Source organism: Crotalus tigris, unplaced genomic scaffold (genome assembly GCF_016545835.1).
Source record: "Crotalus tigris isolate CLP2741 ecotype Arizona unplaced genomic scaffold, ASM1654583v1 scf7180000017773.841730, whole genome shotgun sequence".
Lineage (NCBI taxonomy): Eukaryota > Metazoa > Chordata > Lepidosauria > Squamata > Viperidae > Crotalus > Crotalus tigris.
In genome coordinates, this window is record NW_024096624.1 from 2,245 (window position 1) to 248,839 (window position 246,595).

General features: G+C 42.5%; 8 protein-coding genes across 23 annotated transcripts; 4 read left to right on the top strand and 4 right to left on the bottom strand.

Moving 5' to 3' along the window:
- Positions 1–5,659: 5,659 nt before the first annotated feature.
- LOC120307281 (cholinesterase-like) lies at positions 5,660–11,804 on the bottom strand (the record flags this gene model as incomplete). Its single annotated transcript, XM_039341853.1, has 3 exons — positions 11,713–11,804; positions 8,179–8,722; positions 5,660–5,823 (listed from the first exon to the last, which is right to left on the bottom strand). Coding segments are annotated over exons 2-3 (673 nt in total), but the record flags the coding sequence as incomplete, so codon positions are not given.
- A 10,565-nt stretch (positions 11,805–22,369) lies between these two features.
- On the top strand, positions 22,370–37,333 carry RPP21 (ribonuclease P/MRP subunit p21). 2 transcript variants are annotated; one of them, XM_039341855.1, is made up of 7 exons: positions 22,370–22,493; positions 22,634–22,773; positions 25,609–25,657; positions 27,675–27,775; positions 29,112–29,194; positions 32,570–32,716; positions 35,325–37,333. In XM_039341855.1, exons 3-7 carry the CDS (start codon positions 25,610–25,612, stop codon positions 35,468–35,470), a joined length of 525 nt encoding a protein of 174 aa, XP_039197789.1. In that variant the 5' UTR covers positions 22,370–22,493; positions 22,634–22,773; position 25,609; the 3' UTR covers positions 35,471–37,333. The 2 variants fall into 2 exon arrangements, with proteins under 2 accessions (XP_039197789.1, XP_039197788.1); XM_039341854.1 differs by having other exon boundaries at positions 22,667–22,773.
- An 18,397-nt stretch (positions 37,334–55,730) lies between these two features.
- PPP1R18 (protein phosphatase 1 regulatory subunit 18) lies at positions 55,731–104,804 on the top strand. Of its 6 annotated transcripts, XM_039341858.1 has the most exons (5): positions 55,737–56,288; positions 56,753–57,018; positions 58,575–60,244; positions 102,040–102,247; positions 104,164–104,804. In XM_039341858.1, exons 3-5 carry the CDS (start codon positions 58,616–58,618, stop codon positions 104,181–104,183), a joined length of 1,857 nt encoding a protein of 618 aa, XP_039197792.1. In that variant the 5' UTR covers positions 55,737–56,288; positions 56,753–57,018; positions 58,575–58,615; the 3' UTR covers positions 104,184–104,804. The 6 variants fall into 6 exon arrangements, with proteins under 6 accessions (XP_039197796.1, XP_039197791.1, XP_039197793.1 ...); XM_039341857.1 differs by having other exon boundaries at positions 55,736–57,018; positions 58,065–60,244; XM_039341859.1 differs by lacking the exon at positions 56,753–57,018 and having other exon boundaries at positions 55,736–56,288; positions 58,065–60,244.
- Positions 104,805–108,490: 3,686 nt separating this feature from the next.
- Positions 108,491–144,508, top strand: DHX16 (DEAH-box helicase 16). 2 transcript variants are annotated; one of them, XM_039341863.1, is made up of 20 exons: positions 108,491–108,778; positions 111,983–112,254; positions 112,346–112,493; positions 113,486–113,542; positions 114,759–115,013; positions 116,680–116,904; positions 118,857–119,045; positions 120,723–120,833; positions 121,893–122,008; positions 122,851–123,061; positions 125,402–125,500; positions 125,596–125,748; positions 128,463–128,603; positions 131,283–131,445; positions 137,622–137,740; positions 138,886–138,953; positions 139,572–139,734; positions 141,808–141,969; positions 142,770–142,943; positions 144,254–144,508. In XM_039341863.1, the coding sequence occupies exons 1-20, from the start codon at positions 108,575–108,577 to the stop codon at positions 144,380–144,382; spliced, it is 3,159 nt and encodes a 1,052-aa protein (XP_039197797.1). In that variant the 5' UTR covers positions 108,491–108,574; the 3' UTR covers positions 144,383–144,508. The 2 variants fall into 2 exon arrangements, with proteins under 2 accessions (XP_039197797.1, XP_039197798.1); XM_039341864.1 differs by lacking the exons at positions 108,491–108,778; positions 111,983–112,254 and having other exon boundaries at positions 112,367–112,493; positions 113,481–113,542.
- A 3,231-nt stretch (positions 144,509–147,739) lies between these two features.
- Positions 147,740–158,276, bottom strand: CUNH6orf136 (chromosome unknown C6orf136 homolog). The gene is made up of 6 exons (XM_039341865.1): positions 158,040–158,276; positions 156,233–156,739; positions 153,848–153,936; positions 149,639–149,836; positions 148,584–148,653; positions 147,740–148,091 (listed from the first exon to the last, which is right to left on the bottom strand). Exons 1-6 carry the CDS (start codon positions 158,175–158,177, stop codon positions 147,945–147,947), a joined length of 1,149 nt encoding a protein of 382 aa, XP_039197799.1. The 5' UTR covers positions 158,178–158,276; the 3' UTR covers positions 147,740–147,944.
- Positions 158,277–164,102: 5,826 nt separating this feature from the next.
- On the bottom strand, positions 164,103–194,913 carry ATAT1 (alpha tubulin acetyltransferase 1). Of its 5 annotated transcripts, XM_039341866.1 has the most exons (12): positions 194,769–194,913; positions 192,575–192,635; positions 191,052–191,143; positions 190,077–190,137; positions 188,484–188,597; positions 186,646–186,747; positions 185,901–185,946; positions 183,274–183,345; positions 181,437–181,656; positions 168,414–168,511; positions 166,194–166,248; positions 164,103–165,116 (listed from the first exon to the last, which is right to left on the bottom strand). In XM_039341866.1, exons 1-12 carry the CDS (start codon positions 194,876–194,878, stop codon positions 164,756–164,758), a joined length of 1,392 nt encoding a protein of 463 aa, XP_039197800.1. In that variant the 5' UTR covers positions 194,879–194,913; the 3' UTR covers positions 164,103–164,755. The 5 variants fall into 5 exon arrangements, with proteins under 5 accessions (XP_039197800.1, XP_039197802.1, XP_039197801.1 ...); XM_039341868.1 differs by lacking the exon at positions 166,194–166,248 and having other exon boundaries at positions 164,957–165,116; XM_039341867.1 differs by lacking the exons at positions 164,103–165,116; positions 166,194–166,248 and adding an exon at positions 166,916–167,000.
- A 4,628-nt stretch (positions 194,914–199,541) lies between these two features.
- MRPS18B (mitochondrial ribosomal protein S18B) lies at positions 199,542–217,183 on the bottom strand. The gene is made up of 7 exons (XM_039341879.1): positions 217,048–217,183; positions 210,479–210,629; positions 203,918–204,015; positions 202,699–202,767; positions 202,212–202,278; positions 200,191–200,250; positions 199,542–199,775 (listed from the first exon to the last, which is right to left on the bottom strand). Exons 1-7 carry the CDS (start codon positions 217,165–217,167, stop codon positions 199,561–199,563), a joined length of 780 nt encoding a protein of 259 aa, XP_039197813.1. The 5' UTR covers positions 217,168–217,183; the 3' UTR covers positions 199,542–199,560.
- A 544-nt stretch (positions 217,184–217,727) lies between these two features.
- PPP1R10 (protein phosphatase 1 regulatory subunit 10) lies at positions 217,728–240,511 on the top strand. Of its 5 annotated transcripts, none has more exons than XM_039341874.1 (21): positions 217,728–217,877; positions 218,277–218,632; positions 225,769–227,876; positions 228,281–228,398; positions 228,784–228,870; positions 229,899–230,034; positions 230,280–230,331; positions 230,447–230,524; positions 231,355–231,528; positions 232,398–232,503; positions 233,653–233,759; positions 234,261–234,361; positions 234,455–234,602; positions 234,876–235,037; positions 235,726–235,972; positions 236,593–236,668; positions 237,117–237,311; positions 237,775–237,892; positions 238,151–238,258; positions 238,412–238,984; positions 239,372–240,511. In XM_039341874.1, the coding sequence occupies exons 4-21, from the start codon at positions 228,292–228,294 to the stop codon at positions 239,479–239,481; spliced, it is 2,685 nt and encodes an 894-aa protein (XP_039197808.1). In that variant the 5' UTR covers positions 217,728–217,877; positions 218,277–218,632; positions 225,769–227,876; positions 228,281–228,291; the 3' UTR covers positions 239,482–240,511. The 5 variants fall into 5 exon arrangements, with proteins under 5 accessions (XP_039197808.1, XP_039197812.1, XP_039197810.1 ...); XM_039341878.1 differs by having other exon boundaries at positions 238,412–238,681; XM_039341876.1 differs by having other exon boundaries at positions 225,769–226,253.
- The last annotated feature ends 6,084 nt before the right edge of the window (positions 240,512–246,595 follow it).

Genomic DNA, 246,595 nt, shown 5'->3' on the forward strand with positions numbered 1-246,595 from the left:
ATGAACACATCTGACTACCAAACCAAATTAACCAAACTACTCCAAGACTCCACATACAAACCCTAAATACAGATCCCACCACCTACCTGGAAAAAACCACCAGAACCAAGATAAAAGCCTCCCCCATTAGCGAAGAGATCCAGCAAAGAATCATTCCCAGAGAGAAATCATCCAGATGCCCCAAACTCTATGGTCTCCCCAAAATACACAAAGAAGGAACCCTACTCAGACCTATAGTCAGCTCCATAGGCTCACCTCTACACAACCTAGCCAAATTTCTCACCAAACAACTACATCCCTATGCAGAATCCATCACCTCACACGTAAAAAACTCATTCCAGTTTATAGAGATCATAAAGAAACAAAACTTACAGCCCAGCGACCTACTCGTGAGCTTCGATGTCATATCCCTCTTCACCCAAGTGCCTATCAAAGAAGCCTTGACAGCTATTCAAAACAAATATAACCCCCCCAAAACACATCTTAGATCTGACCAACCACTGCCTATCCAACACATACTTCATCTATAATGGACAAAAATACAAACAAACAGAAGGAGCACCCATGGGATCACCCCTCTCACCTGTCATTGCCAACCTCTACATGGAACACTTTGAAACCCAAGCTCTAGAAAAATCGGATCACAAACCCAAACTCTGGCTCAGATATGTAGACGACACCTTCATAATAAGGCCACATGGGAAAGAAAAAACTGGACAACTTCCTCACACACCTCAACAGCCTACACCCCAAAATACAGTTCACCATGGAAACAGAAGCTAACAACCAACTTCCCTTCCTGGATGTCTTAGTCTACAAGAAATCCAATGGCTCCCTAGGACACACCATCTACCAGAAGAAAACACACACAAACCGCTATCTGGCACGCTCTCTCACACCACCACCCAGCACAGATCAACTCTGTAGCCAAGACACTCATCTCCAGAACAAAACGCTTAGCTGACAAACAACACCTAAAACCCGAACTACACACTCTCACCAATGTACTAACATCCAATGGATTCCATAGAAATAAGATTACAAACCTAATCCAAAAAGAAACCCCCACTAAAATCCAAGACAAAGAACAAGAAAACGGCAAAGCCCTCCTCCCATACATAAAAGGCACCACAGACAGAATCAGTAAGATCCTCCATAAACACAACATCAAAACAGCATTCTGCACAAACAGAAAAATATCCACCATCCTTAGAAACCCCAAAGATAAAATTGAATTAGAAAATCAAGGAGTATACGAAATCCCATGCACCACTTGTCCCACCACATACATCGGACAAACCAACAGAAGAATAAGTGCACGCATTGAAGAACATAAGAACTCAGTCAAAAAAGAGGAACCAACATCTCCCTGGTCCAACACCTTAAAGCCACAGGACATGAAATTGACTTTAAAAATACCAGAACCATTGCCAAAAGTGAACATTTTAATAACAGAATAATCAGAGAAGCCATCGAGATAGAAAAACGCCCACACAGCATGAACAAGCGAGATGATACCTCCCGCCTACCAGCCATTTGGAAACCTGCCCTTATTGACAAACGACTCCCTAACCAAAAATCTTAAACCCCTCTGCAACTCAGACTAACCTGAGCACAACCAAACAGAACACTCCCCCAGCCAATCAGAGCACAGCCAAGCCCCTAACCATTCAGAACACACCTCCACCCAATCAGAACACAGCCAAGCTCCCATCCAATCAGTTCATACCCTCACTGGCAGTTAAAAGGAAGAAACAGCTAAAACCACACATTGCTGCTCAAAGCAAGAAGCTAAAAACACCAGCCTGAAGATGACGAATGGACTTCGTCGAAACGTTGCCAAGACACTTCCAATTTTACGCGGGAGAAAACCCGAACAACCAAAGACCTATATACAAATACCCGCGAATAACCTCAGAAAACAATATATATATATATATATATATATTGGAAATAAAAACAAAAACATGACTCTTGGGAATATTCATGTTAGTCAAATAGTAATGATCACCAAGAGAGTATCTATAAAAATAGAATTTTAATCAGGCAGCAGGTCACGGGGTTGCTTATGCGTCATAGGCACCACCAAGTGTTACCTAGGGATGAAACGGAGGCCCTGGAACATCTTAAGAGGGACGCCACCATTGTGATACTCCCCGCTGATAAGGGGAGGGCCACAGTGGTGATGGACAGGGCACTCTATGTGGCCAAAGCGCTGCAGTTACTAAATGACAAGACTGCTTACAGAATTATTAAGAAAGACCCCATGGTGGCCCTGAAAAATAAAATCAACAAGTTACTTGATAGTTTTAAACGATCAAAGAAACTTGATGAAGATACCTTAAGGAGAATACGACCCAATGATTCTGCGCTCCCGAGGTTTTATGGACTGCCAAAAATCCATAAGCAGGATATTCCACTTCGCCCTATCGTGTCGTTTAGAGGCACTCCCATCTCAGGGTTGGCGAAGTGGCTTAGTGACCGTATATCCTACCTGGTCGATGGCAGCCCCACTACAGTCAGATCCGCAGAGGAATTCCTGGGGAGGATCAGGACCCTTAGGGTGGAGGAGGATGAGGTGATGGTCTCTTTCGACGTCACCTCACTCTTCACCCCCATCCCCCAAGAACTGGCCCTGAGAGTCCTAAGGGATAGATTAGAAAAACTAGGAAAAACCGGACACCGGGATTCCCTGCAACCGGGGGACCTAACGCAACTCATTGAGCTATGTCTTACAACCTACTTCTCCTTTCAAGGGAATATATATGAACAGGTCAAAGGTACACCGATGGGCTCCCCAATATCCAGCGTGGTGGCAGAAGCGGTTCTACAACAATTAGAACACGAGGCTATGACCCGTCAACAGCCCAAGTTTTGGGCACGGTACGTTGACGACACTTTTGCGGTCGTCAAACGAGACCATTTAGCCGGCTTTATGGGAGTATTAAATTCAATATATCCGGACATTAAGTTTATGTTGGAGGAGGAGGTCCGGGGCTCGATAGCCTTCTTGGACGTACTGGTCCAACGTTCCCCAGATGGAACTCTAAACACCAAGGTCTATCGGAAGCCCACTCATACGGACCGCATCCTCCATTTCCATAGTAATCATCCGGCCTCCCATAAAGCCAGCTGTATTAAGACCTTGTTCAAACGGGTACAGTCGCACTGCAGCACCATGGAAGCTAAGGCAGAAGAAAGAAAACATCTATTCCGCATATGCCGAATGAATGGGTATCCCCCGAGGTTTATTAAGCGACACAGTATGGCACCCGGACTACATAATGGACAATCAAGAGAGGACCTCCAGACACGGGTCACACGCGTGTCACTACCGTACATCAGAAACGTGTCAGAGGCTACAGCCAGGCTTCTGGCACCCCACAACATACAGGTAGCCCACAAACCCACCCAAACCATACGAGCTAAGATGATGCGCCCCAAAGATCAGCTCCCCACCGCCGAGAGATCAGCCATAGTTTATAAAATCAACTGTGCGGATTGCCAGAGTAATTACATAGGCGAGACCTCGAAAAGACTTAAGACCCGCCTACATGAGCATAGGCTAGCCATTAGACGGGGTGAACAACACTCCCAGATTTGGGCTCATGCAGTAGAATACGGCCATCGTTTTGATTTTGAGAATGCCCAAATCTTGGCTAATGATATCACAAAAAGAGGCCGCTTATTAAAAGAGGCATGGTTCTCAGAAACTGAATCCATCAATAGGCGTGTGGATTTGTGTGCAGCACACCAGGCTCTGAAAATATGGAATGCTGGTAGCCGCATTAACCGGGAGAGGGGACTTAATTCAAAGACTTACTATCCAGAAGACATCGCTCGACCCCCCTCCTCATATAATCACATTAATGCAGCCCCCACTGATGGCCCCCCCTTCTTGGAACAACTACAGACCAGTCCTGGCAGACAACTGCGGACGGATTCGCCACGATCCGTAGAGAACGGAACAGCATGGAGATGGAATGGAAATGGATGGGGATTCGAGAAACTGGAAGAAAAACGGAATACAACCAGGTCCGGTAGAGATGAGGAGAACGACGATGAACCCCCCCATGAGGAGGCTACCAGACACAGCATGACAACTCGATCGCAAGCCAGCAGGAGAATGCACCCCCCTTCGACACCCCCAGCGCAAAGTTATGGGATGAAACAGCGACTACAATTAAAGGGGAAGAGCACCGTATGGAGTGGGAATGGAGAACCAAGGACGGACGGTAACGTTGCCCACCGGCAACGGATGGAACAACGAGCCACTGACAATAGGACAACGACAAAAAACATCTTGACGGTGCGCAAGACAGAGCGTGTGGGAACGAACAGCGGACCGTACAGGGGAACCCAGGGGAAGAAGGAGGGGAGGAGGAACAATATGGGCGGGGGTTATGAATCTAGGGCACAATTCCGGGAGACGGATAAACAAGACCAAAATAGCCGTGAGGCTTGTAAGGATACTGAAAGTGATAATTGCCCACCCCCACTCATAGAGGGAAGTCGTGTGTGGGATGGTGGTGGGGGGGAGGCTATGAGCAACGAAGGCAAAAAGATCTGGACTCCCAACTCTGAAACAACTTATGACAGAATGCAGACTAGTAATGTGGGATGTAGGCTGGAGACCCAACCCGATCAGCTGGGGCCTATGACACGCTCCAGGAGCCGGAAGCAGACACTAAACAGCTGTATATAAGACTCTCCCCCGGCACTTACCTTTTAACCCTGACGATGTCAATTGTGTTTGACGAAAGCTCGGTGGATTAAAATTCTATTTTTATAGATACTCTCTTGGTGATCATTACTATTTGACTAATATATATATATATATATATATATATATATATATATATATATATATATATATATATATATATAAATTTATATCAATTATTTTGTTCATCCCATAGTCAGCCAGATGTTTAGAATGAATTTGACATATTTGGTCCACCTAGCTCCGTGGTGGTGAACCTATAGCACATGTGCCACAGGTGGCACGCAGAGCCATCTCTGTGAGCACACGCACCGTCGCCCCAGTCCTAGGCCTTCAGCTGGGTTTTATAAAACGTTTTCACTTTAGGCCTCCACCACCATGTTAAAAAAAAAAAAAGTTAATCAATCAATTTTAACTTCTCGCGGGGAAAAAAAAGATCTCGCAAAGTTGGAATTGATTGATTGAATTTTTTAGTCCCACCCAGTCTGCCGTTACCACCGCAGCCATGCCCACCCAATTGGCCACGCCCACCCGGCACCTGATGATACATAAGTGGGTTTTGGGTTGCAGTTTGGTCATTCGGTCTCTAAAAGGTTCGCCATCACTGACCTAGCCAGTCCTTCCCAAAGAGCTGGGATAGGCAGATATTGTTTGATGGTATTAAAGGTATCATTGCAGGATGTAAGCTGTTCCAAGTAAAGCTGCCTTTTGCAATTGACTGACAGGGATTTTGTCAATGCTGATCGTGGTCAAGTGGTGATGCAGATGTTTTGGGATTATTATAATTATGATTATTGTTGTTATCTTTATGTGAACAACCAAGGCTTACATAGAGATCTCCTAAGACCTGTAAAATTGAATATAAATATGTTTAGAAATATCTTTTTCATCAACCAAGCACTCCCCTCCAAAAACAGAACTAATAGCCAAACTTACGTGGGTCTTCAGCCTTTGAAAAATGCCTCTTTAAAAAACCACAATTGTGATCAGGCTCTTTCTCCACTTCCTTGGATGACTCAGTATTAAGAAGGAAGAAATTCTGCTCCGTGGCATTATAGAGCGGCCACTCAGCCTCGGTGGCCACCAAACCCGAAGGATTCCTATGGAGGAAGAAAAGGATGCTGATTTTCCAAAGAGACTCGTATTGATCTGAGAAACTCCAGCCAAGGGAAACTCCCAAAGAGGACTTTGAGGGAGGGGTGGGGATGCCCTCAGTCCAACACGATCCGTGGTCAGCTTCTATTTATGAACAATTCAACTTTTCTACTTGTTGCAAAGTTGAAGAAGAACTTTGCTTCACTACTTTCTTCATAGTAATTATTGCACAGATCTACAACTGGTACAAAGTATGCAGTAATATAGCTACAAGAAGGACAATATGAGTAGTCCTCACATTATGACTGGTCACTTAACAAGTATTGGAAGTTACAATGGATTTCCCCAGCGGTACTTACCACTCATTTTTGGAGTTATGATGACCGCACACACGGACGTGCTGACACACACAAAAAAAAACCCCACACACTATGTGATCACATGATCATATTTTTGGTGCTTGACAACTGACTCACCTTTACCACCATTTGCAATTTCCCACGGTCATGGATGCTCAACCACAGCAGCCAAAGTTCAATATCAGTGGAGTTCAAAGTTCAGTAGCACTCGAGATTTCATCCATCCTCCGCACAAGAGATTGTGAAGAGGGGCAGGGCTGCTGATCCAAACCCAGGTCAGCTCCTCGTAGGCTCTTGAAATCTACCACTCCCAATCCATTCCTCCATTCCTCACACCCTGGGCACCCTCCATCTTGGGAGTTTCCCTTTACTACTTACTCCCTTGCAAGCCTTTTGTCAAGTCCCTATTAGAACGCTGCTGTTGAGTCCGTGGCGGGAAAACAGACACAAGAAGCAGCTGGAGTTCTCAGTTTCTTTTATTCAGCGTTCAGCTTACAGGAAGATGGCTTCAGCCTCGCCCAAACGCCTCGCAGCCTCTTATATAGGCAACTCCCGGGTAAATGGGTTACTTTTCCCGCGCCAGCACCCGCGCATGCGCACGGCGCTGGCGACAGCCTGTCTGGTCCCGGGCAGCTTTGCACCTGCCCGGGACTGCCTGCAAACGCCCGAGCCGTTTGCAAAGGCTCGGGACATAACAGCTGCCATTCCAAGGGGAGAGGGAGCACGAGTCATTGTGGATTGAGGATGTTCCTAAATTGTTCCTGCTTTCGCTTTGATGTATCTGCATGGAAAATAGGGAGTGGGGAAAGAGTCTTCAGGGCCATCTGTTTTGACTCCTGAAGCTAGTGAGGATTAGGCACCAGAGAACAGCCGGTTATCAGCTTTTCGGTTCAAAGTTCTCACGACATCTTCACACCAGCGGATTGGCTCCTGATGGACTGGGGTATTGGGGTGGAGCTGGGGAAATAGGACTTTTAGCTTAACACATTTGTGCGGGAACTTCGGATTCCATCTTACTTCCCTGCAATCACTTTCTCTCAGTAAAACAACTCTTTTGAAATGATGCCTGTTTCAAGAGTCATGCTTTCCCGAGGCTAAAGTTGAGGCAGGACCTTACACCTTTGCGCATTCTCCTAATCGTACAGTAATGCTCTGCTTCTTCTTCTTCTTCTTTCTTTCTTTATTCCACTTGCAGAAATAGTATACCTGGAATATGTGTGATAACATTGAACTATAAAAGAACGATTACCTAGAATTAACATAATTAAGAATCCTTAAAAATTTCAGGGCTTTTCCCAGTACAACTGGGACAGTTGACTTACAGATTAACAAGTTGACTTACAACCGTTTGTTTAACATCCGTTCAAGGTTACAACGGAGGCTGAAAAAAGTGATTTACAACTGGCCCATGCACTTACAACTACTGCAGCATCCCCATGGTCATGTGATCAGAATTTGGGTGCTTGGCAAGTGGCATATATTTACAATCACTGCAGAATCTAGGGGTCAAGTGATGACCATTTGCAATCTTCCCAGCTGATTTTCAACAAGCAAAATCAGTGGAGGAAGCTCAATTCACAGTTAACAAGAGCAGTGATTTGCTTAACAACTATGGTAAAAAGGATCATTAAATTGGGATGACTCACTTAACAACCACCTTGCTTAGCAATCAAAATTCTAGTTTCAATTGTGGTCACAAATAGACTACTATCTGTATTAACGTTACTTATAAACATTGGCAAAGGAATAGCATGCATTATTGTATGGCTGCGCTCAGTGCTTTTTTTTTTTTTTAAAAAAAGTGCCAGAACTCACACACATCATACAACCCGCCTTGCCTGCCCTACAAGGTTCCATCCAAAAAAGGTGCCGGAACTCCGTTCTGGGCCTTCTATGAGAAAAAAAGCCCTGGCTGCATTACTTTAGACACAAAGTACATTTGTTGAATGGCTTTCTTTGGATTTAAAATACAAATTTATAGAAATAAAGTGAACCACTTACCCAGTTCTGGCAAACTCTGCCCAGTATTGCATCATCTTACGGCTCAGTCTGGCCTCAGCCTCTGTGTATGTTTGATTGACAGGCAGCACTGATTCAAGGGTCCCAAAAATGTAAGGAATCTCAGCACCATGGAATGCCCCAATCCATTCAGAACAAACTGACCCTGAAGTGTGATGTGAGAATAAATAGGCATATATAGGACTCCCAGTTTTCCGAAAATTTCTTGCAACTTCAATCATTGGGCATACAAAGACCCAATCTGCAAAGAATTGGGACAGAGCAGAGCGGTATTTTGTTGGGCCTTGATTTCCTTCACTGTACCTCAGGGCAATTGTCTGAACAAAATCTTCAGTTGCATTTGCCACCAACAGTCTTATCCCGTCCAGAAGCTGCTCCTGATTGATGAGATTTTCGTTGATGTCAGAGAAAATATAGGAGACAAATGAGCCCCCTTCATCAGAGGTCTTACCTATGAGGATTGGTTTGACCTGAATTTGCCCCTCTTCCATGAGCTTTTCCGGATCACCAAGCAAAAGATCCTCATCTACAGTTGGTTTAAAGGGAAAATTCAGAAGGAATCCAAGTTTGTAGTACAGATATATTTCATACTCAATAAATTCAGAAATATGTTTTGTTTGCAGACAATGCCCAACACCGACATTATTACCCTTGGAACAACCTAGCAAATGAACGAATTCAAGCGATAACCGTTTGGCTTCCTCAGGAGACCTCCAAGCCCAGAAAGCATTGGCTGTTCCACTCTGGATCACCGCTTGGGCAAAAAGGTCCTGGCTTTTTGGTGCAAGAAGATGGAAATTCACAGAAGCTCCTCCGACACTCTGGCCAACAATGGTCACCCGAGAAGGGTCTCCCCTAAAGGCAGCTGCATTCTCTTTTATCCACCTCAGTGCCAACTGTTGGTCCCATAAGCCTAGGTTCCCTGGAGCAACTGGTGGCAAGTAAAGAAAGCCTAAGGCTCCCAAGCGATAATTAATGGTGACCACAATGACATTCTCAGTGGCAGCCAAGGATGCCCCATTGAACACATCCACAGAAGATGTGCCTCCTAAATATCCCCCTCCATGTATCCAGACCAAAATAGGCACTAATGAAGAAGGTTGTGGGTGCGGCACCCAGATGTTGAGGGAAAGGCAATCTTCTGACAGTGGTGTTTTAGGAGACCATATATTTGCTTCAGGCTCATCCGCGAAAATAAATTGAGGACAGGAATTGCCAAAGCTGGTGGCCTCCAATGTTTGATTCCATGGCTGATGTGGAAGAGGTTTCTGTAAGCGCAACTTTCCCAGGGGAGGCTCAGCGTAAGGAATGCCTAGATAGGCTGTCACAGATCCAGGGCCAGCCAGGAACTGCTTGCCCTTAATAGGGCCACTGCTGGTTATGACCACTGTGTCCCCATTAGAAGAAGAACTGGAGGCTAATGGAAAGAGGAGGAGGAGGCAGCACCAGAGAGAAGGGCATAGCAGAGAAGACATTGCAACTGTAGGACAAGTTGGTGGACCTGGAAAAAGTTACAACCAATATGAGATTATTCCTTACTGTATAAGCCCACCTAATGCCAATTCATCATTGATTTATTATGATGGCGGGATTCCTTTTTTTATTTTTGCTGAGGAGACCAATGGTGAGCAGGTAGTGACTCAGTCACCTTTGCCCTTCTCCATCATGTGTCTCCAAGGTTCCAAAAGAACCGTTTAGGACTCCTGGTTACCGATCCCCTTGCTCAGCGAATGGACAGTTTTGACACAGAATTGCTGCTAGATCCTCTCCAGGGTTACTAATACAGTTTTGGTATATATTGTTTGTTACGTATATGTTAAGATATTTAAATCTAGTAGCTAGAAGAGTGGAGTTGTACAGAACACATAGTTATAGTTGATTGGTTGGAAATAGCTGGCTCCTGAATGAGGCAATCTATGCTGTGATTGGTTGCTGGGGAGAGTTTCCTTGTTTCCCGCCTTTTTCTCCTATGTGCTCTATGATTTACCTCACAATATTCCTGTTTGCCTAACTATCTCATTTGCTGTAAATATATTTATTTATATAAAACTACAAGTTTGTGTCAGCATCTCTGACTTCATTTGGACACCTGCTGCACCATTCCCTGATAGTATATTCTATCTTTTTAACTTATTCCAAAATCCCTTTTTGGAACTTGGTGTACCAATCCCTATCTTGTGGATTATAGCTAAGATATAACTGAAATAAATAACAATGCAAAATGGTCCCGTCAACATTTTTACTGCTTCTGATCGTGCTTTAAATTATCCAAGTATACAGTTGAATCTCTCCGACATACACACAAACATCCTCTTTTTTTAGGATTTTCCATCTGGAACCATGGCTGATTGTAGACCATCATAATTTGGGGCAGTGCTCTTTACTTTTCAACATCTAAACAAATTTCCAGATTTATTTTTACACTAAGCCATAAAACTGGAATTGTTCTGTTGTAAACATTCCCAATCTCCAAAACCCTGTTAGCCTTTTAGAAGGCCCTCAAAATGTGGTTTTCCCAGCAATCTTAGGGAGCTCAGGGGGAGCATGTGTAATGGTTATATTGTGTTTAGATGGAAGTTTTTCTCCCACAAGTTTGCTTTCATTTATTTCTGAAGCTTTTAATACCTATGATGTTTAATTGCGTTGTACACAAGTTGATCAGTTCTCTTACCTATGAGGACTGATTTGACCTGAATTTACTTTTCCTTCATTAGCTGGATGGCTATATACCTTTGTTAAATAAAGTTTATGTTTATTTCTCATCTTTATAAGTCTACCTATCTCACAAAAAGTGACACTGGGTGGCATACAGCCATCAATAAAAATAAATGAAACAATTTCCACAATGGAGAAAGTAATTTTAAAAACTGAGCTTTCTACCATTGTAGTCCTTTCATACATGAATGCTAATCTTGATTTGTCTGAGTTTCCCTTTTCCTGCCACAGTTGTTCAACCAACTGAAAAGTTAATCAACTTTAGGATTTGTACTCTTGAATTTGGCTGCAGTACAGGTAGTCCTTGACTTCTGACAATTGAGCCCAAACTTTCTGTTGCTAAGCAAGACAGTTAAGCACATTTTTATCCATTTTATGATCTTTCTTGCCACAGTTGTTAAGTGCATCACTGTAGAGGTTAAGTTAGTAACATAGCTGTTAAGTGAATCTGGCTTCCTCATTGCCTTTCCTTGTCAGAAGGTCACAAAAGGTGATCACATGACTCTGAGACACGGCAACCGTCATATATACATGCCAGTTGTCAGGCATCCAAATTTTGATCATGTGATTCTGGAAATGCTGCAATCATAAGCTGCCCAGAGTCTCTGAGAGTCAATTGGGTGGCGATATAAAATTTCTTAAATAAATAAGTTTCCTTTTATTGCTGAAGAGATTGTTGTCTCTTTACATATGCCTAGCCTGCAATAGGATTAACAATTAACAGAAATTCTAGTCCTTTTCCTAAAAATCATCTTCCAATTCTCTGAAAAATACTGATTTTTAAAAATTCTTCAGACTTACCTGTTTATCAGTTTTAAAGGGACTGCTTGTAAATATTACCCTCGGCTTATTCCAAAGAAGGAAACAGTAGAAATGACCAGACTGTATCTTGCTCTCTCACAAATAATGATAATGGAAAGAGCAATGTGATATATGACAGGAGGGTGCATTGACCAATTGGATTCTGCCCATTAAGGAGGAGGAAGTTGCAAATATTGGCAAAGACTCCAAGATTAAAGTGCTGGATGTTATGTCTTGGGCTGGCAGGCACAGGCTGCAGCAATTGGCCTGGGCAGACCATGTGGATGCCCGGGACAAGAAAGGCTGCTTCCAGCTTTTGCAATGATTAGCCAGCAAGGTATTGTGATGGGGGGCTATAAAAGGGGGCTGCACCATTTTTAAAACCTGTTCTGTTGGTGTTGCAATAAAGGAGACTGTTGGAACTCGTTGCTTCGTCTCAATGCCTCTTTTCCTGAAACAGAACATTGGCGACGAGGATGGGATGCCTGCAAGGCAAACAGATTAAGAAGCCAAGCTGACTCACCACAGGGGGCTTGCAGCTCGGAGAAATGTGGCTCCTGGAGATTGACTTAGCCTGCCAGCACTGAGACGCTGGAGGTGAGCTCAGAAAAGGGGGCCCCTTCTCAATCCTTGCTGCAAGAGGCATGGGCTAAGTTCCTGGGCTGAAACGATGGAAAGATAGGCCAGCTTTCAGAATTTGACACAGCTCACCCAGAACGCTGGAGCTCGTATGTGGCCTGGGTGGAGAACTACCTCCAGGTGAATCAAATTCATGAAGATGACCTCAAAGCTGTCACGCTGCTATGTGTGTGTGGGCAAGAGACCTTCGAGATTGTGGAGAATCTGGTCGCCCCAGCCCCACTGGAATCAATCACCTACACAGAATTGAAGAGGATGCTTCGAGAGCATTTTGAACCCAAGTTCTCAGTGATTGCCTGGCGACACACGTTCGAGCAGAGGGACCAGAGGCCTGGTGAGTCTGCAGCAGAGTTTGTTGCGGCCTGTGAATTCAAAGACTTGGAGAAGGGACTGAGGGATTGGCTGGTCTGTGGCCTGTGAAGCCGGGAGTTGCAGCAGAGGCTCTTCGCGAAGGAAGGCCTCACGTTCCAAGATGTCCTGAGGAAAGTTTCAGCCGAAGAAGCAGCAGATGGAGCTGTGAAGGCCTTGCTCTATTGATCATCTTCTTAGATATCTTTAACAAGGTCTGCAGCAGAAGCAGCCTACGGGTGAAACTCAGGCCGTCAAACTTTATCCTCACAGATTTCCAAAATTCCAGAGTCAACGTGAGGGGGGAGGCCACACTCAAGGTGCAGCGTAGGAATTTTGAGGGGCTACTGGATGTAGTTGTGGTTGGGGGAGACCATACAAGTCTCATTGGACTCGACTGGTTTGAGGCCCTGGGAATTCAGGTGACTGGAATACACAGCGTGCAAACAACAGGCCTGGCTGGGGTCTGCAAGGAGTTTGCAGATGTATTTAGTCCAGAACTTGGCTCCTACAAAGGCCCTCCTATTTCTCTGAGGCTAGACCCAGCCGTAGCCCCCATTAGAATCAAGCCACACAGGGTGCTCTTTGCCTTAAAGGGTAAAATAGATGCAGAGCTGGATAAACTGATTCAACATGGTATCTTAGAGACTGTGGACAGTAGGCCAATGGTGAAGTCCGAATCTGTGTGGACTACAAGTGCACGCTTAACAAAGCGCTGCAGCAGCATTCATACCCAGTACCAGTGATCAGTCACATTCTAGCCTCCCTCAAGGGGGGCCAGATCTTTGCTAAGCTTGACCTGGCTCAGGCCTATCAACAATTGCCAGTTGATGAGAAAACGGCCGAGGCCCAAACTATAGTGACTCACAGGGGGGCATTCAAGGTACGAAGATTGCAATTTGGGGTAAACGTGGCCCCTGGCATCTTCCACAGTGTAATGGAGTGAACTCTCCAAAATATCCCTGGCGTTTGCTCGTACTTTGACGATGTCCTCATCGCTGGGGACTCAGCTGACAGTTTAGCCAAAAGGCTGAGAGCTGTTTTGCTACGTTTCCGCCAAGAGGGGCTGAAGCTTAAGCAAGACAAGTGCAAGATCGGGGTTACCTCCACGGAGTTTCTAGGATTCCGCATTGATGCTCAGGGCATCCACCCTGCTGAATCCAAGCTGCATGCAATTCAGCAGGCCCCAAGTCCCAAATCTAAGGGTGAACTTCAGGCCTTTCTGGGACTGCTAAATTTTTACCACTCATTCCTTCCTCACAAGGCTGCAGTGGCTGAGCCGTTACACCAGCTCTTAGACAAACAGGCCCCTTGGCAGTGGACACAAGCACACGAAAAGAGCTTCAAAGAGGTCAAGACCTTGCTCTCTTCAAATGCGGTCCTCGCGCACTTCAATGAGAACTTGCCAGTATGGATCGCCTGTGATGCGTCCCCTTATGGGGTTGGGGCTGTGTTAAGTCACTTGAAGGCTGATGGAACGCAAGTCCAAATAGCATACTACTCTAGAACCCTATCATCAGCTGAACGCAATTATGCACAAATAGATAGGGAAGCCTTAGCCATAGTGGCTGGCATAAAGAAGTTCCATGACTTAGTATATGCCCACCACTTCACGGTCTTTACAGACCATAAGCCACTGCTGGGGTTGTTCACAATGAACAAATAAACCCCACACAGGTCTATCTTCCTGTCTGCATATGACCATACACTGGTTCACAAGCCAGGTAAAGAAATGGGTCATGCAGATGGTCTCAGCAGGTTGCCATTACAGCAGATAGAGGCAGATCCAGCACCTGCCAATTGCATCCTGTCTATTCAGGACTTGCCTGAATCTCCCCTCAGTGCTAGGGATGTGGCTGCAGAAAAGCCACCGATCACACGCTAACACACGTGCTGACTTGGGCATTGTCTGGATGGCCTGACACATGTCCAGGCTCAGAATTCCAGAGCTTCTGGCAGAGGAAGCACGAGATTTCCACCTTCAAGGGGTGTGTCCTATGGGGTAGCCGAGTAGTAATCCCAACCTCATTGAGGACTAGAGTCCTGCAGTCTCTGCATGAGCGACATCCAGGAATGGATGAAGCCATCTTTGGTGGCCTGGGCTCGACAAAGATGTCAAGGCCCAGGTCCACGGGTGCACTGTTTGTCAACAGTCAAGGCCAGAGATGCTCCAGGCCCCAGTTCATAAGTGGGAGGAGATTCATACCCCATGGTCGAGGGTCCATATCGACTACGCTGGGCCCTTTCAGGGGCAATTCTTCTTAATTCTCGTGGACAGCCATTCCAATGGCTAGAGGTCATGCCTGTCTCCTCCACTACCACTGGTAGGACCATCCAGGTGCTGAGAGGGATCTTCGTGGCACATGGACTTCCAGATGTCCTTGTCTCCGACAACGGGCCCCAATTCACATCATTGGAGTTCAAGGCGTTCCTCCAGGCCAACATGATCCGGCATGCCACATCTGCACTGTTCCATCCAGCTTCCAACGGCCAGGCTGAACGAATGGTTCGCACAACCAAGGATGCCTTAAAGAGGATCACTCACGGGACCTGGCATCACAGGTTAGCGGACTTTCTTCTTTGCCACCACACCACACCATGCACAGCTACTGGAAAGAGCCCAGCTGAACTTCTCTGGGGTCGCCGCCTCATCACGAAACTGGACAGATTGCACCCAAACCGGGTGGCTTCACAGGTGTCACAGCCGTTGTCACCTAGGAGACTACAAGTGGGAGATCTGGTCTGGGCAAGGAACTATGGACCAGGACATCTTTGGATCACAGCAGTGGTATGCAAGGTCTCTGGGCTGCTGTCATACGACGTGGCCTTGGACGATGGTCGTGTGATCCAATGTCACATTGACCAACTGCGCTGGAGGCTTCCCAGCAACTCTTCCACTCCTAGCTCTGCTCTCAGGGGGGGGGGAGGAAGACCACAATTACGATTGTGGACCACGGTCTCTCCAACATCCCCAGGCTTCAGCTATTACTCCAAACAGGGAGTCCGCAGAAAGGGGGTTCGCCATGGAGGCAGCTCCGGCCTCTGGCACTCAGGCCACTCCAGCTGCTGATCTAGGGCTCGAGGGACAGTGCTCCCAAGAGGAATCCATTGGGGACATGGGGAATTCCACCCCACCACTGGACTTGGGGAATTCCACCCCCCCCCCCCAAGGAACCCTGGCTTGGATTTAGCAAATTCAGCCAGTCAGCAGCTGGGTCTTTGGGGCAACAAAGTCCTGGTCTGCCTAGCCTGGCAGGCGAGCTGGCAGGCCAGGCACACACACAGGACATGAGAAGATCAGGGCGGGCCAGAGGTCCTCCCAAATACTTACAAGACTATGTACGGTCCTTGTCAGTTCATGGGCAGGCCTGGCAGTCTGGGTTAAGTAATGCAGCTCAAGGGGAGTGGGGAGCATGGCGATAGCAAGACTGTAGTGTTGTGTATATATAGATGCAATGTAAGCAATATAATGGAGTGTTGGAGTATTTAAAATAATAAGTGTGCCTTATTATTTTAGCTAAGCGGGGAGGGGTGTTATGTCCTGGGCCGGCAGGCACAGGCTGCAGCGATTGGCTCAGGCAGACCATGTGGATGCCCAGGACAAGAAAGGCTGCTTCCAGCCTTTGCAATGATTGGCCAGAAAGGTATTGTGCTGGGGGACTATAAAAGGGGGCCACACTATTTTAAAATGAGGACCCAGATTGTTGGGGGCAATGTAAATATATATATATACATTTCTTACTGGTGTACACCGCTTAGAGAGTGCTTGCACTTAAAGCGGTATATAAGTCTCATAAATAAATAAATAAATAAAAACCTGTTCTGTTGGTGTTGCAATAAAGGAGACAGTTGGAACTCGTTGCTTCGTCTCAATGCCTCTTTTCCTGAAACAGAACAGTGGAAATGCAGAGAACTTCAATCAAATGGGGCGCAGTCACTATCTGTGGTGTGCAAACCTGCATGAATCTGCTGTTTGGCTTTCCAGCTCAGAAAAGTGCCCAAATATATGTTTTGTTGTGCAATAAAAATGTAGTTGATTTTCAGTAAGTATTAAACAATCTATTCCAACATAGCATTTCTGGGTGAAGGAAGTCAAACCCCCAACTCTGCAGAAGTTGATCTGCCATGTTTTGTGGTTAGGAAGATGCCTTTATCTCTAAAGTTACCTCAGTATACTAGGGCAGTAGAGGGTAACCTGGTGGAGTGGTGAAAATAGAACTGACCCTGCAACTCTTTTCAAAATATTATTTAATTGAAAGGAACTATGCAATAGTCCAGGAAAATGTTTCCCTAAGATGGAAAGCACCTGATGGGATGTATTGGATTTGTGGTAGATATTCTTATGCAATACTTCCCAAAGGATGGAATGGAGCAATGGAATGGATGCAATCAAACCCAGTTTCTTCCTTCTCCCAATACAGCAAGGAGAAAAATTGGGAATCCCAGTACAAACATGGACAGGTATCTTGGACACCTCCTGGATAGGTCAGGTACTTGGGGGAGGATGGCAGAAGTGGGGAATCATTTTGCTTATGGCAGTAGGAGGACTGATACGTTTGATCTGCCTCTTATCCAATATATGATAAGAACTATTCAATATTCCATTGAACGTATGCAAGTAATTTTGATGCAGAAACAAATGCAGAATGGAGAAAAAATGTTAATGCTAAGAGTGAAAGGTAAATCTATGGATGAAGAAGAGTCGGTAAGTTTGATACCATTGTCTGATTTAAATCAGGAGTAAAAATCTCTGAAAGGAAGAAAAGAGAAATGGGTGGATTGTAAGGGATAATAAGATCAGAAATTGTTTAATGATCTTATGAAGAAAACTAATCCTAATGACACAGCTGAAGTTTAAGCATAGTTCTAAAATGGAGTTACTTGAGCTTTTAGAAGTGCAAGATTGTTGCTTAGCTCTCAGACATGTAACTTGTTCTTAGGAAGTCAGCCATAACCGCAAGCAGAGGAAATACAAAAATAAAGATAAGAGTTTATGCTAGAAAAAAGTAGGCCATGGACTTGCCATGGTTAACACAATAGGTATAGATGCAAGGGTCTTTTTCCTGGGAAGGGAAAAAGAAATGTCTTCTGTTTAGGCATTTCGGATTAATTGATCGGGATGAGCAGGAGGGCTGTTGAATACAATAGGGGTGGGGGGAACCAGCTTCGTGAGAGGGTATAAATATATGCTTTTTAAAATTGTGCATGTGGCCTTTTCTCCTGCATGAGAAAAAAACAAAAGCTTTATCCAAATAAAATTTTGTCCTTGGAATTCCAATTGAGTTTGTTTGTCTTTTGGACCTTGAGCCAAGTCCCAGACAGGGTTCATTGTTATTGCTGGCAGAGTTCAAGCCCACCAATGAATGTCAGGATAACGTTGCAGGATCCAATCTGAACTGGTCACTGGAACTAGAATTATAGTCCTCCGAGCTTTCAGACACATGATGGAGCCCATTCGCAGGGAACTTCTTTTTCTCTGAATGCACATAGTGGAGAGACAGGAATTCCCTAAGGATGGGCTCCAGCATGTGTCTGAAAGTTTGAAAGGCTAAAACTCTGTTCCCGGTAACCAACTCAGATTGCATCCTGCAGAGCCCAAACTCTTCTTAGTTTGTCCTCTGGCCTTGCTATCCTCAGGCTTCCCCCAGCCCATGGACATCGGAGGCTTCAGTTTGTAATATGCCTTCAGCAAAAAAACTGTTGCTTACTGGTGAGAGAAAGTGGTACCTGATAAATGCAGGTACAGCCAAGCATGTGTACAGCTAAGCATTTGGCAAGTGTACAGCCAAGATATACTCAGTTGGATCTCCTCCCATGATATTAATGTTTACCATCAGCCAGGTCAATGGCAAGTAAATTGATTTTTTAAAAACTCTTTACATAAGCAAATTTGTTTATTTAGTTGATTGTTAGATTATGATGTTCCCTGTGACACTCTATATAGAAACAGAAGCTGGAGTTTAAAGAAACAGGATTAAAAAAGTATCGATACCTTTGAACTTTATTTTGAAGAAGACAGCCAGGAAAAGAAACAGAATAACAGAGTTGGAAGGGACCCTAGAGGTCTTCTAGTCCAACCCCCTGCTCAAGCAAGAGAACCTATATACTATTCCAGACAAGCGGCTGTAACCAATGGATCATCAAACAAATCAACCGGGAGTTCTCACTTGAGGACCAAATGATCTGCCCAAATTATCCTACATTGGACACATGATGGCAAGAGCCATGCCTCTGGAAACAGCTCTAACACTGGGAAGGTGGAAGGAAACGATGACCAGCAGCAAATGAACGGAGTCATTTTGACTTGAATGCATTTGGGTCAATATAAAAGGGAGGGGAAATGACATTGCCATAGGTGTATACTACAGACCACCCAACCAAACAGAGGAAATAGATGAACTTTTTGCTAGTCAGCTAACTAAGGTATGTAGGAAGCACATCACAATAGTAATGGGGGACTTTAACTACCCTGACATCAACTGGGAGACAAACTCCGCACCAAGTGGAAGATCAAACAGGTTCCTGGCAAACCTAGCAGACAACTTTGTCTCCCAAAAAGTAGAGAAGGGAACTAGGGGATTAGCCATTTTGGATCTAATTCTCACTAACAGAGATGAAATGATAGACGGTGTTGAAGCCATAGGAACCCTGGGAGGAAGTGATCATGCAATATTAGAATTCAACATTATAGAAGCACAACCAATAGAACACAGTCAAACTAGAGTCTTGGACTTCAAGAGAGCTAATTTCAATAAACTTAGAGAGGGCTTGGGAAGGATTCCATGGATGAGAATCCTCAAGGGGAAAACAACTCAAGAAGCTTGGGAAATTTTGAAAAATGAGATAATAAAAGCACAGTCTAGCACAATACCAACAAAGAGGAAAAACAACAGCTCCAAAAGAAACCAGCATGGCTGCATAAAGAACTCTCTGACAAATTGAAAGATAAAAAGGACAAGTATAGAAAGTGGAAAGAGGGGAACATAACTAAGTCAGAATATCAGCAAATAGCCCGAGCCTGCAAAGATGAAGTGAAGAAAGCCAAGGCTCAAAATGAACTAAGGCTTGCGACCAAAGTCAAAAATAACAAAAAAAGCTTCTTTCAACATGTAAAAAACAAGAAAAAAGTGAAGGAAATGATTGGTCCATTAGTGGGTGGAAGTGGCAAGAAGGTGACAAGCAACAGGGAGAAAGCAGAACTATTTAACTCATTTTTTGCATCTGTCTTTACACAAAGGGAAAAAACAGACCAACCTATCAAAAATAGTGCCATAAAAAACAAAACAGAAACACAAATTAAGATAGGCAAGAAAATGGTTAGTGAGCACCTGTCCAGCCTAGATGAGTTCAAATCGCCAGGACCAGATGGATTACATCCCAGAGTTCTCAAGGAACTGGCAGATGTGATATCGGAGCCACTGAACTATATTTTTCAAAGATCCTGGAACACAGGGGAACTACCAGAGGACTGGAAAAGAGCTGATGTAGTTCCCATCCTCAAAAAAGGAAAAAAAATGGATCCAGGAAATTACAGACCTATCAGCCTGACCTCAATACCTGGGAAGATCCTGGAAAAGATAATCAAACAACGAATCAACGAACACCTAGAGGCAAACAAAGTCATTACTAAAAGCCAACATGGGTTTGTCAAAAATAGATCATGCCAGACAAATCTTATTGCATTCTTTGACCAAGTGACAAAATTAGTGGATCAGAGGAATGCTGTGGACATAATTTACTTGGACTTCAGTAAGGCATTTGATAAAGTAGATCACAACCTACTACTTGACAAGATAGAAAAATGTGGGGTAGACAGAACCACCACCAGATGGATCCATAGCTGGCTGACCGGCTGTACTCAGCGAGTGGTCCTCAATGGAACTGCATCTATATGGAGGGAAGTGTGTAGTGGGGTGCTCCAGGGCTCTGTTCTGGGCCCAGTACTCTTCAACATCTTCATCAACGATTTGGATGAAGGGATAGATGGGGAACTCATCAAATTTGCAGACGACACCAAGCTGGCAGGAATAGCCAACACTCCAGAAGACAGGCTTAAGATACAGAAGGATCTGGACAGACTTGAACACTGGGCACTAACTAACAAAATGAAATTCAATGGTGAAAAAAGCAAGGTTCTACATTTAGGCAAGAAAAACCAAATGCACAAGTACAGCATAGGTGGCACCATGCTCAATAGTAGTAACTGTGAGAGGACCTCGGAGTCCTAGTAGACAATCACCTAAATATGAGCCAGCAGTGTGCTGCAGCTGCCAAAAAGGCCAACACAGTGCTAGGCTGCATTAACAGAGGGATAGAATCAAGATCACGTGAAGTATTAATACCACTCTTCAATGCCTTGGTTAAGGCCACACTTGGAATACTGCATCCAGTTTTGGTCACCACGATGCAAAAAAGATGTTGAGACTCTAGAAAGAGTACAGAGAAGAGCAACAAAAATGATTAGGGGACTGGAGGCTAAAACATATAAGGAACGGTTGCTAGAATTGGGTATGTCTAGTTTAACGAAGAGACGGACAAGGGGGGACATGATAGCAGTATTCCAATATCTCAGGGGCTGCCATAAAGAAGAGGGAATTAAGCTATTTTCCAAAGCACATGAAGGCAGGACAAGAAGCAACGGGTGGAAACTAATCAAGGAGAGAAGCAACCTAGAACTAAGGAGAAACTTCCTGACAGTGAGAACAATTAATCAGTGGAACAGCTTGCCTCCAGAAGCAGTAAATGCTCCAACACTGGAAGTTTTTAAGAAGAGACTGGGCAGCCACTTGTCCGAAATGGTGTAGGGTTTCCTGCCCGAGCAGGGGGTTGGACTAGATGACCTCCAAGGTCCCTTCCAACTTTACTAATATGAACATAAGAGTCAGCTACAGTGGTGATGAATGTCTCCTTGGAAGACTTGAAACAAGTTAGGGACAGAACCTCATGAAGAAATCTATGTGGTCACTATAGTTGAAAATAACTTAATGGCACATAATCAGTCAAGTGGTATGGAATAGGCATGCAACGCTAAGCAATTATTTTGAGTGCTAGTAACCTATTTCAGAGAGCCAATTTGGTGTAATGATCAAGGCACCCTCACAGAAACCATGAAACCATGTTCTAGTCCTGCCTTGGGCACAAGCCAAGCAGTGTAATCTTGAGCCAGTCGTGCTCTCTTCGCCCTAGGAAGGAGGCAATGGCAAACTAGTCCTGAAACCTTGTTAAGAAATCTGCAGGGACATCTCCAGGCTGTCACTAGGAGTCAACACCGAGTCGAAGGCACACTCGCACGAGCCAGACTTAATTAATGCATTCGAGTTTCTTAATTCGTACGCAAGGGGGCGTTCTGCAGGTTTCGGCCCACTTTACCCGTAGATGTTCCCCTGCAAAATTCAGAGCCGAAGGGGAAAGAGTAGAGGGTTCTTTTTTAAAAAAAAAAAAAGATTCCCTTATCTGGGCATTCACGCCAGACCCACGCTAGAGCAATAATCTCTACGTTAAGTTAGCAGAACACATTTTTCCTACGGGGAAAACTACGGGGCATGCGCAGCTACGACGACACCCCCCCAAGCCACTTTCCTATTTCGAACCCGAACGCTACCTCCCTGTTGTAGTTCAATTCCATGGAATCAAAAGGCACTACATTTCCCAGAAGCCTTTGTGCCACGAAACCGGAAAAAAGATGCACTCCGGTAGCTTCGAGCGACGGACTTGGAGAGACTCTGCGCGCGGAATTAGGAAGCCGGTTCTATGGCACTTTAATCAGCTTGGACCAGTGCAATCAGACGACAGGGGTAAAGTTGGATATGGGTCATCAAGGGCTAAGCCCAAGGAAGGAATAATAATAATAATAGCCTTGTATCCTCTGTTGTTGTTTTTTTATTTTTATGGAGTATGCAGGAATGCAGAAAATTTAACCCCCAATTTCTTACAGGGGTTCGCTTTGTTTTGTTTCTGTGACTATCAGATTCTTTCCTCTTTCCACGGTCAAGAGTTCATCCTCTGTCTACTAAAAAAGGTTGTGCTTCTTTAGCAAAACAAAAGAAGAAGAAAGCTGGTCTCCAGGTTACACAGGTGAGTGAATGAAAGCGAATGATTTGAATTCATAGCCGTTTGATACCCACATTATCTATTCTATAGGGCTAAGGAAATGGCATTGGATGGATGCAATATAAGTAAGAAGGGCCAAAACAGTATTGTGAAGAAGGCCTATAAGTGGCAAGACCTATGTGCTCTTGCACATCTCAGATCCCTTTTAGGAGAATCAAGCTGCATTGTAGCACTGGCTCTACTTGACTTTTTTTTTCTGTCCCCTCTCTTCAAAATTAAGAGTTAATGGATTGTAACAATTCATTAGGAAAAAAAAGTTGTAGCATCCTTTAATTTTGCTATTCCAAATTTAGGGAAGGGGGAACTGAGAGAAACAAAATGATACCCTGTTTCTCATGCTGGCTGAGGGCAATTGTGGGAATTGAAATCCACATATCTTAAAGTTGCTGAGGTTGAATGAATGAGTCATTCATGCTTCTGACATATATGCACCATTGCTGGAGATGTTGCACTTGTTAGAAATGTGTTTCAAAGTGCAATTTGAGGTGCTGGGAGCTACTTTTAAAGCCCTACATGGTATCAAAGAGACTAAGATCTCAGGGGCTGCCACAAAGAAGAGGGAATCAAGCTATTCTCCAAAGCACCTGAAGGCAGGACAAGAAGCAATAGATGGAAACTAACCAAAGAGAGAAGCAACCTAGAACTAAGGAGAAACTTCCTGACAGTTAGAACAATTAACCAGTGGAACAACCTGCCTCCAGAAGCTATGAATGCTCCAACACTGGAAGTTTTCAAGAAGAGACTGGACAGCCATTTGTCTGAAATGGTGTAGAGTTTCCTATTCTGAACAGGGGGTTAGACTAGATGACTTCCAAGGTCCCTTCCAACATTATTATTATTAAGATTTCCTAAACAGATCTGTCTGTCAATCATTCAATCCTAGAATCGTAGGGCTGAAAGGGACCGTGGAGGTCTTCTAATACAACCCTCTGCCCCAAGGCAGGAGTTCTTATTCCATCCTGGACAAATGGTTGTCCAGTCTTTTCTTGAAAACCTCCAGCAATGGAGTACCCACAGCTCCAGTAGGTAAGCTGTGCCACTGACTAATTATTCTCATTGTCAGGAAATTTCGCCTTAGTTCCAAGTTGGACTTCCCTCTGATAAGCTGCGACCCATTGCTTCTTGTCCTGTTCTCGGATGCTTTGGATAATAAATCAACCCCTTCATCCCTGTGAGAACCCTTCAAGTATTGAAAGATAGCTATCATATCATCCTAAGCCAGACATGTCAAACCCGCGACGTCACCCCTTCAATGGGGTGGGTGCACCTTCCAGATGATGCATCCAGCCTGCGGGCCGGCAGTTTGACACCCCTGTCCTAAGCTTTCTCTTTAGGCTAAACATGCCTAGTTCCTTAAGTGTTCATCATATGGTTTAGCTTCCAGACCCATTGTGTGATGACCCAGGGCACAGCACAGAGGCAATGCAGTCAGCTGGCGATTCAACTGCCCTTTAATTGCTCCAAATTTTCCCCAAATGCTCCCATGTTTCTGGCAAGCCTTCAAACACAGGAAGACACAGACACCTTCAGCCACCTCTGGCTGCAAGTAGTTTCACATACAATCTGATTATGAGAGGTATTTACTCAAGGCCACGGAGATAACAAGGAAATGATACATACATCATAAATCTAATGAGTCTGTGTGAATACATGCTTGCCTGAGCAGTTTCAAAAGGGAAGCCAAAATACAGTCCGAGATCTATAAACATCCAAGCAATGACCAGTCCAATGGTCAGAGTTTGCGGGTTTCCAAGCAGAAGTCACAGAACAAGAGATCAGCAACAACACACACAAAACTCCAAGGAATCAGCGTTTGTTCCTGACAAATGCCTCTCCCCACAGTATCTCTTTAAATCTCATTCTCCAGGTGTGCCTTGAGTGGGGCGGGACGCTCTCATCCCGAGTAGTTGAGCCTGCATTGTTCCCTCCTTCTCTCCACTCTCCGTGCTCTAGGATGTATTTGTTACTATTGTCTTATTTCTATTATATTCTGTAATTGCATAAAGTCTATTAAGGATTAAGATGGGGATAAATCTCAGAAATCAATAAACAAAATTGTCAAACCTAGATAGCTACATGGTGCATACAGAAAACTCTGAAATATTTGAGAGTGGTTATCTAAAGTTTTACAGCCCTGATTTGGTAGCCTTAGTAAATGTGTCTGCCCATAAAAAAGGAAGATTGATCTGGACAGATAGTAAATGTTCTTGGGACCTAAAAAAAAAAAAAAGGTGGAACCATGTGTCGCAGTGGTTAGAATGCAGTATTGCAGGCAAACTCAGCCCACAGCTTGGAATCCTCACTGGCTCAAGGTTGACTCAATCTCCCATCCTTCCAAGGTCAGTAAAATGAGTGTCCAGATTATTGGGGGACAATAGGCTGTCTCTGGAAACCACTTAGAGAGTACTGTACATAAGTAAGTGCTATTGATATGGGACAGTCCCCCTGTTGTACTTTCTGGTTCATTTATTTGTATTTATTCATTCAGTGTCTATAGCTGTCCAACTCAACCAAGTGATACTTAGTTTAATTAGCGTTTTGAGAGTGGACACCCTGACTGTAGTGCTGTGAATGACAGAGCCCCCTGTGACAACTAAGCCCCTGTAATATGCCCACTGGATCAAAAAGATTGGGCCCTCATATATTGTGATATCCCTCCAACTCTAAAACTCCAATCCATATAAGCAAAGCTTTTTTAAAGAGGTACTGTTGTTGATCATAACCCTTTTTTGCATGCTGTCAGTTGTTTTGTCACTTAAATAATTTAAGATACCTTTATCATTTCATTGTTTTTATCAGCATGATAAAGGACAAAGAAGCGTTTCAGAGACTGAATTTCCTCTATCAGGTGAGAAGAATTTCCCAGCATAAGAATTAATTTTACTAGGCTGTTTAAAACAGGGGGGGGGGGTGTAGTGGGAAGTGACCCTTAGCTATGTCTCAGTTTCCAGTTTGCTTACAAATGCATGTCAAATGCATGTTTTTCTCTTGGGTACAATCAGAAAGACAGTTCCTTTAAAAGCAATGTAGAGACAACATGCACAGCATGGTTTCTGGAATTTTTTCCAACCTCTTTCCCAACAGCACCTATAGGAAGCATCTATTTTTTTCTGTAATACAATTGCTCATGTTTGTATGCACATCTACGTTCCTACTCTTGTAATGTGGTACATCTACATGTGTTTGCACATGTGCATATTCTCCCAGAGTTAAATCAGGGCATGTGCCTATTTAACTAATTGTGCATTAGTTGCTTGGGCTCTCTATATGTTCCTGGTGAACACTCCTGTGTATGTATGTATGTATGTATGTGTGTGTGTGTATATATATATATATATATATATATATATATATATATATATATATATATATATATATAAAACTGGAAACGCTCCTGTATGTATGTATGTGTGTGTGTGTGTGTGTATATATATATATGTGTGTGTGTGTATGTGTGTGTGTGTGTGTGTGTGTATATATATATATATATATATATATATATATATATATATATATATAAAAATAAACTGGAAAGCACAGAGTGGACTGGATCTGTATCGGATTTGGTCATATGACCAAGAGGGAGGAGAGGTTAAGAATGGAGCAGTTGGCAAGATTCTATAGCAGGGGTCCCCAACCCCTAGTCCGTGGGCCGGTATCGTGTTGCGGCATGCTGGCAACTAGTCCTCACCAATAAGCAAAGACCCATCTGCAAGATGCAAGCAGCACACAAAACCACGCCCCCTCTGGTCCGGGGAAAAACTTCTTTTCACAAAACCAGTCCCTGGTGCCCAAAAGATTGGGGACATCTGTTCTATAGGATTGTAGTGGAGTATTTTTTCCTGGATTCTTCACAACCCTAAATTTGTTTTCCAACTTCTCCCTCCTCCCCCTCCATGACAAATTTGATCCTGTTTTCACATAATGATCCTATATAGACCAGGGGTGTCAAACTTGCCATGTCACGTGACGTGTTGCGATGTACCGTGACTTTTTTCCCCTTGCCGGAGCTGGGGTGGGCGCGGCTTCCACGTGACGCATCCGGCCCACAGGTTGGCAGTTTGACGCCCCTGCTATAGACCTTGGCAGCTTGAAAATGTGTGGACTTCAACTCCTAGAATTTTCCAGCCAATAAACCAGAATATTATTGTAAGATTCTGATAGCTGTACAATCAACCACAGAAAGGAAGTACTATATCTTTACTTGCTTTGGAAAACAATCAACTATGACAGCGGTCCCCAATCTTCCCGGCTCTGTGTCCTGGCAGCACCGGCAGCAGGGAAAGAGAAGGGATGGTTTCGTGAGCGTGCACCCGCTCACTTGCCACTTGCACAAATGTGGGTTCATGTGTGTGCTCTCCCGCCCCTTCGGCAAATACAGCTGTATGCGTGCCTCACTCACCCACCGTTTTTGGGGTCTGGTTCCTAATGGTTCCACACGGGGCTGGGAGTTGGGGATCCCTGAATTATGGGGCTCATTTGACTTTCAAGGGAGATTGCCCACAATACAAAAGTCATAATGTCAGCCTCCCTAAAGTGGGAATCACCAAGAATGAGCCACAAGTAGTAAGAAACAACAAAGTCCTTCTTAAAGACATGTTCTTTCAAGATCTGGCCACTAAATGTCCTATAGTAAAATAAGATACCTCCTTACTTTAGTGATCATATTATGCTACTCGAGTTCTGACCCCCAAAAATTGATGTAGCTTTTAAGATGTGCTAAGATTCTTTACATGTTTTACAATCAAAGCCTTAATAGGATCAGATTGATTCTCCGTAAGATCCCTTTGTTATGAGGCAACCAGAGTGTATAGGATGTCTAGATATCTCTGGGAGTGGTAAGGATATTTCTCTTTCTTACACAGGCAGCGCATTGTGTGCTTGCCCAAAACCCAGATAACCAAGAGTTGGCTCGTTTCTACTGTCAAACCCAAAACAACATTAGCCGACGGCTCGTCCTAAGACAGTGAGTAGATAACCTTTATTGTCATTTTTTTCCTGTGGGCACAATGGCACACATTAAAAATGAAATTTAGTTGCTTCCTCTCAAAGTGTACACATACTTAACACACATTTAAAACATACTATATACAATATATGTATAGGCCGGGTAGGCAACCTTGGCTCTTTTATGACTGGTGGACTTCAATTCCCAGAATTCCTGAGCCAGCATGGCTCAGCTTGGAAACTTCTCCCTTTCCTCTCAGCATGGCTGGCTTAGGAATTCTGGACTATAGACCTACACCCTTACATATAAGTAACATATAAATATTATTCACTGTCCGTCTTGAATACATGAGTACCCATCTTTTGTGGGAGATGATTACAAGCAGCATATAAAACCTTTAATTTCTAGGGTAAGATATTGTTTCCAATCCAGCAACAAATGGAGCGTTTTTCTTCCCACCTTTTGAACCTGTTTTCTCCTTGTTGCCAATTTTTTTCTTAAAAATCTACTTTTAATCTGACATGCCTTATTAGTGCTTTATTTATTCTTATGTTCTTTATGGGGAACACTTTGTAATTATTAACAATGTATCCATATTTAGGAGGGAGATTGGAGTTTATGAGACCACAATAAATAGATCAAAGGTTTGTCTGTACTTCATAATTCACAACAAAAAATATTAGTTTTACTATTATCATACAGATAAATTCATGGCTGCCTTGAGATTTCAGTCAACTTTTGGCATATGATACAGTTTTTGCTCTTTAACTGCTCCAATATAGAAGTCACATTGCTTTTTCCCTATTAACCCTTTCTCAATTCCTCTTCTTTTGACTCTCTTCTTTTATTGTTTTCTAAATCTTACATTATGGGTCAAAACTGAAATTGACCAGATTGAATTAGATCAGTATTTCCCAATCTGGCAACTTTAGGGTATTTGGACTTCAACTCCCAGAATTCCCCTGCCTGCATGCTGGGATACTGGGAACTGAAGTCTATACCTCTTTAAATGGATGAGGTTGGCAAACAATGATTTAGAAGAGCTGATGGTGGTTTATGGTTGCTATCTCACTTTGGCTATGAACTTAGTAATTCTGTTCATACCTCTCATTATAGCACAACTTTGCTAACCAAAATGTTACATTTGGCTAGATTCACGTTTTGCACTGAGCCACAATGAAGCTCACATATCCCATTAAGGCAAAATTAGATTCTTCCCTAACCAAAACCACATTATAGCTTAATTTGATATGAACACTCTGTCAGTGTCTGGTTATAAATAGTATATATAGTCCTCAGTTAACAAGGGTAATTGAGTGCTGCAAATTAATTGATCGCTTGATTTTGTGTGCAGGGACCCTTCCGTGAAAAGGACCATCTGCAAATCCTGCTTCTCTCTTCTTGTTCCTGGAATCAGCTCAACTGTTCGCCAACGAAGTCAGTATTGCATTCTTTTCCTCCTCTTTTGCAGGGCTTCTGGGTGCTCCTTGGTATTATTCTTGCTCTAGAATCTGATATGATTGACACCCCTGCCCCTTGGGGTAAATGGATGCTAAGGTTGAGATGGAGAAGAAAGACTCAGAGTTTGCTTAGTGACCTCTGTAGATGTGGCTTGCTTTGAGCTTCTTTGGGAGATTATATGTAGATGACACTGAGCCTTGGGAGATCTTTCTTCTCCATCTCAGATCCATTCTGACTGGCACTATTTTTCATACAGAACAGGTTGGCATCTGCACATTTTTTCATGGCCTCTGGGTGTACACACTGTTTTACTAGTGCCTCTTCCTCCAAAGAGTTGAAAGCTCATAGTGGGCTTTATACGATCCATCCTTCGGAAGTAAATAGAAGAGGTTTAAGATTGATTCCATCTTGCTTAAACAGGTTAACTAGTGCCCAACTTAATAAACTTGAGAATTTGAGAAGTGTCTGAGATGGGTTGGCTGTCTGGCTTAGTATTGTGAAATACCAGTTTAGTAGGTTGTGTGAATCAAAACAAATGGGTTAATTTCAATCCTCAAGGTAAACATATTTTGTGAAATCAATCTCTAAAATATGTGTGCTGTCCTCAAAAGCCACCTCAGCTCTGCTGAACCCCTGGTGCTTCCCATTGCAAACCGCTAGATTATCATCAAAGTTTTTGCAGATGATCAAGCAATTTTAAAAATCCTTTATTGTCAGCCATGAGAGGTAGATCATTTCAGAAAAATGATTCCACAGGAAGACAAGCACTAAATTTTATTGAGACAGATAATAGTAACAGTGTCAACCTTCAAACGAATTTGGCTGCAGCCATCTTCACTTCGTTTTCGGTTGCCACAGTGATGGGAGGGGGGAGAGATACATTCTCTTAGTTTAGACCTAACAATAACTTTCTGTGGGAACCAAGGTCAAGTTACCTAAGTTTTGGCAGGCTAAAGCTTCCTTTAGAAAGTACCAGCCAAAGTAATTAATTGGGGATTGTGATTTATAACATACTGCAGGGATGGGGAGTTCAACGTTTGTAACCTTGGGGGGGGGGACTTTCAGTGTTGGTTTCAGCTTTGTTAGTGCCAATACTATGTAGCCATTGAATGTGTTCATTGAGGAAAGCAATTGCCTCGGAATTCTTATTTCTGCTGGTCTCATCTGTCGGAACCATGACAAGCAGATTTTTTGCAAGTTTGTGTTCCTCCTCCTTCCCCTCCTTTATCCCGCTGAGTCAAGGGGGAGCCAGTCTTTCTAAACCTATCTCCTTTCCCAGTACTTAAAGAAGGCTAATAATAGTGTCTCTCTCAAGTCCTTGAGGAGGCCCTGATAGGTAGACAAATCCAGTCTAAATATCTCGTTGGTTGTGCAACCAATAATAATAATAATAGTAATAGTAATAATAGTAATAATAATAAAGTTGGAAGGGACCTTGGAGGTCATCAAGTCCAACCTCCTGCTCAGGCAGGAAACCCTATACCATTTCGGACAAATGGCTGTCCAGTCTCTTCTTAAAAACTTCCAGTGTTGGAGCATTCACCGCTTCTGGAGGCAGGTGGTTCCACTGGTTAATTGTTCTAACTGTCGGGAAGTGCACTGCTGGGATTCCAATATATGACTTTGTTTAATGGAAGGCACCCAGAGCATGGCAGCCTTGCCCAGTTGAATTGACATTGTAGATACTATGAGAGAGAGTTGATCTCCCAAGCAACCAAAGCTGTAGTAAAAGCTTCTGAATATCTTTTAAAGGCCATATCCATGGCTTTCTGGGGGTGGGAATGAAAAATTGAAAAATGTTACGACATATAGCTAAGAACATATCTTCATTCACAAATTATTGTATTACTTGCAATGTAGTACCCTGCAGCTTATAAAGCGAATTACAACACAAATAATCATGTGACATTGAAAGAAGAACATGTAATAGAATAGAATAGAATAGAATAGAATAGAATAGAATAGAATAGAATAGAATAGAATAGAATAGAATAGAATAATAACTTTATTGTCACTTTGAATGTACACTAATCGGCATACATTAAAATGAAATTTCGTTGCATACAGCTTTCAAAGGGTCACCACCTTTATATTATATATTTATATTAGCTTTGTCCCCTTAACTCCCAGTGTATGACAATGATCCTTGGATCCCAAATAGAGAACTCCTGGGCTACCCAAAGAATAGTTCCTTTTGGCTTTTCTGCCCAGGTTGACTACACTTCCATTGTTACATTGTCTTGAGGCTCTCCTTAGCTGGGGGTGGGGATGACCTGCATTTCCCACTTTGTTTTCTCTCTTTTCACCCAGTGGCCACAAAGCCATGTGGTCCCTTGGTGGCCTCACATTTCAACTCAACAGCATGATAATGCTGCAAAAGGTGATGGTTGGAAAACTCTCCAATTTTTGCATGTCTTCAAAGCCAGTATTTTTGTTTTCTTAGCTTTCTCCGTTTTACATCCCATACCCGATACCTACAACAAATTATTTGCATTCTGTTTCTAAGCCATATGTGTCCGGCCTTTCAGCTTGTTTGAGGCTCACTGAGTGAAGAGGGATTGTCTTGGACTGCTTATAAAATATATAATATACTTAATGTATATAAATTACATATAATTTTAAGTGTTTACAATCTTGCGGGGTCACATTACCAGTTATCCAGAGGCCTGTGGACTGCAGAGAGCACAAGGGTAGGCAACCATGACTTGTGGACTTCAATACCCAGAATTCCTGAACCAGCCATGCTGACTCAGGAATTCTGGGAGCTGAAGTCCACAAGTCATAAAAGAGCCAAGGTTGCCTACCCCTGGGATAGCACATGCCTATTCTGAACCATACCAGACAATCTTTTCGATGTACAATCCATAAAATGAAATTGCTGAGGAGAGCTAGTGATATGGTTACAGGTAGTCCTTGACTTACGACCACAATTGAGCCCAGAATGTCTTTTACTAAGCAAGAGAGTTGTGAGTTTTTCCCCATTTTATAACCTTTCTCGCCGCAGTTGTTAACTGAATCCCTGCAGTTGTTAAGTTAATAACCCGATTGTTAAGTGAATCTGACTTCGCTTGTCAGAAGGTGGCACAAGGTGATCACGTGACCCCGGGACACTGCAACCATCATAAATACATGTCAATTGCCAAGCATCCAGATTTTGATCATGTGACCCTGTGATAATGTGAAAAACAGTCATAAGACACTTTTTTTCAGTGCCTTTGTAACATTGAACAGTCACCAAACAAATGGTTGTAAGTCAAGGACTACCTATATGTTTGGGGAGTAGCGGGAAGGGAGGGCAAGTCTTCTGTTTTTCCGTATTCCCGGTGATTCATTCTTTCACTTTCCAAATAGAGCGCCGTCATCAGCGCTGGACTGTTGTGCAGTGCCTGAACTGTGGCTTGAGCAAGCGTTTCCTCAGTAATCCTGGCTACAAGTTGTGGTCGGAGCAGCCGGAGTCATTGCTGGAGAATCAGACGCCAGCCGGTGCAGGCCCCAAAGGTAAACAGATACAGAGGAGGCTCTGACAGAGAAGAGCTTCTGGGAATGGAGGAAAAAGCCACGCTTGCGTCTTGCCTGAAGGTCCATCTTGAGCAACCGCAGTTACCTCAGAGCTGAACGTATCATCTTATTCGCAACTGTAACAGCAAGGGTTGTGGTGAGCAGGCTGTTGAGGCAAAGTTGACAGAGGGGAGGCTTTTTAAAATTCATCCTAGGTTTGGAGGAACATCAGAGTGTTCCTCTCTCAATGTGAAATTTATTTTAGGACATTTATTATTATTATTTTATTGGTTGATTTTCAACAACTAGGCTTGGAAGAAAGCATCAGTTTGGTATCATGATTAAAGCACATGAAAGCGGGAAACTGTGATCTCTTGTCTGGCCTGAGGCACAAAGCCAGCTGAGTGACCTTGGGCCGGTAGTTCTCTCTCAGGCCTAGGAAGAAGAAGAAAGCCAGGAGAAGAAACTGAGAAACTTTTCCAAGAGAACTGCAAGGTCTTGTCTGGTCGCAATGAGTCAACAGTGACGCACACAAAAATGTGTGAAAGGAATTCAGAAAATAAGTACAGGGAGGACATGCAGCTTGATCTTAAGTGGCCCATTCCTTCTATTGAATAAGATTACACCGTTCTCTGTTACTGCGTTTGCTAACTATACTGAATTTTATTTGCTGAAGGGCACAAATGGCGAAAGACAGCCAGTTTAGGATACAGTACAGGTAGTCCTCGACTTATGACCACCATTGAGCCCAAAATTTCTGTTGTTAAGTGAGACATTTGTTAAGTGAGTTTTGCCCCATTTTACGATCTTTCTTGCCACCGTTGTTAAGTGAACCCCTGGAGCTGATAAGTTAGTAATGTTAAGTGAATCTGGCTTCCCCATTGACTTTGCTTGTCAGAAAGCCGCAAAAGGGGACCACGTGACCCTGGGACATAGCAATCGTCGTAAGTATGAACCAGTTGCTGAGCAATCTGAATTTTGATCACGTGATCCTGGGGATGCTGCAAAGGTGGTAACCGAAAAACGGTCATAAGTCACATTTTTCAGTGCCGTTGTAAGTTTGAACGGTCACTAAATGAACTGCTGTAGGTTGAGGACTACCTGTAATCCTTAATGGGCCTGGATTAGGAATGGGGGATATCTAGTCCCCCTTTAGGCTTGGAAACCACCTGGATGACTTTGGGCCAGACCCTCCCTCCCTCTCTCTCAACCCCAGGAAGAAAGTACTAGGCAAAAATGTTGCCAAGAAAACTGGTCCACACAATCACAGTTGTCTTGAAAGACCATAACAACAACAAAAGCAAGTTAGCTGAGATGATTGCAAGGCTAATTATGAACATTCATGAGCACTGACATTTGTAAGAGATAGAATTAGAAGATCGTGAAACTGGACTATTAGGAAAATGGCCAATAAAGGTGATAATGATATGAGAGTAGAATGTTTGAACCTCTAGAGATCGTGACATAATGGAACAGAGACCCTGGTCCATGAACTGAAGGGAGATAAATTGGACTGAGCATTTTTTTCTTCCATCCGTTCTCCTTCCCTTTCACCCTTTCTTCTTTCTTTCATCTGCTTCATTTCCCTCTCCCTCTCTTGAGAGAGAGAGAGTGGGGAGAGAGTGGGAGGGGGGGATAGTTTGGTTTTGAATCCTGAATACTCAAAATAATGTTCAACTTTGTTGAATAGGGAAGCAAAGAAGAACATTCCAGGTGGATTAAAATAAGATCTGAGAAGATTGACCTTAGTGAAACTAATTGTTGGTGCTTCCAGATGGGAGAGGTTAAGCCACAGAAAAGAAAGTAAGATGAGGAACCAGAACTCCTATTCCTACATCACCGTTTAATATTTCTAGTCTGCATAAATGCCATTCAGCCATTCCATATTATCCATAAAATCCTGTCAAAAAGAACATAATTTTGCTGTAAACAAGCCCTAGATCAGGGGTAGGCAACCTTGGCTCTTTTATGACTCGTGGACTTCAATGCCCAGAATTCTGGGAGTTGAAGTCCATGAGTCATAAAAGAGCCAAGGTTGCCTATCCCTGCCATAATAATAATAATAATAATAATAATAATAATAATAATAATAATAATAATAATAATAATAATAAAGTTGGAAGGGACATTGGAGATCATCTAGTCCAACCCCCTGCTCAGGCAGGAAACCCTATACCATTTCGGACAAATGGCTGTCAAGTCTCTTCTTAAAAACTTCTGGTGTTGGAGCATTCACCGCTTCTGGAGGCAGGTTGTTCCACTGGTTAATTGTTCTACTTGTCAGTACATTTCTCCTTAGTTCTAGGTTGCTTCTCTCCTTGCTTAGTTTTCACCCGTTGCTTCTTGTCCTGCCTTCAGGTGCCTTGCAAAATAGCTTGACTCCCTCTTCTTTGTGGCAATCCTAGATACATCCAGTCTCTCTGGTTCCTTGTTCTAGATTCACCAAGGAAATGGTTTGAGTTGGAACTGGGAGGAAAGAGAAGAATTATAAAAGGAAAAGAGAAGGGACGATTTGCATGGAATTAGGGCAAGAGAAGGGCAAGTAGCCATTTAGCAACTGGCATCCACAGACTTTTCTTGAAACCTTCTCCTTGTTTCCCATTTTCAGGCCAGATCCCCAATCCAGCACAAGAGCCACAAAAGGCCTCCAAAATGGGAAAGGCAACAGTCCCAAGTTCCAGTCCGTGCAGCCATGTTGCCTCCGAGGAGATCACAGTGGGCACCCAATCAATAGGAGCAAAGAGTGGGAAGTGACGTCTCCCTTGGGATTGTTCCATTTCCAGACAGGCAAGTAAGTGGCTGTAGTCCAGGAATGAATCCCCTGCCTTGGATGGAAGAAATCAGGAAGACGACGTTCAGGGCAGAGGAAGTCAAGGAATACACTTTCCAAAAGTTCAACGTGCTACTTGAAGAACTTCAGTGAATTTGGTGACCTTAATTTTAGGATAAAGTTGGCATCTTTGCTGATCTAATCTTTTGTGTGTTTTACTTTCTTTTTTTTTAAGTTTTAAGATGACTGTTTTTGACATGTTAATTGTTTCCTATTTTTTGCTGTACAATGCTGGTTCACCTCTGGTGAGATGGGCAGCCATATGTCATTTAATAAATAAATATACACTGTATATGACAACTAGATAGACAGAAGAGCAGCCCACCCCACGCTCTAGTCTTGAAAGTTTCTTCAGTGTAGCTTATTTGTGTTTTATTTGTTGGTTAGTTTGTTTGTTTGTTAAATTTATTTGCCACCTATCTCACTGTGGGGCTTTTCTACCATCACTGGCTAAGAATGTGCTCTTTTTTCCACCTCTGTGACCAGAGGGGTGCCTCTTTTCCAATACTGCCAGTTGTGATTTCAGCTTCTGGCACTATTGAGCTAGGCCAGGTGTAGGCAACCTTGGCTCTTTTATGACTCGTGGACTTCAACTCCCAGAATTCCTGAGCCAGCCATGCTGAGGGGAAAGGTTTCCAAGCTGAGCCATGCTGGCTCAGGAATTCTGGGAGTTGAAGTCCACGAGTCATAAAAGAGCCAAGGTTGCCTACCCCTGGTCTAGGTGCACCCTCAGAACTGAAGCTCTGCTGATGTTCCTATCAAAAGAACTTAGTGAAAAGGTGAGAAAGGAAAGAGTCTCAGTCTCATATCACTTTTGTGTACCCGATAAATACAGGAAACCGGAAATAAATTTGTTTTTAAAACATGTGTACAGTACTTGCATTGTGCTTTCTACCAAGTTGGTTCAATTTATCCTTTTCCGCTTAGGGGAAGTGCTAAAGCTAAAAGTGTATACTTTGGTTTAAAGTTATGAGACTGTCAGCCCTTCAAAGTTAGGAAACAGACCTGTCAACTATTATTGGAATTCTACTTTTGTTGCCAGCTATAACAACAGAGCTGAACACCTGCCAAATTCCCTTTGCAGTCTCTTCTACCATACAGAATCAACGAGGGATTATTCTGAGTTTCTTTTATTTCTCTCCTTTCCCAAGGCTGAGATGTCACTTACTTTTATCTGCTAAAGGTTCTTGCACTGTATTCCTGTGTCAATGTTATCGCTGCCTTCGTCCATAGAAACTGGGAACAATTTTATTGACTTGGACTGGATAGTTATGGATATCCAGGGAGAATTCTTTCTTTAGACCAGAAGCCAATAAATGAAATGTGCTCGGCCAGGCTGTTGGGAGAAGTCAAGTCTGAATCCTGAAGTTTCCAAGTTCCATCTTGGTTCTGTCTTCCTTTATATGCTGCACGGCATATAATGTTATTATTGTCAAGAATGAAACTTTGGCAGCTACATGACTCTTCATTTCAACCTGCCATTAGAAGGGGGGGGGCGAAGTGTTGCTTTAGAAGTGTTTAGATGGAGAAATGAAACTTTTTTTGATTCTGCTGAAGACCGTGAGAGCCTGAACCATTTCCAAGGACACTGCAGCAGGTGTGGAAGAGAAGCAGACAGTTCCCATAACAAACTGAAATTGTTTACAGGGACTATGAGAGGGCAGGGGGTTGGGCGAAAAGACTATTGTTTAATTCTTTGATCTGGTGTCTTTAAACCTCAGAGCGAATTTTGCTTCGACAGTACCATGCCATGTATTCAATAAACAGTAAGATTTTCGGAAATGAAATGAACCTGGTGATTAATTTGGATCCTTGAGCTGGATATTGACAATTATATTATATGGACCTCCACAGCCTGTGGTGGAAAGTCCTTTTTCTTTTTGGACTTATTTGGCACCAACAAGACCTCATGTCTTCTCAGACACGTGTCCAACTGAGTCAGTTGTTTTTTGCTCCATTCCCTGTGATTCTTCTCTTTTTCTGCACTCCAGTTGTTCCCTTTTGTGGCTGTTTCTTCTCTCAAGTGTCTACTTTGGGTAAGTTCTCCTTTCAGGCAATGTGTTTCACCTTGGCTTCATGACATGTATTATTTAATTATTTGTCATTACAGCTGTTAATTACTATACCTTCTATAATATTTTAACTAATTTTGGAATGCACTACAGGCACTTTGCTGATGCTAAGTCTATATTCAGCAGTCCTGAATGTTTGCACCTTTTAAGTGTGAAAAAGGATCTCGTACACGATACAAGATAAAAAAAAAAGGTCCAGTACATTTGTTGGTTGAACAAGAGATCCGTTTGTGTACAAAAGTTCTTATTCCGCTCCCTTTTTCTATAATCAAGGTTATTACTGCTAAATATGTAATATCCTACATATACAGGTATTTCTCGACTTACAACCACAATTCTATAGCCCAGTGGTGGCGAACCTATGGCACACGTGCCAGAGGTGGCACTCAGAGCCCTCTTTGTGGGCACATGCGCCATTGCCCCAGCAGAATTCGCCAGAGTAGCAAGCATGTGGCATTTTGAAGCGACGGCAGGAAGTGAGCAAGCAAGCGGCATTGGCCCTCCGGGGATGCCCCGGAGATGGTGAGGGACTGGCCCCCACCGCCCTGGCCCCAGCCGTGCTCACCCAATCTGCCATGACCACTGCAGTCATGCCCACGCAGAGGGCCACGCCCCCACCCCACCCCGAGGGCTCCACAATGCTGATGCAGCACTGGCACTTTGTGATAAATAAGTGGGTTTTGGGTTGCAATTTGGGCACTTGGTCTCTAAAAGGTTCGCCATCACTGGTAAAGCCCAAACTTTCTGTTGCTAAGTGAGACATTTGTTAAATGAGTTTTGCCCCACTTAACAACCTTTCTTGCCACAGTTGTTAAGTGAATCACTGTCATCGTTATGTTGACAACATGATTGTTAAGTGAATCTGGCTTCCCCATTGACTTTGCTTCCCAAAAGGTTGAAAAGGGGGATCACATGTTTCCAGAACACTGAAAGGGGATCACATGACCCTGGGACGCTGCAACCATCATAAATATGAGTCAGTTGCCAAGGGTCTGAGTTTTGATCACATGACCTTGAGGATGCTGCAATGATTGTGTGAAAATTGGTCATAAGTCACCTTTTTTTCAGTGCCGTTATAATTTCAAAAGGTTACTAAATGAACTGTTGTAGATCGAGAATTACCTGTAGTTTGTTGAGTCATGGTTTTTGAGATAAATAGAGCCAGTTTTTTTACTCCATTTCTAGATAAGCAGGAAGCAAGCTGACCTGCTGAGAATTGTAAAAACTCATCTGAAAGAAGAGTTGAGTCAGATAATCAGGAATGTGGATCCATTCCAGAAAATTCATAATAGTGTAGGGAATTTTTTTCATCAAGCAATACAATTCTGACCATAAAAGGACATTTATTTAGTTTGGACTTTTCTGGGTTAGCTAAACATTCAGTCCAAAAGTCAACAGCAAACAAATCTAACCAGAATCTCCTAGTTTCTGAACTTAGTGAGGGAGAAGTTGATAAAGCAAATTCATCTTGGTATTCTGTTCTTAAAGCTTGTAGATTTACTGAAAAACAAAATACAACTAGAATTTCGAGCTGCACCAAAGGGAACAAGTGCAAAACTGCAATTTGGGAAATACAACTAGACACAGAATGAAATTCAGGGTGAAGTCATTGCTTTGGTGAAATGTAATCATATGTATGAACAGGATAGATTTTTGTACCATCAAGAATACTCTTACATTCAATGGATTTACAAGTATGCTTTGATTAATCGTATTTTCATTAGACCTCATTGCAGAGATCAGGTTGACGACAAATTGGGACAAAAGTCATATCTCCAAAACTGAAAGTAAGTAATCTGAAAACCAAAATATTTTGTCACCATAATTTATGATAAACATGAACTCCCAGAATTCTGGGAGTTGAAGTCTACGAGTCATAAAAGAGCCAAGGTTGCCTACCTCTGACCTGGATGATTGAGAATCTCCATAGACAAGACATCACAAAGATCATCTGCTCTAACCTTCTGCAATTTGCAGAAAAACCAATTCAATCATTCATCAGAAGTAGTTGTCCAGTCTATACATTACTAAGACTCTTGTGTCTATAATCTTTAATTGGGTGAAACAGTATGCCATTGGGCAACACGTTTTGAACCTAGGTACCTCAAATGGGCTAACTTATAGAATGTATTCAAAATCTGGGACCCGTGACTCTTACGGAATTGAAATTTGGCAAATACCCCTGAATTTTTTTTTCAAGTATATTAGAAGTTCTGCTATCATTGAAGGCACTGAACGTGGTAAGGAAATATCTCTGGAGAGAAGGATGAGCCAAGAGGTCACAGGTTGTCTAGTCTTTTTTTAAAAATATCTGGCAATGGGAAATCCACAATTCTTGTAGTCAAAATATTCTATTCTTATTCTTGTACACATCATCAGGACTTTTTTTCCTATACAGTATTCAAACAAAATCTACACAGCTGCAATTTACACTTGTTATTTCTGGTCTGAATGTCTGTGACCATGTAGTTTCCTTGTCATTTCCCTTTATGTACTTGAACTAAGTACATTAAGAAACAGGAATTTCCCACCTCATTTATAGTGAATTAATTAAGGAAAAGTATCTCGGTATGATTTTAAACACTTTCCTGAGTTTCCTGCCACCTGAACTAATATGGCAATTATGAGAAAAGACAGGATAAGATGTTGATGATGATATGACGATGATGAAGGCGACTCACTTTTTAATCTCTTGATTGTTTATGGAGATTCTCAGTCATCAGGTCATAGTTATCCCAAAGGTGCTTTTTCATGAGGCAACTGGACCCATTTGCACTACTCAGGTGATCCTGACAATACAGATAAACCTCCAGGTGACCTCAATGACTCTCTTGTTGTTAGTTGCGAAGTTGTGTCCGACCCATCGCGACCCCATGGACAACGTTCCTTCAGGGCTTCCTGTCCTCTACCATCTTCTGGAGTCCATTTAAGTTCACGCCTACTGCTTCAGTGACTCCATCCAGCCACCTCATTCTTTGTCATCCCCTTCATCTATTGCCCTCATCTTTCCCAGCATTAGGCCCTTCTCCAGTGAGTCTGACTCTCTAAAAGAATGCAAATGACCAGCTGTGTACAAGGAGTATAATAACAATAACAATAAAGTTGGAAGGGACCTTGGAGGTCATCTAGTCCAACCCCCTGCTCAGGCAAATCCTTCCATTCCCCATCATCCAGTCAGAGCGCAAGAAGCTTCTTGGATGAAAAGCAAAACATCTTCAAAGAAAAACAAGAAAGTCCAGATGCCGTGTGAAAAAGCATCTTTGAGTTATATCTTAATTGTTGACATCTTTTCTTTCTTCCATTCCTTTCTTGATTTTCCCATCATCTCTCCACATGCAGTGAGCTGCTCTGGCTGATAAAATCTGGTTTCAAATAGCATTAGTCACTTGTGCAAGCGGAAAACTGTGCAATTGCTGTCACCTTCCCCCCCCCTCCCCAGCACAATTATCAATGTACTGTAGCTTCTCCAGTCTTTCTGGGGAATTTGCTTGCTCAACAGCAAATTCTTAGACATGCCTCAGCTTGTGTAAATACTTTCCAGGAACACCTTGAGTTATGACTATAATGGAGCCTGCCATTATCTAATCAATTTGATTGTACAACTTTTCTGTGATGTTGTTAAGTGAATGCTGTAGTCATTAAGTGAAGGCTCTGGTTATTAAGCAAACCAATGGTTTGCTACAGGTGCGGTTTTGCCAAAAACTGGAAGTTGTAAAATGCAGTCAGGTGACCACAGGATGCTGCAAAAGGCCCCAAACATCTGTGTTGTTGAGCATCTGACATGTGGGTCATGTGACTGTGGGAGAGCACCCACTGGAACTTTGGACCTCAGTCGTAAATACTCTTTTTTTGGCTCCATCATAACTTCAAATGCTCAAATGCTCACTAAGTGACCAGTCGTAAGTTGAGGACTACCTGTATTGCAGGCAAGAAAGAAGCCAGCTGCCACAGAAGATACATCTATTGCAGAACAAAGCAGTCACCACTTCTCTCTCTGCATGTGTGTGTATGTGTGTGAGAGAGAAAGTGTGAATGTTTCAGGCTTTACAGTCCTCTTGACCTTTCTTTGAATCATTTTCTTCAAGGACAGAGAAGGCAGCTGGAATTTATTGACATAATAATTCTCACTAGTCTGGGAAACACTGCTCCTTGCTCTATCAGCTTCACTCCTAACAATTGACTGCATTGTGGTTTCAACAACTACTTAGAAATAGTTCAAGTTTCCAAAACTTTATGCAAATCAATGTTCAAGTACTATCTATATAGTAATATATAACAGAATAACAGAGTTGGAAGGGACCTTGGAGGTCTTTTAATCCAATCCCTTGCTCAGGCAGGAAACCTTATACCATTTCAGATAAATCAGTGGTTCTCAACCTTTTTAATGCTGCGACCCCCAACCGGTCGTAAGTCAAGGACTACTCAACCGGTCTAGTCGAGGACTACTCAACTGGTGCAGCACCATTTGCAGAATGGGACTTTTGGTGGGCTCAGCGGGGCAGAGACAGCCTGGACAATTCCTATTGGCTTTTGAAAGCCATAGAATTAGACTCTATTCAAGAGAGTCTATTCTATTGGCTTTCAAAAGCCAATAGAATAAAAGGGAGTAGCACAGCTAAGGAAAAGGGGGGGGGGGGAAATGGCAAACTGCGTTGTTTGGCGACCCCTGTAAAATGGTCGTTGGACCCCAAATGGGGTCCTGACCACAGGTTGAGAACCACTGAGATAAATGGTTGTCCAATCATTTCTTAAAAAGTCCAGAGTTGGCACCCACAACTTCTGGAGGCAAGTCATTCCACTAATTAATTGTTGTGTCAGGAAACTTCTCCTTAGTTCTAGGTTGCTTCTCTCCTTGATCAGTTTCCATCCGTTGCTTCTTGTCCTGCCTTCAGGTGCTTTGGAGAATAGCTTGACTCCCTCTTCTTTATGGCAGCCCCTGAGATATTGGAACACAGCTATCATGTCCCCCCTCATCCTTCTCTTCATTAAACTAGTCATACCCAATTCCTGCAACCGTTCTTTATATGTTTTAGCCTCCAGTCTCCTGGTCATCTTCGTTGCTTTTCTCTGTACTCTTTCTAGAGTCTCAACATCTCAACCAAAACCAAAATAATTTATTAACTCTGACATTAAAGTAAATACAAATCTTTCATATGGTCTGTTTAGTTTTTTTTAAGTCTGGAAGAGGTGAAAAAAAGTCAGATTACATCAACAGAAGCAGAAATATTCTCTTTACGGTTAATAACCACTCATTAATATGTTACAAAATAAACTATTTGGATTTTAAGAAGGTTAGGAACATTATTCTAACTTAATTTGATACTAGTATAACCCTTGTGTATACTAAGGATCGTGCCTTTTTTTAAAATACAACATATATAGTTTTGCCTCTTCTTGTGGTTTGATTGCCGTATTGCATGACTTCTTACAGGAAATAATAGGGACTACACTCATTTTAAAACTTGTTATCTTCCAGTTGATAAAGGGAAACAGTAGCTATCCTGATTAGAAATAGACTTTCTTCCTCGTTCAATTAAAAAGCATCTGAATACCTACCAAAATTAATACCTACCATCGCTGACCAGGTACAACTTTTTTTAAAAAAAATATTGTTAGTATTGAAAACAAATAACTCTTGCCCCTCCTTCTTTTTTCATTTGTTCTCAAGTGAGTGGCAACTACTTTAATAAATCCCTGCAGATTTCTTAGCAAGGTTTCAGGAGTGCCCTTGCCTCTTTCTTATCCTGCCCTCAGGTGCTGGCTGACCAGCCGTACTCAGAGTGTGGTCCTCAATAGAACCACATCTACATGGAGGGAAGTGTGTAGTGGGGTGCCCCAGGGCTATGTTCTGGGCCCAGTACTCTTCAACATCTTCATCAATGATCTGGACGAGGGGATAGATGGGGAACTCATCAAATTTGCAGACGACACCAAGCTGGTAAGAATAGCCAACACTCCAGAAGACAGGCTTAAGATACAGAAGGATCTGGACAGACTTGAACACTGGGTGCTATCTAACAAAATGAAATTCAATGGTGAAAAAAGTAAGGTTCTACATTTAGACAAGAAAAACCAAATGCACAGGTATAGTATAGGGGGTACCTTGCTCAATAGTAGTAACTGTGAAAGGGACCTCGGAGTCCTAGTGGACATTCATTTAAATATGAGCCAGCAGTGTGCTGCAGCTGCCAAAAAAGCCAACACAGTGCTGGGCTGCATTAACAGAGGGATAGAATCAAGATCACGTGAAGTATTAATACCACTTTACAATGCCTTGGTAAGACCACACTTGGAATACTGCATCCAGCTTTGGTCACCACGATGTAAAAAAGATGTTGAGACTCTAGAAAGAGTACAGAGAAGAGCAACAAAGATGATTAGGGGACTGGAGGCTAAAACATACAACGGTTGCTGGAATTGGGCATGTCTAGTTTAACGAAGAGAAGGACGAGGGGGGACAGGATAGCAGTGTTCCAATATCTCAGGGGCTGCCACAAAGAAGAGGGAGTCAAGCTATTCTCCAAGGCGCCTGAAGGCAGGACAAGAAGCAACGGATAGAAACTGATCAAGGAGAGAAGCAACCTAGAACTAAGGAGAAACTTCCTGACAGTTAACCAGTGGAACAACCTGCCTCCAGAAGTGGTGAATGCTCCAACACTGGAAGTTTTTAAGAAGAAACTGGACAGCCATTTGTCCAAAACAGTATAGGGTTACCTGCCTGAGCAGGGGGTTGGACTTGAAGACCTCCAAGATCCCTTCCAACTTTATTATTATTATTGTTATTGTTGCTGTTGTTGTTGTTGTTGTTGTTGTTAGCTTTCCTTGTGCTGAGAGAGACTGACTAGCTCAAGGTCACCAGCTGGCTTTGTGCCTAAAGTGGGATTAGAACTCACCATCTCACAATTTCTAGACTGGTACCTTAACCACTACTGTACACAAAACTGGCTCTTCCTCCTCCCACCAAAAAAAAATGTATCCCAATTTTATACCAGTTTTCTAAATACAGTAAATATCAGTGAAATAAGTACTAAAGCAATTTGTTTGCTGTTACTGGCAAACCTATTCAGTGCCAGTAAAGACAGTACCCATCCGCACGTAAAGTTTGTACTAATTCCAGATGTTTTCCCATGATTCTATGCTTTTTTGGAAGCGGAATGCCGTATCTACTCAGCACATGTTCCGTAGGAAATATGACCAAGAGAATTTTGCAGCATTTCCTCAAGAGCTGCAGGGCAGATGGTTTCCTACGGGCAAAAATGTCTGCTTCATTGTTTATGGAGATTCTTAATCATCCAGGTCATGGTTATCCCAAGGATAATTTTTTAAAAGGTGCTTTTTCAAAAGGCAACTGGACTTCCTTTGTTTTTCATGTTAATGAACTGAAGGAGCCTCTTGGATGAGAAGCGAACCATCTTCAAGGAAAAACAAAGGAAGTCCATTTGCCTTTTGAAAACGCACTTTTGGGACTTCTGCTTCATCCCACTTCCAGCTCCCAAACGTTTTCCCTTCCTCTTTCTTCTGCAGCCAGAGGTACCTTGCCCTCAATTTTCTGTTTGTCCCAATTGCCCCTCAATTTTGGGAGGGTCCGGAGGCCACAAGGGAGCACACACCCTGTCCTTGCATGGCTTCCGGTGTCTCTGAAAATGACACAAAAATCGGGCTTGCTTTTGAGAATAGTTGTTATTGGGTGTTGATGAACACTGGTGTATCACCCAAAATGTGCGGTGTCACACCTTTGATACGCCTGTCATAGGTTCACGATCATCGATCTAGAAGCACCTTGAGAGAGAGAACTTTTCAGATACAAGTGTGGATGGAGAGAAGACTTGTGAGACTGGGAAGATGGATCCAACCAATCCTATGAAGAATCATAGGGACATAAAGATGGAATATTATTTCTTCATTCATTCAAAATTAAATATTTTAATGTTATGTGTGATAGGATTCCTGTGGGGGAAAATGAGCAATTTGCTTATATCTTATCTGTGGAAATCAATGCAGTTTAGAAATGCTTAATTTGGTGGCACTATGTTTTTATTTCAATATTGGTCTCCATGTGATGTTCATTTTCAGTTTATGTCTCTTCCCCTGCTAAGTCAGGGCCGCTTATGGTTATTTTCACTAACATAAATGAAACTAAATTTCCGGTTAAATGTTCACTCTTGATTTTTCTTAGAAATGAGTTCTGCACTCATACAACAAAGGTGCTATCATACTAACATCTCTAGCTATTAAAATAGTTCTTTGTTTTATTTGCTTAATTTTCCTTTGACTGTTACGAACTCGGGAGGTTCCCTGCAGGAGTACATTTCTTCACATATTTTTGTTTAATGAAAAAGCAAAAAGCAGTGTGCAGTTCAGTTCATAGGAAACTTCTCCAAAGGACTTGGTGCAACCTGGAAAATCTTTTTACTGCAGCACCCCAGAAACCCCTGTTGGCATATTAAACAAGATCTGCTTCCTTGCTCATATGATACTGACCCCTTCTGGAAATTCATCCTTCACTAGCCACCAACATACAGAGGTGGTCCTTGACTTATGACCATAATTGAGCCCAAAATTTCCATTTCTAAGCAAGAAGCTTATTAAATGAGTTTTGCCTTATTTTACGATCTTTCATGCCACAGCTGTTAAGTGGATCACCATAGCTATTAAGTTAGTAAGAGTGAACCTAGTTCCCCCATTGACTTTGCTTGTCAGAAGATCAGAAAAGGTGATCACGTGACCCTGCCTGGACAAGGCAATTGTCACATATATGAGCCAGAGGACTGCCCAAGCAGAAAAGTATCTGTGGGTGTGCTACAATCACATGCAAATGCATATCTTTAAGATTTGACCTGGTACCGTGCTGCCACAGGGGCCAAAACATAACATATTTCAGTGGCCTAGCAGTTAACAGTGGAAAGGACCAGATCAAAAATTAAAAGGGCAATTTTTCTAATTCATCAAGGGTCAAATGAGTGAAATGAATTGGTCAAATGAGTGAAAAAAAAACTGTCTCAGAAGAGAAGAAGGCTGAAATGCATTTCTGAAGAAGATGCTCAACACTGAGAAGGCTGATTAGATCTTCTAATCTAGAGTGCTGGTGGCACAGTGGTTAGGATGCAGTATTGCAGACTAATTCTGCTGACTGCCAGCAGTTCAATTGTCACTGGCTCAAGGTTGACTCAGCCTTCCATCCATCCATGCAAGGACCCAGATCATTGGGGACAATAGGCTGACTCTGTAAACTGCTTAGAGAGGGCTGTAACTCTAAGAGAGAGAGAGAGATAAGTCTAAGTGCTATGGCTATTTTCCACAATACCCATGTGCAATCATATGAGCTTTGGGATAAGAGTAACTGCTAGCACTAAAGGTTTTAGGTTCCTCAGAAACCAGCAAACATATGCCCAAACAATTCTGGCATCAGATGGAGAAAGATACAGTGTGGAATGGGTTAACCTCACTTTTTAAACAGGACTTGCTGTTTCCTGATAAAAACAGATTGAAAACTACTTTTTCCCCTCCACAAACATCTGAGCCAAAATGGTGCCAGCCTCTGAGTCTCTCAGTTCTAAAAAAAGTCTTCTCATTTCCTGTTGTTGAATTTGTATTACTATTTTTGTGTGTCACCCTAAAATTGGTGTTACGTATTCTACTCTACTCCCAAACTAGCGAGAAGTCACACCACAGCAAAATATAAACTCCTTGTATTTATGGCTTCAGAACTATAAACAGCCTAGTTTGTAGTGTGCAATTCTTTCCCCAGAAGGAAATACCCATTATGTACACACATCGAGTGTGAGAAGCCCAAAAGTACGTCTATGGCTAGCATTCTGGCAGATTGCAAATGAAGCAAAAAAATGTTGTAAGACAGACTTATAAAGGGCTTTGTTTTGACTCAGAAATGTTTTGGAATAGAAACGCACATGCGGGCAGCTCCGTTATAGAATCTTGTGTCCAGTACTAAAACTGCTTGCAACATTGATCATTGCTGCACCATCAGTGAGTCTGTTAGTATACATATACCGATTTGCTCAATAAAATCAAAATGTAAAACACACACACACACACACACACAGAGAGAGAGAGAGAGAGAGAGAGAGAGAGCGCTCAAAGCCCATTTTGTCAATTGCAAGATGCCTGTCATCGCTGTGAGGTAGTCCAGACAAGAAGCACACCTAGGAGTACCAGCTGTATCTTTTTTGTAATGTTACATTAACAGAATCTTGTAAATCTGAAAGTATATCTCTTTCCCCCCCAACTCTCTCATCTTTATAGTCCAAGAAGCTTAAGGAGGGTGTTTGCCATGCCCCATTCCTTCTGCGGGCTTAGCTGCCTCTTATCTGATCATTGCCTAACTAACTTGTGACTCTTCCTCCTGTCTCCCAAGACCATTCTTACTGCCATTTAAATTCCCTTCCACACTTTCATTAATAATGCAGAGAGTGCTGGAGGTGAGAGCGAAAGTTGCTTTCGGTCTGTTAAATAACCTTGTGTACTTAGAATGACCCTGCTCAGGGTTGCTGCAAAAGTTCCTAAAAAGATTTTAATAATCTGTAATCCCATTCTTCTACGGTATGAGTTTTAGCTATCCCAAGAAAGAATTTATATATACAGTGGTACCTCGATACTCATTGTTAATTGGTTCCGGGAGGCATGATGAGTACTAAAAACAAGTAGCAAACATTTTTTCCCTGTAACGAATAATGTAATGAGTCACAAGGCAGCCAACACTGACATGCTCTAGCTTGTCAAATGATGAGCACCAGGGCAAAATTTTTGCATCAGAATGCACTGAGTGCCAAATGCAATGAGTTTCAAAGCAGTTGAATGCCAAGGTACCACTGTACAAATGTATGTACAGTGGGCCTTCTGAAAGGGCTTGAAAACCTTGCTTTGCTTTGGGCCCCAAGGGGGATGTTCCACTTTGGAGTGGTTAGTAGGTTAGGTGAAGGTTCCTTCTCCATCCTGTTCTTGTATTGGTCCCTTAATCTCTTGTTAATCTTTAATGGTCACCATGATGTAAAAAAGATGTTGAGACTCTAGAAAGAGTACAGAGAAGAGCAACCAAGATGATTAGGGGACTGGAGGCTAAAACACATAAAGAACGGTTGCTGGAATTGGGCATATCTAGTTTAATGAAGAGAAGGACAAGGGGGGACATGATAGCAGTGTTCCAATATCTCAGGGGCTGCCACAAAGAAGAGGGAGCCAAGCTATTCTCCAAAGCGCCTGAAGGCAGGACAAGAAGCAACGGGTGGAAACTAATCAAGGAGAGAAGCAACCTAGAACTAAGGAAAAACTTCCTGACAGTTAGAACAATTAACCAGTGGAACAACCTGCCTCCAGAAGTGGTGAATGCTCGACACTGGAGGTTTTTAAGAAGAGATTGGACAGCCATTTGTCTGAAATGGTGTAGGGTTTCCTGCCTGCGCAGGGGGTTGGACTAGATGACCAAGCTCCCTTCCAATTTTATTATTGTTATTATTGTTATTATTATGTTTTAATTTTAATGCTGAGTGTTTTTAATGTTTCGAATGCACGTTGTGCTTTAAAGATGTTGCAAGCTGCCCAGAGTCACTGGACAGAGAGATAGGCAACATATAAATTTTATAAATAAATAAACGCATGTAGTTGGTTGGGGGAAACAAGGGGGAGATAAGACAGTATTGTAAAAGAAAGACAAAATTAAGAGTGGGCATCTGCAAGAAAACAACCAAGCTCCAAGAGCACGGAGGATCCCTCATTTCAACCCTGAGCTACAAATATTCTCCTTTATTGATAAAATGATTAAACAAACAAAAAAATAGCTATTATGTGCGACACTGACAATATTGCATTGGATCAGTCAGCCACTGCATTAGGTTTTCAAATTTGTGTGCTCATTAGGCTTGTTTGCCATTCAACTTTATTTCTTATCCTCCAACTTCCTTCATCAATTCCCCACCCATTCTTTCTCCCACTCTTTTCCCCTCTTCTTGGAAATAATTGTGCATACACAGATTTTTCTCCTTTGCAGCTTCGGAGCAAGCATCTGAGGAAGTTGACTGAAATCCTCAGAAATGCACATAGTGATAAATAGACCAATCTTAAAGGTATCACAAGATTCTTGTTTGCTTGGCTGGCTGCAAGAGACCAATATTTTGGAATATGAATTAGAAGCACATAATAAATAAAAATAAACATGGCTATATCTCCAGAAAAAGTTATAATGTTAGCGAAACACTAGAGGGTACCATAACACCAAGCACCAAGCCTAGGGAGCACATTACATTGGACCAACAGACCTATTATAGTAATAGCTAATTCCCCAATTCATTTGGACAGCTTACAACACCCCACTGGTCTACACTGGTGATTACCCTAATAAGTTGCTCTTGTGCTGGATACTTAAAGATGGACGACCATTAATTCATAGGATCAGCCAATGGTGCTCACATTAGCATTCTTTATCCAGCTGTGCTGATTTAATTCCTAGAATATGTATAATACTGAAACCACTATAATCAAATTTTCTCAGGATCACAAAAGCAGTCTCACTGTGGACTCCACTGCAGGGAGTCTTACAAATTCTGGTTCAATGTGGGCTATCTGTACAGTAATGTACAATAATGCACTGCTGGGCTAAGGCAGTCTGGTAAACTCCAGAGGGCAGGAAGTGGTGGGTGGTTGCTTAACAATTGTTGAAAGTGCTCCCTTGTGATTTTCTGTAGCTGCATTCACAGAGACGTCATAGTGGTTATTGAATGTGCCCATTTCCTGGCTTCACACAGTACGCTGAATCATAAATTAACCAACTGATCATAGATTAAACACCTTCCAAAACCTCATTTATGCTATAATTAAGCTTACTATCATATATGTTGCAAATAATGTTAAGTGAGCTCTATTACAAATGTTGTTTTGGGGAAACTGGAATGGCTTTTTTATAATCTTGGACAATTATTACTTGTAGTTCCAATCATTTTTAGTTTTAATTGCTGCACGCCACCCAGAGATATTGTTGTAAGACAGGCAGCCATATAAATGGTTTAATATAAATAAATAATGCAGCCACTGTGCTTTTAATTAAACACTGTTAAAGCCTGTGTTGGGAACACAATCTCTAAGAAAAAGAAACCAGCTTATGAAACATGTAGAATTACATCAGTCAACTGGCAATGTCCGAAGAATGTCCTCAGAAGATGAGTAAGAATTCTGGAATCTGCAACATCAAGATTTCTTGATCCTGAAGGGGTGCAAAATTAGAAAGCCCCATATGGGTCATCATTATTCAAACCATCCCCCCAAATACATATCACTACTTTGTCGACAATCATTTCATACCCTGCAGAACTCAGAGCAAAATGTTAATTCTTCTCTTCCTCTTCCATTGGTCCATAAAATCAGATGTCTCTACTGCCTCCAAGAAATATTGACTCATTATCGGTAGATTAAAAAAAAAATCTGGCTGTCAATTCTTTTATTAAAACCCCCAAATTAACGTGAGGGACAGAATCAAATCTCTCTCTTCAGTCATCTACAAAATGTTTTGGTGTACTCCAAATCTTTTGCACAACATGCTGAATTAGACCAGTGATGGCAAACCTTTTAGAGACCGAGTGCCCAAACTGCAACCCAAAACCCACTTATGCATCGTCGGGTGCCGGGTGGGTGTGGCCCATTGGGTGGGCGTGGCTGCGATGGTAATGGCAGACTGGGTGGGACTAAAAAATTCCATCAATCAATTCCAACTTTGCAAGATCTTTTTTTTTCCCTGAGAAGTTGAAATTGATTGATTGAACCTTTTCTTTTTTTGTACATGGCGGCTGAAGCCTAAAGTGAAAAGATTTTATAAAACCCAGCTGAAGGCCTAGTACTGGGGCAATGGTGCACGTGCCCACAGAGAGGGCTCTGAGTGCCACCTCTGGCACCCGTGCCATAGGTTCGCCACCACTGAATTAGACCCTTTAAGACTCTCTCTGGTTAGTTTCAACTTTGGTTAGCTTTCTGTGGTTTAGCGTTTTGTACAAACCCTACTCGCTTAGTTGGTTTATAATTCAGAGTTTTTTAAGATCTCAGAAAAGGTTTCATTCAAAGACTAAGTTAAAACTATTAGCTGAGTACAGCTGGGGAGCTCAAACTGGAAAGTACCGATTTCTATTTTTATTGCTGAATTTTGAAATCAGGTTTCCAAATGAAAAATATCTAATGTGATATAAATGCAAGTCCATGCAATACAATGCTAATCCAACACAAAATATATGCAAGCAATTGATCAAAGATGTTGATTAAAAATTTCGAGCAGCACACACAAAGATGATCAACAATAACGTTTTTAAAATACATTTGCAGTAGGAAATCAATCACTGAACCATGGAATAATGGAGTTGGTAAAGATGCATTAGAAGAGGATAGAAAAGTAGCAGAGAAAATGAATGAATGTTTTGCTTGTCTTCATGTGGAGGACACAAGACGGGCATCCACACCTGAGCTGATTTCTTGAGGAGGAAGACTAGACCAGGGATGGCGAACCTTTTAGAGACCGAATGCCCAAACTGCAACCCAAAACCTACTTATGCATTGTCGAGTGCCGGGTGGGTGTGGCCCATTGGCTGGGTGTGGCCCATTGGGTGGGCGTGGCTGCAGTGGTAATGGCAGACTGGGTGGGACTAAAAAGTTCAATCATTCAATTCCAACTTTGCAAGATCTTTTTTTTTCCAGTTGAAATTGACTGATTGAACTTTTTTTTTTTTTTTTGCACATGGCGGTGGAGGCCTAAAGCAAAAAGGTTTTGTAAAAACCAGCTGAAGGCCTAGGACTGGGGCGACGATGCGCATGCCCACAGAGAGGGCTCTGAGTGCCGCCTCTGGCACCTGTGCCATAGGTTCGCCACCACTGGACTAGACTGTTTGCAACAAAGTGAGGTACAGTTTTGTTGTTTTTTTAAATGTAGCTAAGTTTTGCTGTATTTGCTAAATTAGGCAGATCCTGGTTACCCATCATGATATCACTATCAATTGTAATACATTGCTATGTCCTGTTCTGTCCTGTCCTGCTCTGTTCTGTTCTGTTTTGATTTTATTCCAATATTTAACTTTGATTTTGGTCTGTGACCATAATAAAGATTGATTTTAAACTGCAACAAAAAAGAAGTAACAAAACATGAAGTCATAAATTAAATGGAGAAACTAAAAACAAGTTCTCTGAGACCAGATACCATCCTCCAAAGAATTTTTGATATGAAATTGACATTCTTTTCACAAAAATATGTAACCTATCTAATTTTACAATCTGTTTCCAGGGATTGGAAAAGAGCCTCTGTGACTGTGGTTTTTTTTTAAAGGGATTAAATAACATTAAAAAGAAACTCTGGGCTATTTTAGCTAACAACAGTGCTTAGAAAAGTGGCTAAAAATATTATGGAAGAGAAAATAAGGAAATTTCTAAACAGTTTTGCTGGGAAGGAACCAGTGTGGCTTCCGCAAAAGTTAAGTTTTGACTTACAACTTCCAGACTTGTTGATGTTGTCAACAAGTGTGCAGACAAGAGTGATCAAACAGCTCTTATTTACTTCCAAAACACCTTTGACTCATTTGGTCCCTTCTGACTCAATGATTATGATTATGATGATTATGATGATGATGATGATTATCACCATCATCATCATCGGAAGGCTATCTGACTGAATGTGCCAAAGGTGCTTTTCCAAAAGGCAACTGGATTTTCTCATATATATTTGAAAATGTTTTGCTTCTCATCCAAGAAGCTTCTGAACTGAAGCTGCTTGGTTGAGAAGTGAGATGTTTTCAAAGAAAAAATGAGAAAGTCCAGTTGCCTTTTGGAAAAAGCACCTTTGGCACATTCAATCAGATATTTTATCTTTCTATCTATCTATCTATCTATCTATCTATCTATCTATCTATCTATCTATCTACCTACCTACCTACCTACCTACCTACCTACCTACCTACCTACCTACCTACCTACCTATTCTCAGAAAGAAAGTGGAATGATTTCTTGGTTGTTGGTATTTCTCCTTCCTGCTTTTTACAGAATTCAAGGCAAGCTATCCCAAGATAGTTCCTCCATGAACAGGCTACATCCCATTAGGGGTTGGGTTTTTTTTTGTTGTTGTTGTTTTGGAAAGTACCTTCAGAAAGTACTTTGTGCTTAAGTGTACTTGAGTTCTAAGCCAGTGGTTCTCAACCTTTTTAATGCCGTGACCCCCAACCAGTCGTAAGTCGAGGATTACTCAACTGGTCGTAAGTCGAGGACTACTCATCTGGTGCAGCACCGTTTGCAGAATGGGACTTTTGGCAGGCTCAGCAGGGCAGAGACAGCCTGGACAATTCCTATTGGCTTTTGAAAGCCAGTAGAATTAGACTATTCAAGAAAGTCTATTCTATTGGCTTTCAAAAGTCAACAGAATAAAAGGGAGTAGCACAGCTAAGGAAAAGGGGGGGGGGGAAATGGCGGACTGCGTTGTTTGGCCACCCCCATGAAATGTCATTCAACCCCAAATGGGGTCCCTACCCACAGGTTGAGAACCACTGTTCTAAGCAATCTTCCTGGATTCTTCGAACAACTATGAAAGATGGATCTTCATTAGCTCTCAGTCCTGCTAACGGACTGTGCCAAGAAAGCCATGGCTCCAGCTCAGTGTGGCAACATCGGGATGCAAAACATGGTTTGTACTAATGCTGGCCCTGGCTGGCTTGGAAGATATGCAAAATCTAACATGTATTCAGAAAACAGCGTCCATGGATCACATAGTGAAGGTCCTGGATGTTTGATTTTACAATTGCTACATTTCTTGTAAATAAAGTATTTAAACATGGAGTACATATAAGTAGTCCTCAATTTACGACCACAGTTGGGATCAGAATTTCAGTTGCTAAGAAAGCCCAATTTTCCTTTTTTTTGCCATCTTTGTTACACAAATCACTGCATTTGTTAAGTGCATCACAAATCCAGTTTCTCACATTGACTTTGCTTATCTGACACCAGCTGAGAAGGCCCCAAATGGCGATCACACGATGCGGCAACCACCATAAATATAGGAGGGTTGTCAAGTGTCCAGGTTTTGATCACCTGACTGTGAGATGCTGCAATAGTCATAAGCATGAGAACCGGTAGTAAGTCATTTTTTGTAACTTCCAGTGGTCATTAAGCAAATAGTTGTAAGTCAAGTACTACCTGTATTTAAAATCCCTAGTATGAACATCACAGTGAGGGGAGAAGGGACAGCTTTTGTGTTTGAAGGCCTGACAGAAGAAGTTTGTGTGATGTTGTGAATTTTATCAAGTACCCAGCAGTTTTTAGCATTTACTATCTCGCACAGAGATTTTCTATCTTGCATTTCCTTCATCACAGGAACCCCCCCCCCCTTAAATATCTTTTGGGGCCACAGACCCCCAAAGACTCAACTCAAGTTATAAATCATAACATTTCTTCAAGCCTTTGCGGACCCCCTGGGATGACATTGTCTCCCCCCCCCCACAGGGTCTGAGGACCACCGATTGAGAACCAGCTGCTCTAGCACTAGCATGGGTGCTTACTCCTCAGAGGAAATATAACACACGTGACACACCAGGACTCCCCCGACCTGATCCTTTCCAGCCCAGCAGGACTACAAGTCCCATCAGAGCCAGAGCGGCTGTGGATGATGCAACCCGGCGTGTGGGAATTTGTGTTTGCGCAAAGGTCTGCGTGGAACGGGAGGGCTACGGCGGTGGGACTGGAAAGGTCCCCGGACTCCGCGCACGGAGGTACAGGAAGAGGCAGTAATCGGCTTTTACGGATTAGAGGAGGCCCGTCTGATTCTACGGGGTGGGGAGGGGGGGAAGGGGGGGCTTTCTGGGGTCCAGCACCGGAGAGCCCTGTAATAATAGGAAACATCTCAAATGAAACATTTGCGACAGACCAACTCCTCCCTTCCTGTCTTCACCGCCCGCCAGCCCGCCAGCCAGCCTGCCTCCCCCCCCCCGGCCGCATTTCTCTGCTGCCCGCCCCGCCCCTTTTCATTGTCCTCCCCTTCTGTTTATACACAAAGACCCCCATCCTCCCCTTTCCTCTTTCTTCCCCTCTCGGGCTCCGTCCTCCCTTCGCTTTCGATCTTTCCTCCCCTCCACGTTCCTTCCTTCCTCTCTTCTCTCCTCCCCCCCCCTTCTCTCCCCCCCCTCTCTCTTTTTCTCTCTCCCGTCTCCCTTCTCCTCCTCTGAAAGGGTTTTAGCAGCCGGGCGGAGGCGGAGTTCGGCGGCAGAGGATTAGAAGTGGATGCGCTCAGAGACCGGCAGAGATTTCTTCTCCCCCCCCCCCCACCACCACCCCATCGCCCGCCCGCTCCTCCGCCGTGCGCCTTCGCCTCCACCGCGTCTTCTGGGAAAGCAGCCGAAGGAAGAAGAAGGAGGAGGAGGAGGAGGCAAAGGATCGGAGCGCCCCAACCCTTCACCTCCAGCAAGAACCCTGACTCAGATCCGCCTAGATCCCTCCCTTCCTTTGGACAGGCAAAAAGGAAAAAAAAAAAAAAAAAGGGAAGAGAAAGCGAGGCGGCTGAAGAAAAAAAAAAATAAAAAAAAATCCCCTCCATTCCGAGCCAACGGGACCGGCTGGAGCCAGACGAGCTTCCTTCCAGCCATGGAGCGAGCGAAGGATCTAGTAGTCTCTCGCCTGCCTCGGGCTTCCAAGATCCAGCTGGCTTGAAAGCGTACGTACGCAGGGATCCTTTGCTTTGCTCCCTGCTTCGAAGGATCGCGGCGGGGGGGGGCGGAATTCCTGGCGTCTAGGGGGGATCGAGGAACCAGGGGCTTCGGTTGGGGGTTCTCCTCAGTTGGTGTGTGGGATCCCCGTCTGCTCAGCCTTCAGATCCCGCCTGATTTCCCTCCGGATCTTTGAAGCGTTCCTCGAGAGGCGGGAAGCGGAGGGAAAAAAAGGGTCTTCTTTTTGGCACTCCCTCGCCTGGATGTACAGTACACGTGTTGCTCCCTTTTTGACGTTTCTACGGATCCAGCCCTAATTCTCCGGAAGAGTATTCGCCCCCCCCCCCGCTCCCTCAAAAGGGTTGGTTTTTTTTTTTTCATCTTCTGCATCGCTTGTGCATATCTGGGGACGGTAGGGACACGCCAACGTTTTTAAGAAGATTATTTTAAGGCTTCTTTTCCAAATTCCTAGAAGGATCAGTTCTTGGAAGTCTCTAGTTGCACGCCATTCTTTTTCCGGGAAAATTACCAAGCGGCAATTCATCTTTTGGGCTCCTCGATTCTAAGTGAAGACTGGTCTTCCCCATCGGCTGGTTCGGTGCCTTGGCTTTCCAGAATATAAAAGTTGGCTTGTGGTACCAAGCAAGGCGCGCTTAGTGTTGCCTTTTGTTCCATCAGTGGTTTTTGTAGATCTTTGAACAGCTGGAATTAACGTGAAATTCCGAAGTTTGGATTCTGGTAATTTTTAAATTATATTTATCTTGTTGACCTTCCTCTCGCAAGCCGCTTCCTGTCCAACTTTTGGGGTTCGGACCCACCCAGAATCTCTTTTCTTTAACACGTTCCGTTTCATCCAAATTTGCTTTTGAAAATTCTAACGTTTATCACTGTTACTACATTTCTTGTAAATACACCGAAGTCTGGTTTCTGCCAATGTGCCAGTTATGCGTTCTTGAAACCCAGTCTGGCTTCAGATTAAAAACATGTCCCCTCTATTACTCTAGAGGTCTGTGCAAACATTTGTGTCTGAAGTGGCAATTTTATTTAAACAGACAACGAGAAGGAAATTCACTCTATTCCTCCTGGGTCACTGTTGTTTGCCATTAGATTTCCTCTCCCGGGGTGAACAGCCTTCTCTATACTCTTGCTGCAATCCTATACACCCCTTGCCTGTGAGTTTATTCTCACTGCATGCTTATTTCTGAGCTGGTGGCATAACACTGCACTGTAAATAAACCTGCCCCATTGTCATCTTGCAATATCCCTTGCCTCTTCATGTCACTGCACAAGGCTGTTTTCATCTAGATTGCTTACTCAGGCATAACAAGGTTCCTTGCATTCTTTTTTATTATTATTAACAGTCATAAAGAAAGCTTAGATTAGAACACTGATAGCAGTACAAAACACATGAAAGGAAGCTGTTTTTTAAAATCCTCTATAGTTCCTCTTCCCTTTTCCATGCTCTTCCACCCCTTTAACTGCCTTGAGCTGGCCATCAAGACCGGGGTCAAATCTTGTAAACAAACCTAATCACCTTTGCCTCTGCTTCCTTGCAAGGATGTCTGGATTCATTGTGTAAGGAGCCGGGTGTAGAACTGTCACCTCCCCAACACACCAGAGACAGTGTGTGTGACATGAGTTGGAAAGAGTGAGCAGATGAGGAGAGGGAGAAGAAAGGGAGAAAAACATCAAAGGTTGAGCCTGAAGGAAGCCTTCTCTCTCCCTCCCTCCCTCCCTCCCTCCCTCCCTCCCTCTCTCTCTCTCTCTCTCTCTCTCTCTCATAGCTAAAGGGACTTGACGTTGCAATGTCTTCTGACAGATCATCTTCCTCTTCCTGATCCTTCAAGCTACTCTTTCCCATTTTCTTTTTTTCTGAATGTATTCTTTGTACTCTCCCACCTTTCTGTCTCCTTTTCCAATCCAGCTCTCCCTCATTTCACCTCCCATCTGTCACTTCCTCCCATCTTCCTCTGATCATTTTTTTATCTCTGAGCCTCCATTTTCTGCTACTCTAATATTGTCCTTCCTCTCCTTTCCAGCCACTGCCCATTTCTCTTAACCCCCTTCTGCTCATTGCCAATTCTGTTCCAGATCCTTTTCTTTCTCCTTCTTCCCTCCCTCTTTTATTCCATTCTTTTCCTGGCCTCTTTTGTTTTTGTGTTGCTTTTAAGTTGCTCTCCCCAGCCACTTTCCCCCCCCCTCTGTTTTTTCCCTTGCTTTGTGCCTTCTCACCCCCTGAACATAACCCACCCAATCTTTTCTTTTCTTTTTTTTCACTCCTTTTTTTCTCCCAGATTTCCCTCTTGTTTCCTGCTGTCTCACACCTCCAGCAAAGATGTCTTCAACTCCTCCGCTGCCTGAATGGAAACTCCAGTTACTGGAGCGTCGGCGAAAGGAGGAAGAGGAAGCTCGGCGGCGGGAACAGGAGCAGCAAGACCGCATGGCTAAGATGCCAGCTTGGAAACGGGAGATCATTGAACGACGCCGGGCCAAGCAAGGTTCCAGCACGTCTTTTTCTGAACCAAACGGACCAGGAGAAACGGAGAGTGGCCCAACCTCTGTGCCTGCTGCAACGTCATCCTACCAAGAGGGGGAGCCAGAGAGTTCGGTGCTACAGGAGAAGATTGGCCCAGTTCACCAAAATCCTTTCATTCAGCTGGAGAAGCGCCGCCATCATCAGGAGTCTGGCCCTCCAGAAAGTGAAGTTGCGAATACCAAAGCCAAACAAATAGTGGATCTGTGTGGGCAGATTCCAGGCGTCCGGACCCTGCGGGCAGACAATGTCATTATAATAGAAACAGCCCATGGGGCACCACCGGCGCAGCTGGCTAGCGACCGCCACTCGGGAGAAGCCAAATCAGGCAGCATGGAGTCCCTCAATGAGCTGTTGGCCCGCCGTGGGGGCAGCGTGACCGAGATCCGTGCAGGCGAGGTCTTCATCGTCAAGTCGGCTTTGAGCCGCAGCGTGGAGGATCTCAATGCCGTGGGCCGAGCTGAGCATCGGGCATCGCTGCCCGAGCAGCGCCAAGGGCGGGTGAGCAAACTGCTCAGCCGGTTCAGCCAAGAGGACGGTGGAGGGGTGGTGATGCCATCACACCCGGTGAAGTCCCTCAGCACTGAGAATTTAACTGAAAGCACCTTTGGAGGAAAGAAGCCAGCCCATTCTCCAGCAGACTTCACCTCATCCCGGCTGCCTTGCGTCAGTCGCCTCCCCAGCCCTCCCTGCGACCTCCCGGGACTGACGTCCCCAGGGCCTTGCACTGTGGCATCTTATCGAAGTCAATTTGAAGCTAAATCAAGCGGTGGGGAGGGCTGGCCAGATAGTCCTCCAAGGCGCTCACCCACTGGGAAAAGATGGGGAAGAGAGGCCGTGTCCCCAGACAGAGGACCCAGGGTGGAGAGCAGTGATTTGGAGGCGGCAGTGGAAAGCCACCCAGCTGAGGAGGATGTCCAGGGCAAAGCCTTGGCCAACCTGCACCTCCACTCCAGGAACTCCTTCATGGTTGTGCCACTGCGGGCTTCAGCCTCCCCTCCCCCAGAACCCAAACAGGAAGCCAGCCCTTCCCCTCCTTCAGCCAAGCCCCCAGTCCCCACTTCCTGCTCTTCACCCAGCTGTGAACAACTTCTCCCGGACGCTGTTGAGGAGCCGCCGCCCGAGGCCGAGGCCATGAGACGCAGCAGCAACAGCAGAGTTAAGGAGGACATCAGGATGGGAGGCCTGGGCCGGGTCTCATCCCCCCATCCAGCAATGCAGCGTCGCAGTGGCAACACCATCACAATCAATCCTCGGAAGGCCTCCGTGTCACCTGTCATGGCTGTGGAGAATGGCATCGAGAGCTCTCCGCCACTGGCTACGATGCCCATGAAGAAACGCTACCCCACAGTGGAGGAGATCCAGGTGATTGGGGGCTACCTCTCCCTGCAGAGATCTTGTCTTGCAAAGAATGACCGACATCGGAAAAAGGTAGGCAAGGTGCTCCTCCAAGCCCTTCTGGTCAGCTATTTTGCTATTTGCAGCTATTTGCATTTTGTAAACATCTGCACTTTTGCATTTGTCTTGTTCTATGGCCTTTGGGTGGCCACAACTTTTTCAGGTGCTTGCTTGTTACGCCCTCCACAACCACCATCCTGTGATTGCTATCACCTTTGCCTGCATTCTTGTTTCTTTATTCCTTTATTTCTCTGACGCTGTGGGAGATATTCACCTCAGAAAGTGAATATTTCTAGAACAGTTCAATTTCTAGAAATTCTTGTTGAAGGATGCAGGATTCAGCTCAAAGCTGGTAACCAAACTACTCTTTTGCCTTATTAGAACTTGATATTTTTAATGTACTGTAATACAAAACTTTGGCTTTTGTAAGGCAGATCCCTATTCCTCCCCTTTTACAGATGAGCAAATGAAGCAAAGAAAATTGAGTTTGTTCTTGGTTGGCACACAAGTTCAGGACACACAAGGCTTTAAATCCCTGTCTTTCACAGTCTCAAACTCAGTGCTTTAGCCTACGGTCCCTAACTTTCCATTGACAATGTACTTGTAATATTAACCTTTCCTTTTATGCTAACTACAATAGTGCAAAATATTTTTTTGTCTGTTGAAAGGTCCCCAGATACAGAGCAATTTCACACCCTGCCACACACAGTAAAACAATATCTAGTACCTCTGATCACTTGTTCTGCAGAGGTCAGTGGAGTAGAGTAGAGTAGAGTAGAGTAGAGTAGAGTAGAGTAGAATAGAAGCTGGAAGGGACACTGGACGTCTTCTAGTCCAGCCCCCTGCTCAAGCAGGAGAACTTATATCATTTCAGACAAGTGACTGTCTAGTCTCTTCTTAAAAACCTCCAGTGATGGAGCACCTATTCAAGGATTCTGTGAGGTGTTCGTATGGAAGAAGCCATACAGAAAACCAGCACCACCATCCCAAAAATTCATGAATGATTAAATTTTCATTCAGACACACTGCCTTTTTCTTCTTCTGTGCAAGTTTGTCCCCAGCTGCTCTGTGTTTATCTCTTTCCACAGTTCTTCCTTTTAATTTCCTCCTTACCTTGAGTTGTCAGCAATACTCAGAGGAAGACAGCTATATCCTGTAAATTGCATTAAGGTTTCCTAATGTACAATTAAAAAAAAAAACATGCTGGATTTGAGGCTTAATCCATACTTCTTGGTAGGGATGTTTTTATGCAAGCTGTAAAATACACTTTGGAGCTTCCTTTGTAGGGTTTCAGGGTTCACACAATGCCTAATCAAAATGAAATAACTAATATAGGCAGGTAGAATTATTTTATTCATTTGCAAATTACTTTTGCAGGCCAATTTTGAATGGCCTTTAGACATATGTGATATTTATAGACAGACCTCAGGAGTGGTGACTAAAAGCCAGCTCCTTTGTTGTGTTGACTGCATTTTCCAAGCACATTTCCAGAATACAAATCTTGGCTTACTTCAAAGAGTGATCAATATCGTAGTTGTAGTTAATATTCAACTGCTTGTTCATCCGAAATTTCATCAAGTGTTGGCTGTGACCTCTTGAAAGCAATTCCTGCTAAAAAGTCACTCGTTCCTATTATGGAACGAGACATTAAGGGGACCTCTTCTCCAATGCATTTATTATTGGGTTGTGTGCTACTAAATCTATATAGATTCACAGTGATTCATGGCACATGAACAAACTTACAATATAATTTTATTAGTTAATTCTAAACCAGCAACAAAATCATACATATAATTCATATAATGACACTCAACCACTTTACCATTTTTTCTGAGCAATATATACCTTAACACTCCCACACGTGCTTGTACAAAATGATAGAATAGAATAGAGACCTTATCTAAGAAAAGAAAAGTTTGCATTTTCTGAGGAGTATGTCAAAGATGAGAGTCTTTTGAAGCTAGAATACTTTTTTTCAACTAAATATGACATTCAAGCACTGATTTTCACATATTTTGCTTAGAACCAAGCATTGGGGTGGAGACTGAGGTCTAGAAACTCTGTTTGCTCTTGAGCATGGCAGGATAAAGAATTAGTGAGGAAGGGTAATTTGACTTCCACCCTACAGTGTCTCCCCTTAACTTTAGTTTCCTCCTATCATCTGCTTGCTAAGTGCTTGCTTAGAAACTTTCCCAATTTTCAGAGGAAAATATGGTAAAATATGAACAGAAGAAGAACTAAACACCTGCGTACCATTACTTTCTATCGGCCGGTTCTCCCATTGAAGATCGCAGCACTGCTTTAAAGTGCCTGTGAAAGTCTAAAGCAGAGGTCCCCAACCTTTTGGGCACCAGGGACCGGTTCCACAGAGAGAGGTTTTTCCGCAGACCAGAGGGGGCGTGGTTTTGTGTGCTGCCTGCATCCCACGGATGGGGCTTTGCTTGTTTGTGTGGATTGGTATGCCGCAGCCCGGTACTGGTCCACGGACCAGGAGTTGGGGACCCCTGATCTAAAGTTTCTTGGCACAGCACACTATTAAGCATTTTGTTTTTCCCTCAAAGCGTATATGTGCAGATCAGATGTGTTAATTTTTAGGATGATGTATAGAGTGGGCCTGTTACCAATTTTCCTGCCCTCAAAATGAAAGTGGATTAGCAGGAAACGTGTGTAGGTGCCAGTCGGACTATTTAGTAAGAAGATTGATTGAGGTGTAGGGCTGGCAAAGCAGAAGTATATAAAAAGTCAGATGAGGAGAGAATGTAAAGAGGTCCCTAGGGTAAGCGATATAAAGTCAGAAGAAGGCATGGTCAGAGCAGTGAGCCAAGGAATGCTCTGTAGCATTTACTTTTTAATGGAAATAAGGTGAAACAGAGAAGATCCACTATGAGACTTCCAGATAGAACTTAAGATGGGAAAAGCATCCTCGTGTTGAGGTTCCGTTGTGAGTTTGAGAGACAAAGGGATGTCTGATCATTTGCACTCCCTGTCTGCAAAAGGCATTTAGTGGAGTGAAGAGCACCGTCTTAATTAGCTGGAGATTGTATTAGCATCAACAAAGATTTCCTCAGTTTTCATCCACGTCTGGTTGCCCTCCGTTAATTGTACAGGAGAGATAGATCTCTATGTTTTTGGGATAATATGACATTCCCACTAACTTGTTGTGTCTATGGAGATTCTCAGTCATCCAGGTCAAGGTTATCTCAAAGGTGCTTTTTCAAGAGGCAACTGGACTTTCTTATTTTTCTTTGAAGACATTTCACTTCTCATCCAAGAAGCTTCGACTTTCTTATTTTTCTTTGAAGATGTTTCACTTCTCATCCCAGAAGCGTCTTCAGAGCTGAAGAAGCTTCTTGGATGAGAAGCGAAACGTCTTCAAAGAAAAACAAGAAAGTCCAGTTGCCTCTTGAAAAAAGCACCTTTGAGATGTTAAAGTGTTGTGTTTAGCAACCTAAGAATCAGAATAGATCTGGAAAGGAGCTTCAAGGTCATCTAGTCCAACCCTCTGCTCAAGCAGGAGATCCTGTACCATTTCAGACAAGTGGCTGTCCAGTCTCCTCTTAAAAACCTCCAGTGATGAAGCACCCACAACTTCTGAAGGCAGGCTGATCCACTGATTAATTGTCCTCACTGTTAGGAAAGTTCTCCTTAGTTCCAGATTGCTTCTCTCCTTGACTGGTTTCCATTCATTGTTTCTTGTCTTGCCTTCTGGTGCTTTGGAAAATAAGTTGACTTCTTCTTTCCGGCAGCCCCTCAAATACTGAAATACTGCTATCATGTCCCTCCTAGTCCTTCTTTTGTCTAGACAAGCTAAACCCAAATTCTGCAACCATTCTTCTTATGTCCAACCTAGGTCCAAGCATGTCCAATTGACTTCTTCCTTGAGCATCAGTCCAACGAACGTGAGCCTGAGGATGCAGAATTTGCTGCCCCAAGTTCACTGTGTGAAACGGGTTATTGGTCAGGCTGGCCTCGAGTACATCATGGTACTATTTGCACACACATTTCCACAGAAGTCTTAAGTCCTCCTCCACAAAAGCCTTTTCATCCTAGCAAGTCTACCCCATGTTCTCGGGTCACCAGATATGCCCCAAGCCGAATAGAGGCAGTCTGTCTTTTCAGTCCATCATTAGACAGTTATTTAGTTAAATCATTAGCAATTGAAGGAATCTCCGAGTCTTTTTTGTTTTCTGCAGCTGGCTTTAAAAATGCTGATCATTTTCTAGCTCCTTGTTGTAAATATCTCTCCCCCCCCCTTTTTAGGCTTATGAACTGGATTCCTTCTCAATCCTTATTTTTATTGCCAAGAAAATGGCATACACATGTTGATGAAGTCACTGGAATCAAGCAGGACTCAAAGGAATATAATATAATACCCATGATGATCAGTGAATGAAAAGGAGGTGGGGTGCCCAGAGTAACTCGCTAGCAATTTAACTAAATATAGGCCTTATGCAGACCTTTTGTCAGCTTTTCATTATAACTTATTAAGGAGATCCCTTCTGGTAATTAGTTACCACTGGAACACGGGGTTCTTCTGTGTATTATACTACACTCAGTTAATAAGTGTAAATGGATTTTAAGATTCTTGGCTTTTCAAAAGGAACTTTGAGCATTATATTTAGAAGACAGGGAAGTGGTTGGAGAGAAAGATTTGGTCATTTTAAGGAGTACAGTTAGGCATATTCCAGGCTAATGGCTCAGGGTCTTGAGTTTCTTGGAGATCACTTATCAAACACAGAAAATCAGAAGTCCAGGTAGTTCAGATGAATAGATACAGGTTTATTGTATCCTGAAACTGTATAAGAATCTGAACTACTAACAGTCAAAGTTGGTGGTAGATAAGAGTCAAGGCAGTGATGGGATTCAAATACTTGAACATCTGGTTCTCTGTGTGGATGTAGGCCTGGGCCTCCGAGGCCTAGAATGGACTTCTAGAAGTGACATCCATGCACTTCCTGTGGGAAGTTCTAGGCCTGGGAGACCTCCAGGCCTCCGAGGCCTAGAATGGACTTCCAGAAGCAGCATGGGTTCAGCCGGTTCTCTGAACTCAACAAAATTTAGCTACCAGTTCTACTGAACCGGTGTGAACCAGCTGAACCCCACCACTGAGTCAAGGGAATTCAAAGTGGGCGGAATTTAGATTGCTTGTGGACACAAAGGTACTTGAGACTTATGACCCGTTTGATTCCTCCCTCAGGATCAGCCTGATCATCTCCTACACCACCTTTCCATAACAGTTTTCTCCTATCCTACCCAAATAACTGGGAAGTATCTCCTGGTAGTCCTCCCTACTAGGAAAAATGGAAATAAGGGCCCAGCTGTGCTCATAGTGACCTCTCTTCTCTGGAACACCTTGTTTTCTGGAACACATATGGTCCACACACTCCTAGCCTTCTAGAAGATGATGAAAATGTGGCCCTTCCAGAGGACATCTAGGAAGATTGACAAATCATGATGCCTGTCATCCCTTTGAGGAAGGCCAAATCAAACAACAAGTACCACCGAGATTCCAAAAATTCTACTTTATTAGTGTAGGCTATATTAAAAGAATTTTGAAAGCCTGTTCAGAACCTTCAGTGTCCTTTTCTAAAGACAACAAGGCCAAGGTAGGGCTATTCGGAGTCTGTTTTTCACATTTTCTATTTTCCCAGCCACTATTTTTTCTTTCCCACTTCCTCCTCAAGGCCGGAGCTCAATTTCTTGAAACTAGCATCTCTCAATTTCGTGATTTTTAGTGTTGTAATTTCATTAATGTTGGAAGACCTGAAACACCAGATGAGGAATGGATCATTGTGCAGAAAATTTATCTATTGTGGTTGCTAGGAATTGAAACCAGCTTGATGGCATATAATCAGTCTAATCATACATTAATTTTAGATTTGTATCTTGTTATATCCTCTAACGCTGCCTAGAGTCTGTCTGGTTTCAAATGGTTAGATAAATTTTAGAAATAAGTTAAAAATTGGGTTACATATGTAGCTAATGCTATGGCCAAGTAGAGCGGCAGATTGGCTAGAAAAGCGCCTATTTTAAGTTGGCATTGTCTTTGATATGTAAAAGTCAGTTTCGGAATTGTCATACATTGGTGATAGTGATATGTCAGGGCAAAATTTTCTGTGCTAAGACCACAGCTATGGTTTACTGGTAAGGATGTGAATATCCCAAATGTGTCTTAAATGCAATCTTCTGCAAACTGTTGCCAGGATGTAGAGTTCTTCCCACAGTCAGGAGAAAGAGCAAAGAAAATCCAGAACAATGTTTTCCTCATATCAGCTTGTATGAAGGCATTGCATATTTGCAGACAGGATTCTCTGAATTCCAGCTAATCTTTGTTTGAAGAAATTCAGTGAATCACACTCCAGAGGTAGATACAGCTGCCAGATCCATATCTTCTGAGAATTCTTCACTACCATACATAAATTTTATTTCTTTGTTCTTACATCATAAATTATATGTAAAGAAGCAGTACAATTCTGCAATTCTTAAGAATCATTTTAAAGATCACGTGAAGTATTAATACCACTTTACAATGCCTTGGTAAGGCCACACTTGGAATACTGCAACCAGTTTTGGTCACCACAATATAAAAAAGATGTTGACACTCTAGAAAGAGTACAGAGAAAAGCAACCAAGATGATTAGGGGACTGGAGGCTAAAACATACAAGGAATAGTTGCTGGAATTGGGTATGTCTAGTTCACAGGTCGGCAACCTGTGGCTCCGGAGCCGCATGCGGCTCTTTGAGCCTTCCCCTGCGGCTCCCAGCCTCCTCTGCCTTTGCAGAGAGAGACAGAGAGAGGAATTGCGCTTCCCTGCTTCTCTCTCTCTCTCTCTCTCTGTGTGTGTGCTTTTCTCTCTCTCTCTCTGTGTTTTTTTTTGTGTGTGTGTGTGTGTGTGTGTGTGTGTGTGTGCCGAGGAGCTGAAAAGCTTACTGGGCGGAGCTCCTCCCTTTGCTGCGTCTCTGCAGGAAGCAGGAAGGGCAGGAGAGAGCCAGCTAGCCCAGCTAGGCTGACCCAGGAATTCTGGGAGTTGAAGTCCATGAGTCATAAAAGAGACGAGGTTGCCTACCCCTGATCTTGTTGGACAACAGCCTGAAGCTTGTCAGGTGAGCAGCAGATAGGAGAGGGGGGGGGGAGAAAGAGAGAGAGAGAGAAAGAGAGAGAGGGAGAGAGAGAGGAAAGAGAGAGAAAGAAAGAGAGCGGGGGAAGAGGAGTGGCAGACCAAGGGCAGATAGAGAGGGAGAGAGAGAGACAGAGAGAGAGAGACCCTTTTGACATCTAAAATGAAGGTAACACTGCATATATCCTTTTTTTACCTGTGTGCGTGTGTGTGTGTGTATACATACATACATATACATATATACACACACACACACACACACACATACATACACACACAAACACACACACAAACACACGCACCCCTATAATAAAGGTAAAAAAGGATATATGCAGTGTTATCTTCATTTTAGATATCAAAATGGTTTTGCGGCTCCCAGTGTTTTGTTTTTGGTGGGAAACGGGTCCAAGTGGCTCTTTAAGTGTTTTGGGTTGCCTACCCCTGGTCTAGTTTAATGAAGAGAAGGACAAAGGGGAACATGATAGCAGTGTTCCAATATCTCAGGGGTTGCCACAAAGAAGAGGGAATCAAACTATTCTCCAAAGCACTGGAAGGCAGGACAAGAAGCAATGGATGGAAACTAATCAAGGAGAGAAGCAACCTAGAACTAAGGAGAAATGTACTGACAGTTAGAACAATTAACCAGTGAAACAACCTGCCTCCAGAAGCTGTGAATGCTCCCAACACTGGAAGTTTTTAAGAAGAGACTGGACAGCCATTTGTCCAAAATGGTATAGGATTTCCTGCCTGAGCAGGGGGTTGGACTCGATGACCTCCAAGGTCCCTTCCAACTTTATTATTATTGTTATTGAGGGGAAATTCAACCAGCTGCAACAGGTAGTGTAGAGCTGAAACAGTAGCAGCTGATAAAATTCCACTGCTGATGTAACTGAGGGTGTCAGAACTTGACAATCAAGCAAATGTAGTTTGATGTTGCCTTTTTGGCACTTTCCACTTGTGATTTCCAGTTAGTGTCAATGAACAGAGGACCAAGGGATAATCCTACTCCTGTTCTCTAACTGCAGCTTTGCTCGCAAGAGTCAGCAGATGAATGTTTTCCTAGCAAAGGCATAAGAACGATCACCTATTTGTACCTTCAGATTAAGCTTTATTTTAAAAAAGGTTAAAAGTAATTGCTATTCAAGGGAAAAAAAATGCATCTCCTGGCCAGGACATTAAAGAATGCAATTCCTTTGTGTAATAGAACTGTGAGCTTTTCCAATCGCATTCCTGAGAATTTGGGAAAATGATACCTGAAGGAAGAAAATTTAGATCAGGGGTCTTCAAACTTGGCCCTTTTATGACTTGCGGACTTCAACTCCCAGAATTCCTCAGCCAGCATGCCTGGCTGAGGAATTCTGGGAGTTGAAGTCCACAAGTCATAAAAGGGCCAAGTTTGAAGACCCCTGATTTGGATGATACTGGTCTATCTCTGTGATGGATGAAGTTTTTGTTTTACTTGTTTTTCTGCATGAAGTGGAGTTGTGATGCAATTGCCCTTTCAGAAAAAAAAAAAGGTTTATTCTGGTATTTTAGATCACAGAACATAGAAATGAGAAAGAAACCATAGTTAACAGTTATTGTGGCTTGGGTTTGAAGCAACCAAAATGAAAGTTAGACTACTTCTTATTCTTTAAAGGGAGACATGCTGCTTTAAGGATCGACCCCTCATGTCAAACCAGACCGTCACAAACTCTTGAGTTCAAATGGATTAATTCATCCTGGAGAAGCGTAGAAGTAATCCTCGATTTATAACCATTTGTTTAGTAACGGTTTGAAATCACAACCACATTGAAAAAAGTGACCTGACCATTTTTCACACTTACGACCGTTGCAGCATCCCTATGGTCACAGGATCAAAATTTGGATGCTTCACAACTGGTTTATATTTATGACACTTTCAGTGTCCCGGCATCATGTGACAACCTTTTGTGAGCAAAGTCAAAGGGGAAGCCGGATTCATTTAACAACTCTGTTGTTAAATTAACAACTCTGTTACTAACTTAACAACTCTGGCACGAAAGGTCGTAAAATGGGGCAAACCTCACTTAACTGTCTCACTTAGCCAAGTTGGAATTGACTGGAGTCCCGGTCAGGCGTTATTTTCCCATGTTCCGTTCTCATCATTCTGGGCATGCAAATGAAAATCGGATTCTTCTGCCTTCAAGCTTCACTGTTGGCAGCTGGGAGCTGAGCTCTGCATGAGATTGGTTTGAGGTAATGTACAAATTCAGGGTTCCCGGCAGATGTTGGCTTCCTGCAACAGACAATCGGGTTTTGAATATGGAAACTCCCTCTTCATTTACCTCATCTGCCTGAGTAGCAAAGCTGAGGGGCAGATTACTCCTGCTCTATGTTGGGCATAGAAACCTTTTAACTCCTTCTTAAGTGCATTCCTGGGATTGCTTTTGCATAAGGAGTGAAAGTCCCCTGGATAGAATTCATTCCTGTAAATTCAAGAAAAACAAATTCATAAAAAAGAAAAGAAAGGAATTGAGCTGGTGGCTTAATTCTACTCTTTTGAGTGACCAACCATTACATAGACCGGTGGTTCTCAACCTTTTTTTTTTTCACTACGGACTTTTAAATAACTTTTAAATCAACTTTTAAAGCATCAGATTTAATGAATGAGGTTGAGAACCACTGCCATAGATGCTTGATCTCTTCTTCCCTTTGACAGTTAAGCCTTTTCATATTCTTTCTCTTTCATCTTTACATCAAAGGGACTTGTGCTTTAGAAGCATGGCTGGCTGGGGAATTTGCGGATTTGAAGTCCGTGGGCCTTAAAGTTGCCAAGGTTGGACGCTCCTGATTTAGAGCATTCCTTATAATAATGAGAGTCTAACATATTATGATTTATTTATTTATGATAAGTCAACCTAGCAGCTTTGGAAGACGAGTGAAAAAGAGGCCACAATTCCATAGTAGGTGAAACCTGCTCCATGCTTATAGTTTGCCTACTCTGGTATCAACTGAGTGTTGTATAGATAAAAGCTTTCTTTCATTTTATTATCATGCATACAATATCTTGTTCTTAATTTCTATATTTAGAAGTCAGAATCTTCCCTAGATCTTTTCCTGCTTTAGGCGTGAATGAAAATGGGTTTCTCCACTCCATCGTATACATTAAAAAAAAATGTACAAGCCGTTCCACCTTACTCTTGAGTTATTGCTTTTCATTAGATTTTCAAGGTAGTATCCATAATTCTCTTGCCTCTATTTCAATGACAGCCTGAGCATTACATTGTCCTGAGTTAACGTCTAGCCCAGGGGTGTGGAACCTTGGCTCTTTTATGACTTGTGGACTTCAACTCCCAGAATTCCTGAGCCAGCCATGCTGAGGGGAAAGGGAGAAGTTTCCAAGCTGAGCCATGCTGGCTCAGGAATTCTGGGAGTTGAAGTCCACGAGTCATAAAAGAGCCAAGGTTGCCTATCCCTGGGCTAGCCAGAAAAGCTTAGCTCTGTCCTCCAACAGAACAAATAAAGTAGGCCTAGGCCAGTGATGGCGAACCTATGGCACGAGTGCCAGAGGCGGCACTCGGAGCCCTCTCTGTGAGCACACGTGCCGGTTGCTCCAGCCTTGCCTCCATCTGTGACCCCTTCCTCACCAGCAGCCTTCCTGGAGGAGAGTCGCCCCTGAGTGTGGCCCACATGGAGCAGCGCAGCCAAGGACATGGCAGCCAGGCAGCGTAGACAAGACTCTGCCCTCATGCCCCAATGCACACTGTAGGGGATGGGCAGAAGGCATGGCCACCATGGTGCTGCTGGGCCACCTGGGCAATCTGCGGCGGGCCATGGAGACGGTGAGTGGCCCTGCGGGCAGGCAGAGTGGGGCGGGGCAGGGGGTGGAGCAGGGGCAGAGTCAGTTTTTGGGCACTCGGTCTCTAAAAGGTTCGCCATCACTGTCCTAGGCATTTTACAGCCCCTGCCCACATTCAGCCCTTTGGAAGTCCCTGTCCAGCTCACATAGGTTGCTTTTATTTTTAAAGATGATTTCTATTTTTTTCAAATTATGTGTCTATATGCATGCATGCCTATGGACCTTCACAGCCCTATTGGTTTGGCCCTCCACGCCAATCCGAATTTCTCATGTGGCCTGTTGGGAAAAATTATTGCCCACCCCTGGAATAGAGGGAAACAGGTATTGTATTGCTGCCTGAGACAATCACCCCCTTTTAATGGTACCCTGAGTCTAGTTGCCTCTCAAAATAATATCCATCATAGGAAACAAGAATTTTCAGCAAAGATTGACAGGCTTTCTGAGAACTCAAATACAGCTGATTATTTTAGGCTTAATAACCACCTTGCTTAGCAGTGAAAATTCTGTTCCTAATTGTAAGGTGACCAACTTTTTTACAATGAAAAGGAGGACAAATAAATTGAAGAAAAAAATATCGTAAATAAAAGAAACATTTTATTCATTGCAACAATAATACAGACAACTTGCATGTGCAAAGTTTGCCAGTCGGGTGTTTTGGCGCGCTCAGCAGCAATTCCTATTGGCTTTCGAAAGCCAATAGTGGGAGTAGCACAGCTCACGCAAAAGTTGAAAAAAAAAACATCAAAAAAAGGTGCCGGAACGCCGTTCTGAATGTTCTGTGAGGGGAAAAAAAAGCCCTGCAGATTAGTCTTCAAATATAGAGCCGAGGTGGCATAGCAGTTAGAGTGCAGTACTGCAGGCCACTTTAGCTGACTGTGTTCAGCAGGTCAGCGGTTCAAATCTCACCGGCTCAAGGTTGACTCAGCCTTCCATCCTTCCGAGGTAGGTAAAATGAGGACCCAGATTGTTGGGGGCAATGTAAATATATATATATACATTGCTTACTGGTGTACACCGCTTAGAGAGTGCTTGCACTTAAAGCGGTATATAAGTCTCATAAATAAATAAATAAATATAGAACAGGAGGACATGAAGGAGGACACTTTTTGAGGGAGGACAGAACTTACAAAAGGAGGACTGTCCTCCCTAAAGGAGGACGGTTGGTCACCTTACTAATTGTGGTGATAAGTTGAGGGCCACCTGTATGCATTTCATATTTAAATGCTGTATTCCAATATTGTAAAATCAAACAAACAGGGTTTTCACACTGTACAGTATGCTAGATTTTGAATATCTGGCAAGCCATCCGGGGCAGCGTTCTTCCAAACCACATTTTGCATCCTGGAGTCGCAATTTGTGACTTTCCCAACTGGCTCCTGACAGGCAAAGTCAGTGGGATAAGTTGGATTCATTTAATGACCATGTGATTTGCTTAACAGCTGCAGTGATTTGCATAACAACTGCAACAAAAAAGGTAGGGGAACTGGGCATGACACACCCAATAGGTCCCATTAACATCTGATCTTGGGTAGCCATTAAAGAGAAACAGAAAAGCCTAATTTTTGATCCACAAGATTTGATCTTCGTCCTGTCCCACCCTTGGCCTTTTCCATCTCTCTGACTTGTCTTATTCTGTCCAGTCTCTTTTGTGGCATCCCTTAGGAAAATTCCAGCCTTTCAATTCCCTCTTGGATTCTTTCTCCTTTCTTCCTTCACAAATAGCCCTTTTATCTAATTGCTTGCCTACAGCAGCCAGCCTTCGCTGGATTTCCCCCCCCTGCCTCCAGGCTACATTTCATTGGCGTGAGCTATCATCGCCTGGCTGGGGTCCAGAGCTGACACAACAACCTCTCAGAGGAAGCAAAGCCAGCTGACATCAGCTGAATGCAACTTTTTGCCCATTGGCCTTCTTCTTCCTCTTTTGAGCAAGCAAAGCTACGGAAATTCATGGGCTCTGACTTCTGCCCTGGGCCGAAAACCCCAATCAGGAAAGGCAACATTCAACAGGCTTGTTGGAGGGCCTGGATCAGCGCATGTGCTGGGGGAAAAGTCAGCCAGTGTCTTTAGCAAAGATGGAAAATACATGATACAAGATGTTGAATGCCCTAGGTCTAGGAGGATCTCAGGAGGCTTCTAGTTAGCATAAATCTTCCTAGGCAGCATTTGGTCATTTCCTTCTTTGAGATACTATCTCTCTAAGGATCATTTCTGCTGGATTAAAACCCATATAGAATTGAGTCAGACTTGGCTGAAGGATATAGGCTCAGGTATGGAGAATTTCCATGGAACTGTTGGGAATGTCAGTTCCACTTCAGGGTGTGAATCATTTAAAGAGGAAGAACAAAAGTGGAATGTCTGAGGTCTTTTATGTCATAGCATCTAGTTGAGCTGCTTGCTAGAGAGAGAGAGAGAGAGAGAGAGGAGGAAGGAAGAAGAAACTGGAGATATGGTTTCCTTTGAAGGCTTTGAAGGCCTTTTTCCACAACTGCAGGGCCATGAAGGAGGGAATCAACCATACAAAAGAGCATTGCATACTTTACATTTAGTGTCAGTGTCTCAACTAATTCTGGGTTTTGGGTAGGATAAACTAATGCAAGAACTTCCATCATGACATTGGAAGTGGGAGAAAGCAGCTGTTCCATGTATACATCATTAACATCTGATACTGTGCAAGCACTTTCTTTCCAAATCCAGAATCACTTTCATCTCAAGAGACACACTGAATATTGTACTTTGCATATTATTTTTACTTTTATTAATTTACCTGGGGGTTGTGTATTTTTTCCCCGGGTGTCTTCTTCTCTCTTCTCAGCTGAATTGAACAAGTGGCCAGAGGCGTTAAAATCAGGATGCACTGCACCTTCCCTGTTCTGGTGTCTTCAAGTCAGTGTTTGCAGGGACTTTTCTTCAAGACTTCAAAAGAGGCTCTTAAGGCTGAGGCAGTGTGGCTGGCCCAAAATCATCCAACTGGCTTTGTGCCTGAGGCAGCACCTGTCTGTTCTAACATCACCAATGATTTGGTAATATACATTCATGTAGCACTTATTACAGGTAGCCTGTAAAAATCCAGACAACCACCAGGTGATAGGAAAATGTTACAGAAATGTTGAACTATTTGCTGCCATCTAATGATCATTTCAATTACTTCAGCCCAGATCTGGTAGCCTCAAATCATGGTCAGTGAAACCAACCAACAGCTGTCTTCTTGTTTTCCTCATTACTATAGTAGCCTTTTAAACTATTTTTTAAAAAGTGCTCATTTTTCCTGACTAACACAGGCCTGTAGCACATTATTAGTTACAACATTATGAAATTTATGTGTTCTAAATTGTTCGGTTCAATCTTCACCAGATCTATTCAGTATTGAGTCCCACTGAGCTTGCAAGAACTTATTTCTCAATGGCTAAATTAGCACATCATACTTAGCTGGTTTGTTTTAACTATAGATCAGTGGTTCTCAACCTGTGGGTTGGGACCCCATTTGGGGTCGAACGACCATTTCATGGGGGTCGCCAAACAAGGCTGTCCACCATTTTTTTCCCCTTTTCTTTGGCCACGCCCCTGGCACCCGGTGATGTATAAGTGGTTGGGGGTCACCACAACATGGGGAACTGTATTATGGGGTCGCGGCATTAGAAAGGTTGAGAACCACTGCTATAGATTAATAACAAACCAGCTAAGTGTGATGTGCTAATTTAGCCACTGAGAACTAAGTTGTTGTAAGCTCAGTGGAAATACTGAAAAGATCTGATGAGGATTGAACTGAACAATTTAGAACACATAAATTCCTTAATGTTGTAACTAATAACTACATTACAGCCAGCTGGGTTCAGAATATCCATTACAGAAGGAAAGATTGGGAAGACCGTTGAAGTTTACCTAGTCCTGCCCAGTGTAAGACTATATGGCTTCTGCATTCCCAAGAAAGGCCATGTTGCCTTTGTTTAATGGAATTACATGCAGACAGTCCTCCACGTATGACCATTTGTTTAGCAACTTTCAAAATTACAACGGCACTGAAAACAATGGATTATAGATGTTCCTCACACTTATAACTGTTGCAGCATCCCCATGTGATCACAAATTCCAGTGCTTGGCAACTGGCATGTACTTACAACAGTTGCAGTATCTCAAGTCATGTGATCACCATTTGCAATCTTGCAGCTGGCTTCCCACAAGCCCAGTCAATTGAGATCTGCTTAAGGACCACACGATTTTCTTAATGGCATTGTCTTGCTTAACAACGGTGGCAAAAAGGATATAAAATGGGGTATAATTCATTTAACAACTCCTTGCTTAGCAATGGAAATTTTGGTTGTAAGTCAAGGATTACCTCTTAATATAAGGATTGGAATAAACCAGTGGTGACGAACCTATGGCACGGGTGCCAGAAGCGGCACTCAGAGCCCTCTCTGTGGGCACTCATGCCATTGCCCCAGTCCTAGGCCTTCAGCTGGGTTTTATAAAACCTTTTCGCTTTAGACCTCCGCCGTGTGCAAAAAAAAAAAAAAAGTTTCAATCAGTCAATTTCAACCTCGCGGGGGAAAAAAAAGATCTCACAAAGTTGGAATTGATTGATTGAACTTTTTAGTCCCACCCAGTCTGCCATTACCACCGCAGCCATGCCCACCCAAAGGGCCGCACCCACCCAATGGGCCACACCCACCCAATGGGCCACACCCACCTGGCACCCGACGATGCATAAGTGGGTTTTGGGTTGCAGTTTGGGCACTTAGTCTCTAAAAGGTTCCCCATCACTGGAATAAACCATAGATTTACACGCCAGGAAAACAAATTACAGTGGTTGGGTTCATATGTTAAGCAAAAGAACAGGCAGGTCATATTATGGCTTAATGTACAATCTAGGAACTCACCCAGTATGCTACTAGCTAGGAAGAATACATAGTTTGTATCTAACCATCTGAGTCTATGCAATTGGTTCATGGTATACTATAGCTAGGGCTATAGATCTGGACTTCAACAATCCAGCTGATCAATATAGGTGGCTGTGGGGGGATCTCTGCTGCCATCTAGTAGATTTACAGACATTTGCATGACAAATCTGCCCGGTATTTTTAAAACTGTTATCTATCCTGCTGCTCTAGCTTCAGATGACATGCTTAGCCATGGAGAAATCACAGACTCCAATTAAAGGATCTTGTGAGCTACAGCAAAGGACGCAGGCAAGGCAACCCCATTAATCTTCTAAGTGGCTTAGTAGGTCATGTAGATATGTTCACCGAACTTGGCGTGATTTATTCTCCAGGAACCGCTATAGCTTATTATTTGCACAATAATATAATAATATAATTACGGCTTATTTTTTTGCCTTCATTATCCATTCATATATCCAACCTTGACAGAAAGCATGGGTGTGTGGGGGGTATAACTATCCCCAATGAGCATATTAAACTTTACCAGACAAACGCTGCAATTTTAATCTCTCCTTTCTTCCTGGCACAGCCTGTCTGTTGGCAGATAATCCATCCAAGACCCCAGCAGATAAGTTGGTTTTCCTTCCTTTTTTGTCTGGACAGCTATTTCTGCCAAGAGAGAATTCTTCTTTTTGTTCTGTAATTTGGGTCTTAAGATATTGGCCTCTTCTCAACCTGGCCCGTTTCTTGCCAGCTTCTGACCAGCCATGTGGCTGCTGAGTGAGGGCGTGATTAGGGCATTTATTTGGGTGACGGCAACCCTGTGGCGGGATGGAATTCCTCACCGTTACTAACAGAGGCATAGTTCTTTTCACTTTTTTTCAAGCTGTTGCAATCCCTGGGAGTTTTATCTGTAGAGGGGACTTGCTCTCTCACGGAGGAATAACATTCTTTGCCTCTGGATGCCATTCCCGTTCCTCACTGCTAAAGATTTTCCACGGTTGAGCAGAAGAAAAGGAGAAAGGAAACCTTTTATGGCATACGCCTGTGCTTTTCACAGCTGCTCGGCACATAGAAATCCAACAAGAGAAGCTTTTTCCAACACTTAATTTCTAGCTTGGAAAAAACTCAATCCATTAACGTTCTTTATTGGGCTGCAGATCAAGATACAGTAACTGGGCAAGCCCAAGGGAAAATAAAATTGGCTGTTGTTTATTTTGGCATGAGTGGTTTTCTTGATGCCCATAATGAGATAGTTTATGGGCTAGAAAATCTGTATTAATTAGCTTTTTCATTATTTTGCAGGAGAGTGATACATCTTTCAAATTTCCCCATCCTGATTTTGACTATTTCCCAATTTTAGGGTGCTGTACAAATATGACTTGTAAATACATATTTCATATATCACATTTATATATGACAGGGGTGTCAAACTCCTGGCCCGCAGGCCGGTTGTATCATGCGAAAAAAGTCACGATGCATTGAGACACATAACATGACGTGGCGAGTTTGACACCCGCGATATATGATATATGATAGAGGTCCCCAATCCCCAGGCCGTGGCCCACTACTGGGCTATGAGCTGTTTGGAACCGGGCTGCAGAAGTGGTGGGCGAGCGTGTGTATGCGTGCATGCATCCCCACTTGCGCAATCAGCAGGCAAGTGCATGCTCATGCAGACCATTTGCACGAGCAGCGGGCGCGTGTGCCCACCTCTCGCACAAATAGAGCTGGACCTGCACACACTTGCTGGCCGCTTGTGCAGAACCATCCCCTCCCCCTGCCAATCCACAAAGCTGGAAAAGTCGGGGAACTCTGAAATATGATATGATATCAACGTACATTACATGTATATACTATACTGATATATAAATATGATCATGAGTGGTGTGCTGCCCTAGCGTGAAGACACTCATCTCCTACTCAGAAGGTTGAGAGTTCAATCCTAGGTAGTGGCAAATGTTTCTCTCCACTGCGCAAAGAAAAAATATTTACTGCAAAATCCATGTGGCATCAGGAAGGGCATCTGGCCAGTAAACACTCAGCCCCATCCAGTTGTCCAACTCTGCCCCAAATTAAGGGATTACAGGGTCATAAAAAGGGAGTTATTGATATATAGCTTTAAATATGATCATATATCATTTGATATAGTCACAGAACAAGGAGATAGATAGATAGATAGATAGATAGATAGATAGATAGATAGATAGATAGATGGATGCTGTTTGCATATTTGCAGCCAATATTTGGTAGTTTTATAAACATGAGGTTTAAGTGGCACCAGTGCAGAATAATAGGTCAAGACCACTTCTTAAAACTATGAGGATTTTAGCCCTGTCTTTTTCTCTTATAACCATCAGTAAAATTGGGTGGATGGGGATAGGGAACCAGTGTAAAGATTAGGTTAGGTTAGCCTTCTGTGTCTGAATTTATGATGCTTTCAGATGGCAGGTGTTGGGCAAACTGGATTCAGACTAGGACTGTAGTGGGGGCAGGGCTTTTTTCTCATAGAACGCCTAGAACGGAGTTCCGGCACCTTTTTTGGATGGAATCTTGTAAGGTAGGCAAGGCTGTATGAGATGTGTGAGTTCCGGCACCTTTTTATTTTTATTTTTTTAAAAAAGCACTGAGTGGGGGCGAAACCTTTTGATTACTCTAAAGTAAAGCCCAACCGTAAGGACGTGAGAGACTGCTCAGTCAAACAATGCTGGAGACAAATGAAAATGAGACCCTTGTTTAATAGTCAGGAAGTTATTCTGTAGAGAAAAGGAAGCAAGTTTAATTTCTAGCATGTTCAGAAAGCTGGTCTACAAAGTTGTCTGTTGGTTTAATCTGGAGACCACCCATCTCACTCAGAGTTGCATCGGGCACTTGATTACCAGTGCCTTAATGTTGCTTTTTGGTTTGTGGCTTAGAGAATGGGTGACACAGGTAATGTTGACTGCCAAATCATGGTTTATATCTTAATATTACGTATGAACCAGATTGGTTCAACAAATGTGGCTGAACATAATTTGTGAAGTCAAGCACTGTAAGGTAACATGGGGAAATACAATATTGGAGAAATCTGCTAAATTCTTTCTGGTTTTAGCCAAACCAGATGCCCCAAAGCCTTTGAAATCAACAGCTAAGAGACCCAACATTTGCTTGACTTCATAGTACTCCCAATTAGGGTGTAATGGGGAGTTTCCTTCATCCATCCCAAAGGTGCTTTTCCCAGAGGCAACTGGACTTTGTTTTTCCTTGAAGATGTTTCACTTCTCCTCCAAGAAGCTTCTTCAGTTCTGACTTCTCATCCAATTCTCATTCTTCAGAACAGAAGAAGCTTCTTGGATAAGAAGCGAAATGTCTTCAAGGAAAAACAAAGTACAGTTGCCTCTTGAAAAAGCACCCTTGGGACAACCATGACCTGGATGATTGAGAATCATAGACCTTCCTTCATCTAAATCTGCTAATCCTAGGAATATATAGATCAGTGATTCTCAACCTGTGGGTCGGGACCCCATTTGGGGTCGAACGACCATTTCACGGGGGTCGCCAAACAACGCAGTCCGCTATTTCCCCCCCTTTTCCTTAGCTGTGCTACTCCCTTTTATTCTATTGGCTTTTGAAAGCCAATAGAATAGACTCTCTTGAATAGAGTCTAATTCTATTGGCTTTCAAAAACCAATTGGAATTGTCCAGGCTGTCTCTGCCCTGCTGAGCCTGCCAAAAGTGCCATTCTGCAAATGGTGCTGCACCAGTTGAGTAGTCCTCGACTTATGACCGGTTGAGTAGTCCTCGACTTACGACCAGTTGGGGGTCGCGGCATTAAAAAGGTTGAGAACCACTGATATAGATGGTCCACACCAGAGAAATCCAGCTTCTGCAGGTATTGCCTGGGAGAAAAATCTACAGCTTGATTTGGAAGAAGCCTAAGGAAGTTTCCACTAGCAGAAGCTGCTTGCTGTGTTTTTCCAAAGGAAGTCATTAACCAATACTGAGGTATGAGTTTACAGAGTTGCCAGAGTTACAGGAGAAGGCCTCTTTTCACTCTTCATCTCTCTATGCCAAATGCCTTGAAGCCAGGGGTGTCAAACTCGCAACATCACATGACGTGTCGCGATGTATCGCGGCTTTTTCCCCATTGCTGGAGCTGGGTTGGGCGCGGGCATCTCTGGCCCGTGGGCCCGGCAGTTTGACACCCCTGCTTTAAGCAATCTCCCAACATATTCGTCTCTCCTCCAATCCATCCCTTCTCCAATTGCCTGAACCTGAGGAATATCCCTGTTATTGAGATTTATTCTCCTAATTTAGCAGCCTTATCAGGGTTCCAGGAGGCCTGCAGAAATATATTCTAGAGGTACAAAGGAAGGGGTTCCAGATCCTGCAAGGCCTTCGCATGGAAACTGCATTTAGTCTCACTTTTCCATGTGTGTGGAAATGGATCTCTTTCACCAGATGTTGAGTTGCTAACTTGTTTTAGTGTTACTTTCACCGCTAATTTTAATCTGTGTTATATTTTTGTTGTTAAATTTTGTTAGCCACCTTGAATGCTCATTAAAATAGTGGGGCATAAACAAAATAAATAATCCAGGGCTGATTCTGTTAAACCCAGAAAGAATTCTGTTGAGGAAAGAATGATAACCCTCCAAGGGAGGCTGTGAGTGACCAACAGATTAACCTCAGTTTGAAGGGATGCGATCTTGGTCTGTGCCTTTTTGCTTGCTTTTGTCTTGGAAAAGTAGTTCCTGCAGAATTTATAAGTCTGACATGCCATTTCTTGTAGCAGCAGTTTTGTGCCCTATATCACATCCCAGGCAATTCTTCTTTATACATAATTAAGAATGTGTTTTCAATTATTTCTATTTGATTTTCATCTATTTGCAAAGCTAAATCACTTTTACCCTAAGGCAGCGATGGCAAATCTTTTAGACACCAAGTGCCCAAAAACCCTCCCGCCCGCTCCACCCCACCCCTTTTCTGCCCCCCCGCTCCACCCTGCCCCCCTCTGCCCCCCGCCCCCCCCCTGCAGGGCCACCTACAGCTTCCACGGCCTACCACAGCAGATCAACCAAGTGACCCTGCAGCACCATGGCAGCCATGCCCTCCACCCATGCCCCGCAGTATCATCTGCGCACAATGGGGCATGAGGGCTGAGTCTTGTCCCTGCTCTGCCTGGGCTGCGCCCAGGGGCAACTCTCCTCCGGGGGGGGCTGCTGGTGAGGAGGGTCCGCAGAGGAAGGCAGGGCTGGGTGATGGCTTGTGTGCCCACAGAGAGGGCTCTGCGTGCCGCCTCTGGCATGCGTGCCATAGGTTCGCCACCACTGCCCTAAGGTAATTGATAACGATGACTGATGTAGACCGACATTTTCTCATTTTCTCAATAAAAGCACATTAAAAACCAGGGCTTGGTTCATACAATCAAGGCCACCAATTTTGGGTGGCCTCATTTTCATAAATGTCCCTGATGGCTATCTCCCATATAGAGTCTGGTCCTAGAAACATGAAACAGTCAAATCTGAATTAAAACCTACAATTTTAAATTTCAGATAACAGGATAAACTGGATTTAATTAAAGACAATTCTGTTTTTAATATACCTTCCCCAAGCAAATCTAATTTTATGGCTGAATGTGATGGCCTGATTCACATAATATGACGTGAATCACAATGTGCTGAACTCTAAACCATCCAACACAATTTTTCCCCTAAAGACGAGCCAGTTTGATCTAGTGATGAAGACACCATGCTAGAAAGCAGGAAATGGTAAGTTCTAGTCCTGCCTTAGCCATGAAAGCCAGCTTGATAATTAGGGTCCAATAACCAGGAGACTGTGAGTTTTAGTCCCACCTTAGCCATGAAAACCAGTTTGGTGATTTGAGTCCAGTCACCAGGAGACTGTGAGTTCTAGTCCCACCTTAGCCATGAAAGCCAGCGATGATTTGGGGCCAATCACCAGGAGACTGTGAGTTCTAGTCCTGCCTTAGCCATGAAAACCAGCTTGGTGACCTTAGGCCAGATACTCTCTCTCAGCCCCAACTCATCTCACAGGGCTGTTGTTCTAATCTAGGAGGAGGAAAGTATATTGGATACGCTCACCGCCTTGAATTATTTGTAAAAATAATAAAGGCAGGGAATGAATAAATAAATACATAAATCATGTTGGAATATTCATGAATAGGAAGAGTCATGTGGTAACTCAGTCAGCCAATGTGAAGAAAGTGCTACTGAGTCTGTGCAAAAAGAGTATTGAGTTAGGAGCTGGATTTCCAGTCTCAAGGTTTTGTCTCTGGTCTGTCTCTGTAAGAAGTCTTCATTAAGCTATGTTGCTGTAAAGAAGAATGGTATTGTAAATATTTTTATATAAATATAGTTATTTGAATCAGCTAAATGCAGTCAACTGTGAGAGCTTCTGATTTATTTTTCACCAATAGAGAAATTAAAATTCTCTAACAAATCATATTATATTACATCCAGTCATTTGAGTGACAGTATCCAATCATCTAGTTGTGGGGGCAGGGAGACTCTGTGTAACTTACCAGAGCCCTATCCTGTAGAAGTGGGGTAGGGTGGAAGTATTGTAAAATAAATAAAAATTTTAAAAATTTGCTTAGGGTCAGCATCACCTGTTTCTCCCTTTCTCAAGAAGCAACTGGTAGAATCTCATCAAGGAGGGAAGCAACCTAGAATTAAGGAGAAATTTCCTGACTGTTAGAACAATTAATCAGTGGAATGGCTTGCCTCCAGAAGCTGTGGCTGCTCCGACACTGGAGGTTTTTGAAAAGAGATTGGATAGATATTTGCCTGAAATGGTATAGGGCAGTAGTGGCAAACCTATGGTACAAGTGCCAGAGATGGCACTCAGAGTCCTCTCTGTGGGCATTCACGCCGTCGCCCCAGACCCACCTCCCCCTGTAGCCCCCTCCTCACCAGCAGCCCTCCCAGAGGAGAGTCGCCCCCGAGCACAGCCAGCACAGAGCAGCGCAGCCAAGGACATGGCAGCCGGGCAGCAGGGACAAGACTCCACCCTTGTGCCCTGTCGTGCGCGGATGATGCTGCGGGGTTCAGGCAGAGGGCATGGCCGCCATGGCACTGCTGGGCCACCTGGGCAATCTGTGGCGGGCCATGGAGGTAGTGGGTGGCCCTGTGGGCGGGCAGGGCCGGGCTAGGGGCATAGCAGAGGTGGAGCAGGAGTGGAGCAGGGGCAGGTGGGGCCGGTTTTGGGGCACTCAGTCTCTAAAAGGTTCGCCATCACTGGCATAGGGTTTCATGCCTGAACATGGGGTTGGACCTGAAGACCTCTAAGGTCCCTTCCGATTCCGTTAATCTGTTATTCCCTCTCACACAGTTGATGTCATCTTTCAGTATCAGCGCGCTTGTCCTAGAAAATGTTCCAGGACTCTTTGCAGATCATTTTAATAGCTTTGTCTTTGCAGAAATATCGAGGTAGTCTGCTATTTTTGTCCTATTGCCTCCGAACAATCTTAAGATAGAACACGCCAGATCTCAGTGACTCCGTTGCTTACTCTTTCTGTTGGCTATCCCATCTTCAGCACATATATTTTTGCTCCTTTGTATATCTAGCTCCAGTCTCAGGATATATCTTTCTATTCAGAAGAGGCTCCCCTAAAAGAACAATTTATTTTCCTACTTTATGGCCAAAGAGGGGATTAACTGTTAATCAGAGTGCTGGGGAGTTGACATCTTTTGCCACTACTCTTTATGAGCTGTTTGTGGTGCCAATCTTTAGAGGCACTTGTGTTCAGCTTCACCTGGGAAAAATCTTTGCTGGCTTATTTATGCACATCAAATTTATTAAAATACAAGTATACTTTGGGCTTGGTTTTTTTTTCTTCAGAAAACTGGAAAGCCTTTCAGTAAATAATAATTTGGAAATGACATGCTTGCAAATGCTCTGTGACCAGAAAAAGGAAGTATTTCTTCATCCCTGGCACATTTTGTTTAATTTCTTATCCAGCTGTTGAGGTAAACAGGCAATTGATTTGCTGCACAGGGACAAGGCTATCACTTGCCCTCCTCCCTTACCCTTTACCAGCATGTAGGTTTCTTGAGATTTCCTTTTTATAGGAATTGCATCATTTGCACAATGGCATCATGGCACATGTGATGTCATCGTGGCTTGTACAAACACATTGGAAACAAACTGAGAGAAAATTGTGGGACGGGAGTCAGTAGTGTAACAAGGTCATTTTAATTCTGGGCTTAATGCTTTTTTTGGAAAATCCTCTTAATTGGGGAATAGATATCGTTTTGTTTTAGAAAAACTCTGGAGGGAGGGAGGGAGGGAGGGAGGAAGGAAGGAAGGAAGGAAGGAAGGAAGGAAGGAAGGAAGGAAGGAAGGAAGGAAGGAAGGAAGGAAGGAAGGAAGGAGCTTCTTTACAGATAGTCCTCTCCATATAACCATTTGCTTAGTGACTCTTTCAAGTTACAATGGCATGAAAAATGGGATTTACAACTGGTCCTCACACTTATAACTGTTGCAGCATCCTCACAGGCGCAGGATAAAAAATTGGGAATTTTGTAAGTGGCATGTGTTGCAATATCCCGGGGTCATTTGCGACTTTTCCAGGTGGCTTCCGACAAGCAAAGGTCAATGCGGGAAGTCGGATTCTCTTAATGACTGCATGAGTCACTGAAGAACAACTGTAGTGTTTTCCCTAAAAACCTTGGCAAAAAAGATTGTAAAAACCACCTAACAGCCGCCTTACTTAGCAATGGAAATTCTGGTTTGAATTGTGATTGTAAGTTGAGAACTATCTGTGATTATATACATGTTTACCCCACCAACTGCTGACTATAAAATATTTTAAAAATATAGGGAGAGAAATCTGCACATTTGTGCCATTTATTTCATTTTATTCAATGGATTTATAGGGCCACCCAACTCTTGAGACTCTGTCTGGACTATCTCAAGAGTCTGGTATTAATGAAGGGCTTATATATGCTGCTTTTCATTTGTTACTCTCTGGTGATCACCTGGGCCTTTCTTTGTCTGCCTGGCCCCAGATTTCTCCCTGTCTCAGAAAATGGGGGACACTCCAGATCCAGTATTTTTGAAGTGGGGCTGATTTCAGAATTCTGACTTTTCTCCATTGGCAATACTGTAGTGCAGTGATGGCGAACCTTTTAGAGATCGAGTGCCCCAAAACCAGCTCGCCCCTGTCCCGACCCTGCCTCTCCTGCCCACAGGGCCACCCACCACCTCCACTGCCCACCACAGCAGATTGCCCAGGCGGCCCAGCAGCGTCATGGCAGCCACACCCTCTGTCTGTGCCCTGCAGCATCATCTGTACACGATGGGGCACGAGGGTGGAGTCTTGTCCCCGCTGCCTGGCTGCCATGTCCTTGGCTGCGCTGCTTTGCGCAGGCTGCGCCCAGGGCGAGTCTCCTCCGGGGGGGCTGCTGGTGTAGAGGGGGCAACGGTGTGCATGCCCACAGAGAAGGCTCTGAGTGCCGCCTCTGGCACCCGTGCCATAGGTTCGCCACCACTGCTGTAGTGGGTTTATATCAGCAGCAGCATAAGGGGTAACATCAAATCCATATTTTTTTACGTTGCTCCTTTTTAGTTTCCACTGGTACAATCTAATTGAATAAAAATATTTGTGATTCCAAGGGATGATCTGCTGATTTCCAACTCATAGTTTCCTCCTTGATTTCCTGCCCTTTAGAAAAGACAGTCCTAGTCACAGTTGTGCAATTTTACCTTCTGGTTAACTCTTCTTCCTTCTGTCTCCTCCGTATTTTGTTTATTCTTTCGTCACAATGCATTAGGGCTGAGTGAGCAGAGTTGCACAAAGTAGCATGGAGAAAATGCAAAGCAGCACATCCTGGGTGGTATGACCGGCAGTGGGGGGGGGGGAGAGACAATAGCACAATTGCACACTCTGGGTTGAGATTGCAACCATTGCTTTCCTGTTCTATTTCTTCGCCCATCGTGGCTTCATTTGTTCAATTGTGCAATTGTGTTTGAATCCACAGGAGTCAATAAAGAGGACAGTCCCACAGTCTCAAAATTTTATTCTTCTTCTATATGGTTCACATTCTCTAATCTTCTTTTGGCTTTATTTGCTTTAAAGTTATATCTATTTGAGGACAATTAACCAGTGGAACAGCTTGCCTCCAGAAATCGTGGGCGCTCCATCCCTGGAGGTTTTTAAGAAGAGACTGGACAGTCACTTGTCTGAGATGGTGTAGGTCAGTGATGGCGAACCTTTTAGAGACTGAGTGCCCAAGCTGCAACCCAAAATCCACTTATGCATCAACAGGTACCGGGTGGGTGTGGCCCATTGGCTGGGTGTGGCCCATTGGGTGGGCGTGGCTGCCGTGGTAACGGCAGACTGGGTGGAACTAAAAAGTTCAATCAATCAATTCCAACTTTGCAAGATCTTTTTTTTCCCGCGAGAAGTTGAAATTGACTGATTGATTGAACCTTTTTCTTTTTTTTGCACATGGCGGCGGAGGCCTAAAGCGAAAAGGTTTTATAAAACCCAGCTGAAGGCCTAGGATTGGGGCAACGGCATGAGTGCCCATAGAGAGGGCTCTGAGTGCCGCTTCTGGCACCCGTGCCATAGGTTCGCCACCACTGGTGTAGGTTCTCCTGTTTGAGCGCTGGGGGGGCTGGACTAGAAGACCTCCAAGGCACCTTCCAGCTCTATTCTATTCTAGGGGGCATGCCTTACTTAGACGATGGATGTAACAGCAATCTGGTTGATAGCCAGCGTGTTATTTCATTTCTTCATTTAATTTAAGGACCGCATACAAGAAAAAATATCTTGCTGGATTAGAGGAAAATATTATCTAGTCAATTGTGGGTTGCACATTTGACAACAGCTGTGTTACTAACTTAGCAACTGCTAAGTGATTCAATTAACAACTGTGGCAAAAAAGGTCATAAAATGGAGCAAAGGTCACTTAACATCTGTCTTACACAGCAACAGAAATTTTGGGCTCAGCTGTAGTCATAAGTCAAGGAGTACCTGTTTACATACACATGTGCATAGATACTAATCAACAGTTTAGAATAAAATCCAAAGAAGCAAAGTGCAAGAAATAGACAAAATAAAGGTATGTTACTGGCTACACTCTACTGTATCTTGCATCTTTACCAGTCATAATGAAATTTTCAGGATGATATATGCATGCCTCTTTCATTTCAGCTCTCAGAGCAGAGAGATGTAGATGTTAACATTCTATCATGGCCCCGTGTGCAGCTTTTTACGACTCTGAACCCCATAGAGACCTTGGCCAATTGAAGACTCCCAGAATTCCCTAGACCAGTGGTCCCAACCTTTGTGGTTTGGCGGCCTGGTGGGGGGGGAGAAAGGGCCCCTCGGCTCCAAATAGACCCTAGCCCAGGGGTTAGACAGCCAGACTGGCTGGGGAATTCTGGGAATTGAAGTCCACAGATTTTCAAGCGGCCAAGCTTCAGAAACTGCCATCGAATTCTAGATGATTGATTAGTCCCAATAGGGTGAAATTTGTCACTCCTAGTAGTCCTCCTAGTGGTCAGTGTACCATACCAATGAAGAATGTACATCTCAAACATTATCAGTGAGATAGGTAGGTTTACTTCACCCAAGAGTGGGTGGGACAGCATGGCAGATTCTGGGCAGTGGTGGGATTCAGCCAGTTCGCAGAACCGGTAGCTAATTTTTTGTTGCCCAGGCCCAGAACGGACTTCCGGAAGCGGCATCCACACAGAAAACCGGTTGTTCACATATTTGAATCCCATCACTGGTTCTGAGGTTAAACTGTCAAATGATTTCTTTGGTTTTTATTTTTTTTTTTATTTTACTAGCTCTGCCTTATGAACTATGATTTATGACTTTACATCTATATCAGTGGTTCTCAACCTGTGGGTCGGGACCCCATTTGGGGTCGAACGACCATTTCACGGGGGTCGCCAAACAACGCAGTCCGCCATTTTTTTCCCCTTTCCTTAGCTGTGCTACTCCCTTTTATTCTATTGGCTTTTGAAAGCCAATAGAATAGACTCTCTTGAATAGAGTCTAATTCTATTGGCTTTCAAAAGCCAATAGGAATTGTCCAGGCTGTCTCTGCCCTGCTGAGCCCGCCAAAAGTCCCATTCTGCAAACGGTGCTGCACCAGTTGAGTAGTCCTCGACTTACAACCGGTTGAGTAGTCCTCAACTTACGACTGGTTGGGGGTCGCGGCATTAAAAAGGTTGAGAACCACTGACCTATATGAATCCATTCAGTTATGGTTTATGCAAAGAGTCCATACATTATGGGCTGGTTACTAGACTGCTAGTTCTTCACGCTGGCCTGCTTTGGCCAGGACTTGAGGATAATTAACATCCGTGGATTGTACAAAATACTGTAGGAGCATCTCCCAAGTCCTATTACAGCTTCATAGCAGCCCTGTAAGATAGGCTGGGCCTGAGCGATGTTGTTTATTTATTAGATTTTTATACCAACTCCATTACTTTATAAGTAACTCAAGGCTGCAAACATACCTGATATTCCTTCCTCTTCCTATTTTCCTCACAATAATAACCATGTGAGAGGGTTGGGCTGAATGACTCACCCAAAGTCACCCAAACAGATTTCATGCCTAAGCAGGACTAGAACTCTAAAGTTTTCTGGCTTCTAGGCCAGTGGTGGCGAACCTAGGGCACGTGTGCCAGTGGTGGCACTCAGAGCCCTCTCTGTGGGCACGTGCACCATCACCCCAGCCCCACCTCCCCCCCGCGGCCCCCTCCTCACCAGCAGTTTCCCAGAGGAGACTTGCCCCCAAGCGCAGTCTGCACAGAGCAGCACAGCCAAAGGCATGGCAACCAGGCAGCGGGGACAAGACTCTGCCCTCACACCCTGTCACACACAGATGATGCTGTAGGGCATGGGCGGAGGGCATGGCCACCATGGCCTGCTGGGCTATCTGGGCTGCAGTGGGCTGTGGAGGCGATGGGTGGCCATGCAGGTGGGCGGGGCACAGAGCAGGGGTGGGCGGGGAGGCGGGGGCTGTTTTTGGGCACTCGGTCTCTAAAAGGTTCACCATCACTGTTCTAGGCCAAATACTTTAACCACTACACCAAGCTGCAACTGTCCTTGAAAGTTATAGACTAAACACAGCTCTTCTGTGTATGTGTATTTTTGTGTTTCTGTTAGATAATCCCTAAGCAGTATGGTCTGCCTCCATATCATCCAGTTCATAGCTATTTAAACTGTTTTCTATTCAACTACTTCCACTTCACAGTTGTTCTGAAAACAGGAAATTGCTAGGTTTTTGTGGGGTGGGGGGGTGGGGAAGAATGAGGGCAGGCCTGCGGAAATGAGAGATGCAGAGGCCTCTACGCAGAAGTAAAATTCAGGAAATGGGTTACTGCATTTAGTGAAGAAGGAAGGAAAGGATTTAACAGTATGCCAGAAATGGCTTTGCTGTAACAACATTAAGAACAGGGCAAAAGAACAGAATATGGGATTCTAGGATTCTTGAAATTCCCTCCTTAGAAAAGACAAAAAGTTTCTTGTCTTCACTCCCTTGAAAACATCTAAGGCCACGTGACTTTGCAAACCTAGAGTGTTCTATAAAGGCCTCTCTCTATATATCTTCTGTACTTGGTATGATGATATGAGCAACTTGGCATGTTCTCCTTTGGTGATCCCTGGTGGATTTGGAGATCAGAAATAAAAAAGAAAGTACTCAGCTATGAAAATCAGCATGGTCTAGACTGGGTTCACAAGCCACGATTTCCTTAACCAAGTTATAGGTAATCCTCGACAACTGTAACTGAGCCTGGAATTACAGTCATGCCAGTTGTTAAGGAAGTCATCACATGTGACCATTTTGTAGTGGTCATTAAGCAAATGCCACAGTCACTAAGTGAACCCATTGTCCGCAACGGATTTTTTTTTTTTTTTTTTGCCAGAAATTGGAAATGCAGAAAACAAAGTAAATTGCGATCTGCAGAACAGTGCAAAGTATCTTTTTGGGTGGGGGGGTGTTTGTCATAACTTTGAACAATTGCTAAGTGGGACTCTCTGCATGTTGACAAGCTAAAACTGATTGTGTTCAGGGATATCTACAACATGGCAGATGCAAGCATGCAATCTAAACCCACCGCTTGTTTACATGCATTATGACACATGTAAAAAAGGGACAAGCCTTGACTTTTGTGAACCTTTTGCAGGCACCCCTGACTCAGCCTTAAACAATGGCTATCTTGATAAACCAAATTATCCTTCAGTTCAGTCACTGTCGGAAGAAAGCTGTGTTATGCTTGGCATTATTGTGATCAATTAAAATGTATTTATCTACTATCCCAGCTTCCACAAATAAAACTAGGGATTTCATTGTAATGTCTACATTTAATAAGGGCCTCCCATTTATAAAATAAAACTGCTTCCTTAAAAATAAACAAAATATTCTTGTTTACTTTTGTATATGGATAGTCCTTGACTTAAGGCCGTAACTGAGCAAATGCTTAGAGAATGTTAGATGATTTTGTTCAGGAATTTGGTTAGCTCACTTTCTGAGATATTTCCTTTTGTTGTTAATCTCTCAGATCTCCCTTGTCTCCCAGCAAGATAGAACTGGGCTGTTTTCAACTGTCGCTTCCCTACTGCACTAGGCTTTCTTCTCCCTAAAGGTCTCTTACACATTTGCAAATCCCAGGGTCTCCACATCTTGCTAGAATCTCCCTAATGTGGATGAATGCTGCTCAGCGATCCACATTGGAAGGGAGGAAGACATCTTACAGATGTTTCTCCAACAAAGACAGGTTCTTTGAGGCGAGGCTTGTGTGGTGCAAGCATCCCAGCTTTCTTTCCCTTTGCTTTTTCCCATCCCTCCACATCTGGCTGTGCAGTTTTGCCACCGGGCATCTCCACCCCCACCAGCATCTCTGCTCCCCCCCCTCACCACCCACAGCAGCTGCTCTGCCCCACCCGCAGGTCTGCCCCCCCTAAGGAATGCACCAGGTCTGAGTCACCCGCTCAGTCTCTAAATAAGGGCAGACGCGCTTCTTGGTCCGGGATGGGAGGGCCAGGACAGCTGCCTGAGGCCGTATCTTGGGAGAAGCAAGGACCTCCCTTCCTGCACATGCTGCCACAGCAAAGGGAAAAACCCAGATGAGAGTCTGGTACTACTCCCGGAAGAAATGCTTTGCTATCCAAAAGCTAATGATGAACCAAATGCCACATACCCATTTTGTACTGGTAGTTACAGTCTCTTGCTGTACTTTAAAAGAAGTTTCCATGTGCCCATCTCAACTGCTGGTGACTATATAAATATAATCTTGGCACCAATACATGGATTCTTCTTCTTCTTCTTCTTCTTCTTCTTCTTCTTCTTCTTCTTCTTCTTCTTCTTCTTCTTCTTCTTCTTCTTCTTCTTCTTCTTCTTCTTCTTCTTCTTCTTCTTCTTCTTCTTCTACTTCTTCTTCTTCTTCTTCTTCTTCTTCTTCTTCTTCTTCTTCTTCTTCTTCTTCTTCTTCTTCTTCTTCTCCTCCTCCTCCTCCTCCTTCTTCTTCTTCCTCTTTCCCTTCCCCCTCCTCTTCCTCCTCTTCCTCCTCCTCTTATTCCTCTTCTTCTCCTCCTCCCCTACCTCTCCCTTCAATTCCATAAAGCTATTGTCAACTCCAGCCTTTCTTCATCTTCCCTCCAAATGCTAACTCCGCTCAGTCAACCAGAGTTGTGCAGCAACCAGAGCAACAGCGCTGGTGGCCAGAGCCCATTTTGTCCAGTAAGCAGCTATGCCAGTGGTGGCGAACCTATGGCACGCGTGCCAGAGGTGGCACTCAGAGTCCTCTCTGTGGGCACACGTGCCGTTGCCCCAGCCTCGCCTCCCCCCCACGACCCTCTCCTCACCAGCAGCCCCTCTCCTCACCAGAGTCACCCCGGAGCATGGCCCACACAGAGCAGCGCAGCCAAGGACATGGCAGCCAGGCAGCATGGACAAGACTCTGCCCTCACGCCCCATCCCGCACAGTTGATGCTGTGGGGCACAGGCAGAGAGTGTGGTCATGGCGCTGCTGGGCTGCCTGGGCGATTGGCAGGCCCTGGAGGCAGTGAGTGGCCCTGCGGGGTGGAGGATGGGGTGGGGCCAGTTTTGGGGCACTCGGTCTCTAAAAGGTTCGCCATCACTGAGCTATGCCAATCCCAATTCAGCTGTGAATGTTTCCAAAAATTAGATTTGACATAAAGGATCCTGGAGTAATGAATGGAATTGAGTTGGGGGTTATAATGCTTTGGAAAGAAGGATCTCCTACTCATCTCCTACTTTCTCCAAACTACTGTAGTTTAGGCCCAGTTGGGATTGTTCACTTTTTACTCTTTTTCTAAAATTGCCCTTGGTAGCTAAGTTCACACGGAGAGCCTACCCAGGATAAATAGTGGTTTGCTGAATTAATTCAGTTTTCTCAATTCGCAGAATACAGAGAACCATACTCCATTCTGCCCAGGCTACATTTGAAGAGTACCCTGGATTAAAACGTGGTTCAAGTGTATTGTGCAAACAGGGCTAGTGTGTTAAACAGTGCCTTGACCCCATGAAATGGAATGCAGTACAAACTCTTTTCTGCTGATTTCTTCTGATCAAACGGGTGTTAAAAGTGAACACAATTCAGAGAGTTTCTCCATAGCCTTTGCTCTGTATCTTCAAGTACATTGTGGGACAAGTGACTATTTCAGATCCTAACTTAACATATGTTTGTGTGACCCAAGGCAAAAAAGTATTCCTCTGACATACGTTTTTGGGAGACATGGTAAAAAGCATGTCAACTGAATCATTCATTCGTGTATATGTAGATATATTGTACATATGTGCATATACCACCCATAGGGAATAAAAGGGGGGGAAAGAGTGCGTAGCAGACCAAAAAAGAGTAGAGGACTGGAAGTTAAAACATATAAAGAACAGTTGCTGGAATTCGGTATAACTAATTTAATGAACAGCAGGACTAGGAGTGACATGATAGCAGTGTTCAAATATCTCAGGGGCTGCCACAAAGAAGAGGGGGTCAAGCTATTTTCCAAAGCACCTGAAGGCAGGACAAGAAGCAATGGATGGAAACTAATCAAGGAGAGAAGCAACCTAGAACTAAGGAGAAATTTCCTGACAAGTTGAACAATTAACCAGGGAACAACCTGCCTCCAGAAGCGGTGAATGCTCCAGTACTGGAAGTTTTTAAGAAGAGACTGGACAACCATTTGTCTGAAATGGTATAGGGTCTCCTGCCTGAGCAGGGGGTTGGACTAGAAGGCCTCCAAGGGGCCCTTCCAATTCTGTTATTCTGTTGTTAATCCTTGTGGGTGGTCTATGTCTTCCTCAATTTGCGTCATCTACCAGAGTCTGGGAGACTGAGGAGTCTGCTTGGCATCTTAACTGTTCCTAGCACTGCACTCTACTGGACAGAGAGCTTAGAACATAGAACATAAAATCCTAGGGCTGGAAAGGACCTCCGAGGTCTTCTAGTTTTGAGGTTGTTCCTGAGATCTATTGGAGCCACTCTCCCAATTTAGGAGTCACAGCCCTGAGTGTTCCAACAGGAACCACTTTGGCCTTTTCCTTCCACTCTCATTCTCGCTTCAGGCCCTAGAACTTCTCCAGCTTATAATACTCCTGGTGTTGCTGTCAATTGGCACTGGTTTTAATTATAATATAATATTAATTAGTAATATAACATATAATATAACCAATTAATTTTAGTTAACACCCAATGATTTCTCTCGACCTGTTGTATTATTTTTTTTTAAGAAAGTGGTGAAAAGGGGGTATTAGATGGTGGGGATTATAGCAGAAAAATCAGAACAGAAGTGCCTTTTATTAACTTAGAGAGGAAAATAAATCAGTCAGTAAAAGGGGGCTTTGAGTTTGTCAGTCATTTCAGGGCCTTTTGCACTCACTGCAACATTCAAAATCACAACAGAGGACCACAAGCACCTTAACTCCATGGCTTGAAACCCAGATCTGTTGAGGATTGTGAGAGCTGTTATCCCACACATCTAGAAGACCTGTGATTGGGAGATTGGTTTATGTTTTATTAAGACCATTGCTGAGGAATTCATGTTTCTTTGGACAGTTCTGTGGCTTTAAGCGATAGCATTTTATTCATATAAAAATAAATAAAAAGATCTTCCTAAATTTTTGGATTTAGTAATAGTAATAGTAGTAAAGTTGGAAGGGACCTTGGAGGTCATCTAGTCCAACCCCCTGCTCAGGCAGGAAACCCTACACCATTTTGGACAAATGGCTGTCCAGTCTCTTCTTAAAAACTTCCAGTGTTGGAGCATTTACTGCTTCTGGAGGCAGGCTGTTCCACTGATTAATTGTTCTCACTGTCAGGAAGTTTCTCCTTAGTTCTAGGTTGCTTCTCTCCTTGATTAGTTTCCACCCATTGCTTCTTGTCCTGCCTTCAGGTGCTTTGGAAAATAGCTTAATTCCCTCTTCTTTATGGCAGCCCCTGAGATATTGGAATACTGCTATCATGTCCCCCCTTGTCCTTCTCTTCGTTAAACTTAGACATACCCAATTCTAGCAACCGTTCCTTATATGTTTTAGCCTCCAGTCCCCTAATCATCTTTGTTGCTCTTCTCTGTACTCTTTCTAGAGTCTCAACATCTTTTTTACATTGTGGTGACCAACACTGGATGCAGTATTCCAAGTGTGGCCTTACCAAGGCATTGAAGAGTGGTATTAATACTTCACGTGATCTTGTACGGATAGCATAGTATTACAAAAAGAATTAGGGCAGACTTTGTATCAGATTAGGAAATATACATATAAATACATGTAAATATAAGGACCTTGAAATTAAGCCTAATAACATATCTGTTGGATAGTTTTGCTGGCATTTGAAGATCAAGTTGCTGTTAAACCGAGCAGAATTGTCCAAACCAGCCTCTATTGCCCCTGCTGTCAACTTGATTTACAAACCAATCTCTGCCTCTCCTCCTCTGCCTTCACCTCTACCCTTGTCATTAATAGACTTCACTTAATTGGGATTAACGTAGATTAATTCCCATGGGAACTGCTTGGGAAGTTCTTCTCTACAGCAGGGCTAGGAAGAACCTGCACTGAAATGGGGAAGAGGCCAAGACAGGAGCCTTCATACCGTTTCAGATGGTCCTCCATTTATGATCACAACTAAGCCCAAAATTTCCATTGCTAAGGATAGTTGTTAAGTGAGTTTTGCCCCATTTTACGACCTTTCCTTGCACCGCTGTTAAGTGAATCACTGCAGTTGTTCAATTAGTAACACGGTTGTTAAGTGAATCTGTTTTCCCCATTGACTTGGCTTGTTGGAAGATCGCAAAAAGTGATCTCACGACCCCAGGACACTGCAATTGTCATAAAGACATACCAGTTGCCAAGTGTCCAAATTTTGATCCCGTGACCATGGGGATGCCACAACAGTTGTAAGTGTGAACAGTAGTCATAAGCCACTTTTTTCCACTGCTGTTGTAACGTCAAATAGTCACTAAACAAATGGTTGTAAGTTGAGGACAGTACAGGAAAGAGAAGCATGGAGATAAGACCTCACCTTTCTTGGGCAGAATTGGTGAAACTCTGCCAGCTTTCCGATTAAAAATAGGCTTCCTGAGTTTGCAAACCTCAATCTGCGCGATGAATCATTTATAGTGTATATTTGAAAGCTGTATAAATGAGTGCTTGGTGTTTTTTTTTTGTTTGTATCTTTTCTTTGCATTTTTTTTCTTTGCGCCTTTTCTTATATCAACCCTAGGAGGCAAGTGATGCCAAGAGATATATTTCCAATTCAGGGCCTGTGGCCATGTAGGCTGAGAATTCTGGAAGTTGACATCCATAAATCTTGAGTTGGGGAAGGATTCCCCCACCTTCTGTCAAAAATTGCACGTGGTATACTCGGCAAGATTGTTACCTTCATGTCCTTCTTTCATAAGAGATGAAAAACAGGATTTTCAGTTAGACCAGGGGTAGGCAACCTTGGCTCTTTTATGACTCATGGACTTCAACTCCCAGAATTCCTGAGCCAGCATGGCTCAGCTTGGAAACCTCTCCCTTTCCCCTCAGCATGGCTGGCTCAGGAATTCTGGGAGTTGAAGTCCACCAGTCATAAAAGAGCCAAGGTTGCCTACCCCTGAGTTAGACCTAGCAAAATCCCTCTTATGCTTGGCTTCTCTAATTCAGCATGGAATTAGATTTATAGGGCAAAAGATTTTCTTCTGTATTTTTTTTCCTGCCACCCACCTCTTCACGTTGCTGAGTTTTTAGCTTGCTAAAAAGCCACATAGTATGGTTTAAGCTCTTACCTCATGGACAAAAAAAGATGGAACTCCAGATGGAATCTGCTACCAGGACCTTCAGTACAAATCCTCATTCATTAAAAGCATTCATGGGACACAGGAAATGTCTGCTGTACATGCTCACAGGCACTCTTTGTTACTTCACATTGTTTCTGAATGCCTGCTCTATAAGCTGTTGCCATCAAAGTAGGTCAGGGGTCTTCAAACTTGGCCCTTTTATGACTTGTGGACTTCAATTCCCAGAATTCCTCAGCTAGGCACGCTGGCTGAGGAATTCTGGGAGTTGAAGCCCAAAGTCGTAAAAGGGCCAAGTTTGAAGACCCCTGAAGTAGGTTCTTCTCAACTTGATCTCCGAGGCCAGGGCAAGCCCTTGACCAAAACTTTCCATCCTGTTAGATAGCTTTTATTCTAAATAAGATCAATTCTGCAATCCGTTGCATGCTTATTACGGAATGTACCCATTAAGCTGTGTCTCTTGAGATCTGCCCAGAAAGCTTTAAAGAGAAGCTGAACCTTCAGGAGCAGCTAGGAAACTCTGTGGAAACTTCAAGAACAGGTCTACAAGATGGAGCTAGATGGACCAATTGACAAACGCAGCATAAGGCAGCTGGCCCAGAATTTGAAGGTGTAGCTGTCAGTTTGCCACTCTGATCTTTACGCCTTCCCACTATTCATTTACTTAACACTGTAAGCTCCTTTGATAGGGTAACTTTGTGTTTTCATTCATATATTTGACGTTTATACCTCTTCTTATTATTTTTATAAATAACTCAAGGTGACAAATTTGCCTAATACATCTTCCTCCAATTTTCTCCACAAGAAAAATCCTGTGGAGTGGGCTGGGCTGAGAAATAAAAATTGGCCTAAGGTCACAGTGCTGGCTTTCATGCCTAAAACAGAACTAGAACCCACAGTCTCCTGGTTTCTAGCCAGCACCTTAACCATTATACCAAACTGGCTCTTGCGGGGGTTTTTTTTTTTCCAGGTGTTCTTGTTATGTAGCACATTTTACTGTGCACATATTGACGTGAACCGCAAATGGGGATCATCCTGTGGGGAGGCTGGCTTGAGATCAGTTAGACAGCCTACCTAAACATCTTATCTATCTATCTATCTATCTATCTATCTATCTATCTATCTATCTATCTATCTATCTATCTATCTATCTATCTATCTATCTATCTATCTAAAAGTCTTCATCATGGTTCAGTCCAAGCCAGGAATAAACAACATGGCGACTGCTTTAGAAAGAAGGTTGCAGTTTATTGAAGAGGAAAGCCAGACAGAAAAATGGCTCTGGCAGAAAGAGAGAGAGAGCACATGTAGGGAGTGGGGTTTTATACCCTCTGGGGCTCTTGAGGTGGTTTCCTGTTCCTGTTTGAGGCTTTGTATTTCCTGTGTCATGTATTTTGACCTGTGTCCCTTTGGCATCTGTGGGTTAATCCTATTATGTCCTGTCTTAGAGTTTGGGTGGGGTATGTAGATTTTAGGTGTCTTTGTCTTCTTAATCTTCTAGCTGGGGGCCTCCAACTTTCCTGGATTATTTATATCTGCATTTCTACAGAGCTGGTTTCTGCTTGGGGAAGGGAGACTTGGGGCTATTAAAAAAACTGGGCATGCTTTTCTGCCTCCTTAAGATCCTTTGAGGAAATATATTTTTTCTGCCCTTTTAATAATTCCTTCTCTGGGGGGGGTTGACTCCCCACATTATCTATCTATCTATCTATCTATCTATCTATCTATCTATCTATCTATCTATCTATCTATCTATCTATCATCTATTTAATGTATATACCATCTAATTCCCTATGACTTTGAGAGATACCTTCCACTTGTTATTTTTGACTGCTGGGCTTTCTTGCATATTAAGCTAGTGGATGACAAAAAGCATACCTGATTCTAAAGTCACAGAATTGGAAAGGAACCACAAGGAATATCTAGTCCAATTCTGCCCAGAGAGCATGAAAATAAATTAAACCACCCCTGAGAGCTAGTCCTTCAGTCTCTTCTTAAAAATATCCAAGGATGACAAAATCTATAAGCTCTTCTCTCACATATAAGAGATACCCTCTGGCCACAGGAGTGCCTATGGGGCAATTTAATATTATTTTCTGAAAGTTTATCACCTGATTTGGGTGTGATCTGGGATGGTGAGACATCCTAGAACAGTGGTGGCGAATCTATCGCACGCGTGCCAGAGGTGGCACTCAGAGCCCTCTCTGTTGGCACGCGCACTGCTGCCACCAGCAGCAGGTCCATCAGCACGCCGCCACCGCCCAGAGCAGGAGCCCTGCCCAGCATAAAGGAGGCAAAGCAGCCGACTAGCAAGCTCGCGTAGAGGTAGTAGAGCAAAAGTCACCAACCATTGTCGATTGGTGGACTGGAAGAAAAGGGAGGGGAAGCAATTTATATGTGTGCGTGCACGCATGGAGCCGCAAGCATGCACGCACTGCAAATGGGGCAGGGCTAGTGCCTGTGTGATACTCACTAGCCCTGCCTTGTTTTTGCGTGGTGCAGTGCCTTGTATCTGCACCCTGTGGTGCCACGGTGGTTGTGTTTGCGTCTTGCAGCAGGTGGCCCATTTTTGCGCCCCCGGTTTTTGCATGCCAGAGGCGCCTTCCTGCCCCCCTCCCCAGGGTACCACAATGCTGATGCGCCCCTGGCACTTTGCAATAAATAAGTAGGTTTTGAGTTGCGGTTTTGGCACTCGGTCTCTAAAAGATTCGCCATCACTGTCCTAGGAAGAGATTTATTGGCCAAAAATTTGCAACCTTTTTGTTTATATATCCTAAGACACTGCAGTCACTTTTGCGTGTAATCCCTCAACTTTTTTGGGGGGGTATTCAAATTTCTGCCGTTTAACCCAAGCAAATTACAATAAATGCTTTTGAGAACAGCTAAAGAAGCAGGATAAAGAAGGTTTTCAGGAGTCCTTGATGCTATCTGAACTTGATTATTTTCTTGCAAATATTTCATTATGCAAACTAGGTAACATCATCAGTGCTATCACTTATGAATACCACCTAGTTTGGATAATGAAACATCTGCAAGAAAACAACCAAGCTCAGGGACCTCTAATTTCAACCCTGAGCTACAAATATTCTCCTTTTTTGATAAGAGGGTTTTGCTACAAGGCAGACATAATTGGCTGTCTTGCCTGCAACCTTTCCCTTAATTTAGTTCTCCAGTGGCCACACATACTCAATTACACACTTTCCTTTCATCTTACTGGGCTTTCCAGATGAGCTGTACTACAACTCCCATTTTCTCATCCTGGACTAAAATGTGCAATTCTCCTATGGCTCTAAATGTAGCTACTGCACCACAAGTGCAGCACAAACTCATTAAGCCTTTGTTTTCTTATAAGACATCTTTTGCTTCCTAAGAGATTTAACCCCTGGAGTCTCACGGAATTACCTGGATACTACAGTATAGCCTCCCTTCAGAGAGTAGAAGGCCAGACTATGATTTGCTGTAACTTTAAAGACCATCTCTGTTGGAGACTTAAGGTAGACACAGATGTGTACCAATAGCATTCATTTATACTTACAATGAATATCTATCTATCTATCTATCTATCTATCTATCTATCTATCTATCTATCTATCTATCTATCTATCAATTCTGGACAGCTTACAACATAAAAAAATCGAAAAACATTAAAATCATCCATCATAAAAACACAGCAGATAAAAACATTAACAGATAAAATCGTTGACACAAGATGGTTAAGAAGGGAGCCAGACATAATGGGGAGGGGTGGTGATGATGGTGGATGAATTTTGATTAGTCAACCACCTCCAGCACAAAGCTCCCCCATTGGGTTTCCAAGCCATCTGATGAATGATATGATAATATGAGGTAATTTATATCCCACCTTACCTTGGGGAGCTCAAAGCAGTGTATATGGGGTATGGTTGGCCTTCCCCAAAGCTTGTTCCATCTAGGCATCTTAAAGGGCCAGATCTATGAAGATTTAGCAATTCGTGCCTCTTCAAATTGTTTTCTGGGCAATGTATCAAAGTGGTGAAAATCGATCATTCTCCCTGATCTCTTAAATTATACCTCTGAAAATGAAGATTAGGGGTAACTAGAAAGGGATTGTTGTGTTGAAACCCATGAATTTCTGGTACTTCAAATAAAATCATGGGTTTGTGGTTCTATAATTTGACACTATGTTCTTTGCATCAAATTCTGATTGGCAATACTCTACCAGGATTTTACTTCAAGAACAAAAAGTTCCTGCAGGCTACAGATTTCCCTGCCATATGGGTACAATATATAGGATGAGCCTGTGGAAATAGAAGGGCCCTGCCTGTGCAAGTTGTCAGACCTACTTAATAATAATAATAATAAAGTTGGAAGGGACCCTGGAGGTCATCTAGTCCAACCCCCTGCTTAGGCAGGAAACCTTATACCATTTCGGACAAATGGCTGTCTCTTCTTAAAAACTTCCAGTATTGGAGCATTTACCACTTCTGGAGGCAGGTTGTTCCACTGGTTAATTGTTCTCACTGTCAGGAAGTTTCTCCTTAGTTCTAGGTTGCTTCTCTCCTTGATTAGTTTCCATCTGTTGCTTCTTGTCCTGCCTTCAGGCGCTTTGCAAAATAGCTTGACTCCCTCTTCTTTGTGGCAGCCCCTGAGATATTGGAACACTGCTATCATGTCCCCCCTCGTCCTTCTCTTTGTTAAACTAGACATACCCAATTCCAGCAGCCTTTTCTTATGTGCTTTAGCCTTCTGTCCCCTAATCATCTTTGTTGCTTTTCTCTGTGCTCTTTCTAGAGTCTCAACATCTTTTTTACAGCGTGGTGACCAAAACTGGATGCAGTATTCCAAGTGTGGCCTTACCAAGGCATTGTAAAGTGATCTTGATTCTATCCTTCTGTTAATGCAGCCTAGCACAGTGTTGGCCTTTTTGGAAGCTGCAGCACACTGCTGGCTCATATTTAAGTGATTGTCCGCTAGGACTCCGAGGTCCCTCTCACAGTTACTACTATTGAGCAAGGTACCCCCTATACTACTTACTTTACCTGGCTCAAAGTAAATTCCATTAAATTAATAGACCTTATTTTTGAATACACATATACAAAGGTGATTAGGGGACTGGAGGCTAAAACATATAAGGAACGGTTGCTAGAATTGGGCATGTCTAGTTTAATGAAGAGAAGGACGAGGGGGGACATGATATCAGTGTTCCAATACCTCAGGGGCTGCTTTTCTCCAAAACACCTGAAGGCAGGACAAGAAGCAACAGGTGGAAACTAACCAAAGAGAGAAGCAACCTAGAACTAAGGAGAAATTTCCTGACAGTTAGAACAATTAATCAGTGGAACAACCTGCCTCCAGAAGCTGTGAATGCTCCAACACTGGAAGTTTTTAAGAAGAGACTGGACAGCCATTTGTCCAAAATGGTATAGAGGTTTCCTGCCTGAGAAGGGGATAGGATTAGATGACCTCCAAGATCCCTTCCAACTATTATTGTTGTTGTTGTTATTATTATTATTAAGATTTTACTATTAATCTAGTGAAGACTTTTCAACTGATGTCCTACAAATGTGAATTCTTCAGCTCCATGTTTTACTCTGTTCTCTGTGGATTAAGGGGATGGAAGTCCATCACGTTTGTATGGCATCCCAAAGGCATCAAATAAGGGAAGGCAAATCTAGTTTGAAATGGGCCAAGAACCTGATCTTGCATCATGCTGTTTTGGTATTTACCTACCATCCATTCATCCATCCGTCCATCCCTCTTTCTCTCTCCACCTGCAGCTTAGGATTTCATTCAGTGAGAACCAGCTGGAGAGGACATTCCAATACCCATCAGAGAGTTCCCTACTGGAGGAGTTTGGGCCCCCAGAAGAGTCAGAATCTTTGGTTAGCACAAACCCCCCTGGGGATGAGGAGGAAGAAGAAGAGGAGTTGCTGCTGCTTCATCGTGGCCTCCCTGGCCTGCTCAGGAGCAAACCACTTATTGTAGGTGAGTATCTGGGATCCCCTGGCAATGCTTGGATTAGAGTGGATTGCAAAATCTTTCCCCAATCACTCTTGACACAGATTCTGTCTCTTTAGCTGGGTTTTGAATTGTAACTTGTAAGTTATAATTGGAAACTAACCAAGGAAAGAAGCAATTTAGAACTAAGGAGAAATTTCCTGGCAGTTAGAACAATTAATCAGTGGAACGACTTGACTCCAGAAGTTGTGGCTGCTCCAACACTGGAGGTTTCTAAGAAGAGATTGGACAACTATTTGTCTGAAATGGTATAGGGCTTCCTGCCTGAACAGGGGGTTGGACTAGAAGACCTCCAAGGTCCCTTCCAACTCTGATATTCTGTTATACTGTTATACAAAGTTGGGCTACAATGGGCTGGCAACTGGTTCTTGTAGACAACTGCCATCATACGGAGATTGAGGAATTGTTACATATCTGTCTGTTGTTCGACTTGAAACAACAACTAATAATAATAATAATAATAATAATAATAATGGAGCACCACTTGAACACCATTGGCATTGACAAATTCGCTATTAGTCAATTGCAAAAGGCGGCCTTACTAGGAACTGCTTCCATCCTGCGACGATATCTGTAATACTATCAAACATCCACATTTGCCTATCCCAGGTCCTGGGTAGGTAGACAAAATGCCAAATCCAGTCTGAACATCTGGCTGACTATGCGATGATCCATCATAATAATAATAATAATAATAATAATAATAATAATAATAATAATAATAATATAGTTGGAAGGGACCTTTGAGGTCATCTAGTCCAACCTCCTGCTCAGGCAGGAAACCCTACACCATTTCGGACAAATGGCTGTCCAGTCTCTTCTTAAAAACTTCCAGTGTTGGAGCATTGCTCGCTTCTGGAGGCAGGTTGTTCCATTGGTTAATTGTTCTAACTGTCAGGAAGTTTCTCCTTAGTTCTAGGTTGCTTCTCTCCTTGGTCAGTTTCCATCCGTTGCTTCTTGTCCTGCCTTCAGGCACCTTGGAGAATAGCTTGATTCTCTTCTTTGTGGCAGCCCCTGAGATATTGGAACACTGCTATCGTGTCCCCCCTCGTCCTTCTCTTCGCTAAACTAGACATACACAATTCCAGCAACTGTTCTTTATATGTTTTGGCCTCCAGTCCCCTAATCATCTTTGTTGCTTTTCTCTGTACTCTTTCTAGAGTCTCAGCATCTTTTTTACATTGTGGTGACCAACACTGGATGCAGTACTCCAAGTGTGGCCTTATCAAGGCATTGTAAAGTGGTATTAATACTTCACGTGATCTTGATTCTATCCCTCTGTTAATGCAGCCCAGCATTGTGTTGGCTTTTTTGAAAAATCCCTGCATATTTTCATATAGTGGGAACTTTCAAGCATGTTACAGCTGGAAACGTTCACAAATATCAACCCCTTACTGATTAAAAAAAAAAAGCACATTCACTGAGTTGAATTCAAGATTTGGTTAAGGAATAATATAATCCATTTCCATGATGGACAGAGCTTTCAACAGCCTTGAAGGAAAACTGTCCGTGAATATTTGTGTTACGATTCAGATGAACAGAATTATATCTGACAGTAACAACAAAAAGAGAACAAAGTTTTTTTAAAATGATCAATCTACAAGTATTTGTAATTGGGATCGGATGAAAATCCTAATTTTCATCCAGATCTCTCTCCCCCCACTCCAAAAAAACCACCCTGCACCATTATAAATAGATGAGAGACTTGTAAAACCAGAAATGCTATAGTTGGAAGAATAGAAATAAACAGGAGCCTTAGAGTTAATACTGAAGTGCCATCTAAAGGCCTTTTTAACCAGTGCCAAAAGGGGGAATGCAAACTAAGAGTTGTTGTTTTCCTCCTTTACTAACTATGCTGGTATTCTTTCTTTCCCTTTTTCTAGATGAGTCCTGTCGGCGATAGCTTATCATCTTTCTTTCCTGGTACAGGAAAAGATGGAATCTATTTCAAGATTGGAGCCGTGTTTCAAAATCCTTCGGCTGGACCTTGAATCTCTTTTTGTCTTCCAATGACTGACACACCAAGGAAAAAGAAACAGGGACCAATAAAGACCTATCAACCTCTTCCTAGTTTTGAACACTGTGCGTTTCTCCCTTCAGGAGTTAACACAGCATCTTCACCCTTGATATGGCTCTTCTCTCCACGTTGACCCTGAAAACAGAACCTCTTTGCTTAGGAAAAACTACCCCACATCTAGATGGCTCCAAATTGTGTGAAATGCAGCCCAATCTAGAAGGGAATCTCAACCAATGTTTTTCCTTCTGCTCCTGTCAGTCGCTGAGGAGCCTGTTTTAATATTTTCCCTGAGGAAAGACCATTGAACCTTCAAACACCAAGGGCTAACATCACTGAACCTATTTTACTCCTTACCATCAACCACACAGCATTTGAAAGCTTCAGCTCTGGGCTGAGGGACATTGATGTAACTTTGTCTGGTTGTTGTTGTTGTTTTTCTGCTTTTTTTTTCTTTATAAAGTATCTTGTCTTGTTATGATGTTTAAAGGAAAACAAAGCAAAGCACCATTTGGGGGGGGGGGCGACCGGGGAAGGTTACACACTGCTTATCAGTATTCCGGGGCGGGAGGGGGGCCATTGAAGAGGAAATCAATTCAACATAGCATGACTCTAGGTGTGAGTAATATGGCATGCAACTGGGCAATGGGGACGGGCCTCTCTGTGTTTTAAATCAAGAGCACTTAGTAAGGCATGGAACTGAACAATTAGGGAAAGGTTATCTCTGCACAGGGCAGAGACCGTTGTTCTTTGTGGTGGCATTTTGTGTTTTCTCTCTCTTTGAGTTTAGGCTGAGGTGGTCTTGTGGGACTGCCAGGCTAAAGTATGGAAGTGGAACAAGGGGGGGAGGCAGGGGGGGTGGAATGGACAAACAAAGCAGAATCAGGAGAAAAGTACAACTTCTGGTTTTAGTCGTATCCATTTCATGTTTAGAATTCACAACTCATATGGATTTAGATGGGTGGGCATGAAGTGAAGTGAACAGAGTCTTGAATGTTAAAAAATGAAGTGATGCTTTCAGGGGTGGCCACAGGGGAGGGTACAAAAGGTCTGGATGTTATCCACAACCACACACTCAAAGAATTGCCCCTTCAGTTGGACAATTGTGGCTTCCAAATTGACCTCCCCCCCCACTCACCCCAGATGACTTTGGATTCTTTGGCCAAAAATGTATTATTATTAGTAGCAATAATACTAGTAATATTATTGTTCTACCATCCATTTTGATAAGTACAGGTAATCCTCACTTAATGACCATTTGTTTAGCAACCATTCAAAGTTATGATGTGACGTATAGCTGGTTCTCATATTTAAGATCGTTGCAATGTCCCCATGGCCATGTGATTGTGATTCAGGCACTTTGCAACCAGCTCACACTTAACAACAACCATGTGATTGCCATTTGTGACCTTCTCATCCAGATTCCAACAAGCAAAAATCAATGGAAAAGCCCTCAGGAGGTTGCAAGTCACAATCACAGGATGCCTTGCTTAACAGTCATGGATGATTCACTTAATGACCTCATTGCTTAATGATGAATTTCCCTATCATGGTTGTAAGTCGAGAACTACCTGTACTTGCCATTCTGCATTGCATAGTATTTTTAACTAGGATAAAGTCTTAATTTAGTTAAGATTAAGGAAAGCCATGGTACATTTGTTTGAAGATGTTAACCTGGCTACTTCTATGCACCATCTGAACATCTGAGCACCACTGCTCAGCTTGCACACCTTGATAAAGACGTGTTCGTCTTTGATCAGAAGAAGAAGGAGCTATATAGTTTTTGTGTCTCTCAGGATGACCTTCCACCTTGGGCAATGAGGCAGCAGGCAAATCATTTGTAGTGCTGATAATTAAAAAAAAAATGAGGAGGTGGGTTGACTCAGGGAAGCTGAGGGCCAGTGAGGCCCTCCAAGCCCTCCACAACCCAGGTCCTGTCTCAGGGCTGTAATATTTCACAATTCCACCTTTTGGAACCAAAAGTATAATTCCTTTGTCCTCTTGGCGGAAAGTCTGAAGTTAAGATGGAAGTATCCAAATTAAATTGAAACAGTTTCTAAATTGTTAAACAGGAATCCCTTTTCCCCAGCTGTGAAGCTTGGTTGACTTGCTCAATTAAATTACTCAAAGAATGGCACAACTGATCAATGGAACAAGAATGCAAATTGAAAGGAAGTTGACGAATGTATGGGAGGAGAGAGGTGAGGCTTTAGGAACGAAAACTGTCAAGCGAAGAAGTAAAAGTTTAAATGGAAGGTGCAGAAGAGAAAATTACATATCTTCTCTCTCTCCCTTCATTACTAATTTATCTATCTGTGCACCCTTGTTAATTATCATTTCTCCTTTTATTTTGCACTGCCGGGACAGCCAAGCATAAAGCCCATGAATAAGTGAGTGAGTGACTGAATACTGCAGACATCTTTTTCTTTGACAGGCGTGTGATGGGGTCTGCAAAGATCGATGTATGTTAAATGAGGGCTGAAGAAGCTGTGTCCAGCCATTTCCATCAGTGTTTTTTGTTACATGTAATTATTATTATTATTAACAATAAACCAGAATGATGTTGCACGATAATCTAGTTGTCTTTATTCCTCTACTCATCATGACAGCTACATAGATCTTTCCCTTAAAATAGTTATCTTGAATACAGTACTTAAAAGAAAGGACAAGAAGAAGATGGTTCTTCATGGTTTGATGGTCACATATATCTGTTATATCCTATGCACTGTTGGAAGCAGAATGCTGGGCTAGCTAGACTTTGGGGTGCTCCAGCAAAACAACATTTAATTCTTATCTTTATTTATTTACCGAATTTATATAGCCGTTCATCTCATGTGACCCTGGGTAATTACAATGAAACAAAGAGTTAAAAAGTCTAAACAACCATTAAAATCATAAAACATACTTATAAATAAGAGAGGAAGAATGGATCAATGTAACCATTTTGTAGGCTCCGTTTCTATGGGAAACTTTAGGGAAAAAAACACATTTTAAGAGACATCTGGAAGATTAATAGAGTTGGGGCTAATCTCACATTTAGGGGGAATGGTGTTCCAGAGGGCAGGTGCTATGGTTGAAAGTCCTTAGCATATGTTACTCATAACCCTCCTGATGGACTTGCAGGAATAAGTAGATGTAACCAGGGAGAAGTTGTCCCTCAGATAACCTAGCCCCATTCCATACAGGGCTTTGAAGGTTAAAACCAGAACCTTGAACTGAATCCAGAAGCTAACTGGCAACCAATGAAGCTTGTGTAGCCTAAGGGAAGACATAACTGCCTGTGCTATGACTGTTCCCCTCTTCAAGACCAAAATAATTCACAGGACAGGTTCCTCTTTCCCTCAACCCTAGCATAATCAAACAGAATAATCCTTATGTTAGAATAAGGAATGATTTGCTCTAGGCTACTGCAACAAATAAAGCATACAACAAAGGATCTTACTATACTTCTCCCTTAGTTTTATTACACTTAATAAAGGAAGGATTGAAACTTGTTCCTGACATCTCACATATGGATCAGGTGTTCCTCAGGGGAAAAAAAAATCCTGATTTTGGGGGGGATCCGGTCTGAGGGAACCCAAGTGAGGTTCTAAAATAAAGAAGGGGAAATTAAAGAGCAAGTTGCACAGCATGGAAAGATGGTAATGGCCAATGGTTTAAATAAAGTGGCTCTTCTGCATTCTCCATGCACTGCAGTCTAAAACACAGAAAATATGAAAAGCTGCTAAGTATACGGTATTCAGGAAGCAAAATCCCTGATTTCAGAACACCTATTCTTGAATGGAATTACTTATGATTTCCCTATTTCCAAAGGAATATCTTTCTTCATCAGATAATGCCTTTTGGCACATAACCTGATTCACACACACAAATACTAAAAATGTGGAAGAGCAGTCTAAACTGCAGATTACGTAGCTACGTGAAACTGCCATAACCTGTTCAAACGTTTGTGTTGCTAGGATTTCTAATGTAGCAACCTATCATCCTTGACCATTTGTTATACTGATTGGGGATGATGGGAATTGCAGCCTGAGGAGGGCTAGGAAACACCGTTCAGAACGTAAGCCAGATGCTTCCCTGGGGTACTGGACTTCATTTCCCACAATTCCAATTAGAGACCGACCAAACTCGAGAGCAACGTTAGCCTGTCTTTTGAATGTCGCTTTAAGATGACGAACTTTTCGCCTTTCCGAGCTTGCTGATTGGCTCCCAGCAGCACGAGCTCGGAAATACTACCACGCAGCTCGAAGCGAGATTTGGGGGTTCGGCGTCCTGCTGCAATGGCGGGAGAGTTGGAGCGTTGGGTATCGAACCAGCTCCATACCCTTCTGGGGCTCAGCGAGCGCCATGTCGTGGCCTTCATGGTGGGCCTGGCCCAGCGGAGCCGGACTCCGGAGGACTTGCTCACTCGCTTGGAAGAGACCGAGACGCTGCGGGTGACCGACCCCACCGCGCGCGCCTTCGCCCAGCAACTCTGGGACCGGGTGAGACGGTTTGGCAGTTGAGCGCGCGACCCTCTTCGAAGAGCGAGACTGGTGGGGGGGGGAGGCTGTCAGAGGCGGGGCTGTCGAAAAAGGGGTGAGAAACAGGAAGTGCTCTGTATGAAAAAAATAAATCCAAATCCGTATTAACATTTCACAAAATAGATGTAAGCTTTCCTCTGAGTGTTCCAGATCTTTTCCTCAGACAAAGTGGGAGGAGTGGAAGAGAGAGTGGTTGAGAGTTTATATGTCAATGGAGATTCTCAGTCATCCAGGTCATGGTTGTCCCCCAAAGGTGTTTTTTCAGGAGACAAGTGGACTTTCTTGTTTTTCTTTGAAGACGTTTTGCTTCTCATCCAAGAAGCTTCTTCAGCTCTGACTGGATTGGTGGGGAATGGAAAGATTTATATTCCTTGCAGACAGCTGGTCAAAAAAATAAAAATTCTGCAGCCGAAAAGGCTCCACACACACACACTTGCACTACTCAGATAACCTTGAGGACACAGAGAAACCTCCCATGTGGCCTCAACTACTCTCTAAAAGAATGCAAATGCCAGATTATATTTCAGATGAGATGATGGAGAGCCCCAAATGTATATATCGGAGTCTTAAATGGTACTGAGAGATGCGAAGCTGCATCTAGGATTTTCTTTAAAACCGCTAGGAAGACAAAACAAAAATTGTTGTTTCCTGTTTTTTTAATGTATGAAACAAATTCTCTTTAGCTTTGTTGGCTTTAGCTTTGTTTAACATAAGAGATCTAAACCAATTTGTCCTGAATTTTGTTTTGAATTTGAAAGCTTGCAACTGTTCCATGATCATCAAAACTACCCTGTTGTATAGAACAAGATAGTATAGATCAGGGCTTTTCAACTGGTGATACGCATATCACTGGTAGTATGGTGGCACCTGGCAGGTGGTACGCGTACGATGGGTTGAAAAGCACTGTAAAAAAAAAGTGTAAAAGTGGATGAGGTGAACTGGCAGCAGCACCAAACAGGCTTGTGGGAGAGTCAGCTGGAGCTGCGCAAGGTGTTGCCTGGATTCTGCTGAGAACCCAGGATCAGCAGGCGCAGCTCCAGCTGATCGGCAACGGCCTTGGGGATGGCAGGCAGCCTCACACAATCTTCAGCCAGAGATTCAGCTGGAGCTGTGCGAGCTGTTGCCTGGGTCCTGCTAAGAGCCCAGGATCAGCACATGCAGTTACAGTTGATCGGCGCTTCCAGCGCACCCGGAAGAGAAAATGAGGGTGGAAGAGAGAGGAGAGGCTATAACAGGATCAGGTTTTGGTGGTAGAGGGAGAGAAAAAAAAGAATGGGGGAAAGAGAAGGGGACGGCAAAAGAGAGATGGAGAAATGCAGCCTTGAGGAGAGCAGTCAGCTGGAGGTACACCGAAGAGAAAAGGGGTGGGGGGAGAGAAGAGACAGTATAAAAGAAGAGGGAAAAAGAAGAGAGGATATAAAAGAAGGAGGGGAGAGAGAAGAGAGGATATAAAAGGAGGAGTGAGAAATTTGATAAATGAATTTTGTCCCATTTTACAACTTTTCCTGCCACATTCGTTAAGTGAATCACTGCAGTAGTTAAATTAGTAACATGGTTGCTAAGTGAATCTGGTTTCACCATTGACTTTGCTTGTCAGAAGGTTGCAAAAGGGGATCACATGACCCTGGGGCAATGTGACCATCATAAATATGAATCAGTTGCTAAGCATCCGAATGTAAATCACATGACCCTGGGGATGCTGCAACGGTCCTAAGTGTGAAAAATGATAATAAGTCACTTTTTTCAGGGCCGTTGTAACTTCGAACAGTCACTAAGCAAACTGTTGTAAGTCAAGAACTACCTGTACTTTATCACTTTTTTCTTTTTCGTTTTTTTTTTTTGGTCATCAAGTTTTTGACACCTTGCCAGGCAACTGGTGGTACTCGAATATTGCCATATCTTAAAAATGGTTCAATCTGTGAAAAGGTTGAAAAGCCCCTTTCCTATTTTCTTCTTTGAGTATGACTTTCAAATTGTAGACTCTTTTTCATTGATTGTGTGTCTGCTACTCTAAAAGCTTTTCTACTGAGCATCAGGACAAAAAAGCTTTAAAGAGCAATAATTATAGATAATGATAAGGAGGAGCAAGAATGTGAAGGCACTGTATCTGATTACGTGAGTCCACTTATTAAATTCTGTAGAGAGTAAAGAAGATGACCTTTAGAGATATACAGACTCCATTGCCTACTTAAAAGGGAGTATAGTGTTGCTGGACACTCCCTAATTCACTGAATTGTAAGAAGGAGGAGGAGGTACAACACAATCATACTTGGCAAGATTCTGTTGTTATAGCCCAGTGTTTCTCAACCTTGACAATTTTAAGGCTTGTGGACTTCAACTCCCAGAATTCCACAGCCAGCATTGCTGGCTGTGGAATTCTGGGAGTTGAAGTCCACATGCCTTAAAATTGTCAAGGTTGAGAAACACTGTTTTAAAATAGCCCATCTAAATAATTTTCTTTGTTTGGTCCATTTAGTGGAACTGATACATTCCTTGAAAACTCAGTCAGGAAATGCATTGATTGGATGGACACAAACTGATAGCTTTAGTGGTGGAGCTGATGGGAGTTGAAATTTAAAATTTCAGAAGGGCACCACTGTCACTTTTTCCTGATTTCAAGCTAGGAATAGTTCTCCATACAGCTGGAAATGGAATTTATTAATTTTTTTCTGCAGAAACCAATTCTTATTTTGTGTTCCTGCTCTATAATAAAGGTGGTTGCACCAGATCCCATTAATTTTTCTTTCTTTAGAAATTCAACAGGAAATGAATGGAAGTGTGAAAATAGGTTTTGAAAAGAATATGTAGCATTTAGTGATTTTGTGTTTCCACGTATTTCAGATGAACTACCTAATGGGAATCTGTAGACTGACCCATCAAGTTGGTCACTGTTATAAAAACAATAAATGGAGGGTGAAGACTTCATAACAGATCCAGTTAATGAAATCTTGGCAGAAGTAAGATTTGAATATTCCTGAGTTCAATATTTAAGTCAAAATTAATTATTACAAATAGACCTGGAGAAATTGGGAAAGCCATGTGGCTTCTAGGCTGGTGCTAAAGAACGAGAGCTAGATTCTCAAGAGTTTTATATGTGGTATACGTGTAGAAATTGCAGTGTTTGGAGTTCTAACTGGTTTGTTCACCTCCCTCAATGGTTCGTAGGTTCCACACCAGGTGCCACAGGAGCGTCCAGCCAGATTAGCTGAGCAGCAGGCCTTAGCGTTGCAGGAAAAGAATCGTTCATATACCCTGTTGGAGGACAGCGATGATGAAGAAACCAGTAAAACAACAGCAGCCCGTAGCTCAAAGCGTCACCACCCCTCACGGGGTCCTGAGAGCAAGCAACGGAAACGGCAGAAACACCTGAGGCAGCGCAAGGAAGAAGAGGAAGACAAAGACTCTGATGAGAAGCTTAGTGAAGAGGACAAGGGACGGTGAGTATCCCATCTCTTGCAAAAAGCAGAGTTGGGAGAAAAAAATAAGGAACGCCACAGATATTCTTGTTTTTGTTTTTTTTTGGCCTAGGATTCCAGAAGAGGATTCAGAGGATGAATGGGACCGGAGCGAACGGGAGCGGCTGCAAGACTTGGAAGAACGTGACGCTTTTGCAGAACGTGTCAAACGCAAGGACAAAGAAAAGACGCGCAATATCCTCGAGCGATCAGACAAGAAGGTGTGGTCTCAGCCTTGGGATTTTGCTTTCGTAAACGGGGAAGCCCTTTTGGATTGGCCATGTCCTAACTTGTCCTGCCCATTCTTTTCTTATATCACCCATTTTTGCATTAGGAGCATTTCACCTGGGGCTGGAAAATTTGGCTAAAAATTGAATATCAGAGATCTACACACACTTGCAAATATATAGATACATACGTATCTATACCTGCATATCATTATGAATATCACTGAGTATATACACTATGTTTCTACTCAGGTGTAAACAAGAGGCAGGTTTTTTTTAATGTAACACTGCTTTTTTTTAGCCAGTCTAGCCAAAAGGCGGACTTAAAAGAACATAGACAATGTTTGGTAAAAGTGGAAAACCTGAAAAGATTCCTGAATAAGTTTTTTGGAACAGGAATCAGACACAGTTCTCTACGTGTCTTTGTAGGCATTCTTTCCATTTCTGGGGAAAGTGGAACAGGGAGCCAAAGAAAATTGTGCAAAATTATTGAACTGTGATAATTTGCAGAAGTCTCAGAACTTTGTATACATACGGTTTTGCCTTACTTTTAAACCATGGTATAATTCTTATTCAATCTTGTACAAGATTAATGGCTAAACTTTTAATGCTGACTCAGTGAGATATGGAATCTTTTATTTCAGTCCGGCTTTGCAAGGCCTTCATTCCCAATATGGAAACATGTAGTTGACTCCTTTTCAATCACTTTCAAATCTCTACTATGCCAGCTCCAGAGTTCTCATGTTTTGGACTCCTCTGATTTCTTCCTCTTTCATACCTGAGAAATATACCTAGTGCTTATATTATTTAGAAGAGGAAGTTCCACTTTGTTGCTGACATTATTCCCAATTTTTCTGTAAATCTCTTTGTTGCATGCCTAAGTCCATAATCCTGAAAATATTGCATCCAGCATTTGTTGGCAAGCTTTTTTGGAATTACTGTTTGATTTATATTGTATATTTGTTTCCTGATTATGTCGAGGTTAGGCATATGAAGAAGCTCAGAAGCGTTTAAAGATGGCGGAAGAGGACAAGAAATTCATGGTAAGAGCTTGAAGCAAGGCCTTTATAGTAGAGCTTGCTTTCAGAAGTATTGTTTTGCAATGATGTTGCCAGGATAGAGCATGTTAAAATAAAATGCCCAAATAGCTAACATTCTCTACTTGTGTTTTCAAAAAATTCAGCTCTAGTGATTATTTTAATGAAATAGTGAATGTTTTTAAAAAATGTCAAGTGTTTATTATCAGTAAAGCACACATAATCATATAAAAAGACATATGTTAGAATGTAAAATTCACCTGTTGCTGGAACCTTGACAAGTTCTCTTACTTGGCTGAAGATTTATCTAGATTTCAGCAACATGAATTTGAATGTTGACTTCATTCATGAAATATGCTCTGTTCTTATGTTCATTTGTATTCTGAATAAAAAGACTCATCGATTTTATCAATCATTCAAAATATGAGATATTTTCATACTGACATGAGGGATTTCTTTAAGGCAGGGGTATCAAACTGCGGGCCGGATGCATCATAGCGAAACCGCGCCCACTCCATTGCCGGAAATGGGAAAAAAGTTGTGACATGTCACGTGATGTTGTGAGTTTGGCACCCCTGCTTTAAGGGATTGATTATCGTTAGCAAATCTTGTTTTCAATTTTAAATGCATTTGAGGCAGTTATAAATCTTAATTTTAATTTTAACTGTTTTTAATATTTATCTTTTTTTACCATTCTATGAGCTGCCCAGAGTCACTTTATCAATGAGATAAGCGGTGCCGCGCATGCATGTCGCACAGGGGGCGCCGCCGCGCATGCGCGCCGCCTGCTTATGTCCGGGGTCGCCGTATAAAAAGGTTGAGAACCACTGGTTTAAACAAAGGCTGGAGAATCATCTGTTGAAAATGCTTTCCTCTGGATCCTTTCAATGACCAGGAGATTATATTCACTGGCCTAAATTGTCCCTTTCAGTTCAGTGATGCTGTTTAATGTCTGACCTATGAAATAATTATAAGGTAGACCTTATAATAAATGTCCTAACTTGCACACATAATGTATATACTGTAAATATCAAGAATATAATATTGTAGAATAAACTGCAAAAAATCAAGCTTGCAGTTACACCTTTGAATATGTATTTACAGGCCAGTAACTGATAAGCTAATCCTAAAGAATCTAATGAAATTCGGACCCTAAAATCTTTTTTTAAAAACTAAATCATTCAGACTGTAATGAGGATAAAACTCTCTTCCTCTATGTCAGATTCCAGAACTACGCAAGAAATCTCGTCGGGAATACTTAGCCAAACGAGAAAAGGACAAGATGGAAGATTTGGAAGCAGAGATCAAGGATGAGGAGTACCTGTTCTCCGAGCAAGAACTCACCGCTCTTGAACAACAGGAGCTGGAGTACAAATGCAGAGTGCGCGACTTGGCAAAACAGTACAAACAGGCTGGAGAGCAGGAGAAGATGGAGAAGCATAATCGGTATTACATGCCTGAGGAGAGTCGCAGCAAGGTACTGGTCATGACATGTGCAAAGTTTGTAGGTGGGAGGGTGAGATGGCCACTTCCCTTTTATAAATGGTGGACTGAAGAAAGAACATAAAATGTTTCGGGGTTACCCCAGTGGCCTCCAGTTAAAAATTAGCAATAACCAAAAGAACTCTGCCTAAGATATCCTGCAGATAACCAGGGGTCAACCTGTGTAGGGCTAAATTCCATCCAGAAGCCTCTTGGCAACTAGGAGCGGATCTGCAGCACTGCTGTAGCATATTTCCACTGCTGAACATCAGCGAGCACACAAGTTGCTTTCCCTCAAAACCAACTCATCAGACTGAATATTGAAGACTGAATGTTTGATACATTCTGGCTTTTGCCTTCAATAGTATCAAACAACAAACTCAGAACAATCTTTATCAGTCCCACTTTCTGACATATTTTGTTATCAGAAGCTATGTCTCACAGTATCTCTTGCTACTACAGTAGTAGACAAAATTGTGGGAACCTTTTGGGAAAACTATACAGTAGAAATGCCACCTTTGGTTAAGTTTCCACCAATTTTTCCTCTAATTTCTTTATAACTGTAGGCTTGTTCACTTAATAATTCTATTTTACATCGCTTTCTGGGCGACCAGTCAACTCTTTGCACCATTACTTTAATTTTATTACGTTTTACAAGCTCACTAAATGAAAGAACACAAAAAACCCCAACCAACTTGATAGCCATCACATAACACACTGAAAAATGTCCTCCTCTCAACTTCAATACATGACATCAATAACTGATGTGATCTGATTGGCTCATTGCCAAAACAAGATGACACCTGATTGGCTCTCTAAACACTCATGCTCATTGGCTACAATCAGATGAAGGAAAGCTACCTGATATCAACCCAAGCAAGTTGTGCTTTCTTTTTCCGGTTATTTGGCTATAACTTTTCATAGAATACAGTACAGATAATTGAACAAACTTTGTTGCATTATATTCTTGATTAAATTATCTTTCCATTGATATATAATTTTATGGTACTACTACTACTACAAAAAAAGAAGTGTTATTAGCCATCAGACCTCAAAAATACACTTTTCCCAAAAGGTTTGCACAATTTTGGCCACTACTGTATTATAACATTTTCTGGACTTTTGGAAACAGAAAGTTTGCCTGTATTAAGAGAAGCATCTCTGTCTTTCTGCTTTTTTAGTTTATTTTTTTTTATTTGATGTACTACCAAATTTTATTCATATCTTAACCATTTTATATAACATTAAAAGCAAAAATATTCAAGACACTTATTGTAATGAAACAAAAGAAAAAAGATCTTCCAGAATGTAGAGGCCAAATCATTCTTCTCTAAATATTTCAGTTAGCTTTTATTTCTGACTCGATTGCCACATCAGATTAAGCTCCTGCATCTGAACCCAGGCACTGAGGTTTAGGCCCATTGCTTGCTGTCTGTTTCACTGGATTCTGATTCTTGGATCAGTGGACAGAATGTTCAAAATGACAAGTGAGTTTTAACGCTTCCTAAAATTATATGCACTTAGGGACATGACTCAGTGCCTGGCATATTTCTGAAGAAAACATACAAAAACTTGGATTACAGACACAGCGACTGTATCTATAGGCTACTGTGCTGCTGAACGCACTGCGCTGATGGTTCTCTTTGGATGTTGTCCTGCAGAAGATTCCTGATCGTTATGAGGAGCCCCAGGCAGAGGATCACATGGCTCCGAGGGATGAGCAGCGGCGCTGGGAGGAAGACCACATTGGGGCAGCTGCTCTCCGTTTCGGGGCCCGGGATGCTGATCGGCGCCATCCTCGCAAAGTCTACGAGTACGTGCTAGAAGATGACGAGATGATCCAGTTTGTGAACGCTGTGCAAATGCGGGGCACAAATCAGGACAAGGTGAGAGGGTGCAGACTGGGAAATAGAGAGGATGAGACTCTGCAAATGCTAGCCTAACCAGAAACTCCTAGTAGAAATTCAGTTCTTGTCCCTAAAAAATACTTAATCCTCCAGGACGCGAGGATCAATATATTTGTTTTTTGTTTTGTTAGTTAATCAATTTCTATAGTTGCCAACTTAACCAAGTGACTCTGGCCAGTTGATTAGAGATCTCGCATGGACAAATGTAAGTGTCTTAGAAGCAAAAAAACTGATCAAATAGCTCTGTCTCAACAGGAGGGATTCTCGAAAATGGAAGTTGATTTCGATAAATCAGGGAAAGGGAGCTATTTATCAAGGATTACAGTATTCAGAGCATAGACAAGGAATCTAGGATTTGATAGTAGCAGAGAAGAAATAGAAATAACAGAATCCTGCAGTTGTGCTTGTGTTCCTTTTCCCTTCCTTCTTAAATCCCAGTGAGTCAGGGAGGAGCCATCCTCAGTCTCTTCCTAATATTTTATCCATTCCCAGGGCTCAATGCCTACTTCTACCCTTCTGGTTTTTTGTAACAGCTTCTGACTATTTCCCTCAAGGCCATCACCATGGCTCTCTCTGTACTAAATGCTGCTTAAATATGGGTGCCCAAAGGAAACTATGTTAACTGAGTCAGACTTACTAGCCCAATATTAACTCTCTATAGCAGGGGTCTTCAAACTTGGCCCTTTTATGACTTGTCATAAAAGAGCCAAGTTTGAAGACCCTTGCTCTATAGCCATGATGGTGAACCTATGGCACACATGCCATAGGTGGCATGCAGAGCCCTCTCTGTGGGCACGTGTGCCATCACCCCAGTCCTAGGCCTTCAGCTGGGTTTTATAAAACCTTTTCGCTTTAGGCCTCCACCGCCGTGTGCAAAAAAAAAAAAAAAAGGTTCAATCAATCAATTTCAACTTCTTGCGGGGAAAAAAAAGAACTCGCAAAGTTGGAATTGATTGATTGAACTTTTTAGTCCCACCCAGTCTGCTGTTACCACTGCAGCCACGCCCACCCAGTGGGCCACGCCCACCCGGCATCCGACGATACATAAGTGGGTTTGGATTACAGTTTGGGCACTCGGTCTCTAAAAGGTTCGCCATCACTGCTCTATAGCAGACATGTCAAACACAAGGCCCAGGGGCCGGATGCGGCCCACGAAGTAGTTTCATGTGGCCCGCGAAGCCATCCTGGAAACAGTGAGGGAACGGCCTCCGCTGCCTTGGCCCTGGCCCAGGCCAGCCGGGAGCCAATGTACAATTTTGTGGTGGCCATCTATGCTGAAACACATTCAGTTTTAGCTCCCCAAGGCCGTCTGGAAACAGCTTGGTGCCGCAGGTGCTTGAGGGCCAGGCTGGGTGTTTGACCTCTGCTGCCCAGGACTCTGGGTAGCCCGCGCCACCATCCAGGCCCCCCCCACATGGCCTGAGAGGAGCAGTGAGGCTCCTCCAGTGGACCATGCCTTGGCACTTGCCCTGGTCCCACTCCCTTCTGCCAAAGACCCTCAGATCTGTCCCACTCCTGCCCAGGCCCCCACAGGCACCCTTGACGCGAATGATGTAGAGCTGGCCACACCCACCCAATAGGCCACACCCACTCCATCCATGCCCATCCAGTAGGCCCACTCACCCTAGCCACAAAACTCCGCCCCCCCAAGGGCAACCGCAATGCTGATGCGGCCCTCAATGAAATTGAGTTTGACACCCCTGCTCTATAGAATCAATTAAGGGAATCCATAGATTGTTTCTGGGTTGTTTTCAAGCAGTACGAAGGATTGTGCCTGACAGCTCTGACAGGTAAACAAAAGTAAATACCATTGATTTACAGTGCCTCCCACAATCTGCTTGTGGTATCCCTTTTGTCCAGGGATAGGAAATACAGAACCAAGTTCTTGTTTGTCTAGGGAAGCTCATCTAACTCTGCTTCCTCGGTCCCAGGAGGAGAAGCCGGAACTGTCCCAGGCTGAACTCAAGAAGTTGTCTCTCCAGGAGGTGCGCCGCAGCCTTCCTATTTTCCCATATCAGGAAGACCTACTGGCTGCCATTGCTGAACATCAGATGCTCATTATTGAAGGGGAGACTGGCTCTGGCAAGACCACTCAAATCCCACAATATTTGTACGAAGAGGTAACTTGATAGGAAAAGGGAGAATAATTATTTGCAGGAGTGAAGGAGATCAACGGTGAAGCTGATGGGAGGGAAATGCTGTCTCTTTGGTCCCTACTATATGCTAAGGATTGGAGTTGAAGTAGAGTATTGCCCTCTGGAGTATCGCTAGGGAGCAATACTCTTCTTTTGTAATCATAGGCCTGCATATAATATTAGGAGTCAGTCTGCATTACTCTTTAGTTCCTACTTCAGCTGTCCTGTTCTTCGTCTCTGTCCCAGTGCCTTTTTCTGGAAATCATGGTGGTTACTGGCCTGGATATGTGTTGTTTGTATATTGGTTTTATTTTATTTTATTTTATTTTTAAAATAAGGACTCTGGGCGGCTAACAATAAAAAACACATAAAACATAACAAACAAACAGTACAAAGACAGTCATCCAGGGGTCAGGTTTTATAAACCCCAGGCCTGCCAGAAAAGCCAGGTCTTAAGTAGCTTACGGAAGACCAACAGGGTGGGAGCGGTCCTAATCTCCGGGGGGAGCTGGTTCCAAAGCGTGGGCGCCATCACAGAGAAGGCCAAATGGCACTGCTTGGCCCGACGGGGCTTGAAGGAGGCCCAGCCCATGGGATCTAACCGGACGTAGGGAACTATGAGGTAGTAGGCGGTCTCGCAAATGGCCCTGAGCCATATAGGGCTTTAAAGGTAATGACCATGTGTTGTTTTGAGCTACAAACAAAACTCAAGAAGATCCCAGTTTTTAAAACATTTGGTCCATAAGGATTTTTTTCCTAATTTCCGGCCTCCTTTCCAGTTGAAACTTAGGATTTTAAAACTGTTAAGATTGTAAAAAGCGGCACAGAGTTGTGGCAGTGAGGCAAGAATCAAGATGAAAAAAATGGAAAAACACACACACACTCCCTCAAATAGTTATTTATTTTATAAGCTTCCCCACTTGTTCAGACTGTGGACAGTGTATATGTAATGAAATAGGTAAAACAGTAAGTTAACATTAAAAAACGAAATCACCACTCACAACCTTCATGGCCGGCCAAAAACCCACTGAAAAACAACACTGTTAAGTGCCATCCAGAACTTTAGAAGGGAAAGTAGCATTTTCTACTGCGTCTGGGTTATGATTTGACCACATCTTGCCTTTTGACACATTCTACAAAACCCACATTTTGCTGTCCACTGAAAAGAAGTTGGTTATTTACATTTCTAGAGATGCCCTTGAAAAATGGTTTTTGATTTTAAGAATATTTAAAATGTGCATAAAACTATTGTACTAAAACTTTTGAATCAGTGCTTTGGGATGATTTACGCAGAAGAAATAAGTCTATTTTTCATACTTGACAAATCCCAGGTGTTTTGTTGTGTGCATATTAGTATATTCATAAAAAATTGAGTGTGTAATCCAGCGACCCTCACCAGGAAAAGAATTTTAGCACTTACCCAAACAATTTTATGCACACCCATAAATTATTGAGTGTGGCCATGAACTGCTGAATGTATAATCCAGTGGCCCCAATATGCATAGTATTTTAGCCCCTACGCAAACCATTCTGCACATAACAGCTTTGGTATTAAAATCCTGAATCATGGATATTCTCTCTCTCTGTCTCTGTCGCTCTGCCTCCCTCTCTCTCTCTCCCTCTCTCCCTCTCTCTCTCTCTCTCTCTCTCTCTCCCTAACAGGGTTACACCAAGAAAGGAATGAAGATTGGCTGTACTCAACCCAGGCGAGTCGCAGCTATGAGTGTTGCTGCCCGTGTTTCACAGGAAATGAATGTCAAGCTTGGAAATGAAGTATGTTCTGAAGAGGGAGAGGGGAAGGAAAGAATCTGCGTATTATATATTACCAATCCTCTTAGCCAGTTTATAATCCTGATCTAATTTTGGGATGGCCAGTAATTATTTTAATGGCAGCCTATATCATTAGGAAAAAAAGTTGCTTCCCTGGCATGAAAATGTCCACAGCCAAATAGAGCATGCATTATTCAGCCAAATAGAGCATGCAACTATAGAAATCAGTATCACACAACGTGGTGATGGGTACATTGAAGGACAGGTATATCCAAGTGCTTTTATCTTGAGATTCAGTTTATTTCTGGATTGGGGGCAGCATACCTCCAAACACTAGTTGTAGATGTACAGGGATGGAGGAGGGTTATACCTGACTCCACCATCTCCTCCCCAGAAGCATCTGGTTGGCTGATCCAGCAGGGCTCCTTATATATAGGCATTATCCCAAATTTTCAGATAAAAGTCAATGTGTCCATTGTTCACCCTTATTTGCCGTAGACCTGAAGGCAGTGATGTGTTGGCCATCATAATACTCTTTAGCCTCATAACAATATCTGTTGTTCCAGGTAATGTAAGCATTGAGATTTCCTCGGAGAGCAGATTGTCTTCTGGTGACTTCTTGGATAAATGTCCATATAGTTTTCCTAGCAACAGTATGGAAGTGATTCACCACTGCCTGGTATGTGGTTCACCACTGCCATGGCATGTGCTCAGAATTCGGATGCTCGGCAACCGATTCCTCTTTATGACAGTTGCAGTGTCCCAGAGTCATGTGATCACCCTTTGCCCCCTTCTGACAAGCAAAGTCAACGGGCAAGCCAGTTTCACTTAGCAGCCATGTTACTAACTTAACAATTGCAGTGATTCACTTAACAACTGTGGAAAGAAAGATAAAATGGGGCAAAACTATCTGGCTTAGCAACATAACTTTGGGGCTCAGTTGTGGTCATGAGTTGAGGACTACTTGCATTTCTTTGGAGGCGGCTTTGATTTGAGTTAAATAAAATTCCTGGACAAATGTTGCTCTGCCTGCCATAAAGACAGCTCTGTGCCTTCCCCCAGGTAGGGTACAGCATCCGTTTTGAAGATTGCACTTCAGAGCGGACAGTGTTGAAGTACATGACGGATGGGATGCTGCTCAGAGAATTCCTCACTGAACCTGACCTGAGTAGCTACAGGTGAGTAACAGAAGTGGACACTTGCCTTAGTGGCCTAGACAAGCTTAGATATGTCCTTTTAGACTTGCATGGTAAATTGGGTCTGGGGGGAATAAATGACATTTGTTTCCACGTGAGGGTCTGATTTATTTTATTTATGAGACTTATATCCGCTTTAAGTGCGAGCACTCTCTAAGCGGTATACACCAGTAAGCAATGTATATATATATCAGTGGTTCTCAACCTTTCTAATGCCGTGACCCCATAATACAGTTCCCCATGTTGTGGTGACCCCCATCACCGAGTGCCAGGGGCGTGGCCAAAGAAAAGGGGGAAAAAATGGCGGACAGCCTTGTTTGGCGACCCTCGTGAAATGGTCGTTCGACCCCAAATGGGATCCCGATCCACAGGTTGAGAACCACTGATATATATATTTACATTGCCCCCAACAATCTGAGTCCTCATTTTACCTACCCCGGAAGGATGGAAGGCTGAGTCAACCCTGAGCCGGTGAGATTTCAGTATTGCTCCAGAGAGTGCAATCCATACTAGAGCTTGCTTTGGGACCATAGTTAGAAAGAAAATATCTGCAGTTTGAAGAGCGTTACGTAGTGTGGTATCATAGTACATCTTAATGAATAAGCTAAGAGATCTAGATTCAAGGCTGATCTCTGCTGCAGATTCCTTAAAATTGTAGTCTTTGTAGTAGACTGTAAATTGTAATCTTCCTATCTTAGTTTTTAAAAAAAAAATATGCCAACACTGGCCTGACTTTAAATGGAACCGAGACTACGAAATCCCTTGCAGACGAGTAGAAATATTGCATGAGTGTTAACCAACACCCTTTCTCGCTGGCTTCCTAGCGTCATCATCATAGATGAGGCTCACGAGCGCACGCTGCACACCGACATTCTGTTTGGCTTGATTAAGGACATTGCTCGCTTCCGGCCTGAGCTGAAGGTGCTGATTGCCAGTGCCACCCTGGACACCGAGCGCTTTTCCACCTTCTTTGACGATGCTCCCATCTTCCGCATCCCGGGGCGCCGTTTTCCTGTTGACATTTATTACACTAAGGTCAGCCAACACCAAGTGTTTTGTGTTTGCGTGTGTGTGAAGGGCTGAGGAAACCGAGAGATAAAGTGATCGACCTCAGTGGCTGTGGCTTTGAGGAGAGCATGTAAGATTTCCAGAATGCAAATTCTTACGTCCAAATTCGAATTTATATAAGTTGAAGCTGTAGATCAGTGGTTCTCAACCTGTGGATCGGAACCCCATTTGGGGTCGAACGACCATTTCATGGGGGTCGCCAAACAAGGCTGTCCGCCATTTTTTCCCCCTTTGGCCACGCCCCTGGCACCCGGTGATGTATAAGTGGTTGGGGGTCACCACAACATGGGGAACTGTATTATGGGGTCGCGGCATTAGAAAGGTTGAGAACCACTGCTGTAGATTGTACCATTTTTTTACAAGTTGAAGCTGTAGATTGTACCATTTTTTTTCTGTTTTATAGCTATTGTGTGTGGCAGTATTACAGGCTTTATTCCCATAGCTGGATTTCATTCTATCCAACTTTCCTAACCTGGGTTATCTTTTGTTCAATCATTACTTCCTATAGCTAGTCCTTGACTTATGACCACAATTGGGACTAAATTTTTTTCAGATAGTCTTGCCCTTAACAAATCTTTCTAGTTTCACAAAATTAGAACAAAAGGAGAAAATAATCTATGGAAGCATATCTAATTCAGAGCAGAAAAACTGAGCGAGGACCAAGGACAAGCAATAGTAGAAACCATTCAGGGAGGTGAGGTTGTGTTTATTTAACTCAAGAAGAGTTACAGATAATCCTCAGTCATCCTGACACTCTGCTGTCCTTGCCATCCTCACTCGATCTTCGCCGTCTTCCTCCTCTCACTGCTGCGAGGTCTGTCTGGCCTGGCCCTTCACAAGGCAGCTGCTGGTTGCGCCAGACGTGAACACTGGGCGCTATCTAACAAAATGAAATTCAGTGGTGAAAAAAGCAAGGTTCTACATTTAGGCAAGAAAAACCAAATGTACAGGTATAGTATAGGGGGTACCTTGCTCAATAGTAGTAACTGTGAGAGGGACCTCAGAGTCCTAGTGGACAATCACTTAGATATGAGCCAGCCGTGTGCTGCAGCTGCCAAAAAGGCCAGTGCTGGGCTGCATTAACAGAGGGATAGAATCAAAATCACGTGAAGTATTAATACCACTTTACAATGCCTTGGTAAGGCCACACTTGGAATACTGCATCCAGTTTTGGTCATCACGGTGTAAAAAAGATGCTGATACTATAGAAAGAGTACAGAGAAGAGCAACAAAGATGATTAGGGGACTGGACGCTAAAGCATATAAGGAACGGTTGCTGGAATTGGGTATGTCTAGTTTAGCGAAGAGAAGGACGAAGGGTGACATGATAGCCGTGTTTCAATATCTCAGGGGCTGCCACAAAGAAGAGGGAGTCAAGCTATTTTCCAAGGCACCTGAAGGCAAGAAGCAATGGGTGGAAACTGATCAAGGAGAGAAGCAACCTAGAACTAAGGAGAAACTTCCTGACAGAACAATTAACCAGTGGAACAACCTGCCTCCAGAAGCGGTGAATGTTCCAACATTGGAAGTTTTTAAGAAGAGACTGGACAGCCATTTGTCCGAAATGGTATAGGGTTTCCAGCTTGAGCAGGGGGTTGGACTAGATGATCTCCAAGGTCTCTTCCAACTTTCTTCTTCTTCTTTTTCTTCTTCTTCTTCTTCTTCTTCTTCTTCTTCTTCTTCTTCTTCTTCTTCTTCTTCTTCTTCTTCTTCTTCTTCTTCTTCTTCTTCTTCTTCTTCTTCTTCTTCTTCTTCCTCCTCCTCCTCCTCCTCCTCCTCCTCCTCCTCCTTATTATTATTCCCAAAGCCATGTCCAGCTTTGTCCAAATCCTGCGCACCCTTGTCCAAATTGCATGTAGCCTTCTTGTAAGGCTTTGGAAAGCTTGAAAGCCTCACTTGAAGGCCACACGTGATTTGGAGAACGGTGCTTGCCGCCTTGGGAAGAAGGCCCGATGCAGCCAACAGCTGGCTCATGAAGGGCCAGGTCAGGCCTGCCTTATCAGCAGTGGGAGGAAGAAGATGGCGAAGGTCAGCTGGGGATAGCAGGTTGAGGCAGTGGTGTGCGGGGCGCCAAAAGGACAGAGATGAAGAGGGAGATAGATAAGGAAAGTTGAGGTGCCTCTGGGCAACCCACTAAGCACTCAGATGTTGATCAAATGCAGTTATAGCTACTCAGATGCTGTAGCTTTGGGGACTAGGTGTAACTATCATTTGTTCAGCACTGCCATAATTTTGAATGGTTGCTAATCGTCATTAACTGAGGATGACCTGTACTTTGATTGTCCTCCCTCTGCCTCTTCCCTCTAGGCCCCAGAGGCTGATTATCTGGAAGCCTGTGTGGTGTCGGTGCTGCAGATTCATGTCACCCAGCCCCGAGGGGACATCCTTGTGTTTCTGACTGGCCAGGTAACTCTTGCGTATTTTCTCCTAATTCACTCTGCCATTATTTAATCAACATTTTATTATAATAAGTAGAGCTTAACTTCTGTTTCTATTGGCAGGAAGAAATTGAAGCCTGCTGTGAGATGTTACAGGATCGTTGCCGGCGCTTGGGCTCCAAAATTGCAGAACTTGTGGTCCTCCCAATTTATGCTAATCTACCCTCCGACATGCAGGCCAAGATCTTTGAACCGACCCCACCAGGGGCCCGGAAGGTAAAAACTGATTGTGCAAAGCAGGAAAGTAAGGTCTGGCTATTTGAGGCCAAACCGTGCAGCGTGGCTGGCTGAGGAATTCTGGAAGTTGAAGTCCGCAAGGCTTAAAAGTTGCCAAGTTTGGAGACCCTGATTTAGAGATTTGCATTTGAGATGTTTGGAAATTGTAGGTCGTTGAAAGAAGATGAATATTAGGAGTGCGCACAAAAAGGAGAAGAGGTTTTGTTTTGAGAATGAGATAAAACAGCCAGGTTGGCAATATAACAGAACACATTCTAAATTCTTCAAGTGTTGCATGTTTTATTTGTTGAACATTTCAAATATTTCACTGTAGAGATAATAGGAATGCAAAACAAGTGTCTTCTTATGATGGTGTGATAATGCTTGCTGACTGCTACCTAATTATCTATAGAGGAAAAATGGGATGATTTTTTTTTTAAAAAATTGAAGTGAAATCATTAAAGCCTGCTGTTATCTGTCTCCCTACACCAGGGGTAGGCAACCTTGGCTGTTTTATGACCCGTGGACTTCAACTCCCAGAATTCCTGAGCCAGCCATGCTGAGGGGAAAGGGAGAGGTTTCCAAGCTGAGCCATGCTGGCTCAGGAATTCTGGGAGTTGAAGTCCACGAGTCATAAAAGAGCCAAGGTTGCCCACTCCTGCCCTACACCATCACAGACACTCAATAAAGAGCAATACTGTACACAGCATTCATTAGGAAACCACAAACAACAACAGTAAAAACAAAACCACATCTCTAGCTCTTATCTCTTCATATTGTCCAAGAATATGCCCATTTCTGTATTTGCAGCCTGCCAGGAATACTTGGCAAAGAAACATATTGTTTTTGCAATTGACATGTAGAAAATTCAGCATCAACAGAGCATGCACAACAAAGAAATAAAAGCCAATTGAATATGCATTTTGCAGCCTGCAGTCTGAAAGCTCAACAGTATTATTAACGATGCTTATGAAATGTACACACTGCATAATGTATTTTCATTTGACTATTGGCTGCCAGTCAACAAAAGAAAGCTCAATATATGCACAACTCTTGCACAAAATATATATCTCATAACCTCTAACCTCCCTAGAGGAAAGAATTTTGGAAAAAGCCCTACAGGCAGAAAATTTTTAGCAATTCTGACATTTGACATTAGCCTTTTCAAAACTGCCTTTGAATATAGGTTTAACATTTTGTCTGACACAGATAGGTGAGTGATCACCTTCCAACAGCTGCAGCATTTGGTTCAGTGTATACCTAATCAGCTGTTGCTTTCCCCTAACTCAGGGATAGGCAACCTTGGCTCTTTTATGACTTGTGGACTTCAACTCCCAGAATTCCTGAGCCAGCATGGCTCAGCTTGGAAACCTTCCTTTCCCCTCAGCATGGCTGGCTCAGGAATTCTGGGAGTTGAAGTCCATGAGTCATAAAAGCTAAGGTTGCCTACCCCTGCCCTAACTCTTCTTTCTTCATCTTGTCTGAAGTCAGTAATATAGGAATGTAATTGGCCTAACACACTTTACTGACTGTCCTGGACTTAAGGAAGGAAAAAAAAATCAGAAAGTCAATCACAATATAAAAGAAAAGGAACCAAGACAATCAGATTTTTTGCCTTTGTAGTAAATATATTTGAAGCTGCTTTACCGAGACCTATGTCATTTCTCCATACAGTATTGTCTATTTGTATTAGCAAATTCTTGGGCAGAGATCTTTCAGAGACTTCTTCCATAGAATGTTTTTAATGAAGAAATCAGGATTACAGTTGGACCTTCTTCATTAGTTAATGTTATATTCTACATATTATTTACTAGCTGTATCCAGCCACGCGTTGCTGTGGCTCAGTCTGGTTAAATGGAAAAGAAAGAAAAGAGAAAGTGCACGTTTATAATATGTTTAATTTCACAATGCTTGTGGGTATACAATATTTTTTGTTGTTCCATTGTCTGTGCAGATATAGAGATTGTCTGAAATTGTAGCGTGTGTTGCTTTTATGTCCAACAGATGGCGATGTTTTTCAAAAAAAGGATGTTTTTACCTGTCACAGGTGTGACATCTATATAATATAGGTATATAAAAACACGCGCATATTCGAATGCAACGTTGTGTCAAAATTTCAAAGCAATCGGTGAAGAACTTTCGAAGATTTAAGATTTTGAACAAACGAACATTTACATTTTTATATATATATAAAATATAATATAGATATAGATTTGTTTGAATAGTCAATTTGGATGTTGCCAAATCTATTAGAATCATGGCGACTTAAAAAAAGTGTAAAAACAAATTGAAAACATCCTTGGTACAAATAAATGTGCAATATATAAATAAGCTACAAAACGGTATATTACAGCAAATAAATTAGCTAAGAGAATCACATTCCAGCTAGCACATAAGTCCTCCCCAAAGGCACTACTGAACAGTAGGGTCTTTGCTACCTTTCAGGAGACCCTCATCAACAGTATTTCTCAACCTTGGCAGCTTGAAGATGTGTGGACTTCAATTCTCAGAATTCCCCAGCCTTCAAGCTGCTATGGTTAAAACATCTTTCCAAGGAGTAGATCCCATGATCAAAAAAAATATTAACCTGCTCTGAGGAGCCTTCATCTCATGGAATTATTGGGTTCTATAACTTAAAACATTTATAGTGAAGTTGAGGTTATGAGAAATAGCAGCTTTACACCATCAGTTATGAGTATCTCTTTTCTCCTCAGGTTGTCGTGGCCACAAACATAGCAGAGACATCACTGACCATAGATGGCATAATTTATGTGATTGACCCTGGGTTTTGCAAACAGAAGAGTTACAATGCTCGCACGGGCATGGAGTCACTTATTGTTACCCCCTGTTCTCGGGTATCTGGTATAAGTACTTTTCTTCCCCATTCCCTTCCCCATCCAATCTCTCTCATTTGCTGAGCTTGAATGTCTTCAAAGTTATCTGAAGCTCTCATTTAATCTGGTTCCCTTATTCACATTGGTGTTAATTTTTTGCAGGAAGTAATTTGTTAAGAATGTAGTTAATCTGGAAACAGTTAAAAAATAAATCACAGGACAATGAAAAATTATCAGGGATTTATGATCTGTGATTCTGTAAAGCTATGAAGATGTACAGAAATCACTTTTATAATATAACACATCCATGTAATAGTATTCACCAACCCACCAGTGGTGAAGCTCTAACCCTGCAGGGGTCTTAAGGAAAATAGTTAGAAAGCACACATAATATATAGACCAGGGGTCTTCAAACTTGGCCCTTTTATGACTTGTGGACTTCAACTCCCAGAATTCCTCAGCCAGGCATGCTGGCAAGTCATAAAGGAGCCAAGTTTGAAGACCCCTGATATAGACCAAAGCAAGGGGTAGTTGGGCAAGGATTCTTAAGTGAGTATTATGGTGTCAAATGAATTCTCTTGTTGACTCCTGTGATAATGGAACCATTAATAAAAAATGATCAGAGCATCCTTTCTAATTGCAGTCTCTGAATGTTGAAGAAAATTGGGATTTTCTGAAATCTAGGTTTTTGAACTACACTTTATTCATTGTGGACATTATAATATTACTAAGAACTTTTAGAAATTTGTAGTGGTGGTGTGCTTGTGTAGATTTTAACAGGCTTATAGTTTATGCCAATCAAAAAATTCTGAGTAGCTTACATTGTGCCATATGTAAAGGTTAAAATAACAAACAATAATCAAGTCAGAATATCTGTAATTAAATCCAGATGATCAATTATCATTATCTTAATTTGGCTGTAGTAAACATAAATTGTGGGAGAATTATATTTATTGCCCTGTTTCTGGAGAAAGATTGCCATGCAGTGCATTCAGAAAGTATTCAGACGCCCTTCACTTTTGTCACTTTCGTTATGCTGCAGCCTGATTCTACAGTTGTTGAAAATCATTTTTTTCTCATTAATCTCCACTGTAATGACAAAGTGAAAACAAAATTTTAGAAATGTCTGAAATTTATTAAAAAGAAAAAACTCAAATATCACATTGGCATAAGTATTCAGACCCTTCACTCAGTATTTTACTGAAGCATCCTTGGCAGCAATTACAGCCTCGAGTCTTTTTTGGGTATGATGCGACAAGCTTTGCACACCTGTCATTCTTCCTTGCTCTCAAGCTCCGTCAGTAGTCAGCCATTTTCAGGTCCCTCCAGAAGTGTTTGATGGGGTTACGTCAGGGCTATAGCTGGGCCACTCTAGGACATTCACAGAGTTGTCCCTAAGCCACTCCTGTGTTGTCTTATCTGTGTGCTTAGGGTCGTTGTCATGTTGGAAAGTGAACCTTCGGCCCAGTCTGATATCCTGAGCGCTGTGGAACAGGTTTTCATTGAGGATATCCCTGTACTTTGCTCCATTCAGCTTTCCCTCAACCATGATCAGCCCCTGCTGCTGAAAAACAGTCCTACAGTATTATGCTGCCACCACGTTTCACTGTTGGGATGATATTGGACAGGTGATGAGCAGTGCCTGGTTTCTTTCAGACATAATGTTTAGAACTGAGGCCAAACAGTTCAATCTTGGTTTCATCATACCAGAGAATCTTGTTCCTCACAGTCTGAGAGACCTTCAGGGTTTTTTTTGCAAATTCCAAATGGGCTTTCATGTGTTTTGCACTGTGGAGAGGCTTCCATCTAACCACTCTGCTATAAAGCCCAGATTGGTGGAGGGCTGCAGTGATGGTTGTCCTTCTGGAACTCTGTCCCATCTCCTCACAGGATCTCTGGAGCTCAGTCAGAGTGACCATTGGGTTCTTGGACACCTCTCTTACTAAGGCCCTTCTCGCCCGTTTGCTCTGTTTGACTAGGTGACCAGCTCTTGGAAGAGTCCCGGTTGTGCCAAACTTCTTCCATTTGAGAATTATGGAGGCCACTGAGCTCTTAGGAACCTTCAATGCAGCAGTAATTTTATTGTAGCCTTTCCTAGATCTGTGCCTTGCAATAATCCTGTTCCTTTGACCTAATGGCTTTTACTCTGCTACAGTATGCATAGTCAGCTGTGAGGCCTTCTATAGAGAGGTGTGTGCCTTTCAAATCATGTCCAATCAATTTAATTTACCCCAGGTGGATTCTAACATGTCAGCAACGATCAAGAGAAGCGGGAGGCATCTGAGCTAAATTTCAAGTGTTGTTGCAAACGGTCTGAAAACTTGTCCTCAATGTGATGTTTCAGTTTTTTATTTTTAATAAATTTCTAAAATTTGGTTTTCACTTTGTCATTATGGGATGCTGAGTGTAGATTAATGAAGAAAAAAATTGCAATAACTGTATAATCAGGCTGCAGCATAATTGACAAAAGTGAAGGGAGTCTGAATACTTTCTGAATACAAATATATAAATATTAAATTTAGCACTGTATATGTAGAGAGGGAGGGAGGGAGAGAGAGAGGGAGGGAGAGAGAGAGAGAGAGATTAATTTAAGATTGTCTTAGTTGGGGAACTACTACTTATTTTTCTTCTACATTCGCCTCTGGAATCTGATGAAGTAACCGTTCCAGTCTCACAGATCATCTTCTTATTCTCCATCAGGCTTCTGCCAATCAGAGGGCAGGTCGGGCAGGCCGTGTGGCTGCAGGAAAGTGCTTCCGTCTCTACACAGCCTGGGCGTACAAAAATGAGATGGAGGAAACCACGGTGCCAGAGATTCAGAGAACCAACCTTGGGAATGTAGTGCTTCTTCTCAAAAGCTTAGGTGTGTGTTTTGGCAATCTTGGGTAGCAAAATATAGGGATCGCATGTTCCCTAGAATATGTTACCAAGATTTTTCACAATAGGAACTGGATCATTTTTAAGGGTTAAATTTCAGTAGATGCATCTTTTATTAAAGAGTTTTATAAATTTTACAAAAAATAAGAAACAATACAAAAACAAAAAACAACATATACAAATAAAAAACAAACATTAACCAACAAAAACCCCCTTCCCCCACCCCTACCCAAACCCCCCCTTCCCCCCCCAGGACCTCCCAGAGCAGAATATAGGCTTAATTAAAGAAAAAGTTAAAAAAATTTATAAAAAAGAATATAAAATAGAATATATATATATATATAAAGTTAAAAATTATGAAAAAACTATATAATATTTTTTTATATCAAATTTAAATTGTATGAATTTTATCCATTTATCCCAAACAGCAAGAAATTTCTCTTGCGTTTGTCCCTTTAAGAAAGCCGAAATCTTTGCCATTTCCGCCAAATGAGACACTTTAAGAAACCATTCCTGCAATGTAGGCAAAGATTCCTTCTTCCAATATTGTCCTACTAACAGCCTCGCAGCTGTAATCAAATTTAACATCAATATAATTTCCTTTGTATCACAATCAATAGCTATACCTAACAAAAATAATTGCGGAGTAAATTTTACCCTCCTTTTAAAAATTCTCTGGATATTCCACCATATCTTAATCCAGAATGCTTTTATCTCTCTGCACGACCACCAAATATGATAATAAGTAGCATCCATACAACCACATCTCCAACATTTAGGTTGTAAGTCAGGGTACATAAAAGACATTTTTTGTGGATCAAGGTGCCATCTATAAAACATTTTATAAAAATTCTCCCTTAAGTTCTGTGCTTGTGTAAATTTGACATTTCTCACCCAAATAATTTCCCAGGTGTCCAATGGAACTGGCTCACCAAAATTCTGCGCCCATCTAATCATACAATCTTTAATTAGTTCCGTTTCTGAATCCAATTCAACTAAAACCCCATAGATCCTCTTAATGTGGGTTTGTCTTTGATCCTTCACTTGCTTAATAAGATTTTCATCTTCTCTGTAAAAACCCACCTTACAGTCCATCTTCCATCTATCTAATAATTGCCTATATTGGAACCAAGAATAAATAATATTTTCTTGTGCTAACTCTTCCCGTAATTTTAACTGCCAGTTTTGTCCATCCCATTTAAGTAACTGTCTACAGGACACCATATCCATTTTAACCCCTCTTTTTATTCCTTCTATTGCATGCCAAGGTACGGCCCATAATGGTACTTTAAAATCACTTTTGTAATATTTTCTCCAAACCCTAAGTAAAGAAATTCTTAAGATATGAGATTTAAAAGCCCAATCCATTTTTTTATTAAATATTAAATAGGCATGCCACCCAAAAAGTAAATTCCATCCCTCTAAGTGAAGTATATCAGAATTTGTCAAATTTACCCAGTCACTAACTAATGTTAAAACCACCGCATCATAATATAATTTCAAATTCGGCACCTTGAGTCCTCCCCTCTCACGGAAATCTTGCATAATTTTAAACTTAACCCTTGGCTTTTTCCCTGCCCAAATAAATTTATTAAGGCCTTTCTGCCACTCAGTTAAATTGATCTCATTCTTCAAAATCGGTATCATTTGGAACAAAAAGAGAAACTTGGGTAGAATATTCATTTTTATCACTGCAATTCTTCCCATGAGGGATAATTGCAACTTTTCCCAATTCTTCAAGTCTCTCTGTACCCTAACCCACAACCTTTCATAATTATTTTTAAATAATTTTGCATTAGAAACAGATAGCATCACCCCCAAATATTTTACCTTATTAACAATTTCAAAACCCGTCAAGTTAACCAAAGTCTGCTTCTCCCGACTAGTCATATTTTTAGGTAAAATTTTTGTCTTATTAACATTAATCTTAAAACCCGAAACCAAACCATAATTATGAATCAGCTGTAATAATTTTACTACAGAATAAGTAGGTTGCGACAAAGTGATGACCAAGTCATCCGCAAAAGCTCTTAACTTATACTCTTTTTTATTAACTTCTATTCCTTTAATTTCCTGCGACTCTCGAATTTTGATCAACAGTATTTCCAGTGTTAAGACAAACAGCAACGGTGATAATGGGCAGCCCTGTCTAGTACCTTTCTCTATTGTAAAAACCTCTGACAAACCTCCATTAACGATAAGTTGTGCCGTTTGTTTTTGATATATTACCATAAGAGCTTGCAATATCTTTTCACCAAAATTCATCTCTTCCATTACTCTTAACATAAAATGCCAATTCAATTGATCAAAAGCTTTTTCAGCATCTAAAAATATCAGCCCTGCAGGAACTTGGTTGTTTTTATCTAAATATTCTAATAAATTAATAATTTGTCTGACATTATTTTTCATGTACCTTCCAGTTATGAACCCAGATTGATCTTTATGCACAAGGTAGTGCACAACCCTCATAAGCCTATTTACTAAGATTTTTACAAATATCTTGTAATCCACATTTAAAAGAGATATAGGCCTATAATTCTTAGGTAAAATAAGATCTTGATCTTCCTTTGGAATCAATGATATAAAAGCAGTACGCCATGAGGGAGGAATCTCTTGACCCTGTAAAATGCCATTAAAAAGATCACCTAATGGTTGAGTCATCTCCTCCAGTAAGGCTTTATAATAAACAGCTGTTAACCCATCCGTACCCGGTGCTTTCCCTGGTTTCAATTGTTGAATTGCTAGCAAAATTTCCTCCTTAGTAATTAAACCATTAACTTCATGTTTCTGATCCTCTGTCAATTTAGGGAAACTAACCTCACTTAAGTATTTATTTATCTCTAAAATTTGCACATTAGTAGATTTATATAATTTTTGATAATAATCCAAAAAAGATTTCTTAATCAATTCCTTCTGAGAAACTAATTTACCCTTGTAATTTATTTTATCTATTGTTCTCTGTCTCTGTTTCTTTCTCAACTGATAAGCCAACCATCTCCCTGGCTTGTTAGCATTACAAAATGTGTTTTGTTTCATAAACAATAAATTGGTTGCAGCTTGATCTGCTAACAACATATTAAATTGTGTTCTTAACAACTTTAAAGATTCTTTAATACTTTCATCAGAAGGATTTAAAATCAAAGACTTTTCTTTTAATTTAATTTCATCTTCCAATTCTTTACGTTTCTGAATCTGTTTTTGCTTATGACAGTTATTCATTTTTATCAAAATCCCACGCATAAATGCTTTCCCTGCATCCCATACCATTGACATTGAAGTCCCCTTATACATATTCAAAACAAAGTAATCCTTTAAACACTCCTTTAGTTTCTGAACATTTTTTTCTTGTCTAAATAAATTCTCATTCACCCTCCAGGATCTTCTCTCCTCTTTTTCTTGAGTCAACTCCATCCAAACTGGACTATGATCCGTCAAAGACCTAGGGAAAATCTTGACATTCTTTACTCTATTATATAAGTCCGTTGTAATCAAAAAGAAGTCAATTCTTGAGAAGGATTGGTGTCTATCTGAAAAGAAGGTAAAGTCTTTCTCCTCTTGATTACATTCCCGCCAATAGTCCCGTAATTCCCAGTCCTCTTTCATATCAAAAAAGGCTTTAGGTAATTTTGCCTGCTTAAAAAGAGGAGAAGAGCCTTTTTTGTCCCTTTGTACGTCTAAAACACCATTCCAATCCCCCATTAATACCACGGATCTGTAGTCCAGCAGATTTATTTTTTCATGTAAGAGTCTATAAAATTGTTCCTGTTGCTGATTTGGTGCATATAGTCCCACTATAAGTACTTTCTTACCATATAAGCCCAATTCAACCATCACATATCTCCCTTGGGGGTCAGACTCCACCAGACAAACTGGTAGATTTTGCTTGACATAAATAACAACTCCCCCCTTCTTCCCGGGAGCAGAAGATACGAAGTGAGATCCCAGACGGGCATTAACTAAATATTTCTGATCCTTAAGTAAAATATGAGTTTCCTGTAAGCAAATAACATCATTATTACGTTGCTTCAAATAATAAAAGATTTTTTTCCTTTTCTGAGGAGAATTCAATCCATTAACATTCCAGGTCAAAAACTTTGCCATCTCCCTTGGCCCGCAGCCTGGAGAAGACACCTTGGAGATCTGAAATTGCAACATGTGTTGCATGACTCTTGGGTCTTGCTCCTCCCACCGGCGGTGATACATTTCCAGGAGAAATCTCTTTGGCCTCTTTCTTACGTTGCTCCTTCTCTTTACGTTTATAAGCTGCACGAGTCATTCTCTGCTCTTTAACCTGCGTGTGGCGTTGCCATTCAGCTTGCAGCATCCCAGCAGAAACCGAACTTAATGCCTCAGACTGCTGCTCCGCCTCTTTGCCACTCAGGGATTTCTGAACAGGTAAAATTGAGCCTGCACCTAGGACTGAAGTATAGAATTCTCTAGCTTTATCAACCGTATTCAATCTATAACGTGTCCCCGCATGGCTCAGAACAATACCCATCGGGATTTCCCATCTAAATGGCATCGATCTAGCTTTAAGCTCATTAGCTAAGAAAGCAAAATCTTTCCTGCTTCTTAAAATTTTTGATGGGATTTCCTTTAGTATAATGACATCTTGGGCAGCTATCTGAAATCTTTTATTATAAAAGGCTTGTATGATCTCATTACGCAGAGACTTCTTCGTAAAATAAATCACCACATCTCTAGGCAAATTCTTCTGCTTAGCAATCCAAGAGTTAAGCCTGTACACTTTTTCAACTTCTCTGCGTAATTCTTCTTTGTCCATGTCCAAAACCACAGCCAAATCAGTAAGAACCACCTCCATCAGATCTTGATTCATATCTTCCTTGAGGCCTCTAATCCTCAAAGCATATTCCATCTGCCTGTACTGAAACATCAAAATATCTTCTTGTGAAGTCTCCACCTTCCTTTCCACATCTTGAATTTTATCATCAAAGGAATCAACTTTATCTTCAACTTCCTCGAGTCTTGCATTCAGCTTAACCACCACTGTAGCCAAACCTGAGACTGCTGCAAGTATATCTTGTCGCAAAATATTATTGTTCTTTTCCAATTGATCCTTCATCCCACTTATCTCTTCTTTGAAGTCAGATTTAATTTCTGATTTAAGCTGTATAGAAAGTTGCTTCATTTCCTCTCTCATTTGAGCTACAGCCTCTCCCATTATACCTCTAGCCTCTTGTGCTGAAAGTCCAGGCAAAGGAGGGGAGGGTGGTGGCTGTGCCGGTGGTGCATGTTTAAGTTGTTGTTGTGGTTGTGCAGTAGAAGCTATAGGAGAGGAAATCACCTTGGATGTTGTAGAAGGCGGCTGTCTCTTTGAAGCCATTTTAAATAACACAGTTCTCACTTCCCTTTCCCCCCCCCCAAAAAAATGAGGGGGAAAGAGAGAAAAATTTTACTTTTAAAAGAGGCAGCAAAAACACTATAATCCTTGAAAATCCAGAGAAAAAAAACCAAAAAGAAAAAGAAAATCAAAAAAGAGGATTCAATACCAAAAGCAAAAGTAAAGTCCAGTCCTTAACAGGAGAAAGTGAAACAGGAGAAAGTGAAACAAAAGACAAGGAAAAAAAACTCCGTCACTTTCAAAACGCCATCTTAATTCCTTCTCCACAATAATAAAAAAAAAAAAGGAGAAATAGTCAGAACTAAATAAAAAAAAATAAACACCTAAATTATATAAGAAAAAATCCTTTAAACTGCTCTGTCCGTTTTTTAGGAATTACTCACCAACTCTCTATAAGCACGGAGATAGAAGCGGCAGTTTCTTTTGCTTCCTAGGAAGCAAAAACAGCTGGGAGGCGGAGACAGCAAGAGCTCCGAGGGAACACTCCTTTCACCCCCTCTAGGATTAAATCCAGAGAGGGTTCAGGGGTTCTAACTCTACTCTTGCACTCTCTGTCCCTTCCCTTTGCCCGGGAAGGGAGTTCCGAGCCGCGGACCAGCTGATGCACGCTGTGCTCCGCGGCTCTGACACTTTCCCAGCTGGACGGCTAAAAGATAGCCGCCATCGCTGTCGCTCCGTACCGGAAGTCAGTAGATGCATTTTACAATGGAAGACAGAAATATCTAGACTCAAGATCATGTAGGGACTAGTAACTTGTATATGCAACACTTAGCCGGGTTGTATTTCCTCTCTTTCTTCAGGCATCAATGATTTGATTCACTTTGACTTCATGGATCCACCACCCCACGAGACTCTAGTATTGGCATTAGAGCAGCTGTATGCCTTGGGGGCCCTCAACCATCTTGGTGAACTCACCAAGGTATGATTTCTTATCCAGGGCTATTTTGTCAGGGCAGGATGCTTATTTTGAAAATAGAGTGATTGTCTATCAGTGGGCGTGAAGGTAGAAGTTGGAAAGAGACTAAAGCTTTAAATTTGTATTCAAATTCAACTACCATATACTTTCTAGTTACTCCTTAGTTAAGGTTCCATGGATACTAATCATTTTCATTATTTTTCTTCAAGAATAGCATAAAAGAGGACTTGTCATTATCACATCAACAGTAACAGGAAAGATTTCTGTTCAACTTGATTTGAGCACTAAAGTGTTATATTTTAAGTAGGTGGATCTGTATTAAGATTACTTTTCTGCTACAAAATAAACAAAGACATCTAAATAAATAAATGGTTGTATACAGCAGAGGTCTCCAACCTTTCTGGGTTCGAGGACCGGAGGGAAGGAGAGCAGCTTCAGAATTGGTGTGTGTGCACCTGTATGGGCCACACACACTGGCACAGCACTAGCAGTCCCGTTCATGCATGCGTTGGCCGCATGCGCAAATGGTCGCGCACCCCCATGGCAGCTAGCGGCCTGTTCGTGCATGCACAAACAGGCCACGCAAACCACCCAGGCTAGCTGCTCATGCGCAAATGGGCCTCAGGCACCCACCCTGCGCTAACATTCCCATTCATGCCTGCGCAAACAGGGCCGCTGGCACTAGCGCGAGTGGGGGGGAAATGCGCGCCCATGCGTGCGCGCACCAGCCAGCCATTTCTGCAGCCCGCTGGCCAAGAGCCCACAGCCCAGTCCCGGGCCACGGACCATAGGTTGGGGACCCCTGGTGTACAGTGTATTATGAGAATAAAAGACTGAAGATATACAAAGCTTTGAGGAATTTGGAAGGAGGTTCCTGGTTGCAGAGAGAAGAAACAGAAATGCAATGAAGAATGGTAGATAATTGAATGTGTTGTACCTGCTTGTCCCTTTCTATTCTTAAAAACAGGAAAGCCTGCTGGGATGGCTAGTAATAAGAACTGGTGCCACAGATGTCTTAAGCACAGATCTTCAAAATATTTGGCTATATACTTTGATCAGAAATAGTGTTTTAACTTGTGGACATATATTACATTTGTGAGAGTTTTTGTCCTTTAATTGAATTCATTAACTCTGCATTTTGTATTTAGTTGGGCCGGAAGATGGCAGAATTGCCTGTTGATCCCATGCTCTCAAAGATGATTCTAGCTTCTGAACAGTGAGTGCTTCTCTGCTTTTTCTGTGCATTTTTTAATATGTTGATAGTGGATTTGGCCTTGCTCACATTTTTTCAGGAATCACAGGTGCAACATGCTGTATCCATTTCCTGTTTCTTAGTTCAATCTCTAATTGCCTATTACATTCTTCTCAGAAAATTCCAACATATTTGAACAACAGTTTTTATGTAATTATGAAAATCCTATAGACCTGGAGTATTTTTAAAATATAAATAATAAATTGTTAAGCATAAAAACATTCCTGATTAAGTGCGGATAGAATTAAAATACATTATCATCATTAAAAAGGCTTCCAATTCTTGAGTAAAATTTTAAATATTTTGTATTCTTTTAAAGAGCACCTACACATTTGATATTGATTGTAAATTGATGTATTTGTAATGTTTCATTAGCATGTCTGATTTAAACTACGATTTTAAATCCTGTATTTGTTTAGCTTTTCATCAGTTGATTGTTAATGTATGTCTCTTCCTTTCAGTTGGTCTGTTCTCCTTTTCTTCTGAAGTTTTCTGCTTGCTTTTATTGCTATTGTTCAATCTGACTTTGTTTCCACCACAGTAACACCCAACCTCACTCTTTCTTTGCTGGAAATTCCCCAGGTACAAGTGCTCAGAGCAAATCCTGACCATTGCTGCTATGCTTTCAGTCAACAATGCCATTTTTTACCGTCCTAAGGACAAAGTAGTTCATGCTGACAATGCCCGCATGAATTTCTTCCTGCCTGGTGGAGACCATCTGGTTCTTCTCAATGTATATACTCAGGTGAGGAAGAAATGTCAAGGCCAGCTTGGCATCCTGCGGATTTTTAGAATTGCAATTCTTAGCATTCCCAGTAGGGAAGAATATTTCATATCCTGAAGAGTAGAGATGGGATTAGTGTACAGAAGAGAGGAAGAAAAATTATTATTATTATTATGCCAGATCGTGCCAGACAAATCTTATTGCATTCTTTGACCAGGTGACAAAATTAGTGGACCAGAGAAAAGCTGTGGATATAATTTACTTGGACTTCAGTAAGGCATTTGATAAAGTAGACCACAATCTATTACTTGATAAGATAGAAAAAATGTGGGTTAGACAGCATCACTACCAGGTGGATTGTAGCTGGCTGACCAGCCGTACTCCCGCTCATTTCCCTTAATGGCCAATTAATCAGTGGAACAACCTGTCTCCAGAAGTTGCGAATACTCCAACTTCTGGACTGGTTTGGACAAAATTCAGCAGCACTTTTTCGTGCGGCTGCTGATAAAAACAGAATCGCCAACGTCCGATAACGGATATGGTACAAGAAGAAGAAAGTTTTTAAGAAGAGACTGGACAGCCATTTGTCTGAAATGGTATAGACTTTCCTTCATGAGCAGCGGGTTGGACTAGATGACTTCCAAGGTCCCTTCCAACATTATTATTATTCTTAATCATCATCAACAACAATAAAGTTGGAAAGGACCTTGGAGGTCATCTAGTCCAACCCCCTGCTCAGGCAGGAAACCCTATACCAGTGGTTCTCAACCTTTTTAATGCCGCGACCCCCAACCGGTCGTAAGTCGAGGACTACTCAACCGGTGCAGCACCGTTTGCAGAATGGGACTTTTGGCGGGCTCAGCAGGGCAGAGACAGCCTGGACAATTCCTATTGGCTTTTGAAAGCCAATAGAATTAGACTCTATTCAAGAGAGTCTATTCTATTGGCTTTCAAAAGCCAATAGAATAAAAGGGAGTAGCACAGCTAAGGAAAAGGGGGGGAAAAATGGTGGACTGCGTTGTTCGGCGATCCCTGTGAAATGGTCGTTCGACCCCAAATGGAGTCCCGACCCACAGGTTGAGAACCACTGCCCTATACCATTTCAGACAAGTGACTGTCCAGTCTCTTCTTAAAAACTTCCAGTGTTGGAGCATTCTGGAGGCAGGTTGTTCCACTGGTTAATTGTTCTCACTGTCGGGAAGTTTCTCCTTAGTTCTAGGTTGCTTCTCTCCTTGATTAGTTTCCATCTGTTGCTTCTTGCCCTGCCTTCAGGCGCTTTGGAGAATAGCTTGACTCCCTTTTCTATAAAAGTTTCATTAGGTGACTTTTTAAATCCCTACCAGCCTTGTACTTATTGTAGAGTTGTATATCAAAGGTCCCTTTTACAACGACCTAACTAAGGGATTATCAAGGAGAAAACCATCCCACCATCAAAACTGGCAGGGCAAGCTACTGTATAAACAAGGGAAACCCCACTCCTTTCTAGAACTGATGATGTTATGTAGTTGGGAAATTATATTCTCTTCCATTGAATGCTTTTTTATTGCAGAGGTCATTCAAACAATGGCAATTAATGATTGCTTCTTCTGTGTGTGTTTTATAGTAGTTCTAGGATATTAGTGCGGGATTTTCCAAAGCTCGTATGGCATTAGGTTCTACTCTCAGAGGAACAAAGTAAAAAAGAATGTTTTCTGGGATTGAGGACAATAGCTGGTGTAGATCGGTTATTAATAGTAGAGAAAGTGTGGGACCCATTGAAGTGTTAGATGTTAGGCCTAGGCGATGAGGGAGGTGAGAGACCCAAAGCAGGGCCTGCACTAGGCCTCCCTCACCTGAGGCATCCCATGCTCCACTTAACGGCTTGTGCTTTCATTTAACGACCACATTGGGAGAACAGGGGTGGGGATTGTTAAGTGACATGCTTCACTTAAGGTCTGTCATGACTTCTGACTGTAATGGGCAGGCTCCATTACGATCGTAAGTTGAGGACTACTTGTACTCATTACTGTAGTCAAGTCACTGGGTGGATGGCATTCCTCACTTAAAATCCTAGCAAGGCTTTGGTTTCTATTAATTCTTCCCCTTCTCCCTTAGTGGGTGGAAAGTGGTTACTCCATGCAGTGGTGCTATGAGAATTTCATCCAGTTTCGTTCTATGAGGCGAGCTCGAGATGTGCGAGAACAGCTGGAAGGGTTGATGGAACGCATTGAGGTGGATATAACTTCCAGCGAAGGGGACTACATTCCTATCCGCAAGGTAGAAGCCCCCTATCCCTGTTATTTTCTTCTGCTCTGGATTTCCATGAGGGGCCAAAGTTTCTTGAGACAATATATGTATTTGGTATATCCACCTAATTTAGAAACTTTCATACAGATAATCACATTTTTTAAAAAATAAGAGCCAGTAATTTCTATATTTGCAGAAGGTACTTTTTGAATGTTTATTTATTGATAGTATTTTTTTAAACTGCTTTTCATCCATTATTTAATCTAGAGCAGTGGTTCTCAACCTGTGGGTCGGGACCCCATTTGGGGTCGAACGACCATTTCATGGGGGTCGCCAAACAAGGCTGTCTGCCATTTTTTTCCCCTTTTCTTTGGCCACACCCCTGGCACCTGGTGATCTATAAGTGGTTGGGGGTCACCACAACATGGGGAACTATATTATGGGGTCGCGGCATTAGAAAGGTTGAGAACCACTGATCTAGAGGCTATAAAAAATAGCTTATTTTGTGTTATTTAAATTACCACACAGTGAGTTACATCCAGATTTAGAGTAGAACCTTTGAAACTGAAAGTTGGTAGTGACTAATTTAGGCTCCACTGGTTTCCACACATTGCTTCATAAGTCTGAATCCAATTTAAATGTATTAATCATGGTTTATTGAACAAATAATACTAACCTGGTCGCTTATAAGCCATATTGGATAGATTCGCACCAAATGCTAAGCAGAAATGAAAACCATTTATGATTTAACAAATCTGTAATTTCAGCCACCAATACCATTTCTTTCATTGCCTGCCTCACTTTTGTCTCTTCCTGCTCTGTTTCTGTAGGCCATAACGGCTGGTTTCTTTTATCACACTGCGCGGCTAACCCGCAGCGGTTACAAAACAGTCAAGCATCAGCAAACAGTGTATATCCATCCCAACAGCTCCTTGTTTGAAGAGCAGCCCCGCTGGCTCATTTATCACGAGCTGGTCTTCACCACTAAGGAATTCATGAGACAGGTGAGTTAAAACACCTGCATGCACTTCTGAATCTTCTGAAGAAAAAAAACTTCTCCTCAGAGATAAAGTGTTACCCTGTGCTCAAAGGAAAACCTATGTGTGAATGTAGCAGATGCTTTAGGTCAATTAAAAATGTTGCCTTTAAGCATTAGAAAATATCAGTTTTTGACAATTGAAATAGAGGAGGAGCTGAATCCTTTGCTTGTGAATTTGTAGCATTTTACTGTAGGCTTCCTACTGAAGTGTCAAACAAGAGATTTGTGTAATATGAAATTAATTTGCTCTCTGCCTTTCCAATGGTTTTAGCTGCCTGTTCTATTCTGGTCGAACTCAGTATTTTATATACACTTCACCTTGTTATTGCTGCAGTAGTAAAGGCAGAGGTGACTTCTCATTAGTGGATTAAACGATTAAAAGAGATGGAAGAGAGATTTAATAATTAGGTATTAGTGGGACTTTTGTGGAACAGCAGTTTGGATTTCCTTTACAGCCAGTTCAGTTACCTTTATTCTTACATCTGATGCATCACGCTTGCATTTCCATCGCCCTTTGACCTAGCCGATATGCAGATCAAACTGGCTAGGGAATCAGCTTTGCCCCATTACATCAGCCCATCCTGCCCATTCAAACAGGGAAGGCATGCTAAAAACCCTATCAGTCAAAGAATTTAGACTAGCAGGAGCTGGGAAGAGGGCTTTCTCTGCCGCTGCCCCTGTATTGTGGAACATCGTGCCCTCAGAGGTGAGGAAGGCCGCCCAATTTTTGACCTTCCGCGAAGGGTCAAAACATGGCTCTGCGCCCTTGCATGGGGGGGGGGGCGAGGGCATAAAGATTCATATAACCATAGGACTGGCTGGCCTCATGAGAAACACACACACCCCTCCCGCCACCTGTATTAACTACTACCTCCCCATCTTGGAATTTTTCACCTTTGGAAACTTTTATAATGTTGTGTTTATAATTATAAAAATTTTAATCCCAAATTATTCTGGTTTTAATATTTAATTTTGTTGATATTGCACACTGCCCTGAGCCCCTTTTCAAGGGAGATGGGTAGTTAGGAATATGAAATAGCTATCATCCATCCAGCCATCTGCCTGCCTGCCTATAATATCATATATCATATCATATCTATCATATATATGTATCTATTTATCTTCTATCATCTGTATGTATCTGTCTATCAATCTGTCTGTCTGTCTATCATCTATCTATCTATCTATCATCTATCTAAATATGTATCTGCGTATCCAGAGGCAGTGCTGAAATCAGAAGGAAGCTAGCTGGAGTTGCTCTTGTGTTTTCTGCAGGTGATTGAAATTGACAGTACATGGCTGCTGGAAGTGGCCCCTCACTATTACAAGGCCAAGGAACTAGAAGACGCCTCAGCCAAGAAACTGCCCAAGAAAATGGGGAAGACACGGGAAGAGCTGGGATAAAAGAAGAACTTGCCTTCAATTCTGACTTTTCCAGTGCTCAGCAGCACTTTTGGACACTTTTTTTGTAGAGCTGTATAGTTTTACTGTTAACTCAGAGGCATAAAATAAATACTTTTTTAAAAAAAATAAGCTCCCCTGTATTATTGCATTTTCTTTCTAGACAAGTTTAATCTTTGTGTTAAGAAATCGATTTCTTCTTTAAAAATATGCTCTGGAATGCATACAGACAGATTTCAGTGTTCAAATCATCTTCAACATTTTAAGACAATGTTGTAGCACCATTGTCTTTGTATGCGGCATTCGTGGGATTTTTCTCTCATTTTTGTAATTTGGGATATAATTATTGACAAAAAGACTTCCTGTAAGTTTTATCACTGAGTAGGCACCTGAACCTATTTGGGGCACTTTGAATCCAGCAGCAAGCTAAGCCTTTCAGTTCCACTAAAATAAGCAAATAGGTATTTTTATTTTTCTCTATTTTGTTGGAGGTAATAAGCAAGAACAACCAGTTATGCATGATGCTGAGAAGCTGCATTCCCACGGCTGCTAGAAATCTTAATAAATCTCAGCAGCATGTCATATAACAATTGAATACCAGCAAGCAGTATGTAGTATGTCGTGCGTTTGACTCCATGCACCTCTCACAAAGCCTGGATTTGTGTGATCAAGGATGCTAACACAAAAGATAGAATGGTACACAAATACGCGTTGTAGGTAGCATATTCTGAAAATAATTTTGGAAAACAGATATTTTCAGTATATGCTACCTGCAACACGTATCACAAATTCAGACTGAAGGAAATTTTCCATTTCAGATGGAGGCATTTGATAGAGGGGTATTATGCACCAAACCAAAACAAGTTCTGCTCTTCGGTCCCTGCTTTAAAGGCCTGAAAGTGACAATCTTATTTTTGGCTGAAAAGTAAGACTTTTAGACATTAGATTATTAGATTTATAACGCAGCAAAATTAACCTGGCCGTAGCTTTCTGGAGGAATTTTGAATGTAAAATTATTATTGGAACGTTTTAAGAATGTTGAAAACAAAATGCAGCTAGTTCTCAACGTACAACCACAACTGAGCCTTAGCAACTTCTGTTGCTAAGTGAAGCAGTTGTCAAGTGAGTGGCACCTCATTTTTTGCTACAGCTATTAACGTGAATCGTGTGGTTATTAAACAACTCTTCCCCCTGTTGACTTCGCTTGTCGGAAGCTGGCTGGGAAGGTTACCAAGTGGCAATCACATGACCCTGGAACAATGCAGCTGTCATAAATGCCTGTCAGTTGCCAAGTGCCCAGATTTGGAGCACATGACCATGGGGATGCTTTTGACAGTTAAGCGTGAAAAACGGCCATCTCTTTTAGTGCCATTGTATAACTTGGAAAGTTCACTAAACCAGGGGTTCTCAACCTTGGCAACTTTAGGACTTGTGGACTTCAACTTCTAGAATTCCTCAGCCAGCTTTGCTGGCTGAGGAATTCTGGGAGTTGAAGTCCACAAGTCTTAAAGTTGCCAAGGTTGAGAACCCCTGCACTAAACGAATGGGTGTATGTCGAGGGCTATAAGTGGAACTGAAGCACGGGAGAGATTAAGAAAATAGAGCCGTCGTAGCTCTTCTTTACCACTACCCATGCATGTGCCTCGTGCCCTAAGAAGGTGGCAATGGCAAACTACTTCTGAAAAATCTGGCCAAAAAAAAAAGTGCACGGACCGGAGTCAAGACTGACCCAAAGGCAGTTAAGTTTTACATGGAATTCAAGGGTTCACAATTAAAGATGCTGGGGGAATAATGGTTTCCTGCTTTTCAGCGCTATCGGATCTGAACTGCAAATAGCCAGCCAGGCAACCGCTGGACGCAGCACCAAGACATAGAAAACTCTGCTGTGCAATATAGGTAGTCCTCGACTTAACGACGACAAGCGCGCTCAAAATTTCAGTTGCTAAGGGTGACAGTTGTTAAGTGAATTTTGCCCCATTTTAAGACCTTCCTTGCCCCAGCTGATAAGTGAACCACTGCAGAGTTAAATTAGTGTACGGTTGTTAAGTGAATCTGGCACCCCCATTGACTTTGCTGGTCAGAAGGTCGCAAAAGCTGAGCCCACGACTCTGGGACACCGCAAGTGTTATGGCTCAGTTGCTAAGCATCTGAATTTGGATCCCGTGCTCATGGAGAGGCTGCAACAGTTGTAATGGTCATAATTCCCTTTTTTTCAGTGCCGTTGTAACTTTGAACAGTCACTAAAGAAACTTGTAAGTTGAGGACTGCCTGGAGTGGTCATCTGGATTTTTGCAGTCTAAATCTTTCACTATGTTTTTGCTCCTTTCGTTTTTCCTGCTGACTTGTTTTATCCCGTTTAATGTCAACATCTTCGTAGATTCATTATGGCGCTCCGAGACGTATCCTCCATTTCTTCTTTCACATCCTAGCCTTTATAGCAAGAGCTACCATCGAAGGAAACCAGCTAGGCCAGTGGTGGCGAACCTATGGCACGTGTGCCAGAGGTGGCACTCAGAGCCCTCTCTGTGGGCATGCACGCCATGCCCTGGAGATGGCAACTGTCCCTCTTTAACCAGCCGCCTGCTAACCAGCCGAGGTCCCACGTGGCCGGATGCATCTCGGCACGTCTGGTTTCCCTCCCTCCCCCCCCATTCCGTCATTCCTGGCCTTGCATGCTCTCCTTTTCTCGGGCACAACCCACTGCATCGCCTCCTCAGCTGTCATCCGGCCATCCATCACAGAGACGGCTTCTTTGAACTGCTGACTGTGGGCTGCGCTGGTCAAAGGGCTGGTAGGCTGTGGCTGCTGATGGATACCTCTGCCCCCATACGCTCGCTGGCCTCTGTATGCGGGGGCTGATGGTGCCAGGCAGCAGCCGCCCTGGCCCTTGCCTTGCCCCATGGTAATGGCACCCCCGCCCTGCCTTGCCTCACCCCGCAGGATGAGCCTCCCGCCTACCACCTCACCTACCAGAGACCCCCTGGATCTCCCCCAACCCTGCCCACCCCCCACAGGCATCCCTCCCCACAAGCAACATTGAGGTGACCATGTCCACCTTGGGCACATCCACCCAGTCTGCCATGACCACCCCAGCCACGCCCACCCAGTGGGCCATGCCCACCTGGCACCCGGCGATAAATAAGTGGGTTTTGGGTTGCAGTTTGGGCATTCGGTCTCTAAAAGGTTCACCATCACTGAGCTAGGCTTACGCATTTTTCATGTCTTTGAAAAAAGCTTTGGGGTAGGGACTTCATCAAGATGTTTTACGGACAGCAGGCCTCTGATCTCATTATGGACGAGTGGGGGTGAAATTAATGGCCTCCTGGCAGTATCTTTAGCCTAATGCACAACTAGATATTCTTGCAACGTAAACTTTTTTTTTATTATGTACAATATTAGACTGCAATCATCTTTACAGCACTTACTAGTGCAATTAACAGCACCATCACGGGGCAACATCCACACTATACAGAAGAAACACAGCTATACAATGGGTTGTTCAGTGGCATCCTCCTTACCATACAGGCAGATGAACCAAAAGAGGTATTGACAAGAGGGGCAAGGCTTAACTATCCCCTACAGTCTCTTGATGCCCCTTGCTGTTAACTAGCCACGGCAAAAGTGATGGCCTCTGGTCTGATAGCTCCAGGCCCAGCAAAGAGGCTACGGCAAGGTTTTTCAGCTTGTTCTGAAGTGGCTGGGAGGGCATGAGCTGAAAGGAAAGAAAACACAAAAGTTCGTTTCAACAGATTTGTTTTCTTGCTAAGATCTAAGCCAGTGTTCTCAACCTTTTTAATGCCATGACCCCCAACCGGTCGTAAGTCGAGGACTAAACTAGTCGTAAGTCAAGGACTACCCAACCAGTTGTAAGTCGAGGACTTTCCCCGCCCGGGAGCACCGTGCCTGCGTGGTGCCGCCCCCTGCACTGGCCAAGGTGTAGCTGACAAGCGGCAGAGACAGAACAGGCCAACCACTGGCTGGGCCACCGGCTGGCCCAGCCCAAGGGAGGTAAGGCACCCGTCGGAAAAGGGGGAAAAAATGGCGGACAGCCTTGCTTGGCGACCGCCGTGAAATGGTTGATCGACCCCAAATGGGGTCGCGACCCATAGGTTGAGAACCACTGATCTAAGCAAAGTTTTCATGGAGGGGCAGTTGGGAATCACACCAGGATCTCCTGCAACACTGTTCACGCTCAGGAACTCACCTTGCTTACTCTGTGACACTTAATTAAACCTTGTGGGTTTAAGAAGAAAGTGGAATAGGCATCGTAAATTCTGGAAAAGGAATGAAATGAAAATTAACCAAGCAAGACCACATTGTGGCATCCCCTTAGACCAGTGTTTCCCAAACTTGACAATTTTAAGGCATGAGGACTTCAACTCCCAGAATTCTGGGAGTTGAAGTCCACATGCCTTAAAATTGTCAAGTCTGGGAAACACTGCCTTAGACAAATACAGCTATAGAATTATAATATTTTTGAATGGTTATTTTACTCTGTCCTAAAAGACTTGATTAATTTTAACTGCGCTTACATCACAAGCCAATAAGCATAGCAAATCAGACCATATAAAGGAAGGATTCAAAATTGGCTGTTTTCTTGCAGACCTTTCATTACCCAACTACATAACATCATCAGTGCTAGTGCTAGTGGAAATATCCGCAAGAAAACAACCAAGCTGAGAGAGCACCAAGGACTCCACAGAGAAATCTCTCAGAAAAGGGTTAGACAGAAGTAAGATAAGGGCATTCTATGCCTGTTTTTCTATTTCAGCCTTAAGGAGTAGAGTAAGGTAGGGTAGGGTAGGATAGGATAGGATAGGAATGGAATGAATTAGAATAGAAATAGAAAAGAATAGAATAGGAATGGAATGAATTAGAATTAATAGAATAGAAATAGAATAGAAATAGAAACAGAAATAGAATAGAATAACAGAATAATAACTTTATTGTCACTTTGAAAGTACGCTAATCGGCATACATTAAAATGAAATTCCATTGCATACAGCTCTCAAAGGGTCACCAACTCCAACATACACTACATAAATATGACAAAAATAAATAAATAAATACAGAATTATGCATATACCCACATATATGACACAGAGAAACAACACAGTTTAGTTCGGGTTATGGATACATGCGCATGGCGAGAGAAACAAACCTTGCGAGTTTACCAGATGGATGGCATAGGGAACAAAGCTATTACAGAATCTGATAGTCCTGCTACAAACTATTGCTATCCCATCAGAGTCGCCTCACCTGTAAAATTCAGGTTTATTCCTGAAGAAACGCATCAGGAAGATGTGGAAAGGCAGTCCTCTAATCCGCCACCGCACTTGGATGCTCCAGTTCTCCGGATGTTGTGTCACCTTCATCACCTCAAGGTGCATATGAATAAAATAGTTCCAGGCCACAAAACGGCACAACACAACCGCCATTCGATATATCGTTAGGCCACTGGTGGTAGAAATAAGAAGAGAATGGTTCGAATAGGGAATTCCTGTATCACCTCACTGCCGAAAAGGCTACAGGTGGGCCTCAACATACGACCACAATTGAGCCCAAAATTTCTGTTGCTAAATGAGTCATATTTGTTAAATGAATTTTGCCCCATTTTACGACCTGTCTTGCCACACCTGTTAAATGAATCACTGCAATTGTTAAGGTAGTAACATGGTTCTTAAGTGAATCTGGCTTCCCCATTGACTTTGCTTGTCAGAAGGTCGCAAAAGGGGATCACATGACCCTGGGACACTGTGACCGTCGGAAATATGAGTCAGTTGCCAAGCGTCTGAATTTTGATCACATGACCATGTGTGAAAACTGTTTATAAGCCACTGTTTTCAGTCCCATTGCAACTTGGTCTCTAAACAAACTGTTGTTAACTCGAGGACTACCTGCGCTTCCTTATCTATGTACCTCAATGCATGTTTAAATAATTCTCTCACAGTGGATTTCCCATACACATGGAATGATGTCTCATACATCTATTTCTCATCTTGTCCCATGTAAGACAGATGACTATAGTAGAGTTCCTAACCTTTCCGGCTTTGCGGACTTGCTGGGGGGGGGGAGGAGGGAGGGAGGGAGAGAGAAGATGGTTCTGCGCGAGCAGCCAGCAAGCGCTCATGAGCACAGCCCCATTTGCGTGAGTGGCATCCATGCACGCCTGCCGCTCACGCAAATTGGAGTGCACATGCACATACTTGCCCGCTGTTTGCGCAAGTGAGGATGTGTGTGTGCGTGCTCGCCCGTTTCCGTGGCCTGGTTGCAAACACCTCACAGCCCACTAGAGCAGTGGTTCTTAACCTGGGCGATATTGCCCCCCAGGGGGCGATTTCATTTTTCGGGGGGCGATGGAACAAAAAGGGGCGATGCGGGGGCGAAGGAATGAAAAGGGGGCAATATGGGGGCGATGGAGCGAGAAGTTTTGGGACTTTTTTGTACAGTGAATCGCTGTATATCTGCCGTACAAAAACATCAGATCGCTCGCTATTAGTGGATTGAATTGTGTTTTCAAATGTTCCTCCAGCTAGCTTCAGTACATATGTGAATACGCATCGCTTATATTCATGCGCATTGCGCAGCAGCCTCTACCCATACAGTGGCGCGCCATTGGCCAGAATGGGCAGTGATGGAGGGGGGAGCGCTTCTTTCGAAACATCACATGCTGAGTGGCTGTCCCCTGTGACGTCAGCTGTAATGTTGACGTCACAGTTTGAGTTTTCAGCTTCGTTTTCTAATTTTTGTTGTGCTCTGTAAAACATTTTGTGTGTCTCTTTGTATTGTACTTTTTTAGCATGCACTCCAGTTTGATATTATATTTTCTTTCTGTCTTTTTAATCCTTTTTACAGTGTGCGTGACTATATATACTTTCCTCAAATCTTAATTTAGTTTCAGAATTTTTGTCTTGAAATTCTTAGGTCCTGTATTGCGGTTTGTTCTTATGCCCTTTTTATATTTCTTTTTGCGTCTTAAATTTCACTTGTAATTCAATCATTAAATGTTACTGTTTTTCTTTTCGGGCATTTCACCATCTTGCAATTGAATTTTATTTTCAATGGTCATTACATTTAAGTGTCTTGAATAAATAAGATAATAATGAAATACATATATCATGAAGTTTGGGAATAAAGTGACAGGTGGCACCAAAATTTTTCATACAGTTGAGATATGGGAAAAAGACTGGAAATAAACTATTTGTATCGATATGTCCTGATGACAATTTTAAAGAAAACAAAAAAAGTGTTTGCATAAATTGAAGAATTATTTCCTATGTTGTGAGGTTATGTTGGGGGAGGGGGGTGATGACAACTTCCTCACTGGCTCAAGGGGGCAATTTGGTCAAAAAGGTTAAGAACCACTGCACTAGAGGACCGTGACCCAGAGGTTGGGGGACCCCTGGACTACAGGTAGTCCTCGACTTACAACTGACAACTTACAAATTTTACAATCCTTTTTTGTAGCGGTCATAAAGCAAATGCTGCAGTCACTCAGTGAATCAATTGTGCACTATGGGCAGTTTTCAGCAAAACGTAAAACACACCAGGGGGAGGGACACTGTTAATTTCGAACAGTCGCTAAGCAACTGGGCATAAGTCAAGGACTATCTATAAGAGAACTACCTAAATCAAAATAACCCATCTTGAGTACCTGTCTCTGACTAGAAAAAGATTCCATCTAAGTGTAGTAAAGGCAGTCCTCATTTACAGACTTCCTTGTTTAGCAACCATTCTCAGTTATGACAGTGATGAAAAAGAAGCTTTGTGACCTATCCTCACATTCATAACTGTCCAGGTCTGTAAAGGAAAGCTGAAGATGTGGTTTCCTGCAAAGGAAAGCACAGTTTGCAGATTCACTTAGCAACCAGTTTGCTTAAGGACCAAGTTGTGGGCCCCAACTATGGTCACTAAATGAGGACTTCTTGTATTTCCTTCTGAGACATAAGAGTGGCCTAGTTGCAGCCACAGCCTTTGGACAGGAAGACTGAATCTTTGCCTTCAACGGGCATCAATGACTACAATAAAATCTATATCTACACTGGTAGTACAGATTCCTGTAGATGAGCGCTGTGTTTCATTCCCCCCAAAATCCTTGGAAACACAAACAGCACATCTGTCTGCGACATCTTAAAGCCGCTTCATCTTTTCTCGGGATCATGTGACAATTTCCAATGATCTCAAGAAAAATAACGGCTGTTTTAATAGGATATTGGCCAGGCACAAGGATTGTGCTCCTACCTTCTCCAAAGCAGTTTTTTGATACTGAACCTGAAATGTTGGATAGTCCACAAATCATTTATGTACTTTTAAACCAGGGGTCCCCAACCCCAGGTCTCTGGATCAGCACCAGGCTGCGGCATGCCAGCAACCAGGCCACACAAACAAGCGAAGCCCCATCCGCAAGATGCAGGCAGCGTGCAAAACCACGCCCCTTCCGGTCCATGGAAAAACCTCTTTCCAGGGAACTGGCCCTGGTACTCAAAAGGTTGGGGGGGGGGCTGCTCTTAAACTTTAGAAATCAGTTATATTGGGAAAAGAGGAGGCAGCTTTAATGAATCAAATAGATGACAATACAAGCCTTACTATTAATAAAATGGGGAGTGCGGCAGCTTTTAAAAGTCCTTAAGCTACTTGTCAGAAAAACTATAAAGCAGCGAGCTCAGTAGGTATTCTAGCAACTGACAAAATGCCACATCAGTACAAAGTGATGGGCCGAGACTTTTGGTTTATGCAGCTGCCTCCTACAATATGCTCTTAAATGAATGAGGGGAAATTAGCAGGTTTTCTTTTAGTGTCAGTGCTATTCATGAAATCACTAATTAGATAAGGTAGTTGCTTTATTGGATAGGGTTACCAAGAATTCAATTAGAATCATTCAGAATCTATGAAACCAATTCCAGATGCTTCCTTGATGGGTCTTTTGCCCCTCCTGTCATGCCAATTGCTAATAATCATATTTTATATAGCCAAGGAATTGTATAATTTATTATTAAAAATTATACACCTTCCTTGCTATATAGGATATGATTACTAATAATTGTCCCCATAAATGGGGAGAGGGCTAGATGGTGTACAAGAACTCTCCCCCCCCAACTATGGGTAATGGGAGTGCGGGAGGAGAATACCGTACACATTTAATAAATAAAATACATATATTGAAAAGAGGGCAAGTTATGACCTTCTCTCATGACTGGTGTGTTTTGCAAAGATTTTTCTTTGCGGATCAGATACACTGGTCATAGTTTCCTGTTTTCTAAGACCAAGGTCCAACAATAAATTGAAATTAAATTTGAGAAACGTTTCATGAGGGAAAAAAATTGCCCAGCTCTCCAATGGTTAGATCTCTTATGTAAGTGTAGACGGCATTCCTCTGTATAATCCTAAACATATTATGGAACCTTTCTCATCCATCAAAGGACAGCCCTCAGGTAACTTCCCACCTTCCCTCGCTGATTCAAGACTGACCGTGTTTTCATATGCAGAATCTCATTGATGAATTCTACGTCCTGGGAATACATTTCATAATCATGAGACTTCAAAAAAAAGGCTGGTAACTGGAGGGATGGGAGAGAGAAGAGCAAACCAAAGTGAGGAATTTATAGCTCACACATTCTCAGCAGTACATTGGCAATATTTTGCTTTGAGAGTTTTCTGCCTATATTGTGTCCAGTATAGACAAAAACTACTATTTTCTAAATTCTAATGCCTCAACTTTCCCTGAATAGGAGTTCAGATTTCACAATCTTATTTTTATTCATGAATGTGTGTTGTATCAATAATTAGTTAATAAAACATGCTGGAATCCTACATGCTTACCTCAAGTGCATGCATCAGCCCCTAGAACTGCACAAATAATTGTTCACTATTGTGGAAACGGGTGGAATATAAAAGTGTGTAAATCAAGACTCTTTGGGAATTTTTTTGGAAACCAAAATTTCAACCTGCTTGCAGAAAAGACTGAAACTAAACTCTTTTTAAGATAAATCCTGTTTCTGCAAGCTTTCAAATACAGTGCAATCTATTTTTAGCCCTCCTATTCCATCTATAACAGCGGTTCTCAACCTATGGGTCGCGACCCCAGTTGGGGTCGATCGACCACTTTTTGCGGGTCGCCAAAGGCGGTGATCCGCCATTTTGTCCCCTCCGGGGGGCGGCGCCACACACGCGCACCGCGCATGGGGGGGCGGCGCGCCTCTGAGGTGGCGCTGCGCATGCGCGCTGCGCATGGGGACGGCGCTGCGTATGCGCGCCGCGCGTGGGGGCCTTGCCCCCATGCACGCCGCGCCATGCATGCGCATAACGTTTGTGTGACGGGGATCGCCGTCACACAAACGTTGAGAACCGCTGATCTATAAAATAACGTAGGTGTTTCAGATACACAAAGCTGCTTTACAACACATTGAACTATTAATCTATGAAGTCAAATATTCTTTACATTAATAAACACATAAGCATCTGCTTTGTTATCCTTTTACCTGCAGATTATAGAAGTCAAGACTTTTAGCATGGTTTAGCACTGCCTCCTCAAATAATTGTCTTAGTCACTTTCTATAAAATATTACAATGAACAGCACTATAACCTCAAAAACTCAAAGAGGATTACTGCAAATTACAAATATTGAACAAGCAATTACAAAGCAAAAATTGTTAATCTTTCTCCGATAATTAAGAAATGCAGGTGTGCTACAATTTTAAAAAAAACCCATATTGGTGCTATCCTACAAACTGCAACAAAAGGCTAAACAGGCCACAAGACAAACATTCTGTTGTTCCTTTAAAGATTATTCCAATTTATGATAGTGAGGATTCCTAATACTGTAGAGCTTCTTTTACCAGTCCAAAGCAAAACATTAAGATATGTAGTTGCCCATAAAGGCATCCCAAAAGATGTTAGGATTTTGAGATCTATTATAACTAACTCACATGTTGTATCCTGAGGTAGCAGAGTAATTGACCAAGCCAGTACACAATTTGAATACATAAAAAGAAAGGATGATATCACATTTTAAAAAACAACAGCACTGCAGAGAAGGAATTCATCATTAAATACTTACCAACAATTTATTGAACGCATTTACTAGGTACTCTAAATATCATATCTTATTGTAATGTACTTAAAATATGTAGTTTTCCATTCCTGGCTGTTAACACGTAACTTATATAAGAAAGAGTAATTAATAGTATGTATCAGTGGTGGCGAACCTAAGGCACTTGGAGCCCTCTCTGTGGGCATGCACACCGTCACCCTAGCCCCGCCTCCCCCTGCGGCCCCCTCCTCACCAGCAGCCCTCCTGGAGGAGAGTTGCCCCCAGGCATGGCCCGCAAGGAGCAGCGCAGCCAAGGACATAGCCGGGCAGCAGGGACAAGACTCCGCCCTGGCGCCCCATAGTGTGCAGATGATGCTGCAGGGTGCGGGCGGAGGGTGTGGCTGCCATGGTGCTGCAGGGCTGCCTGGGCGATCTGTTGCTGTGGGCCATGGAGGCGGTGCATGGCCCTGCGGCTGGGCGGGTAGGCAGGGCGGGAGGCAGAGCAGGGGGGCGGTTTGGGGGCATTTGGTCTCTAAAAGGTTCGCCATCACTGGTATATATGAACAGATGAGATCAGAAAAGATCTCTTCTTTCTTAGGAGTTGCTTGAACCACAGAACGAACAATGGACCACTGAGCACTTTTCAAACCCCAGCTCTCTTTTTTTCCCAAGCTACACTTGACAAAACTGTCTCTTTCTCTCTCACACACAAGTCTTTTATCCAATGCCAAGTTCACAATCATGTAGTCTCCCAGCCAGCCCTACCATTCTACAACGGAAAAGAAAGCGAGTTCCCCAAGTAGCAAAATAGCAACGTGAGTACCTCTTCCCGTAATTTCTGCTGCATGACTTCGAGATGCTCCTCCATGTCGCGGTTATTACTGGTAGGAGAAGTGACCGGGGAGGGAGCCCCAGATGTGGCTCGGAAAGGCGCGAGGGATGCGGGTGCTGCCTCAGGCGTCTGGTAAGGTGATGGCAACGGCCAGCCATGAAAGAGATTATACAAAGAGTCTAAAGAAGTACTGTTCAGTCCTTCTCTAGGTCGTACCCTTAGATTATCCTCTCGCCTCCCATTCTCCAAAATGATGGCATCTTCCATGCTTTCAGGAGGGGAGGGAACAGTTGGCTGGAAAAGGGGCCTAGTCTCCGGGCTGCTGAATTTCAGTCCATAATTGATTACAGTACAGTTTTCTACAGAAGGTTGAGGCAGAGCCGGATGGCGAGGGGCAGCTTCTGTCAGCTTCTTAGAGAATAGGGAGTGAAAAGTCAGTCTTACTGATGTGGAAGAGACAAGCTCAGGAGGTAATTTATCCGAGGAGGCAGCCACATCCTTTAAAAAAAAAAAAAAAAGGGAGAGAGATTTCAGAATAATGAACCTAATGATAAAAAAACATATTCAGTCCTTGGCGTTCCGGAAAGGCGGAAGCAGCATTTCCCTCAGCTTATTATCTCTGGGCTGTCTGATCTCACCTGATAGATCTGCACCTTGACAAGCCTTTTTCACGGAAAAGGAAGTGTGCTTTTATCTCAGTAATGCCTGCTGAGCACAGAACTCATTCTTTTACAGAACAGAATTTGGATAATTTAAGAAAAATCTTTGATATTTAAATACATCCCGTTTGGTTGTTTGGTTTTTATTTTTTTGTTTATTAAGGACCAACCACAAGATAAGTTACAGGCCATAATTTACTCTACTTTGAGATAAGAAATCTTCTTGGAACTATGGGGTGTCAAAGCTATAACATTTCTGCATGGTACAGGATAAAATAAAATAAAAAAAGATTGTAAACTTGGCTCATGAAAATGAAGGTCAAATCTAATATAAGACAAGAACCCAGCAATCCTTTTGCAGGCCAAAAAAAATAATAATAACCTTAGAGCAGGCAAAGCAAGTACAGACTGAGGTTTATAACTCATATGCTGATTTGACTAGAAACGGGAATGAAATACAATACTAATATTCAAACACATCTCATACATTCCAATGCAAGACCTTGCCCCCCCCATCTTTTCTTCTTCTTCTATCTCTGATCTTTAAATGGCATATAAGCGGCCATACTGCAAGACTAAAACTAATTTCATTCAATGCAGCTAATCCTGTATTATGCCGGGATTTAATCCCTGCCCCTCGGGTCACATCAACAACCGAGTAGCAACTTTTGGAAAGGCTGCCAGCCACACCTCCTAAGATTTTCAAGCGGTAGATAAAACCCCGCTTTTACCCGCAGGTTACACATCCCTGCAGAGGCAGCAGAGCCTCGACTGATCAGCCGAGCGAGCTGTCACTGGAGAAGCACCGGAGGAGGAGTGAAGTCACAGGCAAACCTTAGAAAACCAGCTAATATCAACCGTGTTATAATCCTCCTCCGTTCAACCCGGCAATTCTAACCGGGTCCAACCAAGGTTTTGTCCAGCCCAGCACCGCCGATCCCCCGCAAGGGAGATCTGCAAAGGTGACTGATCCGCGATCTCAGCCTAAACGGATCCAATTGCTTCTGTCTTCTCCGCGGTCTGCCGATCCATTGCCCCCCCCCCCCGCTTTCCAACAAGCTTGCTCCCTGCTTTTGCCTCCTCTTTCCCGCGAGCAGCTGGGGATGCCCGGCCACGCCCGTCCGCCGCCTTTCACTCACCCGCTGCCGCAACCGCACCGGGTGGCACCAGCGCGCCGACTCGCCCTGGCCCAGGCGGAACGGGCTGGTGCCGCCGTCCCACCGCCAGGAGCAGCGGGCCCCCACGCGCAGGGCCGCCTTCGGGCTCCGCTGGTACATGGCGCGCGCGCGAGGCGGCCTTCTTCCTCGCCGCGCTCCCCCCTCCCCCGGCCCGCGAGCCCCGAGCAGCGAACCCCGCCGCCACTTCAACCGGCTTCAAGGCACGACGCTTGCGCTAACTATTGCGCAGGCGCACGTCTCTAGTCTCCTTGACCGAAGGAGGAAATGGTACGCCAGCCGCAGACCCGGCGTGAACTTGGCGAGCCCAGCGACGCCTCTTCAGCGCGCCTGCGCACTGAGAAGGTCGGCCAGGGCGCCCGTCGGCCGTCCTGCTGCTTTTTCCCAGCAAGACTTCCGGTTCTTGGCTCTAATTGAGGGAGTTCTCCGGACGGGCAGCGAGCGCGCTGGGATTACACGTGGAGCTTGCAAGGAAATGTCACCCCGTGTGGAAAGGCACCCAGTGGTGTTTCCCCCCCCCATCATATTCCATTACATTCCCTCAATTTTCTCCTAGTTCTTCTGGGCTATACTTTTAGCGAGTGAACATTTCAAATCCTGTTCTTTTTCAACCTTGGAATATTTGTGTACTGTACTGCAAAAACCTTCAGGTTGCTTCAGTGATGATTGAATCAGTGATGCCCTTGTGGATGGCATTCAGGAGGATCCGAAGGACCAAGTTGTTTCCTAGTGTGGGAAGTCACCCTCTCCCCAGAAAGAAATATTTTTGGAAATATTTAAAAGACAGAATATATTTCCCTAAAGGATTTAAAGGCAGAACACCCCCCCCCCCAAAGTCTCTCTGTCCCAAACAGAAACCAAGTCTGCAGATATGCAGATGTGATAATCTTGTCAGAAAGACTGGAGTCAGGAAACTGGGATTAGGAAGAAAGATCCCTAGAATCAACAACCCCTCACACCAAAAATCTAAGAGTCATCAGCCACAGTCCCAGGGGAGCAGGATATGACCTTTGGGACATAATAGGATTAACCCGCCACCGTCAGAATACCAGAAAGGCACACTCAGACTCAGGTCAAAGTTCATGCCACAGGAACAACTCCAAACAAAAGGCTCCAGAGGGTATAAAAACCCACTCCCTACAGGTGCTCACTCCTCTTTTCTTCCAGAGCCATCTTTCTGTCTGGCTCTCCTCTTCAATAAACTGCAACCTTCTTTCTAAAGCAGTCGCCATGTAGTTTATTCCCGGCTTGGACTGAACCATGATGAAGACTTTTCCTTCAACACCAAGCCATTCTACAATTTAGATAATCCTCAACTTACGACCACAATTGAGCTCAACATTTCTGTTGCTAAATGAGATGTTGAATGAACTTTACGATCTTTCTTGTTAAGGTACTAACAGTGTTGTTAAGTGAATCTGGCTTCCCCATTGACTTGGCTTGTTAAAAAGTTGCAAAAGGGGATCACATGACCTTGGAGCATGGCAACGGTCATAAGCATGAATCAGTTGTCAAGCATCTGAATTTTGATCACATGATCGTGGGGAATGGTGCAAAAGGTGTAACTAAAAAATGGTTATAAGTCACTTTTTTCAGTGCCATTGTAACTTTGAACAGTCACTAAATGAACTGTTGTAAGTTGAGGACTACCTGTAAAATCCTTTTTTTATTTTAATTGATCATTGGATTTGGGCAGTCTGGTTTTGTTTTGCTATTCATTTTTAATTTCTACTGTTTTCATTTTATTTATAAATGGCTGTGGGGCTATTCTGATTGAGGGTTGGTGTAAATGTAATAAATATTTTGGATGTAGATAGAAAAAATAGAGTGATTGGCTCAAAGGCAGGCAAAATACAGCTTCCTTTTTCCTTACACTGCTTTGAAATAGCCATAACTCCTGCCCTCCCTCCCTCTCCTGCGCCCCAGGTTCTTAAACTCAGTCTGGTATGAAACAAGCATCTGTAATCAGATGCATGGAAAATTTGAAAGGTATACACAACCTTTTGGAAAGTATGAGAATACATTGCAACAATGGATGGGGGAGGGAGGGTTTGCTCATTCCCAAAAGTGTATTACCTGTAATCCTCAACTTACAACAGTTCGTTTGGTGACTGTTCAAGGAGCACAGTGGCTCACATAGTTAGGATGCTGGGTTGACAATCAGCAAGCCCATATTCCAGACCCGAGTGCTGCTGTGTGGAGGGGGTGAGCTCCCGTCATCTGCTCCAGCTCCTGCTGACCTAGCAGTTTGAAAGTGAGCAATCACAAGTAGATAGATAGGTACCACTTCGGTGAGCACATTAACGGGACCATAAAAGAACCCCTTAACTGGGCATCCCCCTGGCAAAGTGGTGTCACTGGCTAATCCTTTCAACTCAGAAGTGCATTAGATCAGTGATGGCGAACCTTTTAGAGACCAAGTGCCCAAAAACCGCCCCGCCATCCACCCCTGGTCACCCATAGGGCCACCCACTGCCTCCACAACCCACTGCAGCAGATTACCCATGTGGCGCTGCAGTGCCATGATGGCCACGCCCTCCACCCACACCCCACAGCATCATCTGTACGCGACGGGGTGCAAGGACAGAGTTGTCCCTGCTGCCTGGCTGCCATGTCCTTGCCTGCGCTGCTCTGCATGGGCTGTGCCCGTAGGTGACTCTCCTCTGGGGGGGTCTGCTGGTGAGGGGGCCATGGGGGGAGGTGGGGCTAGAGCGAGGATGCGCGTGCCCACAGAGAGGGCTCTGAGTGCCACCTCTGGCACGCGTACCATAGGTTCGCCACCACTGCATTAGATGCTTCCAACATGAATAGAACAGGATGGGAGTGACTATTCAAAGTTACAATGGTGCTGAAAAAGGAGACTTACAACTGGTTCTTGCACTTATGAGCACTGCAGTCACATTATCAAATTATGGCACCTGGCAATTGGCATGCATTTATGATGGTTGCAGTATCCCAGGATCATTTGATTCCATTTGCAACTTTCCCAGCCAGCTTCTGACAAACAAAATCAACGGAAATACTTTTTGCTTAACAACTGTGTGATTTACTTAATGACCACAGCTAAAAAGATTATAAAATTGGGCATGACTCACGTAACTGCTTTTCTTAGCAATGGAAGTTCTGGTCACCATTGTGATCCTAAGTTAAGGACCACCTGTATAGCTATTCGCCAGAATGTTTCCTGTCATCTACTCTTCACATAGAATTTTTGCTGCAATCTCTGCTAACCTTTGTCCCCTTTCTGAAGACTCAAAAGACTACATTTGGAATTTTGAGACTGTGTTCTTTGACAAAACACAACGCTTTTGGCTGAAGTCATCCATCATTTTTCAAAAAAAATTCTAGCTGATAAATTTGTCTCTTCTTTAAAAGAAAGCACAAGTTTCCTTTAAAAAACCAAATTTTTGCTGAGGACAGAGCACGAGAGTGTCATCCTGGAAATTAAGCCGTGAGCCCTTGATTTGGAGCTGCGTAGGGTTAACAACAATGGTGATCTTTGTGGTAGACCTCTCTCCATACTTAATTATAATATCCTTTCTGTCCCATAAAAAAAAGAACTGCCTTGCCACTAATGGTTAATATACTGCCACTGATGGTTAATATACTCCCACAAGATTGCCCGGGCTGCAAAGGCGTGGTCAAGAGAATTTGCAAACACTAGTGCATTATTATTTTTGTCAATGGTTGCAACCTATTAATTTTCCATTGTGACCGATCTGGTGAGAACTCTCTATTTTTGTTACTAGAAAAAAGCCTACTTATTCATTCATTTAGCACCATTTCAGACTGACCGCTTGTCAAAAGATTCTGAGCAGCTTAAAAGGTTAAAAGTAATAAAACAAACATTATATTATCAAGGTGACCAAACTGAGATAGTTATGGTCCCATTAAAGAAATATCTAGGGAGATCACCAGATTTTGTTTATGATTAACTTGAGAAAGATTTGGATTTACTACTGGCAATCTTGGTTGGCTGATTTAGTTCTGCTTAGACCAGTGATGGCGAACCTTTTAGAGACCGAGTGCCCCAAAACTGGCCCCGTCCCTGCTCCACCCCCTGCCCTGCCCCCACCCCGTCCCCCACCCCACCTGCCTGCAGGGCCACTCACCGCCTCCAGGGCCCACCACAGATCACCCAGGCAGCCCAGCAGCACCATGGCCACGCCCTCTGCCCGCGCCCCGCAGCATCAACTATGCGGGATGGGGCATGAGGGCAGAGTCTTTTCTATGCTGCCTGGTTGCCATGTCCTTGGCTGCGCTGCTCCATGTGGGCCACACTCGGGGGCAACTCTCCTCCGGGGGGGCTGCTGGTGAGGAGGGGGTCATGCGAGGCTGGGGCAACGGCATGTGTGCCCACAGAGAAGGCTCCAAATGCCACCTCTGGCACCCGTGCCATAGGTTCACCACCAGTCTGCAAACTGTATTAATTCTCTGGCCTTCCCCCCCCCCCTCTTTTTTTTTAATTTGGCTGAATTGTATTGTATTCAATATTTTGGTCTTTAAAATAAGTGTAACTATATACAAAAATGTGCGTGTATATAATGCATTAGTTAGGGACATCTATGTGGGTGGGTGTGTATACACACACACATTTTGATGACCCTAACGCATCTCTAATATTACTACAAGGTATTCCTAATACATTCACCCATTAATACAAGGGTGTCAAACTGCTGGTCCGCAGGCCAGATGCATCATAGCAAAACCACGCCCACCCCATTGCCGATACGTGTCGTTGCGAGTTTGACACCCCTGCATTAATACATTAAACAAATAAAAGGGCATTATTACGCTTCGTAATTTTAGTCCTGCTTCAACTGAATCATTTGCTAAGCACACCATTCATTCTTTACTCATGCTTCATGTCCACCCTATACTCTCTTATCGCAGCAATCAACTTTCAACTCCATGGAGAACAATCCCTAATTCATGTCTGTTCTCTTAATGTGCTTCTTCTAAATCAGTGGTTCTCAACCTTTTTAATGTCACGACCCCCCAACCGGTCGTAAGTCGAGGACTATTCAACCGGTTGTAAGTCGAGGACTACTCAACTGGTGCAGCACCGTTTGCAGAATGGGACTTTTGGCGGGCTCAGCAGGGCAGAGACAGCCTGGACAATTCCTATTGGCTTTTGAAAGCCAATAGAATTAGACTCTATTCAAGAGAGTCTATTCTATTGGCTTTCAAAAGCCAATAGAATAAAAGGGAGTAGCACAGCTAAGGAAAAGGGGAAAAAAATGGCGGACTGCGTTGTTTGGCGACCCCCGTGAAATGGTCGTTCGACCCCAAATGGGGTCCCGACCCACAGGTTGAGAACCACTGTTCTAAATCATCAAATATACAATAAACTTTCATGTTTCACACATACCTAAATTAAAAAAAAACACTTGCCTTCCCCATAATCATATTTTGTCCTATCATCTACTATTAAATCTCTTGTTAGTTAAAGGGACCTGACAAGGATCAACAAAGAATGAGAAATGCCAGTTTTATTTCAAACAACCTTTTCCAACTACATCGTGTAATTGAGAATTAAAATAAACTAAACTAGAATGAGATCTGAATTTCGACCCCAAAGTGCTAAATCCATTTTGATTAAATTGGATATTTTTATTGCACATATCCCTTCCAACATTTTCTTATTTGTCAAGACAAAAGCACAGGACTCTAGCCTGTCCTTTCCTAACATTTAAGTAAAGTCAGCATGGCACAGTATCTCCAAGTGAAGATAACTTAATTCAGTTCTATCACATTTTAAACAATGTTTTAAATCTGCATTCAAGTTTCCAGGTGGGTCAAATTCCCACGTTTACAGCATATGATGATCTAATAAATCTGTTCTGCTTTCATTCTCATTTGGAGTCCTCTATTTGGATCACAAATTTTGAAAGAAAGGTAGGGGGGGGGAGGAATTTCAAATACAATTTCAGATACAGTAAAAGCTAATTAAACGAACTTCCAGTTGCAAAGAAGAAATGAGAAGGATTTCAAATTTTAAAAAAAAAACTAGCATAAAGCAAACAAGACCGTACCTTTAAAATACAGGCAGATGTGAGAAGGTCTCTTGAGTTACAACTCCTGGACCCTTCATCATTGACTATGTTAACTGGAGCTGCTGTCAGTTGTACTTTAACATCATCTAGAGCAGGGCTTCCCGATCTTGGCAACTTTTAAGATGTGTGGCCTTCAATTCCCAAAATTGGCCAGCCAACATAGCTGCCTTGGAAAGTTGCCAAGTTTGGGAACTGTTGTTCTAGAGCAAGGGTAGGCAACCTTGGCTCTTTTATGACTCGTGGACTTCAACTCCCAGAATTCCTGAGCCAGCATGGCTCAGCTTGGAAGCCTCTCCCTTTCCCCTCAGCATGGCTGGCTCAGGAATTCTGGGAGTTGAAGTCCACGAGTCATAAAATAGCCAAGGTTGCCTACCCCTGTTCTAGAGGACCAGATTCACCACCCCAATACTGTATATGGAGTAAGTAGCAAACAATACTAAATGGCTTCTACTCTGATCTAAAGAAGCAAACCTAAGAAAAGTTATGCTACCCCCTTAGTCAGATCTAATAACGGAGAAGAGGAAGATTTCAATAACTAATACTTTAACAACGCTGTTGGCTATGTTGTCCTACTTCCTATAGACAACATTATCTGTTAACAGCCAAGTTTTTGGTCCATTTCCCTTACCAAGGTCTGGTATTGCAATACAGATACTTGTGGTGGATCCACTTGGCTTCATGAGGACTTCCTGCTACTATCCACAGTGGCTTCATCTGCCATGAGCTTGGGGCCAGATTGTACAGCCCCTTATTCTGTTTCAGGGGAATCCTGGGAACATGATGGTTACTTTTGCAAATGGCATTCTTGTAAGGGACTGTTAAAACATTGGAGTTCTTTGTCTTTTCCAAAAAGGCTGAATCATCCAGGCTTTGAGCATCCATCACGGGAGAAGAAGATTCTTCAGGAACGTGGGCTGCCTCTTCCATCTGCCTAATGATCAATGGTTCTGGATCATGGGGATGGCTCAGAGCAGTGCCTTTAGGTCTAAGGGAGAAAAAGAGCAGTTATTTAGATAGATCAGGGAAGATTAAAAAAAACCATGAAAGTAAATTATACAGATGTATAATTGTGGATCTACTGTATAAAACTGGTCCACCAGAGCAGGAAGGCAGGACATGTTGCATGTCCCAACTATTAGGGAAGTATTTCTGGTGGGAACAAGAAAAAGGGCCCTCTCTGTGGTGGCTCCCACCCTGTGATATATCATTCCCCTGGAGATAGAAAGACTGGCTCCCATCCTGATATTTTTCTGAAAGGCCCTGAAGACCTGGTCAGCAGGCTTGAGGACCCCAAGTTGATATGAAACCAATCAAGTGGCTGGTTTGATTGTATTCATCAACTGTGTATGTGTGTGTTTGTGTGTATGTGCTTGATTGTGGATTAGTAATGTAAGCTGCCCAGACTCACCATGGGTGAATTGAGTGGGCATATAAATTTGTTTAATTAATTAGGTTTATAGCTTTTACAGTGACATCCATGGGCTAAAAAGTGGATTAGTTTTCTTATTCCCATAGTAGAAACTGCCAAAAGGGAGAAAAACCCAGAAACTGTCATGCAGAAGATGAACCAGAGTTGCTCCAGAAGACGGGACAAGAAACAATTAGCTCACATGACAAGGAAACAAATGTTAGTAAGACATCTGGAATCATTTCCTAACAGCAAGAGCTGTTCAACCATGGAACTGGCTGACTTAGCAAGTGATGAATTTGCCTTCAGTGGAGATGTTTAAGTAAAAGCTGGGTCTTCTTCTGATTTGGATGCTGTATTAGTGGATTCTTGAACTGTCTTACAACAGTAGTAACTGATTGTCACAAGTGCGGTTGTAACTCAACACATTGAAAGGTGCTGAACTGGGTTGGGGAAGACTCTGCAATTTTTCAATTCCGATCCAAGTGTTGCTTCACAGCTAGTCTTTCTAGTTCATTTGCTGTTGTTCCTACAGTGATGTGCTTATAGTTATCACTGCAGGCTGAACTATCAAGCCCAAGCTTTTGGACCCTTTGTGATTCCTTGGAAATGAAGATAAAAAGAGACTATAAAGCGAGAAAGGGGAAGATTTACTTGCTGTCTGATCTCTGAGTTGCTCTTGGTGAATCAGGGTTATTCCTTATATCACCTAAAAAAGTAGGAAGGATCAAATGTCATGTTACTAATCCATACTAATACATTGTAGGTTCTGTGTTAAAAGACTGTTTCAGATGAGATTGCAATCATATACAGGTAGTCCTCAACTTATAACAGTTCATCTAGTGACTGTTCAAAGTCACAACAGTACTGAAAAAAGTGACTTATGACCCTTTTTCACAGTTATGACTTTTGAAACATCCCCCATGATCGTGTGATCAAAATTCAGATGCTTGGCAACCGGCTTTTTTTTAGTGCAATTGTAACTTTGAATGGTCGTTAAATGAATTGTTGTAAGTTGGGGACCACCTGTATTATATGACAGAGTGATTAGAGAGCCACGTTTTCCACATAGAGCAGTGATGGCAAATCTTTTAGAGACTGATGCCCAAACTGCAACCAAAACTCACTTATGCATCGTCGGGTGCCGGGTGGGTGTGGCCCATTGGGTGGGCATGGCTGCCTTGGTAACAGCAGACTGGATGGGACTAAAAAGTTCAATCAATCAATTCCAACTTTGCGAGATCTTTTTTTTTTCCCACAAGTTGAAATTGATTGATTGATTGATTGAACCTTTTTTTTTTTTGCACACGGCGGCAGAGGCCTAAAGCGAAAAGGTTTTATAAACTGAGGAGACGGTGCATGTGCCCACAGAAAGGGCTCCGAGTGCCGCCTCTGGCACCCATGCCATAGGTTCGCCACCACTGACATAGAGGTTTCATCTTCCATTCTCAGTCAATGAATCTAAACACAGGGGGAAAAATGTACCTTGGTTAGATGGACCAGCAAGATGATTCAGAATAAAGAAAATTATTATTTTTTCACAAACAGGCAAGCCTGGTAAACATCTTCAGAGACTTGAGGGTACTTTGCAAGTATTTGTTTAAAAGTGAATCCTTTGCAGTAGCCAGGGGCAATCTCTGGCCCTTGGCCCTAGTCTTTGGATGAATGCATATTTCAATGAAGTAATTTTATTTTGGGTGTTTCAAGTTTTGAGGACTGTTGTTTTTCCCATCTGTTGTTTGAATGTGCCCCCCCCCAGGCAAAATGCAAACTTTTGTGGGAAGTCAGCTCCCCCCACAGAGAAGGAAATATTAAAAGGGCAGAATATTATATTTCCTCAAAGGATCTTAAAGAGGCAGAAAAGCATACCCAGTTTTTCTTAATAGCCCCAAGTTTTCCTCCCCCAAGTAGAAACCAGCTCTGTAGAAATGCAGATGTGGTAATCCATTCAGGAAGATTGGATGCTTCAAGCTAGAAGATTAAGAAGACAAAGACACCTAAAATCTGCATACCCCATCCAAGACAAGACAGGATTAACCCACAGATGCCAAGGGGGCACACTCAAGACTCAGGTCAAAGGACACGACACAGGAAATACAAAGCCTCAAACAGGAACAGGAAACAAACTCAAGAGCCCCAGAAGGTATAAAATCCACTCCCTACATGTGCTCCCTCTCTTTTCTTCCAGAGTCATCTTTCTGTCTGGCTCTCCTCTTCAATAAACACCAACCTTCTTTCTAAAGCAGTCGCCATGTTGTTTATTCCTGGCTTGGACTGGACCCTGATGAAGCCTTTTCCTTCAACACTTCACTCCCCAAAGCATTCACACCAATGCTTTACATATTCCCAAACTCTTGTTAGGTAAAGTTGATAGCTAGGTATAAATGTGATTTTTTTTTTACCAGGTAGTCCTCGAGTTATGACAGTAATGGAGCCTACTCATCACAGTCATAACTCATTAAGGTCATAAAGCAAGTTAGTCAGGTGACTGACCCTATTTTGCAATCTTTTTTTGTGGTGGTGGTTAAGCAAATGCAGTGGCCATTAAGCAAACCAATGGTTTGCAGTGTGGGCAGCTTTGCCAAAAAATGGAAGTAAATGCCAGCTTTTGGCAAAACCATTGTAAAATGTGGCTGTGTGATTGCAGGATGCTGCACACAGGCATAAATGTGATCCGGTTGCCAAGTGTCCAAAATGCAATCATGTGACTGCAAGGAGGATGGCTGAATGTTGGAGCTTCGAATCCAGGTTGTAACCAACCTCCAGGTAGGTCTGTCAGAACTTCAAACAGTTGCTAAGCAACCAGTCGTAAGTCAAGGACTACCTGTATACCTCCCCCCCCACACAAACACATACTCATCAGACATCACTCACTTGGTCTTTTCTCAGGTTCTTCTGCGCTTTCAGCAGAGTTCTTGAAGCGGCTGTAGGAACATTTCTTAGCTATCAGGCTGTCCTTTTCAGAGCTCCCCCTGGAGGAAGGGAGGGGAAAAAGAAGCAGGGGGTGGAAATGATGAGGCAGCAGGAAGCAATGGGTGGGGCAGGAGCATCAAGCCAAAATGCAACAGGACAAAGGATGTGTTGTAGGGGAAAGACGCATGAAATAGAATCAAGATGGTGGTCCACAGCTTCCCTTGCCCAGGAAGGAACATTTACGGTATTTTTATACCTCTCATCAGCATATCTAAAAAAGTCATCCATTAAAAAAAAAACCCACTGCCCTAGAATAATATCCATCTAAAAATACAACTGAAATTCATCAAAAAGTAATATATATATTATGCTACAGCCTTGAAAAAGAAGTGAAAATATCTACCATTAGCACAGCAGATGGAGGACATGTCTGGGCAGAAGTCAGGAGAGGGAGAATCTCAAGGATTTGGGAAGACCTCTGTTCTTTTAAGGCTGAATCTGCTGGAAACTACCATCATTTTTGGATACAGTATGAAAAGTTAAGAGGGGTCCCTTGGGGATCTATGAGATGGTTGTTTCCTTGCAGACGTTTCATTACCCAAACTAGCAGTGGGTAATCTGAAAGAAAACAATCAAGCTCAGACAGCATCAAGGAACCTTCATTCAACCCTGAGCTACAAATATTCTCCTTATGTGTACACTTTGAGAGCAAACAACTAAATTTCATTTTTAATGTGAGCCATTGTGCCCACAGTAAAAAATGACAATAAAGGTTATCTATCTACCTACCTACCTACCTACCTACCTATAATAATAAATAATAATAACAATGATAATAACAATAACAATAATAAATTTGGAAGGGACCTTGGAGGTCATCTAGTCCAACCCCCTGCTCAGGCAGGAAACCCTATACCATTTCAGACAAATGGCTGTCCATTAAAAACTTCCAGTGTTGGAGCATTCACCGCTTCTGGAGGCAGGTTGCTCCACTGGTTAATTGTTCTAACTGTCAGGAGGTTTCTCCTTAGTTCTAGGTTGCTCCTCTCCTTGATCAGTTTCCATACACTGCTTCTTGTCCTGCCTCCAGGCGCTTTGAAAAATAGCTTGACTCCCTCTTCTTTGTGGCGGCCCCTGAGATATTGGAACACTGCTATCATGTCCCCCCTCATCCTTCTCTTCGTTAAACTAGACATACCCAATTCTAGCAACCGTTCCTTGTATGTTTTAGCCTCCAGTCTCCTAATCACCTTTGTTGCTCTTCTCTGTACTCTTTCTAGAGTCTCAACCTACCTACCTACCTACCTATCTATCTATCTATCTATCTATCTATCTATCTATCTATCTATCTATCCTTTAAAATTAAGAGTCTTGGAGAAGGCTCTTGTGCTTTGAAAATCAAAAGTAATTGGAAAAGATTGATAGCAGACAAAATATGAAATACTTTCATGGATGACAAAGGATAGGCTAACAAGAACCCTAAGACCCAGTTATACAGACAATCCTGGTAAAATATGTCACAAAGAATTAGGAGTGACCCAGCATCATCAGTCTCACTTCTAACGGTCAATCCAGCCAGATAGTATTTTAGACCTCTGCTACAATACAGGTAATCCTTGCTTATTGAAAGTAACTGGGACCAGGAACTCTTTTGTTGCCAAGCAAGCAGTCTTAAGACACAATGTCATGTGACTGCACCAATTTATGATGGCAGTTCCACCAATCTCATTTGCCAACGTGAAAGTAAACCCTGCATGGTCACAGCATCCTATAGTCACGTAATCACCATTTGCAACCTCCTGGTAGCTTCCCCATTGACTTTGCTTGTTGTGGAAGCCAGCAGTGAAGGCTGCAAATGGTGAGCATGTGATTGTGGGATGTTATGAAGTTGTAACTGGTTGCCATGTGCCTAAATTGTGATCATGTGATTGTGGAGAGGCTGCAAGAGCCACAATTATGAGGACCCCCTCATTCAGCACTGGCATAACTTACAATGAGCACTGAAGGAGTGGATGTTAAGTGAGGATTCTTAAGAATCTTAAGAGGCCCAGCAAGTACTCTGCCTGCAGCAACCTACAAATCAGCTGATTAACTGGAAGCCCTCTAATGCTTTATAGAACTACAACTATATATAGTATATTATTTTTGCTTTTTCACTGATAAAAGTGGGGAGGAAACTGCCATGAATAAGTACAATGGAAAAAGGCTAATCTCTCTCTCTCTCACACACACACACACACACACACACATACACATATCCCTTAGTGCTCATCCCCGACCCTCAGGCGGCTTTACCTGCGGTGCTTACAGCTAAAAAAAATCCCTAATTCTGCTCCATAGGCTTAGTCCATGGCACCTTCAGTCCAAGCATTGAAGAAGTGAACTCTACTAATGTTGGCTACCATGACTGGAAGGATGGGAGTGGTAATCCAATTCAGCGGAAAGGTACCAGACTGGGGAAAGTTGGAATATCCAATAATGGACTATAAGATGTCAAGATTTATTTAGCATTTACTTCCCTTCTGTATTCTGTACCTGCAATACATGACATTCTCTTTTTACCAGTCTGAGACTAAATACAGCAGATTATAAGGTTGTTGTTAGTTGCAAAATCATGTCCGACCCATCGTGACCCCATGGACAATGTTCTTCCAGGCCTTCCTGTCCTCTACCATCTTCTGGAGTCCATTTAAGCTCACGCCTACTGCTTCAGTGACTCCATCTAACACTCAATTTTTCCCAGCATTAGGCTCTTCTCCAGTGAGTCCTTCCTTCTCATTAGGTGGCCAAAGTATTTGAGTTTCAACTTCAGGGTCTGGCCTTCTAAAGAGCAATCAGGGTTGATCTCCTCTAGGACTGACCGGTTTGATTGCCTTGCAGTCCAGAGGAATCGCAGGAGTCTTCTCCAGCACCATAGTTCAAAGATCTCAATTCTTTGGCGCTCAGCCTTTCTTATGGTCCAACTTTCACAGCCATACATTCCAACTGGGAAAATCATGGCCTTGACTATACGTACTTTTGTTGGCAGGGTGATGGCTCTGCTTTTTTTGTATGCTGTCTAGATGTGCCATCTTTTAATTTAAGCGTCTTTTAATTTCTTGGCTGCAGTCCCCATCTGTGGTGATCTTGGCATTTTACAAATGGAATGCTTCCCATTACAAGAATGCATATTGCATATACCTGATTGCAATATAAACAATTCTCGAGGTCCTATTTTTTTTCTACCCAAAATTGCCTTGCAGCAGGGAAAGAAGAATACAAGTCAGGAGATAAATTAGAGTCACATCTTAATCTGACTTTTTCCATTTTATTTTTTCCCTTTCATATTATATCTTTTCAATCATGCTGAGTGCATCATTAGGATGGTAAATAAATGATTAGAACATCTAGGACACGGGTATCAAACTCGTGATGTATCGTGACATATCGCAACGGGGTTTTTTGCCTTTGCGGAACTGGGGTGGGCGTGGCCTGCACGTGACGCATCTGGCCCATGGGCCACCAGTTTGACACCCCTGGTCTAGGAGAGTCCCACTCCTTTAAGAATAATTGTGCTTTTTAGCATCTGCTAGCAATTTCTTGAGTTTGAAACTTTCTGTAAGGTCCCAAGAGATCTCCACCTGTGTTTGGGTTTCTGTAACTATGCAATGTTACACAAAAGAGCATATTTTATAAGAATGGAGCATACCCACAAAGGTTGCTAATGAGCACAGAACAATGTAGAACTCCTGATAGCCCATCTTCTCTAACTCTTCAAGGGGCCATTCATGTATTGGGGGAGTGGATTGCAGAAGTACAATAGTTTTTCCAGAAGCTAACGCAGGGGGAAATGACAAAAAGACAAAACCACACACTTTAATTTTTAAAAAATCCAAACTTTATTATTGAAATGTAAACAAAAGTTCATTATTTGATCATGCCACACACACTAACAGCCAAAGGATCTTGGCTGGTTTGATCAGAAGGGATGGGGAACAAGAAGGTGGAGTGGCCAAAAAAAGGCTGCTGGAAGACTGCCAGACACCCCCCCCCCAAAAGGAAAGGGGCGGGGGGAGAATGTTGAAAGAGAAATTCTCCACAAATGAACAGAGCTGACATCTCTTGCAGCCTTCCCAAATGGGGAATCATGGGAACTGGGTTAACACCTTTGGGGGTGTTTGGGGAAGTCCAGCCTAAGGGTGTTCTACAAGGGACCTTAAGTAAAGGCTGTTACCGGGTTGAGAATAGCAGACACAGTTCTAGCTGCAAAACTGACTTCCTTCTCAAGGGACTGCAATGTTCGGTTCCAAATTTCTTCCATCAAAAAAAAGGAAGATAGGAAAAGTGCAATACTGGTTCAAACAAGCTTGATGAAGGGCCCAGCTGGAAATGGTGGCCGTGGCGGGGGGGGGGGGGGAACCAGCATGGTTTCAACAGATAGCACTGTTCTCTTTGTGCTTTGTCCTCAGCACCAAGTCTTCTGACTTTGAGCATCATACTGTCCCTGACAGGCTAGTTTGCCAAGTTTCTAGTATAGATGGTGAAGCTCAGTGTCACTCAGGTGTCTGATCTCGGAGGAAGTGATGATCAACTCAAAAGAGGAGGGGGGGGGGAAGGAAGCATTTGGCTTCAGATGAAAATATTCAGAGCCCCCAGGATTTTGTTAAATAAGCAAATATATTGGCACTGGGGCAAAAACAGGCCTAAAAATGAAATTTAAAAAAATCTTAGAAGATAGAAGAACCGAGAGAACAAATTAGTACTGTTCAAAGGCAAGATTAGTATCCTGACTTCAAATCATAACTACTTTTTTAGCCCAACCTTTCCCCAAGTTGCTTGGAAAGTCCCAGATCATAGATCTTCCCATTTGTTTCATCCTTGCAGGATGAGGAAATCTGAGATAACGTGTTCCAACGGAGAGATGACATGTTCCAGGTCATCCAAAAGACATCGTAACTGAATGGGGATTCAGCCTAAGACTCCTCTCATCCTATCACCATTATTTTTTCCCCCCAATATTCCTAACTGGTTCCATAATGCAGCTTTTCTCAAACCTGTTCCCTCCAGTTGATGGTCTTCAGTTCCTCAGAATCCTAAGCCAACACAGCCAATCTAACACATCTGGATGGCACCAGGTGGTGGAAATACTATGGAATCTTGGTTATTCTTCCACCTGGCACCCTTTGGCCTTAGACTACAATGGCCGCTCCAGTACCCCTAGCTGGCACAGCACACACGTCTGGGAAGTTACACAACTGGATAGGATGGGGAGGGCAAGTACAAGTACAAGTACTAACCACACTGAGGAAGCTAACCATTTGTGTATTTGTTAGATCAATTTTTCCTCCCCTGGCACAGTGTTTGAATGAACTCGGTACACATTTGCTTCCCCCGCATTTCCTATCCTTATAGCAAACAGAACATTTGATTATCGTGTAATAATTCTCTATTTCCCATGCCTGATTCCTAACAGCGTCCTCTTGACGCTACCTACCAATTCTCCCTTCCGTGCTTACAAATCTGGACTCTTGATCTTGGCTCCTAATTTTTCATTTCCTTCTCCTAATTCTCAAAACCTCTTTCAGTTCAGATCTGACAATGAAGCTCAGAGTTTCAGCTTCTCCTGCTTTTGAGGAACATGGCAACTGTTCTAGGCTGAAAACACCAAAACACAATCTTTTGACCTACTAAGCAAACACCTCAACGGTGTTGGGCCTGACCAAAGGGCAATAACCCATCACAGGCAGAATAACATCTAAAAGACAACATATAGCACAAGCAACTGGCCACAAAACAGAGAAAGACAAGAAAATGGCACCAGGCTGAAACAGCAAAGAATTTAGCACTTGTTATGGATCAGATTAATGGCTGAGGCTTCGCTCTGTACAAGCTATAGGACCCACGTGGCTCAGGGTTTACCTTTTACAGGTAGTCCTCAACTTAGAATTATTCATTTAGTAACCATTTGAACTCACAACGGCACTGAAAAAAGTGACTTCTGTTCGTTTTCCATTTACAACTGTTCCAGCCTTTCCATGGTCACATGATCAAAATCTGGTCGCTTGGCAACTGGCTCACATTTATGACGGCTGCAGAACCCCAGAGTCAGATGATCACCTTCTGCGACTTTCTCACAAGCAAAGTCAATGGGGAATCCAGTTTCACTTTACAACCGTGTTAGTAACTTAACAACGGCAGTGATTCACTTAACAACTGAGGCGGGAAAGGTCGCAAAATGGGGCAAAACTCGCACAATTCCATATCTCGCTTAGCAATGGAAGTTTGGGGCTCAATTGTGGTCGTAAGTCGAGGACTACCTGTCTTCTATCATTCTTCCCGAGCCATGGGAAATTCAGTGAAAGAAATAAGTATGTTAAGCTTCCAACAAGCTTAGCGTACATGGTTAAATCTAACAGAATTGCAAATTAAAGCAAAAATTCCGGCCTTCTGGAGCCCACCATGTTCTGGTTGTTGTTATTATTTTTACCCCCTTTTTAATATACTTCATGGCAGCAAGCATATTTAGTCCTCTTGCCTATTTTCCTCATAAGAACCCTGTGAGGTGGGTCGGGCTGAAAGAGAATGACTAACCCCAAATCACTTAGCCGATTTTCATGGCTAAGGGAAAAAGGGAATAGCATTGTCAACCAATTAACGGCTGGGCTTGTGAGAAAGACTTTTAAGGAAGTCTTCTAACAGGAAGAAGGAAGTATCTATAGTAGTGTTTCTCAACCTCAGCAATTTTAAACTGTGTGGACTTCAATTCCCAGAGCTCCCACCCAGAATTCTGGGAGTTGCAGTCCTCACAGCTTAAAAGTTGCTGAAGTTGAGAAACACTACTCTATTTGAAGACCGACCTAAGCTCCTAGGCAATTTAGTTAAATGTATCTAATCTGGAGAATTGCTATCAAAAAAAATAACACAAGAAAGTGGACTTAGTCTAAACTAGAGCATTTCATGTACTTCTTACTCCCATCTCATCCCATCCATGATCTATGTTGCCACTAGCGCATTCTGGAGCCCAGAGTAGCCTTAGTCCATATTTTAATGTAGCCCTCCTAACTTCTAATTCTGACCCTCCAAGCACTGGGTCAGAACTTTTTGGCTTTCCAACTATATTCAGCCTACTTTAAGAATTACATGACAATGCCACTGATTTTTAGTGATTCTTGCAGAGTTTGGCAGGTTTTAAAAAAAGACTTCATATGGAATCTGGGAGGGGTCAAGGCTGCCTGTTCAGACCCTGCCATATGCTTGTCTTTCCACCAGATCCTAAGAGAATGAACATGATTTATTATCGCCATTAGTCATTAAAAATGACAGAAAACTCAATGGTAAATTTTGGCACAAAATTCCAATGTACCAAACCCAAGAGAAAGTCTTACAGTATTTAAGTACAAGTAAGCCTTATAACAAATAGTAAACTTTGCTGCAGACCTAATGAAAGGAGTAAACTTCTGCTTCTTCCTTAAAAAAAGACTAGCAGCCAAGCACTTTAACTCAGCCCCATTTAAATGATGTAAAGCAGTGGTTCTCAACCTTTTTAATGCTGCGACCCCCAACTGGTCGTAGGTCGAGGACTACTCAACCGGTCATTAAGTCAAGGACTACTCAACTGGTGCAGCACCGTTTGCAGAATGGGACTTTTGACGGGCTCAGGAGGGCAGAGACAGCTTGGACAATTCCTATTGGCTTTTGAAAGCCAATAGAATTAGACTCTATTCAAGAAGGAAAAGGGGGAAAAAATGGCGGACTGCGTTGTTTGGCGACCCCCGTGAAATGGTCGTTCGACCCCAAATGGGGTCCCGACCCACAGGTTGAGAACCACTGATGTAGAGGATCCAAAGGCATTTTCAAGATCAACCAAGACAAGCTTGTTAGCTTATTTCTCATTAGATTCTGAATATGTAAGTATGTTTGAAAGTGAGTGAGATGGGAAGAAAGAGAATGAATAACATGATAGTAGGGAAAGAGAATCTAGCGGTGTTTCTTTCCCTTGGTATCTTGGTAACTGTATATCTAAATTTAAATTAAATCTTAGCAACTTAGCCTAACGCTGCCCTCTTATGCATGTTTTTCTTATTTCCACTGTTCATGTTTGAATCAGAGACCCTGTGAAGATTCATGTTTACATCTTTTCCTAAACAGAGGGTCTTTTATCTTGAAATAGAACACCGAAAACCAGTAGATAAATACTAAACCTCACTGAAATATTAATATTACAGTAGCTCAATGACAGTTTGCAAAGCTTTCGATTGCTCTCTTCTTAATTTTTTTTTTCATTCAAAATCTGCTGAGAAATAATCCTTTGTGATCTTAAGAGGGTCTACCTGCACTTTCTATTAACACCCAGGTAAACACAGGCAGGTTCCTGAACTGCCACAAACTCTCTGAAGCCATTTACTAGAAACAACAACACATGTACCAAAGCCTCTACTGACTCACATTCAACTCTCTGAAAGAACAACATACATTATCTTCAAGATCTAAAGCCAATACTAGAATTGGCTCTCACCCACAGAGTAGTTAATAGTATCGGTACTAATTAAACCTTTCCTGTAAAAACGGTCTGGCCCACATCCTGTACAGTATAAGAGAATATCCCTTTGGCTACCAGGCCCCCCAAAAAGAGAATCCTTATGTAGTTCAACAATCATTTATGGCTGGCAACTAATTTACCCTCATCTTCTTTGGGTTCCAGATTTCCCTTCTGGGCATTTGCGATCTGTTTCATTTTTTATTGTTCTTGCTCTTTCGTTTTAATCTAAGGCACCCAGAATCATCTGGACTTGGGTGCCTTCTAATTTAACCTAATTTAGATTAAATTAAGTTAGTCATAGGGCGTGGATTGGCACAATCCATGCCATAGCAGGCATCAGTTTATAGTATTGTAATGCTGGATAATGAGTCAGCCCTGATCATTTCCCAGCTGTAAACTTAAAACATTTTGGAACTAAAGCATATATCTTCATAAATAGCTGGATCTAAAAGGCAAATAATCAAGTAGGAGAATCTGCTCTTCCAAACTGCAATTACGTTCCTTTTCTTTAAGCACTTTTGCAATTGTGATATTTAAAAAAGGGAAACCTATACACGCATTATATGTTATATAAATAAACCCACTTCCTTATAGGCTTATGCCCATCCTTATACAGGCTGTAACCATAAAGCTTATTAAAAAGAGGAGGATGAACAAACTAGATGAAAATCAAATCTTGCGGCTAAAAAGTGCTCGAGACACAAGTAGAGAGGCCCAATGGTTGGGGAGACAAAGCAGAGATCCGGCGATCAATGGCTGTTCTCAGAGCGATTCAAGGAGCTGGCAGTGGGAGGCAGAGGGTGGGGAGAGAGAGAGAGAGAGAGAAAAGGAAGGAAGGAAGGAAGGGGGTGTGGATATTAGAAAGAAAAAATGAGACAGGTTAGATCTCAGAACTGAAGAAAAGCATCACCAAGTAAAGATAATCATTTCTTTGCTGAGAAGAATGACATTACCTATAGATTATGGAATCATTACAGATAGTCCTCAACTTACAACCATTCATTTAGTGTCTGTTTGAAGTTACGCACTGGAAAAAGTGACTTATGGCTGTTTTTCACACTTACAACCATTGCATGGTCCCCCTGACCATAGTATGAAAATTCAGATGCTCGGCAACTGGCTCATGTTTATGACAGTTGCAGTGTCCCGGTGTGTGTGTGTGTGTGTGTGTGTGTGTGTGTGTGTGTGTGTGTGATATGATCACCTTTTGCGACCTTTTGACAAACAAATCAATGGGGAAGCCATTCACTTAACAACCGGGTTACTAACAACTGCAATGATTCACTTAACAACTGTGCAAGAAAGGTCTTAAAAGGGGGCAGAACTGACTTAACAATTGTCTCGTTTAGTAACAGAAATTTTGGGCTCAATTGTGGTCCTAAGTTGAGGATCGCCTGCAAACCCTTGAGGTTGGAGTATTACTACACAGGTAGTCCTCAACTTATGACCTCAATTGGGACAGGAGTTTTGATCGTTAAATCAAGACGGTTCTCAAACCGAGGCAACCACGTTACCCGATCCATTATTACAACTGTGTTTGCTGTGGTGGTTAAATGAATCACGACGTTAAGGCCAAATCCATTATCTCTGAATGGGCATTTTTCCAGCAAAAAAAAAATTGCAAGTTGTGGTCCCGTGATCCTGCAACTGGCTGTAAATGTGAGACAGTGCCAAGCACTAGAACTGTGATCACCATCGACGGATGGAAACTAATCAAGGAGAGAAGCAATCTAGAACTAAGGAGAAACTTCCTGACAATTAGAACAATTAACCAGTGGAACAACCTGCCTCCAGAAGCGGTGAATGCTCCAACACTGGAAGTTTTTAAGAAGAGACTGGACAGCCATCTGTCCAAAATGGTGTAGGGTTTCCTGCCTGAGCAGGGGGTTGACTCAATGACCTCCAAGGTCCCTTCCAACTTTATTATTAGTATTAGTATTATTATTACTTGACTGTGGGGGTGGGGGTGACATTTTACAACAGCCAGAAGTACTCTATGCACTGTATAGCCTTCTTTCCAAGGTTGCCATAACTTCGAATGGTAATTAGATATCCAGTCATAAGTCAAGGACTGCCTGTACTTTAGTGATAGCAATAGTCACAAAAAGAGTCAATTTGATAGTTGGTTCTGAAATCTTAGATCACTAATATTATCTGGTTTTGCCTATTCTACTCTTGAAGCACTCTCATTTATATGGAAATTTAGAGAAGCAATAACAAAGGCCAAAATGCAAAGAAGTTTGCTCAATTACAGCTCAGTGTGTTGTGTAAACACAGTCAATTATAGTTTATTCAATAAGCCAAACTTAAGCCATGAGCAATGTGTGAATGAAGTCAATGGTTCTCAAGAGAAGCAACTGCACTAAAAACAAAAAAAATTACATGGAAACAGATTTAGGTTACTCTGTTAAAATAGGCTTTGTTTAAACAGATTAATAAATCTGGGTCACCAAAACGACCAGATTTCAAGCTGGTATTTTATATTAAGACAAACACACAAGTGATTTCCAATCCTGGATTTGCCGAATGCAACAAGAAAATATATTTGCAACGTGGCATCCTCCAAAAACATGGGTTGACATGTCCTATCATTCTCAGCCAAAGTAGCCAAATGTTCCTATGACTGAGGATTACGAAAAACATCTGAAATCTAACACTTTTGAAGGATTTTGGCTGTGGTTTGTTCTCCAAGCTTGTTTCAATATAATTTCTGAACGTTTCTTTACCAAAATAGGTAACATCTGAAGGATGTCAACTTGGACTTTGGTGAAAGTATTTCTCCTAAAGAGCCTTTCACATCTTCCAATGTCTAATACACTTCTTCCCAGCATTAAAGCCATTACAGCAGGGGTGTCACCTCTGCATTACAGCATGCCACTGCCGAACAAGCTTCTAAATCTGTTTAAAAAAATCCTTGGAATATGCTCAATTGAAAGTGTTGGCATCTGGCCTACACTGTCTTCACATGGTTAAGTAAACCATTAACAGCCACCACAGACAGAATGTAAATAGTAAAGGAAACGTTTTTAGTATGCACTAAGAATTATAACAAAACATGCAAAATGGCACGTGCAATGCAACACAGACAGCTGAAAGATGTACAGAATGACGACAAGTTCAAGGATGTGTCCAAATTCTGCGCTCAAAAGTTACACTTATTGAATAAGTCACAGAACATTCCGCTTTTCACTTCAGCTAAACAATTTTTTTTTTAATATCATAAAAGAAAGTGAAAATGGAGAGATCTGAGGTTCGGTGGCATTGATTTCACTTCTTTTAAGCCAAAAATTCTCCATGGTCCTCCATTACCTTTGCTGCCATCCTGGTTCACAAGACTACCTAAGCCAGGGATCCCCAACCCCGGGCTGTGGCCCAGTACCGGGCTGTAGCCTGTTTGGAACCGGGCTGCAGAAGTGGCAGGCATGCACATGCACAGCTCCATTTGCACAAGCAGCGGGTGAGCGCATGCATACACACTCAGCTCCATTTGCATGAGTGGCGGGCACACATGCCCACCAATTATAGAAATGGAGCTGCGTGCGCTTGTTCAGCCACTGCTCGCACTGAACAATCTCTTCTTCCCCCCCACTGGTCTGCAAAGCTGGAAAGGTTGGGGACCACTGACCTAAGCAATCAAGCTTCCACTATGCTGTGATCTTGTGATTCCAGGAAAAGAAGCCACATTACGATTATTAGGCAATAGTAGGGATACATTAGGCCAGGGGTCCCCAACCTACAGTCCGAGGCCCAGGACTGGGCCGTGGGTTCTTGGCCAGCGGGCTGCAGAAATGGCTGGCCGATGTGCGCACCCGTGGGTGCACATTCCCCCCTCGCACCCGTGGCTGTTTGCGCATGCGTGCGGGTGTGAACGGGAATGCTAGCACAGGGTCGGTGTCCGCAGCCCATTCGCGCATGCCAGCACATGCACAAACAGGGCTGCTCGTGCTGCGCCAGTGTGTGTAGCCCCGTATGCACATGCACATGCACGCACACCAATTTTGAAGCTGCTCTCCTTCCCTCCGGTCCTCGAGCCCGGAAAGGTTGGAGACCTCTGCATTAGGCAACAAGAAGAAACTGAACCAGAAAAACAATTCAACTGTTATTTGGCCATTAAATGTTCATCCTTCCTCCTTGTGCTTCTAAGTTAGAGTTGAAGGATTTCTGTATGGGACTGGAAGCAAAAGGAGTGAATGCACCTTGCGTTCATAGCATTTATGTGTCTACTAGAGCAGTGGCCCCTGAGAGAGGTTTTTCCACTGGACTGGAGGGGCTATGGTTTTGTGTGCTGCCTGCAGCCCGAGGATGGGACTTTGCTTGTTTGTGCGGCCCGTTTTCTGCCATGGTGGGGACCGGTGCTGGTCCCTGGGCTGGGGGTTGGGGACCCCTGTACTAGAGGATCAGTGTTTCAACATCCCATTAGCCTTGTGAGTAAACTAGAACTCTCCAGAATGCTTCTCCCTTCCTACCTGGTTCTCCGTCTCTGTGAAAGCAAGTTGCCTGGATCACCATTGATCAGATGTTGGGCAGCTGCATGTGGGGGACAGAGACGCAAGTTCTTCAGCAACTCTTGCTCGTTGAGAAAAGGTTTGAGGCAGCCTCGCACTGGAGAATTCCCCACACTGCTAGAGCGGGTCAGTGCCCGAGACTGGTTAAAGGGCCAAGGTGGCTCAGTCTCTTCCTTCAAGACTACAAGAAAGAGTAAATAAACAAAAGGGGAAAATACAATTCAGTTCTTAACCAGACTTAATATAGCCTAGTACAGGGGTCCTCAAACATGGCCCCTTTAAGACTTGTGGACTTCAACTCCCAGAATTCCCCAGCCACGCACACTGGCTGAGGAATTCTGGGAGTTGAAGTCCACAAGTCTTAAAGGGGCCAAGTTTGAGGACCCCTGACCTAGTAGATAGAAGGATAGCACACAGAAATTTACAGAAATAAGATTACTGCCTAAGTAGACTTAGGCTTAGCCGACTTAACATAACCTAGTAGACAGAAGAAGGATCTGTCTGCTAATCTAAATCTTACTATCTACTGTCTAATTAGTTGAGGTAGAATATAGTGTAGGGTCACAAGAGGGAAGGGCTCCTTCTCAGAAGACAAAGAGACAGTCGAGTTTGGACTGTCTGGTAGGCAGGAGAAGGGTGAAGACAGACCCTCTCTAGCAGTTCACAGAGTGCATCTAATAGTTATGCAAATAGTTGCTTTACAGACAGTTGATTCTGTCTGTAGGTGAACAATAAAGAAATCTGAAGTGGGCACATTTTAAAGTTGATAACAAAGTCTAGGCAAAAGGTTACAAATTAGTTTTCAGATAACAGCTCTTCCTAGAAAACGCCAATTCAGATCTCTCCGATTCCTGCATATAGGATTGAGATTCTTCCTAACTGGAGGCAGTTTTAGATACCTTTTGGACACCAAATAACATTCCCATCCCAATCAGGATCATTTCATCTAACACAGTGTTTCTCAATCTTGACAATTTTAAGGCATGTGGACTTCAACTCCCAGCCATTGCTGGCTGTGGAATTCTGGGAGTTGAAGTCCACATGCCTTAAAATTGTCAAGGTTGAGAAACACTGATTGAACAGAAACAGAATGCGGCCACGAGAGCAACTTGGGGCACTTCAAGCATGGTGCATGTAATACTTTTGCTGCCTATGTTGCATTGGGTGCCAGTTTACTTCCGGATCCAATTAAAAGTGTTAGTTATTACTTTTAAAGCCCCACAGGGCTTGAGGCCAGGTTACCTAAGGAACCATCTCATTCCCATCACGCCAGCCCGTCCCACCCAGCCAGGCAGGGAGGGTATGTTACAGACCTGGCCAGTTAAAGAATTTTGATTGATGGGGTCCAGGAAGAAAGCCTTCTCTGCCATTGCCCCTACCCTTTGGAACATTCCCTCCCCAGAGGCGAGGTGGGCCCCCACTCTCCGAGTCTTTCAAAGGAGATGTGGATCTGCCAACTCACATGGGATACAATGAGCAGCACAGAATCCTGAGGGTGCTTGGCACCCTGATGCCTTCTCCCCCCGCGCCCCCCGTCTTTTAACTTTTAACTATTTTATCGTCGTTTTTATCTGGCTCCTTACAAAATCCTGCTTGTAGGCTTCTGTCTTATGAACACAGTAGGCCCCACCTCCAAAAGTAGACCAAGTAAGCTGCTAAAATGGGAGAGGGCAACCAAACAGGAACCATTTCCACAAAGCTGTAATCTAAGTATCAGCTCAGTTTAGGCACCGATTTACCTGAATTCTCTCAAAAAGCTCAAACCCATTTTTTCCAGTTAAGAATGAACACTGCTTACATTCTCGATCTGACAGCGAATATGGTTTTATGTCTCCCTCAGGGCGTTTGAGAGGCAGCTTTCTTGTTGGAGCTGCAACGAGAGGGTAAAAAAACAAACAAAGGAGCATTTGTGGTTGCGGTAGGAAAGTAATGCCCAAAATACCATTCCGGAAACATTAGTTTCCATTATCATGAGACAATATGTTTCAAGGATCACATTGTGGAGAATGGCCATTCAAAATTGTGTGGAGGTATGAGAAGACAGATCCCAATAAATGAGTCTAAAATTGCAGAGCATTAGTGAAAGAGTAGAAACAATGTTACAGTCGTTGAAAGATTTCCATCACGCAAGCTAGGCAATTTATTCTGCAAAATAAACCACGTTGCCATTAATGAAGGATCTGCCCTGACCAGAACATTGAACTCATTTAATGCAACATCGCTAGATACTGAAAATTATTGAAGCACCGAAAGCCTAAAGCTAATTGACAGAGAAATTCTATGGCTGAGGCAGAAAAAATATAAAAGGCCTCTTATAACTGTTTTTGCCTTGTGCTATTTTTGATTATTTGTCAAAGGGGATAAGACAAATTCTAGAATAGGGGTCCCCAACCCCCCAGTCCATGGACCGATTCCAGTCCGTGGTCCATTGGGAAATGGGCCGCGTAAGTGCTGGGCAAGCATATGAAGTTCTATTTTATGGGATTGAGCACACAAAACCATCTCCTCCCCTGCTGGTCCACGAAGCCCAAAAGGTTGGGGACCTCTGTTCTAGAGGATACAGTGATACTGTGCAGCTGTAATAGTTTGTTGGTTGTTTTTTGAGATGTTTTTTTGATTATGGCAATGTTATTCTTTTCATAGCTTGTGTTGGAGTGGGTTGAGCGGCGAGGCACTTTTTGAAAATTGCACGGGTATGCATTTTGTTGGAAGATGTTGTGTAGAAGTTCTGTTTCCTTTTTCTGATGTTCTGGGCTGCTGCAATGCATCTGTACTCATCTGACTAATGTTCTTACCCAGCTGCCTTGTGGGAAGTTGGGCTGTTAATTTGATAATGGAGCACTTGGTTGGTGTGGGTTGTTTTTTAACAGACAAGCATTTCTAACTTGCCATTGTTTTTTATGCTGATGAGGATATTTAGAAAGGATAGTGTCTTCTTGTTGTCTTCTTCTCTTGGGATTTTTATTCCTTTAAAGGTGTTGTTTCATGTGGTCTTCTCTAGTTGTTCTTTTTAGTTTGACAAAGATGTTGTCTACATACAGAACTGGATCCATACTTTTGGTTGTACGTGTGAGAGTGCTATAGTATCTAGATCAGGGGTAGGCAACCTTGACTCTTTTATAATTTGTGAACTTCAACTCCCGGGAATTCCTGAGTCAGCCATGCTGACTCAGGAATTTTGGGAGTTGAAGCCCACAAGTTATAAAAGAGCCAAGGTTGTCTACCCCTGGTCTAGATGCTGCATTACAGTCTCTGCTATGAGTCCTCAGAGTACTGGGTGTTTCTCTGATTGGTTGATGTATTTGTCCATTTGTTTTCAGGTTTTATATCCAAAATGGTATTTTCATATAAGACTACACTGAACAAAGTCTGGGAGAACAAGATATAATATTTTAAGAGACATTTAGTCCATTCTTAGTAATAACATGTATCATCCTATTATTACACAAATGACAGCACTTATGTAATTTGCACCATGCACACAATTATATCCTTTGTATGGTGATATCATGTGTATGGTATTAGGTCACTTACTAGATGCCTGTTTAAATCACATTCTTATTTGTCTTTATTTCAGACCAAGATAGTAATGGCTTCAAAGAATGAGTATGCTATGATTAAACAAAAGCTATGAAAGGAATGTAGGATATTCATGATCTACAGAAGAAATAATTTACTATGTTAGGTTTAATTTTGACTAACCATTCATTATTGTCAGTTTAAATCATTCATGGTTTCCCCACCCTGAACCTAATAAACTCCCATGATCAGTGATCTGCTCATACAAAAAATTTAAAAACTGTACAACTGTATCTCATGAAAAAAAACAGGAATATGGCAGATAAACTGGAATTTTCTGCTACATTTAATTTTTCACAAACCTGCATATTTGCATCCTCACTATGGTAGAGCCAACAGCTGCAAAATCAGAGTTTAAGAGAAAACCTTAATGCAGCAATAGAAATAAATATACTGACGTTAGTCCTCAAATGACAGCCGCAATAGAGTGGGCCCATTAAGTAGTAAAGGTTGTAAAAGAATTTGAACATGTGACTACTGTAGGATGCTGCAAACAGCCGTAAATGTGGCTGTGTAGCCGAGCGCCCAAAGTGTAGTCACAAGACTGGGGTGCAGCCTGACTGATGGAATAGTGGATTTGCATGTTACATCCCCTTTTTCAGATAGGTCATATTTGTTATATAGCATACACTGTTTATAAGATAACAATGTAATCCAATTTCTCCCAATCTAGTGCCCTGCAAATGTTTTGGATATCGGCTTTCAGCATTGCTAGGCCACACAGCCAGCAGCTGTTGCAGTATGTCTTCATAAGTCTGAAATCAGAAATCTCCTTGTTTGAAACACTTTGTGCAGGATGAGACAACTCCAAACAGATATAGCCAGATATTTATATCACTGACTCACCATGCTTGTGGCTGAAAAAGCCCTGGAAAATTACAAAATTATTCACCTGAAACAGGAAAAAAAAAATAAAAGTGTTAAATAAACCAATCTGATTCCACTATCCATTTCAAATGTCCTCTGAAGCAGAAATTACACTATTCTTGGGTTTTTTCCTGCCATTAATTTTAAGATTTGTTTCTCCTCACTAGATAGAAAAAACATTTTTAAAAGGAAAAGGACAGAGTTCGGAGATAGGCCGTGTGCTCTGCATGCAGAAGATGCTGGGTTAAATTCTCAGCCTGTGTATTGTAAAAGCTTTGGTAGGTCACAGTACAGCCTTTTAATTTTTTTTCAAATGGTAATTAAAATACGAAATTCTTAAATCTAGGTTCACCTCCTTCAAACATTTGATTGAGGCCACTTCTAGGTAATGCGTTCAATTAAACTGTATGGCAATCATCTTTAAAATAGTTAACTGAAAAATCAGTATGGTATTTTCATTGTCCCTTATTAAGTTATTGACCAGTTTACATCACTTTTTCCACAGCTCAGGTCTTTAAAATGTGGAAAATCAGCATTACAAAAAACGCACGGTGTCCACTTAAGCTTGGAGGATTTTGTACTTTTTGTAAGCAGAGTGTCCAAGTTGTATGTTTTTCTGGTCCTGCTTCAAAAGATGACAAAGATGACAAAAGATGACGAAACAAAGATGACAAAACAATACTATGAGGTGAGAGCTGCCTTTGTTTTGAAGAAGATGGCTCACCTGGGGGATTGTGTCACTGAGGCTATAGTGTTTCCGTAGGAAGCACAGAAGTTTTTCTGATGGCCGGTCGATTGCCAACTGATAGGGCTCTATTCGCTCTTGCTGAGGGAATAAAAAGAGAAAGAATTTCTCTGCAATTTATTTCTCAGGGGGAAAATAAGATTTAGAGACAGATTTTATTATTTTATCTTTCACAATTGGACCAGTTTACATCTGACCTGAAAAGAGGTGGAGGGGAGCAACTGAGCCTTAGCTTTGTAGGGTGTTCTCTTCCCAGATCAAAGACAGTTTAGTTAAACGGAAACCAGGCGGTTATTTCTAGCTAACAATTTCAGCTCAGAAAGAAATAATCAGACAATGGCTCTAAGATATCAGAGGTTCTTATTCCCTTTAGTTTTGACAGCTTGAAATGTTTATATACAGGTAGTCCTTGACATACGATCGCTATTGAGCCCAACATTTCCAGTGCTAAGTAAGACACTTGTTAAGTGACTTTTGCCCCGTTTTATGACCTTACTTGCCACAGTTGTTAAATGAACGCTGCAATTCTTAAGTTAGTAACACAGTTCTTAAGTGAATGCGTCTTCCCCATGGACTTTGTCAGCAGTTCGCAAAAGGTGATCACATGACACTACAACTGTCATAAATACATGCCAGTTGCCAAGCACCCAAATTTTGATCATGTGATTGTGGGGATGCTATAACAGTCATAAGTGTGAAAAACAGTCATAGGTCACTTTTTTCCATGCAACTATAAAAGGGATCTTCAAACTTGGCCCTTTTATGATTTGTGGACTTCAACTCCCAGAATTCTTCAGTCAGCGTGCCTGGCTGAGGAATTCTGGGAGTTGAAGTCCACAAGTCATAAAAGGGCCAAGTCTGAAGACCTCTGAACTATAACTTCAAACGGTCACTAAACAAATGACTGTTAGTCGAGGAATACTTGTATTAAAAGTATTTAAGAAGAGACTGGACAGCCATCTGTCTGAGATGGTATAGAGTTTCCTGCCTGAGCAGGGGGTTGGACTAGATGACCTCCAAGTCCCTTCCAACTTTATTATTATTATTATTATTATTATTATTATTATTATTATTATGGATCATCGCACAGTCAGCCAGATGTTCAGACTGGATTTGGCATTTTGTCTACCTATCGAGTCCTTACCCAAGACCTGGGATAGGCAGATGTGGATTATATTATTATTATTATTATTATTATTATTATTATTATTATTATTATTATAATAAAATGTACCGTGTCCAGGAAACCCTTTATTAATCTTCCTAAAATCAATTTCCCAAATAAAAGTAAAAAGTATATTATAGTAGCCATCAGAGAATAGTGAAAATGCCTCTTGCCTAAAAGAGCTACGCTATGAAGCAAGTTTTTACTCAAAACAGATTCCATGTGTTGAAAAAACCTTTCCTCAGTCCCATGTCCTTCAACCTGGCTAGTTGAAGGATTCATTTCCTGTTAAAGAGTCTCTCCCAAATTTGGGACTTCCAGATATATTGGAACGACAACTCCCAAATTCCCAACCATCACATGAATTACAAGATGGGTATTTCCTACAGATCTGGAAGGCAGCAAGCTAAGGGATATGTTGCTAGAGTCACATTAATTCTTGTTTGACAGAGCTTTAGCATTTCAGAAATCCTTCCAATCCTTCTGGGATCGTGACAGCTCTACGTCCATGCCTCTATCCTGCAGGTTTAAATTGCTATGGGGAGGTTTTGCCTTTCCTATGAAGCAAGTGGTAACGATGAAATACAGTGGCTTAATCCAAGTTAGGAAAATCATTTCTTGGATTACGCAACTGCGAAAAAGAAGGCTGCACCTGCAGCATGTAATGGAAGAGCTCCTTGCCATAGCCATGCCGTTGAAGAGACTCGTGAATGTAGAAATCCAGCACGCAGAGAGGCTCCACTTCATTGTGGGCCCCTTGACGATCCTGCAAAAAAACAGACAGAGATGTTAAAACAGCTCAGATGTTTCTGAACCGGGCATTCTGCCGCGTACTAACTTTTCCTGCGCTTTTCAAAAGAACCTCAGGTTTGAATCCCAATCTTTGGACTGTTTGTTCAAACCAGTAATTTACATGCTGTTTGGCGTTCCAGAGCATTAGGCCTGGTGAGCTGCAATTTTATTCTTCTTCAACTTACCAGTCCTTAAGAGTTTCCCGGAGGCATTGGATCTGCCCTCGCAAAGTCATTTAAGGCTTTTTCTTAGGAATATTCTTAATAATTTTTGGTACCTGGGCATTAGTAAGTTTACCCTTTCTAAAAACACAGATAACATCACAAACAAAGATATAATAAAACCAAGGACAATAGTACTTTATTTCCAAATACTGAAATAAAGCAGCTTAATTTATATTTTAATAATTCATTGCAGCTATGTTAAGCAGAATATAGTGCAGTGGTGGCGAACCTATGGCACTCGTGCCACAGGTGGCATGCAGAGCCCTCTCTGTGGGCACGCGCGCCGTCGCCCCAGTCCTAGGCCTTCAGCTGGGTTTTATAAAACCTTTTTGTGTTAGGCCTCCGCCGCTGTGTACAAAAAAAGGTTCAATCAATCAGTCAATTTCAACTTTTCGTAGGAAAAAAAAGATCTTGCAAAGTTGGAATTAATTGATTGAACTTTTTAGTCCGATTCACTGCTGTTACCACCGCAGCCATGCCCAGCCAATGGGCCATACCCATCCGGCACCCGACGATGCATAAGTGGGTTTTGGGTTGCAGTTTGGGCACTCGGTCTCTAAAAGGTTCGCCATCACTGATATAGTGCAAAAATCTGAAAATGAAGAACCCTCAGGATACAAATTGTGGAAGCCTCAGTCAAAAGCGAATAGTATGTTCAATTCATGACATTTTTTATTTTGCACAAATAGCAGATTATTAAAGGGGGGGAGGATTTATTCTGCAAACAAGAAAAGGATTATTTCACCTTCTGTGCCTCAAGTTAGAGCAAACACAGTAACTGCAGCCAAATCAGTACAAGAATGACTCCATAACATACTACTGTAAGGTTCATTTTTAAAAAAGCATTTCAGCTGTTCTTCAGTGATTTCAAACAAACACTACAGTATTCACCAAGATACATTATTTGATTTTTTTTATTGTTGGAATTAGTTTAAGCATAACAGGAAGCAATGGCTCAGTGAATGAACTGCAACAAACCCATAAACCAGGGGTGTCAAACAAATAGAGATTTTATGCTTTGAGAGTACGCCTCAAATACACCAGTGTGGAAAATATACTAATATAATTTAAAACTTTTTGGATCATAAGGATGGAAGGGATCTTGGAGATCTACTAATTTAACTTCCCAATCAGAATTTGCACTGATGCTGTTCGGGAACCAAGCATCCTTTTCTACTAGGGGCAAACATTCCATGTATCAAGGGTGATTTGTTTTCTGGTGTACTTACCAATACAAAGAGTTTTTTGTAACCAACTTTGAGGAAGCCAATTATAATCCCTTTCCCAGTCCTGAAATCAGTTAAAAAAAAAAGTCAGAAAGCTTTATTTTATGTATTTATCGATCAAATTTATATAGGTGCCCATCTTACAAAAAGTGAGATTTTCTTCAGAGAAAGATTAAAAGCAGTAAATAATCAGCAAACATTCTGTAGAATATCTATCTAGATCTGCTAAATTTACATTAAACTTGACCAAAGATTGATCCTAACACAAAGGATTGTGACAACACCAGTTTGTCAAAAGCACTTTGGCATATAGCTAGGGTAAAGCATGATACTGCAATGGGCACTGATATAGGGAGTACCACTGCAGCTGAACAAATTGGAGAAGCTGCAATGCAACTAAGCACAGCAGTATTCTTTGCAATATCATGCTTCATTCTAGTGATGACAAAAATATTCAAGAAATTCAGATTAGATATATAGCAGATGCTCCCTTCACAAAAGTATCCTTTGGCTGCCATGCAACTCTATATGCCAAGGCATCTTGTAGTACCTTGCACCTTTAAAATGATAAATGAATTCATGTGGATTTAAGCTATATAATCAAAGAGGATTCTACCAACTGTGAGCTTCTATAAGCAAAATGAGCCAAAACAAGAGTGAGTTTTGACAGCATTCCCATTTTGTCTTCATAAGCCTGACAAAATTTTCTCAGAAAAACCTGTTTTACTACTCAAAGCTTATGAGTTTGCTGACCCACAATTTGAAAAGCTCTGCTCTATGCATTTATCTGGAAATCTAAAAACTAAGCAAACGTTACTTCCAAAAAGGCAGACTATATATAGCAGGGATCTTCAAAATTGGCCCTTTTATGACTTGTGGACTTCACTCCCAGAATTCCTCAGCCAGCAAGTCATAAAAAGGCCAAGTTTGAAGACCCCTGCTATATAGAATCCAAATTCTTTTTGCTATGACACTCACATTTTTGCTTCACTGTCTTTCAGGATGTAGAGCACATGGTGGTTGGTTTGCATCCGTGAGGCACTGGTGATTGGAGCTGGCAGATTCTGGGCCTGAAATCAAGATTTGAGTTTCAGTCAGAATGATGGAAGAGGGTAGGATGGAAGAGAAGATGCAACTATATGATGGGCATCTGCAATAATGCTTAGAGAGAAGAATATACTCTTTGCCTCCCATATTCATCATCTCCTCATTTAGCCTGCGTATCCTGGGATCTATACACCAATCACAGCACCCTGAACCAAGAGGAATGCAGATAGCTCTCAACTTGCAGCCATTCATTTAGTGACCGTTCAGTTACAATGGCAATGAAAAAAGTGATTTACAACCATTTTGCACACTTACAACCATTGCCTCCCCATGGTCACAGGATCAGAATTTGGATGTTTGGCAACTAGTCCGTCATTATGATGGTTGCAGTGTCATGGGATCAAGGGATCACTTTTTGCAACCTTCTGACAAGCAAAGTCAATGGGGAAGCCAGATTTACTTAACAACCATGATATTAACTTAACAACTGCAGTGACTCACTTAACAACTACGACAAGAAAGATCATAAAATGGGACAAACTCACTTAACAACTGTCTCAGCAATATAAATTTTGGGCCCAATTGTGCTCATGTGAAGGACTTCCTGTATGTGAAACTAGGCTGAAACTGCTCTAACTCAGTGGTTCTCAACCTTTTTAATGCCGCGACTCCCAACTGGTCGTAGGTCGAGGACTACTCAACCAGTCATAAGTCGAGGACTACTCAACTGGTGCAGCACCGTTTGCAGAATGGGACTTTTGGCGGGCTCAGAAGGGCAGAGACAGCCTGGACAATTCCTATTGGCTTTTGAAAGCCAATAGAATTAGACTCTATTCAAGAGAGTCTATTCTATTGGCTTTCAAAAGCCAATAGAATAAAAGGGAGTAGCACACCTAAGGAAAAGGGGGAAAAAATGGAAGACTGTGTTGTTTGGTGACCCCCGTGAAATGGTCGTTCGACCCCAAATGGGGTTCCAACCCACAGGTTGAGAACCACTGCTCTAACTAAAGATTAAGAGGCCTGTAAGTAGAGAAGATAAAAATCCAGAAATCCTCTGGGGGAGGTAGATGAAAAGGAAACAAGTCATTAAGGAAATATAGGAAAAAATGTCATCTCAACTGGAAAAAGGAAATTGGGCATGAGCACGTGGAAAAAATGCTAACTTTGGGAAATAAAAAGTCCTGAAGCCTGACTATTTCTTAAGTTGTTTTTGGATCCAGATGTGGCAGCTTCCTAGTTCAAAAGGATGTGGGTGTTAATTGTCTCTTAATGTTTGGACCAGATGAGCAGGATCACATATGGCAAAGCAATAGCACCTCCTTGATTCTAAACTTTGATTGGATTTGTACTCTAGCTCAATCAGTGAGATTATTTAGAAAATTCAGTCCAATAGTTTGCCGCTATCTCTACTTCTTCCAAAAGTATAACTGAGTCTTTAACAAACACTAACCTACCTTGGCAGAGGCTTTGCCCATCTCATCTATGATCTTCATGAGTTGTTGCTGCATATCAACTCTGGTAAAACAAAACATGGAGTAACAATCGGAAAGGCAAAAATAAAACAAGAACACAATAGTTGTCCACTTTTTTAAAAATGGATAATTTGATGCATCAGAGATACAATACAATCCAGGACTGATTTCTATATATACAGTGTGTGTGTGTGGGGGGGGCATTTTTGGATTCAACACAAGATGGCTTCAAGTGATTGTCCTATCTGACACATGAGCTGAGTTTATGTACCACAGCAAACCAGAATTCATATACAGTTATAGATATATAACCAAAAAACCCAAGCAAGTTAATTTCTTATTAAGACTGGTGGAAAAGGGGATTTTAACCTCTGAATCCTTCTTCCTTTACCAGCAGCACTGAACTGCAAACATACTTATCTTGTGCAATATTTTGCTGGGGTGGAAGAGGAGGAGGTTCTAGCTTAGTTTTAAAGATACAACATATCAAGTTAAAGTTGAGCTGGAAGTTTAAGCCATAGGACAGTGATGGCGAACCTTTTAGAGACCGAGTGCCCAAACTGCAACCCAAAACCCACTTCTTTATCGCCAGGTGCCAGGTGGACTGTGGCCCACTGAATGGGCATGGCTGTGGGATCATGGCAGATTGGGTGGGTGTGGCCAAGATGGGCATAATCATCTCAATATTGCTTGTGGGGAGGGACACCTGTGGGGGCCAGGAAGGGTTGGGGGAGATCCAGGAGGTTTCTGGCAGGTGGGGCAGTGGGCAGGAGGCTCGTCTTGCAGGATGAGGCGAGGCAAGGCAGGGCAGGGGTGTCACTGTCGAAGGGCAAGGTGAGGCAGGGACTGGGGCAGCTGCTGCCTGACACCATCGGCCCCTGCACACAGAGCCAGCAAGAGCACAGGTGCTGGATGCATCCAGCCATGTGGGACCTTGGCTAGTTAGTGGGCGGCTGGTTGAACAGAGATGGTTGCCATCTCCGGGGCATGACCTGCGTGCCCACAGAGAGGGCTCTGAGTGCCGCCTCTGGCACGTGTGCCATAGGTTCGCCATCACTGACATAGGAGTATCCAATGCTTTTTTTGTAAAAAAAAAAAAAAGAAAAAAAAAGTGCTGGAACTCACACGTCATACAACCCGCCTTGCCTACCCTACAAGGTTCCATCCAAAAAAGGTGCCGGATCTCCATTCTGGGCGTTCTATGACAGAAAAAGCCCTGGGAATATCTATAAGGTGTGAAATAGATCTATCTATGTAGTCCTTAGTGGGTGTAGCGGTTAAGACATCAGTCTGGAATCCAGAAGCCTGTGAGTTCTACTCCCACCTGAGGAACAAAGCCAACCAGGTGACCTTGAGCCAGTCGCGCTCTCTCAACCCTAGGAAGAAGGCAGGAATGGCAAACCACTTCTGACATCCTATTGAGAAAACTGCAGGGACTTATCCAGGCAAAGGCCAGGAATCAACAAAGCCTCCAAGGCAAACACACACACCAATGTGGTCCTCAAAGACCCATCATTTTGATGGTGCAGAATCAATCAATCAATAATAAAAACACAGTGCGGAGACAGTTCCAAATCCTTTATTTTCCGTCCAATAACTCTTTCATTCATGCATCTCTATTTTTCTATGGGTGCCTCGGAGCACCGGAAGGATACCGGGGGTGGGGGAGATATCGCCATGGGACCCCAACAGACTGCACCCACCCACTCCCCTTTCTATTCATCTACCTTTCCACTGATGAGCTAGTTCTACGTTTAGCCAGTTTAACCTTTGCTCTACAACAGATCGCTGTGCTCTCTCTCTCTCTCTCTCTCTCTCTCTCTCTCTGTGTGTGTGTGTGTATGTGTGTGTTCCCCCCCAATTTTTTATGTTTCAGTCTATGACCCTCCCTCGCCCTCCTGAACCCGAAACTGCCTTCAGTGGCCTGTTTAGTGAGTGGCGGCAGCAGAGCGCCCTCCCTTCCCGCTCGCTCCCCCCCCCCTCCGGCCTCCGAAGGCCGCCCAGCTGCTGCCCGGGCTCTTTGTAAGCCAGGCTCCGCTCGAGACAGCCGGGGAGAGCGGAGGAAGGCGTGACACGCGCGCCGGCGAGACAGGAGAGCCGGGGCTTCCCATGATGCCCCGGGACAATGCTTAGGAATGCAAAGCATTCTCGGAGGCTGCATTGCCGCCAATATTACCTATGAGACGCGCCGAGCCCGGCTCCCTTTCTGCCCGACGGCTGCAAGTGCTGATCCACCGTCGCGATCCGCTCGCCGAAGAGCAGGTCCAAGTCGAAAGGGAACTCCATACTTTCGGCATCCGGGTCCCTTTCTTTCTTCTATGTCGGGGGGGGGGGGAGGGTGGGGTGTTGTTACCCGGACTTCCGCCTAACAACGCAGGCCCGGCCGTCTCGGAGCGACGTCCCGCGCTCGGCTCCGCCGTTAGCAACCGGACCGCCAAACTCGCCTAGCAACAGGCTCGCTCCAGCGACCGCGCCTCTCCGCCTCGCCTGGAGGGCGATCGCGCGCGCGCGCACACGTGTTCACAGTGGGGCTTCGAAGGCAGTTAGCAGGCGGGAGGGGGAAGGGAGGGGGGGTTGCGTGGAACCCGGGGAGCTTCGGAACGGCGGTTGGCTTGATTGTTAAAAATCGGTGCAAGTTTCGAAGGCAGCCAGGAGTGGAATCGGAAAGAGAATGGAGCGCAGCAGTGATGGGGGAGGGGAGAATGAGCCGGCTCAATTCTATACATTGAGCGGTAAAAGAATATTGATAGTAGCGGTTTTATGCCACCCCCTCTTCTTAACGTTTTTTTTAAAAGTGAAGGTTTCATTGACGCGGTTTGAATGCATTTTCCTTTGTTTCTGTATCTCTCAATTCCAGACTGCGGACAGCCACGCCCACAACGCTTGTCAGCGTTCCATTGAAAGTTCAATTCGTCGCTTAGCGAAATAATGAGCCGTTTTCTTCATTTCTAGCCCGCCTTTATTTTTTTACAAATAACTCAAGTGGGTGAAAGTATATAATACTTCTTTTCCTCCCCGACGACAACCCTGTGAGGTGGGTTGGGCAGAGAGAGAGCAACTGGTCCAAAGTCAACAGCTGCTTTCATGCCAAAGAAACCTCTTTTTAATAAAAGATTAGAGCTCACAACCACTTGGTGTCTAGCCTGGTGCTTTAATCCCTATACCAGGGGCAGGCAACCTTGGCTCTTTTATGACTCGTGGACTTCAACTCCCAGAATTCCTGAGCCAGCCATGCTGAGGGGAAAGGGAGAGATTTCCAAGCCGAGCCATGCTGGCTCAGGAATTCTGGGAGTTGAAGCCCATGAGTCATAAAAGAACCAAGGTTGCCTACCCCTGCGCTATACCAATCTGGCTCAACACTAACATACTTCCCAAATGGAGGAGGATTCCAAAGAAGAGAGCCAGTTATGGAGTCGTTATCATATGCCCATGGTGACGAACCTATGGCACGTGTGCTACAGGTGGCACGCAGAGCCCTCTCTATGGGCACGCGTGCTGTCACCCCAGTCCTAGGCCTTCAGCTGGGTTTTATAAAACCTTTTCGCTTTAAGCCTCCGCCACCGTGTGCAAAAAAAAAAAAAGGTTTAATCAATCAATTTCAACTTGGGGGGGGGCGGGGGGGAGGAGATCTCACAAAGTTGGAATTGATTGATTGAACTTTTTAGTCCCACCCAGTCTGCTGTTACCACCACAGCCACGCCCACCCAATGGGCCATGCCCACACAATGGGCCACACCCACCCAGCACCCGACGATACATAAGTGAGTTTGGGGTTGCAGTTTGGGCACTCAGTCTTTAAAAGGTTCACCACCACTGCCATATGCATTCCACTTTGGCGTAAGCTGCTTCGATGTTTATCCATTTAAACCACCAACTGATCTGTCTTGGTTAAGTCTCAGTCGTCCTTTCCTCTTACATGTATCTAAAATTGCAGGGTGAGCAATGTTAGACATTTGCCTGAGAAATTGCAGGGGTCAGATAATCACTGAGGAAGTCAGCTCTTAGTTGGAAAGACTAATGTTTAAATAATTGCCATCAATTTAATGTTTAAATTGGATTCACCGGCAGCCGTACTCAGCTTGTGGTCCTCAATGGAACCGCATCTACATGGAGGTGTTAATTCTAGGATGTATTTTAATTCCTTGCTTGCTCCCGTCTTATAGCGATGATTCGGAGAATCTCAGAAAGTACAGCCCAATTAACAGCAAAACATGAAACAATGTTAGCCTTATGGGAATATAAAATGGTACCTTCAAGAGATCCGGAATCAGAGGTAGAATAATGGAAGTTTAAGCTGGAAAACCTCCAAAGGGGGGAGTAAAGTGGGAAAGAAATAAAATAACATAGAATAAAGAAGAATAAAGTAAAATAATAATAATAATGAAAAATCACTAAAAGCAAAAATCATGTGTCTGCATAATCTCTGAAAGAAAGCTGTGTTAGCCAAAAGCTGTATTAACAGTATGTGAATGACCTAATGCATATTTAGAAACATTGTATAAAAGTAAAAACTGCCTTCATTGTATTCCCATGAGAAATGGACCTAACGTGTGAGAAACTATCTGAATGTTACACAAAGTAGATTCCATATACAATGTAAGATTCCATCTATGCCTCCTTTGTTCCTGAGAAAAAGAAACCTATAAAGCTTTAGTTTAGACCCTCCCCCTTGTTCAGAAATTTGTTGATTGTTAAATCACTTCTGAACCTTTTGCACAAAAATAAAAATCTCTCTTTCACCCTTGGAATTTCGTAAAAGTCCTTTATTTTTTTAAGGCTTTATTTTTCCACAAGAGAGGGACGTGTGTAATGGGGTGCCTCAGAGCTCTGTTCTGGGCTCAGTGCTCTTCAACATCTTCATCAACAATTTGGACAAGGGGATAGAGGGGGAACTCATCAACTTTGCAGATGACACCAAGCTGGCAGGAATAGCCAACACTCCAGAAGACAGGCTTAAGATACAGGAGGATCTTGACAGACTTGAACATTGAGTGCTATTTAACAAAATGAAATTCAATGGTGAAAAAAGTAAGGCAAGAAAAACCAAATGCACAGGTATAGTATAGGACTAGTGTCCCAGCAGGCGGCTTGCAGACGCAATCACGCTGCCATCAATGTTGACAACAGCCATAGATCCCCATGACTTGGTGATTTGGTTCAATTCTTTTTTGAAGTCAGCCAAGCTAGCAATTCATCTTGTGGCAGTGAATTTCAAAGCTGAATTTTGCTTCAAATAAAAACAATTTTTTTTTAGTCTGTCCTGATTCTTCCAGGATTCCGTCTCATTGGGATTCTAGTGACTGCTTAGTCTAGAATAGAATAGAGCTGGAAGGGACCTTGGAGGTCTTCTAGTCCAGCCCCCTGCTCGAGCAGGAGAACCTATACCGTCTCAGACAGGTGAGTCTAGTATTGTCAAAAGGGCAAAATAGTTTCTCGTCTACTTTATCCCCACCATGCATAATTTGGTAAACCTCAAATCTCCTCATCCAACTTCCTTCTAGGCCAAAAAGGCCACATGTTCCAACCTTTCCTTATCAGGAAGCCACTCCAGCCCTTTGGTCATCCTAGTTGCCTTCCTCTGAACTTTGTCTAGCTCCTGTTTGAGGTATGGTGGCCAGAACTATGCACAATATTCTAGATATGGTTATAAAAATGAGTTATCTTTAGGGATTAGGACAGTGATGGCGAAACTTTTAGATACCGAGTGCCCAAACTGCAACCCAAAACCCACTTATTTATCACCAGGTGCCAGGTGGGCATGGCCCACTAGATGAGCATGGCTGTGGTGGTCATGGCAGATTGGGTGGGTGATGCCTGTGGGGGGTGGACAGGGTTGGGGGAGATCCAGGGGGTCTCTGGTAGGTGGGGCGGTAGGTAAGAGGCTCGTCCTGCAGGGTGAGGCATGGCAGGGTGGAGGTGCCATTGCCATGGGGCAAGGCAAGGGGCGGCGGCTGCCTGACACCATCGGCCCCCGCACACAGAGGCCAGCGAGCGCATGTGGGGCAACAGTGTCTGTCAGCAGCCACAGTCTGCTGGCCTCTTGACCAGCGCACTCTGGAGCTCTGCAGCCCACAGCCAGCAGTTCAAAGAAGCCACCTCTGAGATGGATGGCCAGCTGACAGCTGAGGTGGCGATGCAGTGAGTCGTGCCTGGGAAAAGGAGAGCATGCAAGGCCAGGAGGGACGGGATGGGAGGGAGGGGAACCAGCCATGCCAGGATGCATCCGGCCACGTGGGACCTTGGCTAGTTAGCAAGCGGCTGGTTGAAGAGGGACGGCTGCCATCTCCGGGGCAGGGTGCGTGTGCCCACAGAAAGGGCTCTGAGTGCTGCCTCTGGCATGCATGCCATAGATTCGCCACCACTGGATTAGGATAATTGCATCTATTTTTTAACACCATTTATTATTCCTAACATGCTACTGGCCTTTTCTTTTTACAATAGATGCACATTGTCAAGCACCTTCATTAAACTCAGCATTTTTACAAATGGCTAAAATTGCAAATATTGGTTGGATTCAAAATAATTGCCCCAGAAAGTTATCTTGAAAGTTCTGTATTGTCTCTAATTTGGAGATCCCTGTCCCAAGCATAGTGTGGGGTGGGATGAGCAAACCTGTTTAGGGTTTGTATGAATGCAGCCAACAGTCTATTTAACAAAATCATGATTTATTGTAAAATAAAGATTCCCATCACACATCACATAGCTTTTCAATGGATTTTTTTTGTTTGTTTTACCCTTGCCCTACCCTCCCTCCTTCACCTGCCCCATTCAGTCAAATGTTTCCAGCAAAGTTCAATCACCAGAATCATCAATAACCCCATTCAATTTACTGACACTGGAAGTTCCTTCTGGAGGAAATAATAGACAGCAGCTCTCTAACAGCTGAACTATATACTTCAGAGGATTTTTAAGGATCAATTACAGGCTTCACTGGGAATGTTATAATTACTTTTTTTTTTTGGCTTGGTTTATGAAAGGTTGCTCTCTTCTTTCAGATAATCCTTGTAAATCCTCCTGAAGAGTTTAATTTTTTTCTCGGGAGGCTGTTGCCAGTCATACCAAGGATACCATGATGTCTTGCTACACAGAGCTGGGGATGGAGGAGTCTTGGAAACAGCTGGATGTTGGTTGCTCCAATCCACATGTTGGAAGGCGATCAAGGGAGTGCTAACTGTTAGAAGTCCTAACAAAGGAGGCACAAGACAAAACAGATCAGAATGAAGACAATGATTGATCTGGTTCACACCTTCTAACAGAAGATTGGGGGAGGGGCCTGGCTTAGCATATCTTATGACTTGAGTGAACTTATAAACCATGGCATAGGGTAGATAACATATGGATCATATGGGTGGGAGAAAGCAGGCAGCATCCTATCTATAACCTCCAAAACACTCCCAAGACCGTGCTGCTGAAATTTGGCAGCAAAATGGCAAATGGTCTGGTGAAAGTAAAATAGTAAAAATGGGTGTGCAAGCCTTCTGTGAGCCACTCCCATACTCACCCCTGATGCTCTAAACACTCAAAGACATATCATACAAGCACTTGCCACCTTCCACTGAACTCTGCCTTATTTTCCAGTCCCAATTTATGCTACTCACCACTGTCTTGAGCTTGATCAACAGCTTTGACTAGCGCCTTATACTTATTCGCACACAGGCCTATGAAGCAAGAAAAAATGTGTTTCCAAGACTTAATAGGAGATCATTACGGCAGGCAAAACAAAAAACAACTGTACCTAAAATACAGTTAGTCCTCATTTAGCAACATCAACTCAGCAACTTCCTGTACTGCTGATAAATCCCTGGCCTAGCCTGCTTTGTGCACACTTGCTCAAATCAACAGGACAAGTACATTATATGTTCAAAAGGTTACATAAATACTGTGTAAATTCTGGACTGATTTGTATCCAGGGACTTGATTATGTGTAACACATGTCTGGTGGTTTTGAACTTAGGTCCTCAGATGTACTAAAATGCTGTCACTCCAAAGCCCTGGCATCTTGCCTGAAGAGCAGCAAACCAACTGTTACATTGTCTAAAACAGTGGTTCTCAACCTTTTTAATGCCACGACCCCCAACCAGTCGTAAGTCGAGGACTAAACCGGTCGTAAGTCGAGGACTACCCAACCGGTCATAAGTCGAGGACTTTCCCTGCCCGGGAGCGCCGCGCATGCGTAGTGCCGCCCCCTGCGCCAGCCAAGGCGTAGCTGGCAAGTGGCAGAGACGGAGCAGGCCGACCACCAGCTGGCCCAGCCCAAGGGAGGTAAGGCACCCGTCGGAAAAGGGGAAAAAATGGCGGACAGCCTTGCTTGGCGACCCCCGTGAAATGGTCGATCGACCCCAAATGGGGTCACGACCCATAGGTTGAGAACCGCTGGTCTAAAATAAGATTTTGGAAAATACTGTGGTTGCTGGAAATGAATGCAAATCTGGTCAGCAATAACATTGTGTATGGAATAGGGGGAGAGCACAATTAACAAGAATAGTTACACAAATCAAGTGAGAGAGATGAAGGGGGGAGAGGAAGAGAGAGAGAGAATATACCTAGGACAGGGAATTAATTAGAGCAGGCATGAAATGCAATAGCTCACGGGTTGGCAACCCACGGCTCTGGAGCAGCATGTGGCTCTTTGAGCCTTCTCCTGCAGCTCCCAGCCTCCTCTGCCATTTGGAGAGAGAGAGAGGGGGGGGGGAGGGAGGGAGAGAGAGAGAGAGACAGATACAGAAGCACTTGTGTTTCCCTTCTCTCCCTCCCTCTCCCTCTCTCTCTCTCTCTCTCTGTGTGTGTGTGTGTGTGTGTGTGTGTGTGTGTGTAAAAAAGAGATTGGCCTCACGCTGTTCCGAAGAGTTGACAAGCTTATTGGGCGGGGCTCCTCCCTTGGCTGCATCTCTGCAGGAAGCAGGAAGGCCAGGAGACAGCCAGCCTAATAATATGTATTAGCTTGTTGGAGAAGAGCCTGAAGCCAGCTTGCCAGGTGAGCAGAAGATTGGAGAGAGGGAGAGGGGGAGAAAGAGGGGGGAGAGAGAGGAAAGAAAGAGAGGAAAGAGAGAGAGGGAGAGGAAAGAGGGAAAGGTGAGGAAGAAAGAGAAAGAGGGAGAGGAAAGCACGAGAGAAAAGAAAGGGAAAGGAAAGAGAAAGAGAGGGAGAGGAAAGAGAAAGAGGAAAGAAAGGGAGAGGAGAGAGGGAGAGAAAGGGAAAGAGGGGAGGAGGAAAGAGAACGGGAGAGGAAAGCGAGAGGGAGAGAGGAAAGAGGGGAAAGGGAGAGGAAAGAGAAAAGAGGGAGAGGAAAGAAAGGAAAGGAAGAGGAGAGGGAGAAAGAGGGAAAGGGGAGAGGAGAAAGAGGAGAGGAAAGAGAAAGAAAAGAAAGAGAAATAGGGAGAGGAAAGAGAAAGAGAGAGAGGAAAGAGAGAAAAAGAGGAGAGAGAGAGAGAGAGAGAGAGAGAGAACTCATGCACAGCAGCCTCTATTTCTTTTTAATTAAACTCTTCAATCAAGGTCCCCACCCCTTGCGTGCGCGCACAAGTTTTGCGGCTCCAAGTGTTTTCTTTTCTTTGGGAAACCGGTCCAAGTGGCTCTTTCGAGTGTTTAAGGTTGCAGACCCCTGCAATAGCTGCTTTACCTGTACGGGCTGGATCAAGGATGATATTTGAGTGGGGGCAGATAAACTGTTCAAGAAGCTTCACATTCTGTAAGATGAAAGAGCATGCCCAATTTTACTCATCGGTTAGAAAAGGAAACATGGCTTATACGACGACTGCAACTGTTTTTATTCATTAAATTCCTAATTGTTTTGTTGCTGCCCGAATACAACTGGTGGCTAGACCAGAATTGTTTCTGCACTGGCATCGGTCTTTCAAACTTCCCGTTAAAAGTTCACCCAATTAGCTTGTGGTGCCATGGCAATTGTTTTCCATTAACATTTCAACACTGCCCTTATAGTTTTTATGTCCAACTGCTCCAGAACTGTCTACATTTTATATTGTGTATATTATTTGTAACATCCTTTTTCTACGTTTAATCTATGGAACAAGTTCACATCTCTGCTCAGGTAATTTCAGTATATTTAAACAAAAAATATAAGAAAAAAAAAATTCCACGACTCTTACCCTATAATCCAAAAAAAGATGTTGATCTCTACAGATGGGACAGGGATTCCCACAAACATGACTTCCTCTCTGTAAGTACAGAACAAAACAATTTATTGTGTAAAAAATTGAGAGAAGAAAATGCTACAAATGTCCCGTTCATCACAGATTACTTAAAATAATGTGCTTGTTGCTAGGCACCTACTCTAAGAAACGTTTAAACACCTAGAACAAGTTAAAGGGTCAGCAGGAAACTGGGAATGGTCTCAGGAGCAGAAATTGAAGGAACTGTAAATGTTTAGCCTAGAAGAGACCAAGGTGAAATTTTTAAGATACTGTACTATAATATCACATAATCTAAGATGAAGACTGATTCCCCTTGTCCCAGAATGCAGAATTATGGACTTGTTGTTTGTCCTTACTATAAACAACAAATCCATAATTCTGCATTTTGGGGCACGTCTCACCGAAGCATCAAGTAATTGGCTTGACAATAATTGGCCTCCCCATGGATTTATCCTGATAAGTTCAAGCAGAAACCAGACAGGACAAATTAATTAGGATTCCCACACTGAGGAGGAATTTGAACTCAATGCTCTTAGGAGCTCCTACAATGTTTAGAGTAAGAATCTGCCCCTCCCTTCCCCAAAACTCAGATTAGCTAATTCAAAGAGAAAAAAAACTGGTTCATTCCAGGAGCAAACCATGTTCTACTGCATACAGTTAATAAAAATAACACACAATTGATCCCTTAAGCCTGAAATCCTCCAAGTACAAATTACAGATATGCTGCATCTTATCCAAGTGTCCGTACAATTTTTTTTTACACTACCTAACAAATTAAAGAGAGCCAGTTTGTTGAAAGCACCAGGCTAGAAACCAGGACACCATACGTTCTAGTCCTGCCTTAGGCATAAAAGCCAGCAATCGGCCCAACCAACATCAAAAGATTATTGCTTTGGAGAAAATAGGAATTCACCATCTTGAGTTATTTATAGAAAGAAAGAAAGAAAGAAAGAAAGAAAGAAAGAAAGAAAGAAAGAAAGAAAGAAAGAAAGAGGGAGAGAGGGAGAGAGAGAGAGAAGGAAGGAAGGAAGGAAGGAAGGAAGGAAGGAAGGAAGGAAGGAAGGAAGGAAGGAAGGAAGACGACAAAATACTGTAAGCATGATTTTTGCAACATTAGCAAATACTATGCTCAGTTCTCTGGGTTCATAAACCTACATAAACAGAATGTACTCACAATGCACATCTTCCGGGTTTTCTGTGGTGGAACCTGACCTTTGAAATTACGCCTGTATCCAAACCAGACGGGATTGTTGCCATATTTAGTTATGTATTCTAAAGGGAAAGGAAAAGAAAATTATGACCTGCGCCTAACATTTTACAAATGTGCTCAGTATGCAGATAGCAACAAGTCACCATCTCATATGCACCATCAACCCTTTGAAGTAGGTCAGGTCAGGAAACAGATACCTCAAGGATTCCAGGATTGCTATTTTATAGTTGTAAGGTATGATAACAGAAATCTTGAAAGCCCACGTGTGTCTCCCCTAGTCCCCTCTTCTACCAAACAGAATCAAGGCAAGTTATTTTAATTTTCTTTCTCATGCTTTCTTTCTCAGGACTAACTAATCCGAGCCGAGGTGGCGCAGCAGTTAGAGTGCAGTACTGCAGGCCACTTTAGCTGATTGTGTTCAGCAGGTCAGCGGTTCAAATCTCACCTCCAAGGTAGGTAAAATGAGGACCCAGATTGTTGGGGGCAATGTAAATATACATATACATTGCTTACTGGTGTACATCGCTTAGAGAGTGCTTGCACTTAAAGCAGTATATAAGTCTCATAAATAAATAAATAATCCAACTCTCAACTTCCCTTGCCTGTCAATTGTTTAACAATTAAGTTTGGTATTAACGCAGACTGTTGAAATGAAATGTATAGGAATTCAAGCTCATTAAAGGAAAGTATCTTAAATGGAAATAATAAAAAAGAAATGGAGTTCTACCCATTTATAACCAGACCTGATGTGATCTTATCTATCGTCCCAACTCTTGCGATCCTTGGATGAAACTAATTATCTGGACCCTTTTCAATCTGGTTTCAGGCCCGGCTACAGCACTGAGACGGCTTTGGTCGCACTGACCGATGACCTCTGGCGAGCCTGGGATAGGGGTTATTCCTCTATCCTGGTGCTTCTTGACCTCTCAGCGGCTTTCGATACCATCGACCATGGTATCCTTCTGCGTCGTCTCGGAGAGGTGGGGGTGGGCGGCACCGTATTGCGGTGGTTCTCCTCCTACCTCTCTGACAGGTCGCAGGCGGTGTTAGCGGGCAGACAGAGATCGACCCCTAGGCGCCTCGATCATGGGGTGCCTCAGGGCTCAGTCCTGTTCCCCCTCCTTTTTAACATCTACATGAAACCGCTGGGTGAGATCATTCGGCGACACGGGGTGAGGTATCATCAGTACGCAGATGATACCCAATTAATATCTCCACCCCGTGTCCTTTCAGTGAAGCAGTCGACGTGATGTGCCGGTGCCTGGAAGATGTGAGGGTCTGGATGGGGGGGAACAGGCTTAGACTCAACCCTGACAAGACCGAGTGGCTCTGGGTCTTGCCTCCCAAAGGCCAACTGGATGGTCCATCATTAGTCCTGGGGGGGGGGCAAATTTACCTCCCTCAGTGCAGGCATGCAACTTGGGTGTCCTCCTGGACTCACAGCTAAATTTGGAACAACATCTATTGGCTGTGGCCAGGGGGACCTTTGCACAGGTTCGCCTACTGCACCAGTTGCGGCCTTATTTGGACCGGGAAGCTTTACTCACAGTCACTCATGCCCTTGTCACCTCAAGACTGGATTACTGTAACGCGCTCTACATGGGGCTACCCTTGAAGGGCGTTCGGAGGCTGCAGTTGGTTCAGAACGCAGCCGCGAGAGCGATTGTGGGCGCGCCAAGGTATGCCCATGTGTCACCTATCCTCCGCGAGCTGCACTGGCTTCCTGTGGATCTCCGGACGCAATTCAAGGTGTTGGTTATCACCTTTAAAGCCCTTCATGGCATAGGGCCAGGTTACTTACAGGACCGCAGTCTGCCGCACAGTTCCCAGAGACCGGTGAGGTCCCATAGATTGGGCCTCCTTCAGGTCCCGTCGGCCAGACAATGTCGGCTGGCGGGCCCTCGGGGAAGGGCCTTTTCTGTGGTGGCTCCGACCTGGTGGAATCAACTTCCCCCCGAGGTTCGAACTACTCCCACCCTGCCGGCCTTTAAGAAAGCCGTTAAAACTCTGCTGTTCCGGCAGGCCTGGGGCTGATGTCCCCGGGGGGGGGGCGGGATATGATCGGACTCGCGGTATGACTGTATTATTTTATTGTTTTATGATTGTTTTAATTCTGTACACCGCCCTGAGTCCTTTGCGATTGGGCGGCATATAAATAAAATTAAATAAATAAATATGCATTGAAACATTTACATAAAAGGAGTGGCCAACACTGAAAAGACCACGGCTCGAGTTTACCAAATGAATCCATTTTATAGGTAATCCTGTATATCTAGTCTTCGTGATATTAGGGAATAGGAAACATTATATGAGGACAGGCAGCTTTTCTGGCTGTGTGACATGCTCACTATAGCAACAGAAGGAATTATTTTATACCAAACAAGACCACTTGCCCTCTTGGAGCTCCGCGGTCTTCTGATTAGCAGTTCAAAATATGATTACCATATTTTGAACTAGGCATAGGTCAGGGCTTTTCAACCTTTTCACCCATTGTACCACTTTTAGGATATGGCAATATCAGAGTACCACCAGTCGCCTAGCAAGGGGTCAAAAATTTGATGACCAAACAAAAAAAAGGGGGGGGGAGTGATAAAGTAAAGGTACTCCACGATTTACAACAGTTCACTTAGTGACTGTTCGAACTTACAATGGCATTGAAAAAAGTGGCCCCCAAGCCACAGCCGAGCAAGACACCTGCCTGCCCACCCGGCAGCACTCTTCCTCCTGTCTGAGGTTTCCATTGTTGTGAGCATTTCTGTTGAGGATTGGCAGCAGGGGTGAGGTGGGGGTGTTTGGTTTTTATTCGCCCCCCCCCCCCCAGTCTGCTGGGTGGTTGCAGCAGGTTTGGGTCACTTCACATGACCCTGGGACACTGTGACTGTCATAAATATGAATCAGTTGCCAAGCCTCTGAATGTAAATCACAAGACCCTGGAGATGCTGCAACATTTCAGCTGATTGGCTCTTCTTCTGGGCTCAGCAGAAGCACCAGGATCAGTGTTGCTTTCCAGCTGGAGCCTGGCGCTGATCCTGGTGCTTCCGCTCAGCCCTGACAGCCCTGCAGCTCCAACCATCTCTCACTCAGGCTTGTGCGGTGCTGCCATTGGTTCAGCTCATTCCCTTCCCCTGCTACAACTTTTCTAGGATGTTCGCGTACCACCTGCCAGGTGCCAATGTACCACAGGTGGTACCTGTACCACTGGTTGAAAAGCCCTGGCATAGGTTTTCCCTTTTTCCAGCCCCACCTGGAAGGAAGCCAAGGAGAAATGAATAGGCCCAGCCCAGAAAAGATGAAAGCAATCTAGGAAACTGGCAAAGTGAACTAGAACACTAGGAAAACATGCTGAAACTTCCTGAGGGTTTATTACATGACACAACTCTACATTTACCTACTTACTCACAATTGTGGGGCTTCCTAAGCCAAACAGAACACTCATATTGCAGGTAGTCTATGACAGGGCTTTTCAACCAGTGGTACAGGTACCACCTATGGTATATTGGCACCTGGCAGCTGGTACGTGACCATCCTAGTAAAAGTAGCGGGGAGGGGAATGAGCTGAACCGATGGCAGCATCGCACAAGCCTGAGCGAGAGATGGCTGGAACTGCAGGGCTGTCAGGGCTCAGTGGAGGTGCCAGGATCAGCGCCAGGCTCCACCTGGAACTCAGCACTGATCCTGGTGCTTCTGCTGAGCCCAGAAGAAGGGCCGATCAGCCTCTCCAGGGTCTTGTGATTTACATTCAGATGCTTGGCAACTGATTCATATTTATGACGGTCACAGTGTCCCAGGGTCATGTGAAGTGACCAAAACCTGCTGCAACCACCCAGCAGATGGGGGGAATAAAAACCAAACACCCCCCACCCCACCTCTGCTGCCAATCCTCAACAGAAATACTCACAACAATGAAAACCTCGGACAGGAGGAAGAGCGCCGCCAGGTGGACAGGCAGGTGTCTTGCTCGGCTATGGCTTGGGGGGCACTTTTTTCAGTGCCATTGTAACTTCGAACAGTCACTAAGCGAACTGTTGTAAGTCGAGGACTACCTGTACTTTACCACTTTTTTCCTTTCCTTTTTTTTTTTTGGGTCAAGTTTTTGACCCCTTGCTAGGCGACTGGTGGTACTCTGATACTGCCATATCCTAAAAGTGGTACAATGGGTGAAAAGGTTGAAAAGCCCTGGTCTATGACTTATAACTCTTCCTATAGTGACCGTTCAAAGTTAAAACTGCACAGATAAATGTGACGTATGGCTGTTTTTCACACTTCTGACCCGCTGCTGCATCCCCATGGTCATGTGATCAAAATCCACACACTTGGCAACTGGCATGTATTTATGACGGTTGCAATGTCCCAGGATCACGCGATCGTCATTTGTGACCTTCTGGCAAGCAAAGTCAATGGGGAAGCCAGATTCACTTAACAACCCTGTTACTAGCTTAACAACTGCTATGAATCACTTCACAACTGTGGCAAGAAAAGTCGTAAAATGGGGCAAAGCTCACTTAACAACTGTCCCGCTTAACAACAGATGTTAACAATCAGGTTACCAATTTACCAATTGCAACGGTTCCTTTAACAACCATGGCAAGAAAGGTCGAAAAATACCTATACTGTAGGAATGTGCAAAATGTTCTATAGTACGTATGAATTATTCCATTCATGGGATGACTGGCCAGTGATTCATATTCTAAGGCAGACATGTCAAACACAAGGCCTGGGAGCCGGATGCACCCCACAAAGTGATTTCATGTGCTCCCATGAAACCATTCTGGAAACAGTGAGGGAACGGCCCCTGCTGCCTTGGCCCTGGCCCAGGCTGGCTGGGAGCCAATGTACAATTTTGTGGTGGCCATCTATGCTGAAACGCGTTCAGTCTTAGCTCCACAAGGCTGTCTGGAACCAGCGAGGAACCAGCCCCTGCCACGTCGGCCCCACCCCCTGGGTGCATGCTGGGGAGGTGTCACCCTTTGTGAGGAATGAAGAAATGCACCATCGCTTGGAAGTGGCCAGCAAATGGCCCTCACCTACTTCACATATCCGGCTTAATGGGCTCTTGGGGAGGGCTTTCGGCAGGCAGCAGGGCGCTCTCCTCAGTGAGGCTCCTCCAGTGGACCATGCCTTGGCACTTGCCCTGGTCCCACCCCCTTCTCCCAGAGACCCTCAGATCTGTCCCACGCCTGCCCAGGCCCCCACAGGCACCCTTTACGCAAACAATGTAGAGCTGGCCATGCCCATCCAGTAGGCCACACCCACCCACTAGGCCGCACCCACCCTGGCCACACCCACATGCCCCCCCCAAGGGCAACCGCAATGCTGATGTGGCCCTCAATGAAATTCTAATGTTCTAATTCATCCTATAAAATCAACCAAGATCCTTCCGGATTTTTATCTGTGTAAAATCCAGAATAACCAAAAGGTACCAGGTTTTGTTTCTCCCACACTGAGCCTCACCCAAAAAGGTTCGACAAAACATCCAGATCAAAATGGCTCGTTCCAGATTCAAAATAAAACATGTTTTCTACATGGGTGCACTATCTACTTTAACACATTATCTCATCCTAAAAACGAAGAAATGTTCTTTAAATCAGAAAGTACGTGAATGAGCTTTGTACTCCCAGAAGATATTACGTATCCTGAGCCTTTGCCTCAAGAAAATTAAGGCAGCATAAATGATCCTTTCTCTCATTCACATTCTTTCTCTCTCTCAGGAAGAACGAGTATTTGGGCTCCTACCTCAGGCTAAGTGAGGAGTTTCGGCTTAGATGTGAACCCAGTTATTTATAGTGTTGCTATTCCAGATTGAAGAGTTTGTAGAAGCTAACTGGTGAGGACAAAGGTACAATTGCAGGGATCTTTAATTATAATGTTACTAAGTAGAAATAAGCACCTGTAACTATAATGGTTTCTGCTTGCTCATTTTCGTTTTTTTACGAAGGTAGTCCTTGACTTATGACTGTAAAGGAGTCTTCCTGTGAGAGTCATAATTTCTGACAGTCATAAAGCAGGTCATCATGTGACTGACTAAATTTTGTCTTTTTTGTACTGGTCATTTAAGTGAATCACTATGGTTGTTAAATGAATCTGCCATCTTTAAACAAATGCCATGGCTGTTGGGTGAAAAACACCAATTTTCAGTAAATATGTCACAAATCATGGTCAAGTGAATCTGGGACACTGCACAAGGCTATAAAATGCCAATCTGTGAGTGTCCAAAATGTGGTCATGTACCAGGCACAGTTGAGTGACGAGTTGTAAGTCAAGGACTACCTGTATTTCAATATCATATTGTGTGAGTACGTGTAACATAGTAAGAATTCCCATTGTCTATCTTCGTTATTGTAGACATTTTATAAACTCAGAGACGCTTATTTCCCACACTGTGGTAAGCCAGTTATTCAATCAGGGTTTGTTATGCAACCAAAATTAGCTAAATTTATATACAAAAACACCTACCAAATAAACTGCATTTTCCATCAGATTCTAGACCCACAGAAACTCTTCCCTTCTATCTCTATGCATGCCTACCTTCGCTCTCCAAGTATTTCCATGGCATTTCTTTGTAAGGTGAATCTCTCTCACGACCATCTGGCTTTGTGGATTCTTCTTCGTTGACTTCCGTGCAATACGTACGAAAGGCCAATTGCTCAGGTAGCAGGAGGGAAGTAGTGGGTATATGCTAGGAAACAAAGCAAGGGAAGGCAAGTACTAAATACAGATACCAGCATGGCTAGCAGTGACATAATAGGTCAGGGGTAGGCAACCTTGGCTCTTTTATGACTCATGGACTTCAGCTCCCAGAATTCCTGAGCCAGCATAAAAAAAGCAAGTTTTTAAAAAAAGCATTTTCAATCAGATATTCAGAAATTAAGAGCAGTGTCTCCAATGGATAGGCAACCAGTTACCCTCTAGCTAACTGCAGTAAAGGGATTATGAAAACTAAAACTCAAAATGCAAAGTTGTCTCTTCTTATGGTTCCTGTTGCCTTAATATCAATATTTTTTTTCCCCTTATTCACCTTTAAGAGTGATTGATTCCTCTTCGCTGTAATTGCTTTATTATCCAGGAAGCATGGAATTCTACAACTACAAGTTAGTATGGCGTAGTAATTAATGTGTAAGAGAGCACACAACCTACCTCCCAAATTCACTGACCACCAGGAAGTCGTATGGGACTCGTGACATCCTTATTAGGAATCATGAGTTCTTTGATATTCTGAACCTGGTTGTTTTCTTGCAGACGTTTCATTACCCAACTAGGTAACATCATCAGTGCTAAAAGGATTAACATCAGATAAACAAAAAAGCAGAAAATAATCAAGGAACTACCAAAATGGCAAGGTAAACTACTGTATTCAGGGAGCACTGGATTTGCTCTCTTTTTATATACTGCTGGCTTGCCCTATCAATGTTGATGGGAGTGTTCTTGGGGGTTCCTTGACAGGGCAAGACACTGGTAATTAAAGAGAAAGCAAACCCACTCCCTTCTAGTTACCTAGATGGATAATGCAACTTTTGCAGGAAAACAACCAAGCTCAGAGAGTACCAAGGACCCTGCAGTTTAACCCTGAGATACAAATAGTCTCTTTTATTAGGAATCACCAGAAATAGTGTACATAGTATAATCAGTTTCAGTCAATGTTCTAAGTGACTAAGACAATGGTGGCGAACCTATGGCATGAGTGCCAGAGACAGCACTCAGAGCCCTCTCTGTGGGCACACGCACCATCACCCCAGTCCTAGGCATTCAGCTGGGTTTTATAAAACCTTTTCGCTTTTAGACCTCCACCATGTGCAAAAAAAAAAAAAAGGTTCAATCAGTCAATTTCAACTTTTTGTGGGAAAAAAAAAAGATCTTGCAAAGTTGGAATTGATTGATTGAACTTTTTAGTCCCACCCAGTCTGCCATTACCACAGCAGCCATGCCCACCCAATGGGCCACGCTCACCCAATGGGCCACACTCGACAATGCGTAAGTAGGTTTTGGATTGCAGTTTGGGCACTCAGTCTCTAAAAGGTTCGCCATCACTGGACTAAGACATAGCTTGAGATCACATATACAAGGAAATTATCCCCAAATTACTCCTTTCCTGCTAGATAGGGGGAAAAAAGTCTTTTTAAAATGAGAATAGCAGCTGGGAATGAAGGCTAAGAAATAAGCGTGTTCAGTCTCTTCAACAGTCTCAGAATAAATCCCCATTGATCTGAAAGGGAAGCCTTTAAATAAAATGTATGGTCAGAAATGGCGCTACCAGATTCCTCCTGATTATTATTATTATTATTTTTGCTTATTATAGGCCAGTGATGGCGAACCTTTTAGAGGCCGAGTGCCCAAACTCCAACCCAAAACCTACTTATGTGTCGTCGCGTGCCGGGTGGGCGTGGCCCATTGGGTGGGCGAGGCTGCGTTGGTAACAGCAGACTGGGTGGGACTAAAAGATTCAATCAATCAATTCCAACTTTGCGAGATCTTTTTTTTCCGTGAGAAGTTGAAATTGATTGATTGATTGAACCTTTGTTTTTTTGCACACGGTAGCGGAGGCCTAAAGTGAAAAGGTTTTATAAAACCCAGCTGAAGGCCTAGGACTGGGGCGATGGCCCACGTGTCCATAGAGAGGCCTCTGCATGCCACCTGTGGCACGCGTGCCATAGGTTCGCCACGTCCTCTTTCAGAAAAACTCTCTGAAAGACAGATACAGTATGTGTTTATGTCATCTTTGTTTCTGGTTTTATTCTCTCTGTGCAAGCTCAGTAACTTTTTTTTTTTTTTGAATTGGAAACAGACCAATCCCTTTATATTTTTCTATAGGAAAATGGAACATTTTTATATTTTTATTGCTTTGCTACTGAATGTTTTGCAGGGGATTATTTTAAGCTAAAAAAGGGATTTTTAAAAAACATTTTTTTTTCTCTTGAGGAAGTATTGATTCTACAGTTAGTCACACACCTCAATTCTATCCAGCCTTTCAGCCCTGCAAGGTAGTTTAGAGAGGAAACAAAATCATGAGTAACGCTACTACCCTTAATATAAAGATACTATGACAAAATCTTGGAAGTCTGAAAGGTCTTCTCCTCTGCCTTGCCTTTACTTTCCACAGAACTAGGGAGGATCCCTTCTGAGACTTTTACCCCACGCACATTCCTCCTTTTGACTCAGACCATTTGTGATCTAGGCTGAACTCCAAAGGTTATTCTCACGCCCCATATCCAATCACTATAAAATTATTCATTTTTTTTTTAAATTTGCTAGTAATGGCAGGAGGGTAGTAGGGGTGATAAATATACATCAGTATGATAAATCTTCAGTCAGTTAAAAATACAATACAATGGAAACTAATTGAATAGAAAAAAATACAGATGGTGAGAGTCAGAAAGAGATAACATTAAGGAAGTAAGATAACCATATAGGCAAAAATAGCTGGGTCTGAGAAAGGAAGAGGAAAGTCACAAAATAGATAGTTTTTTTTAAAGGAAATGGCTAGCCAGAAAGGAAGGTTGAATGGAGAACAGGAAAAGAACTTATTGTTTAATGAGGGGACATAAATATATCTGAGTTTAAAATAACCATAAGAAAATAATTTTTCTTATTCTTATTGTATATGTGAATATGATTTAGTATGTTATCAGGAAATGTGTATAGGCGGACGGAAAGAGTGTAATCTCATACTACCTCAGCCAATGGGGAAAGAGGAGGGCTGTAGCGGCCGGTTATAGGGATGAATAAAAGAAGGAGATATTTTGGGTTAAAACTTTGGAGAGAACCAAGCTTTGATAGCTTCTCTCCCCGCTTATTGCAATAAACGAAACAAAAGGCCTTCATTGTGTCTTGGCTGGTTATTGGTCAGGCGAGCTTGCCTCTGGTCATGAAGGAAAGTAGCCAGGAGCACATAACAGGGGCCTTATCTTTCTCACACACTGGGGTTAGAGAAGAGGAGGGTGTGACAGCTGAGAAGTCCCCTAGCCTAGAAGATAGTGATACAAGTGAGAACTACTGTACCAACAGGCAGAGGGCTAGAGAGTGGAGGCCTAGAGAGCTTCTATAAGAGGAAGTGAGAAAGTTCCATTCAGCCACACAAGTACAACAGGGCAATTTTCAAGCAATCCAATGTTATTCAGAGTTGGGCATAACCATAACTAGCCAATTTCAGCCCAATTCTATACATACCTATGGAGTTCTTGGTGTCTCTGTGAGCTTGGCTGTTGCTGGCAAGTATTTCATTACCAACTAAATAACTGCATCCCTGTATATTGGGTTTGCTCCCTGAATACAGTTGTTTACCCTGCTATGGTGGTAGTTCCTTGATTATTTTCAGCGTGTTTATCTGATGTTAATCCCTGCTTATATAGGAGTTGGCTACTGGATAGGATGTGTTCTGGTCTGTTTGTTTCCTTCTTAGCTTTTTATTGTCCCTTTTTGTGTGTAAATATGGTTCATTTCTATGTGTCTACTAAGGGCTGATTTATCTGAACGCCAAGCTTCCAGGTATTCCTTTGAACTTTTGGATTTAGCTTGGTCTAGTATGCTCACAGAGACTTAGTTTGGTCTAACAGTTAAGGCAGGGCTTTTCAACCTTTTCACCCATTGTACCACTTTTAGGATATGGCAACATCCGAGTACCACCAGTCACCTAGCAAGGGGTCAAAAACTTGATGAACCAAAAAAAAAAAAAGGAAAAAAGTGATAAAGAATCGATTTACAGCAGTTCACTTAGTGACTGTTCGAAGTTACAATGGCACTGAAAAAGTGCCCAAGCCACAGCCGAGCAAGACATCTGCCTGCCCACCCGGTGGCTCTCTTCCTCCTGTCCGAGGTTTTCATTGCTGTGAGCATTTCTATTGAGGATTGGCAGCGGAGGTGGGGTGGGGGGTGTTTGGTTTTTATTTCTCCCCCCCAGTCTGCTGGGTGGTTGCAGCAGGTTTTGGACACTTCACATGACCCTGGGACACTGTGATCCTCATTTAATATGAATCAGTTGCCAAGCATCTGAATGTAAATCACAAGACCCTGGAGATGTTGAAACATTCCAGCTGATCGGCCCTTCTTCTGGGCTCAGCAGAAGCGTCAGGATCGTGCTGCTTTCCAGCTGATTGGTGCTTCTTCAGGGCTCAGCAGAAGCACCAGGATCAGCGCCGAGCTCCAGCCGGAGCATGGCGCTGATCCTGGTGCTTCCACTGAGCCCTGGCAGCCCCGAAGAAGCGCCGATCAGCTGGAAAGCGGCACTGATCCAGGCGCTTCCGCTGAGCCCTGACAGCCCTGCAGCTCCAGCCATCTCTCGCTCAGGCTTGTGCGGTGCTGCCACCAGTTCAGCTCATTCCCCTCCTTTGCTACCACTTTTCTAGGATGGTCGTGTACCACCTGCCAGGTGCCAATGTACCACAGGTGGTACCTGTACCACTGGTTGAAAAGCCCTGAGTTAAGGCACTGGTGTCAAACTCGCCCCGTCATGTGACATGTTGCGACTTTTTTTGCATTGCCGGAGCTGGGATGGGCGCACCCTCCGTATGATGCAGCCGGCCCATGGGCCGGCAGTTTGACACCAAGTTAAGGCATCAGGAGATCACGAGTTCTAATCCCGCCTTGGACAAATCTAACTGTATAACCTTGGGCCATTTTCTCCCAATCTTAAGAAACAAGCAGTGGCAACCCATTTCTGAAAAACCTCCCCCCCCCTCCAAAACTTGTCCAAGCAGTATCCAAGAATCAGACACTACTGAAGGGACAGGAAAAAAAGGACGCTCAGTTTCCCAGTTGAAACTATGATTGTCCATCTGTTGCAAGATTGAGTTTTCATCATGTCTTATGTTAGTTGGTGTTTATGCACTCTGCTACTCTTCTGCCTATCTGTCCTACATAGCGGCTGCATTCCTTACGCTTTATGTTGTTGATGCCTCAAGACAACAAAACTTACAATTGGTACTATTTATAAAATAAGTTGTTAAGCAACCTGTGAATCTCTATATTTACAGGTAGTCAGGTTAATGACTTTAATTAAAATCTGTAATATACAGATACAACTTTCCCAACACTGAGGAACCATAGCCTATAAATATTAGGAGAGAAGACTTAAGCAATGAGATTTAAACTGGGATCTTGATTGTTCCCATTTAATGTGCTACTTTCTCCTCTTACTCATGGGGAGGGGGCGCATTTGACGTTCATAAGCAATATTACAATGAGACAAGAATCCCAGATCTAAAGGACAGTTAAAGCAGTCCTCTGAGGATCACAGCTTCCCAACTTGTCACTCAAAAGGACAATGGAGGAAATTTATGCTGTAACTATGGTACCATGGGTTTTCTATTGTACTGTGGAACATGTGCATATTTATAAGAATCTAGACAATTTAAAAATGTAGGCTTTAGGAACAAAGCAAAACTGTGTAGCTTATTTCAATAAACATAGGCTAGAAAAAAAGCAGGGATTCTCTAGAAAAAAGACCTTTTAAACAGCATGACATAGCCAATATATCTGCTCTAGCATGAACATTAGACCATTTATTCTTATAGAACACAAAACAAGCCATGGAAATTACAGTTCTTTTACACAAAGGGGAATGACCATTATGAGAAAAAGGAAGAAAGAAAAACAAAAAGTTCTAGAAATAGCAGAGTGCACAAAGTCTAAACGGGGGTCCCCCAAACTCTTCAGCTCATTGATCCTTTCATGAAGTTTCAGACTGTCCATCTGTCCACTAAATATTTATAATCTGAAAATAATTGAATAAATACTACGTTAATAGTACTTAATTGTTAAATTAATACCTTGCTAATAACGTACTTAGTAACTGCGAATAATAACATCGACCCTCGGGGGTCAATACTGATCACCTTGGGAATCCTACACTAAGCCTTATGCAAGACATAATGGATTAGATAGTAAGTTCTATACTTACTATCTTACGAGTAAACTTTAGAGAATACTTCATATAATTTATACTAAGAGATAATATGGCTAAATCCTCAGGCAAACTAACGATAATGTAAAATAAAAATACACCATGGATTTTTTGTTAAAAAAACCCCACTAAAGCTACTTGTTAAAAATATTAATCTATCCCTTATGAATCTAACCATTAAAAAACACAAATGTCTTCTTACCCGTAGCCCGCAAAATCTATTAAAAGGCACACGGGCCGCTAAAAACCCCATGTTCCCACACAGCAACATGGCTCCATTGGAGGCTGCCATCTTGCGCGGAGCACAAATACCGTTGCGCATGCGCCATTGTGCCTCAATTTTTTTTTTCCAAGGTCACCTGAGGCACTTCCTCCCGCCCCGATTTCAAGGACACGTCATTTTAGTTATCTCCACTTAACTGCAGGAGAAGCAATCACCCATCTATTGTAAACAAATCTCACCATATATTTAAATATATTTTTATTTTTTGCTTCGATATCTTTTGCCATGGTTGATTCGCCCAATTAATCCCTCCCTCTCCCACCTAAAACCGCACCGGAAGCGCTGGTCCTAACTGCGCATGAGCAGAATTGATCATTCTCGGGAGGAGGCTCTGCCCGCAAAAGTCCAAAGTACGCGCATGCCCAGTTCGCTGTCTCGTTCCCAATCTCGACCAAACAGAAAACCGTGGCCGCGCGCGTGCACGCAGTCTTACGGCGGCCGCCTGGCACCCTCCTGCGCATGCGCGGCCCTGATTTTCTAACTGCGTCACAAGCTTAATCCGAGTTATTTTTTAATTTTTTTAACACCGTTGAACTGCTTTTCAAAATAGAATTCGAACTGTGTGCGTGGATATAAATTTTATCCCGTATTTAGGCAAACGGGAGACCCAGTTGGGCGGGGCACACGGCCGAGGCTTTGTTCTTTGGACGCAGCGCACGACGGTGGGAGGAAGCGTTAAGCGGAGGGAGTGCCGCCATATAAAAGCCTCCGCGCGCGCTCCCTTCGGCCATTCTGGGGTCTGTTTAAAGGTGAGTACTGTGCTTCTGTCAACGTTATTATGGGAGCGGCTTGGGAGGGGACAAAAGGGCATTACGATCTGATAATTTTATTTCTTCTCTCCCCCAATATAATGTTATTGACATTTGCAAATCCTGTTTCTTTCCTTAGGCTATAATGAAGGTAATTTGAACCTTCAAGAAAGCCCTAAACTCAGTTCTCCCTTTAAAAAAAAAAACAAGCCACTCAAAAACGAGCCGAAAAAACGTAAATTAACATTGTCCGATTTATTTATTATCTCGCCTCTGGTTCTTGTAACCCGATAGAAACGAAGATTTACGAAAAGCAATATTTAGCTAAATGCTGTTTTTTTTACCTGTTTTAAGATTAATTTTTTGAAATTTAATTGTAATTATTTCTTCATTTTATAGGTTTCCTTTGATCTTGAGACACCGTTGAACATCGTGAAACAAAGAAAAATTGCCCCACAGTTGAGCCTCTGAGACGACACAAAAAAGCCATCTACATTTCTGATCGTCTGTATTGGGAAGCTGTTAAAATTCTTTATGATCTGAAGGAGAACAACTGCCACTAAAAACATAAAACCAAAATTAATATTTAGCAACAACTTTCCCTGATGTTTTTTTATCAAACAACTTTTTATTACAAAAAGTTGATTTTTTTTTTAAAATGAGCAAAACCAAATTCATTTTTTTTCTTTAAAAACACAGCTTAATCCAAAAAAGCTAAACCTTGAGGCGCTGTCGAGGACAAAATTAATTGGATAGTAAGTGTCGCATTTTCAACCAACTGACCAAAAAATTCATCCATGTGGAAGTGAGCTAATGGCACGAAGAAAAGACAAAAAAAATTGTGGGAAAGTGGGTTTTGTTTGAGGTGTTAACCCTTAAGACGCAGGCATTTTGCCACCAAAAATGTATATATAAGGAGAATGATGGTCTCTTAGAAAATCCATCGTCTCCAGGACTGTCAAGGGTTAATGAGCTCCCACATAACAGATGGTGGTGACTGAACTATAAAGTGCTGCTTCTTTGTGTGGGAGACAAGTACTTGAATTAAATAAGCAATCTGTACATAAAGATTGCAGGGCAAGAGTTGGGACAAAGCAATAACAGTACAGTAGTAGCCAGATGGAGTCTTTTTTTTTTAGGATGGGTTTATGTGTCAGCACCTATAGTTATAAGAATGGCAATGTTAAGGGGTTTTGTGTTTTTTTTTAAACGAGAAGGTTTTAAAATGTATATATAGGTTTGTAATATGAAAAAGCAATCTAGAAATAAAGATTGCAAAATGAGTTTGGAAAATCATTTTAAACTTGATATTTTTTAAAAGAACTGTAATAGAAACCAATTGGATTCAAATGAGGTCTTAATTTGCTTTTAAAATGTTTCATCTATTTCTCTCACTCCCCTTGCTGCAGTATGGCAGTGTTTTTAATCTTTCTGTCCCTGACAAGCAGCATTACAATTTTCCTTTACAGGATGTTTCCATTTTTACTTCTACCTTATCTACTGAAAAAACAGGAGGGGGCAGGCGGTACTGACCTTACAATGGTGAATAATGAGGTTCTTTTGAGTCTGGCACTCACCAACAAGGGATCCCCTTTTTTTGAACTGTGTTAAATAGGTTCTAGTTGGTAGAACTGACATAAAATGATAGAATTTGTGCATGTGATGGGGTTGTATTGCTATATAGTTTCCTCTCAATAGATTCTGGAGGCTCTTGCTTTTTTTCCCCTTAATCGCCTGTGCTAAAATGGCGCCTTCTCTCTCCTATACAAGAACCCACGAGGCTTTCAAGAGCTGATGTAAGCAGCTTGTAGCTAGCTCCTCCCCTTCACTACCTTATGTTTGGAGCCCAGAGCAGGCAGTTGGGGAGGGCAGAACTGGCTAACGTTTTGTCACTTTTCCAAAATGATTTAACAAACTTCCGCTACTGCTTCATCTTTAGGAAATCTCTAGGTACAGCTTGCTAGAAGTGCAAAGTATTATCATAAATCCACTGAGTTTTCTTTTAAGGTTTCAACATCACATGAGAACTTTGGCTTTCTGTGATACCTACATGTTTGTGGTATTTGTTTTGGGACAAATTTATTAAGTGCCTATATTTGTGATAGACCGACAACCTTTTTTGTGTCTTTTCCTCTTCCTTTTTTTTCATCTTGAAGTCTCTGAAATGGTATATGGGTTAGGGAAGCATGTTTTCTCGTTTTGTCAGATTTAACTGTTAAAGATGAAATGCTACCACTGGATCCCAACTATTTAGTGTCATTGACACTTGCTGGAACTACAAAAAAAAAAAAAGAAGGGAGGAGTGTTGTATTTTCATTTTCTTTGGCCATATGTACACAAAGGGAATGGGGGGTGTAAATCTTGTATTAATTTGCCACATTCCACCGTTCCTGTACAATGTACTAGGAAAGAAGTGCTCATTAGGAAAAAATGGGAATCCAGCTACTTGTATTACCTCACCAAAGGGAGGGGAACAGCCACAATTCCACCTGGTAAGCAAAATCTTTATGGTATTAATTACATTTCACAACCTTCATTTCTATTCCAGACCACTTTGGTTTTTATTCATTTCTTTTTGCTGCTGTTCTGTTCCATGTCAACACCATGAAGTGACTCCTACTGATGCATGCAGGCTGTAATGGGTTTTAAACGTTTGCCAATCTATTGAGGCTGCTAAATTACTCCCTCCCCAGCTTGGTTAATTCCGTAAAAGTTTCTTAAATGGGTCTGCATGAGCATCAGATAGCATTTAAGAAATGCTGCCTTTGTGACTTTTCCTCATTTAAGTAATGATTATTCAATACTGTGGGGAAATATTTCACAAAGCTTGAAATTAATGCCTCCATCTATGCCTCCGGTGGTAGCATTTCATATAGAAACATCTCCCCCTTTTTTTTAATCGGTGACACTGTTCTGGCTATAAAATTTGATAATCTGTGCACCTCCTGACATCTCAAGGTGCTTTGTGCAATACAAAGTCAATTTAATTGGGAGGGATAGGTTAGCTGCTGCATAAGGCAGCCTTGAGTGTAAACTTGGCAGAAAATAAGAGTTTGCTTTCAAGTGTTTTCAGTAAAATTCACGTGTCTATTCAAAACACTTGATTATGAAGCTCTGATCTGACCAGAACAGCCTAAACAGTTGAAACAAAATAATAATTAAATTAGAGCAAAATTTGAAGCAAGGTTAATACTACTGTAATACACAGTCTTGAGGGCTAACATAAGTATTAATGTTTGCATTGTGAAATGGGCTATTCTGAAGTTAAGATTCAGTTTTTACACAGGTATTGGTTTGAATAACAGCACAGCAGCTTGCCAGCAAATTAATTAAAAAATATATAGGGAAATACACAGCTTTCCCCCAAAATCCATTATTTAAAGGATTCCCTTATATGGATAAGAGACAATACTTCCAGAATCTTAGTTTTTTTAGGATTCTGAAATTTTAATTCTGGAAGGTCAAGCTGTAGTTTCAACAGAATTATGCTGCCACAGATTCCAGCCTTAACTACTGTTGTGGCTTAGCTCCTGTATCATACTGAGCTACATTATTATGTCAGTTAGATGAGGCTGACATGTCATAACTGAATAACCTGGGTAAAATTCCTTCTGTGATGTAAAAACACATGTGGAAAGCCAGCTGTTTGCTTTGCTTGCTGTTTATATAAGACAAAGTTGTTTTTTAAAACATCTACTGAAGGAAATCGGAATTGTACTAAAACTGGAGCATAAATTTGATAATAGTTCAACATGGCAATATATTCCCCTACTTACTGAGCACTAAGTAAATGGGGAGGTATATGGACAAAGAATATAACCTTCACTTCTGAACATACTTACTGGAAATTTCTCTGGGGCTAATTTCCATGTAAGTATAATTTGGATGGAAACTGAACCCTAAGCGAATCTCCTTAAGAAGGCTTCAAATGTATGTTCAATTTAATGGGGAATAATAAAAGTATTGCCACTTTCCTCCCTAAACTGATCCTTAAAATGGTATGCTTCTAAGTATGCCTGAAGATGGATGTATTTTAAACATAGTTACTGATTCAAAGGCTACTATAATAAGGCTCAAATGGCTCATCTATCCTCTTAATGCAGAATATACTTAGATTGTTTTGATACTAGCTCAGTTTTATGGTTGAAAATGAAAGTAGTTCATCAATTCAGAAATTCTGACTTCAAATGGAATTGATATATTTGCTGTATGTCTACAGCAAATATGTCTACAATTGATGGATTGACACAACATTCTTGCAGTAGAAGCTTTTAGCATGGTACAGTAATGAACAGTACTTGCAATAGCTAGTAAAACAACAGGAATTGTAACTATAGTAATTCCCTTGGGAACACATTTTAAAGCACTTTGCTAACAATAGAATTGTAGGATATAAAAGTGTCTTGGATTAAAATCTTGATATTAGTCTCTACGAATACAAAATGAATGATTCTCGAGTCAAATTCTGGATAATTAATTTTCAGATGAATTGGAGCACCTTGGAGAGGGAAATGCAACATAGATATTGTTTGTTTCTAGTACCTATAATCTTGCCTCGCCTCCTTCTCAATGTCCTTCATTTTTCTGGTTTTCATCCAGGCTTCGAGAACTTTAATGTTAACTTGTTTTTGCTCCAGCATATCCAAGTTCTGAGATTCTTGGAAAGCTCTCGAGGATTTTTTTCAGGATAACCAAAAGAGTATAATGGCAGGGACCTGACTGGTTTGCATCTGACAACAGTTAACAGCCTGCTTTTTGTTACCTTTTTCATGGGAATATCTTGGTGGGATATGCTGGATATTCCCCCACATTACAATTCCTATCAAATTATGTTTTTAGACGTTATTAGTCATAGCTAACTATATTAAAATTCGTTTTGTTACAATGTACAAAAATTATGGTATCTGCATTGCAACTTGGATCTAAAGTTATACAGTGCAGTTGTCTGTCAAATACATTGATGGTAACAGCTAAATATTTAGTATTTGCCCATCTCCTTTGTGAAGGTTGATCTTTGGAAAGATGAAAGTACTATTATGTTTTATTCCATTGAGATTCTTATGTGATCAAGGTAACCTATTTAAACTTATAAATATAATGAACGGTCTACCATATTAATCCACCAAATCTGGTATAGAATATATAAATAGTATTAAATACTAAGAAACAATAAGACATCAAAAGATTTCAAATTAATGTTTAGCTTCTAAAACTTGCGAGTTAGAGAGACATTTAAAAACTATTGCCACTTGATGACCGTAGATAATTTGTTCAGATGAATTTCTGTACTGAAATATAGCAATGAACTATAACTGAACTACTATAAAAAATTTGTAATTTAACAAGTGTCTATGAGACTGAATTTCTTATTTTTAGAGCATTTATCAAATTAAGAATGTCATGAAATAGTAAAGTTTCCTTTAACTTTAAGCATACTGAATACGAAGCATCTGGAAACCAAAAGTTTAGGATTCAAGTAGAATGTATCTAAAATTTGTTAGATGTTAGCCCAGCCATGTTGATGTGCTTCATAATAAAATTAGTTCCATATACATTATTAAAATGAAATTTAAAAATGGAATGAGGGCCAAAACGCATTTACTCTTATATGTATATTTAGGATTGGAGGCTGTTGTGTAAAGCTTAAGCTTACATGTTCTTGTAGATTTTTTTCACATCCATGCTAAACTAATAAAATTGACAGACACTACTGATAATGCAAGAGTTGTAAAATTTAATGATTAAGAAATAGAACAGAAAACTTAACTTCTGAAGTCCTTTTTTCCCCCTAACAATGAATGACTCCCATATAGTTTATTTGAGATCTAGCTAAATGCAGAATTACTAACAAAGCATGGTGTCACGGTCTCACAACTGTTTCAGATTTGAGCCAAAAAGTTTGGCTTTTTAATCCAGTCACATTTCAGATGTGAGATAAAATAGCATGGGTATAATTATGAACACTATCAATGAAGCATGTGTTAACCAACACTGAACTTCATAGAAAGCCCGGTTTCTATTTGTAATTATGATGAAAAAATAAATGTCTAACTTAGCTGGTACTATTAAGTTACATTAGAAAACTACTTACTCTAATGCATATATATCATTGCTTTTTACTTAACCTTCCAAGTTTGGATTATTTTCAAACAGCTGGTAATTCTTGAATTTTAATTTTGTTCAATTTATTTGCTTGCCATTTATGTACTTGAAAGCAGTTTTAGTAAAAGATGCTTCCAAGTGAATATATACAGTTGCTAATTAGTTAAAAGAGCATATTTTCAGAATGTTTCTGAAATGCAACTTTCGATAAATCTGGAATGAAATTTGTGTTGTTTGTTCATACTTGCTAACTATACTTTGAATAAATTAAGTTACTGGAAATGTGCTAAAAATGAAATCGCCTGCACAAAAAAGTATTATTTGCTGCTAACATACTAATCAACCTAATTTGATTAGTATGTCTTAAAACAACACCTTTTTCAAACTGTAATTTTAGAATCTGATTCAAAGAGGAGGTTTTAATAGTTGATAGTTTTACAGTTCAAATAATTAACTACCATAAAACTGTTTAGTCTCTTGCAGTTTTTTAAATATACCTGTAAACTTAAAAATGGCAGCTGGGTGGCCGCTTCAGTTCCTCAAATTAAAATCTGCAATCTAACAGACACTTGAAATAGGGACCAAGATTAAACAATGTTTGGTTAAAAGAATGAGCAGTTTTGCTGAAATGGTGGCCAAACTACTCATTCTTTTAGTCCCAAATGCTCTTATATTGCAACTCATTTTATTTATTTTAATTTTTTTCTGTATAGTTGCAAAAGAAATTAGGTAGTAATGTTTCCAAATTAGTTATTGGCTTTTTGTTAAATTGCCTTTAATTTCTACAGCAATCTTTCATAACAGAAGTTTTAAGATTTGGGTTTTCAAAAACTTTAAACCAAAAATTCTTTTAAGTAAAGTTTTTCAGAATCTTAACTTTTGATCAGGCAAAAACCTTTTGTGAGAAGATTACGTATTACTTGAGTCAAAATGTTTTACTTTTGTTTATACAGAGGGGGAAAAAATGAACTCAGAATTTTAGAAGTTCTTGCTTGGGATGAACATTGTGGAACAAATTAGTTTTGAATTAGTTGATATGTTGTGGGCCCTTAGCCTTAAAATATTTCTTTTAAAAAGAGAGAAAATTAAAAAGCTTATATCCTTTGAATATCTTGAATATATTCTTTGCTACATGTGTCCAATACTATCCCTTAATATATTTATTAGGCTTTTCAGGGGCTGCTGGATTCTTTGTTTCCTTAAAAGTGAAGCTTTGTCTTGTAAACCTTAATTAAATTCAAGATAGTATTTGCTTCTTTTAAAAAAATTTTGATTTATAATGTAAATTTCTCAAATTATATAAGAGTTCCTTACTAATACTTATAAAGATATAACTTCTGTAGTAAGATTGTAATCACAATCTGTTAGCTAAGGAAGTTTAAGAGTAGCCTGGAATCTCACATGATCTGTAATGCACCCCTCACTCAGAATTACTTCAGTTATAGAGCTGCAGAGTCTCAATTGCTACGCCAGTTCAAATGGAACAGAAACATGAAAGCTTGCCTTGTTCTATTTCAAAAAAAAAAATAAAATTACAACATCATTGTGTAATAATGTTTTTGGAATGTTGTGGTTTGCTACTAACAAAAACTTCAGTTAGCAGTCTTTAGTCTTTAATTAGGCAATCGTGGTCGAGGGCAGAATGAATGAAAAGAATGCTTTCCCTGGTTAACTGGAGTAAGTGTCGAAGTACTGTTGGCAAAACCACTACAGATGTGGGGGTTTAGAAACGGAAATTGCTTAAGTTATAAGTAACATTTGTATTTTTAATTCTCTCCTGGGGTTGTAGTGCTGAGAAAGTGCCAGAATGACAGCTCTGGAGACTGAGGTCCTCTTCACCAAAGCAGGCTGAGCCCAAGTTTCATCAGTGCCAAGTTTTCCTCAACAGTGTATTGCTGTCTTGCATGTGGAAGGCCATGTTGTGGGGTGAAAGGGGAGTTCAGTCTCCAAAGCCCACCTCATTTGGTCTTTCCATTCCTGGGTGAACTCATGATACAGAACTTCAATAGCCATTCTTCAGAACTGGACTGAAGCCACACAAGGACTCTACAAGTCACCGCAGGCTGGTAACAACTTTACAGTCCCACTCTACTATCGTCTGTACCTGGAGAGTATTTTCTTCCATATGAAAATACAACACGATATTGATTTCTTCTGGTCGTGGACTTTTTAAAATTACTATATCCAAAACATAGGAATACACTTGGACTGGGCCCTCCTGCTTTGGGGGAAAATAATTTCTACACAATACCTAACCTACATGGCTTTGGAAAAGTAGGATATTTGCTTAGTCCATTTTACTATACTAAAAGAACTGAAGATGCTTTCTGTGGAAAACAAAGAAGACTGCTCCATTGACTTGGTTATTGCTTCTACCACAGAGATGCCGTTCCTTAGTGCTGTGGAAAGTTTTTTTAAAAAAAAATATTTGGCATATTAATGGGGAAGGCCAAAGCTTAGCATACTTAATTTTGCAAAAGTGGTGTGCTGCAAGATTACATATAATAATAGATTATTTCATTAAGGTACATTTATTGTGCCTCATTTTGAATTCAAAACAATACTCCTGGGCAAATTTATTTAAGGTGGACAGTTTACACTGCATCAGACTTCTAAGAACTTAATCATATGCACCTGATCATGCTGTCTACATACTTCTAAAAGCAATTCAGTAATGCAATTGCAAGCCCATTACCAAACATGTCCAAACCTAACAATCCCAGTAGAGCTACCATAATTTCAGGAACTACACCTTTAGTGCAAGGGGCGATACTGCTCCGTTTACCATGAAATTCATAAAACTATCACCACAGTGCAGGCCTTATTTACACAGAGCTTAATAAATTGATGAAAGGCAGCCAGTATGTTTTCACACCTTAAAAAGGTTTAGATGAACCACTTTTGGAATTAAAAGGCTGCTTTAGGGTATAGTTAGAAGTTAAAATTAAGGGCCAATGCTTTTGAGTAGCTGTCAGCCATGCCTAGGCCAAATGTTACTTGAGCAGATAAACCTAAATTTCTTACATAATTTTACATATTTAAAATTCTGTTCCTTGACTATATATATACCTTAAGCTCTGAACAAAAGGTCAAGTACATTCAACACAAATTTATTACACATTTTTCGATACTACCATCTTAGTTCGTCTTTCAAACACAATGTTCTTTATCCCAAGAATTGTGGCAGGTTTCTGAACTATGTAGTAGAGTCTTGCACAGAAAGCCATATTAAACACAACTTTCTGAGCACAAACAACAAACCCTGTGATTAAGAGCACTTGACTACAATTTGCAGATCAGCGAATTGATTCCCACTGCACCAAGACCTGAAGGCAAAAGGAAACCGTACCATGTATATCGGGGTGCTTGAAATACTTTTCATTTGAATTACTATTGGCAGTCATTTACTGAGCAAGTACAGCGAATCCAATAGAATCAAATGGTTTTATAGAGGCCACCAGTGTAGGGTAGTACAAATCTTAACAGAAACAAAGGATTTTATTATGCTTTTATCAATTAGATATCAGACAAATGAGACCCGTAAACTAGAGTTCCACTGGGATAGTTCATCATTTGTAACACTAGTGTTATGTGTTTTTGGCTCGTATTTGTATGCAATCATCTGTTAAAAAACAAATAGTGTGGATGTGGAGAAATACTATTAATTATATTAAGAAAGAAGAACATAGTCTTGGATATTTTAGCAGGGAATAAATTAAACTGAATTCAGTGAGACTTTGTGAATACATTTGCATTGAGAAATCCCTATCAATTATCTACCTTGGACTGGCTATTTTAAGCTGAAGACACAATAGAAATTCTGGGAATAGGAGAAACAGTATATCCTTTTTGGAAAATAAGGCAGATGGGCAGTGCTCTGGAATTTGGACTGAATAGGTACTCAATTTTAGTTGAACCAACAAAATACTTTAGTGTTTTACATATTTTAGGAATGGACTTCGCAGTTTTAAGGCCAAGTAAACATGAATGTACATGTGGGAATTGGGCTTTTTGTTTTTCATTTACCAAAATAGTCATGGATGTTTAAGTGAAATACTGGATCTCCAAAACTTCAAGAATTCCCATTGAGGGACTTACTAATTAGAAGATATATGATAATACTTTGCACCTAGTCAGAGAGTAGCTTTTTCCCATGTATTATTTGCATTTTGCTATGCTACAGTGATAAATCTTGTTAATGTTTGGAAATTTTATTTTTAAAACATTCTTAAAATTTTGTTCATTTTTTTTTAATCTTCCCAAAGAAGAATTTAACATAGCCTCTCTTCTGTTTTTGACAGAATTTGCAAACATGGGTTCTAGACCCATAGATCCAAAAGAGCTACTAAAGGGACTGGATTGTTTCCTTGGCAAAGATGGAGAAGTCAAAACTCATGAAGGCATCACTAAAATTTTTAAGTAAGTATTTGTGTTACAAATCCATTAATTGCCTATAACTGCAAAAATATTGCCATATTGAAAAACTACTATTAATACTTTGTTGAGACCAAGTTTATTTTTGTTTGAACTGATACAAATTATAGGCCACTTTGTTGAAAAATATAAAAGGATATTGATAGACCTATTTTTTTTTAAAGAGAAAGTTTGTCCAGCATTTTGCAATTTCCTACGGTTATGTTACATGTGATGTTCAAGAATGGAGTAATTGGGTATATTAATTTCCTTTTTCCCCAACTATTTCTCCCAGTCTCAACTGGCATTTATATACTCGTCAGACTCGTCCTCCATTCATTTTATCTGCAACCAAATTGCAAATTTCCATTCTTGGCTTTTTTCATTTCAGTTTAATGAAAGATGCGCAGAAGATGGTCAGTCGTTGCATTTACTTGAATATTCTGTTGCAGACCCGAGCACCGGATATACTCTCAAAGTAAGTTCTGCTGCATGTTTGTGGGGAATGCAGTTAGGTCTGCTAGTTTCAAAAGTAAGATGTTCAATGTGTTAAAAGCAAGCGAGATATTTTTTTAATGAATTCTGCTAACGGTACCATTAAGTTGCTGTTTTATTTTAATTTGATTCCTTAGCCTTTATTATGGCTTTTGGGCATTTTTTTTTTTTTTTTTTGCATCACTGTTCACTTGATCTGCTTTCAGTCAGATTCCAGTACATTGTTAACCTATTCATGGAATGGAATGAAGGAATATAAATGGGAGCAGTGATGATATTGAGAGGAGGGGGACATTATATTCAAGTTCTAATTCTGTATTCCTGGAAATTCTAAGAATTCGCTTATCTACTATTATGAAGCCAAAACAAAATATAAATATGCAATTTAAGTCTGTGAGTGTTTACACACACGTGTTATTGTTAGTTGCGAAGTCGTGTCCGACCCATCACGATCCCATGGACAACGTTCCTCCAGGCCTTCCTGCCCTCTGCCATCTTCTGCCTACTACTTCAGTACTCCATCCATCCACCTCATTCTCTGTCGTCCCCTTCTTCTATTGCCCTCAATCTTTCCCAGCATTAGGCTCTTCTCCAGTGAGTCCTTCCTTCTCATTAGGTGGCCAAAATACTTGAATTTCAACTTCAGGATCTGGCCTTCTAAAGAGCAGTCGGGGTTGATCTCCTCTAGGACTGACCGGTTTGATTGCCTTGCAGTCCAAAGGACTTGTAGGAGTCTTCTCCAGCACCATAGTTCAAAGGCCTCAATTCTTTGTCGCTCAGCCTTTCTTATGGTCCAACTTTCACAGCCATACATTGCAACTGGGAAAACTATGGCCTTGACTATACGTACATGTACAGTACACATATTCTTTGCAGTCATTACAATGTGATTTTTGCTTGACTTAAGATGTATATCCAGCTACTTGTAGTTATTCTATAACCTGTGTTTAATTAAGCAAGCTATAATATCATTCTACTTATGAACCATGATTTTGTCTCTTCATTCTATAGATTCATCAAAGTTGGTGGCTATAAACTCCTTAACACCTGGCTAACAAACTCGAAAGCATCCAGTAACGTACCCCTCCTCCAGCAGATCCTACTCACACTCCAACACTTACCTCTGACTGTGGATCATCTGAAACAAGTTAGTTAATTGCACAACAGTGGAGGTTATCCTTTTAATTTGGCCTTTTCAAGTTCAAAGCAAAAAATGTTTTGTCCCAAATTGGAAGGAAGGAAGGAAGAGGACTTGTGGGGTTGAATTTTTCTTCAGGTTTACATAATTCAGTACTCAAAACAATATTTCTAGTTTCAGGGGTGATAATCCGCAAGGGTACATCCTGTAGTTTTCATGTCCTATGACAAACTGTTCCTTTTCCTTTTTTTCAGAACAATACTGCCAAATTGGTGAAGCAGCTCAGCAAATCAAGTGACGACGAAGGTAATTGTCACTTGGCCATATACAGATATCTGATACTGGGCGCCATTCTGGGTTTGCAGGGTCCTGTTTGAAATTTTTTAATTAATTGAGTGCTTATACATTCTTTCCTTACTAGAGCTTCGTCGACTGGCTTCCATACTGGTGAGCGACTGGATGGGTGTGATCCGCTCTCAGAGTAGCTCCCAGCCTACAGGTTAGTGCAGTGATGGCGAACCTTTTAGAGACCGAGTGCCCAAGCTGCAACCCAAAACCCACTTATGCATCGTAGGGTCCCGGGTGGGTGTGGCCCACTGGGTGGTCGTGGCTGCGGTGGTAATGGCAGACTGGGTGGGACTAAAGAGTTCAATCAATCAAGTCCAACTTTGCAAGATCTTTTTTTTTCCCCGCGAGAAGTTGAAATTGACTGATTGAACCTTTTTTTTTTTTTTTTGCACACGACGGTGGAGGCCTAAAGCAAAAAGGTTTTATAAAACCCAGCTGAAGGCCTAGGACTGGGGTGACAGTGCGCGTGCCCACAGGTGGCCATAGGTTCACCACCACTGGGTTAGTGGTTTTATATGTCCACAGAAGCATGGACAGTGAAAGCTTTATTGTGGTGAAATCAGACTCTTACTGTAATAATCTGTGGGACCGCAGTGTTGCTTAAAATATATCCTCTACTTCGTATTCCAGGTGTGATGGAATGGGTGGGTAGCCTTGGGAGATGAGAAAAAGAGATGCTGTTTAGGAAACAATCAGACAAGAGAGACAGAGAATCGTTTTAAACATTCCTTGTTAACTCATAAGCTGTCTCCCCATTGTATTGGTTACATTTTTTTTTTTACACTTGATCTTAGCCAAAAGGCCAAGGAGTGATTGTGTTTGTGTATTGTCAGACACTGTGTAATGTTAGACTTTTAAAGTAGCTCTATAAGGCAAAAAATGTAATTAGATGTCGTGTTGTAAAAGAGGCACTTTCGGAAAGACTGGAAAGCACTCATCTTTTAGCCCTTCTAAGTCACTGGCTTTGCTTGCACTTTGCAGAACGAGAAAAGAAAAAACGAAAGGAAGAAAACAAAAACAAAGCACCTTCTGTTCAGGAGAAACCTCAGGAAACCAAATCGGAAGTGAAGCCCGAGGAGACTCCTGAAAAGAAGAAAGAAAAACCAAAATCTCTCCGCACCACAGCACCTAGCCATGCCAAATTTCGTTCCACAGGTAAGTGCAGTTAGAATTGTTAATGGCTGTGTAATTTGGTTAGAATTATCTTAATATAGCCTAGGATACAGGCGTAGGCTTTTTTTATGACTCATGGACTTCAACTCCCAGAATTCCTGAGCCAGCATGGCTCAGCTTGGAAACTTCTCCCTTTCCCTTCAGCATGGCTGGCTCAGGAATTCTGGGAGTTGAAGTCCACGAGTCATAAAAGAGCCGAGGTTGCCTACCCCTGCACTAGCACATTAAAAATGGGTAGAATCACAAGAGATATGTGAGAATGCTGAACACTTGCAAGGTTTTACTATCTGATGGGACAAGAGGGATCTTCTAGACCAGGGTTTACCGAACTGTGAGGAGAACCTCCCTTAGGAAAGCGAGACAAAGTCCAGGGGAGGTGTGAAGTACTTTTAGTTGTATATTATTATAATAATTCTGTCAGACCCAGAACCAAGAATAACAAGTGGTGATTCTTCCAAGGCAAGTCCTTTACTGTTTTGCCACCAACAGACCAAAACTTGCCAAACTAAAGACTTTACTACCTGACTACATGTACTGAATAACTGCTATCATGTCTCCCCTAGTCCTTCTTTTCATAGGACTAGATCAGGGGTAGGCAACCTTGACTCTTTTATGACTTGTGGACTTTAACTCCCAGAATTCCTGAGCCAGCATGGCTCAGCTTGGAAACCTCTCCCTGTCCCCTCAGCATGGCTGGCTCAGGAATTCTGGGAGTCATAGAAGCCCAGATTACCTACCCCAGGCCTAGCCAGAATTTCATTAGCCTTGGGCAAACAGCTCAATCCACGCTCATCGAATGTTCTGGGATTTTTAAATTGTTCTGTTACTTAACTATTGCTGCTTCCTTGTAGGTTTGGAAATGGAAACCCCCTCACTTATTCCTGTGAAAAAGAACATAAATACTTCAGTGACCTCTGATAAATATAGTTTCAAGCCAATACCGCTGAAAAGACAGATGTAAGTAATATGAGAAAAAAAATCACTTTGTCTCCTAATTTATCATATTGGGACTGAATCTGGCAATGTAGTTGTTCAAATGGTATAAGCCTGCACCTTTCTAGTTTGTAACCCAAACTTGATGGTTTACATTAGTGGGGAGAAATTTCTTGCTTCTTGTGCCTAGCAAAAGAAATGTAGTATTTGGAGATTAGAAGCTCAGGAAAGTTTGTTCACTGATAAAAGAGAATATTTGTACCTCAGGGTTGACATGAGTGGTCCTTCGTGCTCTCTGAGCGTGGTTGCTTTTTTGCAAACATCTCATTATCAAAACTAGGCAACGTGATCAGTGCATCCTAGTTAGGGCAATGAAATGTTTGCAAGAAAACAAACCAAGTTCAGAAACTACCAAGGACCCTAAGAGTTTGTTCAGTTTGCATTTTTATAAGAACTTGATATTCTCTAACTACTATATGAACTGGAATGCAATTACTTTGGCATTCAAACAATTACAGAATACAATTTTAAAGTCATAATTGGATATAAACATTTAGGTATTTAGGAAGTGCTCTTGAGAAATCTGATCTGGGCTTAAAGAGAAAATAGAAATAGGCAGGAGATTTCTGGGAGGACCCCAGCTAGGTTACTTGTTTTATCATTTATGCTAAACTGCATCCAAATAAACAAGCTCCTTCCAGAATGTCCCACGACATACTCTTTAAAATTCCAAATATTTCATCATCCCCCACAAAAATAGAAAATATTTGGTCTGGCTTGTCTGCCCCCAAAGAGACCTGTGGGGCTTTAGATAGGCTAAGTCAGTGGTTCTCAACCTTTCTAATGCCGCGACCCCATAATACAGTTCCCCATGTTGTGGTGACCCCCAACCACTTATACATCACCGGGTGCCAGGGGCATGGCCAAGAAAAGGGAAAAAATGGCAGACAGCCTTGTTTGGCGACCCCCGTGAAATGGTCATTCGACCCCAAATGGGGTCCCGACCCACAGGTTGAGAACCACTGGTATAGGTCAAAGGAGCAGAGGACAGGCACGGGGAAAACAAATATATACCTAGAAATGGGAATCTGTTTGGCATGAAAGACATTACCAACTCTGTGAACTATTCAGCGTCTTCCCTTTGACTGACTTGAGGACTGTTTTTCCCCATAGCGTAAACTCAATGACAGATAACCCACCTGTTGAGAAGAAATACAAACCCCTCAACACTACGCCCAATACTACCAAGGAAATTAAAGTGAAGATCATCCCCGCACAGCGTAAGGCTTTCTCCTTTTTCATAGCCATGGAGTTTAAGGAGCAACGTGGGCTAGATTAAAGGCACTGAGATCAGAAGTTGAATGTTTTGATCTTGCTTGTTAGTTAATTGCTGAGTTTCCCCCACTGAAATCTCTTCATGTTGATTAGGGATACGCAGATATTCAGTGCACAAAATGTTCCGTGCATATTAGCCAGGTTTTTGAACAATTGACGCTCAAATTGTACGCCTTGGACGTGTTTGATCGATAGGCTGTTTTGCTTCAGTGTAGAGTAAAACAGTTATCTTACACAGAACTAACTTTGGGTGATGGTTGGAAACAAGAGTGGTTAAAAGCCAAGAATGTTGGTGGAACTGACTGAGGAGGGACAGGGGAAGAGGCTACATTGGGACATCAATTCAGTAGTAGTGGCTTGGGAGAGAAGGAAAGGAAGGCTGTTCACATTGTTAGGAAACTTTTAGTACAGAATGGTTTTTAAGCCCTTCTCCATTTACTCTCCAGCTATGGAAGGACTGGGCTTTTTGGATGCCCTAAACTCTGCCCCTGTCCCAGAAATCAAGATTAAGAAGAAAAAGAAAGTCCTGTCTCCAACTGCAGCTAAGGTAGGACACATGCAGAGCCAGCAATCCTACTTTTGCAGAGATGGCTTTACATTTGGAAATCAACTGATTTGCTTTGTTTCTTGCGGTTCACAGCCAAGTCCTTTCGAAGGGAAGCCAGTCCCAGAGACTGTTGCTGCCAAGCCACCTTCACCAGAGCTGAACCCAGCTTCAGAGCCAATGGATGTGGATCGACCTGGTACCCCTGTGCCAGCCGTTGAGGTGCCCGAACCTATGGAAACAAGTAAGTGAGGGGAGAACTAACACATTCAGTGTTACAAGATGTAGCGGTAGGGTGATACTTTTCTCACCATTCTTGCCTAGGCTAGCAGCCTTTTTACTAGGGTACTAATCAGTCGGTCACTGGTGTTTGTTAGGCAAGTGGTATCTGGAACGCCATGACAGCCGAGGGTGCTTTGAGTGATGGCGAATTTTCTTTCCTTTGCCTATTCCAAGTGCTTGACGCGCGTCACGTGCTTTAAAGGATCGTTGCTGAACGGGTGGGTGCTTTTTTCAGATTCCTCTGAGCATGGAGGTTTATTGGATTCAAAGCCAACCGAGAGCCCAGCTGATTCAACCCAGTTGACAAAGAAGGGCAAAAAGAAGAAAACAGTGAGCTGGCCTGAGGAGAATAAACTGCGGGAGTATTTCTACTTTGAATTGGATGAGACGGAAAGAGGTGAGTGGTTCCCCCCCCCTTTTTTTTTTTTCCAAAAAGCAAATTGCAAAGATCCTGGGAAGTCTCACAGAGACATAGTTTTATGCCTGTCATCTGTCTAGAGCAGGGACTGTCAGCTTTTATTTGCTCCTGACCCCCCCCCCCCTTTACCTTTCTGATCCCTCTCACAATTAGCTGTAAGGATATTTATTGTAAACTAGTAATTACTTGATATTTGTAACTCTGAAGCTAATTCAGAGATTGAGATGTGAGGGCTAGGACAAATTGATCAAAGGCCTGACACTTGGGTGTTCCCCTCAGAGATGTACCCATATATGCTTATTCGCTGCTTATTTATTTAAAATATTTAAAGCATTTTGTGGACGTAGAAAGTTTTGTCTTATTAGCTAATCTTAGGCATTTGTTAAGTTCCGTGGAACTTTATTAAGTCTTACGGAAGCATGGAGTCCTTTAAATAGTTGTGCTGTGTATACCTGTATTTTTCCCTGTCGTCTTGTTATTGTATTTTTTTAATCATAGCTTTTAACTGTTTTAATCAGCTTTAATGGTTGGTTTTATTTGTTGTGCTTTAATTCTGTACACCTCCCAGAGTCATATGCAAATGAGGTAGGGGGCTGGATTAACTGAATAATAAGCAAATAAGTAAATAAATAAATGTGAAATACAATTTCTGTTCAATCTTTTACAGTTAATGTAAATAAGATCAAAGACTTTGGTGAGGCTGCCAAGCGAGAAATAATGTTGGATCGCCATGCCTTCGAGACAGCCCGTCGGCTTAGCCATGATGCGATGGAAGAGAAGGTCCCCTGGGTCTATCCAAAGCCCATTGATTTGCCCGCTCCACTGGTTCAGCCAGGAAGTGGCAGTCGGGAGAAGTTCACTCAAGCTGAGCGCGAGAAAGGCATTTTACAGGAAATCTTTCTCTCGAAAGAGAGGTGAGTAAACTATTGGACAGATTTGAAATGTATCTCTACGGAGGATACATATACAAGATTCTAAGCTGGAAAATACATGTGCATAGTTGACTTAGTAGTAATGAATTAAATATAAAAAGATCAATTCACGAACGTTACTCAGGAAGAGAGCAATGAGGACTTATTGCTGAGAAATTAAAAAAAAAAAACCCGCTGAAGGAAATCATACGGCTAGCCCAGGGGTAGGCAACCTTGGCTCTTTTATGACTGGTGGACTTCAACTCCCAGAATTCCTGAGCCAGCATGGCTCAGCTTGAAAACCTCTCCCTTTCCCCTCAGCATGGCTGGCTCAGGAATTCTGGGAGTTGAAGTCCACGAGTCATGAAAGAGCCAAGGTTGCCTACCCCTGGGCTAGTCCAATTTTTCTGTACTGCTTAGCATTTGAGCAATCCGGCTGTGCTTGTCCATTGGTGTTTCTGTGGGAGGAGGAAGAGCTTTATAATTCATATATTGTCCAAAGATTTAAATCTCCTACTTTTAACATTCCAGTTATCTCGGCTAATACAAATTGAACATTTTTTTCCTCATCTTTATTAACATCAAACTGATGTTTTTTTGTCTTTTTTTTTTTTTTCCTTAAGTGTTCCTGACAGCCCTCATGAGCCAGACCCAGAGTCCTATGAGCCAGTGCCACCCAAGCTGATTCCTTTAGATGAGGTAAATATGCTTGGTCCTTTTTTTTTATTCCACCCTCTTTATTTTAAACAGACAAAACGTAAGTGGGCTGTAGTAAAGTGGGAATGATAGGTCAGAGCTTACCTTTAAATTATAAAATAGGACAAGTATTCTTTTAGCTCAGGATACTTAATAGGTAAGGCTCCCGTTCCATATATATATTTACCAAAGAACTTTCTAAAGATGTCCTGTGTGCTGTAACCTTTCCCCCTCTCTATGTTTCTGTTTCCTTTGTGCGTAACAGAAACAGAGTGGAGATGGGGAACATTTCTTAATGTACCTGCTTTGCCTTAGGGTCCTCCAGCCCCTCCCCCCCTTTTGTATGCCCCAAGTTCTGGTTGCCAGTCTCCCCCACTTTGGGTTTGAGCTCCCAGCTCCCCAGCAGCCAATTCCTCCTGACTCCTTGTGTCTCCTCTGTCACCCCTCTCAGGAATGCTCCATGGATGAGGCCACCTACGATGAAAGACTCGACCCATCTGCCTCGCAGTCTCCGGACGGAGCTGGGGGCTCCAAGCTCCCCCCGGTCCTGGCCAACCTCATGGGCAGCATGGGGGCAGGCAAGAATCCGCAGGGCCCCAACCCCAGCTCTTCCATCAACATGCAAGAGATTCTCACCTCCATCATGGTAACTAGAAGCGTCGTAGGATAGCTTTTTTTTTTAAATAGTGGAAACGATGATTGATTGAGAAAGCCGTGAATATGGCCATTGAGACACGCTTGCCATCTGCCTTGAAGATAGCACAGAACCTTAAATGATTCCCCAGCTCACCTTTGTCATATTGCCCAAATACCTCCCCCCAAAAAATGTAGGTTCCAGAAAATAAAGACTAGGATAACAACAAAGAATAGGAGAGTTTCCAAGTTATCAATAAGTGAAGCTGATAAATGGGATTCTTTCTTGAAACCCATTTTCTGCTCCAAGTCAGGTCTCTTATGCAAAGGGTACAAGACTGAATCATTCACTGATGTGGCAAGATAGCATTTTAAAGCAGGTTTATGTATAGGATCAGCGCAGCAAAAGGAGGTAGGAAGGTTAAGAAACAAAACATGTTCTAATTTCTTCGATTTCTCGATTTTATTTTGTGCAGGGTGGCTCAAACAATCATAAAACAGAGGAGTTGATGAAGCAGCCTGATTATTCTGACAAGATTAAGCACTTGCTTGGCAATTTGCAGGGCCAGCCTGGACCAGGTCCTTCAGCAGGAGGTAAGAGAATAGGCAGATCGACGGGCTGTTTTTCCTTAGCTGTTAACTCGCATCCAGCTGAATTTGTTTCATTCCCATTAAACACGTCTAACGTGTCAGGCTTGTATTCCCCTTATTAGATTTGAAAATGGAAACCCAGTTACTGTAGATACAAGTCTACTTCAGTGTCCTTAAAAGACAAAAAGATACTTTAGTCAGGCTAGCTGTTGTTTATTTCTGGTATTGGTTTAATTAACAGCTTTTTTGCTTTTCTTACAGTCCCACATGGGCTCCTTGGACCAGGACCTGGCCCGGTCCCCAATGGATTCCCGCCAGGGCCCAAAAATATGCAACACTTCCCTCCTGGAGGGCCAGGACCTATGCCTGGTAAGCGGAGATCTGTTAATCAGGGAGGGGAACAGTTTGAGATGGGGTGGCAAGTGAGGAGGGCATGGTCTACCGAGGGCTGTGAAGATGGTGGATGGAGGTCTTAACGGATCTGAAGCTAACTTAACCTCACACCTTTTCTCCCTTCCCTAGGACCCCATGGAGGCCCAGGCGGTCCTAACATGCCCCCAGGCCCTGGGGTGCCCAATGGACCGCGGATGATGGGTCCACCTCCTCCCCAGTGTAATGATGGATACTGGGATCCTCCCGATGGTGGCATGCGTGGTGGGCCCCACGGAAGCATGAGAGGTGGCAGTCCTGGCCCGGGACCCGGACCCGGCCCTTTCCATCGTGGCCGTGGTGGCAGAGGTGGAGAGCCTCCTTTCCGAGGGCGAGGCGGACGGAGTGGTGGTCCCCCCAATGGTAGGGGGGGCCCTCCCAACAACAGCATGGGCGGTGGCCATGGAGGGGGACACGGCAGCAGTGGACATGGAGGGGGACATGGTGGTGGCCACGGAGGTCACGGAGGAGGGGGCCACCCAGGGGACCACGGCAGGGGACATCCAGGCGGTCATCCAGGGGACCACAGCCGGGGACATCCAGGCGGTCATCCAGGGGACCACGGCCGGGGATATCCAGGGGACCACGGCAGGGGACATCCAGGGGACCATGGCAGAGGTCACCCAGGGGACCACGGCTGGGGGCACGGAGGCGGCCACGGTGGAGGTAAATATGCATTCCTGTGCCCATTGGGGGATGGGATTTTTAAAGGGATTGGCCTAGCGTTCTGAGTTGCATGGGGAAGCAGGCCGCCATAAAAGCAAGTTAGGGGGGTGGCATTTTATTACCGGGGTTTTGGGGGTTGGGCGGGCAGGGTTCTTCTAAAAAGCAAATACTTCGAAGAAGCGTAGTAATGTCGAGCTAGGTTTTAAAATAAAATAATTTACTTTAAAGCCCTGCAATTTGCCGTTTGAGAATTGTGATCTTAGCGTTCTGGGTGGAGTTGTGCTGGACAGAGAACAGTGGGCTTGCTGGGAGAAGTGATACACATGACGTTCCTGCATGTTCCTGTTGCCATGGCTGACGGCTCTGTTTGTTCCTTCTGCCCTTCAGATAGGTCAAAGCGTCCCGTATGTCGCCACTTCACTATGAAAGGCAGCTGCAGATACGAAAACAACTGTGCCTTCTACCATCCCGGAGTGAATGGGCCACCCTTGCCCTAGCATAAGGAGCCTGCGTCCTCCTCACCCATTCTGACTGTGGCATCGGGTGCACATTCCCTCCCATTGACCTTGAACTCAGCCTGGCGCTCCGATTTCTGACTGATGCTGCACCTGCTTGTTATGGCTTCTGTGAGGCCCTTTAAATGCTTGGAGCAAGGGAATGTGACTAACTTCCTCCTTCGGCATTTGCTGCTGCTACTGATGAACTGCCACACACACCCTCGAGAGAGAAACTGTTGGGAGGCATCTTCCCCGTCTCCAGCTGGGGAGGTGAAGCAACCAATGACTTTGAAAGCACAAGAGACTTGAAAGATGTTTTTTTGTTTTTTGTTTTTATTTTAAAGCAATTTATGTAAATATACCTGTGGAACCAGCAAAGGAAGGGGATATTCTTGCTCACAGCCTTGATTTGACTGGGCAGTGTTGCTTCAACTTCCCAGGAACCAGACTGGTACTGATGAATTGCTTTGGTCTGGAGGAAGACCTGGCATCGGCAGGAAAACCGTCCTTTTAGGAACATGCGCGTGAGGCAGGGGAGAGGGTGCAGCAACTGCTTGTGGATTGTTCTGGGAGATCCGAAGGCTGGAAATCTATTGCTCCTGCCTAAAAAGCCCAATGGGAGAACGGGGAATTCCAGCAGCCGCCACTTGCACAATACCCTCTTGAACCAGGATGTCCCTTTGTAAAATACCCCTTTGCAGTGCCCTGTTGACTGCACAGATGTGGTTTCCCTTGGTGCTAAGTCTGCCATTGGGGGAAACCTACAAACTGTTTTCTGTGAAAACTAAATCTGGAGACTAATGGTTTAGGGGGTAAACTTTTGTTTTCCTGATTTACACTGTTGGTTGTGGGTTTTTTTTAAAAAAACGGTCTCATGAGATGTGGACTCTCAACATCTTTCATCTCCCCTCATCCTGAAGTGGGTGCAGCAAACCCTTCTCCTGAGGGGGAACAAAATGTCTTGCTCTAAGTTTTGTATATTTTGTACATTAGTAATAAACATGGTGAAAAAAAGAAATATCTAATTTAACTATTAGCAGTGTGGACATATTCATTGCTGAGCTTGGAAATTGCATTCTGTTAGCCAAAATCAAATAAAATTTTCCGGGTCTTTAAAATGTACATTAACCAGCCAGTTACGTAGGGCTTGAAGATGCTAGAACTACTGTATTGGACAATTTTGAGATAAATAATAATGATACTCTTTGGTGAGAGGATGGAAGGGAAAATCCATATACTCAGTTCTAGGCTGTTTTCAATTCTCCCGAGTATGAAGCAAGTACTTATTGGAAGTTGCTTGGATGGTCTCTGTTATTGGTCAAGCCAGCCCTTGACCCCGTTACCCTGGGTTAAAAATAACACCAATAAATGTTTGATCCTGGGGTGGGGGAAGGTGTTCAGTATTTCTTTGGAAGAATTTTGGCAAAGACTATACCCATTCTTTCAGAAACTATTTCTAGGAAACACCAAAGGTGTTCATCTGTACCTTTTACAAATTAAATGTTTGAAAATGATTTGAAAATTGTCCTGAAGAGAAACATTGCCTAAATATTTCCTCAGGAAAAATGAGAAGATAAGTTGTTCTTCTAAATCTAAATGATTGCAGCCCACAGAGGTGCGTGTTAGTGAATAGTACAAGTTCCTTTGGAAGGTGGTATGTACACACGGGTAAAGGCAGTCAAATGGAATCAGTAAGATGTGTATAATCTTGTAAAATATTACAAGATTTATAAAAGACTTTACTTTCGGTACCAACATGACTTTAAAGAAAAAAAAATCAAGTGTTTTTTTACAGCATGCAGTACATTCTTGCAAGGTCATCTTTTCTCGTATGTCATCCACCAAGTACCACATGAAAACAGTATGTGAAAAATAATTTTGTTAATGTAAGATTGAAACCATGCCTTTTCTGTGTGTATTTTTTTTTTCTGTTGAACAAAGCTGTTTTTTAAAATAATTTGGAGAAGTTTGCATTCTCCCTCCACGTTCCGGACATTAATGAACTAAAAGGCCAGTTGCTCCTTTTGGTAACCATTGTTTTCAACGGTAGCTAAGCTTTTCTAGCTTTCTCATGCTACTGTGCTTCTGATTATCTCAAGTTTAAGTACTATTCCCCTCAGAAGTCTTGCTTTTTATTGAGCTTCCTCCCTGGAGAGGACCGTTAGGCGTGAGTTGGTGTGGAGAAGAACGAGTTAGTCATGTTTATCTTCCATAGCATTGCCTGTTTTCCACAGGAAAAGTGCTGAGGGCCAAACTACAGAAACCCAAGAAAAAGCAAAATACAATACAGAACATTGACTTAGAATAAAACTAGTTGTTTTACGGGTGAGATGGGTGGCATATACATTTAATAATAAATAAATACATTTCTAAGAAGTTTGTTGAAAACAGTACCGTGTGTCTAGCTCTTAAGGTCAGTTACTCCTCACACAAGAATTTCCTACGAATTTAGTTATTTGCTCAGTTCCATTTTAAGTAATCTTGGAATTGATACCCAAAATGGTGGCTTAGTACGGGTCTGCAACCTTGACGACTTTAAGACTTGTGGACTTCAGCTTCCAGAATCCCTCAGCCAGCATAGTTAGCTGAGGAATTCTGGGAGCTGAAGTCCACAAGTCTTAAAGTTGTCAAAGTTGCAGACCCCTGGCTCAGAAGACAGATAAGAATTTTGACAGTTTCTTATTTAAATAACCACACAACAATGGTAGTGCATTAGCCTTCGCAATTAACAGGACCTGAGGTAGGTGGAGATTTGAACCACATGATACAAAAGCCAGGTGAAAACTGAAACATTCTACAGGACAGCCTTAAGGCAGGATAATTGGCGCCACAAAAAAAAAAACAATTGCAATAATCTTAAGAGGTAACCAAAGAATTACACCTGGAGTAGAAGGTGTCTTTGTCATGGTTGGCTCTCTGAGTTTTTGCCATGGTTAATATCCTAACTAAACTTTGGCCAGAATTTTGCTTCCTTCCAAAGAGGTGCAATGAAAGTGGGATTAAGTATAGGTCCATATAAAGAATCTGGGTTAACAGTTATTAAAAAGACATCAACTGGTTGCTTATGCCCAGAGTCCATTTGTAAACATCTACCAGGAAAACCACTATCTCCGGTTTAAAACTACATAAACCACTCAGAGTGGCTCTAACAGTGTGATGGCCAGCATATAAACTTAATAAATAACCTACATGATGCAAATAGGCTGATTTAAAAGGTAGCTAATTCCTAGCATAAAGCATGCTTATTACCTGTCGCTCAATTATCTTCCCCCTGCAGTAAACATACTGTTTTCTTGTAGGGTTTCCTTGTAGTGGCAGGGATTCTACACATTATACTAAGTCATGTTTTGCTACAAGAATCATACCCTGCAATCATGGTTGCTAAAAACCACAGTAATTAGGCTACCTAACAGATTAAGCCCAAACTGAACATTATAACAGCATGCTGTGTGCATTGGCCCAGTATTATAAACACTTCTTGTATGCAGGATGGATTTGAGGTTGATTACAGTGTGCAGATTGTAGGCTAGTATCTTAGCATGCCCTGGGAATTCTCAAGCAGCATCGGGATTTGGATCTAGAGATGACTGCAGCATTATTGAAACCTTTACTGAACTAAAGAGTACTTAAATGAAGCTCATCTGTATGACTGCAAGAGAATTAATCCATGGTCGGTATGATTTTCTCTTGTGTTTTTGATACAAATGGTTAAAAGCTAGAAATTCATCACAGAATTAGGTAAACAGGAAACAAAGGACCACATTTTACTTTCAGTTGAGGGTGGAAGGAAATGTTCATTCTTGATTCTCCCAAGAGTCAGTTTCAATAACAAATCACCTGACTGCAAAGGCTAAAATGTGAGTAAAAAACATGGTGCATGCGTACTTCATTTTGTACTATGTATTCTGGTGTGGGTTTTTAGAAAGCTATTTATTGATTTTTAAGTACAGCAAAAGGGGGCACTTCACCCTGATACAGTGGCCTCCAATCAAGTCTCTGTTGTGCATCTGGGCAAATGCTGAAGGAACATCCTTAGTACATACTGGTATTGATCAACACCCTGCTGCTCCAGGGGTGGGCAAGCCAACTAATTACTATGTAATATCAGAAGGCTAAATCCATCCAATTTGCTACTTACCATGTATTGCTCTGTCAACAATCCTATAGCAAGGAAATAAATTTTAAATAACATGGGAAAATTGTGTTGACACTACAAAAAACAAGATACCTGTTTAATTTTACTTTATGTTATGTATTATATATTGTTTTCTTGTAATTCTAATGGTATCAATGTTAATATTTGTATAACATTGGAAGATGAATTCAATATGTACAATTTAATAAAGAGAAAATGGAGGAAAACAACTTGGATATTGGAATTTCAAAGACCTCTTGCTGTAAATATTTTCCTCTCCTACAACTACTCAAAAACATCCATTCTCTGACTGGTCCACATACATAAAGCATTTTATCTATGAAAAAAGTGCAAATACAGTCATGTATTTCTTCCACATTATTGGTAATGGCAGGTCATCTGAACAGATTTTGATTCAAATGCTAAAGACTTAACACACTATTGACTTTTGCCTATGGCCTACCACTTGGAAAAAGAGTTTTATCTCATCAAAAATATAATGTTTGAAACCTATTTTCTTTGGGGAAAATGCATTTGGACCAAGCTCACTGCTATGCGGATCAAAACAGGAGACTACTTAAGAAATTGTTTGACTTTTGGACTTCCGGTTTGATGCCTCGGCCACCGCAGACGTTTGGAAGGCAAACTCCATCATCCACATCTGATTTTGCATCACTGGGGGACCCTGGAAAGGGTCGAAAGTCGCCCTGTAGGGATGACCGGCAAGGAGGGGATTCCCGCTTGATCATGGGAGGGCGGTAGCCCTTCCGTTTGATCCAGCACAGCCCTCCAAACTGGTGGACAAAAGACCAGCCGTAGCAATATGGTCACTAGGCTGCAGACAGCCGAAGTCAAACTTACTACCAGGCACCTATAAAGCAGCACGGATGAGACTGGGTGAGATCTGAACCTCTTTTTAATCTGAACTATTTTTTTACCTGTATAAGCTGCCCAAGATATTTTCTCCCCTGTGGAGAGAGGGAAGGGAAACTTTATCCCACCCTCTAAAAACAGCGGCGACTGACTATCCAGGGGAGTTTAAAACATCGAAACAATAACCTGATTTTAACTGGACTTTTATCTTTCCAAAATTTGAAGATTAAAAGATTTTCTATCCTTATTGAAGAGTCAGGTTTTTATTTACAAAAAAGAAGGAAAATTGGGAAAAGGACTATAAAAATCTTGGACTTAAAAAAAAATCCTAAATGGTATGGGCGTCATCTTGTGGCTAAACCTGATATTGCAATCTGTTACCGTCTAGAAGAGATTTGGCTTGAAGCCCAGACTATAGATAAGACTTTTGTAACCGTGGCAATCAGGTGTGAGAAGCCCAGCTGTGCTCTATACTCAATGATAAAATTATTTTTACTCTCTGATTGTAAAGCTTTTAATTCACACCATTAAGAAAACATGGATGAAGATCAGGAACAGATTTTATTTATGTTGAAAGCAATTCATGAAACTATTCTTAAAGCCACTGATGAAATAAGAGGCTACAGAAAAGAACAAGATGTCAGCCTAGAGATACGAACTCAAACTTTGATTACAACCAAAATATAATAGAAGTGGAGCAATTAAATATTATGAAAGAAGATTCAACTGACCAACAAACACAGTTAATGGAAAACTCAGAAAAGGGATTGACAACTTTGAAAATGGAAAAGACTTTTCATATAAACCAGAAGAAACCTGAGGATCAAGAACAGACCGAAGGGAAGATAAACATTTCAGGACAACTACGCTGAGAGAGAAAAATAGGGAGACAATTTGTTAGCCCCTTTAAAAAAATGGTGATCAGATGGCCTTTCTTACTTCAAGCAATATACATAATAATAGAGGAAGATTTATATGATGATTTAAAAGCGCAGATATGGAAGGCGAATTGGCAAAGAAAAAAAGCTAGAATAAGGCTGAAGAAAATTTGGAAGTATAAATATTAAAAGTTAAATTTGAATATTGATTGGTTTATAAAGATTCTATGTTAAAGCTAATTAAGATATATAAAAGCTAAAAATATATTGATAAATGTAATAAACATGTTTTTACTTAGCTGAAATAATAAAAACTGTATTAGCTCAAATATGAGATAAACATTAAGAGAAAAAGGAAGTATTTGTTGCTGAAATAAGAAAATTTGGTTATTAAATTTAAGATGTTTGGAAATTAATAGAAAATAAATGTAAGAATGTCATTTTTATTTAATTGATTTAATAAGAATTGTATTAGTTTAGACAGGAGACACTGAATACTGAGGGGAAAAGAGAGGGAAAATTAGATGTAGTAGCTTGAGATTTGTACTGAAGATATTTGTATGTTATTGTATTATTGAGTGGCTCAGCTGCCACATTACTTTTTGAATACTTAAATGTAAAATTAGAAAATCAATAAAACTTTTTTAAAAAAAGAAATTGAATTTCTCTGGGACTTGTAAGTCTTGTTTTTAAGATCAAATCAAATTGCAAATGAAAAAAAACATTCCTAAGAAGCATTTCTCCCTTAGGTGTAAAAACAAAACAAAACAAAACACCTCCCAGATTATTTCCTATTGCTATCTGGGAAGCATTTTGAGGATCTACGGGAAAATGGGGTAGAGTGGCCCTAATGGAGTAGGACAAAAAAACCCCTATGAAATGGCTTCGGTCAAACTCTGTTGATCCATGGGATTGCAAAGACATAAGTATTGAAAGTCAGAGAGGTGAAACTGAAAATCAGCAAATGAGTTTTGATGCACAAAGCGAGTGCACCTGTCTAACCTTCTGCAAGATTCAGGATGAATGTGTAGCTCAGGGATCTTCAAACTTGGCCCTTTTATGGCTTGTGAACTACTCCCATAATTTCTCAGCCAGAGGAATTCTGGGAGTTGAAGTTCACAAGTCATAAAAGGGCCAGGTTTGAAGACCCCTGGTGTAGCTTGAAAAGACATACCCACTTAAGGTTCCCAATTCAAATATGGCTATAAGCAGCCCACTACATTTTCGC

Excerpts from the sequence above, each read along its gene's own strand:
- RPP21 (XM_039341855.1), top strand. The coding sequence starts at position 25,610 with ATGATAAAGGACAAAGAAGCGTTTCAGAGACTGAATTTCCTCTATCAG. Across the intron at positions 29,195-32,569 it reads CTCAACTGTTCGCCAACGAA|AGCGCCGTCATCAGCGCTGG; the intron begins GTCAGTATTGCA and ends CTTTCCAAATAG. Across the intron at positions 32,717-35,324 it reads AGCCGGTGCAGGCCCCAAAG|GCCAGATCCCCAATCCAGCA; the intron begins GTAAACAGATAC and ends TCCCATTTTCAG.
- PPP1R18 (XM_039341857.1), top strand. The coding sequence starts at position 58,616 with ATGTCTTCAACTCCTCCGCTGCCTGAATGGAAACTCCAGTTACTGGAG. Across the intron at positions 60,245-102,039 it reads ATGACCGACATCGGAAAAAG|CTTAGGATTTCATTCAGTGA; the intron begins GTAGGCAAGGTG and ends CTCCACCTGCAG. Across the intron at positions 102,248-104,163 it reads GAGCAAACCACTTATTGTAG|ATGAGTCCTGTCGGCGATAG; the intron begins GTGAGTATCTGG and ends CCCTTTTTCTAG.
- DHX16 (XM_039341863.1), top strand. The coding sequence starts at position 108,575 with ATGGCGGGAGAGTTGGAGCGTTGGGTATCGAACCAGCTCCATACCCTT. Across the intron at positions 125,749-128,462 it reads CCCCACCAGGGGCCCGGAAG|GTTGTCGTGGCCACAAACAT; the intron begins GTAAAAACTGAT and ends TTTTCTCCTCAG. Across the intron at positions 137,741-138,885 it reads ATCTTGGTGAACTCACCAAG|TTGGGCCGGAAGATGGCAGA; the intron begins GTATGATTTCTT and ends TTTTGTATTTAG.
- CUNH6orf136 (XM_039341865.1), bottom strand. The coding sequence starts at position 158,177 with ATGTACCAGCGGAGCCCGAAGGCGGCCCTGCGCGTGGGGGCCCGCTGC. Across the intron at positions 156,740-158,039 it reads CGGTGCGGTTGCGGCAGCGG|GATGTGGCTGCCTCCTCGGA; the intron begins GTGAGTGAAAGG and ends TTTTTTTTAAAG. Across the intron at positions 153,937-156,232 it reads AGCAGAAATTACGGGAAGAG|TTACCAGCCTTTTTTTTGAA; the intron begins GTACTCACGTTG and ends CCATCCCTCCAG.
- ATAT1 (XM_039341866.1), bottom strand. The coding sequence starts at position 194,878 with ATGGAGTTCCCTTTCGACTTGGACCTGCTCTTCGGCGAGCGGATCGCG. Across the intron at positions 190,138-191,051 it reads AAAGACAGTGAAGCAAAAAT|GACTGGGAAAGGGATTATAA; the intron begins GTGAGTGTCATA and ends AACTGATTTCAG. Across the intron at positions 186,748-188,483 it reads TCTTCCATTACATGCTGCAG|CAAGAGCGAATAGAGCCCTA; the intron begins GTGCAGCCTTCT and ends TTATTCCCTCAG.
- MRPS18B (XM_039341879.1), bottom strand. The coding sequence starts at position 217,167 with ATGCGCAACGGTATTTGTGCTCCGCGCAAGATGGCAGCCTCCAATGGA. Across the intron at positions 202,768-203,917 it reads AAACCCGGAAGATGTGCATT|AGAGGAAGTCATGTTTGTGG; the intron begins GTGAGTACATTC and ends CTGTACTTACAG. Across the intron at positions 200,251-202,211 it reads CCTTGATCCAGCCCGTACAG|GCCTGTGTGCGAATAAGTAT; the intron begins GTAAAGCAGCTA and ends CTTGCTTCATAG.
- PPP1R10 (XM_039341874.1), top strand. The coding sequence starts at position 228,292 with ATGGGTTCTAGACCCATAGATCCAAAAGAGCTACTAAAGGGACTGGAT. Across the intron at positions 230,332-230,446 it reads CAAATCAAGTGACGACGAAG|AGCTTCGTCGACTGGCTTCC; the intron begins GTAATTGTCACT and ends TTTCCTTACTAG. Across the intron at positions 230,525-231,354 it reads GAGTAGCTCCCAGCCTACAG|AACGAGAAAAGAAAAAACGA; the intron begins GTTAGTGCAGTG and ends TGCACTTTGCAG.